At 38.9% G+C, this 288,358-nt stretch overlaps 2 protein-coding genes and 1 long non-coding RNA gene across 5 annotated transcripts; 1 reads left to right on the plus strand and 2 right to left on the minus strand.

Moving 5' to 3' along the window:
• Nucleotides 1-76,113: 76,113 nt before the first annotated feature.
• LOC132489239 (uncharacterized) lies at nt 76,114-196,464 on the minus strand. 2 transcript variants are annotated; one of them, XR_009531850.1, is made up of 3 exons: nt 195,925-196,464; nt 157,235-157,365; nt 76,114-76,466 (listed from the first exon to the last, which is right to left on the minus strand). It is a non-coding gene; the product is annotated as an uncharacterized LOC132489239 (long non-coding RNA). The 2 variants fall into 2 exon arrangements; XR_009531849.1 differs by lacking the exon at nt 76,114-76,466 and adding an exon at nt 153,578-153,865.
• Nucleotides 196,465-196,608: 144 nt separating this feature from the next.
• On the plus strand, nt 196,609-198,578 carry CLEC14A (C-type lectin domain containing 14A). Its single transcript, XM_060096294.1, has one exon. It carries the CDS (start codon nt 196,671-196,673, stop codon nt 198,141-198,143), a length of 1,473 nt encoding a protein of 490 aa, XP_059952277.1. The 5' UTR covers nt 196,609-196,670; the 3' UTR covers nt 198,144-198,578.
• Nucleotides 198,579-238,738: 40,160 nt separating this feature from the next.
• SSTR1 (somatostatin receptor 1) lies at nt 238,739-243,347 on the minus strand. 2 transcript variants are annotated; one of them, XM_060096296.1, is made up of 2 exons: nt 243,110-243,347; nt 238,739-242,298 (listed from the first exon to the last, which is right to left on the minus strand). In XM_060096296.1, exon 2 carries the CDS (start codon nt 242,229-242,231, stop codon nt 241,167-241,169), a length of 1,065 nt encoding a protein of 354 aa, XP_059952279.1. In that variant the 5' UTR covers nt 242,232-242,298; nt 243,110-243,347; the 3' UTR covers nt 238,739-241,166. The 2 variants fall into 2 exon arrangements, with proteins under 2 accessions (XP_059952279.1, XP_059952278.1); XM_060096295.1 differs by lacking the exon at nt 243,110-243,347 and having other exon boundaries at nt 238,739-243,062.
• Nucleotides 243,348-288,358: the final 45,011 nt, after the last annotated feature.

Raw genomic sequence — 288,358 nt, forward strand, 5'->3', positions numbered from 1 at the left:
TTTTATCAGAGTTCATCTCATAGAGAGATGAGGTAAGAAGTGTTGGGCTCAAGGATCAATTGAAGTTTCAGTTCTGTACATGAGTAAAAATAGCAAATATACAAGCTGTTTGAATGCCTGGCTCTTCTCTTCTTTTGTCGATATAACTGTTATTACCTTCGCACTGTTTTATCTCCCTCTCTTAGGCTTAATAGCATGAGCTAAGAGCAATTGATTTCACAAAGCAATTGAAGGGATGAAGAGAAATACGAATTATTAAAAATGTACCAGATACAAGTGAATGCATTCTACAATATTAATAAAGTCCAAAAAGGCTTAGAATTAGTTTGAAGCCTTTCCTCTGATAGATGCTTAATATATATTTTTTTAATTTCAAAAGAAGTCAAGGATGGTAGAAGGAAGGAGAAGTGGGAAACATAAAAAAGCTAAATCACCTGTAATACCACTACCAGGGTCAGCACAGTTTGTGTTTTCCTGAAATCCTTCTGGTCTTTAATATGTATATATTTATTATGTATTTATTAAATATGTAATTATTAAAACAGAATTATAATGTGTACGTAATTTTCTACCCTTTCATTAACTAATATTATGAGGCATTTTCATGATAAGAAATATTTTTCATACATATGCTTTGTATGATGGCCTAATATTTTATCACATAGAAATATTAAACTTTTTCTAGTTACTCTGCCACTCTTGGGCATTAAGGTTGTTTTCAGTTCTTCCTTCTTAAAAATAATGCTGCAATGAACATGATCAAATATGAATCTGTTTGCAATTTTGAAATATTTCCTTAGGTTAGATTTCCATAAGTAGAATTGCTATGTTAAAGAATGCAAACCCTGCTTAGTGTCTTTACAGCAGAAATGTAGAAACAATCTACCAGTGTGGTTTAGTAATTCCCACTTCACTGTACCTTCACCCCTACTGGTATTATCTCTGAAAAAAAATGAGTTTGATAACTTGATAGATTAAAAAAACTCATTATATTAATTTGAATTTCTTTCCTTTTTTTCTTTTTTAGTGAGATTCATTTGTGCATTTATTCACTAAAATTTCTACAAAGCATCATGTTGGCAGGACTGGCTTCAGTGGAGTGTGACCTGTACAGTTGCGTGAGACTGCAAAGCTCAGAAAGGTTTTGTGCTTGGTTTAATGCTCTGCTGTCACCATCTTGGAATTTTATCTTTGAACTTAACGTTTTGTAAGTGAAGTTTGATGGGACAATGGAATGAATATATGTATGAGCAGAGCAGAAGAAATACATGCAATAGGTGTGTCTACTCTTCCTCATCACTCCACTTGCCCATAGTTTGTGATGTTCCATGAGTACATCGTTCTGGAGGACCCAGGATGCATACAAGTTCAGGGAGACTCAAAGTGAGTACAAGGTAAGCATGATACATCTATAATTGAGTAAGTAGGGGGAGGTGACAGCTCCAAGTGGCCATGCTTTATGTTTGTGCCAGAACTTGCTTCCAATGAAGAAAGAAGATAATATTTTTCTAAGAAACCTGAACAACCAAGAAACCCTATCATATCCTTTTTCACTCATGTTACTTTCTTGTATTAGCCAACCACTTACACTGAAAGTAATGACATAGAAGGAAAGAAAAAGATAAGACAACCTATAGTTCCTCTTCCCTTTAGTCCTTTCTTGCTCATGATGAGGAAGAGAATATTGTGACCAAAAGCAGGAGAGTAAACAGAACCCTGGAATGAAACCGTGAATGCATAGTGTTTTTTGTCCGGTGTTCATAAGAACTGTTTCTGATTCTCCTGCCTGATGGGAATGAAAAAGAACATCTGTGAGCTCAGTTGGGGCATACCAACTGATATCACATCTGGTTTATTATCTGCAGTTGAGGCTTTTACTTAATTGTCACACACTATGATCCAGACTGCTATTTGCAGGGGACAGACTAGTGAATTAAATGGGAACAAAATGGGACCATCACCCCTGCATCCCTTAAGTCTTTGAGGGTGATGCTAATGTCTGCTATTCTACTGAGGGTGCAATATATTTTTTATTCACTATCTTGGTTGAGAACAGGGAGTGGCAATTTCAGGGGTGTCTGCTTCACCTTCACTAGTATAGTGGTTTTATTCATTAGGCTCAAAAGAGCCTACATTAGGGTAATGTCAGTGTCTGAGATGGCTAGTCCAATTATACATTTGGAAACTGGGAAAATACCACTGGATGTGTTTGTGGACTCAGTGGACTCACCGTAGATGACGTTAGTCCAGAAATCTATTTATTGCTCAATTTCCATATACCCCTACTCTAATAGGGAGGCTGAAATGGAGCTTTGAGCCCTCACATATTAGTGTCTGGGTTTGGTATTTATGGATGTGGGAATATGGGAAGTATTCTCTCCTTCTCAATTTTCTAGAAGTTTGTGTAAAATTGATATCATTTCTTCCTTAATTGTTTGATAGAATTTGCCAGTGAAACAACTGGTGAATGAATGACTTTAATTTCTTTAATTGATATGGGGTTATTCAGATCATGTGAAAGAGCTGAATGTCCCCTTTCTCCAGTGTACAGCCAACCAAGTAAATGGCCGTAGGTCTGTTTGGCAGAAAGTCTGGGGGAATCCCTGCTTTGTATATTGGCTATGATGTTGCAGGGCCTTCCTCAAGGGGAACCAGCTTTCTTTCAGTAGATTTGTTCCGGGTCAGAGAGCTGGCTTAGGTCTGGAAATGGGGCAAGGGATTGTGACTTTTCTTGGAGGCCTGATCTCAGCCTTCTCCTCATCCTTTCTTGATCTCTGTTGATTATATTATGCAATACGCTTGTTGGATATTTGACTATCTTACCTTTAGGGATACATAAGAAGTGAGTATGAGCAATATCCATAGGTCCCTTTGAGTCAGGCTTTCTTGGCTACCATTCCAACTTGTTCCCCATTTTGAATAATTACTTCTTCCTTGTCAATGATGGTTAAATGCTACCTTTTGGCTTTTCCTACTTTGGATTCCCTACTGTTGCTGAGGAGCCCAGTTCTGCAACAGTTTCTCTGACGATTAGTACTGGTCTCCAGAGAACCACCATACTTGAACTTCTGACTTTTCAGTGATGCTGGTGACCCCTCACCTGAGCATTCCTTATTGCCTTGGCAAGGGGAATGTTCCCTGGCTGTTTCCAGAAATGTAGTCAGCTGGTGGATTTTATGATCTTATATGATAGTTCTATTCTATCCACTACTCTGAACCTGTTAATTTCTTCCTCTGCAGCCTGTCACAGAAATTCTGGCATATGTTTAAAGTGGGCCATCACCTTTTTCAAGATTTTAAGAGCCATCCCACAAGTGTATATAAGCCAACTCAAGAATCCCTTCCCATGTTATTAAACTGAGAAACAGGAAGAGAGTTGCACTAGTAAAAAAAAATTCTCCCTCAACCAACTTTATATTCTTCATCCCCAGTAGATCTACTCCTGGTACCAATTGTCTTGGGTAAGGTTTCTAGAAGGATGAGATTTTTGTGGAAGTTATTTATAGAGGGAGTGTTCTCTAGAGAAACCTGTAAGGGAGTGAAGGAAGCATAATAGAGCAGAAGTCAAGCAAATATATGTTGCAAGAGAAATCTAGCCTTGGCCTCTTCCCACGGGCAGCTCTGGAGTGTGAATGTTGCTACAGAAGTTGTCCTTCCCAAAGGCAAGGGGGTCTTTTTTACACCCTTACATCAGGTAGCCATCCTGACCCATGGGATAAGATGTAACCTCTTAGTTGCAGCAGGCGGGCTCCTTAGTTGTGGCATGTGAACTCTCAGTTGCGGCATGCATGTGGGATCTAGTTCCCTGACAAGGGATTGAACCCGGGCCCCCTGCATTGGGAGCTTGGGGTCATAACCACCGCACCACCGGGGAAGTCCGCTTCATAGGCTTCTGATACCCACCTACTATAGTTGGCACATATGATGAACCAGCTCTCCATTCCATCTTAAGGTGTTCATAGGCTGCACATGCATGGAGCTACAAAGGGGTTAAACCTTTGGTGCAGAGCTATTCAATTCTTCATGCACCAAGTTGGAGTAAGGCAGACATAATATATGGTTGATGCCTCTTTAACAAAGAGTTGAACTTTGTGTCAGTCAAAATCCATGAGGAGGGGGCTTCCCTGGTGGCGCAGTGGTTGAGAGTCCACCTGCCAATGCAGGGGACATGGGTTTGTGCCCCGGTATGGGAAGATCCCACATGCCGCGGAGCGGCTGGGCCCGTGAGCCATGGCCACTGAGCCTGTGCATCCGGACCCTGTGCTCCGCAACGGGAGAGGCCACAACAGTGAGAAGCCTGCGTACCACAAAAAAAAAAAAAAAAAAAAAAAAAAATCTATGAGGAGGGAATAATGGCACATGTGCCATAAATTTGCAATTCTGGAGTTAGAGTATAAGCTCTTAGAGGGTGAGATTGTGATTTATGCATCTTTGTACCCTCTGTAGCTAGCACAGGACCCTGAATAAAGCAGATGCATAATAAATATTTGTTGATTGATTGTTTTGGCTATCTAACAATTTATGCAAATGAAGGAGCTAGTGTGAGTGAAAATTGTTGAACACTTAACAAGAATTTTTATTCCTTTGGCTTTCTTCTTTGAGAACATTCTTTGACATTACAGGGTGAAATCAGAGCTGGAGAATGTGCAGCTAAAGGTTGACTCTGCTCTCAAAATATCATCTTCGTAATAGTAAAATAAAGCACTGATACTGAGGTCCTTATGCTTTTGTCCTGGTCTTTCTATAAAATATAAGGCCCATGTATTTTTTTTAGAAATACCTTTTTGTTGTTATTCAATCTTATCTCCTTGCATGAATTACTCATTATAATTTAGCTTCTTCCAGAGCCCCAGTAACATATTTTGGTTACTGGAATGTTATTAAGAGTGATATTTTGTGGTCAGCAATAATCACTATCTATTACTATCTATTAATAGGTCCTGCTTGAGTCAAGGGAATTTTTTTGTTGTTGTTGTTATTGGTATTGGTATTGGAGTGGGAAGTTGAATACCTCCAGGATTTGCATGTTTAGTCCTTGACCAAATAAATGATATAAAATTGGATTTTAGTGGGTTCAAAGGAGAATGTAATCTCAGTTTATTTCTTGGAGAGCAGGCGTCCAGGGCCAAAGGACATTGCTATAGGATTAAGAATGTTGTTTATGTTACAATGACATTTGCTATGTTTTTAATGCTTTCCCAAAATGATTTCTTCTCAAGTAAAAAATGCTGAGAAGAATTCAAAAGGCTTGAATACTAGAGTGCCTGAGGGAAAATCCAAAACAACACCACAGTCTCTCTTTCTCTCTCTCTCTCTCTCTGTCACACACACACACAGACACACACACAGCATGTGTGTGTGTCTGTGTGTGTGTATGGACAGGTACATTCCAGGTTAACTTATGCTATTAATGACTAGCACGGGGCTGGGCTATTTGCCACAATCAAAATTAAAAAGTTAGAACTCTTGACACCTCTCATCAACTTGATCTTTCTAATTTCCTCAAGCTAATGAGGGTGATGGTTTTATTTGACACTAAAATATTTAGGAAATGCCTTAATCTAACAATGTGATAAGATAAATTGGGTTTAAATAGAAAAAGAACATGGTCCTTTAACAGAAGCAAATGTATTTCCAAGACAAACACAGTTGGTCTTGTTCCCCTGTGTATTTCTATATGAGTGCCCTGTAATAATTAATGTTTAAGAGCATAAAATAAGGAAGAAAATTTGAGCTCTAAAGCCTTAAGGAATTTTATGTTTCTGTGAAGTATTTCCTTATGTTACTCATCACTTGATTTGAACGTGAAACTAATTTCAGTCCTCTAAATCAAGGTATTTGCTAGCCTCAGTAGGGTGGATTGAACATGTAAAAATTATTAAGAAAAGCCATAAGCAGTGCAATTTGCAACTGTGAAGGTCTGTGCAATGCATCTATAATATACCCACATATTGCTATCATCTAATTATCTTTTGGTGGCTAAGACCCAATGTTTGTCCTTGGGAACAAGCTTGTAGTATAACCTTTGTCTAGGTCTGTAGACCTAGACCTTGAGTGTTCAGACTTAGCTGAGGGTTCATACTTAGTATGTCAGTTCATACTGAGCTGACAACAATTCAAGATACTTAGGTTTGGGAGATAAGAATGTAAATTCATTTCTTTAGTAGTCTTGAGACCAGAATATCTTCCCAAGGAGTGAGTTACTAATACTAAATAATAATGATTCCTGGCCTATTCCTTAGTTTAGTCAGAAATCTAATACTTTAAACCGCATTTAGCCTTCCGAGCATGTATAGTTAGAATGATGTTTGATAGCAGTTGAATGACTTCGGGAATAAAATAAATTGCTTGTATCAGCATTTTTTTTTTTTTTTTTTTTTTTTTTGCAGTACGCGGGCCTCTCACTGTTGTGGCCTCTCCCGTTGCGGAGCACAGGCTCCGGACGCGCAGGCTCAGCGGCCATGGCTCACGGGCCCAGCCGCTCTGCGGCATGTGGGATCTTCCCAGACCGGGGCATGAACCCGTGTCCCCTGCATCGGCAGGCGGACTCTCAACCACTGCACCACCAGGGAAGCCCCGTATCAGCATTTTTAATCTTATTTTTTCCTATTTGGGAATCATAACTTCCATTTAAATTTTGAAATAGCATTATCATTGCTTTGTAAACATTAATTCATTCATTTTTCAAATGGTTATTCAGAGCCTACTTCGTGCTGGTTATTATGAGGTATTAAAGAAAGAAGAATAAGTTGTATTACTTCCTTTACAAATCTTATTAACTGACAGAGAAATAAAGATACACATGTATATATATACAAACATATTCACACACAGAAAGCCAAAAGTAATAAGGTACAGTGTGCTATGGTTATGAAAAGGAAGAATTGATTATTTATAGCTGTGACAGATTTAAAACGTTACCATATGGGGCTTCCCTGGTGGCACAATGGTTGAGAGTCCGCCTGCCGATGCAGGGGACACGGGTTCGTGCCCTGGTCCGGGAAGATCCCACCTGCCACGGAGCAGCTGGGCCCGTGAGCCATGGCCGCTGAGCCTGCACGTCCGGAGCCTGTGCTCCGCAACGGGAGAGGCCACAACAGTGAGAGGCCTGTGTACCGCAACAAACAAACAAACAAACAAACAAAGTTACCATGTGTTAATATTTGTCCTTCAGTTCCCTAAGATAAGCAGATCTTTTAGTGACTCTTTGCCTTGGTGAAGGCCTTTGTGTAAGGCTGGCTATTTGGCACTGCCTTTCTGACTTTTTTTGTCTTTGAGCATGAGTTCATCAAAGAGATGATGCTAAGTGTCTGTGTCAATAAGAAAAAAAGTAAGTAATTCCTTTGCAATGAAAACAAGCAGTTGGAAGGTAGAGTAGAGTAGAATCTGAGGAGCTGGGCTGTACTTAGTGTGAGTCCTTCCATGGGATGATAGGTTCTCAGAAGGGATATCTCTGTGTGTGATTTACTTAAAAGACAGGAACCCAGGGACTGGGGTTCTGACTTTGGTAATTAGATTTCTGGATTGTGCATAGGCACAGAAGCAGAACCGTCTGGTTCAAGGGAACTATGTGGGGTGGCCAATGGGCAATGAAGTGTAAGCCACTATGAACCTATGACATAAATGGAGGGCTCTCCCTAGTCCCATATCCTTGAAACCGTCTAGCAGGGGAACTCCAGTAATATCTGAGAGGGATAGGGGCTCAGGACCTGATTTGATTTGATTTGAAGGAAATGAAATGTATTATTTCTTTTTCATGTGAGCTTGTGGACTGAATTTTGTATCTTTTACATAAAGATTTACTAGGCTTTACTATTATTCTCTGCACAGACAAAATCTGCTCCATAGACTGACTGTAGTTCTTTAGAATGAGGGCCAACATATTTCAAGACAACTTCTGAACACTTGATTGTTATTCAGGGAAGAATGTGGGCCTTTAGGGGTCACTGATTTGGGGTTAACCAGTGTACTGTGATAAGAATGACCTTGAAAATCTTTGGAAAGTTATAAGCCCTTGAAAAAAGGAAGGAAAAGAGGGAAAAATACCTTCTAAGACCTTGTTTATAGGATTTGTGTCCCTATTTTTTGCAAAATAATAATTTGAAAGGGAGCATCATAAAAGATAGATTTATAGTCTGTATGTTGACTTTGATTTTTTTTAAGGGGAGAAGGCTTACCTGGCAGCCACAGTTGCAGAATCCCATGATAGAAGAACACGTAACACAGCAACACACCTGCATGTGGTTACCTGAGCCATAAACTCATGCAGTGGGACAGGTGGTGGGGAAGGCTGTTTTACTGAAGAAAGCAATATGACCTTTCAGAAGTAGAATTTATAGACATGAAGATGTCACTTAGAAGAAGAAAGCTTTGGATCCTGGAGCTCAGCTTAGAGGCATTGCAGCACTGGCAGGTGGTACCGAGGTCCAGATGGGCAAAACTGGAGGGATGTCTGAGTCCATGATCCAGATAAAGAGACTGGGACTTCCCTGGTGGTCCAGTGGTTGAGAATCTGCCTTCCAATGTAGGGGGCGTGGGTTGGATCCCTGGTTGGGGAACTAAGATCCCACGTGCTGCACACGCCACAACTAGAGAGAAGCCCATGTGCCACAATGAAGAGCGAAGAGCCTGTGCACCGCAGCTAAGACCCAACACAGCCAAATAAATAAATAAATATAAATTTTTTTTTAAAAAAGAGAGACTATCATACCTTCAAAGAAAACAATACTTCGGAGATTGTGTTTGAATATTTGTGTACTTTGAAACAGGCTTTGAGTTTGAAAATGTGCCAGGTAGATATTCCGAATACTCATTAGGGTGAGATTAAAACCGTGGCACCTCAGTGAACTCTGTGGGGTCCATAGACACAGCTTCTCTCAGGTATAAATCTCAGTCTTGGGTTGGGGGCCCTTCCTCCAAGTGTGTTCCTTCCTTGGGTACTCTCTCTTAGCCCTAGATGTAGTAGCTGCTCCCTATGTTTGTTCCTTTAGAGGTCTCTTTTACTCTGCTTAGTTGTTAACCACCTTTCACTAGTTCATAATTTTTTACATTAAATTTTTTCTGTGTTGTTTCTGTCTCCTGATTGGACCCTGACTGATACACTTAGTAAAGTTAGTATTTTGTCATTTAAAAAAAGATTAAAGACTTGGTTAGAGAGAGTTCGAGATCCAGAATCTTCAGACTTGGATGTGTGTATCAAACTGTTTATAAAGCAGGATTGGGCAGGTACAAATTGAAGGGCATATTCTTCTCCAAACTTAACATTACTGGATATTAACTTCTCTTTGAATTTCTTCTGTGAAAGCTGCTAAAAGGGAGCATGGAGGTATTAGCTCATCTTGGCAGTGTGGAGGAGCGAGACACAAACTGGTTGATTCCAGCAGCCTTACACATGCCCTTCCAGTTGAGACTGATTAAAAATTTACTGAAATATTAAATGTTTTAACAGCCACTTTATAGTGTTTTTTGGGATATCAGGTCAGAATCCTAGTCATAGTCTTCAGAGAGCCAGATGGCCAGGAGAAAGGAGCAGGGAATATCATCAAAGTTATTTGCCTTTATATCAGCTACTAATATGGTGCCTTAAGAGTGAGAGTATGGGTCTTAAAATTGGAGATAATACTTCAAAAAGAAACTTAGAAGATGGCTACTTAGTCTTGAAGGGTGAATGTTTCTAAGATAGCCTACAAGAGTTTAGGAAAGTGAAAAAGCCCCTCTTTTTGTTTTGCTTGTAGGGAATATGGGTATTTCATGGTAGACCATGTCTGAGAATCTATTGCTAGTAACATGGGGGTTAAGGCATGTTTTGGGTTTGAGAGACCAGAGAAGGACCATGACTGAAATCAAACATCACGAACTAGAAGAGAAGGGAGGGGAAGAAAGAGGATGGAACACTTATCAGGCTGCCCATGGATCCCTGGGTAGGGGAAGGCCTGAGTGCTTACATAGCAGATACCCTCCTGCTCTGTCCTGTAATGTAGGTGCCTGAAAGCTGGGGCCTAGAGCCTGGGGAATGACTGATATGATGACCTAAGTCCTAGTTTACTTAGAAGAGTCTGTTTATGCCTGTTGCCCAGCATAATTGTATATAGCCCTTTCACTGTCCAAAGTGAGTTTGAATGATAAGTTAATATGGGCATCCTTCCAAGTGATAACACAGAGAAAGTTAAAGATGTGGCTGGAGTCTGGGTAGAGGGGCAGCCCTCATGATTTGCCAGAACTGAATCTTCATGCAGTTGCTTTTGTCTAATTCCGTGGTAAAGTAAGACCATTGAGCCTTATCCGGACTGGGGGATATTCTGTGGTCAGTGTTGGGAAAGCAAGAGATACCCAAGGAGGGGCAAGAAAATTGTCCATTTCACAGACTCATCAACTGGTCCCCTGGAAAACCTGGGGAAGATATCGTCATTTTTCTGTGTGTTGGAACTACTGCTGTGAAAATCCTACTCACATCATGGATAGGGTTCCCATCTAATTGATAAGTGAAAATACAGCAGGATATTTATGTTTTCCTTTTACTTATCCCTCAGACCTTCCAGTGCCTAAATTAGGGGGCCAAAAGCAAAAGGTGATTGTAAAACATGTGTCTTCCCAGCTTTGCTTTCTCAAAGCCTGGATTTACTGAGATCATGCCAAGGACGTTTGAGGATCATGCAAACAGAGGGGAGCAATTTAGCTGACACTAATAAAAAATCTGGGGGGTAAAGAGGGTTCAGAGAAAAGGGGACTCCCAAACTGTTTGGTGGAAGCACCCTAAGGATATTTATCTGATAAACATTATAGAAAACTTCTGCATTGTGTGCATAGGGAGGCTGGGTTTCTATGAATTTCTAGATTTCTGAGGCACAGAAGTTGAGCTATGTAGGAACGATGTAGTCAAGGCATTTAAACAGAAGCCACTGGGGACTGAGGACCACAGGAGCCCCTTTCTACCTTGGTGTGCCCAGTTTCAATGAACAGGGATCCCTGGATGGAGGGCACAGCACATGAAGCTGGCTTTTTAGGATAAATCATATTTAGATACATAGGGAGGAGAGAACGCAATGCACAAAAACCCAAAGCAGGAAATCTCATGATGTGAAAGAAAATTATTTCACAAGTCCCTCATGATTGACTTATTCTTCAGACTTAACTGCTGATACTCTGCCCAACTACACCCATCCCTCAGCTTGGAATATTCCTTTTGTCCATTCTAATTTCACCTGACTAACATCTATTGAATCTTACAGTCCAGATTATACATAATTTTCACAAAGTTTAATGTCCAGAGGCTTGGTTAAGTACTCTGTTGTTATACACTGTCATTGCACACTTGTGCAATATATTTGTGTTGTGCTTACCACAATTGTATTTAAATTTTTGAGTAATTAATTTTCTTAATATCTGTCTGTTGCTAGATTCTAATTTCCACTGGCTCAGAAATTGTGTCATCAATGAATCCTCAGTACCTAGTACAGGGTCTGGCTCAAAGTACATGTTCAATAACTATGTCTTGGATGAATGAATGAATTAGGCTGAAACATGAGGTATGCTGTAGGAGGTTCTGGGAGATTAGACTTAAGAGATAGGCTGGAATAAAAGTTTGGAGTGTTCTGAATACAAGCCAGTGGAGTTTGGCCTTTTTCTAGGCCCTGAAGAACCTTTGAAAGTTTTCAGAGTACAGTGTCCTTACCCACATTCAAACAATTGGTCGGAAAGTTGCCCTTGGTAATCAGTTTCGAATTGTGCACAGAATACCCATGAGCTGTTGATAGCCATATGTTGATAAGGCAGGAAAACGGAGTGGAGGAAGAAAGGAAGGCATTGACTTCTATGGAATCATGTTTATTTACCTCAAGCAACAGGTCCAGACCACCAGCAAAGTAAAAGGAAAAAAATGTCCATAGAGAGTCTCTGTGAAAGAGCTATTTTCTCTGAAGTTAGCTCAGTCTAAAACTGACAAATTTTGGCAAAATAGAAGTGACTTAGCAGTTGATTTCCTATAGCAGTGGTTCGGCTTTTAGTAGAGTGTATGGAATAGAAGGTCACTCTGATCTTTCCGAGCAGGTAGCAGTGCTGCATCCTCAGTGCTACACAGCCTAGTCTCAGTTCTTTTGACCTTATCTGCTGGTGGCCGTCAGCATGCTAATATCTTTGTTAACAAGGTCCTAACAGTACTCACCATGCATGAACTACTAGGATCTAATTATTGCAATTATCCCATCCAGTGACTTTTTTGACAGTATTTAGTTGATTCTAATAGCCCCAGATTAAAGCAGGATATGGGCCTGATTTTTCTAGTTCCAATAAAAGTCCAACTCTGAGTGTCATATCCTTTTACGGCCATGGTGTAAATGACCTCACTTCTTAGGGCTCAAAGAAATTGACAGAGAAATGTGGAGAGCAAAGGAAGGTGAGTTAGGCCCATTTGTCCACAGCTACACATGCCTCAGCCACCCTCACGTCTTCTTGGAAACTGTCTCCAGGCCTTTAAAAGCTGCATAGAATAAAAAAAACAAGAAGGAGTGGTAATAATTTAAATATGAAAAATAATAATAGCTATTACTAAGTGCTTCTGCTGCAGCAGATGCTTTAAATACCTTTTATAGATTTCTTATTTGATACTTAAAATAATCCTATGAGGTGGGTGCTGTCTCCATTTCATACATGAGGAAACTACAGCTCAGAGAAATGATTAGGCCTTGCTTGGAGCCAGACCTGGGCCTCTTTAGTTCATAACTCTGTGGATGGGCAGGAAGAAGAAAGGGTGGAGTGTGTGGACCTTGATCCTCGATCATCTTTAGGGAAGATTGAGGATACAATTAAGAGAATAACTTTCTTTTGAGGTCACCAAATATAAATTAAACACTGAAAAGGAAAACTCAGCAAGAGTTACGAATCTAATATCAAGTGATACTGAGTATGAGATATGCTGTGGGCTGTAGTGTTTGGATGGGTGGACAAGAGGGCACACGGTGTCTGCTTCCCATGGGGGTGAGTTGGGATCAGAGACAAGAGGAGGAATACATGAGAGAATAAATGTGTCCAGCTGAGATGGAAGGGACAGGCGTTGGGGGCGGGGGGCTGCAGTTGCTAAATAGGTGAGTTGGGTGTTAGGTCATGGGACTTGAAATATGAAGCTAAGGAATTTGGGATATATAAAGTAGATAACCAGAGTTACTAAGATAATTTAAGCAAGGAAGTAACTGGTGAAAAAAATGTGTTTGGAAAAATAATTGGCAGCACAGGTTAAAGTGGGCAGAGGGACTTAAGGAAACAAACGAGGTAGCTATTACAATCATCCATGAACAAAAGGGAGAAGATTGGAAAAAGATGCACACAGAGGAAATGAAAAGGAAGGGATAGGTAGAAGAGATGTTATGAATCTTTATTTAGCTTGAGAATTCTACTAGTACTATATAATTACTACCTTAAATTAAGAATACTAGGGAACTAAGTAATTTATGGCACAAATAGCACCTTTGAATTACTAGTAAACTTTTCAAATTGTTACTTTCTTTAACATAAGTCATTATTTAATTTTTATAGCTACAGTATACTAAAAAGTTTCTAGGTACTCTACATATCGTACAATTCCACATGATTGCTACTTGGATGGATTGCAAATTGGCCAAGCTTTTTGTTCTGTGTTTTGGGTTCTCTACTCTCAATCAGTAAACCTTTGAGAGAGGGAAATTTATCTGGAGGACTCATGCCTTCCACAGTATAGAGGCTTATTATGATGTTAAAAAGAATCAAGGTCTAAGTGATCATCTAAAAATAAAACAATTTCATTTTCTGCTTAAATGATGATTTGTTGAGAATTATGCTGCTGTTACTTGAAGCTGGCACAAGCAGCGGTTTCACCATTTGCATCGTTTCTTGTGCAAAACGCTAGGGATCAAATTCTGGTTTAAATCTCAGCCTAGAGAAACACGTTTAGTTTATTAAATGTAAACAGAGGCCGAGTTATAGGGAAGCTGAAAGGAAAACAATAAGCTCAACTGGAACACATGCTGACTCCAGGAAGGATGAAAGGCTGCCCATGTTTCAGCAAATCTGGTCAGGGATGGCTTGGGAAGGGACAGTGGCTAGGTCACTTCAGAGTTTGCTTTTTCTGTTTATTTTTTAAGCAGTGCAAGTGCCCCTTCCTGTTTTATACACTTCCTTGAAGTCCCTTTGAACTTTCATGTGGCTTATATTCACTTACAAGGGTTCATTTACTCAACAAGAATTTTTGAGGCCCCTGTTTGTAGAACCCTCTTAGGTATAGGCATTGGAAGGGTTATGTGAGGAGTAGAAGAAACAGTTCCTGCGTATGGAAAACTCCAAGAAAGCAGGTTTACAAAAAAAACTTTAAGAGAGAGAATCAAAAATAACATGGACCATGACATGATGGCAAATAAGGATACAAGAAACCAAAGGGATACAGAGTGCTTGATGAGGAGTCTGGGAACCTAGATCCTAGTTTCAGCTGTGAACTGGGATGAGCTGCCTACACTAGCTGGGCCTTAAAATTAGCATCTAAACACTAGAGAATCTTGAAACTCCCATGGTTATGTAAAATTTGCAATTTGGGTTAATGGTCAGTGTAGAAATTATTTTATTAACAAAATTTTTTTTCTGAAGTCGGTGAAAATTCATGAGTTAGCATTATTTAAAGAAACTTTGAAGATTTTGTACTGTTCGTCTAAACAACCAAGTTTAGGTTTTTTTTTTTTTCCTGTTGCAACTGAAGTTCAGTAAATGAATGATAGTGTTATATATATTATCTATATATGCTATAAACCCCACAGGACAGTATTATAACTTTGTTTTAAATAGTCCTGTGTATTTTAAATAAGTTAAAAAAAATACTCTATTATATTTACCCAAGTATTTATAATTTACAGTGTTCTTCATTCATTCCTAAAGATCCAGTCTTCCTTTTGGTATCGTTTCCCTTCAGCTTGATGAATTCCCATTAGCATTTTCTTTAGTGTAGTTCTGGTGGCAATGAATTGCTGTTTTTCATTCACCTAAAAGGTTATTTCACCTTCATTTCCACTTGATAATTTTTTTGGATATAGAATTTCAGGTTGACAGTTCTCTTTCTTCTATCAGTCATCTTGAATATTTGATATCTATAGAACTCTAATCCCAATCAAATTCCCAGCAAGTCATTTTGTGGATATCAACAACCTGATACTAAAGTTTATATGGAAAGGCAAAAGAACCAGAATCCCCAACACATATTGAAGGGGAAGAGCAAAGTCAGAGAACTGACCATGCCTGTCTTCACGACATACTGTAAAGCTACAGTAATCAAGATAGGGTGGTACTGGTGAAAGAATAGACAAGTATATCAATGGAACAGAAGAGAAAACACAGAAATAGACCCTGACATATAGAATCAACTGATATCTGACAAAGAGGCAAAAGACAGTTCAATGGAGAAAGGGTAGTCTTCTCAACAAATTTTGCTAGAACAACTGGACATACACATGCAAAAAAATGAATCTAGACACAGACATTACCTTTTCCACAGGAATTAACTCAAAATGGATAGTAGACTTAAATGTAAAATGCAAGATTATAAAACTCCTAGAAGATAACATAGGAGAAACTCTAGGTGTCCTTAGGTCTGGCAGTCACCTATTTGATAATAGCAAAAGCATGATCCTTGAAGGAAAGAGTTGATAAGCTGGACATCATTAAAAAAGGAAAATGTTTTGTCTGCAAAGACGCTGTTAAGAGAATGAAAAGACAAACCAGAGACTGGAAGAAAATCTTTGCATCTTTGCAAAACATATATCTGATAAAGGACTGGTATCCAAAATACCCAAAGAGCTCTTAAAACTCAACAAGGAGAACACAAACAACCCACTTTAAAATGGGCAAAAGATCTGAGCAGACATCTTACAAAAGAAGATATACATTTGACAAATATGCATATGAAGAGATGCTCAACATCATATGTTATTCGTTTCTGGTCGGAATGCAAATGGTACAGCCACTTGGGAAGACAGTTTGGTAGATTCTTGTAATACTAAACATACTCATAAGATGATCCAGCAGTTGTGCTCCTTAGCATTTACCCAAATGAGTCGAAAACTTATTTTCACACAAAAACCTGGATGTTTATAGCAACTTTACTCATAATTATCAAAACTTGGAAGCAACCAAGATGTCCTTCAATAGGTGAATAGGTAAACTGGTACATCAATCAAATCGAATATTAGTAAGCAATAAAAAAATGAGCTATTAAGCCATGAAAACACATGGAAGAAACTTTAATGCATATTGCTAAGTAAAAGAAGCCAGTCTGAAAAGGTTACATACTGTATGATGTTCTGGAAAAGGCAAAAACTATAGAGACAGTAAAAAAGATCAGTGGTTGCAAGCAGTTTAGAATGAGAGAGGGAGGGATGAATAGGTAGAGCACAGGAGAATTTTAGGGTATTGAAACTATTCTGTATGATACAGTAATGGTAGATACATGTCACTATACATTTATCAAAACCTAGACTATAAAACACAAAGAATGAACCATAATGTAAGCCATGGACTTAAGTTAATAATGATGTCTCTATATTAGCTCATTAATTGCAACAAAAATGCTACATCAATGCAAGATGTTAATATAGGGAAAACTGGAGGTGGAGGGTTTATAGAAACTCTGTACTTTCCACTCAGCTTTCTCTAAACCTAACACTGCTCTAAAAAAAAAAACTAAAACTGCTCTGAAAAATAAAGTCTAATGATAATAATAATAATAAAAGAAATTGAAATATACCTAACAGGAATTACCAAGACAAAAAGAGAAAGAATATAAATCGCTATATGAGGGGACCTTCAAGATGGTGGAGGAGTAAGACGTGGAGTTCAACTTTCTCCCCAAAAATACATCAAAAATACATCTACATGTGGAACAACTCCTACAGAACACCTACTGCATGCTGGCAGAAGACCTCAGACCTCCCAAAAGTCAAGAAAATCCCCATGTACCTGGGTAGGCCAAAAGAAAAAAATAAACAGAGACGAATAGGGGTGGGTCCTGCACCAGTGGGAGGGAGCTGTGAAGGAGGAAAAGTTTCCACACACTAGGAAGCCCCTTCGCAGGTGGAGACTGCGGGTGGCGGAGGGGGGAAGCTTCGAAGCTGTGGAGGAGAGCACAGCAACAGGGGTGCGGAGGGCAAAGCAGAGAGATTCCTGCACAGAGAATCTTCATTGCGGTGTGTGGGCCTCTCACTATTGTGGCCTCTCTTGTTGTGGAGCACAGGCTCCAGACGCACAGGCTCAGTAATTGTGGCTCGTGGGCTTAATTGCTCTGCGGCATGTGGGATCTTCCCAAACCAGGGCTTGAACCTGTGTCCCCTGTATTGGCAGGCAGATTCTCAACCACTGCACCACTAGGGAAGCCCCTGTTTTTCTAAGTCTTTTTCTTCTCTTGTGTTTCCTGCCTAGAGAAGTTCCTTTAGCATTTGTTGTAAAGCTGGTTTGGTGGTGCTGAATTCTCTTAGCTTTTGCTTGTCTGTAAAGGTTTTAATTTCTCTGTCGAATCTGAGTCACATCCTTGCTGGATAGAGTAATCTTGGTTGTAGGTTTTTCCCTTTCATCATTATAAATATGTCCTGCCACTCCCTTCTGGCTTGCAGAGTTTCTGCTGAAAGATCAGCTGTTAACCTTATGGGCATTCCCTTGTATGTTATTTGTTGCTTTTCCCTTGCTGCTTTTAATATTTTTTCTTTGTATTTAATTTTTGATAGTTTGATTAATATGTGTCTTGGCATGTTTCTCCTTGGATTTATCCTGTGTGTGACTCTGCACTTCCTGGACTTGATTGACTATTTCCTTTTCCATATTAGGGAATTTTCAACTAGTGGAAATATGGTAGTTATTTCCACTATTATATCTTCCAGGTCAGTTATCCATTCTTCTCCCTCAGTTGTTCTGCTATTGATTCCTTCTAGAGAATTTTTAATTTTAATTATTGTGTTCATCATTGTTTGTTTGGTATTTAGTTCTTCTAGGTCCTTGTTAAACATTTCTTGTATTTTCTCCATTCTATTTCCAAGATTTTGGATCATCTTTACTATCATTACTCTGAATTCTTTTTCAGGTAGACTGCCTATTTCCCCTTCATTTGTTTGATCTGGTGGGTTTTTACCTTGCTCCTTCATCTGCTGTGTATTTCTCTGTCTTCTCATTTTGCTTAACTTACTGTGTCTGGGGTCTCCTTTTCACAGGCTGTACGTTCGTAGTTCCTGTTGCTTTTGTTGTCTGCCCTCAATGGGTAAGGTTGGTTCATTGTATTGTGTAGGCTTCCTGGTGGAGGGGACTGGTGCCTGTGTTCTGGTGGATAAGGCTGGATCTTGTCTTTCTGGTGGGCAGGACTGCATCCGGTGGTGTGTTTTGGGGTGTCTGTGAACTTATTATGATTTTAGGCAGCCTCTTTGCTAATGGGTGGGGTTGTGTTTCTGTCTTGCTAGTTGTTTGGCATGGGGTGTCCAGCACTGGAGCTTGCTGGTCATTGAGTGGAGCTGGGTCTTAACATTGAGACGGAGATCTCTGGGAGAGTTCTCGCCAATTGATATTACATGGGGCTGGGTGGTCTCTGTTGCTCCAATGTCCTGAACATGGCTCTCCCACCTCAGAGGCTCGTGCCTGACACCCGACTGGAGCACCAAGACCCTGTCAGCCCCATGGCTAACTCTGCTGGACCTCAGGTTCTCCTGAACATATCCATGGTCAGTAGCACAAGATGACATCAGGAACTGAATTGGCCAGCACTTTTCATCTTAGAGTTCCCATCCTCCAGAACTGATCTTCCTAAAGCCGGGCCACCAGCAGCACCAACTTCTTCCAGCCCCTCTTCCATAGGGCAACCTCCCAGATTTAAATATACCCACTAATTCAGCTTTTTTATACATAAAATCATATCAGAAACATTTTTATTATTTCTACATACCATTTTAAATGCCCTTTTTAATGGTTGTACACTGTACTGTTAGGTGCTTGCTATAATTTACTAAAGCAATCTAGCTTTATAAGAAGCTTGTTATTTCTAAATTATGTCATTTTAAATTAAGTATTTTAACTGAGTACCTAAGCTACAGAAATGCAGCAGTCCTCGGTTTTGCACAATAGTGCAAAATCCACAGTATCATTATTTCGGTGTGACAGACTAGAGTGACTCCAAAGTGTAACTAAAAAGTTAGGACTCTTTGGTTGCAGATAACAGAAAAGAGAGAACATTGGACAAATGATTAGACAAAATTAACTTCTTCTTTATAGGTTCCGATTTATGTCCACTTCTGTGTTCTATGGAAAATTTTTCTGTTGTTAAAAAGAGAAATGTTACTGGAGGTGAGGGGTTTTTTTTGGTTTTTTTTTTGCGGTACGCGAGCCTCTCACTGTTGTGGCCTCTGCCGATGCAGAGCACAGGCTCTGGACGCGCAGGCTCAGCAGCCATGGCTCACGGGCCTAGCCGCTCCGCGGCATGTGGGATCTTCCCGGACCGGGGCATGAACCCGTGTCCCCTGCGTTGGCAGGCGGACTCTCAACCACTGCGCCACCAGGAAAACCCTGGAGGTGAGTTTTAATGTTCAAGTTTGACTTTTTGCTATTCTTGAAACACAAAATAATTTCTTTGATTCTATTTTCATTGTGTCTCTCTAGAATAAAATCTAGATATATATATCTGTGTAGATGTTTGAGTCAAATATGCACAGAGGAAGCAGTTTTTAATAGTATGTATATGTCTTAAGCTGTTGGCTTTACATGTGATTTGAGTACCCTGAAATCTACATTTTACATATATATGATTTTGCATACTAGTGTGCTAAGGTGATGAAATTTTCATCCATTTCTTTTGGTTAAGATATTGACTTAGACAAATAAAAGCACTGTCTTCCCCAAAAGAAAAGAAAAAAACTGTTACAAAGCATAAAAATATATTAAGAGGCAAAATGAACAATATTTTTGAATTATTTATTTTAACCTTAGCATCGTTGATTTATTCTGATCCCTTCCAGAAGCAGGACCTGAAGAAATTGAACTGGCTGAAGGCAGGGTCGGGTGGGGGTCAGGGGTGCAGCATTAGAATTTGACTGAAGGAAAGTAGTCAAGGAAGAGGTATCCTGGTATTCAGGATAAGCGAGATGTAGATCTGCTTGTTTATTAGTTCACTGTGGCCTAAAACTAAAAATAGTTAACATTAATTATACTATTAGTTGTAAATCTATTGCACATTGACAGGAGTCTTATTTCATGGTTCTCGTATAGTGAGAAATCTTAAGAATTCCTTTTGAGAGCTGAACAATGCACTTTGGTCTTGGGGGAAATCTCATACAGTATGTGGCTTTGGATCAAAAATACATTTTCAAAGTTTGTATTGTTATGGTGGACTCATTACATCATAGATTTGATTTGGGTACACCAGATTTTTCCAAATTTATAATTAACTTTATCCTTTGGTTTGTCTCAAAGTTTATGTGGAAGGTCTATACTTAGAAGCATCATTTAACCCCGTGAATAAGTGTGGCATGTAAAACACAAGAAATAACCAAGTCATCTCTGTAGAACAAAGATATACACCATTGTGTCCAGGATCTTTTGTTAGCACATCAAGAACATTTTAAATCAAGTTTTCTCATGTCAGGCTGTCTAGTAGCTTTCATGCAAAAATTATTTTTAGCAGAATGAAGAACAGCCTAGACCAAATGATGTCTTAATTTGTAGTATAATGCTTGGAAAACTGAGGTAGATCTAAGATCTCATTTCACCAGAACTGAGTGTAACAGATAGGTTCAAAGGTGGGAATGTCATATATTGTCCAAAAGAAGAACCAATCAGAACTTCTGCTCCTCCTTATTTGTTCTCTTTTTATGAATAATTTTTCTGATTATAAAGGTATCACATAGTCATGGTAGAAAATTCAGAATATATAGGAAAAATATAGAGAAATAATAAAAATCAACTACAATCCCTCCAAAAAGGCACAACTGGACCCTTGGCACGACCAATGCAATACCACACTCCCCCTGGAAAAACTGGTTGGTTTAGGAGTAAGTATATGACTTAAGATCAGTAAATTAGGTCCAATAAGACTCAGTCTTCATTTTTTTCCCTGAAACTATTAAGGGAGTTTAGAACTGCCAGGATTACCATGTAGGGTCACTAAGGGGAGCTGAACTGAGTGATGGATAGAAAAGGCCTAAGTCCCGTGACATGATTTTGAGCCCCAAATCTAGCCATACAAGAAGCCAACAACTCCTGGACTTCTCAATCATGTAAGTCAGTAAGTTTCACCTTTTTTTTTCCCTCTGTAAGTTAGTTTAAGGTGTTTGTCACTTGCATCTAAGAGGCTTCTGGTTTATAATTGAGTAAACTCCCAAGCTATGGAGCTACCGCAAATAATAAAACAATCACAATTCTTTATTAAACAATTCCTGTGTAATTAGCACTTTGCTGAGAAACATATAAAAAAGAAAGAAAATAGGTAATTCTTACCTATCCAAAACTATAGTTAGATCTCACTTCTATTATCTCTATCAATTTATTGACTCCTTGAGTGATGGGGTGTCAAATATGGAATGAAGGTTAGAGATTCTCTAATCCAAGGGTGTCATATATGTGGCTCTAGTGCTGCAACAACCCCCTCTCTTGTCCAGGGAAGACATTGCTAATTGCTCATGGCACTCAGTCGACTGAACTTAAATTTGGCCTTAGGGCTATTGTCATCATAGCATTACAGAAAGTCACAACAATTAACTGGAGTCAGTTCTCAAGACAAACCTATTTACTACCACTGCTGAGTCCATTCCCCTCATTTTAAAGATGGGAAAACAGAGTACCTGGGGGGTTAAGTGACTAGTTCATGATCATCCAGGTAGTGACAGTAAGCTATTTTTCTGGTTATCACTAACATCTTCCAGGTAACTAAAATCATTATCTGTAAAATTTACTCAGTGGTTACCTATAGTATTGATTGCACTTTATTGATTTAGACAAATAATGTGACATGCCTTATATTTCCCATTTTAAAACAGTTCACACCTGTTATAAGTTGTATCAGTCAGTTATTGCTAACAGATAATTACAAACATCTCTGACACATATACAGCAAAACCCATTAATTTTCACATGGCTTTGGCATGGTTTGGTGGCTCTGCTGATCTCTGGTGGGCTCAGTTGAAGAGGGTTAAGCTGCAGGTTGTGTTTGCTCCACATGTCTCATCCTTCTTGGACCCGTGAGCTAACCATGATATGTTCTTTTAACAGTGGGGGCAATCTAACCACAAACGATGTTTTCATGTCCTAGCTTACTGGCTGGCTGTTAATATCTCAATGGCTAAAGCAAATTACATGGTTAAGCCCAAAGGCAGTAGAGATGTACACATTCTTCTGTAGCAGGGGCTATAAAATTACATGGCAAAGTGTTTGGACATAGGAAAGAGTGAAAAATTGGAGTCCAAAATGCAATGCATCATATAAATCAGGAAGGAGATTTATAGGATACCATAAAAATATATAAATGGTTTAATCAAGTTGGGGGTAGGGTTTTCATTACCAAGGCTTTCTTTAGGGAAGCCATATTTGGTTACCAGGTAAAGAGGTAAAGAAGCTTCCCTGCAGAGGTAACAGCTTGCATAAACGTTCTCTGTTGGAACAGAGAGAAGGTCAGAGTGTCAGAAGCATTGAAGCATAGGGTAAAATAGCGAGAGATGAAATTGGAGAAGTGGGTAGGGACAGACCATCTGAGTAGTCCTGGTAGTTCTATCATCCTATGAAAAGTGGAATGTCATTGATTGGTATTAAGTAGAGAAGTGACATATGTAATTTGCATTTGGAAAAGATCACTGACTGCAGCGCAGAGAATCAATTGTAGGGAGGAAAAGGGAAATATTAAGAGCAGATAGTAGACAGATCCATTATTGTAGGAGAGACCTGTATTTGATTCTACTTTCAAGTAGGGTGGTAGGAGTGAGGACAGAGGGAGATGAACACAATAGTTTGAGGGTAGAATCAACAGGACTTAGCTTCTTATACTAACATCCCTCTTGCTCTCTCTGCTTCAGCTTCACTTACTTCCTTTCAATCCCTGTACTCACCAGGCACCCGTCTACCACAGGGTCTTTGTTATACCATTCGTTATACCTAGTGTGCTCATTTCTCCTTCTTTGCCTAGTTTAACTCTTAATCATCCTTCAGATTTAAGTTCCAACATCAATTCCTCAGGGAAGAATGATCTGATCTTTCAAAAAATATTATGATGGGTTCTCACAGAATGATATACCTCTTTTACATAATACTTGATGTAGTAGAAATTTCACATTTGTTTTATGATTATTTGATTAGGGCTTATATCTCTCCACTAAGCCTTGAACTACATAAAGAAAAATGTTGTATTTGGTTTTATTTATCATGATGTTCCCAGTTCTGAGTTCATCGTCTGTGTATGCAGTAATTACTTAATATATGTGATTTGAATGAATGCTTCTGAATGGAATATTTGGTTACATACTGGTTAGTTACATAAATGTTTACGTTGATCAGTTATTATAGGTGACAGTATTTTTGAAGTTAATATCAGGCTAGTAATAATCAAGGTGAAACCAAAAAAAGCTGAAAATTAAAATCAGGAAGTAATTTTCAGAGAGAGAAGAATGAAATAACTAAGAATTTAAGCAGAAACTGAATATGCTACTCTATAAAAGCCTTGATGCCTGCAGCAAGGGCACCTCTCTGACCTGATGAATATGATCAATACCCTCCAAAGATTGAAGATTAAAAAGTAAGCCACTGAGTTTCAATAAGAATCATATTAAAATTCATAGTGCTGCTAAGTGACAAGAAGTCTATTAGAGCAGAACCCAGGTAAAATTTACATTTGCTCTGGGGCATCATCTTGGTGTCATGTTTCCTCTACACAGTCAGTGAACAGAGGCCCCAAAGCCCTTGAAAACGGGTCGCTCCTGAGCCTTGAGAGTGCAAGAGAGAGATTAGGCTCTGAAGTAATAATCATGGAGCAAAAACCAAATTGCAATACTTTGCCATCAACAAAAAGAAATCACAGTAAACTAGTCCATCCTAGAGGCCATTTAAATTGCCATAAACTTTTGCTTCATCCTAATCGCTATACCCTAAACACTTGTGAGTTTTTCTTTATGGTTTATAGTTTCCTATTCCATAAAACTCCAAAAGAAAACATGAAATGGCAGGAAAGAAGAAACAGGCTTAGAAAGTAAATATTATTTGTTTTTTTTGTTTTTGTTTTTTTGTCTTTCCACCCCTCCCCCACCCCCCGCTTTCCCCCCTTGGTGTCCATACATTTGTTCTCTACATCTGTGTCTCTATTTCTGCCTTGAAAACTGGTTCAGATTCCACATATATGCGTTAATATATGGTATTTGTTATTTGTAATTTAGGATTTTTTAATGATATTTTTTTGTTTATATGTGTTAATTTTGCTGCAAGAAGCAAAGAGTAGAAAGATCTCTCATATAGATGCTGAATGCTCTATGCCCACTGTCTTGGATCATCAGTTACTGCTACTACTATTATTGCTATTATTATGATTATTACTATTATTTGGACTTATAGTTGGTACTGTTACTGGACTGCAGTCAATATCTTTAGGTCACAATGAATCTTTCAGAATATTTTCTTGTATAGCACAATTGTAGGCAAATAGCCTAGACTGATGCATCCTTGTGGTCTGCTATTCCTTCTGCCTTGACTACATTATTCTTAGACTGGCATGGGGAGTTTGCTTTCTCTCTGAAGGGTATCCAGGCAATTTGGAGTCCTGAGAACTTCAAACTAAGCATTTAGACTCATTGCAAGTAAGATCTTTTCTTGCAATTGAGATGGAGAAACTTGTAAAGTTATTCACAGTGGCCTTTTCAAACAAGACAATGCTTATGGCAGTTTTCATCCTTGGATATTTTTAAGTTTCCAGACTCTTAACTCTTACCCGTTCTTTTTTCTTTTTTTGATGAATATTTCCAAGTGTGTGTATATGTATTGCCTTAAGGTTTTATATTTCATTTGAATTCAAGTTCTAAATTCCTTTCGTGGTTGTTTCCAATAAAGTCTTTGTTTTTAGATTTGGAGACCAGAAAAAAATTATTTAAAAAACTCAGTGTGATTTTTGAGACATACTGAATAAGTATTAAGAAAATGAACATTCTGGCAAAGATGAAAACTTACTGAATGTGAAATATGCCCTTTCTAAGTTACTGTACCTAGAATGACAAATTAGAGGTGATTTAAGGTATGAAAGTGAAGGCTTTTTGAGCTACAATCTTCTGTAGAATATTCTTCTTCATCAGTTGTGCTCAGTCACCCGAATTTCTAGATTCTAGTCCATGCTAAGGCTTTGGGGGCATAATCAAAAATGTAGTTTCGTGAGTCTGCCATGGTAACAGAGACTATATCATTTTTTATGAACAAGGATTCTGGTTGCTGATAGTAATTTACTTATGAAGCCTAGAAATCAAAGCTACCTGTATTTGTTAAGTTTTTGCTGTGTGCCCAGTATGTTCTAGAAAGCAGAAGTAATGTGCTCTGCTATGGGGGAGCTTCAAGTCAATGATTAAATAGTTTAAGACAATAGAGAATCAAGAAGCAGCTTCTGTGTTAAAACCTACAAGGGTAATGGGATACAGAAAAGGGGAAGATTACGGCTTTGGAGTTGGAGGAGGTGGAGGTAGAACTTGAGGCAGCTGTGAAAGATGTATAATCCATGAAGGCATTTATGAGATGGAAGAGGGAAATGCTTATAGGGAATGAGGAGGGGAGCATCTCTCAGTTACAGCAAAATATAACTACAAGTGAGGCATGTGTGAAGGGGATTAAAGTATAGAGGATTAGAAGTATAGGCATTGAGGAAGGAAGTTGTGGTGTGTGGCTTAAAGGTTGTACACCACTGCTCCCTTCTTTAATGTCTGTACTTCTTACTTTTTGTTACAACAGAGACTTTGACTTCCAGGGAAAGGAGTTTGATTTTATACGGAGCAAAGGAATTCATGAGGAAAATGAGATGTGTTTGAGGAGGCATAGCAAGGCCATTACCCAAAGGTGCAGGAGAGACGAACTAGAATTACTGTGACCAAGTAGGAAGTTACTGCTGCAATTTAGTGTAAAATAGTGAAGACCTAAACCAGGGATTGGTCATATTTTTCTGTAAAGGGTAAAACAGTAAACATTTGAGACTTTTTAGACCATATGGTCTCTGTGGCAGCTCTTCGACACACTATGTAAATGAATGAGCATGGCTGCATTCCAACAAAACTTTATTTAGAAAAAAACCAACCGGCAGAGGGCTGTATTTGGCCTGCAGGCTGTAGTTTACTGACTTTTGGTCTAAACCACAGTGGTGACATGGAAATGAAAAGAAAGAAACAATTTGAGATGTTGAAAAAATACTATCACATTTTCATACCTGCTTGAATAAAAGGGGTTAGGAGAGGAAGGAGCAAAATATTTCAAACAATACATCAGTCCTTGAAATAGCAATGTGGGATTTATCAATATGGACATGGTAAATGAATTTGCAAAAGTTACTTGTTGAAGGAGAAGAATGGAAGTTAAGGACTGACTATTAGGATAGCTGGGGATGGAGTAGTGACTGGCCTCTGAGATGGTGTCAATATCTTGTTTCTTGATCTAGATGCTAGTTTCACTGGCGTGTATAATTTGTGAAAATATATGAAGCTGAACAATTATGCTTTTTGTCTTTTGTTTATTTTTGTTATACTTTAATAAACATTTAAAGGGGATTGAAAGAGGAAGTAAAACCAGTGAGAAGACAAAGAAATCATGATCAGAGAAGTAAGAGAAGAACCAGAAGAATAAAATATCATGGAAACCAAGAGAGGTTAGAAGAGAAGGGACCGATTGGTCGCATCAGAGAAAGAAGCAAGGTTAAGATGAGAACGGAGAAACGGGTTTAAATTTACCTAGGAGGTAAGAGATGACCTCCAAATGGTAGCTTCAGTGGAGCATTAGATTGAAAATTAAATTTCAGGTTTTTAAGCAGAAAAGAGGAGGTAAGGAAATGGAGCAGTTTATTTAAAAACTCAAGGACAGTGGTTGTAAAGGAAAACACAAAAGTAACGTGGTGAAGGGAATAGTAGAATAAAGTGAGGGGTTTTATTTCTGATTTTTTTAATGGGAAGTGTTATGTATGAGAAAAAGGGTAATTAAACAAGTGTAAAAGATTGAAGATGTGAATAAAAGATGGAGAATATATGGGACTAAATAAGCTAGATCAGAAGAATGTATACTTCTAAAAACCAAAAGGGTAAAAATCAGAAAGAAAGGCAAGATAAATTCAGATAAGAAGTTACTCCAAAGAAGGGCAGATCTATCCATGGTGGTGAAGCCATCTGCCCAGTTTTGTTTGCGTGCATGTAGGAGAGTTGATTTGGGGGTTGAAGGAAAGAGGAAAATCTCTGTAACTTTAGGAGCAAGTTAGTAAAAACTGGTTAGGTATGGTTGTTAAAGAATAAGATGCGGGCCTCCCTGGTGGCGCAGTGGTTAAGAGTCCGCCTGCCGATGCAGGGGATACGGGTTCGTGCCCCGGTCTGGGAGGATCCCATATGCCGCGGAGCGGCTGGGCCCGTGAGCCATGGCCACTGGGCCTGCGCATCCGGAGCCTGTGCTCCGCAACGGGAGGGGCCACAACAGTGAGAGGCCCACATACCGCAAAAAGAAAAAAAAAAAAAAAAAAAAAAGAAAAAAGAATAAGATGCAATCCCAGGATATTCCCCAAAGCATCTCCTTGAATAATTGGCTGGTGTCTGACAGCTATGACTATGAATGTGGTTGACTAGCACATCAAGTTACAAATTCCTATAAACAATATCATTATTGTATTATAGGGGAAATCCCACATATTTGAAGATCCATCTTGATACCACAATTTTTCCTTTTAGTACATACTTTATTTTATGGAATTGTTATAGTGAAGTTGAAAAAGGAATCTGGCATAACTAATTTATAAAACAAAACTTCTAATATTAAGATCAAAACTCTAAATGGTTAAAATTTAGAGTTTAAATTTATAAAAGTATTTAATAAATGAACAAATATGGTATGCACAAACACAACCTTAAAAATTTAGTGATACTTCTCTATATAATCTTAAAGAGGGTTGTGTTGCACACATATACACAGTACCAATAAAATCAGACTCCTAATTTTAAGGACTCTGGATGTTTATTTAAGTGTTTTTATAACTTGTAATTCACTTTGTGAATATGCCAAACTCCATCAAATCCAGTAAAATTAAGGCTGTGAAGTAATAAATAAAAATCAAATCATTTTGTGAAACTGCATTGTATGGGTATAATTAGATACACCTAGCTGCCTCATACTGATAATTAATAAACATTTTTTCACATTGAAATATAATTATCAGTCCCCTCTGAACTATGTATGCAAGATTGATGAAATAGTTGAGCCTTAATGAACAGAGACATTTGCATTTCATTACCAAGTTGTATAATTCTGCTCATAAACTTTATGAAATATTTTTAATGCTTAATTCATTGCAGATAAAAGTGAAAATATTTTAAAAATCTGTGCTGAAGTCTTTTATTCCTCAGCAATGTGCTTTTACTTAATATTCTTTCATTTCAATAAAGTAGATTGAACCAAAGTGAGATTACAAATTTAAAGTTCCATAACTTTATCAATTACTCTCTAAGGTCCATGAAATGTTTATCAGTCAGTTGGATCAAGGCAGCATTTTAAAACATGCACATATTTAAGTAACTCCTAAGGGTAGTGGACCTTAACTTATTTTGATTGGTATTAACTCTTCTAATAAAGACTGACATTATTTACAACTTCTAGGTCTTACAGTTCCATACCAATACTGCTGAATATTGAAAGATAAATGACTACTATTATAGTAATTTAATTTTTTTTTCTGTTGAATTTTTTTCTGTTGTTACTCTAGTTTTTTACTCCAAGGAAATCTCAAACTTCCTCTTTGTTCTCATGATACTCTCAAAGGAAGAGAAGTATCAAGATACTCTGATTAGACCTTATTTTCTGGGGATAGAAATCCTTTTCCCAAATGTCAGCACGTTTGTAATTAAGTCCCTTTTCTTCCTCTACTCCCAAAGAGAAGTGGGTAATTCCTATTTTTGGATAATCCCTACCCCAAAATAGACTTGGATGGTCAGCGTAGTCAAGCAGAGTTCTAGAAACTGGGACAAGTTTTTATTTCTCAGTCCTTTGTCTTTAGAGTGGAAGACATGCTTTCAGTGGGTTTTTTCTTGGTTTGGAGTCATAACTACCAACTAGGGGTAGTAATGAAAGGAGCAGATATACAATTTCATCGTCTTTAAGTGTAATTATGATTGGAAAAAGTGAGTCTTCCTCTAGGTCTGAACTCGGAGCATCTTTCATTGGAATATGAGGCCAAACTTTCTCTCTATATACTCCCATCCTTTCTTGTCTTACTATACTTCCTTCATAGCACTTATTACATCTTAATATAGATATTATATAAACATATAAATATTACATAAACACATATAATGTAAATATATAAATATTACATAAATATGTATATATATATATTTATTTATCCTTTATTTGTCTCCCATAACTAAACATAATCTACGTAAGATCGAGGACTTCGTTCTGTCTTGATCACCCGGAACAGAATGGGCACTCAATAAATAGTCATTGAACAAGGACATGCGTGGTGGGTATACCCTAAAGTGACCTCCAATGAGTTATATTCTTGCATAATTTCCTCTCATTGAGTGTATACAGAACTTGAGATTTGCTTCTAGCCAATAGAATATGGCAAAGATGAAAAGATTTTTCAGATTTGGTTAAGGTCCTAAATCAGTTGACTTTGAGTTAATCAAAAGGAAGATTATCCTGGATGGATCTGATTTAATCAGGTGAAACTCTTAAGAATCTCAGTGCCTTATTTTTTTTTAATAAATTTATTTTATTTATTCTATTTTTGGCTATTTTGGGTCTTCATTGCAGTGCCTGGGCTTCTCATTGCGGTGGCTTCTCTTGTTGTGGAGCATGGACTCTAGATAAGTGGGCTTCAGTAGTTGTGGCATGTGGGCTCTAGAGTGCAGGCTTAGTAGTTGTGGTGCACAGGCTTAGTTGCTCCACGGCCTGTGGGATCTTCTTAGACCAGGGCTCGAGCCCATGTCCCCTGCATTGGCAGGCAGATTCTTAACCACTGCACCACCAGGGAAGCCCCTCAGTGCCTTATTAATATCACTGTTTAATAGCATACTATTTCATTACTCCCAACCAGATATTTATGGATGTAAAACAAAGAAATACGGTTATCAGAGCCACTTTATATATGCATTTACACTTTTAAGATTTAATTTATGGTTATTGTAAAATTCTTCAAGAGATGACAGTCTAATTAGTGTAGCAAAACTTTTGAATAAGACTTAAGACACTTTCAAAGCTGCATGTGAACAAATACAAGAGTATAGTGCAAATTGAGTTGATGAGGATAGATTGGGCAGTTTAAGGTACAAATAAAAGTTAAAATATGAAAATTTTACCTTCTTTTTGGCGTCTTCTTGCCTCTACAGAATTATTTCTACTACCTTTTATCTTCGGTATATACTATTTATAAATATTACATTTTATATAATGTACAGTTTCATTCAAACCCTTGACTACAACTGCTGTGTATATATATACAACTTCTAAATTTCTTTTTTTTTTTAAGGGCTTCAAATGCTTGGCTATTTATTTACTTATTTATTTATGGCTCTGTTGGGTCTTCATTTCTGTGCGAGGGCTTTCTCTAGTTGTGGCAAGCGGGGGCCACTCTTCATCATGGTGCGCGGGCCTCTCACTATCGCAGCCTCTCTTGTTGCGGAGCACAGGCTCCAGACACGCAGGCTCAGTAGTTGTAGCTCACGGGCCTAGTTGCTCCGCGGCATGTGGGATCTTCCCAGACCAGGGCTCGAACCCATGTCCCCTGCATTAGCAAGCAGATTCTCAACCACTGCGCCACCAGGGAAGCCCTAAATTTCTTTTTTTAATCCCAGATCTTTTTCCTGAGCTCTAGTCTTATGTATATAACTATTTACAGGACTCATATCCTTGGGTACCTGGTGATATCAGAGAGCTTTTCCTATAGCATAAGTCAGCTCACATTCAAATTCTTTAGCACCTACAAGGCTATCCTTCCATTATCTGTTGTTTCCTAATGTTCCAATCTCATCTCTCATGTCTACCCTGTGCTCTAGCTGCATCTAATTTCTTGCAGTCCTGAATGCAGCAGGCAATTTCATTCTTTATCTTTTGCCCATCTTTGTGCATGGAAATTACCTCCATGTCTTTTGTTGCCTAGCTCAAGTTTGGCCTTCTCCTTGATGACTTACAGAAATGATAACATCCTTTTTGATGTCCCAACTTACATATTTTCTACAAATGTATGAGCTAATAGCTGTCACAATAGGTTTCATGTCTGTACCCTCCACTTGACTCTAAGTACCTTTAGAGTAGAAACTGTCCGGACATCTCTGTAACCTCAGCACATACCATCTTACACATGACACTTACTGATAAGTGCTCATTAAATACTTGATGAATGAAAATGAATAAGGAAGATATGTCCTTCTCATTAGTATTTTACTTCTATAACTTTGAAGAATTTATCAGTGTTTATTAATTTTTAATCAAAAAATTTTTTTCAACTAAAAAGGAATATATTCCCTCTTTAGTGATCGTTGACTGGTACAGCCATTCTAGAAAAACATCTGGGTATACTTAGTCAAATGAGTAGATGTTTACCGTGGGTTCCAGCAGCCTATTTCCTGGTTACACATCACAGGGACATTCTCATACAGGCCCGTGAGGGGACATGTAGTAGAATCTTTATTACAGTCTTATTTGTGGTAATGAGAAGCTGGAGACCAGGTAGTTGTCCATCACTGGGGGAATGGATAAGTAGCATAATGTAGATGCACACTACAGACTATTATGCAGCACTCAGAAGCAATGGATAGATGTCCAGAAATATGGACATATCTTTAAAAATATAAGGCTGAGTTTAAAAGTAATACTCAGAATGGTATCTACAGAATGATGCTATTATTTAAATCAAAATACATGCACATAACAATAGAAGACTCACGATAATTCATACATATAAAGGATATACATCAAACATATTATTTTCCTACGAGAGAGAGAGAAAATGGGAAGGAAGTGAATGAATGCAGTGGATTAAATAAATCAATAAATTAAAGGAATGGACCAATAACTGTAATACACCATGAAATTAGTTTATGAGGTACTTTCACCCACAAGCACAAAAAGAAACTTAGAAAACAGGAAAGTCCTATAAAGCAGTGGTCCCCAACATTTTTGGCACCAGGGATTGGTTCCATGGAAGACAATTTTACCATGGACTGGGGGGTGCAGTGGGGGGGTGCAGGGATGATTCAGGCGGTAATGGGAGCAATGGGGGGGATGGTTCATGAAGTAATGTGAGCGATGGGGAGCAGCAGATGAAGCTTCCCTTGCTCGCTGCTCACCTCCTGCTGTGCGGCCCGGTTCTTCACAGGCTGTGGACTGGTACCGGTCCCTGGTATGGGGGTTGGGGCCCCCTGGTATAAAGGAAATTTTAAATTGTTTTTCAAAAATATAAGTGACCTAAATAGAATAATCTGGAATATATAACATAATAAAAATTGACCGAAGAGGAAATAGAAGTCAAGAATATCAATAACCTTAGAAAAACTTAAATTGTCAGAGAACTAGCTCTAAAAGATCTTTTAGAGCTCTATAAGGTCTTTTGTGTAGATAATTCACATACTCGTTAACTTATGCTATAGCACAGAAAAATATAGAAATCTTCCAAAATCGTCTTTACTCATTTTATACAATGATACCAAAATCTAACAATGATGGAACAAAAAGAAAAATAAGCGCTGTCGTAAAGACTGTGACTCCATTTTTGATGTTTTGCTGCCAACAGCTTTCAGCCCTGCCCCTTTCTTTCCCCTTTTGCCTCACATTTGGGCAAGCTGATAAGAAACCCTAAGCATTCCTTCCCCTGGTGCCAAAGTTCAAGCCCTGTGAACCCTCATCTGTGAGCAGGAACCCTGACCCAGGCCCCACCCACTAAACACAGTAAAAACCAAAGCACCTGTGACTTTCTTCCCTCAAGTCATCTTGGACTGGCGCTGAGGCCAGCCTTACTCTCCCCAAGAGCCTAATAAATCTTTTCATGCTGTCTTGTTGCATGTGTGACATCATCAGTCTCTTGATATCTGAACCAATTTTAGGCGGGGGATTGATCCTATCCTTTGCAGGGCAACTACAAAACAATTGGCATTGTGAGACCTGGGGGTCTTCTCTTGCTTAAGGCTTGCTAATTGCCTCGACTGCCTACTGGTGAGCATGTGTTTTGCGTTGTGTTGCTGTGTGCCAGGAAGCTTACATTTTGTTGGATTTTGAGTTGTGCTGTGCTTTGATGCATTTGCTGAGTCCTACCAAACGTCTCATAGATTAAGCTAATCAAGTTAGAAGTTTCAATAATAAGCATTTAGGGACAGGAGTATGGGGTTTGAGGCCGTCCGTAAAGTGGCCCTGGGTTGTGGGCTTTGACCTGGACCTATCCATGTGTCTCATTTGCAGCATAAGCCATGACTGCCTCTAGGCTCAGGGCAGCAACTCTTATACTGTGATCCCTGGTCGCATGTCTGAACCAGGCGTTGACCTCCTGTGCAATATATGGGCCCAGGTTGGTTGCTGTGTGAAGAAGAGCGGTCACCATGTTGCATGCCCAGGTCCACATTCCTAAATTCAGAGAGCTCACTAGGATGCATTAAAGCCTTAAAATGCCTCTGCTGCTGCTGCCTATGCCTCTATTGTTACAAAGATCTTGATCTTTAAGACTATAGGGTAAAAATTCCCATTGTATGTACCCCACTGTGTGGACCAGAGGATACCATCGCTCTATTGGTTAACTGTAATACAAACTGACAAAGACTGTGGGTTAAACTGAGTATGGAACTTACCAACTTCATGGGTTAATTCAAACCCAACTTAATCTTAATTAAGGTCCCTAAACCCAAAAAACCAACATTCACCCTGGGAGAGGCCCCTAGCCTCAATGTTACTGATTTGGAACTCTCTGGAGATGGGAGACTTATGAATACTATTAGGATAGAGAGGACTCCTCTCTCCCATATAGTGTACCCAGTAACCAAAAACCAAAGCAAAACAAGATAAAAGAAAATGATCTCTACATGAAGTGGAAGGAAATAGGAACTGTAGCAGGGGTCTGTGATTTGACCTACTTGGAAGTTCAAAATTTACTGAAAGAATTTATGCGAGAAAAGATAAAACACTGGCTATTGTGTTGAGAACCTACAATATAGGTTCTAGATTAACTTTAACATCAGCTGAGATGTACCAATTGGCAAACATTCATGGTCTAAATTGATACTGTCGTTTGAATTACAGTTAGACCTTGGGATTCTACTAAATTTAAGCAAGGTACCCCCTATATTTTTAGGGGAGTTACTGAACATAAAATAGGGGGCAAGTAGGTATGCCTCATCCTAACCATCAGAAATATTACCTTGTCTAAATTCCTCATGATCATGGTACCCAGTATCTGAAAATATCCCACAGTAGGCAAGGATGTTCTGACCCAAAAAGTCATAAAATACAATTAAGTCTTTGGAATTTACATTTGGCCTGTTAAAATAGAACTCCTTAGATTCTCTCTTGTGACCAATGCCCTCCCAGGTTAAATAGTTAATACAGTTCAATATAGGCTTAAACAATGCCTACAGAAATTAAGACCCACCATATAAGACTTACTGAATGAAGGGGTCATTGTTCTATTGCCTGATTCTGATAATGCTATTCGTGATAAAAATGAATGGCATCGAACACTGGATCACCACAAGCATCTCATTTTAGTGGAATGAAAATAGATTATGTAATAAGGAGAAAAAAGTTAGATCTCACATTCTGCACCAAAATAAATTCCAAATGAAGTGAAGAGTTTATTATAAAAAGGAAATAATAGAAGTTTTAGAAAGCCATATAGGTAAATATTTAGATAGTCTTGCTTTGAGAAAACTTTTTTAGAAAGACACTAAACCAGAAACTAAAATGGGGAAAAATGCTGACTTAGCATACTTAAATAAAGTTTCTTATAAAATAATAAAATATAAACAGAATTACAGGAAAAAAAAAACCTGAGAACATTTGTGGTATATTTAGTGTATGTAACAAAAAAATAATATCTGTGATTTATAAAGCTGCTTTTTTTTTAACATCTTTATTGGAGTGTAATTGCTTTACAATGGTGTGTTAGTTTCTGCTTTATAACAAAGTGAATCAGCTATACATATACATATATCCCCATATCCCCTCCCTCTTGCGTCTCCCTACCACCCTCCCTATCCCACCCCTCAGCTGGACACAAAGCACCGAGCTGATCTACCTGTGCTATGTGGCTGCTTCCCACTAGCTATCTGTTTTACATTTGGTAGTGTATGTATGTCCATGCCACTCTCTCACTTCGTCCCAACTTACCCTTCCCCTCCCTGTATCCTCAAGTACATTCTCTATGTCTGCATCCTTATTCCTGTTGTGCCCCTGGGTTCTTCAGAACCTCTTTTTTTTTTTTTTTTAGATTCCATATATATGTGTTAGCATATGGTATTTGTTTTTCTCTTTCTGAATTACTTAATTCTGTGTGACAGTCTCTAGGTCCATCCACCTCACTACAAATAACTTAATTTCGTTTCTTTTTATGGCTGAGTAATATTCCATTGTATGTATGTGCCACATATTCTTTATCCATTCATCTGTCAATGGACACTTAGGTTGCTTCCATGTCCTGGCTATTGTAAATAGAGTTGCAATGAACATTGTGGTACATGAATCTTGCTGAACTATGGTTTTCTCAGGGTATATGCCCAGTAGTGGGATTCCTGAGTCATATGGTAGTTCTATTTTTAGTTTTTTAAGGAACTTCCATACTGTTCTCCATAGTAGCTGTATCAATTTACATGACCACCAACAGTGCAAGAGGGTTCCCTTTTCTCCACACACCCTCTCCAGAATTTATTGTTTGTAGATTTTTTGGTGATGGCCATTCTGACCAGTGTGAGGTGATACATCATTGTAGTTTTGATTTGCATTTCTCTAATGATTAATGATGTTGAGCATTCTTTCATGTGTTTGTTGGCAATCTGTATATCTTCTTTGGAGAAATGTCTGTTTAGGTCTTTGGCCCATTTTTGGATTGGGTTGTTTGTTTTCTTGATATTGAGCTGCATGAGCTACTTGTATATTTTGGAGATTAATCCTTTGTCAGTTGCTTCATTTGCAAATATTTCCTCACATTCTGAGGGTTGTCTTTTCGTCTTCTTTATGGTTCCTTTGCTGTTCAAAAGCTTTTATGTTTCATTAGGTCCCATTTGTTTATCTTTGTTTTTATTTCCATTTCTCTAGGAGGTGGGTCCAAAAGGATCTTGCTGTGATTTATGTCATAGAGTGTTCTGCCTATGTTTTCCTCTAAGAGTTTTATAGTGTCTGACCTTACATTTAGGTCTTTAATCTATTTCCAGTTTATTTTTGTGTGTGGTATTAAGGAGTGTTTTAATTTCATTCTTTTACATGTAGCTGTCCAGTTTTCCCAGCACCACTTACTGAAGAGGCTGTCTTTTATCCATTGTATACTCTTGCCTGCTTGATCAAAGATAAGGTGACTATATGTACATGGGTTTATCTCTGGGCTTTCTATCCTGTTCCATTGATCTATATTTCTGTTTTTGTGCCAGTACCATACTGTCTTGATTATTGAAGCTTTGTAGTATAGTCTGAAGTCAGGCAGCCTGACTCCTCCACCGCCGTTTTTCTTTCTCAGTATTGCTTTGGCTATTGGGGGTCTTCTGTGTTTCCATACAAATTGTGAAATTTTTTGTTCTAGTTCTGTGAAAAATGCCATTGGTAGTTTGATAGGGATTGCACTGAATCTGTAGATTGTTTTGGGCAGTATAGTCATTTTCACAATGTTGTTTCTTCTTATTGAAGAACATAGTATAACTCTCCATCTGATTCTATCATCTTTAATTTCTTTCATCAGTGTCTTGTAGTTTTTTGCATACAGGTCTTTTGTCTCCTTAGATAGGTTTATTCCTAAGTATTTTATTCTTTTTGTTGCAATGGTAAATGGGATTGTTTCCTTAATTTCTCTTTCCGATTTTTCATCATTAGTGTATAAGAATGCAAGAGATTTCTGTGCATTCATTTTGTATCCTGCTACAATACCAAATTCATTGATTAGCTCTCTTAGTTACCTGGTAGCATCTTTAGGATTCTCTATGTATAGTATAATATCATCTGCAAATAGTCACAGTTTTATTTCTTCTTTTCCGATTTTGGATTCCTTTTATTTCTTTGTCTTCTATGATTCCTGTGGCTAAAACTTCCAAAACTGTATTGAATAATAGCGGTGAGAGTTGGCAACCTTGTCTTTTTCCTGATCTTAGTGGAAATGGTTTCTGTTTTTCACCATTGAGAACAATGTTGGCTGTGAGTTTGTCGTATATGGCCTTTATTATGTTGAGGTAAGTTCGATCTATGCCTACTTTCTGGAGGGTTTTTATCATAAATGGGTGTTGAATTTTGTTGAAAGCTTTTTCTGCATCTTTTGAGATGATCATATGGTTTTTCTCCTTCAATTTGTCAATATGGTTGATCACATTGATTGATTTGTGTATATTGAGGAATCCTTGCATTCCTGGGATAAACCCCACTTGATCATGGTGTATAATCCTTTTAATGTGCTCTTGGCTTCTGTTTGTTAGTATTTTGTTAAGGATTTTGCATCTAAGTTCATCAGTGATATTGGCCTGTAGTTTTGTTTCTTTGTGACGTCTTTGTCTGGTTTTGGTATCAGGGTGATCGTGGCCTTGTAGAATGAGTTTGGGAGTGTTCCTGCCTCTGCTACAATTTGGAAGAGTTTGAGAAGGATAGGTGTTATCTCTTTTCTACATGTTTGATAGAATTCACCTGTGAAGCCGTCTGGTGCTGGGCTTTTGTTTGTTGGAAGATTTTTAATCACAGTTTGAATTTCAGTGCTTGTGATTGGTCTGTTTATATTTTCTATTTCTTCCTGGTCAGTCTCGGAAGCTTGTGCTTTTCTAAGAATCTGTCCATTTCTTCCAGGTTATCCATTTTATTGGCATATAGTTGCTTGTAGTAATCACTCATGATCCTTTCTGCAGTGTCAGTTGTTACTTCTCCTTTTTCATTTCTAATTCTATTGATTTTAGTCTTCTTCCTTTTTTTCTTGATGAGTCTGGTTAATGGTTTATCAATTTTGTTTATTTTCTCAAAGAACCAGCTTTTAGGTTTATTGATGTTTGCTATCGCTTCCTTCATTTCTTTTTCATTCACTTCCGACCTAATCTTTATGATTTCTTTCCTTCTGCTAACATTAGGGTTTTTTTGTTCTTTGTTCTCTGATTTCTTTAGGTGTAAGGTTAGGTTGTTGATTTGAGATGTTTCTTGTTTCTTGAGGTAGAATTTTATTGCTATAAACTTCTGTCTTAGAACTGCTTTTGCTGCATTCCATAGGTTTTGGGTCGTAGTGTTTTCATTACCATTTGTTTCTAGGTGTTTTTTGATTTCCCCTTTGATTTCTTCAGTGATCTCTTGGTTATTAAGTAGTGTATTGTTTAGCCTCCATCTGTTTGTATTTTTTACAGATTTTTTCCTGTAATCGATATCCAGTCTCATAGCATTGTGGTCCAAAAAGATACCTGATATGATTTCAGTTTTATCAAGGTTTGAACTGTGATCCAAGATATGATCTATCCTGGAGCATGTTCCATGAGCACTTGAGAAGAAAGTGTAATCTGATGTTTTTGCGTGGAATGTCCTATAACTATCAGTTAAGTCCATCATGGTTAATGTATCATTTAAAGCTTGCGTTTCCTTATTTGTTTTCATTTTTGATGATCTGTACATTGGTGAAAGTGGGGTGTTAAAGTCCCATACTATGATTTTGTTACCGTCGATTTTCCCTTTTATGGCTGTAGCATTTGCCTTATGTATTGAGGTGCTCCTATGTTGGGTGCAAAATATTTAACATTGTTGTATCTTCTTCTTGGACTGATCCCTTGATTGTTATGTAGTGTCCTTCTTTGTCTCTTGTAATAATCTTTTAAGTCTATTTTGTCTGATATGAGAATTGCTACTCCAGCTTTCTTTTGATTTCCATTTGCATGGAATATCTTTTACCATTCCCTCATTTTCAGTCTGTATGTGTCCCTACATCTGAAGTGGTTCTCCTGTACACACATATATATGGATCTTGTTTTTGTGTCCATTTAGCCACTCTGTGTCTTTTGGTTGGAGCATTTAATCCATTTACATTTAAGGTAATTATCGATATGTATGTTCCTTTTACCATTTTCTTAATTGTATTGGGTTTGTTATTGTAGGTCTTTCCCTTCTCTTGTGTTTCCTGCCTAGAGAAGTTCCTTCAGCATTTGTTGCAGAGCTGGTTTGGTGGTGCTGAATTCTCTTAGCTTTTGCTTGTCTGTAAAGGTTTTAATTTCTCTTGCGAATCTGAATGAGATCCTTGCTGGGTAGAGTAATCTTGGTTGTAGGTTTTTCCCTTTCATCATTTTAAATATGTCCTACCACTCCCTTCTGGCTTCCAGAGTTTTTGCTGAAAGATCAGCTGTTAACCTTATAGGGATTCCCTTGTATGTTAATTGTTGCTTTTCCCTTGCTGCTTTTAATATTTTTTCATTGTATTTAATTTTTGATAGTTTGATTAATATGTGTCTGGTGTGTTTCTCCTTGGATTTATCTTGTATGAGAGTGTCTGTGCTTCCTGGACTTGATTGACTCTTTCCTAACCGATACTAGGGAAGTTTTCAACTATAATCTCTTCAAATATTTTCTCAGTCCTTTCTTTTTTCTCTTTTTCTTCTGTGACCTCTGAAATTTGAATGTTGGTACGTTTTATGTTGTCCCAGAAGTCTCTGAGATTGTCCTCAATTCTTTTCATTCTTTTTTCTTTATTCTGCTCTGTGGTAGTTATTTGCACTATTTTATCTTCCAGGTCACTTATGTGTTCTTCTGCCTAGTATTTTCTGCTATTGATTCCTTCTGGAGAATTTTTAATATCATTTATTTTGTTGTTCATCATTGTTTGTTTGCTCTTTAGTTCTTCTAGTTCCTTGTTAAACGTTTCTTGTATTTTCTCCATTGTATTTCCACGATTTTGGATCATCTTTACTATCATTACTCTGAATTCTTTTTCAGGTAGACTGCCTATTTCCTCTTCATTTGTTTGGTCTGGTGCATTTTTACCTTGCTCCTTCATCTGCTGTGTACTTCTCTGTCTACTCATTTTGCTTAACTTACTGTGTTTGGGGGTCTCCATTTCGCCGGCTGCATGTTTGTAATTCCCATTGCTTTTGGTGTCTGCTCCCAGTGCGTAAAGTTGGTTCAGTGGGTTGTATATGTTTCCTGATGGAGGGGATTGGTGCTTGTGTTCTGGCGGATGAGGCTGGATATTGTGTTTCTGGTTGGCAGGACCACGTCCAGTGGTGTGTTTTGGGGGTGTCTGTGAACTTTGTATGATTTTGGCAGCCTCTTTGCTAATGGGTTTGTTTGTGTTCCTGTCTTGCTAGTTGTTTGGCATAGGGTGTCCAGCACTGTAGTTTGTTGGTCGTTGAGTGGAACTGGGTCTTAGCATTGAGTTGGACATCTCTGAGGGCACTTTTGCCGTTTGACATTATGTGGGGCTGGGAGCTCTCTGGTGGACCAATGTCCTGAAGTCGGCTCTCCCACCTTAGAGACTCACAACTCATCTCCCCAATCAGAGGCTCAGGCCTGACACCTGGCCAGAGCACCAAGACTGGCTTAGAAGAAAAGAGAGAGAGAGAGAGAAAGAGAGAGAGAGAGAGAGGGAGAGTGGGAGGTAGGGAGGAAAGAGAGAAAATGAAGTTATTAAAATAGAAAAAAAAATTAAAAATATAAAAATAAAAAGTAATTTTAAAAAGAGAGAGAAAGAAAGAAGAGAGCAATCAAACCAAATAACAAATCCACCAATTATAACAAGCACTAAAAACTATACTAAAAAACAACAACAACAAAAATAACCAAAACGGACAGTCAGAACCCTAGGACAAATGGCAAAAGCAAAGCTATACAGACAAAATAACACAAAGAAGCATACACATACACACTGACAAAAAGAGAAAAAGGAAAAAAAAAGTATATATATATAATTAAAAATTAAAAAAGGAAGAGAGCAACCAAATCATTAAACATATCTACCATTGATAATAAGCTCTAAATGCTAAACTAAGATAAATATAAAACCAGAAACAAATTAGATGCAGAAAGCAAACCCCAAGTCTATAGTTGCTCCCAAAGTCCAGCACCTCAATTTTGGGATGATTCGTTATATATTCAGGTATTCCACAGATACAGGGTACATCAAGTTGATTGTGTAGATTTAATCCGCTGCTCCTGAGGCTGCTGAGAGAAATTTCCCTTTCTCTTCTTTGTTCACATAGCACCTGGGTTTCAGCTTTGGATTTGGCCCTGCCTCTGCATGTAGGTCGCCTGAGGGTGTCTGTTCTCCACCCAGACAGGTCTGGGTTAAAGAAGTGGCTGATTCGGGGCCTCTGGCTTGCTCAGGCTGGGGGGAAGGAGGGGTATGGAATGCGGGGCAAGCCTTCATCGGCAGAGGCTGGTGTGACATTGCAACAGCCTGAGATGCGCCATGTGTTCTCCCAGGGAAGTTCTCCCTGCATCATGGGACCCTGGCAGTGGCGGGCTGCACAAGTTCCCGGGAGGGAAGGTGTGGATAGTGACCTGTGCTTGCACACAGGCTTCTTGGTGGCTGCAGTAGCAGCCTTAGCATTTCATGCCTGTCTCTGGGGTCCACACTGATAGCCACGGCTCTCACCCATCCCTAGAGCTTGTTTAGATGGTGCTCTGAATCCCCTCTCCTTGCACACTCTGAAACAATGGTCTCTTGCCTCATAGGCAGGTCCAGACTTCTTCCCAGACTTCCTCCAGGCTAGCTATGGCACACTAGCTCCCTTCAGGCTGTGTTCCTGCAGCCAACCCTAGTCGTCTCCCTGCAATCCGACCGAAGCCTGAGTCTCAGCTCCCAGACCCTGCCCGCCCCGGCGGGTGAGCAGACAAGCCTCTCAGGATGGTGAGTGCTGGTTGGCACTGATCCTCTGTGCGGGAATCTCTCCACTTTGCCCTCTGCACCCCTGTTGCTGCACTCTCCTCCATGGCTCCAAAGCTTCCCTCCTGCCCATCCCCTGTCCCCGCCAGTGAAGGGGCTTCTTATTGTGTGGAAACTTTTCCTCCTTCACAGCTCCCTCCCAGAGGTGCAGGTCCCATCCCTATTCTTCTGTCTCTGTTTCTCCTTTTTCCTTTTGCCCTACCCAGGTACTTGGTGAGTTTCTTGCTTTTGGGGAAGTCTGAGGTCTTCTGCCAGAGTTCAGTAGGTGTTCTGTAGGAGTTGTTCCACATATAGATGTAGTTTTGATGTATTTGTGGGGAGGAAGGTGATCTCCACGTCTTACTCCTCTGCCATCTTCAAGGCACCCCTCACAAAGCTTCTTTACAAAGTATACATAAATAGAAAAATAGACAAATGAAGAACATTTATTAAAGATAAAAATTGAAATAACACTAATAGTATGACAGTATCTATTTTTACTAGTATAACTGTAAATTAAAATGTGTAAATGTAAATTAAAATTAAAACTGTAAATTAAAATTTTATTAAAATAAAATGTGATAGTATTTTTATTGTACCAAATTGGTAAATACAGAGAATTAAGAACATACAGCATTGGCTTTGGTGCAGGCAGTTGGGAACTTTGATATGCTGCTGGTAGCAGTATAAATTTATGTACCCTTCTTAAACTGTATGTACTAGTGTAAGTTCTCTAGAGAAACAGAACTAATAGGGTTAATATCTATCTATATATAGAAGGAAGTTTATTATAAAGAATTGGCTCACGAGATTATAGAGGCTCATAAGGCCCAAGATCTGCAGTTGGCAAGCTGGAGACCCAGGAGAACTGATGGTGTACTTCTAGTCCAAAGTCTGGCAGTTTTGAGACTCAGGAAGAGCTGATGTTTTAGTTCAAGTCTGAAGGCAGGAAAATTCCAGTTCTAGCTTGATGTTTCAGTTCCAGCCTGAGGGCAGTTAGGCAGGAGGAGTTCCCTCTTATTTGGGGCAAGGTCAACTTTTTTGTTCTATGCAAGCCTTCAACTGTTTAGATGCAGCCCACCCACATTAGGAAGGGCAATCTGCTTTATTTAGTCTATAAGTTTAACTGTGAAGCTTATTCAAAAACACCAGAATTATGTTTGACCAAATAACAGGGCTCCCTGTGGTCCACTGAAGTTGACATGTAAATTAACACTCCCCCTTATATATATGTACATATATATATATCTTTTCTTTGTTTTCTTATTATTAAACAAATATAAACTAGCTGTATAATAAAACACAGATAAACTATCACATTTTGATGCATTGTTTTTCTATTCTATACCTATATTCAACAAATTGGTTAAGTATTGTGTTTGTGTATTGCTTTGTTTCTCTTAGTATTTTAATTATATATTGCCATGTCATTTAAACTATTTGAGAGCACAATTTTAAATGTCTGCATGAAAATTCATTATTTGTATGAACCACACTTCATTTAATCATACTCTATTGTTAAACAATGGAAGTATTTATAATAGTGAAAAATTGGAAACACTGTGTTGTATATATATTTTGATTCATAGTTCTGAATAGCTCCTTAGGACAGATATCTAAAAGTGGAATTACTTTATCAAATTAAAATTTAATTTTGATATGTATTATGAAATTGTCTCCTAACCCAGCTGAAAGAACTTTTCACCTGCCTTCTACCAAGAATGCTGGGTTCATCACATCATAAGTAAATATGACTTAAATAAACAAAAAACCTTTGTCAATTTGGGTGGTTAAATATAGTATTGTATTAAGTTTTTATAATTTGCATGCCTTTGTTCTAGTCATCTAGTAAGTGAGGCTGGATATTTTTCACATTTATTAGCCATATCCTCTATACATTTATTCTCTTGATTTTTCTGCATGTATAAGGCAGGGGAGGGGAATTTCATTCAGTATAAGTTTTTACATTGTAAAAACTTTACATGTTTGTAGCTAATGTTTATTCCCAGTCTGCAGTTTGTGAGTATTTCTTCAGTAATAACTAAAATTTATTTAGAATTTACTGTGTGCCAAGCATTAAATGCCTTAAATACATGATTTCATTAGGTTTCATAATAGCTTTAATGCCTATATATTACTATCTCCATTTTATAGATAAGGAATGTAAGACATAGAAGTTGTTTTGTTTGATGCCACAGACCCTGGCATCATTCTGCTGAGACCTAATCCTGGCCCCACAAATTGAGAAGCTGAGGGCTTTCCATTGTCCTGGGATCTCAGAATGGCTGGACAACATGAATCAGCCACATACAGGAGCACCTGGAAACATGATAATAATAATAATAACAATAATAATAATAATAATAATAATGGCATTTTCCTCCATAGGTTGAAATGCATCACCTTGTGGAATTGACTGTGCCTCAAAGACCTGCATCTCCCGTCATTTGGCTATATTTTCTAATGTTTTTACTGACTACGCATTTGAAGAAAGCTATGAATAACCACACACCTCAGAGGTAGTCCTATACTAAGTGAATCCCCAGGCTCTCCTTGCTCTCACTTGTTCAAGTTTTGAAATTTTAAAGTCGTATTTGTAGTTCATTTTGTGACTTTAATGCATGATTTACATTGATGATTTATCCCCATTAGAGAAGGGGATAAATTTGCCTGTGTATTCACCACATAGAATAGAAAATTAACAGATGTTAGCATTTGATCATATTTGCCATGTGTGTATATATTTTTGGTAAAGAGTTGAAATCCACTTTATTCTTGCTTCCTAGGTTTATTCTTCTGTCTCTACAAGCAGCCAGTATAAAGAATTTTGTGAGTATCTTTCTGGCTTACTTTTCATATTTATATTATGAAAATAAATGTATATTTTATGTGAATAGCATATATATAGACATATCTTTGAAACATATAGCATTTATATATGATTTTTAAAGTTAAGCAATGCCAAAATAACTACAATGTGGGGTTTTTTTGAGGTTAGTTTCTTTTTCTTTTTTTTGTTAAATTTATTTATTTTTGGCTGCATTGGGTCTTCATTGCTGCACGCAGGCTTTCTCTAGTTGCGGGGAGCAGGGGCTACTCTTCATTGTGGTGCATGGGCTTCTCATTGCAGTGGCTTCTCTTGTTGCGGAGCATGGGCTCTAGGGGCGCAGGCTCAGTAGTTGTGGCTCATGGGCTCTAGAACGCAGGCTTAGTTGTTGTGGCACATGGGCTTAGTTACTCCGTGGCATGTGGGATCTTCCTGGAGCAGGGCTTGAACCTGTTTCCCCTGCATTGGCAGGCAGATTCTTAACCACTGCGCCACCAGGGAAGCCCCACACTGTGTTTTATTAAATGCCAGCCAAATGTGTATTGAGATGTGTCTATGTTTCTAATATGTCTTGTTTATTCATTTCAACAACCATCTATTACTTATTAAATAAATCTACTCTAACATTTATTTATTACCATAATGAACATTTAGGATTTTTCCACTTTTTTCCCTTATTACAAAAAACACTTTATATGTAGTAGTTCTCAAACTTACTGGTCTCAAGATCCCTTTATACTCAGGTAATACTCAGAGCCCCAAAGACTTTTGTTTATGTCGGTTTTATCTGCCAGTATTTATTGTATTAAACTCACAAATTGAAAAAATATATTTAGCTATTTAATTCATTTAAAAGTAACAATAATAAACTGGTTGTATGCTAACAGAAATTATATGTTTTTTATGAAAAGTAGACTATTGCATTTGGAATTTATAAGCATTTATGTGTGGTCTGGTACAAGGCTTGGCAAACTGCAGCCTGTGAGCCAGATTCTGTTCACTGCTGTTTTTATACATCCTATAAGCTAAGAATATTATTTACATTTTTAAATGGTTAAAAAAATCAAAAGAAGAATAGTGTTTCAAAACATGTTAATGACATAAAATTCAAATTTCAGTGTTCATAAAGAAAGTTTTATTGGAATGCAGACATGCTCATTTATTATGTAATGTCTGTGGCTCCTTTAGTGCTGCAAGGGCAGAGTTGAGTAGTTTGTTAAATGAGGGCTAAATATTGAGATTATCCAAATCTTCTATATCCTTGTTTTGTTTGTTTGTTTTGCCTACTTCATCTCTTAGTTTTCGAGAGAGGTATACTAAAGTATCCCATTCTAACTGTGGATTTAGTTTTTCCAATTCTGTTAGTTTTACTTTCTATATATTGAGGCCAGGTTATTTTGTGTAAACAAGTACATGCTTGTTGTATTCTAACACTTTGTTTGATGTTTCTTTTATCATTGTGAAATTTCATGGTGTCACTTCTTACCTTTGTAACGAATTTTAAAATTCAATTTTATCCAGTATTAATATTAGTGCAACTTTTGTTTGGTTAGTACTCTCCATTGTATTTATTAATTATTTTATTTTCAATATTTGTATGTCTTTTTTTGTTTGTTTGAATTTATTGTAGCCCTTTTAAGGATATACCTAAATTGTAAAATCCATGCTAATATTCTCTGTCTTTTAATAGATACATTTAAAGCATTCACCTTATTGCAATTACTAAAATATTTGGACTTATTTATTCTAACTTATTTTGTGTTTTCTATTGTATTACTTATTTGCCTATTCTTACCCTTTTCATTTCCCATTCTGGATGAATAGATTTCTCTATTGTATTTTTCCTCCTCTGAGTTTAAAAATTATATATTCTATTCCTATTCTGTTGACAGCCTCTCTTAAAATTTAAATATATGTATATAATAATTAACCATGATGTAAAACTAATCTGTATCTTTATCTGTTTCTTGAACAATATGACGGCTTTGGATTGCTTTAACATTGATCTTCTGTATTCTGGGTTATTGTTGTCTAGTATTTAGTTCTACCTTATTTTTAATTTCCTAATTAGAAGTTATTTATATAATTATTATTTTTATCTACTAAATATAATTGAGATTCAAAATATATTTATCACTTTCTTTGCATGCCATTCCTCCTTTTATCTTACGTTTTCCTTCTTGGTTCAATTTTCCTTTTGTGGTACCTACTTTAATATTTCTTTCTGGTAGTGTTGTGAGTAATAAACTCAGTATTTGGCCAAGAAAGTCTATTTTCACCTCAACTTTTGAATTATAGTTTATATAGGCCAAATCCTACATTGATCTTCACTCCTTTTTTCATCAATTTCTTTCTGGAGGTTTATATAATCTTTCTCCTAAATTTTAGTGATTTCTGTTGTCCCCATAATTTGTTTTTTAAATTTCTCTAAATTTGTTTTTTGTTGTCTTGCTCAGGACTTGTAGCTTTTCAAACTACCCTTCTTCAAGTCTGAAAAATTGTCAGTCATTACCTCCTGTGAATATTGCCTTTCTCCCATTTTATATTCATTCTTGAATTTCTATTAGACATATATTTGACCTTCTTATTCTAGCATCTATTTCTCACAATTGCTCATTTTATAATTTTCTATTTATTTAGCTCATCCTTAATGATTTATTTATATCTAGATTCCATTTGACTGTTTTTCTCTTCACATATTTGATTTAGTGTCAAAACTACCCATCCTTTTTTGGTTTGTTTTAGATTAGGTAAATTATTTTCTTAAACAGTTTCACAGAGATATAATTCACATACCATAAATTTTATCCTTTTAATTTGCATAATTTGGTGATTTTTTAATATATTCATAGAATTGTGCAACCATCATCACTATCTATTTTTAGAACCTCTCATTATAGCAAAAATAAACCTGATATCCTCTTACAGTCACCCTCTGTATCCTCCTCCCTCCCCCACGGAACCCCCAGATACTTTTAGCTCTATGGATTTGCCTATTCTGGGCATTTCGTATAAATGGAATCATGCAGTATATAGTCTTTTGTGATTGGCTTCTTTCAGTTAAGATAACGTTTTCAAGGTTCATCCACATTGTAGCCTCTATCAATACTTCATTTCTTTTTATTGTCAAAATACACTCCATTGTGTGAATGTGCCACATTTTGTTTATCTAGTTTACCAGGTGATGGACATGGGTTGTTTGCATTTTTTTGCTATCTTAAACACTGCTGCTATAAACATTATTAGACAAGTTTTTATGTGGGATGTATGTTTTCATTTCTCTTGGGTATATACCAAGGGGTAGAACTGCTTAGTTATGGGGTAAATCTATGTTCAGTATTTTGTGGAATTGCCAAACTGTTTCCCATAGTGGCTGCACAATTTTAAATTCATATTAGTGAAGTGTGAGGTTTCCAATTTCTCAACACTCAGTACTTATTGTTGTCTTTTTGCTTATAGCCATCCTAGCGTGTGTGTGTGTGAAGTGGTATTGCATTTTTTGCATTTCTCCAGTGATTAAAGATATTGAGCATCATTTCTTGTGCTAATTGCCCATCTGTGTATGCTCCTTGGAGCAATGTCTAATCAAATCATTTGACCATTGTTAATTGTATAATTTATCTTTTTATTGTTAAGTTGTGAGTTCTTTATATATTCTGGATAAAAAACATCTTAATTAGATATATGATTTGAAAATATTTCTCCAGTTGTGTCGATTATCTTTTCACTTTCTTGATGGTATTCTTTGAAGCACAGAAGTTTTTAATATTAATGAAGTCCAATTTATCTTATTTTTTCATTTGTTGCTTATGCTTTTGGTGTTGTATCTAAGAAATCATTGCCTAACCCAGAGTTATGAAAATTTTGATGCTGTGTTTTCTTCTAAGATTTTAAGAGTTTTAGCTCTTATACTCAGGTATATGGACCATTTTAAGTTAATTTTCGTATATGATCTGAGGTAGAGGTCCAACTGCATTCTTTTGCATGTGGATACTTTTATTAGTTTACATCTTATTTAAATGTATACAAATGGGGGTATGCTTGTATTGATCCAGCATTTATATATACATGAGATGGGAGAGGTAGTTTTCCATGTCAGCCTAATTGCTAAGGTAATGCAAAGAAAATTCTGAAAATATTGTCTAATCTTATGAGAGGTTATGTTAAAATCACAGATCTGAGCCACGTCCCAGCATTGGTTAGAGCAGTCTCAGTTGTCACAAACTCATTGACTAGAATGCTGTTTATTAAGCGAATAAGTGGTTTTATATTTAAAATAAATAATAAAAGACTGTAATTTCAATGGTCTTTACAAATATTAGTTTTTATAACTTTAACACTTGAATCTCACTAAACAGAACTCTTTCTTTTAAATCAACTCTTAGCCTGTACAGAATGAGAACTGATATTCGTAAGGATAATCGCTTTATTGTACATGTATTTATTATTTTCTGAATCTTTTTTTCATAGCTTTATTGAGATATAATTGGCATATAGCACTGTATAATTATAAGGTATACAGTATAGTGATTTGACTTACATATATTATAAAATGATTACCACAATATGTTTAGTTAACATCCATTATTTCCTATAAATACAAATATTTTCTGGATCTTAAAGGAAGATTTTTTATTAATTTAATTTAATTTTACATTGGGCAGGATCTTAGAACTCATCAGGCCTGATACCATCATTTCACAGATCAAGAAGCCAAGGTCAGGAGTGCTTAAATGACTTGTTCAAGGGTATATAACTAGTTAATGAGAGACCCAAGAACTGAACTCAAATGTTCTGACTTCTTTTGAGATCAGTGCTGTTCCCCACTCACAACATGTTGCTCTTCAGAAAATGATTCTTAATAATACAAGCCTGGAGGATACCTGTTGGTTTACAATTACCCTAGGGAATTCTCACACATCTGTATTTGAAATGGATTACCAAAGGGTACAAAAACTATCATAAAAATGATCAATACTGTATTCCATAAGTGATTAGAATAAAAAATGAGTACCTAAGAAATTTGATTTTAATTAAATATTCCCATTTAATTAAATTATTTATACTTGAGTATGTTCTTAACATTTTTTCAAAGACCTAGAAGTAAAAAGTTGTGTAGGTGGATATTGTATTCCATGTATCGTAATGTTTCCACATTCCTGGGGACTATGGTGTGAAAAGTTTAGGTTGAGCATCTGTACCTTTCTTCCAGTTAAATAGCACTTTCTTACCACAAAATATAGAATGAAAAGGGTCACTTTCTATTGAGGATTTATGTAGCTTGCAATTAACAAAATCTAAAAGGAGCCATTAGTAAAATTCGGTAGGTGGAGATAGATGAATAATGTAGGGAAAGAAGATTTCAGAAAACTAGCCATCTAAAATAGCAATGTGCTTTTATAGCTTTGTTATTCAAAAGTGCTTTTATTTTTGTGTTTTTCATTTCACTGGCACATAGTGAGAAACTGCTTAGTAATGTTTTGGCAAAAAAGTTTTAATTTTGTAACAGAACTTTTAAAAAGGGATGTCTTCTTACATTACTAGAAAAATTTCCTTCTGCTTAGTTACATTACATGGTGATGGTTTGAAATTCCAAAAAAGAAAGGAAAATATGTTTGTGTGGTCCTGAGAATAATTATTTTAGTTATTGTTGAACTAAAATAAGAACCATAATAACTTACTTTTGTTTCAGATTTTTTTCCAACGTACTTATTTCACCAGTCTTCATTAAATCCTTAGACAAAGGGAATCAGTGATCTACAGGAAGGAAGTAGAAATAGCAGGCAAAATTTGGTGTCTTTTAAAAGGCTAAATAGTAAGTGAAGTAGGTTTTCTGCATTTATCCTGTTTATTTAGGCAGAGACTGATCTGCCTAAATAAAGGTAAATGCTTTCTGACTTCCCATTCATTCATTCATTCATTCATTTCAGTTATTAAGTACCAACCAAGCACTGCACTATGTGTTGATAGGCTTGGGCTAAGCATTGGTGTTACAAAGGCAAATGACAAAATATTTCTGCCTTCAAATTATTCACAGTCTAATGGATAACAAAGAAAAAGTAGATGGACAATTATAGTATAACATATTAAAAATAAATTCAGAGGGCTTCCCTGGTGGTGCAGTGGTTGAGAGTCCGCCTGCTGATGCAGGGGACACGGGTTCGTGCCCTGGTCCAGGAAGATCCCACATGCTGCGGAGTGGCTGGGCCCGTGAGCCATGGCCGCTAAGCTTGCGCGTCTGGAGCCTCTGCTCCGCAGCGGGAGAGGCCACAATGGTGAGAGGCCTGCGTACCGCAAAAAAAAAAAAAAAAAATTCAGAGAATATGGGGAACACATAGAGGGTATCATGTCCAGACTGGAGGATTAAAGAACATGGAAGCCCCTGCTGCAGAGTCTAACTTACTGCAGTATCTATCATTTCCAAGTCATTTTTTAAGACCCTCCAGAGACATTACATAGAAGTAATCGTAAGATCCAAGTGTCACAATGTTCTCATTTCATGATCTTTTTTGCATTCTTGGGTAAGACGCAAAGTGGAATGGCAGTGTCTTGGACTGATCACCCCTGGGTCTAAATCATGGCTTACCCACTCAATGGCCTTGTGACCTTGAAAAATGGCTTCATTTCCCTGGACCTCTGTTTCCTAATTTGTGAAATGACAGTAATAATGAGGCAATTTGTAGGTTTAAATGAGACAGCATTTAATGTGTTGATACAATTCCTGGCATTTGACATGATTTTAAATCCATGAACATTCACTAACATTCATTAGCTTTTAAAACCATTGCCATAACCAAAATTATTAATAGTAAAACTCAAAAACTTTAAACAAATGCCAAATACTTTAGTTCTGTGGAGCAATATTTTAAAGTAGATACGACACCCAGGATGGTAAGGAAATTTCTCAAGTTACAAATAGGCTTTGGTACAAAAATGTATGTATAAATCCATTATTTGAATCTCATAAGCACATTTTCACACATAAACAAATGTTACTAATCAACAGAACCATCATAAAACATTCATTGAATGCATATTTTTGTGTTGATGATTCAGGTTAGAGCACAAAATCCTATTTAACCCACAATGTAAGTGAAAGGCAAGAAATTCCTTCCATTTGCTCCTTCACACATTGCAACTTAATCACTTGATGCAGCTGGGTTAATGGCCAGTTTCACAACTGGTATCCCCTTTTGCAAAGTTTTAACAGACAACAAAATTTATGCAAACATGTCTACACTGTGCATTTTAACTACACATAATATTTTTTAATTTTTACATTGGTTCTTTGTAATGACTTGGTAATTGGCTTGTTGGATTTTCACATTTAAGAAATGATCTGAGCGGTCTCATCAAAGCTTTAATAGTTTTATTCATTTCATTCAGCAAGAATGCCTATTATGGTCTAGCTCTGTGCTAGGTGTTAGATATAACTAATAAATAAAGGCATTTTCCAGCTCTGCAATTTCTGTATAATAACAAAAGAAAATACACTGCCACAGCATGCATGTGATGGGCAAAACACCAGCCTCTGCTTGGCTGATGTTCACAGTATGCAAGCTTGCAAGTGGTGTGGTAATAATACCTTATTGCATATAGGAATATATGTGTGTAGTATTATTTACAATGTGTAGATTAATATATAAGTGGCTATTATAGCTTAAATTTGATTTATTATCTATTTTTAATTATTTTTTAACAAAAAGATTCTTATTAGTCGTCCTTCAAACTTTTGGATAACTTCGATTTAAAAAATCCTGAAATTACAATCTATCACTTTAACTACTGGCATTTACATCCCTACATATTATATTTTCATAATGCTATGCAACTGGAAATATATCACAGAAACACAGGGACAAATTAGATGCTGAAGTTGATATAAAGTGAAGCTGTTATTAACTTCTTCTATTTTCATATTTTTGCATTCAACTGAATACACCTAGATTCCCCCTGAACCAGTCTGTAACAAGTAACATTTAAAAAACTTGAGCTTATAAAAATACGTTTCTACTAAATAGTTTTGTGTGTTCTTTTAAATGTCAGGATTACCTATAGATTTTTAAAGATTTTTTTTTCTGAAAGTCTTCTGAAAACCCAAACCAAGGACATAGAACAAAAACAAGTTATTTGCATCGTTATCATTATCACCATCATCATCATCAATAACAAGAAATACAACAATAAGGAAAATATATAAGAGCTCCATACCCATGCCATCCTTTAGGAAAGCAATGAGGTAAAAAAGAATGGAAAACATTTCCGCTAACTAAACAGAAAATTTTTAAAGGAAAAGCAATGTATAAATTCATACCTTTGTGACAGATATTGCTTGGGATGATTTATAAGTTATCCAAGGCAAATCTCTCCCAAATCTCTTCTAAATGCTAAGAAGTTAAACAAAATTATTGAATTATTAATTAGTATTTACTGTAGGTAATATATTAATTTTAGGTCAGATTTATGATATAGTTGATTTGCTTAGTTAAATATATAGGGAGATATATAGATATATTGAGGCCCTTTGTATGATTGTCATATATATATGTGTACATATATACACATATATATATATAAACCATTGTATAGTACTTTTATGCCCATTTTATGTGACTGGAAGTACAATTTTACCATAAAAATAAGCCCATAGTAGTATTTTTATTTTTTTTAATAAATTTATTTATTTGTTTATTTTTGGCTGCACTGGGTCTTCGTTGCTGCATGCAGGCTTTCTCTAGTTGTGGCGAGTGGGGGCTACTCTCTGTTGCGGTGCGCGGGCTTCTCATTGCGGTGGCTTCTCGTTGTGGAGCACGGGCTCTAGGCACGCAGGCTTCAGTAGTTGTGGCACGTGGGCTCAGTAGTTGTGGCTCACAGGCTCTAGAGCACAGGCTCAGTAGTTGTGGTGCACGGGCTTAGTTGCTCCGTGGCATGTGGGATCTTCCGAGACCAGGGCTTGAACCCGTGTCCCCTGCATTGGCAGGCAGATTCTTAACCATTGTGCCACCAGGGAAGCCCCATATCTTTGTTATTTTTATCATTATAAATGTTTGTTATTACTATTATTCATTAGATGGCATATCCTCCTCCTCATTATAACATTATGCTTATGGAAACATATGACCCCCTTCAGTGCAACCTGTCCTATGTTGTAATTTCCAGACAAACACTATATTGAAAATACGGAACCTTTACTAAAAGTATTTGCAATGAAAGTAGTAATTGATTCTTTTTGAAATAGTAGTAATTAAATCAGATTAAAATTAAATAAGAAATAATTTTTGAAAACACTGGATACTGACATTTGAGCCAAAATAATTAACCAACCTGTTCCATGGGAGTTGTTGTTGGAAGTAATAGAGAAAACATACGCTGAAGAGATCATTTTGAATCAAAGTCCTGCCTCTATCCCGCTCTGTTTCTTATAATGCAATGAGCATCAGGTTAGATGGTTAAAGTGATAAAACTTTCTCATCAGAAATCAGGTGAGCCTAGAGACCTGTTACAGTTACTTTAAACTACAACGGAGCTCATAGTCCTGCCTAGTAATGAGGCTGCCGCCGACTGGCAGTGCCCCTTTGAACAAGGCTTGGGGTTACATACCTCAGGTTCCACCATCCACACAGTGCTTGCTGAAGCATTGATTTCCAGCTTGCCCCACTCATACACATTTCCTGTGGCACTGTGCTTGTGACTTCTGTAGGTGATGCACGGAGTGGCATATTATTCCTGGATTTGGTGCAGTGACACTACTGCTAAGGGTAGGGGGTGACCCTGAAGAAGGTGGCTCTGAAATCTTGAGGCAAGTCTCAAAAGTTTCTCTCCAGAGAAGTCTCATGCTTACCCTCTATGGAAGTAATAATAAACTTTGCCTTCCTCCTATCAAGTTGCCTTATCTAAACAAACTTATCATATTTACCTTTCCAATCATACACATGCCATTGAAGGCTGAGTACATTTTGCTGGATTTCCCCTTTGCCACTCTTTCTGTAGCTATGGGAAATGCCCCAGCAAAAAGCTGTAATCCATGGGTCGTATGTATGCGTTCAGCCCTGGAGCGTGGTTTATGGGCCATGCACTGAATTTCTTTAGTTAGGAGCTGTGAACTACAAACTCAAAACATAGCAATGGGGCTTCCCTGGTGGCGCAGTGGTTGAGAGTCCGCCTGCCGATGCAGGGGACACGGGTTCGTGCCCCGGTCTGGGAGGATTCCACATGCCGCGGAGCGGCTGGGCCCGTGAGCCATGGCCGCTGAGCCTGTGCATCCGGAGCCTGCGCTCCGCAACGGGAGAGGCCACAACAGTGAGAGGCCCGCGTACTGCAAAAAAAAACAAAAAAACAAAAAAAAACATAGCAATGATAAAACTTTGTTAGGCTCTATCCAAAGGGTAAGTCTAGATCAGTTAGGTGAGTTTCTATGGAGGGTAAATGGATATATGAGAGGTTTAGTTTTTTTTCCTGACTGACTATAGGAACTTCCAGGCAAAATAAAGCATCTGGGATATGTTAGTTGGAAAGTTAATCTTAACTCATTTTTCCTCAGCAGCACTGTGGGAGGCCAGAGGGTGAGGAGGAGAGGGAGAGCAGAAAAGGAGGTGTGGCATCGCAAAGAAGTTGCAAAGTTTGTCAGAGCCATATTTCTATGATTTTCATTGCACACGTTCTTCCAAAATTAAGGGCCACTTGTCTTATGCAAAACTGAAAAAAAAATCAAAAGGGCGTCTAGAAGACTTGCCTTAAACGCAACCCAGCTATGAAGGTTTTTTCACAGGTGCTACAAGGTTCAGAGAGATAATATAAATGCATGAAGCTGGCCAGGGTGGGAACTATGGTGAACAGAAGAGCAAAGCACAGATCTCGTCTAAAAGTGGCAGCTGCTACCCAGCTCCAGTTAACTGTTGGCAGGTCAACCTGTGGGCCAAATGTTGACAGATCTGCTGACTTTTTCAAAAGAAGTGAGAATATTTTCTCCTTGTGAAATCAACTTATTTTAAAGAGAGAGTAACTACAGTTTTAACACTGCGTAAACAATACAAAACATGTCTATGGGTTGCCAATGCATCTCCTCTGAGTTATCATGAGAAGTATCAGTATTGCTGCATGTCTCAGCAAGGATGCTTTGAGCTGCAAACCCGACAAACAGTGAGGACCTTACCAGTTCCTCTAGCAGTCCCAGGGTTGATTCAGTGGCTCAGTGATGCCTTCTAGAAGTCAGACTGTTTTCGTCATCTGTTCTTCCATTCTCAGCATTTGGCTTTTTGTCCTTAGACTTGTTGCCTCACAGCTGAAACATGCCCTAGCATTTCCTCTCCACCCATCCACGTCAGAACAGGTGAAAAAGCTTTCCTGCTGCATCTGTCTCCCTCCATCAAAGAGGAAGTGTCCCCCCTCACAGCCCTGCCGAACACCCCAGGAGACTAGCCAGAGCTCATCTCATAGACCAGCACTGGATCAAGTATGAGGGAGCCTTTCGACCTTAAAGTAGGAGGTGGGCAAGGTGAAAGAGGGCTGGCAGTGGCTGCTAGGAGGCCAACCAGGGTGTTGTCTGTTGTATCATCCAGTATTATAAACTTGTATTTCTTTCCTTTGTACTCCCATAGCTGAGTTATGACATACACTGAATGGTATCAATATATCTGCCCTTCAGAAAGAGAGAATATCACTGTGAAGGAAAAGTCACAACTGCAAAGCTCTAGTTCTCGACGGAAAAGGTCATGGCAGCCTCGCTGATTTCATTTTATTATTATTTAGGCTTTCAGTTAATTAGGAGGTGGAGTCATAGGAAAAATGTTTCAAAAGCCTTAGGGCAATCTATTAATTTTATCTTTTAAAACATGAGTGTTCTGAGAATGCTACTTCACTTCTGTGGGTTTTGTTCACCAAAAACGCTGACCCCGGTCTAACCATTAGAAGAACATCAGACAAACCCAAATTAGGGACATTCAGAAAAAAAGAAAAACCTGACCAGTGCTCCTCAAAACTGTCAAGTCAGCAAGGACAAGGAAATTCTGAGAAACTGTCACAGCCAAGAGGAGTCTTACGAGGCATAATGACCAAATGCAATGTGGTATCCTCGATGGGATCCCAGAAAAGAAAAAGGATCTTGGAGGAAAACTAGTAAAATCTGAATAAATTATCAAGTTCAGTTACTCAGTGTTGGTTTTTTAGATTTGAAAAATATACTGTGAGAATATAAGATGTTAACAATAGGACAAACTGGGTAAGGGACATGGGGAAATTCTCTGTACTTTCTTTGAAGATTTTCTGTAAATTTTGCAGAAAAAAAAATCGTGTAGTTTCCCCCCAATTTCCCAACAGAGCTCAGCTGTCAACCTCTCTGTAATGCAAGCATTTGGCATCAGCTTCTTTCTGCAGGAAATCTTCTGATCAATGAGTGCTTGGTTTTATGTCATATTTATTGGTAACTGGTATTTTAGGGCAGCAACTTCTGTTATCTGTCTAGATTATTTTATTTTAAGGAGTTTTACTGATATTTTTCTTTCCTACAACTCACTCTGTTGTGAATTCCCATAAATCTCTTTAGCTGCTCTGTGACTTTCAAGCCCAGATAACACATGCTGAATTTTAACTAGTTCAAATCTTCTTCCTTGGGCCTTAGTCCCATCCCTCTTGCTCTCCGGATTTGCTTATACCCTTGATAGATTTCAATAATAGTTTAGAAAGGCAAATCCTTTCCCATGGTCAGTGTATTTGGAGGTTTATTTGAACAACATGACTTTGGATTCTTGCCTGGAATTCTTAGCTTCCTCTCTCTAGCATCCAAAAAAACAACAGATACTGAAGGAGTTAGACCTTATGAATTTGTAGGGTAAACTAGAGCTCTAATAAACAAGGCAGCATCAACATAGGATGACACGATATTTGGGGGAAAACAAAATCAAGTACCAAATCAGGGAAGAGGATGTAGGAATAGAATTAAGTATAGAATCAAAGTATTCTGAAGGACTTCAAGTTTTTAAAATCTCAATTTCTTTTCTGCCTGTTTACATCATCATTTTCTCTCTTTCAGAAAGAAGACTTCTTATTTTTGTTTTAAAGGCATGAGTGAATGTTATTGAAATGTGTAGATAGTCAGAGATCTCAAAGTGTAATTAATAGAAATGACTCCTACAGGTTCCTGAGACCTACATTTTTTTTCAAAGGATAGTTTCCAGTCCTCTCCAAATGCAATAGGCATCACTTAAAGAAATCAAATAGAGGCAAAGCTTTTTGATTTTTTAATAACTGTAATCAGATCCAACAAATCAGTTTCTTTTCCTGCCATGCACAGAAAACAGTGAATGTGTGCGTAGAAGGCACATTTTCTAAGTTGCCCAAACTGATAAAAAATTCCAATTCTATTACCCTCTTCTTTCTGGATGAATTGGAGTAATGCTACCGCATTCACAGAGATCACATTTTCTCATTCCCTTCTATGTAGATACTGCTCCTGTCGAAGTAACAAGATCCTCTGCAAGGGAAAGTAGTCTTTCTCACATGTTTGTGCACATTGGGAAACCAGGATATTTCTTACTGTATTGATTCCTTTTTCAGAGCACCTAGGGTTGTAATTCTTTGAGGCTACAGAGAAGCAAAGAACTTTCAACAAGGTGAATATCTCTTAGGAAAGTGTATGAGTGGTTGATGATAGGAAACACTGTATACAGTTCTCGATAGCTGTCATAGATCTGTCTGCTGACCTGAGACGCATGCACAAAACACTTAAATATGTTTTGATTGTCTGTGTACTTCACATGCCATATAGCTGTAGCTTGGAAATTTCTAATCTATTTGACTATGAATACCCTTTTTTAGTTTTGCCAATCTATATCCATTTTGTTTGTTTTAAAGGCTCCATACTAGGGAAGAGGAGGTCATCTGTTCATTGCCCACTTGCTTTTTTTTTTTTTTAACTAGCGTATAGTTGATTTACAATGTTGTGTTAGTTTCAGGTGTACAGCAAAGTGAATCAGTTATACATATACATATATACACTCTTTTTTGTTTTTTAGATTCTTTTCCCGTATAGACCATTGAGTGGAGTTCCCTGTGCTGTACAGCAGGCTCTTATAAGTTATCTATTTTATATATAACAGTGTGTGTATGTCAATCCCAATCTCCCAATTTATCCCTCCCCCCGCTTATCCCCTGGTAACCATAAGTTTTTTTTCTATATCTGTGACTCTACTTCTGTTTTGTATATAATATTGTTTCATATTAGCAGGGAAGTTAGTGGTCTTATAACCTTCTGGAAGGAACACATAATGATAGAATCTTTGAGAAGGCAATTTAGCAATATATATTGAAATCCTAAAAAGTGTATACTTTTTTGGGCTTCCCTGGTGGCGCAGTGGTTGAGAGTCCGCCTGCCGATGCAGGGGACATGGGTTCGTGCCCCGGTCCGGGAAGATCCCACATGCCGCGGAGCGGCTGGGCCCGTGAGCCATGGCCGCTGAGCCTGCGCGTCCGGAGCCTGTGCTCCGCAACGGGAGAGGTCACAACAGTGAGAGGCCCGCGTACCGCAAAAAAATAAATAAATAAATAAATAAAAAGTGTATACTTTTTGACTTAGCGACTTCATATGTAGGGATTTATCCCCCCAAATTTAAGGATGTATATAATACTTAGCTATAGCAAGAATGTTTATAAACAGCATCGTTTTTACTATAGAACAACTTAAATCTTCCAAAGTAGGGGAATGTTTAAATTAATTATAGAATAGAACAAAATACCAGTCAATATTTTGAAATGATTTATAAGATTTATGAGTATATTCATTCACATTAAAATATAGTCATAATATATTAACTAAAAATGTCAACAAAAATGGTGACACAGTATGATGCATATGTATATATATAGTTTCTTTAATCTGAATAAAACAATGAAGTGATAGGAAATTTCAATAGTTATTCCTTCAGTGCACTAGTGCTATTAAGTGGATATATTCTTTATCACTCACAACAGCTTTTGAAAGACAATGGTTAGTATTTGCCAGTGATGTTATTTATTAAATCTATTGCCTGGACTCGGATTACCTTCATAAGTTGCTTGCAATAATTCAGTGATCCCTCTAGGGGTCTGAAATTCTCAGACTGTGAACTGCTAATTTATTTTAGAACTTTCTGCATGTTCTTAAACCAAGTATCTTGGTTTAATTAATTCATACATATCTCTTAGCTATAAATTCATTTTCAGCACTAAGTTTCATCTTACATAGTTGGGCAGGAACCATTGTTTTGCTCAGCCTGAAGTAGCTGATTCTTATTACTTAGGCACTTTTTTTTTGTTCCCCAGTCACGACTCTTAAAATATGAAGAATCCTTCAAAGCCCAGTTCAAACTCTACCTTTTCTTTTTTTTTTTTTTTTTTTTTGCGGTATGCGGGCCTCTCACTGTTGTGGCCTCCCCCGTTGCGGAGCACAGGCTCCGGACGCGCAGGCTCCGGACGCGCAGGCTCAGCGGCCATGGCTCACGGGCCCAGCCGCTCCGCGGCATATGGGATCCTCCCAGACCGGGGCACGAACCCGTATCCCCTGCATCGGCAGGCGGACTCTCAACCACTTGCGCCACCAGGGAGGCCCCAAACTCTACCTTTTCCATAGTCTTCCCTGATCATACATTTCCTGACCATCTCTTACTTAGATGTTAAGCTTCTTAAAAATAAGGGCTGGACTTCCCTGGCGGTCCAGTGGTTAAGGCTCTGCGCTTCCACTGCAGGGGGCGGGGTTCCATTCCTGGTCAGGGAACTAAGATCCCACATGCCCTGCGGCCAAAAAAAAAAAAAAAGTTGCTAAAAATAAGGGCTAAGTTATAAACTTCTTTTCATTTCCCACCCCCACATCTATCATATTATCTTGTATACATCAATTGTTCAATAATCATTCTTTGAATTAATTATTCAGTAGTGACTGGGATATAGGAAACCTGAGTGATAATTTAAAGCAACACCTTGAAGAGGAATCTAATGAATAACAACATTAATAGTATCCAAATGTAGTTACTGCTATAAAAATAACTTATTTTTACAGGTGCTTTAATTAAAAAAATATTATAAGGGTCCCCTGTAGATTGAAATTTTATTCTGTGTTTTTGGCATTAATTAAATGGCTATTTAGAATAATTTAGCCTGCAAAGTCCCTGTCTCTATGAGAGTCATGTCTGATGTTTTTAAAAAAATCTGGAAGGGGAATTTATCATGCTTAATAAAACTACATGCTGTTATTACTTGGAGAAGGCCCAGTGGCTGACTTTACAACCTTCATTCCAAAATTCTCTTTATTTCTTATAGCTTCCAGGCTAAAATTACTCATGTCTGAGACTTCCTTGAGAATTCACACACCAAAACTGAAAAGTTTAAAAACGATGAAGGGTGGTGCTGGAATCTTGCTGCTTAATCAGAAAAATCAGAAAAATGTGTCCTGAGACTACTTTGATTTCCTTTTTTAAAAAAAACAACAGATGCCTAATCACATTTAATTAAGAGAATCCTTTTTGTCTCTCTAAGATCCTTTCATCACCTGCTTTACTATCTCACACTTATTCTGTCATTTTTAATTTTGTGTCCTTGCCACTAATGTGCATTTTCCTTATCCACCAATGTCATCTACCCACTTCCTTCAGGAGAGCACAGCACAATCCATCTCTCACTTATAACACCATCTGAACAACTTATTATGAGATTCTTAATTTGGCAGACAGGCTGCATTATTTATTCAGAGCTGATAAAGCACAAAACACGTGGTTGAGTTTCCTGAGGAATTTCACTATTTAACACCTCTACAGGGCTAAATCTTTTAAAGCATAGTTTATTCCACTTGTTTTTACACTTTTTGTTCATTTATGTTTTGGAAAATGATTCAAATAAATGGAAAACAGATCATTTATTTGTAACTTTCAAGCATTCAGTGTATTCTATAGGTTCAAGTAATATCATCAGTTGCTTATGGGCTTATATCAAATTTTCTGGCATCTCTTACTCAGAACTAAGAATTGAAATGATAATCCATCCTATTTCTTCCCTTCTATTTTTTTTGTTCCCTGTAGATTATCCAGGAAAGTTTGAACTCTAAACATAGAATCTTCCTCCATAACTCATAATTCTAACCTCTACTCCATTTGTTTGGAAACAAAGATTTTTCTCTTATAATTAGCATGATAAGCAAAACACCACTTAATATTATTCCCAGGATAATTTCCTCTGCAGGGTTTGCCAAATCGTGTGAAATAATGGCAAATAAAGTTTATGTTACCATTTTAAATGTGTGAATTTTAACACTGTACCCTTAAGTATCACATGGATTTGATCTTGTCACAAAATATGCTTTTATCTTAGTGCACTAATGACCATTTTGCCACTTCTATACACCAATCTAATTTTCAGTTATTGTTACAGTTGATCATTCTGTTGGGTAAGCTATAACCTCATCAATATAAATGTTTACATTGGTATATGGCTAATTCATTTAAAACTCTTTCACTTAAGACAGATTTAATTATGAATTTTCCTATATTAAGTTGCTATAATTATGTATATATATCATTTATCATTTTCACAGTGTTTAAGTTTCTTCATCTTTGACGTTAAGCATCTTTGAAAATTTATTTTAGACCATGTGGGTTAATTCATGACATTTGTGCTCTCAGTAAGTTGAACTCTGGTAAAAATTTAGAAACTGGGGGGCTTCCTTGGTGGTGCAGTGGTTAAGCATCTGCCTGCCAATGCAGGGGACACGGGTTCGAGCCCTAGTCTGGGAAGATCCCCCATGCCGCAGAGCAGCTAAGCCTGTGTGCCACAACTACTGAGCCTGTGCTCTAGAGCCCACGAGCCACAACTACTGAAGCCTGCACACCTAGAGCCCATGCTCCACAACAAGAGAAACCACCACAATGGGAAGCCCACGCACCGCAGTGAAGACTCAATGCAGCCAAAAATAAATAAATAAATTAATTAATTAAAAAATTTAGACACTGGGAAAATCGGACATTCACTAAGAATTTGCTCCTTACTTTTTTTTTTTTTTTTTTTTTTCTTTTTGCGGTATGCGGGCCTCTCACTGTTGTGGCCTCTCCCATTGCGGAGCACAGGCTCTGGATGCGCAGGCCCAGCGGCCATGGCTCACGGGCCCAGCCGCTCCGCGGCATATGGGATCCTCCCAGACCGGGGCATGAACCCGTATCCCCTGCATCAGCAGGTGGACTCTTAACCACTGCGCCACCAGGGAGGCCCGCTCCTTACTTTTTTTTTTTTTTTTTTTTGCGGTACGCGGGCCTCTCACTGTTGTGGCCTCTCCCGTTGCGGAGCACAGGCTCCAGATGTGCAGGCTCAGCAGCCATGGCTTACGGGCCCAGCCGCTCTGTGGCATGTGGGATCTTCCTGGACCGGGGCATGAACCCGTGTCCCCTGCATTAGCAGGCGGACTCTCAACCACTGCACCACCTGGGAAGCTCTGCTCCTTACTTTTTTTTAGATGGGGTTGAGAATGTCACAGATGGCCTTACCCAAGGTAGCAATGTTTGATAACAGTCTTTTGGGGGACAATGATAAGGGAAAACTGAAAACTGCATTCTCCCTTGGTTAGAAAGGAAGAAATGAGAGAAAATGGGTGCTTTGCAATGCTATAACTAAGTGGTTAATGTGCTAACAACAAGCACATTATTCTGGACGGACTCTGGGGGAGCTCCTTCCGGGGAGTACTTCCCAGAGCTTCTGCTGCCAGTGTCCTTGTCCTCATGTTGAGCCACAGCCACCCCCTGCCTCTGTGGGAGAGTCTCCAGTACTAGCAGGTGAACAACAGATATTAAAGGACAGTGCCTGATACTTAGAAGTTTCTCAGGGATTGGTTCAAGATGGCGGAGTAGAAGGACGTGCTCTCACTCCCTCTTGCGAGAACACTGGAATCACAGCTAACTGCTGAACAGTCATCAACAGGAAGACACTGGAACTCACCAAAAAAGATACCCCACATCCAAAGACAAAGGAGAAGCCACAATGAAATGGTAGGAGGGGCGCAATCACAATAAAATCAAATCCCATAACTGCTGGGTGGGTGACCCACAAACTGGATAACAATTATACCACAGAAGTCTGCCCACTGGAGTGAAGGTTCTGAGCCCCACATCAGCCTGCCAAACCTGGGGGTCCGGCAACAGGAGGAGGAATTCCTAGAGAATCAGACTTTGAAGGTTAGTGGGATTTGATTGCAGGACTTCGACAGGACTGGGGGAAACAGAGACTCCACTCTTGGAGGGCACACATAAAGTAGTGTCTGCATCGGGACCAAGGGGAAGGAGCAGTGACCCCATAGAGACTGAACCAGACATACCTGCTGGTGTTGAGGGGTCTCCTGCAGAGGTGGGGGTGGCTCTGTCTAACCATGGGGACAGGGACATTGGCGGCGGAGGTTATGGGAAGTACTCCTTGCCGTGAGCCCTCTCAGAGTCCACCATTAGCCCCAACAAAGAGCTGGGGTAGGCTCCTGTGTTGGGTGGCCTCAGGCCAAACAACCAACAGGGAGGGGACCCAGCCCCACCCATCAGCAGACAAGCAGATTAAACTTTTAATGAGCTCTGTCCACCAGAGCAACAGCCAGCTCTACCCACCACCAGTCCCTCCCATCAGGAAACTTGCACGAGCCTCTTAGATAGCCTCATCCAGCAGAGGGCAGACAGCAGAAACAAGAAGAACTACAGTCTTGCAGCCTGTGAAACAAAAACCACATTCACAGAAAGATAGACAAGATGAAAAGGCAGAGGGCTATGTACCAGACGAAGGAACAAGATAAAAACCCCAGAAAAACAACTAAATGAAGTGGAGATAGGCAACCTTCCAGAAAAAGAATTCAGAATAATGATAGTGAAGATGTTCCGGGACCTCGGAAAAAGAATGGAGGCAAAGATCGAGAAGTTGCAAGAAATGTTTAACAAAGACCTAGAAGAATTAAAGAACAAACAAACAGAGATGAACCATACAGTAACTGAACTGAAAACTACACTACAAGGAATCAATAGCAGAATAACTGAGGCAGAAGAATGGATAAGTGACCTGGAAGACAGAATGCTGGAATTCACTGCTGTGGAATAGAATAAAGAAAAAAGAATGAAAAGAAATGAAGACAGACTAAGAGACCTCTGGGACAACATTAAACGCAACAACATTCGCATTATAGGGGTCCCAGAAGGAGAAGAGAGAGAGAAAGGACCAGAGAAAATATTTGAAGAGATTATAGTTGAAAACTTCCCTAACATGGGAAAGGAAATAGCCACCCAAGGCCAGGAAGCGCAGCGAGTCCCATACAGGATAAACCCAAGGAGAAACATGCCAAGACACATGGTAATCATATTGGCAAAAATTAAAGACAAAAATTATTAAAAGCAGCAGGAGAAAAATGACAAATAACATACAAGGGAACTCCCATAAGGTTAACAGCTGATTTCTCAGCAGAAACTCTACAAGCCAGAAGGGAGTGGCATGATATAATTAAAGTGTTAAAAGGGAAAAACCTACAACCAAGATTACTCTACCGAGCAAGGATCTCATTCAGATTTGATGGAGAAATCAAAAGCCTTACAGACAAGCAAAAGCTAAGAGAATTCAGCACCACCAAACTAGCTCTACAACAAATGCTAAAGGAATTACTCTAAGTGGGAAACACAAGAGAAGAAAAGGACCTACGAAAACAAACCCCAAACAATTAAGAAAATGGTAATAGGAACATACATATCAATAATTACCTTAAACGTGAATGGAATAAATGCTCCAACCAAAAGACACAGGCCTGCTGAATGGACACAAAACAAGACCCATATATATGCTGTCTACAAGAGACCCACTTCAGACCTAGGGACACATGCAGACTGAAAGTGAGGGGATGGAAAAAGATATTCCATGCAAATGGAAATCAAAAGAAAGCTGGAGTAGCAATACTCATATCAAATAAAATAGAGTTTAAAATAAAGAATGTTACAAGAGACAAGGAAGGACACTACATAATGATCAAGGGATCAACCCAAGAAGATATAACAATTATAAATATATATGCACCCAACATAGGAACACCTCAATACATAAGGCAACTGCTAACAGCTATAAAAGAGGAGATTGGGGCTTCCCTGGTGGCGCAGTGGTTGGGAGTCCGCCTGCCGATGCAGGGAACATGGGTTCATGCCCCAGTCCGGGAGGATCCCACATGCCGCGGAGCGGCTGGGCCCGTGAGCCATGGCTGCTGGGCCTGCGCATCCGGAGCCTGTGCTCCGCAATGGGAGGGGCCGCGACAGTGAGAGGTCCGCATACCACAAAAAAAAAAAAAAAGAGGAGATTGACAAACACAATAATAGTGGGGGACTTTAACACCTCACTTACACCAATGGACAGATCATCCAAAATGAAAATAAATAAGGAAACAGAAGATTTAAATGACACTATAGAACACATAGATTTAATTGATATTTATAGAACATTCCATCCAAAAACAGCAGATTACACTTTCTTCTCAAGTGTGCATGGAACATTCTCGAGGATAGATCACATCTTGGGTCACAAATCAAGCCTCAGTAAATTTAAGCAAATTGAACTAATATCAAGCATCTTTTCTGACCACACACTATGAGATTAGAAATCAATTACAGGGAAAAAAATGTAAAAATCACAAATATATGGAGTCTAAACATTACGTTACTAAATAACCAAGAGATCACTGAGGAAATCAAAGAGGAAATCAAAAAATACCTAGAGACAATTGACAATGAAAACACGATGATCCAAAACCTATGGGAGGTAGCAAAAGCAGTTCTAAGAGGGAAGTTTATAGCTATACAAGCCTACCTCAGGAAACAAGAAAAGTCTCAAATAAACAACCTAACCTTACACCTAAAAGAACTGGAGAAAGAAGAACAAACAAAACCCAAAGTTAGCAGAAGGAAAGATATAAAGATCAGAGCAGAAATAAATTAAATACAAACAAAAAAACAATAACAAAGATCAATAAAACTAAAAGATGGTTCTTTGAGAAGATAAACAAAATTGATAAACCATTAGCCAGACTCATCAAGAAAAAGAGGGAGAGGACTCAAATCAAGAAAATTATAAATGAAAAAGGAGAAGTTATAACAGACTCCGCAGAAATACAGAGCATCCTGAGAGACTACTACAAGCAACTCTATGCCAGTAAAATGGACAACCTGGAAGAAATGGATAAATTCTTAGAAAGGTATAATGTTCCAAGACTGAACCAGGAAGAAATAGAAAATATGAATAAGGCCAATCACAAGTAATGAAATTGAAACTGTGATTAAACATTTTCCAAGAAACAAAAGTCCAGGACCAGATGGCTTCACAGGTGAATTCTATCAACATTAAGAGAAGAGCTAACACCCATCCTTCTCAAACTCTTCCAAAAAATTGCAGAGGAAGAAACACTCCCAAACTCGTTCTATGAGGCCACCATCACCGTGATACCAAAACCAGACAAGGATACTACAAAAAAAGAAAATTACAGACCAATATCACTGATGAATATAGATACAAAAATCCTCAACAAAATACTAGCAAACAGAATCCAACAACACACTAAAAGGATCATACACTATGATCAAGTTGGATTTATCCCAAGGATGCAAGGATTCTTCAATATAGGCAAATCAATCAATGTGATACACCATATTAACAAATTGAAGAATAAAAACCATATGATCATCTCAATAGATGCATAAAAAGCTTTTGACAAAATTCAACACCAATTTATGATAAAACTCTCCAGAAAGTGGGCATAGAGGGAACCTACCTCTACATAATAATAAAGGCCATATATGAGAAACCCCCAGAAAACATCATTCTCAATGGTGAGAAACTGAAAGCATTTCCTCTAAGATCAGGAACAAGACATGGATGTCGACTCTCACCACTGTTATTCAAGATAGTTTTGGAAGTCCTAGCCACAGCAATCAGAGAAAAAAAGAAATAAAAGGAATACATATTGGAAAAGAAGAAGTAAAACTGTCACTGTTTGCAGATGACATGATACTATACATAGAGAATCCTAAAGATGCCACCAGAAAACTACTAGACCTAATCAATAAATTTGGTAAAGTTGCAGGATACAAAATTAATGCACAGAAATCTCTTGCATTCCTATACACTAATGATGAAAAATCTGAGAGAAATTAAGGAAACACTCCCATTTACCATTGCAACAAAAAGAATAAAATACCTAGGAATAAACCTACCTGCGGAGACAAAAGACCTGTATGCAGAAAACTATAGGACACTGATGAAAGAAATTAAAGATGATACCAAGAGATGGAGAGATATACCGTGTTCTTGGATTGGAAGAATCAATATTGTGAAAATGACTATACTACCCAATGCAATCTGCAGATTCAATGCAATCCCTATCAAATTACCAGTGGCAGTTTTTATGGAACTAGAACAAAAAATCTTCAAATTTGTGTGGAGACACATAAGACCCCGAATAGCCAAAGCTGTCTTGAGGGAAAAAAACAGAGCTGGAGGAATGAGACTCCCTGACTTCAGACTATATAATACAATGCTACAGTAATCAAGGCAATATGGTACTGGCACAAAAACAGAAACATAGATCAATGAAACAAGATAGAAAGCCCAGAGATAAACCCATGCACCTATGGTCAACTAATCTATGACAAAGGAGGCAAGGATATACAATGGAGAAAAGACAGTCTCTTCAATAAGTGGTGCTGGGAAAACTTGACAGCTACAACTAAAAGAATGAAATTAGAACACTCTTAATACCATATACAAAAATAAACTCAAAATGGATTAGAGAACTTAATTTAAGAGTGGACACTATAAAACTCTTAGAGGAAAACATAGGAAGAACACTGTTTGACATAAATCACAGCAAGATCTTTTTTGATCCTCCTCCTAGAGTAATGTAAATAAAAATGAAAATAAACAAATGGGACCTAATGAAACTTAAAAACTTTCGCACAGCAAAGGAAACCATAAACAAGACGAAAAGACAACCCTCAAAATGGAAGAAAATATTTGCAAATGAATCTATGGACAAAGGATTAATCTCCAAAATATATAAACAGCTCATGCAGCTCAATATTAAAGAAACAAACAACCCAATCCACAAATGGGCAGAAGACCTAAATAGACATTTCTCCAAAGAAGACATACAGATGACCAAGAAGCACATGAAAAGCTGCTTAACATCACTAATTGTTAGAGAAATGCAAATCAAAACTACAGTGAGGTATCACCTCACACCAGGTAGAATGGGCATTATCTGAAAATCTACAAACAACAAATGCTAGAGAGGGTGTAGAGAAAAGGGAACCCTCCTGCACTGTTGGTGGGAATGTAAATTGATACATCCACTATGGAGAACAGTATGGAGGTTCCTTAATAAACTAAAAATAGAATTACCGTATGACCTGGCAATCCCACTACTTGGCATATACCCAGAGAAAACCATAGTTCAAAAAGAGACATGCACCCCAATGTTCATTGCAGCCCTATTTACAACAGCTCGGTCATGGAAGCAACCTAAATGCCCATCGACAGACGAATGGATAAAGAAGATGTGGTGCCTATATACAATGGAATATTACTCAGCCATAGAAAGGACTGAAATTGGGTCATTTGTAGAGATGTGGATGCATATAGATACTGTCATACAGAGTGAAGTAAGTCAGAAAGAGAAAAACAAATATCATATATTAACGCATATATGTGGAAACTAGAAAAATGGTACAGATGAACTGGTTTGCAGGGCAGAATTAGAGACACAGATGTAGAGAAGAAACGTATACACACCAAGGGGGGAAAGCGGCAGGGGGTGGTGGTGGTGGTGTGATGAATTGGGAGATTGGGAATGAAATGTATACACTGATGTGTATAAAATGGATGACTAATAAGAACCTGCTGTATAAAAAAATAAATAAAACTCAAAAAAAATCAAGCTCATTATTCTAATCATAATAAGAGTCTAATCATAATAAGGCAATATACTCAGATGATAATGATAAAATATATATGGAGACATTTGATTTCTTTTTCTATTTTTTTTTTTTTTCTTTTTGCGGTATGCGGGCCTCTCGCTGTTGTGGCCTCTCCCGTTGCGGAGCACAGGCTCCGGATGCGCAGGCCCAGCGGCCATGGCTCACGGGCCCAGCCGCTCCGCGGCATATGGGATCCTCCCAGACCGGGGCACGAACCCGTATCCCCTGCATCGGCAGGCGGACTCTTAACCACTGCGCCACCAGGGAGGCCCTCTATTTATTTTTAATAAAATATTTCAAACTAGCAAAAAATTAAACCCACCAAAGTATATGTTTCTCAAATTTAATAGATTTTAACGTTTTGTTCTATTTGCATCTGGTCTCTTTCTCAAATAAAATTTTGTGGCTGCACCTAAATTCTAATGCATTTATCTATTTTTTTCCTCCCCAAACAATCACCCTCCGGAAGTTGGAGAGTGCCATTCCACGCATGTTTTAGTGCTTTTTCTATTTGTGACTGTATCCATAAACAGTATATATTATTGCTGTATTATATATATGTATATATTTATATATGTGTGTATATATACATATACACATATATAGGGTTGGCCAAAAGGTTCGTTCACATTTTTCTATAAGATGTTGTGAAAAACCCTAATGAACTTTTTGGCCAACCCGTATATACTCACACATATATAATTCTATATATTTACAATTTTCTTGATTTTTTTTCACTTGACATTATGTTTTTGAAATTTAAAAATACATATTTTAGCTACCATGGTATTATTCCAAGGTGTGAATAAACTCTAATGTATCCCTTACAGGTGGGTTATTTCCTTTTCATATTTTTCACTATTGTAGTGGATAGCTGTGCTCAAGTGTGATTTAGAGACATTCAGAGCATCAGGGGTAGATAGGGAATTTTATTTCAAGAGACTGTCTGCTATCTGCCGAAAATCAAAACACAATTCTCCGCACACCTCTTTCTGTTTGAGTCTTCTACTTTAATTTCATCCCGTGTATACCTTGGTTAGTTATGTCTTTGTTAAGTTTTGTCTGCTTAAGATGAAGACCATACATTTTTCAATTAAGTGCTATACTGCTGCTCTAAGCATCTAGAATGATAACCATGAAAAATAACCTTTGTAAAAGGTAGTGCTTTATAGCACTGTAGAAAGATAGCTACTAAGTTTAATTCACTGCTTTAGGTAACTTGTATTTTATATATTTATACTCTACTTGGTTTACTTTATGACTTATAGTATTGCAAAGAGAGAAGGAAACATTTTTTCTCTCCTGTTTTAGTTGTGATTTTATAATATGTTGCACCGGTAAAATTTATTCCCATTTCTTGCCATCTGTGTTGAAGCAAAGGCATTATATGTTTTACTTGAAAGGGAGAAAGCCCCTTTAAATGGGGCTTAGAAAATAAATTAACTTGAGGTGATTTTATACCATTTAATTACTGTTGATCTTAACAAGAATAAAAATTAAACTGGGGCTTCCCTGGTGGCGCAGTGGTTGAGAGTCTGCCTGCCGATGCAGGGGACGCGGGTTCGTGCCCTGGTCCAGGAAGATCCCACATGCCACGGAGCGGCTGGGCCTGTGAGCCATGGCTGCTGAGCCTGCACATCCGGAGCCTGTGCTTCGCAACAGGAGAGGCCACAACAGTGAGAGGCCTGCATACCGCAAAAAAAAAAAAAAAAAAAAAAAAGTTAAACTGAATAAATTTTAATTGAATAAATTTAAAATATCTTCAATCCAATTACATTCTCATATAGTAGAGCAATTTTAAAAATGCATTGCATCTGACTGTCTCGTGCTGGTGTGAGAAGGGCTGTTAGAAACCCCAGAAGGATAGACACTGCCTGCCCCTTTGCTCAGAGAGAACAGCTCTACACCCAGCTCTCTAACCCTCATAAGAGCATGGTCTTGGGAGGATGGTCTTGATCTTTTACCACTAGCCTCTCAGTGGCCACTGTGAAAGTTGTAAATGAAGTGCAGCTGGAGAGCTGGCTGTAAATGAATATTTCTCTCTATAAATCTGGCCTCTGAGTGGATGATATAGGAGATTTTTGAAGGAAATAATTGACACACCATTCAACTTAAGTTAATTCTAACCACGTTTTATTATCCTGAGGATCTGCCAGATACACTCTATCCTTTCCTCTGCACTTCAGAAGTGGGGACAGGAGACATTTGGCAGTGTATTCTTTGTTATTTAAACAGTAAAAAGGTAACTGATAACCTCAAACCAATCTGGAAGGATAATTCTTTTAAGACAAACTTTTAATTAAGGCAATCACTTTTGCCATATGGGAAGATATTCTTTAAGATGTGCTGCATGTCACCTATATGGGGCTAAGAAGTTATATGGAATAAAATAAATACCACGAGGAAGGAAGGAGTGGGGCTCATCATTCCCCTGATACTGAGGCACCAATGGGCAAGTTTCCTCTATCCTTGGTTAACTGTACTGAATTAACTGTGGTTTTTAGATTTTAGTTATTGTAGGAAAGAAGATTTTCTTGGTGATTACATTCTGTTTCCTAGAACATACCTAGGGCATAGGGGATCTTAAAAAATGTTCTGGATGTCATCTACTGCCTCCAAAAGACAAACTAGTTACAATCCATTAATTTATTAGAACCCAGTGTAATAGGAATTAATTCTTTTATTGCAATAGTCAGTGCATCCATGCAAAGAATACCTAGTAGGGTGCAACCAAGGACTGCCTTCACGAATGACTGGCTCTGGGCAGAACTTATTTAGAAAAGCCTTCTTAGGCACATTTTATAGAAGATTTTTAAGGATTATTATGTTGGAGTAGTACATGGATACATATTTACTTACTAAAATACCTGTTTCAATTATTTATTCATAGATTATATTGTATAAAATCCCCACACTGAGACCAATATTACAGCCTTTAGAATAAATATCACTCTTCCCAAGAAAACCAAGCTCAATAGGAGTCATTTGTTAGCTTCAAGCATCTTAATTACTCAGTTATTGGTTCAGGCTTAAGGCTGGATGTGTTCTGACCTCCTGACTTGACAGATAAGTCTAGTTTCTCATTGTTGCCTCATTTCAGATGATCATAGGAGGAAGCTAGGACTCAGAATTCCAATCAGTTGTCAGAGTTAAAGAACTCACCTTAATGGTGCCAGGTAGAAACACCCTATTGTGGATTAAATTAAATTTACATAAGTACACTTATGTAAAGTGCTTAAAACTGCCTGACACTAAGTAAATGTTATCTGTTATTAGAATTATTTGCTGTTCTGAACGATTCCCAAACAATGAGTCAAATCAATAAAGTACATTTTATATAGGAATGTAGGAAAAATATTTCCCAAACTGATCCTGCTGCCTGAGAGTGGGTAGAGTAGCTTCATAATCCTGGACAAGTGACTGGGAAATGGTTTTCTTTCTAGAGCTAGAACTGTATGTCTGGACTGCTCTGAATATCAAGGCAAACAAATGCATGTGTTCATCCTCGCAACAACTGGCAATCTGTGAGGAGTGAGTGAAGATGTTTTCTGGCTTTGGAAGTTGTAGGATAATGGAGTTTCTAACCCAGCAGTTTTATTTCAGAGAGCCTGTTCAACTTGCACGTGTAAAAATAATCCTCCTCCTGTTGAATCCCAGAGGGGCTTGATTTCAGCAGCTCCATTGCAGTGCACAGAAGAGAGATTGTTCTAAGAAATGAGCTGTCTGAAAATGCCACAACATGCTACTGCAGCATGGTCATTTGCTAACTACTTTTCATGTTATATCCAACCTCTTTAATACCAAGGGTCTTTTTAAAATGCCAAAGATACTCCTCCAAAAATACACATGAATCAGTCATTTGCATTTGCTCATAAAACTCTTTTGCCTTTTCAAAGAGCGCTGGGTTGGAGACAAGGACATCTTTCTATCTTTTCACTGAGAACCACTAACTCAGAACACCATATAGTCTTCCTAATTTATTTACGTGAGAGCATCATGGGACATGGGAATGGTTTTCTTCCTAGAGCTAGAACTATATGCTCCCTTCATACTTTGAAAGACTGAAAATCTGTTGAGCCTTTAAATATCAGCCATCCTGCTCCCTGATATTTTATATACTATGTTGAAGAATATTGTGATTATCTACTAATGCTTTTTTATGCTCAGCCCTATCCAGTCATAAACGTGTGTCATTTTCTCTTTAGATGATCATTGCCTTTCCGTGCTTCTACTAATTGACTTTTACTAGAGGAAGACTCTTTTTTTCCCCATCTCAGTTTTAATCATCACCACCACAGCTCCTTTTATCACCCATCTGGTTCTCTGATCTCTACTTGTTACTTTCTTCCTTCTTTCTCTGACTTTTTCTTGCTTTTTTTCTCCCTTGTGCCTTAGTTCTTAATTCTCCATTGATCGATCACAAAAGGCTGCCATTCTGTGGACATGAAGAAGAGGAGCTTTTCTTCTGTTTGTGATGTAGGCACTGAGCATCAGGTGCAAATCTTCATGGCTGTTCTTTCTTTCCGAGCATTTAAGGCCCTTTGGGGGTATTGCTTCTGGAACAGAGCAGTCCTGGAAGCTTGTGTGTTGCATAGGATTGGTGTCTGGATCTCTGCTACTGGGAGTGGAGATGGTGCCAAGGCTGGAACTTGCTGTGTATGGTGAGGTAACAGGCTAGAGTAATACTGAAATCAGGAGCTGAGGCTCCCATGGCTCAGACTGAACTGCACATATTGACAGCACACTGAAACTAAGAGTGGGACCAGGAGAAGAGATGACCATAAGGCCAGAGAAGTAGAGAAGTTGAGGTTACACCAGATCCATGGGCTTCCTAGGACCCTAAACAGGCGGCAGAATGTGGAGTCAAGGCAAGTGTCCCACAGTTTAGGGGGCTGCTCTGGACACTTTCAGAGAAGGGCACTGATTCACTCTTCATTTAAGACCGGAAATGAATCTTGCTGTGCTGTGGGCCTCAGGGGCACAAGATTGGCCTCATATAGGGACTGGCAGCCAGCAGGCAGGCTGCCTGTGAGACTGACACTCTCCCCTGAGATGTCTTCTGAAATACAAGATCCTGAGCTATGAGTCATCCTCACCAAAATATTGCATTGTCAACTGAGTGAGGTTCAACATTTGCTTGAGTTCTGGTCCTGAAAAGGAGTCAGAGCTCCTTTAAAAGGATTGGGAGAGATGGACGAATTTTCATTTAATTTTTCTCCATGTTATTCCACATATGTTAACTATTAAAAGTGTACTGTGTTGATTGAACAGAGGAGTAAATAAAGGTGACATTCACAAAAGTTAATTGTAAGGACTCTACAAAAATTTATCTAATCATTGCCATTCACAGAAGTAAATGCTAATTCTTAAGTTTTTTAAGTTAAGTGATCACTTATTTCAAGGATATGTCTGTGATAGGAGATGAAATAGACAAGGCATCTGAAAAGAATAATTCTAATTTGTGTGTGATTGTGCTGTATCTTTGTGTAATAACTTATAATGTGCAGACACCAGGCCCTAAAGAATTCTGTCTCTATACTGAAGGAGGAAGAAACTGAGACCATTTTTATTTTAACGTTCATTCTTCATCATATCCACAGTGTATTTTAATTTCAGATGGTTCCCTCTTTTCAGAGCCCATAAGTCTCCTTAGAAAAAATGTTCACCTTGGGGAGGTAGAAATCCCACAATGAATCTTACATGATTCTTTTCCTGGTCAAGGAATATTTAAATGAGCTCAGAGGAAAGATGAGTGTTTTGCATTTTACTGCCTTATGCTCTGCATTTCAAAGATAATCCAAATATCTAAAATGTGTTTTCAGTAAAGGACTCCTTGCTACTTGCAGTGTCCTTGAATACCACTGAATGTATCATCAATTTTCTAATACATGTAGCTGAGAAAAAAATCTAACGACCATGAGGCTGTAAAACATAAGTACTCCCCATAGTAAGAGTAAGATAAATGCAGACTCATATTAGTAACACTGGCCTGGAGATATAGCTGTCTGTTGGAGCTTATCGTGTGTTTAATGAAAGATACAATCAGACAAATTAAACTCCATATTTTTTATTCATATCAATGCAATTCTTCTTTAGTCCTATCTTTCTACAAGAGGCCCAGTTGCACCACTGCTGCCCCCTTGTCCACCCTGCCCATCCTTGTTCATAAGGAGAAGAAGAACACAGGTAGCCCACCCACAAAGGGCTCAAGATAAATGGAACGTTGCTGCTGCCCTGGAGAGGGGAAATCGGCTGTCATTGTGTCAGATCACCATTAGTCTTCTATTTTTCTCAGCTAACAACAAGCGTGGTGTGTCTTTTGAGTCTAGAGGCATCTCAGAGCCTTGGTGAGCAGGAAGGTACACAGATAGGGTCCCCTCGCTGGTCCTCACTGCTGGCCCAATGTCAGGGAAAGGCAGGTCTAAATTTCCAAAAAGACCTTTAGAGGAGAAGGTGGAGAGAACAAATAGAACATGAGCTTTGATGGATGTATTTACAGAGCACAGCTCATTAATTAAAGGTTCGTCCAGCCAGTTTATCCAGCCCAGTTAAAGGTTAGTCCAGCCCAGTGTTGTGTAGCCGGGCCCTTTCCCTCACTTCAGTCACATTTGGAGGGTATGGACTGAACTTCCACTGTGTGTCCCATTATTTAGTGTGGTTCTCTCGGGACATTGGTGTTTTGTTCTAAGTGTGTCTCTCTTGTAGACAGTGTGTGGTTATGTTTGGCTTTGTGGTTCAGTAGGAGTCTTTTTTTTTTTTTTTTTTTTTTTTCATTGGAAAAGGCAGACCTTGTTGACGTGACAGAAATGTTTGGTCTTAGTTCTATCACCATATTTTATGTAATGCTTTCTGTTTTTATTATGAATAAAATCTTTTACTTTGCTTTTTACCTAATGATTAACTCTGTGCAGTGTAGTGAATTCTCTACATTTTTAGGCTCATGTATTGATTCCTTATTATGAGCAAGAATTAATTTAAGCTATGTACACTTTTATTAGTGTTTATTCTTATATTTTAAATATGTTTATATTTTTATTTCTTGCTTAACCCATTTAATATCTTTCAACTACTTGGCTATGAAAGATAAACTTACTTGCACTAACTGTCCTTAACTCTCCCTTCTCTTACTAACAGTTGTGATTTTTATCATTTCTGTATTGTTAGGGATTAAGACATTAACATTTTAGTTTGCAATAAAAAAATTTACTATTTGTTTTTCAAGTCCTAAGATTAAATGAATTTAATGATCACAGCCATGCCTTTTTACCAAAAAAAGCTTGTTCTCTTTCACTTTTTCAAGAAGCTCAGGGAATGTATATTCATCATACTTTTAAATAAGTTTATCTCCTGCCTTTATACCTGATCTACATTTTGTCTGGGCACAGAAATCTCAGTTAATCTCGTTTAACTCTCTTTTTTTGAGGACTTTTATAAACACTGCTCTGCTGCCTTTAGGGGACTTTTAGCAGATTCTTATACATTTCAGGATACAGTTATCAGGCAATTAACCCAGAAATTCCACTTCTAGGTATTTACCCAAGTGAAATGAAAACATATGCCCACAAAAAGACTTAGGATATGAGTGTTCATAGAAACTGTATTCACAATAGCCCAAGACTAATGAAACCCCAATGCATGTCAGCGGTAGAATGGATGAACAAGTCATGGTGTATTCACACAATGGAATATTACTCAGCAACTAAAAGGAATAAACCACTGATACACACATCAACATGGATGCATTTCACAGACATCATTCGGAGCAAAATAAAGCGAACATCATCGTGGTCAAATGTAGGTTTTGATATCTTTCCACAGGAGCAACATTGCCCCGAGATCCAGAGACCTAGTTTCTAAGCTTCAGTGTACAAACCAGCTTGTGAAACTCCAATCTTTGGCGAGGGTGGGTTTACTTTCACCATCTATGAAAGGTGATAATATAATAGATGATACTATTTCCACTTTTTTGAGGTTCTGAAATCCAAAGGATTTAGTTATTTGTAGTCAACATGAAGAAACATTGGTCTTCCAATCCTTATCATGTGTGAGTTATAATCTCTAATGACATTCTAATTTTAACACAATGATTTCTAAACCATTGTGTGGAATTGCTACATATCCTAAAAATGAAGAATCCAGGGCTATTAGTGAGTAAGATCAAGTTATATCAGATTCACCAATCTATTTAATTACTCATTTCCTATTAATTATTTGCTTTTTCATTCTAATAATAACCAAGCTTTTCTTATATTTAGTTATTAATTCAATAAATACATATTGAATGTCTACCTTGGAACTGTATACAGGCCCACAAATCTGCTTTATTACTGGTTAGGGAATTGACTTTATTATATCTGTTTTCTTCTTAATGAGACAAGACATATGTAAAAGGTGTCTATTCTTTATAAATGAACTTAAAGTACCCTCCAATTATTATAATCTCTCTACATGCTGAATTCTTCTGTCCTCCAGTGAGGTGTCAATTCATAAAGAAAATTGGGACTCACGGAGGATGTAGCTCTTGGAGAAAAGAAAACAGAAAAGAACATAATAGTAAACATCGCTAAGGATTTTAATGATTTATGAGCCACACACAAAGTCCTATTTATACCCATAATTCATGTATAGGTTATGGTTACTTAGAAGAATTCTATTTACTTTGTAATGGAAATATGCTTGATTCCAACAGTCTTCCATTCAATTAACTGATATTTCCTGCTAAACATTGTGTTTCTTATACAAAAAAACAAACAAACAAACAAACAAAAAGCTTATCATCTGTCTTAAGGATTTCTCAAAATAAGGAAAAGATCTGTAAATACCTTTCTGGGAAATATTTAAGTAAGCATCTAGAGTTTCATGTCTGAAATAATTAGTGTCAAGCCTTCCTTGAATTGAAAAGAGTGACAATGATATACATGGCATATTTGTTCCCAATCCTTCACCCTTTCCTATAATCTCACCTTTTGCCCTTTGACTTTGAGGTTCCTCCTAGCAGGAGTGGAGTATATTTCCCATCCCATTACAGCTGTGAATTGCTTTGACTAATACACTATAGGTAGGAAGACCAGTGTGCCAGTTCTGAGCTAGATCTTTAAGAAGCAGCACAGGAGGGACTTGCCTGGTGGCCCAGTGGTTAAGACTCTGTGCTTCCACTGCAGGGGGCACAGGTTCAGCCCCTGGTCAGGGAACTAAGATCCTACATGCAGCGCAACCAAGCAAACAAACAAATAAAAAGCAGGACAATGTTTCTGTTCACCCACTTGGCACTTCTACCATCGCCATGAGAACAGGCCTCAGATAGTCTGCTGGTCACAGAGCAATAAGAGAATGTGATGCAGGAATACCTCAAGGACCTGCAGACCAGCTACTGGGAGTATATTTGTTTATTGTTGTCTGCCACTGTATATTTTTTAACAACTTTATTGGAGTATAATTGCTTTACAATGCTGTGTTACTTTCTGCTGTACAACAAAGTGAATCAGTTATATGTAAACATATATCCCCATATCCCCTCCTTCTTGCGTCCTCCTCCCACCCTCCCTATCCCACCCCTCTAGTGGTCACAAAGCACAAAGTTGATCTCCCTGTGCTACGTAGCTGCTTCCCCAATAGCTATCTATTTTACATTTGGTAGTGTATATATGTCAGTGCTACTCTTTCACTTCGTCCCAGCTTACCCTTCACTCTCCATGTGTCCTCAATCCACTCTCTACCTCTGCGTCTTTATTCCTGTCCTGCCCCTAGGTTCATCAGAACCATTTTTTTTTTTTAGATTCCATATATATGTGTTAGCATACGGTATTTGTTTTTCTCTTTCTGACTTCACTCTGTATGACAGACTCTAGATACATCTACCTCACTACAAATAACTCAATTTCGTTTCTTTTATGACTGAATAATATTCCATCGTATATATGTGCCACATCTTCTTTACCCATTCATCTGTCGATGGACACTTAAGTTGCTTCCATGTCCTGGCTATTGTAAATAGTGCTGCAATGAACATTGTAATACATGTCTCTTTTTGAATTACGGTTTTCTCAGGGTATATGCCCAATAGTGGAATTGCTGGATTATATGGTAGTTCTATTTTTAGTTTTTTAAGGAACCTCCATACTGTTCTCCATAGTAGCTGTATCAATTTACATTCCCACCAACAGCGCAAGAGGGTTCCCTTTTCTCAGCACCCTCTTCAGCATTTATTGTTTGTAGATTTTTTTGATGATGGACATTCTCACCGGTGTGAGGTAACACCTCATTGTAGTTTTGATTTGCATTTCTCTAATGATTAATGATGTTGAGCATCCTTTCATGTGTTTGTTGGCAATCTATATCTTCTTTGGAGAAATGTCTATTTAGGTCTTCCACCCATTTTTGGATTGGATTGTTTTTTGTTTTGATTTTAAGCTGCATGAGCTGCTTGTATATTTTGAAGATTAATCCTTTGTCAGTTGCTTCATTTGCAAATATTTTCTCCCATTCTGAGGGTTGTCTTTTTGTCTTGTTTATGGTTTCCTTTGCTGTGTAAAAGCTTTAAGTTTCATTAGGTCCCATTTGTTTATTTTTGTCTTTATTTCCATTTCTCTAGGAGGTGGGTCAAAAAGGATCTTGCTGTGATTTATGTCATAGAGTGTTCTGCCTATGTTTTCCTCTAAGAGTTTTATAGTGTCTGGCCTTGTATTTAGATCTTTAATCCATTTTGAGGGTTTTTTTGTGTATGGTGTTAGGAAGTATTCTAATTTCAATCTTTCACATGTAGCTTTCCAGTTTTCCCAGCACCACTTGTTGAAGAGGCTGTCTTATCTCCATTGTATATTCTTGCCTCCTTTGTCAAAGATAAGGTGACCATATGTGCATGGGTTGATCTCTGGGTTTTTATCCTGTTCCATTGATCTATATTTCTGTTTTTGTGCCAGTACCATACTGTCTTGATTACTGTAGCTTGGTAGTATAGTCTGAAGTCCAGGAGGCTGATACCTCCAGCTCCATTTTTCTTTCTCAGGATTTCTTGCTTTGGCTATTCAGGGTCTTTTGTGTTTCCATACAAGTTGTGAAATTTTTTGTTCTAGTTTTGTGAAAAATGCCATTGGTAGTTTGATAGGGATTGCATTGAATCTGTAGATTGCTTTGGGTAGTATAATTATTTTCACAATGCTGATACTTTCAATCCAAGAACATGGTATATCTCTCCATCTGTTTGTATCGTCTTTAATTTCTTTCATCATTTTCTTATAGTTTTCTGCATGCAAGTCTTTTGTCTCCTTACGAAGGTTTCTTCCTAGGTATTTTGTTCTTTTTGTTGCAGTGGTAAATGGGAGTGTTTCCTTAATTTCTCTTTCAGATTTTTCATCATTAGTGTATAGGAATGCAAGAGATTTCTGCGCATTAATTTTGTATCCTGCTACTTTACCAAATTCATTGATTAGCTCTAGTAGTTTTCTGGTAGCATCTTTAGGATTCTCTACGTATAATATCATGTCATCTGCAAACAGTGACAGTTTTACTTCTTTTCCGATTTGGATTCCTTTTATTTCTCTACTTCTCTGGTTGCTGTGGCTAAAACTTCCAAAACTATGTTGAATAGTATTGGTGAGAGTGGGCACTTGTCTTGTCCCTGAACTTACAGATAATGGTTTCAGTTTTTCACCATTGAGAATGATGTTGGCGTGGGTTTGTCATATATGGCCTTTATTATGTTGAGGTAGGTTCCCTCTATGCCCACTTTCTGGACAGTTTTTTATCATAAGTGGGTGGTGAATTTTGTCAAAAGCTTTTTCTGCATCTATTGAGATTATCATTTGGTTTTACCGTTCATTTTGTTAATATGGTGTATCACATTGATTGATTTGTGTATATTGAAGAATCCTTGCATCCCTGGGATAAACCCCACTTGATCTTGGTGTATGATCTTTTAATGTGCTGTTGGATTCTGTTTGCTAGTATTTTGTTGAGGATTTTTGCATCTGTGTTCCTCAGAGTTATTGGTTTGTAGTTTTCTTTTCTTGCGACATCTTTGTCTGGTTTTGGTATCAGGGTGATCTCGTGGCCTCATAGTACGAGTTTGGAAATGTTCCTCCCTCTGCTATATTTTGGAAGAATTTGAGGATAGGTATTAGCTCTTCTTTAAATGTTTGATAGAATTCACCTGTGAAGCCATCTGGTCCTGGGCTTTTGTTTGTTGGAAGATTTTTTTTGTTGTTTTTTTGCAGTACGCGGGCCTCTCACCATTGTGGCCTCTCCCGTTGCGGAGCGCAGGCTTAGTGGCCATGACTCACAGGCCTAGCCGCTCCGCGGCAAGTGGGATCTTCCCAGACCGGGGCACGAACCTGTATCCCCTGCATCAGCAGGCGGACTCTCAACAACTGCGCCACCAGAGGAAACCCCGGAAGATTTTTAATCGCAGTTTCAATTTCAGTGCTTGTGATCGGTCTGTTCATATTTTCTATTTCTTCCTGGTTCAGTCTCGGAAGGTTGTACTTTTCTAAGAATTTGTCCATTGCTTCTAGGTTGTCCATTTTATTGGCATATAGTTGCTTTTAGTAGTCTCTCATGATCCTTTGTATTTCTGCAGTGTCAGTTGTTACTTCTCCTTTTTCATTTCTAATTTTGTTGGTATGAGTCTCCTCCCTGTTTTTCTTGATGAGTCTGGCTAATGGTTTATCAATTTTGTTTATCTTCTCAAAGAACCAGCTTTTAGTTTTATTGATCTTTGCTACTGTTTCCTTCATTTCTGTTTCATTTATTTCTGATCTGAACTTTCTGATTTCTCCTGCTAACTTTGGATTTTTTTTGTTTTTCATTCTTTAATTGCTCTAGGTGTAAGGTTAGGTTGTTTATTTGAGATTTTTCTTGTTCCTTGAGATAAGATTGTATTGCTATAAACTACCCTCTTAGAACTGCTTTTGCAGCATCCCGTAGGTTTTGGGTTGTTGTGTTTTCATTATCATCTGTTTCTTGGTATTTTTTTATTTCCTCCTTGATTTCTTCTGTGATCTCTTGGTTATTTAGTAGTGTATTGTTTTGCCTACATGTGTTTGTATTTTTTACAGTTTTTTTCCTGTAATTGATAACTAGTCTCATAGTGTTGTGTTCTAAAAAGATAATTGATATGATTTCAGTTTTCTTAAATTTACCAAGGCTTGATTTGTGACCCAAGACATGATCTGTCCTGGAGAATGTTCCATGAGCAGTTGAGAAGAAAGTGTATTCTGTTGTTTTTCGATGGAATGTCCTATAAATATCAGTTAAGTCCATCTTGTTTAATGTGCCATTTAAAGCTTGTATTTCCTCATTTATTTTCATTTTGGATGATCTGTCCATTGGTGAAAGTGGGGTTTTAAAAGTCTCCTACTATTATTATTTTACTGTTGATTTCCCCTTTTATGGCTGTTAGCATTTACCTTATGTATTGAGGTGCTCCTATGTTGGGTGCATAAATATTTACCATTGTTATATCTTCTTATTGGATTGATCCCTTGATCATTATGTAGTGTCCTTCTTTGTCTCTTGTAATAGTCTTTATTTTAAAGTCTATATTGTCTGATATGAATGTTGCTGCTCCAGCTTTCTTTCTTTTTTTTTTTTTTTCCGGTATGCGGGCCTCTCACTGTTGTGGCCTCTCCCGTTGCGGAGCACAGGCTCCGGACGCGCAGGCTCAGTGGCCATGGCTCACGGGCCCAGCCACTCTGTGGCATGTGGGATCTTTCCGGACCGGGGCACGAACCCATGTCCCCTGCATCGGCAGGCAGACTCTCAACCACTGTGCCACCAGGGAAGCCCTCCAGCTTTCTTTTGATTTCCATTTGCATGGAATATCTTTTTCCATCCCCTCACTTTCAGTCTGTATGTGTCCCTAGGTCTGAAGTAGGTCTCTTGTATACAGCATATATATGGGTCTTGTTTTTGTATCCATTCAGCCAGTCTGTGTCTTTTGTTTGGAGTATTTAAACTGTTTAAATTTAAGGTAATTATCTATGTATATGTTCCTATTACCATTTTCTTAATTGTTTTGGGTTTGTTATTGTAGGTCCTTTCCTTCTCTTGTGTTTCATGCCTAGAGAAGTTCTTTAGCATTTGTTGTAAAGCTGGTTTTGTGGTGCTGAATTCTGTTAACTTTTGCTTGTCTGTAAAGGTTTTAATTTCTCTGTCGAATCTGAATGAGATCCTTGCTGGGTAGAGTAATCTTGGTTGTAGGTTTTTCCCTTTCATCACTTTAAATATGTCCTGCCACTCCTTTCTGGCTTGCAGAGTTTCTGTTAACCTTCTGTGGTTTCCCTTGTATGTTATTTGTTGCTTTTCCCTCGCTGCTTTTAATAGTTTTTTTTGAATTTAGTGTTTGATAGTTTGATTAATATGTGTCTTGGCTTGTTTCTCCTTGGATTTATCCTGTATGGGACTCTCTGCGCTTCGTGGACTTGATTGACTATTTCCTTTCCCATGTTAGGGAAGTTTTCACCTATAATCTCTTCAAAATTTTCTCAGACCCTTTCTTTATCTCTTCTTCTGGGACCCCTATAATTTGAATGTTGATGTGTTTAATGTTGTCCCCAAGGTCTTTGAGACCTTCCTCAATTCTTTTCATTCTTTTTTCTTTATACTGCTCTGTGGCAGTTATTTCTACTATTTTGCCTTGCAGGTCACTTACCTGTTCTTCTCCCTCATTTATTCTGCTATTGATTCGTTCTGGAGTATTTTTAATTTCATTTATTGTGTTGTTCATCATTGTTTGCTCTTTACTTCTTCTAGGTCCTTGTTCAATGTTTCTTTTATTTTCTCCATTCCGTTTCTGAGATTTTGGATCATCTTTGCTATCCTTACTCTGAATTCCTTTTCTGGTAAACTGCCTATTTCCTCTTGATTTGTTTGGTCTGGTGGATTTTTACCTTGCTCCTTTGTCTGCTGCATATTTCTCTGTTTTGTCATTTTGTTTAACTTACTGTGTTTGGGGTCTCCTTTTCACAGGCTGCAGATTTGTAGTTCCCATTATTTTTGGTGTCTGCCCCCAGTGGGTGAGGTTGGTTCAGTGGTTTGTGTAGGCTTCCTGGTGGAGGGGACTGGTGCCTGTGTTCTGGTGGGTGGGGCTGTATCTGTCCTTCTGGTGGGCAGGACCGCGTCTGGTGGTGTGTTTTGGGGTGTCTGTGAACTTAGCGTGACTTTAAGCAGCCTCTTTGCTAATGGGTGGTGTTGTGTTCCTGTGTTGCTAGTTGTTTGGCATGGGGCGTCCAACATTGGAGCTTGCTTGCCATTGGGTGGAGCTGGGTCTTAGTGTTGAGACAAAGATCTCTGGGAGAGCTGTCGCCGATTGATATTATGTGGGACCATTAGGTTTCTGGTGGTCCATTGTCCTGGACTGAGCCCTCCCACCTTGGAGGCTCATGCCTGACACCTGGCCAGAGCACTCAAGCCCTGTCAGCCACACAGCTCAGAAGAAAAGGAAGAGAGAAAAAAAAGAAAAACAGAAATGAAAGAATGAACAGACAGAATGCTAGGACAAATGGTAAAAGCAAACCTATACAGACAGAATCACACAAAGAAGCATACACATACATACTCACAAAAAGAGAAAAAGGGAAAAAAAAATATATAAAAGGAAGAGAGCAACTAATCCAATAAACAAATCCACCAATGATAATAAGCCTTAAATACTAAACTAAGAAAAACATAAAACCAGAAATAAATTAGATGCAGAAAGCAAACCCCATGTCTACATTTGCTCCCAAAGTCCACCACCTCAATTTTGGGAACATTTGTTGTCTATTCAGGTATTCTTTAGATGCAGGGTATATCAAGTTGATTGTTGGGATTTAATTCACTGCTTCTGAGGCTGCACAGAGAAATTTCCCTTTCTCTTCTTCGTTCGCACAGCTCCTGGGGTTCAGCTTTGGTTTTGGGCCTGCCTCTCTGTGTAGGACGCCCTCAGCAGTCTCTTCCCCTCCCAGACAGGAGGATGTTAAAGCAGCATCTGATTAGGGCTCTGTTGCTCACTCAGGCTCAGGGGAGAGAGGGGTATGGTAGTCATAATTTGTATGTGGGGCGAACCTGAGGTGGCAGAGGCTGTTGTGAAATTGTACCAGCCTGAGGTGCGCAGTGTGTTCTCCCGGGGAAGTTGTCACTGGATCACAGGGCCTTGGCAGTGGCAGACTGCACAGGCTCTGGGGGTGTGTGGATAGTGACCTGCGCTTGCACACAGGATTCTTGGTGGCAGTGGCAGTAGCATTAGCAGTTCATGCCCATCTCTAGGGTCCAAGCTGATAGCTGTGGCTTGTGCCTGTCTCTGGAGCTCACTTAGGCAGTGCTCTACCTTCTGTGGGCACACTCGGAAGGAATCTTCTCTCCTCGCACACCCTGAAACAAAGGTCTCTTGCCTCTCCGGCTGGTCCAGACTTTTTCCCTGACTCTCTCCTGGCTAGCTGTGGTGCACTAACCCCCTTTAGGCTGTCTTCATGCCAACCTCAGTCCTCTCCCTGGGGTCTGACCTCCGAAGCCTGAGCCTCAGCTCCCAGCCCCCATCCACCCTGGCAGGTGAGCGGACAAGCCTCTGGCTGGTGAGTGCTGGTCAGCACTCAGTGGGAATCTCTCCACTTTGCCCTCTGCACCCCTGTTGCTGTGCTCTCCTCCATGGCTCTGAAACTTCCCCCCGGCTCACCCCCTGTCTTCACCAGTGAAGGGGCTTCCTACTGTGTGAAAACTTTTCCTCCTTCACAGCTCTTTCCCAGAGGTGCGGGTCCCATCCCTATTGTCTCTGTTTTTTCTTTTTTCTTTTGCCCTACCCAGGTACATGGGGCTTTTCTTGCCTTTTGGGAAGTCTGAGGTCTTCTGCCAGCATTCTGTAGGTGTTCTGTAGGAGTTGTTACACATGTAGATGTATTTTTGATGTATTTATTGGGAGGAAGTTGATCTCCATATCTCATTCCTCCTCCATCTTGAAGGTCTCCTCTGCCACTGTATTTTGAGAGAGTGGTTTATAACAGCATTATTGTGACAGTAGCTGACTGATTCAGGCAAGAAACACAGATGGCAATATCATCTCCTGAAGTTCATTTTAACAGAACTCCCTCTCAGCTATGATACACAGGTCAAACAGAGGAAGAGGCTTTTAGCATGGAATAAAGGCATTTTTCACCATGCCATGGTATTAAGTTTTTATTTTCTTTAAATAAGTGGTTGCATGACAGCCTCTGAAACCTCCTAATTATTTAGTTCATTCAAAAGCAGCAGACAAGGATCTGTGTGTGTAAAACATATAAATTCTATTGTATTTTCCTATGAAATTACAAAACTATGTAATCCATCTTTGTAGACTATGCCCATGTCCCAGAAATCTGCATGGGTGATCTGACCATTCCAACTGCAGGACAGACACAGTCTTCAAAGGAGACAAATGCAAGTGTGATGAGTAAAACCTAAAAAGACTACCCTATATTTTGGGCACTATAGAAAACTATATGTGTGTGATAGAGGAAAGAGATGGGGACTGATTTTTAATGGAAGGATGTATAGTACACACAGTTCAGCACAACTTAAGAAACAGTTCTGGGGGAACACGAGTTACAGAGGCAAAGAGGAACAAATTGAAAATAAACCATTGACAATCAACAATACATAGACAGGAAAGAAAAAAAAAGATGATAGATGTTGCAAGTAGCTGACTCCTGGTACAGAGACAGCCCACAAGCTTTCGTTCTCTCAAGGCCAAAAGCATGTAGCAAATCAACTTATCTGTGTGGAAGAAAAATGTCAAAAGGGTCAAAATGTCCTCTGATATCCACTTGAAAGGATAGGTGAAGGAGAGGATAAGGTGAGATATGATAGAGGCAGAGACTTAGAGTACCAAAAGAGAAGTACATTGATGTGAGGGAGGGATGGAGGGAAAGATGCCCATGTAAATCTTGTTTCCCATTTAGTGAGAAGGACACTCATTCAGCAGTGTTTATACAGGCAAGGAAGATCACAGAGTCCTTGAGGCAAGGACAAGAGAGCAAAGGTCGTAGTGGGTAGAGGTGAGGAGTGGTCAAAGAGAGCAGGCAAGCTGCAAATAGCTGTTCCAAGCCTGATAAGAATGGAGGACAAATAAAAAAGGAGAAAAGCAAAAACAAATCAGAACACAAAACCTTATTAGTAGTAGAAGCAATAAAAAATATTAGCAACTGTAGATAGTCTGATCTTCTATTTCCCCAGAAAGAAAAGTTCTTGAATCTTTGTGGAACATGTACAATACCCTCTCGAAGGGATAACTGTATTTATTTCATTTTATAAAACATTTTTACATTATTTTCTTTTTGGAATGTAATAATTGTTACATTCAAAAGAATTTTTGTGTCTACACACACACACCTGAATTATAAAGTACAATAATAAAAATGTTTACCCACAGACACACCACCCAGACCAAAGAACCGGAATGTTATAATAATTATGCATCTACCAATGCGCTGTACCCTTTTTCCTTCCCTCTGGCTCTCTCGCATAGATAACCATTTTCCTGAATTTTTTTTGTAGAGATTTTTCATGTTAATGGATAAAATGACTTGTTATTTATTTATTTATTTATTTATTTTTGGCTTCATTGGGTCCTCATTGCTGCTCACAGGCTCCCTCCAGTTGCAGCGAGTGGGGGCCACTCCCCGTTGTAGTGTGTGGGCCTCTCACCGCACTGGCCTCTCCTGTTGTGGAGCATGGGCTCTAGGCACGTGGGCTCAGTAGTTGTGGCATGTGGGCTCAGCAGTTGCAGCACGTGGACTCTAAGAGTGCAGGCCCAGCACTTGTGGCGCGTGGGCCCAGCTGCTCCGCAGCATGTGGGATCTTCCCAAACCCGGGCTTGAACCCATGTCCCCTGCATTGGCAGGTGGATTCCCAACCACTGCGCCACCAGGGAAGTCCCCTTTTTCTTGAATTTTCACATTATTTTTCTGCACCGCGTATACCCAATGAGATTTCTAGGATTTCCCTACCAGGTTGAGTTGAATATATTCCAAAACTTGTTTTTGTTTTTAAACATCAGGAAAAAATAAAAGATCCAAGTCAATTCAATATTTTTACATTTCTTAACCAGCCAGTTTCCCATGGTCCGTTGAACTCTCCTCACCACCCTGGCCCCCTGAATGTCAGCATGATGTGTTGGCATGGCTGCTCTACTCATCTTAACATAAAAGGAGTCTACATCCCAGGTGATCTAATTGGCAGTGCTGAACTCTTCAGATGAGATTTTCATCCCTCATTGGTACCCAGGGAAAGTGGCTTTTGGGAGTCAAGAATATTTATAACCAAAACAAAATGAAGGCTGTTTGTTAAATACTGTATGTATTTGAAAACAGAATGTTTTGCTACATTTGTAGCAATCACGTGTATAAATACAAACATATCCACAAGCCCTTCCTGCCTGCTGTATCCACATTTACTTTGCAAGATTTACAGATACCTGCATTTAAAGCCACCTTTATTTCTACTTTCTGGGACTTAGGTTTTTAAATATCAAATATTAAATGACTAGATTTAATAGTCATTTAACACTTAAATACAGTAATGATGTAGAACTGGGAAAGAACTTCCTTAGCAACTAAAAAGAAAAAAAAAGAAAGGAAAGGGAGAGAGACAGAGACAGATGGAGACAGACACAGAGGGAGAGAGTCTGTGTTATATTTCACTGTAAATCATTCTTCTACTTCTTGATTCACCTAATTCATATAATACTACCTGTTTTGCGCAATGTCAAGGTTTCTAACTTGTATGACTCATTCTCCTTGAGCAAAATAAAATTTTCTACTTTTGTTTACAAAACGTCTTCACCTAGGATAGGCCCAAATATGTTTATATTTTTTTCAAGACTTCACATCTGATAAAATGATCACATTTGCTGTATTTAAAACAAGTCAAACTGTATATAATGCAGTTAATATCATGTATTGTTCTTAAAATAAGAGAGTGATATTTAATACCTAAATAATACAGTGCGTCTTGTCCACTGCAGTAGGCCAATCTCATTTTCATCTCAGAAAAGAGAATGTTACAAGTAGCTATAAATTAATGTTTTCCTTGGAAAGCATCAAATTACATAGTGTCTAAGAAAGTGCTTAGAAATTCTAATATAAATACATATCAGGAATAAATGCATTGCTCTACATAAATGATCTTTTGGGAAATTTCAGAAATGGATATTCTAATAAACTAAATTTTAACTTGATATATTTTTGGTTCAATACCATTAGAAATATCCTGATTGAAAAAAGATACTCTCAGTGATAGGGAACTTTTGAACCCTTTCTCTGATGGAAGTACAGTCGTTGAAACTTCGTATTGGTGAAATATGCAGTAAAATCAGCTGATTAAAAAAATCAAAACTATTTCTCGACATGTGTCCACTTTAACCCACTGTCAGGGCAGAGATTTCTCTCACTGACCTCTATGATGCTCCTGATAGCGAAATACGTTCCCTTCTCACCCCCTTGAAATTTCCCTTAACCACCACCAATCCCTTATTTCATCAGATTGAAGAATTTTTGTCATTATTGTTTTTTAAATGTGTTAAATTACTTGTTCTCTAAATTATGCTCCAGATCATCCAACAGTGAGCTTAAATATCTTAAACTTTACAAAAGACAATTATAGAATACATTACATTGTACAATCAATAAAATACCAGAAAACTCAGCTCTTGATCTTATATTTGAGCTAATGTAATTCAGGAGAAAGGTCTTTATTATTTGCTTTTGTACTTTCAAGGCATTATGGGAATCTATAAATACAATAATTACCTTTTAAATAGCTGTTCCAACTTGAAAGCACAAAATCTGTGATTGAGTTTTGCCAGATAATCAGTGAAAACTGACATAGATTACTGCTACCTCTTTTATTTCATTTGTCAGTATGGTTTGTCACTTAAGCTTTTCATTCTATATTCAGCACATAATTGAATGAAATGTAGTTTAAAATGAAATCTATTCCCGTTTATGAGAACATTCACTTATTAAAGGTTAAATAAAAGTTGAAGAGCGTTGAACTTATCTTGAATACAAACGACTTAGCTTTGACTATTTAAACATTTAAATATTTAATGATTGATTTCCACCAATAATCAAGATTTTCCATGTTCCTAAATAGACAGGCATATATCTTTCCAAAAATTAAGTGATGTGTGACTTACATTGATTTTTTTAGTAGTTTTTGGAATAATTAAATTAATTAATTAATTAATTTGGCAGTGCCAGACAGCTTGCGGGATCTTAGTTCCCCGACCAGGGATCAAACCTGTGCCCCCTGCAGTGGAAGCACAGAGTCCTAACCACTGGGCCACCAGGGAATTCCCTGGAATAATTTTAGAAAGTAATTTAGATAATCTCTTACTAGTTCTGCAATCTTTGTGTTCATATACATATATAAAAATTAGAAAATCTGTTACTTTCTTTTGTACTTACTATCATATGTTAGTTAAATTAATGTAATATATTCTTAGTGTTTTTTCTTAGTTTAAAAACATAACTGGGGCTTCCCTGGTGGCGCAGTGGTTGAGAGTCCGCCTGCCGATGCAGGGGACACGGGTTCGTGCCCCGATCCCGGAAGATCCCACATGCCGCGGAGCGGCTGGGCCCGCGAGCCATGGCCGCGGAGCCTGTGTGTCCGGAGCCTGTGCTCCGCAACGGGAGAGGCCACAGCAGTGAGAGGCCCGCGTACAGCAAAAAAAAATAAAAATAAAAAAAAAAAATAAAAACATAACTGAAGGAAGATTAATGGATGATTTTTAAAATCCCTTAGAAAGAAATAATAGTAAGCTTCTTTCATTGGGAGTTAATGTTTCATGCTACTAGGAATCCAAATCTACCTTTCTTTCTACCTTATGAATTTTCCTTCTGATAACTTTGCATAAAATGGATTTGGGGAAAATATAGTCATATTTAATCCAGAAAGGAATGAATGACATTCACATAGTTGAGCAAATTAAAATTACAGAACTTGTTTTATTATTGTGCATCTCTCGGAATACAGGGCCCTGAAATAATTTTCACATTTAGTCAAACTACTGCTTGAGAGCAGTAATTAAAACATGTGAATGCATCATCTTTAATTATATCTAATTTGTATGTTGCCTATAAACACTGTTGAGACAATCTCAATTGGGATAGAGTAACGCATATTTAAAGTAGTATCCATAATTTCAGAAATTTTAGACTATAATAATACTTGTTACGTAGACAGTGTTTACAAACTAGCCTTATTTAGAGAGGAAATACATAAGAATATCAATAAACAATGTGCAGGTTAAGAAATCTTCCTGGGGTATTAGCAAAGAATCACCTCTTAGATACACTGATGTCAAAGATTTTTTTCTTTTTTCACTGATAAATATAAAGCCATTTTGAATTAACATGACATTTTCCTTTGCAAGAACTCAAAAGACTTGCCATTGTTGTTTCAATAATATTCTTGTGGGAAGTAGATAGGGGAATTTTAAATGTCTAGAATTCATTTTTTTATGGTAAGTGACTTAGAATCAGAACTAGTGTTCGAAGGACACTTGGACAACATTGTGCCCTATATTCCCCCTCAGTGTCTCTGATGGGTAGGCATTTGTTCTCTCCTTAAATATGAAGAATGACAGGGAACTTACTTCTTCACAAGACTCTTCATTCACTTGTGATTTGGGCTGATTGCAGTTGCTCCAAAAAACTCCTCTCTCCATTAAGACATTATCTACCTCTTTATGACTTTTCAGTCATTAATCTTAACTTTGACTTTCAGAGCCATACATTAAGATTTACCCTCCAAGCCTCTCCAGAGGCTTTGTGCTCTAGTGGAAAGAAAACTGACCACAAACCAGCACACCTGGGGTCAGCCCCAGTTGCACCACTTTCAGCTGTGGGACATTAGGCAAGTGGCAACTCTGTGCCTCAGTTTCTTCATCGATAGATTAAGAATAATGATGCATGTCTACTCTCCCTCCCTGAGTTAGACAGCTATTATAAAAATCAAATAAAATAGCCTATGGAAAATATTTCTTTCTGAAATATAGAACGCCAAGCAAGTAGGTTATTGTTTGCATTAATAGTTCTTCAACTCACATTCCCCTCTAAGTCTTCCCTTCTCTAGGGCAAACATTCCATATATCCTTTACTATTCTCTGTGGATTTATGCTTTTTCACCATTTTAAAGCCTCTTTGGTTTGTCAGTGTTTCTGTTCAGATGATTTCCAGAAGGATGACAGTGCTGGGTGCTTATGTTTATTTTGTCATTTAATCCTCAAAACATCTATTATTATCTCAGACAAAAAAACCAAGGCTTAGAGGGCTTAGAGGATGTGTCACTCAGCTAAGCTGTGGTAGGGCTGATATTCTAACTCAAGCCTGACTTCAGAGCCTGCACTCTCAATCCGACGTGATCGTCTGTGCTTGCCATAGGTATAGTGCCGTCATTTTTTCTTTCATTCAATGTTTGATAATTGAGTACATTGCTCTAGATACTGGGATATATATATATATATATATATATATATATATATATATATACATATGTATATATATGTTGACAGGGCAGAGATTGTGTCCTTAAAGAACTGTCCACAGTGTAATAAAGAAGTTAGATAAGGAAACAAATGATTGTCAAATGCAACGTGGTAAATGTCATAACGGGGATGAGAACAACCACACTATTATCTCCTTGTCTGAGCGCTCTGTTTTCACTGAGGCAGCTGAAGATTATTTTATTTTATTTTTTCATTTCATTTCATTTTAAAACATTTGTCAACTAGCACCAGGCTGACAAAGTCATGGCAGTATTCACACAGAAGGCAGAATGGCCCTCACCAGGCACATCATTGAAGGGACTAGTGAATCACAGAGAGGGTTAAACAGGCGAGCTGTAATGTGCTTTCAGACTTTCAGGTTCTAAGAGCTTGAGCTAGAGTCAAATAAATCCTGAAGTCATATTTACTTACACTAATATTCCACAACCCTACACATCTGCAGTTGATTGTTTAGAAGCTAAGTGCAAAACTTGACATTTTTCCCTTATGAAATTCCTCCCTGTCAGATGTACTTTGATGTGCTTTCAGAAACTGCTTTTATCATCCAGCATGACGGCTCTCAAGTCCAACCTTGTGTCTTCTGTAAATGTTATCTGCATGCCCTCTTTGTCCTCATTCATCCAACAGAATTTATTAAGAATTTGCTCTGGGTCAGGTGCCATGCTGATGCAGGTAGGAGAGGGACTCTCAGATCAGTTAATGGAAAAGTAAAGTATCATGGTCAGTGCCATAATTGAAAGATGCACAGGGAACTAGGGGAGCACAGAGAAGGTGGCGCCCATTCAAGGCTGGGGGTGGAGATGGGACAAAGCGGAAAGACTGCCTGGCTTGGTTTTGAGACATATATAGAGGTGGGAGAAGGGGGGAAACAGAGGAGCAGCCTGTGCATGGTGGGGAGCATGGGGAGGGTGGAATTTAAGGGAGTGTAAACTCATTCAGCAGGGCTGTAGTATGGGAAGTAAGGGGGAAATAGAATGATGCTGGACGGGTCTTTCAAGAGCCACTGAATGAAGCTCACCAAGCAAACCGCAACTGAGACCTGACTCCAGACTCACATCAGCGAGCCCCTTTGTGAGTTAGGCCTGGTCTTTTGGACAAAGGACTGTACCATTTACTCATGCTCAGTGCTGTTGTATAGGTCAAGAAGAGGAAGGAAAGGATAATGAAGAGGAGCAGAAGAAGAAGGAAAGGAAAAGGGACTTCTGACTACAAAGTGTAAAAATACAAATCTGTAAGGGACACACTTCAGGCAATAGAGAGAGTGCACCCTAAATGTCAAAAATGGGAGGATTATCTGGGAGGGTGCCAAACTCAATCTTGAAGCAACAGCTCAATTCTGCTTCTAAGAAGCCTTACACATTGTGTATGTTTATTTAAAATAAGGTAAGAAACTAGAAATAGATTCACTATGGCAACTAACCTACCCCAATGTAAAAATAAATTCTAATGACAGCCTCTTATAGGTAATCTTGCTCAATTGGTAAAATTATAGGAAAGCCAATCCTGTGCTAAACTCAGTTAATTTTTTGATGAGAAATGACGGGAAAATCTTTAGAAAACATGATGAAGAAAGCTAGGGACAATTTTTAACATCGATCATTTATCCTAAATTCATCAATTGCAATGTATCCCTAATAATAAATTGTCACCAAGATGTCTTGGTTTATTTACATTTTCCAGGCATTGTGGCAATTAGGTAGAATCAAAATTAATTAGACAGTTTAAAAGCACTTGAGTAGATTCGTAATAAACCTGGCTTCTACTACCACATAACCTATGGGACTGCCCTAAAGTTTTATTCAAAGGAAACATTGAAATTTAAAGAAGACTTCAGAAATTCCTTATCTTCTTTATTTATTTGAGTTTTTCCCAAGGTGCTTTCCTCCAGAAATTCCCGGCAATTTCACCCTCCACTTAATAACTGCTTGGCACTAATATCATAAAGTCTTATATATATGTTTTTTTTTAATCTTGTATATGAGCATGGATGTTTTATCTCCCTCTCTAGATTTCAAGTTAAGGGAAATTGGGGAAACACCCTGGACCAGTGTTAGGCTTCTTTTCTCTGATGAACATCAGCCAGAAGAATAATATGTACAAAATATATATGCATTGAATTGAAGTTCTCTTTCTGTAATCATCTCTCAGAATATTAGAGCCAGATGTGAACAACTATATCCTTTCCATAGCACCTTCCTCTGAAACACCAGGAAGTGTGTTTTACGTGCCTTTGTCTTCTCACTAGCAATGCACAGACCCACTGTTACCCTGTCTTCTCTCTAATGTTCTCTGGTACCGGTGCCATCATTTCTGAACCACAAGTTTAGATTAATTTTAGCTGGTCCTTTGTTATGTAAAGCATGCATGCAGTGACTCTGATCTGATTCTTTTATTTCCAATGGCCTCTTAAAATGTTTAAAAAATATTTCTCCAATATCCTGCTTTTATGCATTTCTCTTCGAGCCAGTATCCCCCCACATTGCCATCTTCTTAAGCACATTCGAAAGATACGTTTTCCTTTGTTGTTTTGACTTTTTTGTATGCATAGGAGTACTTCACACTGATCTGTGTACTTATAATTGAAATATATAAGAAAATATTGAGATATATTGTGGTAGCAAACACTACTGGCTTGATGGAGGCTTTAACTTCCCATTATCCTAATTTCATCTTCTTCCTCATCAAAGGTTACTGAAGATATCTGCTTACTTCATCTTCTATTTATAAATTATCAGTACAGTTGAATTTTTCTTGGTTTCTCCTTCTTCTGGGTTAACCTTTATTTTCTTGCCTTTTGTCTAAATTCCCTGGCATACATTTACTCCTCTGTGGATATCCATCCACGTTATAGCTGAATTGCCTCATCCTTTTCTGTGTCCCAATTACATACTGCACAGATATCCAGCACCTATTATGCTTTCCTATGCAAAGAGTAATAAGCATTGTTTTTGCTGTACTTGCTGTACTATCCTACCGTCCTACCTAACGGCACAGTATAGCTAGCACACAATACAATAATGCATAGCTTACTAAATAAATGGATAAGTGTTCTCATCCTCAACTGGGCTGGGCTTGCATATAGATTCAAATTTTCCCTGTCAATTGAGGCAAATACTACTTTCCTACCCCATGCACTATACATTAGGCCTTAGCAAATGCCATCTGGCCTAACTTTATTATGCAGAATACTCCATGGTGCAGATGACAACCATGGTACCCTTCATTCACACGGGTTGAGCTTCCCAAACTATAAGATACGAGTTTTCACATATATTCAGCCATTTTTTTCATGAAAGACAGATTTTAGATGTTTCTTCTGTGATTGACAGTAAAATGAATGGCCAGATGTTTTATTTGGAATTAGTAAAAACAAGTATGTACTGTGTATGGCATATGGAGGCAGGAGAGTGTAATATTACAGGATCTGGAATTGAACTTCTGGGTTCAAATCCTTAGACCTTCCTTTATCAGCTACACTACTGTTACGGAATGAATCACGTCTCCTCAAAATTTATGTGTTGAAGCCCTAACTTCCAACGTGGCTATTTATGGAGATAGGGCCTTTATGGAGGTAATGAAGGTGAAATGAGGTCATAAGAGTGGGCCCTAATCCAATATGTCTGGTGTTCTTGTTAGAAGAGGAAGAGATACAGAGGGCTCACAAGCTCTCTATACACAGAGGAAAGGCCATGTGAGGACACAGTAAGAAGGCAGCTGTCCACAAGCCAGGAAGAGAGGCCTCAACAGAAACTGACCCAACTGGCTCCTTGATCTTGGCCTTCTAGATGCCAGAACTATGAGAAAATAAAATTTCTGTTGTTTAAAACATCCAATCTATGATATCTTGTGATGGCAGCCTGAACAGACTAATGCAGTGATCTTCTGCAGATTATTTAAATTGTTTTTATCCTTAGTTGTTGCTTTTTTCTTTTAATTGTAAAATAGGTATGATAATACTATACTGTATATTATACAACTGCAGTGAAGAGATAATTAGATGATGTGCCTGGCACATAATAAGTGCTCAGAAACCATTAACTACTATTATTACTTCACTGAAAATCATCCACGGTGACCTGTTTCTTGTGACTAAGAGCCACTGAGACACATTTGGGACAATTAGGTCAAGAGAAACTTAACCAATAAGAATTCTGCAGAGTCCTGGTCACTCCAAGTACATGCACACACAGCCTGGTTGTCCTTGCTAACTATGGAAACTCCAAATATGCTGTAGTAATCATTGAAGGGGCACTTTATAGGCACATTAATCAATTAAAAAGCCAATTTACCTCTGGCTGGGAAGTAATTATTATTAATTAGTAATAAATTAATAAGGTTACAACCATACATAAAAGAATGGGAAAGAAGGTGATAAGGCAAAGAATATGAATCAGATTTTGCCAAGAATGTGAATCAGAAGGTTCAAGCTTGCAAACTGATAAAAACAGGTGACTTTAGAAAAATACACCTTGTCTCATGCACAGTTTTCACCAGGATCTCCTTCCTGGTGACACAGAGATCTACCTCTGCTTCTATATCACTATCCCTGCTTTCATCTCTCTACTGAATGTATTAAATTGGAGATGGACTTTCTCTGATGGATAGCCACATATATTAAAGAGACCCATTCCATTAATTTCTCTCTGCTGGTCACCTTGATATATGATATCCTCAAAGCTCATCTGGAATATCTTTGTGTATTTTTGCAGAACGAATCATTGTCCATTGAAAGCTCTTATTCTTGATCTAAGTATAAAATGCTGTCGCTCCACCTCCTTCATAGCTGATTCCTCTGCAAGTGGTTCATTGCAGTGCCTTGTGTTTGGACCCGTATCACTCAGATCATGCAGTAGGATTTCTGCAGTTTGGGTCAGTGTTGGCATTGACAGTGTTCTCTTTTTCCTAATATCCTCCCTTTCTCCTTTTCAGCACATCAGGGCGGGCAAGCCTTGTTTCATGTCACTTCTACCTTTCTTCCAAAGTGACTAAAAACCACCAAATGCACAGGCTGTGCTTAGAAACTTTGCTGAAAGCAGTTCTGAGGTCATTTAGATGAGTCACATTTCTTCTTCAGATCAGCAAATTAACTGTGTTCACTTTATGAACTGTGATGTCTGCAGTTAAGTCTCATGACTTTTCCTTTTCAGAATTACATCAATGGCACTATTCTCTAAGTATTTCTTTCTCTTAAAATAGCTCTGTAAAAACACTTTCACTTTCCCACAGTTGCTCATTAAATTCCATTTTGCTACCACACCTGTATCCACCTTCATTTTGTGTCCTTGTGCAAGACTGTGATACATCTGTCTCTTTGACCTTTTTTTTTTTGGTGTTTTTATGATTCTGATCATATCTATATTGGTGCCACCCATTTACTGAGTCATCTTTACTCTTTCTGCTTTAACTTCTTTACTTTTTCTCTAAATGTCTCCATTAACATATCTGCAGGTGGGGGCATCTGTTTCACTCCTTATAACTTTTTAAGCTGCCCCATAGGCCTCTGGCATCTTGAGAATAGAATAAGACTTACCTACCCTTAATTACCTCTCATATTATAAATGCTTTATTTTAAACAATTTCTCAGAGGTTATTCCATACTCTTAGTGTTTGCCTTAAGTATTATATTATTATGGACAATTCTAAATATTTGGGTTTATGGGCCAATATTTTATTGCTTCCCAACCCATTCCACAGTTCTATAAATACACTTAAATTCTCCATTCACCATTACCCATCTTAATAAATGCAGGCATGGTGCCATATTATTGAACAAATTTTCCTTTTTTATATTTCTCTTGGGAAGTATAAACTTTCACAAATTTGGTCTTCCCTCACTTACTTTGTATCCTCAGCCCTGTGTTTTCTGAGCAAGATCACATATCTTTTAACCATAATCATCATGGAGAGTAAAGAAAAAAATAAACCTTTTTGTGACTTATTCTTTGAGAGTACCTTTTGGTTGGGGAGAAACTCTCATCTTCCTCATTCTTATGTTTTAATGAAAGGATTTTCAATCCAGTCACCAAGAGAATGGCATACTGAAGAAAACTTCCTCTAATCAACTTCTCAGTGAATTGGAGAATAACTGCAGTGAATTCACCCAGTCTCATAGTGGGAAAAGGAGTAAACCATCTGATTGGTGAGATTGGAAACTGGGGAGAGCTTTAAAAAGATGCTATCATCTTTTTAAAAATAAGCTATTTTGGGCTTCCCTGGTGGCGCAGTGGTTGAGAGTCCGCCTGCCGATGCAGGGGACGCGGGTTCATGCCCCGGTCCGGAAAGATCCCACATGCCGCGGAGCGGCTGGGCCCGTGAGCCATGGCCACTGAGCCTGCGCGTCCGGAGCCTGTGCTCCGCAACGGGAGAGGCCACGACAGCTGAGAGGCCTGCGTACCGCAAAAAAAAAAAAAAAAAAAAAAAAGGCTATTTTAATTTAGAATAATTTCAGATTTACAGAGAAGTTGCAGAGAGAGTACTGTGAGTTCCCATACAAAATACACCAGAAACTAACACAACATTGTAAATCAACTATACTTCAATAAAATTAAAAAGAAAAGAAAAAGTACCTTTCAGCATCTTTCCCCCATTGTTAGCATCTTACCATGGTACATACATCAAAAGTAAAAAACTGATACTGGTAGGTCACTATTAAGTAACTCTAGGGTTTATTTGGATCTCACCAGTTTTTCCATTGTCCTCTTCCTGTTTCAGGATCCAGTCTAGTGCATCACACTGCATTTAGGTGTCATGTCTTTTGAGTCTTCTCTGGTCTGTGACAGTTTCATGACCTTGACAGTCTTGAGGAGTACTGGTCAGGTATCCTGCAGAATGTACTCCATTCTGGGTTTATCTGATCCTTTTATTATGATTAGGATGGAGTTATGGGTTTTGGGAAAGACTACTACAGTGGTGAAGTGCCCTTCTCCTTACATCACGTCAGAGGGGACCTGATATCCACATGAAATCACTGTAGTAACATTAACTTTCATCACTTGGCTAAGGTGGTGTTTGCCAGGTTTCTCCTACTCTATTCTTTGGAAGTAAGTCACTACATGTAGCCCACCCTTAGGGTAGGAGGGCTAGGAGTTAAATCCATTCTCTTCATGGGGAGGTATCTATAGATAACTACAGGTATTATTTAGAATTCTTCTGTGAGGATTATTTGCCTCTTTTCCCCCAATCAGCCCATGTTTTTGCACTAGGAATACATCCAGTTTTTCTTCTCTGAGAGTCCCTTAGATTATGTCTCCAGCTTTTGGGTTCTCATGTGTGTATTTTCTTCCTGTTGATTATCCTTACTCCATGTGTGTTTTTAATTAGTGCTTCATGGATTTTTTGGAACTCTGTTTCCTTCCCTTTTGAGTCATCTCCTCCACTAGTCTTAGGCCCTAATCAAATGACTAGGCTGTGTTACATTTAGCAGACTGTCTGCACCTGCATTGGGGCCACTCTCTGCTTTCTCTTTACCACCACAGTTTCTGTGGATACTTTTCTTGCATCTTCATTCCTAATATGAGGATTTTTAGTCCCAGACAGAATAGTCTCTTTCAACCAAGATCACCTAATATCCTCCTGCCATGATTTTTCTTTCTTTTTTTTTGGCCTCAGCTGTTGTTTACCTCCAGCTCCTCTATTTTCCTTCTCTTTTCCACCCACTCTGCCATCTGGAAATCAGTGTATTTATTTTCTCCTTCTTTTCTTGGTGCCCCAAGGAGTCTCTTTAAAGTCATGTGGGCAGATATGACTTGCTTAGTTCTTGGACACCCCATTTCCCCATGGTGACCTGGTCCTTGTGCAGCTCTGCCTGTCTCCCTCTTAATTTGGTATGTTTCATACATGCTGCTTTTCTATACACAGCTAGTACACAATTTACTTTGTATGACAGATTTGCTCTTGTTAATACTGCAAAACATGTAAACAGTTAATTATAAAAATCCTCCTAGTAAAAGTTATTGTCACTTATTGAGCACCCAGACTGTGCCAAGAATTGTGCTATCTACTTCATATTCATCGACATACTTAAGTCTCATAAGATATTGTTTCCATTTTATAGTTGGTAAAATAAGACTCAGAGGGTTAACCAAATTGCTAGGTTCACATAGTTACTTTTAAAATTCCAAGACCATTTTTCCTTACCATGCAGTTCTAAGTCCTTCAATCATTATTCAGATTAATCTTGAGCTATCCCTATAGCACATCTTCTGCTCTCTGGATAGCCTTTGAATTCTTGATCTTGTTTAAATAGGAGCACCCTGATTTGTGGGTAAGCTTATTCTCCTCTTCCTATAAAATTTGAAGCTCCCATCAAAACATGACTTTGAACAATAACGAATGAAGGCTTTACTATACACTTTGTATAGATGGTCTTATGTAATCCTCTTAACAACTCTTTGCAGTAGACACTAGTATTATCCCCATTTCACATATAAGAAAATGAATTTTAAAAGGATTTCGGTAATCTGCTCAATCTAATTACACAAACAAGTTAGTGGCCAAACTGGAATTTGAACTTGGGTTGTCTGACTTGGAGCCCATACTCAACTAACTCACTATACATCGCAGTTTCTTGGGGCTAACCCTAGCTATGCTCATATTGCTTCCCCGTAGTTACCTGTGCATACATTATCTGTCTCCTTACCCTTTTATCCTTAGTCTTAACTAAGAATTATCATATGGGAAATAAAATTTTAAGTAGGTCTCCAAGGTTAAATGAAGCATTTCATTTAGAAAGCATCATTTAACATATTCTCAGACTATGATATCATATTCATCTCCAGACCATTGAGGGCAGTTAGTCATAATGGAAGATTAAGAGTTTAAAAAGGTACTAGTCACAAAAGAAAAGAGATCATAGCACCCTGCTTTGATTCACAGATTCTGAGTAATAAAAAGCAGATAGTCACATTAAGCACACAGATTCATTTCTAAATGACATATTCTTAAAAATTTCCAAGTATTAGTAATTTATAGGATGCTCTCTCTTGTCAAGCATCTGGAAATTTCGTTACCAAGATGCTCAAATACTTCCATTTGCTTGCAATATCATTGTGTTCAACATCAGGTATAATAATAAGTGAGCGAGGGATTAGGACTTGAAAATCTTTGAAATTACGGAGATATTCATTATTAGGGAATTGATCGTAATGGGATTTAACCTATTACAACTAATTAGTACAGGTTTTCTAAGTGGAGCAGAACCTTAATAATTATTTACCAATTTCAGTTTTGTGGAAAGCCATGCATATGAAAAAAATCCACTTAGCTTCAAAAGAGCACAGTGAATTCGAGAATTTGAAGAGATAAAAAGCTGCAGAAGGTGAGTTGAATGTGTTTTCCAACAGTTTTCTCTTGAATTGCTGCATTTATGGTATCTAATAGAAAACAAGGATAGTGGCAAAATGACTAAAATATAAAGTGTGATATATTACTCTCCCAAAACCTTCTGAGTGATCACTCCTGCATCAAAAAAATGAAAGCCTCAGCTGTTATCTCTCCCACTGTAATGAAGTATGCAGGTAACTTTATCTCAGGCTCTGCATACACTGCAAGTCCCTTGATTCTGGGATATTGCCACTCAAATATTACTCTACGATATAAAAATGATCGTTTCTGAAAATAGTCAATGCAGCATTTACCTCTCAGACTATCCTCTCCAATAATCCCATTACTACTGATGACTTCCTTACTATTAATGGCAGTCAAGTATCTCCTAGTCACCAAGAGATGCGAAAGATTTTAGGTTGTTATTTTTTGAAAAGTGATTGCACACACGTGGTATAAATCCCAGGAGTATGAAGCTATACATTATAGAGGATCTCTTCTTCCCATCCTGGCCTCTTGTGCCCCTCTGTCCCTCACGAGGCAGCCACTGTTGCCAGTTTCTTGCATGTGCTTCCAGAGGTACTATGCTCTTTTCCACAAGTGATAGCATTTCAGAGTGCTGTGCAGCACGTTGAAAAAAATTAGCAGCTTTATTGAGGCATAATTTATGTACTATACAATTAATTAAATTTAAGTGAACATTTGATAATTGGTAGTAAGTTTACAGTCATGGAACCATTGCTGCAGTCCAATTTTTACAACATTTACATTACTCTAAAAATATCCCTGGTGACCATTTGCAATCACTCCCTGTTCCCACCCCACCCCAAGAAACCACTAATCTACTTTCTGTCTCTATAGATTGGCCTTTTCTGGACATTTCATATAAATTCAATCTTGTAATATTTGGTCTTATGTTACTGTCTTCTTTCACTTAGCCTAATGCTTTTAAGAGTCATACATGTTGTAGCATATAACAGTACTTTATTTCTTTTTATTGCTGAGCAGTGTTCCATTGTAGGGGTATATTACCTGTGGTTTATTCATTAATCAGTTAATGTCCATTTGGTTTTTTCCACTTTTTGGCCATTATGAATAATGTTGCTATGAATGGTCACACACAAGTCACACGTATGTTTTCATTTCTCTTGAGAAATGAAATGTGAAGGAGTGGAATTCTTGGGTTGCATGGCAATTATATGTTTAACATTTCTGCAACTGCCAAGCTACTTCCCAAGTGACTGTACCATTTTTCATTCCCAATAACAAGTAAAGGGTTAACTCAGTTGGCTTGGGTGGCTCAACACCTTCACATTCCCAGCAAAGCTCTGTCTCAGGACCAAACATTGGCTGGCTCTTGGGAGGTGAACTCTGAGTTCTTGGAATATTCTGCCTGTAAGGGTGCTTTTACACACCTGATACCTTGGACCACCAATTTGTTCAGATACTTTATGCTAACTGTGATTTACGAAGGACATCTGTTTTGCTCTGGGGTACGTAGGGTCTGAGTAGCTGAGGTCAGTGGCACAGATATGACCTGCCTACATAGCTGACTCCCAGTAAAAGTCCTGGACACCAAGACTTGGGTGAGCTTCGCTGCTTGATATCACTTTGCATGTGTTGTCACACATCATTGCTGAAAGAATTATGTGTGTCCATGTGACTCCACTGGGAGAGGACACCTGGAAGATTGTACTTGGTTTCTCCTGGATTTCAGCTGTGTGCTTTTTCCTTTTGCTGATTTTAATCTGTATTCTTTCACTGTAATAAACAGTAATCATGACTATAACAGCTTTTCTTAGTCAAGTGAATCATCAAGGCTGAGATTCACTTCTAGTGAATCATCAAGGCTGAGAACTCCTGACACACAAACCCATTTTTCTATTTTGTTGTTCATCTTATTGTTATTTTTTAACATGTTTATAGTAGATTAAGAAATGATCTCCTATCTGCAATATAAATTATAAATACTTATTTTAGTTTATTTTTTGTCTTTTGACTTCATTTACAGAGCTTTTAATCAATGCAAAAACTTAAAACTTCTGTTGAACCTAATTTATCATTTTTATGGCATCTGTGTTTTGTGTCATAATTAGAAAGATTTTTCCCAGTCTGATTTTTTTTTTTTTTTTTTTTTTTTTTTTTTGCAGTATGCAGGCCTCTCACTATCTTGGCCTCTCCCGCTGCGGAGCACAGGCTTCAGACGCGCAGGCTCAGCGGCCATGACCCATGGGCCTAGCCGCTCTGCAGCATGTGGGATCTTCCTGGACCGGGGCATGAACCCGCGTCCCTTGCATCGGCAAGTGGACCCTCAACCACTACGCCACCAGGGAAGCCCTCCCAGTCTGATTTTATTGAGATACTTTGTATATTTCCTTTAGACTTTTTAAAAATTTAAATCTTTGATCCATCAAGAATCTATTTTGGGGCCTCCCTGGTGGCGCAAGTGGTTGAGAGTCCGCCTGCCGATGCAGGGGATACGGGTTCGTGCCCCGGCCTGGGAGGATCCCATGTGCCGCGGAGCGGCTGGGCCCGTGAGCCATGGCCGCTGAGCCTGCGCGTCTGGAGCCTGCGCGTCCGGAGCCTGTGCTCCGCAACGGGGGAGGCCACAACAGTGAGAGGCCCGCATACCGCAAAAAAAAAAAAAAAGAATCTATTTTGGTGTAAGGTCTGAGGTAGGGACCTAAATTGTTTTCAAAATGACTAGCCATTATTCCAACATCACTTTTTGACTAATTAACCTTTAATCATTAATTTGAAATGTCTCCTTTGTCATACATTAATTTTTCAAATGCATTTTGGCCTATTTTGGAATTTCTTTGTTCCATTGATCTGTTTGACTATTCATGTAGTAGTGCCAAACTCTTTTAATGTTTCACTTTATGTTTCAGAATTTTGTAGGGCTAGTTCTCCCTTTCTTCAGCTTATTACTTTTCTGTTTCAGAAGACTCCTGGTTATTCTTGAATATTTCTGTTTTTATTTTAATTTTAAGTTTTGCTTGCATAGCTCCAAAACGCATCTTATTGACATGATGAGTTAACTTGTATTAAATTTATAGATTAACCCACAAAGATGTTGAATCTTCCTACCTGAATCAGTAGCATGTTTTCTGTTTGTGCAAGTCTTTTGTTTCTCAGAGGTGTTGTAAATTTTATTTCATGTAACACTCAAGAATCTGTAGCTAAGTTTATTTTCATTTCTTTTGTTGTCTTGTCTTATCCTTCTACAATGCAGGTGAACTCTGCCTTGTGTCCTTGATTTATAGAAGCAATTGATTTATTTAGGTTTTCTTTTTCTTGACTATATGCTTGGCATATAAGCTTTGGCAACATTATTCTAAAAAGTTTTCTTCTTCTGTCATTATTCTCTGTTCTTCACTCATTTTCTTTCCTCACAGGGTATTTATATAGATTCTAGTCTGCCCTTGAATGAGAAGGAGTAGTTATTTTCAGGAGTATTATTTTCAGGAGTATTATTTTCAGGAGTATTTATTGTCAGGAGTATTATTTTCAGGAGAAGTTATTTTCAGGAGTATTTTTAAGGAGTGTGTGGGGAAGGGACCTGTGACACAGTGTTTGGTGTGTGATTGGGTTCTTCTAGTCTTTTCTTTTCCTGAGGCAGCTAAGATATGACCTGCAGGACTGCTAACAATGCAGAATATTTCCTTTTCACCTGATCTCAGTGAGTTTCTTATAAGTGTAGTTTGTCTGCATGATTCCTCACTTCCTACATCTCACCTCACTTCTAAGTCTTTCTTGATAAACTAGGTCCATGACTCCTGCTGCCAATGCACACACACATCCTTGTTATACTATTATCTTGGAATACTGTGGGAAATTGTGCTTTGCCATATTTTTCTGAGACCTACAATGTGGTCATCTTCTCTCAGCATCTTCCCACAATCCTATTTGACCTCCCTCATATAGTGTAATTTGGAATTAATGACCTCTCCAACTTTCAGTGAAGATAAAGTTTTCATTTTTCTTCTTGTTGCTTTTGTTTGATTTCCAAGAGGAAAAGTAAAAATTGCCATTTTTATTTCATAATTTAAAAATGGAAAGTCTACCCTCCTTATTAATGCTTTGTTCTAATATTTTAATAATATTTAAATATGTTAAAAAAAGTTTTCTCTTATGGGGCTGGAAAGAGTAAGAATTGAGGTAGAACCAATCCTGCTTTCTGAGTTCCTTCTGATGACCTGGAGACACTCAGGTGACTTGGCTCTTTGTTTTTCTGTCAGGGAGCTCCATTTTCCTAAATTTTTCAGAGGCATAAAATTTTCCTCTCTTCTCCTTCTTCCTCTAGTTATTCATTAAAACTCTCTCTAGGCAATGAGAAAAACTGGAATAAGTTAGCTTATTTTACTTTTAGTAATTTCCTCTCTGGACCCTAATGCTGCCCTCTCTAACCTTGGACCATCAGTAGGCAATCCATGTCCATCTTTCAAAACCTGTAGAACTTTCACCTTGTCATCTGAGATATGTGGAAACCCATGGGCTCTGGTTCCTTAGGGTGGTTCTCCTCTAAGTGGCAAATGTCACTTTCATCCCACTCATTGACCAAGGCAAGTCCAGGGACTAGTCCAGGTTTTAATGGGGGAGGTGCTATAATCTTCCCCCAGGATGAGAAGGGGAAGTAAATATTGGTGAACAGTAGTACAGTCTGGCACATTAACAAACACTTGTTGAATGCTTGCTATCTACCAAATACTTTCAAGAATATTCCACCAAGGGGGGAATTAAACTCCAAGGAACAGGATTATATTAGCTCTGAGGTTCCACACACTGCTAAAATTCTCAGAATTATTTTTATTAAGGACATCAGGATGTTTGCCTAGTTTAAGTGCACTCAGAGAACAAGTTTGATGGGAAGGGGGCAATAATATTTCGCAAGGTGGTTCACTTTGAGGGAGGGTAGAAATGATGGTGGTGGGGAAGGGATGCCACGATCAGAGGACTACATAATGCAGATGTTGGTGTTCCCTATCCTCCACCTTCTCTGTGCACATGTGCTGTTTTATCCTATGTTGACCCTAACTGAGAATGCAACACTTCTAGTCTCCTCCAAATTAATCTACAAACCTATGGCAGTCCATTTGAGCTGCCGTAACAAAATACCACAGACTGGGTAGCTTATAAACAGCAGAAATGTATTTCTCACAGTCTGGAGGCTGAGAAGTTCAAGATCAAGGTGCCAGCCTGGCCATGTTTTGGTGAGGGCCCTCTTCCTGGTTCATAGCCAGCACCTTCTTGCTGTGTCCTCACATGGTTGGAGGGGGTTAGGGAGTTCTGCAGGGTCTCTTTTATAAGACCATGATTCCCATTCATGAGGGCTTTACCCTCATGACCTAAGTAAGCACTTTCCAAAGGCCCCACCTCCTAAAACCATCACATTAGGCATTAAACTTTCAACATATAAATTGGGGGGGGGGCACAAAAATTCGGACCGTCACATTTCCCCAATATCGTATTAAGTTTTATAGTAAATTTTCCTGAAGAAAGTGGAATAAAATGTTTATATTATACTCCTCAACCGACCAATTGGAGAACCCCTAACGTGTTTGTTTTCTCCTATGACTCTTTTTGGCTTCCCTGTATTAAGAGCTTCATTCTCTGGCCCTTTCATTGCTCAGGACCCAAGCTTGTTAGCTAACTTTCCATCTTCATTTCAGTTTTTCTTTCTCCTTCTTAGGAACAATAAAATTTCCTCTCTTTGACTTATGCATAGGGCATTAACAACTGTTGTTTGCTGCAGTTCCCCACCCTTGGAACTTCCTCCTCTAATGACTCCTCAAAGTACTTCTTTCTGACACAAACAATGGCCTCTCCATGAAGTGTTTTGGAGAATAATCTCTTTTATCCCCTTCTTGTGGCATTAGTATGAGGACGCCCTTAGGAACATGAGAGGGGAAGCTGAGACAAAGTCAAATGTAATCGCAGCCTTTTGCAGAGTATCCGTGCTCATTCTGACATGCCTAGAAGCATGTGCATCTTCCTCTTAGCCCTACCAGACCTCCATGCATTCAGATACAAGAACACATGGTAATTGAGTGTCAATATTTATGTGGTAAAATCTTGATTAGAAAGAGCAAGGGACTTTAGAGCTGAACAGATCTAGGCTCAGATCTCAGCTCCATTACTTCCTGGTTGAGGAAATCTTTGGTAAATTGCAAGTTGCTTAACCTCTCTCAGCTTCTCCCTCACCACACACACACACACACACACACACACACACACACACAGAATAAAAGTAAACACATCCTCATGTAAGGATGAAAATGAAATATACAAAGCACCTAGAACAGTGTTTGGCACTAAGTAGGTGCTCAATAAGTGGAAATTATTATTTTCACATCCTAAAGGAAGAAATAACTACCTTTCTCACTGGCAATTTTTTAACCTTTTTCCATTACTAGTGGCTAGATATATCCAAGGTGATCATTAACTAACTTAAATTCTCAATCTTCATAGGTATAATGACCATAAGAACTCAATTCCCTCATCTTAATATAATAATTAAGTCTTGTTTTTAAAGATTTTGGCAGCTCCATTGTCAGGACAGTGGAGCCATTCTCGTCATCATTCACCAGAAAAAATTATACATGATTAATTCATAGGTTGTGGTTTAATAAAATCTGTTATAAAAATAAAACCTAACAATGGAATTGGAATTGTTTTCATATAATACTATATCCTTGGACATTCATAACTGTCCCTTGAGGTAAGTAGAGTTCATGTGATTATCTCCAGCATAGGTGAGGAAATCAAGGCTCAGACACACGAATGAAGGCCTTTGGGAGCTGAATCCTGGACTTTTCTCTACATTGTAAAAAATTTATTAAGTGAAATAACGAATATAAAAAACTTCATAAGTTATAAAGCTTTTTGAAAATATAAGTAGATATTGCAATTGTTCTTACCGTGGAGGAGACAGTCTAATAAATCCTGCAACTTGAAACTTGCCATTTCTAATTCAAACCAAAGCATTTAATTCCATTACCAAAAACTTCAAAAGGTTTAACTCTTCCCAAATACCTTCAGCTTGGTTCTCATTCTAAACTCAGGGTCTACTTTTCTTCTAGGTCTGTGTAATGAGGTGGGAGTTAGAAGTGACCCAGTCTTTAAGGCCTTCCTTGGAGGCCTGGGGAAGTGGGTCATCAGGACCAGGTCCCCAGTAGGAATCAGCTAAAAGCTTTGTAAACAGAAGCCGTATTTAACCCATTAAACCTTAGGTTGTGAATAGAGAATTAGATACTGGAGTTCTGTCTCTTCCCACAATGCCTTTTGTTCAGAGTTGAATTTAAGGACCTTACAATTTGATGATGCTTCTGCCCTGCTGTCCTGCTTTCAAGCGTGTGGCAAATCCATCTCCCTACGTTATTCAGTTCTTCCAGTGAGTTGTAAGCTTGACCCAATAGGTTCATCTCCAGGGTTATAGTCCCCAGTAACTATTGAATATTAATGCATTTCTGAAAGCAGCTTGCAAGTCTATTTCACATTATTGTTTTAGTGAACTTTTGTCAGTCTACTGTTTTTATAGCATTCCTGGAAAATAGACAATATCTATTTCCCCTTTAGCTAAAAGTGTACTCATTTCATTTATGGAAAGAATCTAGATTATTTCTAGGTGAGTTTAATCAGTTTTGTACTTCAGAAGAGAGAATACTTTACAATCTTGAGGGAATACATTTACATGTAGATTTTTAATAAAAATCTCCAGTATCTTTCCTTCAATAGACATTCTGAATAATTCTACATATCTTTCCTATTGAAGGAAAATAGGAAAATTGAAGTGTCCAATTCAACTTTAAAAAAATCTTATGAAACTGACTTAAAGCCATAGAAGCTCAACATTGATATGTGTCTGTCAACTTAGTCTTAACTTCAAAAATTCAAGAGTTTGAAAAGCATTTATTTTTCTCTTCCATCATGTAGCAGAGGGTAGATGGTACAAGTTTTCCTGAATTACTGACAGAACTGACTAATCGGTTATCTTCTGACTAAACCTTCCTCACTGTGCATGCTATTGCAATACCCAGGAGTTAGCCAGGTGCTGTCACTACCTGCTGTCTCTCTTCCCATGTCTGAGACATAGAGTGCAAGTGGAGGAGAAAAGGCCATTAGAGTAAAAGAGACCCAGGGGCCATCACACTGCTGCCTCTGTATATCCCTCATCCACTGACAGACATTTAGAATCTACCTTTAAGGTTCAGTGGGAAAGAGATTTGCTAACTGCTGCATCAAGAAGATTTTAAGTAACAATGTTAGGTAACAGTTATGGGCTGAATGGTGTCTTCCCCCCACCCAAGCCCCGAATTCATGTATTTCAGTCCTAACCCCTAGCATCTCAGAATGTGACTGTATTTGGAGGGAGGGTCTTTAGAGAGGAAATTAAGTTGAAATGAGGTCATTAAAGTGGGCCCTAATCCAGTTTGCCAAGTGTCCTTATAAAATGAGGAGATTAGAACACAGACACCCACAGATGGATGGCCACATGAAGACATAGGGAGAAGGTGGCCATCTACTAGCAAATCAGAGAGGCCTCAGAGGAAACCAACCCTGCTGACTGATCTTGGAGTTCTAGTCTCCAGAACTGTGAGAAAATAAATGTCTGTTTTTTAAGCTACCCGGTCTGTGGTACCTTGTTATGGCAGCCCTAGGAAACTAATACAGTAAAACTAAACATGTACACACACACACACACACCCCACACACACATCCACATACATTTAGATTACTTTAGAGTCCGTAAGCAGAGTTCCCAGAAATAGCAGGCCACTGCCACTGATTCTGTTGTTACTCCTGGCCCCTCTCCTATGAAAAGTTGAAAGGTGCTATTCTCTATAATCCATTGGTCAAAGGACTATGTAAGGAACAAACATTAGTGTGATCTCTAGGTGACAAGCCCTTTGACCCTCCATCTTCAGTTCTACATCCCTCCCTGATGATAAAAGAATGGACTTGGGAGTTATCTACCCCTATGATTATTGTGAGGATTACATGAGTATGTGTGCAGGGGGCAGGGAGGTATATAACTGTTAAGGACACATAGTAAGCATTATATGTTTTTCCTATTGTTATTTTCATCATCATAGGCTTCTTGAAAGAATTTAATAAGGCAAAATATGTAAACCATAGCCCCCTCAACATTACAGGTGTCCAATAAATGAAAGGTGGTATACTGACTTGTTGCAGTTAAGAGTACAAGCTTTGGAATCAGACAAATGTAGATTAGAATTCTGGCTCTTTTCCTTCCCTTCCCCCAAAGTCTGCTTCTCTCTCAGTCTTTCCATCCTAGTTAATGACAATTCCATGCTTCCTGTTCCTTAGGCTAAATATCTCGGTGTCATCCTTGGTTATTCTTTTTCTTACAAGCTTCACAATCTGCCATCAAACCCTGTTGATTTTACCTTCAAAATATACCCAGAAACTAAACGCTTTCACACCCCCTCCCCTGCCAATACCACCATGATCCAAACCATTCTCATCTCTCACCTGGCATATTGTCAATAGCATCCTAAATAGCTTTTTTATTTCTTCACCTTCTCCCTTTCATTTTGTTCTGAACACAGCAGACAGAATCCTTTTAAAACATGTCACTCCTCTACTCAGAACCCTTCAGTGGCTCTCCAAGATAAAAACCAAACCTTCAATGATCTACTTGGCTCCCATCCCCCCACATTACCTATCTGACTGCATTTCCTACTCCTTTCCCCTTGCTCACTCCACTTAGGCAATGCTGACCTTATTAGCTGCTTTTTGAAGAAAGCAGGCAGACTTCTGCCTCAGAGCCACCGCACTTGCTGTTTCTTCTGCCTGGAATTTTCTTCTCTTTTTCACCACCCTCAGGTTGCAGTTTCCCTGGGAATCCTATTTAAATTTGCAAGCCTCACCTCTTTATCCGCATCTTTCTAGATTATTTTTTTCATAGATTTATCTTCTAAAACTCTCTATATTCTATTTTTTATTTTTTAATTATCTATTATTCCCCCACTCTAATGTAAGTTTCTTGAGAGAAGTGACTGATATTTCTTGTGTTAACGACTGAATTGCCAGTGTTTTGACGTATTAGAAAAGATTAAGGGGTGGACAAGAGGAGAGTTGTCAGAAATTTAAGGAGCTTCAAAAACTCAGCGTGTGGGGTTTTTTAAAATTTATTTATTTTTATTTTTTGGCTGCATTGGGTCTTCGTTGCTGTGCGGAGGCTTTCTCGAGTTGTGGCGAGCGGGGGCTACTCTTCGTTGCTGTGCGCAGGCTTCCCATTGCGGTAGCTTCTCTTTGTTGTGGAGCACGGGCATTAGAGTGCAGGCTTGGTAGCAGTGGCGCACGGGCTTAGTTGCTCCGTGGCATGTGAGATCCTCCCGGAACAGGGATCGAGCCCGTGTCCCCTAGTTAGCAGGAGGACTCTTAACCACTGCACCACCAGGGAAGTCCCCTACATGTGGGTTTTATTATTTTCACACATTCTGACACATCAGTAGTTCCAATGGGCTTTTATGATTTATACTTGAATGTCAATATATAAAAGCTTCATGGGTCAACAAGATATTTAGTTCTCTTTTTCCAAGGAATTTTCTTTTCTTTGTGTTGTCATTTATTTTATATATATATATATAAATATATATTTATATATATATATATATATATATATAAATAGAGCACAAAATCTCTATATATGTCACCTCACATATATATATATAGTAATAATAATAATAGAATCCATTTACTGTACCTTTAATACATTCAAGGAATACATTATCTTTTTAAAAAATATTTTATTTCATTTTATTTTTTTTTATACAGCAGGTTCTTATTAGTCATCCATTTTATACACATCAGTGTATACATGTCAATCCCAATCGCCCAATTCATCACATCACCAACCCCCGCCGCTTTCCCCACTTGGTGTCCATATGTTTGTTCTCTACATCTGCGTCTCAACTTCTGCCCCGCAGACCGGTTTATCTGTACCATTTTCCTAGGTTCTACATACATGCATTAATGTACGATATTTGTTTTTCTTTTCTGACTTACTTCACTCTATATGACAGTCTCTAGATCCATCCATGTCTCAACAAATGACCCTATTTCGTTCCTTTTTATGGCTAAGTAATATTCCATTGTATATGTGTACCACATCTTCTTTATCCATTCATCTGTCGATGGGCATTTAGGTTGCTTCCATGACCTGGCTATTGTAAATAGGGCTGCAGTGAACATTGGGGTGCATGTGTCTTTATGAATTATGGTTTTCTCTGGGTATATGCCCAGTACTGGGATTGCTGGATCATACGGTAATTCTATTTTTAGTTTTTTAAGGCACCTCCATAGTGGCTGTATCAATTTACATTCCCACCAACACTGCAAGAAGGTTCCCTTTTCTCCACACCCTCTCCAGGAGATGTTTTTTGTAGATTTTCTAATGATGCCCATTCTAACTGGTGTGTGGTGATACCTCATTGTAGTTTTGATTTGCATTTCTCTAATAATTAGTAACGTTGAGCAGCTTTTCATGTGCTTCTTGGCCATCTGTATGTCTTCTTTGGAGAAATGTCTATTTAGGTCTTCTGCCCATTTGTGGATTGGGTTGTTTGTTTTTTCAATATTGAGCTGCATGAGCTGTTTATATATTTTGGAGATTAATCCTTTGTCCATTGATTCGTTTGCAAATATTTTCTCCTATTCTGAGGGTTGTCTTTTTGTCTTGTTTATGGTTTCCTTTGCTGTGTGCAAAAGCTTCTAAATTTCACTAGGTCCCATTTGTTTATTTTTGGTTTCATTTCCATTACTCTAGGAGGTGGATCAAAAAAGATCTTGCTGTGATTTATGTCAAAGAGTGTTCTTCCTATGTTTTCCTCTAACAGTTTTATACTGTCGGGTCTTATATTTAGGTCTCTAACCATTTTGAGTTTATTTTTGTGTATGGTGTTAGGGAGTGTTCTAATTTCATTCTTTTACATGTAGCTTTCCAGTTTTCCAAGCAGCACTTACTGAAGAGACTGTCTTTTCTCCATTGTATATCCTTGCCTCCTTTGTTATAGATTAGTTGACCATAGGTGCGTGGGTTCATCTCTGGGCTTTCTATATTGTTCCATTGATCTATATTTCTGTTTTTGTGCCACTACCATATTGTCTTGATTACTATAGCTTTGTAGAATAGTCTGAAGTCAGGGAGTCTGATTCCTCCAGCTCTGTTTTTTTCCCTCAACACTGCTTTGGCTATTCGGGGTCTTTTGTGTCTCTGTACAAATTTGAAGATTTTTTGTTCTGGTTCCATAAGAAATGCCAGTGGTAGTTTGATAGGGATTGCAATGAATGTGTAGATTTCTTTGGGTAGTATAGTCATTTTCACAATGTTGATTCTTCCAATCCAAGAACATGGTATATCTCTCCATCTCTTGGTATCATCTTTAATTTCTTTCATCAGTGTCTTACAGTTTTCTGCATACAGTTCTTTTGTCTCCCTAGGTAGGTTTCTTCCTAGGTATTTTATTCTTTTTGTTTCAGTGGTTAATGGGAGTGTTTCGTTAATTTCTCTTTCAGATTTTTCATCATTAGTGTATAGGAATGCAAGAGATTTCTGTGCATGAATTTTGTATCCTGCAACTTTACCAAATTCATTGATTAGCTCTAGTAGTTTTCTGGTGGCATTTTTAGAGTTCTCTATGTATAGTATGTCATCTGCAAACAGTGACAGTTTTACTTCTTCTTTTCCAATTTGTATGCCTTTTATTTCTTTTTCTTCTCTGATTGCTGTGGCTAGGACTTTCAAAACTATGTTGAATAACAGTGATGAGAGTGGACATCCTTGTCTTGTTCCGGATCTCAGAGGAAATGCTTTCAGTTTTTCAAAATTGAGAATGATGTTTGCTGTGGGTTTCTCATATATGGCATTTATTATGTTGGGGTAGGTTCCCTCTATGCCCACTTTCTGGAGAGTTTTTATCATAAATGGGTGTTGAATTTTGTCAGAAGCTTTTTCTTCAGCTATTGAGATGATCATATGGTTTTCATTCTTCAGTTTGTTAATATGGTGTATCACATTGATTGATTTGCATATATTGAAGAATCCCTGCATCCCTGGGATAAATCCCACTTGATCATGGTGTATGATCGTTTTAATGTGTTGTTGGATTCTGTTTGCTAGTATTTTGTTGAGGATTTTTGCATCTATATTCATCAGTGGTATTGGTCTGTAATTTTCTTTTTTTGTAGTATCTTTGTCTGGTTTTGGTATCAGGGTGATGGTGGCCTCATAGAATGAGTTTGGGAGTGTTTCTTCCTCTGAAAATTTTTGGAAGTGTTTGAGAAGGATGGGTGTTAGCTCTTCTCTAAATGTTTGATAGAATTCACCTGTGAAGCCATCTGGTCCTGGACTTTTGTTTGCTGGAAGACTTTTAATCACAGTTTCAATTTCATTACTTGTGATTGGTCTGTTCATATTTTCTATTTCTTCCTGGTTCAGTCTCGGAAGGTTATATCTTTCTAAGAATTTGTCCATTTCTTCCAGGTTGTCCATTTTATCAGCATAGAGTTGCTTGTAGTAGTCTCTAAGGATACTTTGTATTTCTGTGGTGTCTGTTATAACTTCTCCTTTTTCATTTCTAAATTTATTGATTTGAGTCCTCTCCCTTCTTTTTCTTGATGAGTCTGGCTACTGGTTTATCAGTTTTGTTTATCTTCTCAAAGAACCAGCTTTTAGTTTTATTGATCTTTGCTATTGTGTTCTTTGTTCTATTTCATTTATTTCTGCTCTGATCTTTATGAGTTCTTTCTTTCTGCTAACTTTGGGTTTTGTTTTTTCTTCTTTTTCTAGTTCCTTTAGTTGTAAGTTTCGATTGTTTATTTGAGATATTTCTTGTTTCTTGAGGTAGGCTTGTATAGCTATGAACGTCCCTGTTAGAACTGCTTTGGTGCATCCCATAGGTTTTGGATCATCGTGTTTTCATTGTCATTTGTCTCTAGGTATTTTCTGACTTCCTCTTTGATTTCTTCAGTGAAGTCTTGGTTATTTAGTAATGTATTGTTTAGCTTCCATGTGTTTGTGTTTTTTATGTTTTTTTCTCTGTAATTGATTTCTAATCTCATAGCATTGTGGTCAGAAAAGACAATTGATATGATTTCAATTTTCTTAAATTTCCTGAGGCTCGATTTGTGACCCAAGATGTGATCTATCCTGGAGAATGTTCCATGTGCACTTGAGAAGAAAGTGTAATCTGCTGTTTTTGGATGGAATGTCCTATAAATATCAATTAAATCTATCTGGTCTGTTGTGTCATTTACAGCTTGTGTTTCTTTATTAATTTTCTGTCTGGATTATCTCTCCATTGGTGTAAGTGAGGTGTTATAGTCCCCTACTATTATTGTGTTACTGTTGATTTCCTCTTTTATAGCTGTTAGCAGTTGCCTTATGTATTGAGGTGCTCCTGTGTTGGGTGCATATATATTTATAATTGTTATATCTTCTTCTTGGATTTATCCCTTGATCATCATGTAATGTCCTTCCTTGTCTCTTGTAACATTCTTTATTTTAAAGTCTATTTAATCTGATATGAGTATAGCTACTCTAGCTTTCTTTTGATTTCCATTAGCATGGAGTATCTTTTTCCACTCCCCTCACTTTCAGTCTGTATATGTCCCTAGGTCTGAAGTGGGCTTCTTATAGACAGCATATATATGTTTCTTGTTTTTGTATCCATTCAGCAAGCCTGTGCCTTTTGGTTGGAGCATTTAATCCATTCACGTTTAAGGTAATATCAATATGTATGTTCCTATTACCATTTTCTTAATTGTTTTCAGTTTGTTTTTGTAGATCCTTTTCTTCTTTTGTGCTCCCTACTTAGAGAAGTTCCTTTAGCTTTTGTTGTTGAGCTGGTTTGGTGGTGATGAATTCTTTTAGCTTTTACTTCTCTGTAAAGTTTTTGATTTCTCCATCGAATCTGAATGAGATCCTTGCCGGGTAGAGTAATCTTGGTTGTAGGTTTTTCCTTTTCATCACTTTAAGTATATCATGCCACTCTCTTCTGGCTTGTAGAGTTTCTGCTGAGAAATCAGCTGTTAACCTTATGGGAGTTCCCTTTTATGTTGTCGTTTTTCCCTTGCTGCTTTTAATAATTTTTCTTTGTCTTTAATTTTTGCCAATTTGATTGCTATGTGTCTTGGCATGTTTCTCCTTGGGTTTATCCTGTATGGGACTCGCTGCGCTTCCTGGACTTGGGTGGCTATTTCCTTTCCCATGTTAGGGAAGTTTTCAACTATAATCTCTTCAAATATTTTCTCTGGTCCTTTCTCTCTCTTTTCTCTTTCTGGGACCCCTATAATGTGAATGTTGTTGTGCTTAATGTTGTCCCAGAGGTCTTTTATGCTGTCTTCATTTCTTTTCATTCTTTTTTCTTTATTCTGTTCCACAGCAGTGAATTCCAGCATTCTGTCTTCCGGGTCACTTATCCATTCTTCTGCCTCAGTTATTCTGCTATTGATTCCTTCTAGTGTATTTTTCATTTCAGTTATTGTATTGTTCATCTCTGTTTGTATGTTCTTTAATTCTTCTAGGTCTTTGTTAAACATTTCTTTCATCTTCTTGATCCTTGCCTCCATTCTTTTTCTGAGGTCCTGGATCATCTTCACTATCATTACTGTGAATTCTTTTTCTGGAAGGTTGCCTATCTCCACTTCATTTAGCTGGTTTTCTGGGGTTTTATCTTGTTCCTTCATCTGGTACATAGCCCTCTGCCTTTTCATCTTGTCTATCTTTCTGTGAATGTGGTTTTTGTTCCACACTCTACAAGACTGTGGTTCTTCTTGCTTCTGCTGTCTGTCCTCTGGTGGATGAAGCTATTGTAAGAGGCTTGTACAAGTTTCCTGATGGGAGGGACTGGTGGTGGGTAGAGCTCATCATCATTCTTAAAAATAAAGTTTAAAAGTTAAATGAACTTTGTTTACGTAAAGCTCACATCACATTTTCCTTATTTTTCTCATCTGATCATGAACCCATAAAAGCATCATCCTTTGAGGCTAGAAGAAGCATTGCTCTGTGTGAGGCTAGCCAGCAAGTCATTCTCCCACCAGACTTATTCAGATGTAACAAAAACATATTTTAGTAATCTTCTTGGTAAATATTGATAAATACATAGTGATTTTAAGAGACTGTCATTTTTTTTTTTTTTTTTTTTTTTTGTGGTACGGGGACCTCTCACTGTTGTGGCCTCTCCCATTGCGGAGCACAGGCTCCGGACGCACAGGCTCAGTGGCCATGGCTCACGGGCCCAGCCGCTCTGCGGCATGTGGGATCTTCCCGGACCGGGGCACGAACCTGCGTCATCTGCATCAGCAGGCGGACTCTCAACCACTGTGCCACCAGGGAAGCCCGACTGTCATATTTTGAAAGGATTAAACAGTACAGAACTGGAGTTCTAAAATCTAGCATCTTCCTTTAGCATATTTTGTCCTTGACTTTGACATAAGAATGACCACATCCCTTGACTGAGTGAATATACCAGATAGAGACCTTTTTTGCTGTCATAACCACAGTGTAGCTTTTTTCTTTTTACACTTTATTTCTTATTACAAAAGTAGTACATGTTCACCCAAGAGAATTTTGAACCTATATGTAAGCAGAAAAAGAAAGAAAGGAAGGAAGGAAGGAAGAAAAAGAAAAAAAAGGAGAAAAAACAGTTTAACTTCATACATCATGGGCTTCCCTGGTGGTGCAGTGGTTAAGAATCCACCTGCCAATGCAGGGGAAATGGGTTCAAGCCCTGGTCCAGGTAGATCCCACATGCTACAGAGCAACTAAGCTTGTATGCCACAAGTATTGAGCCTGCGCTCTAGGGCCTGCAAGCCACAAGTACTGAAGCCCACGTGCCTAGAGCCTGTGCTCCACAAGAGAAGCCACCGCAAAGAGAAGCCTGCACACCACAACGAAGAGCAGCCCCCACTCACTGCAACTAGAGAAAGCCCGCATGAAGAAGACCCAGTGCAGCCAAAAATAAAATAAATAAATTTAAAGAATAAAAGAAATAAATATACATTACATACAGACAGACAGATATATGTACATCACCCCTTTCTAGCATGCAGAAATCATCACTGTTCATTTTTCTGGGCATGTCTCTGTAATCATTTTCCCAAGCCTCCACATGCTGGTTTTTCCCCCCTTTAACTGTATGTCACTAAAGTCTGTCTATGTTAGACTGAACCTTTGTAACATTTCCCTTTGTTCTAGGTAATTCTTTGAGGATATCACATTGTCTTCTCTTTTCCATAAGTTCAGGAGCAGAAACACTTCCTTTTCTTCAAGTCTTCACTGTAGGAGAACTCACTGTTGTTCTCTGTCAGATCTGACAGCCCATTTGCTGGGGTGCAGTACTGGGGCACTGACAAGGAGGTATCAGTCTAGACCACCATTATCAGATAGACTCCTGAAAAAATCAGAGTGTCATGTTTAAGAGGACAATGGTTTGTAGTTTTTCCTTAGAGCTAGAGCTCTGACAGTCAGTTTGTTTCTTCAGCTTGTATTTGTTTTCAGTTTATCTCTTTGTGGTGATAGATCTGAGACACAGCTTATGTGCACACCTCTGAATAGCTGGATAAAAGACTAGCTTTAGACAGTTGAGACAAGTAATTTGTTCTCAGAAGCCAGGCTGAAACACCAACAAGCTACCAATACAAGATTTCAAGAAAAGTGAGTCAGATTTTAATACAATTCCATTTATCTTACCTAAAATCAGTATGGGGGGTGTACAGTCCTCCAAACGTAGTGACTCCATGGCTGCCGGGGACCCACCTTCCATTTTTATTTCTACTCTTCCATTCTTTTTTTTTTTTTTTTTTTTTGCACGGGCCTCTCACTGTTGCGGCCTCTCCCTCTGTGGAACACAGGCTCCGGATGCGCAGGCTCAGCAGCCATGGCTCACGGGCCCAGCCACTCCACGGCATGTGGGATCTTCCCAGACCGGGGCACGAACCCGTGTCCCCTGCATCGGCAGGCGGACTCTCACCCATTGCACCACCAGGGAAGCGCCTACTCTTCCATTCTTGGTATCTGAATTCCATCCTCAAAGTTACCTCAGTAGTCCAATATGGTATTGGAGCGCCACCCATCAAATCTGCATTCCAGGAAGCAGGGTGTAGGAAAGAGGAAGGGGCCAAGTGGCACATCCTAGCTGTCTTCTCCACCTAATAGCTTTTGTTTATGTATAACTGGTCATAGCTCAGTTAAATGGCCACTTTAGGACCAAGGAAGCTGAGAAATGCATTATTTTAGCTAGGCACATCGCCACCTCCATAATTGGAGGTCTCTTACAAAGAAAGAAAGAGTAAATGGATGTTGGTACAGCAACTAGAAATCTATGCCATACCTTCCTAGAATTTTTGTCACCAATTCTTCCTTAAAGGATATCTTTAGTGGGTATCTCAGACTATTGCCCAAATTAGATGGCATCCTAAAACTGCAAGAGCCAAAGAAATCCTCCCTGAGTATTCTCCTTGTGCTACAGGAGCTTCTTAATGTTGTCTGAACCTCTGTCTAGTTCAGTCTCCACTCACTACGAGCTGACTCCTCTTATCCTCTCCTGTCAGGGATTTTGCTGCAGCACATATTGACACCAGCAATACTTAAATATGTTCTATCTACTGTTACAAAGCTTTTGCGTGTCATTAGAGAATCCTTAGTAGGAGAAAGAGGCTCCTAAGTCAGTGGGAAAGCAGTCTGCACATGTCATCAAAAGACCATCTGTAAAATGGCAGATAATAATGGTATCAACCTCATCAGATTTTTATGATGATCAAATGAGTTAATACATGTGCAAAGCACTTAGGACACTTTGTTATGAAGCAAAATAAGTACCCTTTGAGTGTTTGTTATTACTGATCGTCATCATTATTATTATTATTACCATATGGCTTTTTTACATACTGAGAAATATTTTGTGGGAAGCTAGGAAGAGGATGTCTTTGTCTCCAGAACTGAAATTGCTCCCAGGAGAATCACTAATGGATCTAGATGACAAGGAAGAGACATTATGTTCAGGAAGCCACTGCTCAAATGGCTACTCTAGTACAAGGTTTATCAAGTTGCTTAGTTGGTAAAGCGGTCCCTTGCAGTGTGAGTGTTGGCAGGATATTATTCCCGTGAGGGGAGTTTCACATCCCTGGGTGTCCTTCCAGCCAAGGATGGGGATGAGGTGGGCTTGAGGGTGCTTAGAAGAGAACCAGTACTCCAAACCAAGTGGGGGACATGCTAAACTTGCCTTCCTCACAACTTTGCATCAACCTGTTCCTGGCAAATTGGGTTCCAGACATCTCTGGACGAAGATTTTGCCAACTCACAATTGGGTTTCTTAACAATAAACTACTTCCACATTTGTGGGTTGCATGGAAATTTAATGTTGTTCTAAATTAAGTAGAGAAGAGAACAAGAATGTGTTAATTATATGCAACAATGAACCAAGTGTAAAAGCTAGTCTTTAAGATTATTCTTTGAAGCATATTCCGAGTTTGTTTTTTTTTAAAAAATGAAAGTAAGGAAATGATGAAACCACTTAATGCCTGAAAAACCTGGATCACTGTTAGAACTGTACTATGAACACCATTAACTTAGTCATATGGAGAGGCTGATGTGCCCTCAATAGTGACTGTAATTAAAGTCTGATTTGGAAGTCTTTTTAACCCTGATATGGCTCTAAGAGAGTGTGAGAAGATTCCCAGGATTGACATTTAGAAAGAAGCAGAGTGACTTTCTGTAGCCTGAGTAAATCACTTCCAACACACAGTGAGAATTAGAGACAAGGGCAGGAACAAAAGGTATAAGGAAAAAGAGGATCTTGGGTGAAAAAGAAACATATAATTCTATCAAAATGGTTTATGCTGACATGTCACAAAGGCCTAGTCACTTGGCAACCACTCTTTGCAACAGGTCTAGGAGAGAGAAGTTGCAAAACTTACATGGACTGAAATTCACTTCAGGCACCTCTATGGCTTTTCTTTATCCATAGTTCACTTAGAAGTGGGCAAAAATAAATCTTTGAATATGATGTTCCCTTCCCCATTGTTGGTTAAATCACAAACTGCTTCACGTGAGGAATACTAACACTAAGCACTTTTTATTTGAAGAGGAAGGAGGTAAAGATTATCAAGGAACATCTCCAAAGAACATGGTATTGGAATTCAGGAAATTAGTTTGCCTTCTCCATAACTGCCTTCCCTCTAACGACAGGGCGACTCTCTCTCCTGCTTTCTCAAAGGCGATTCAGATTCCCCAGTGAAAAATGAGAATCACTCTTACCACTTATCTATTTGAGTCAAATAAAGGTTCAATATATAGTAATTGTATGTTTCTTTTGCATTGCAAATGAACAACGGCATCTGCTGAATTTGCAAATTTGCAGTACAGTCTGGACTATAGGAATATAGATATATAGATATGGTATCCTTTATAATCTTTTGATTATCAAAGTCTAGTATTAACGGTTGATCATTTCCTAGTTAGTCATCCAGCTTTTACCTGATCAGAAAAGATAACTTAGGGAGTGGGGGCGGGAGAGTTAAGTAGTAGCTCTCAATCTTGCAAGTGGAGAGAGAAAGACCTGAGAGATGCAGATGGTATCAAGAAACTGCATTTGGATTCTGAAACAGGATTGAAGACATCGAGATGAAGCCTCTTTCCAAAGGGAGGGGAGCATTCCATGAGGGGAGGAATGGGGAAGCTTGCTGGCCTGCAATCTAAGGAGGAAGAAGGAAAACAACACTCAGATGAATCTATGAACTTCTATAGAAGGAGCAAGTATCACCTGAGGGGAAGAGGAAGTTGTGCAAGGTCCTTGATGACTCACCTGGGTTAAGAACAGAACAGGTGGGGACTTCCCTGGTGACACAGTGGTTAAGAATCCGCCTGCCAGTGCAGGGGACACAGTTTCGAGCCCTGGTCTGGGAAGATCCCACATGCTGCAGAGCAACTAAGCCCATGCACCACAACTACTGAGCCTGCGCTCTAGAGCCTGCGAGCCACAACTACTGAGCCCACGTGCCACAACTACTGAGCCCGTGTGCCTAGAGCCTGTGCTCCACAACAAGAGAAGCCACTGCAATGAGAAGCCCTCGCACCGCAACGAAGAGTAGTGCCTGCTTGCCGCAACTAGAGAAAGCCCACGCACAGCAACAAAGACCCAAAGCAGCCAAAACTAAATAAATAAATAAATTTATATTAAAAAAAAGAAGAATGGAACAGTTGGCCTGAAAAGACACCTAGAATATCCACTGCCTGCTTACCAGTCACAAAAACGGGGTAATATTAAAAACAAAGCGTATTTGAGACCAAAAAGCAGGACAGTGTGACTCTGTGGTCATGGCAGGATACTTTTGTCTGACCTTGGTTGTCAACTGAGACTCTGACTAGAGGCTTAAGGCCCTGGGTCCTCGCTTTGCAAGGCAGCTTTCCTTGGAAGCTGGATCCTACCCAGTTTCCTCTCGACACAGGCTGCGGGCCCATTTAAATCCTTAAAAAAAAAAACACTCTAAAAATGGCTTCACTATTTTTATGTGCTATTACAAATGCCTATTGTAGGGGGTTCAAGGGAGTTGGAGGCTGATCAATGTAAAAGATATGCCACGGGAGGCCGTAACATACAGGGCTGTGATGGGGGAAGTTCTTCACAGTTTGAGACATCCAGCGGCTTAAGGCGAGGGGACCACCATCCAGAATGGGAGGAGGGCAAAGAGACTCCTGGGGGGAGAGGAAGTTAGAGGCAGGCTTCCACCTCGAGAAAGTGTTGCTCAGCAATAGCAGGGGGTATCTGTGTCAGAGAGCTCCAAAGGGCCATACGGCTTGGGGAGTTATAACCAGAAGGCTCTATCTTATCTGTGGGTTACAGCTGTCCAGTGAGGGTGCACAGGGTATGCAGAGCAGACAGGCTTTAAATAGCTAAAAATCCGCTTCCTTGGGATATTTTAAAAACTGGGTGTGTCAAAATTTGAGTTTGGTGCTGGTGGGCTTTTGAGCTAATGTGTTAGCGAAGAAATAAACTACCTAGTCTATGCACAGAGGCCATCTTTGGTTCATGTATACAATACCTGTGATAAATGTTTAATATAAGTTATTCAAACAACACAACAAATAAAAAGAAGAACGTAAACACAACTCCATATCCTTCAACCAATAAATAAGTACTGTTAACATTTTGATCTTTATTTACATTCTCTCTCTCTCTCTCTCACACACACACCCTACAATATAAACAATTTTATGTAAATAGAATCACATTTAGCATCAAGCTACTAATCTCTAACTGTTTTGATTCAACAATACTACTGTAAACATAAGCATAGATCCATATCATAATTTTTATTTTTGCATACAATTTTATTGTGTGTATATTCATACTATAATTTACCTTTAAAAATCCCTATCAGTGGGCTTCCCTGGTGGCGCAGTGGTTGAGGGTCCGCCTGCCGATGCAGGGGACATGGGTTCGTGCCCCAGTCCGGGAAGATCCCACATGCCGTGGAGCGGCTGGGCCCGTGAGCCATGGCCGCTGGGCCTGCGCGTCCGGAGCCTGTGCTCCGCAACTTGAGAGGCCACAACAGTGAGAGGCCCACATACAGCCAAAAAAAAAAAAAAAAAAAAAAAGCTATAAAAAAAAATCCCTATCAGTGTGTATTTCAGTTTAATATAATAACTAATACAGTTCTTCAGTTACCATTTTGTGTATTGTTTTCTAATTTCTATAAATTCACAGAAGTGGAATTACTAAATCAAGGTGTATGAACATTTAACATTCTTGATACCAATTGCCATATTGCCTTCCAAATTTTTATTAATTAACTTACACTCCCATGTATATTCATGAATTTTAGGTTAAGTTAGGAGGGACTGTCGGGAAGGTTAAAATACAAAATGAATTGAGATGTGTGAAAGTCACTGTGGGTGAAACTGCATTCTTAAAATTGTATTTGGAACAAAAAAGTGATCACAGAAGGGATACATCCACTGTCCCTTCACTCTTAGCAGATGATCCACCTTGAACTTCTCAGAGAAAGCAGAGGCAACAGGAGTAGAGTCTTCCAGCCTTCAGTTTCTACCCTCAATCTCATTTCCATTCAGTGTCACCTGCTGTGTTCAAGGAACAGCTATCTCTACTACTTTCTGAAGTTCTTGGTCTCACAGTATTTCATAAATTTGTCACTCTCTCACTCTCTCCATCAAATACTTTAAACTTAGAAACCTGTTCAAAGCATCTTCGCTCTAAAAGAAGTACCCTTGACTGTGCCTTCCCTTTAAGTCTTCGCCTGGGGCAAGAGAAAAGTGTGGCATGTCCCAAGCATATGAAAGTGCATATGAAAATACCCAATATGCATTCCAAGGCTAAGGAAGCATTTCTGGGATTATTAAAAACCCTTGTCATACTTTTATTATATACAGCAGACTCATGATCAATTCCAAGAGGTAATTTATAATCCTCCCTTAACCAGTTAGAATGTAGTGCATAGAATCCTTTCTCATGTGGAATAAGCTCCCTCTTGGCCTCCTATCTAGTCCTTCCTCTTTCAGCTTTTGGAGACCCACAGAACTCTCCTTGAATAACTTGTTTCCCTTCTGCTTAGCAAGGGAACAAATACGACTCTGGTTTTGCTCCCATGGTCCTTGTCTTATTCTTTGACTCTGCCTTCCTCCATTTCCTTGCAACACTCAAGAGTGGCCTACAGATCCTGCCTCTATTTTCTCCCTTTCCACTTATTTTTTATCCCACTGAAATATGATTTCTGCTTATACCAAACTAACTGATGCTGCTTTTGCAAAGGTCACCAAAAAACAATATTTCTAATTTACAGTCAGTAGTTTATTTATTTATTTTTTAACATCTTTATTGGAGTATAATTGCCTTACAATGGTGTGTTACTTTCTGCTATATAACAAAGTGAATCAGCTATACGTATACATATAACCCCATATCTCCTCCCTCTTGCATCTCCCTCCCACCCTCCCTATCCCACCCCTCTAGATGGTCACAAAGCACCGAGCTGATCTCTCTGTGCGATGTGGCTGCTTCCCACTAGCTATCTAGTTTACATTTGGTAGTGTATATATGTCCATGCCACTCTCTCACTTTGTCCCAGCTTACCATTCCCCCTCCTTGTGTCCTCAAGTCCATTCTCTATGTCTGCGTCTTTATTCCTGTCCTGCACCTAGGTTCTTCAGAAACTTTTTTTTTTTAGATTCCATATATACGTGTTAGCATATGGTATTTGTTTTTATATTTCTGACTTACTTCACTCTGTATGACAGTCCCTAGGTCCATCCACCTCACTACAAATAATTCAATTTCATTTCTTTTTATGTCTGAGTAATATTCGATTGTCTATATGTGCCACATCTTCTTTATCCATTCATCTGTTGATGGACACTTAGGTTGCTTTCATGTCCTGGTTATTGTAAATAGAGCTGCAATGAACATTTTGGTACATGACTCTTTTTGAATTATGGTTTTCTAAGGGTATATGCCCAACAGTGTGATTGCTGGGTCATATGGTAGTTCTATTTTTAGTTTAGTTTTTTCTGTTGTTGTTTGTTTTTTTTCAGTACGTGGGCCTCTCACTGTTGTGGCCTCTCCCGTTGCGGAGCACAGGCTCCGGACGCACAGGTTCAGTGGCCATGGCTCATGGGCCCAGCTGCTCCGCAGCATGTGGGATCTTCCTGGACCGGGGCACGACCCGTGTCCCCCGCATTGGCATGCAGACTCTCAACCACTGCACCACCAGGGAAGCCCTGTTTTTAGTTTTTTAATGAGCCGCCACACTGTTCTCCATAGTGGCTGTATCAATTTACATTCCCACCAACAGTGCAAGAGGGTTCCCTTTTCTCCACACCCTCTCCAGCATTTATTTTTTTATTTTTTCTCTTTTTTTTTTTTTTTTTTTTTTGCACTCATGCCTTTATTTCTGTTGCATAAAGTTACCAAACTAGGATTACTGGTCAAAGTTTTGTATATTTTAAATTTAAACACACCTTGCCAAATTATTTTCCCCCAGGTGGTGGAAATGAATACCTCCGCTAGCTGTGTTTCCTGCAGCCTTATCAGCACTGGATGTTATTATTCTTTTTTCATTTTTGCCCATCTAATAGATGAAAACGGCATCTTATTTTATTTTGATTTTTTACCTATCAGTTGTTTCATATGTTCATTGGCAATTTGTATTTCCCCTTTAATGAACTGTCCTTATCCTTTGCCCAGATATTTGGGGTGTCTTTTTCATATTTCAGAGATTAATTTTTATCTGTCAAATATGGAATAAATAATGAGTTATTAAATCATAGGATATTATTTGTCTTCTGAATTTAATAGTATTTCTGCCATAGGAAAATTCTTAATTTTTGTAAAGTCCAATCTATTTACTTTTTCCTTAATGGCTTATGGGCTTCCTGCCTTTCTTAAGGATCTTCCTCAATGTTCAGTTATTCTAAATTTTATTATAATCTTTTTATTGTTTTAAAAATATTTATATTTAAAATTCATCTGGAATTTATTTTAGTACCTGTTATGAAGTGAGGACCTAATTTTGTTTTCTTCCATAGGAGTAGCCAGTTATGTCAACACTATTTATGCCAAGCTATCTTCCTTATTGAATTAGAATGCTCATATGTCACATACTGAAATCTCATATATATTACTTCTAGATCATATTTTGTTCCACTGATCTGTTTTGTCTTTTCCTCAGCCATTACCATATTGTTTTGATTATAGTGTCTTTAGAGTTAGTTTTTTTTTAATTTTTTATTTATTTATTTTTGGCTGCGTTGGTTCTTTGTTGCTGTGGGTGGGCTTTCTCTAGTGGCGGCTGGTGGAGATTACACTTCCCCGCTAGCAGTTGCAGTGCACGGGCTTATTGTGGTGGCTTCTCTTGTTGTGCAGCAGAGGCTCCAGGGGTGCAGGCTTCAGTAGTTGTGGCTCATGGGCTCTAGAGTGCAGGCTCAGTAGCTGTGGTGCACAGGCTTAGTTGCTCTGCGGCATGTGGGATCTTCCTGGACGAGGGCTCAAACCCATGTCCCCTGCATTGGCAGGCAGATTCTTTTTTTTTTTATTAGTTTCTGCTTTATAACAGTGAATCAGTCATACATATACATCTGTTCCCCCGTCCCTTCCCTCTTGCGTCTCCCTTCCTCCCACCCTCCCTATCTCACCCCTCCAGGCGGTCACAAAGCACCGAGCTGATCTCCCTGTGCTATGCAGCTGCCTCCCACTAGCTATCTACCTTACGTTTGGTAGTGTATATATGTCCATGCCTCTCTTTCGCTTTGTCACAGCTTACCCTTCCCCCTCCCCATATCCTCAAGTCCATTCTCAAGTAGGTCTGTGTCTTTATTCCTGTTTTACCCCTAGGTTCTTCTTGACATTTTTTTTCTTAAATTCCATATATATGTGTTAGCATACGGTATTTGTCTTTCTCTTTCTGACTTACTTCACTCTGTATGACAGACTCTAGGTCTATCCACCTCATTACAAATAGCTCAGTTTCGTTTCTTTTTATGGCTGAGTAATATTCCATTGTATATATGTGCCACATCTTCTTTATCCATTCATCCGATGATGGACACTTAGGTTGTTTCCATCTCCGGGCTATTGTGAATAGAGCTGCAATCCAGCATTTATTGTTTGTAGATTTTTGATGATGGCCATTCTGACCAGTGCGAGGTGATACCTCATTGTAGTTTTGATTTGCATTTCTCTAATGATTAGTGATGTTGAGCATTCTTTCATGTGTTTGTGGCAATCTGTATATCTTCTCTAGAGAAATTTCTGTTTAGGTCTTCTGCCCATTTTTGGATTGGGTTGTTTGTTTTTTTGATATTGAGCTGCATGAGGTGCTTGTATATTTTGGAGATTAATCCTTTGTCAGTTGCTTCGTTTGCAACTATTTTCTCCCATTCTAAGAGTTGTCTTTTCTTCTTGTTTATGGTTTCCTTTGCTGTTCAAAAGCTTTAAAGTTTCATTGGGTTCCGTTTGTTTATTTTTGTTTTTATTTCCATTTCTCTATGAGGTGGATTAAAAAGGATCTTGCTATGATTGATGTCATAGAGTGTTCTGCCCATGTTTTCCTCTAAGAGTCTTATACTGTCTGGCCTTGCATTTAGGTCTTTAATCCATTTTGAGCTTATTTTTGTGTATGGTGTCAGGAAGTGTTCTAATTTCAGTCTTTCACATGTAGCTGTCCAGTTTTCCCAGCACCACTTATTGAAGAGGCTGTCTTTTCTCCACTGTATATTCTTGCCTCCTTTATCAAAGATAAGCTGACCATATGTACGTGGATTTATCTCTAGGCTTTCTATGCTGTTCCATTGATCTATATTTCTGTTTTTGTGCCAGTACCATACTGTCTTGATTACTGTAGCTTGCATTATGGTCTGAAGACAGGGAGCCTGATTACTCCAAGATTGCTTTCTTTCTCAAGATTGTTTTGGCTATACGGGGTCTTGTGTTTCCATACACATTGTGAAATTTTTTTTTCTAGTTCTGGGGAAAAATGCCACTGGTAGTTTGATAGGGATTGCAATGAATGTGTAGATTTCTTTGGGTAGTATAGTCATTTTCACAATGTTGATTCTTCCAATCCAAGAGCCTGGTATATCTCTCCATCTGTTTGTATCATCTTTAATTTCTTTCATCGGTGTCTTATAGTTTTCTGCATACAGGTCTTTTGTCTCCTTAGGTGGGTTTATTCCTAAGTATTTCATTCTTTTTGGTGCAGATAAATGAGTGTTTCCTTAATTTCTCATCAGATTTTTCATCATGAGTGTATAGGATTGCAAGAGATTTCTGTGCATTAATATTGTACCCTGCTACTTGATTAGCTCTAGTAGTTTTCTGGTAGCGTCTTTAGGATTCTCTATATATAGTATCATGTCATCTGCAATCAGTGACAATTTTAATTCTTCTTTTCCAATTTGGATTCCTTTTATTTCTTCTTCTTCTCTGGTTGATGTGGTTAAAACTTCCAAAACTCTGTTGAATAATGGTGGTGAGCATGGGCAGCCTTGCCTTGTTCCTGATCTTAGTGGAAATGGTTTTAGTTTTTCACCATTGAGAACGATGTTGGCTGTGGGTTTGTCATATATGGCCTTTATTATGTTGAGGTAGTTTCCTTCTATGCCTACTTTCTGGAGCGTTTTTATCATAAATAGGTGTTGAATTTTGTCGTTAGCTTTTTCTGCCTCTGTCGAGATGATCATATGGTTTTCTCCTTCAGTTTGTTAATATGGTGTATCACATTGATTGTGTATATTGAAGAATCCTTGCATTCCTGGGATAAACCCCACTTGATCATCGTGTATGATCCTTTCAATGTGCTGTTGGATTCTGTTTGCTACTATTTTGTTGAGGAGTTTTGCATCTATGTTCATCAGTGACATTTGTCTATAGTTTTCTTTTTTTGTGACATCTTTCTCTGGTTTTGGTATCAGGGTGATGGTGACCTTGTAGAATGAGTTTGGGAGTGTTCCTCCCTCTCCTATATTTTGGAAGAGTTTCAGAAGGGGAGGTGTTAGGTCTTTTCTCAATGTTTGATAGAATTCACCTGTGAAGCCATCTGACCCTGGGCTTCTGTTTGTTGGAAGATTTTTAATCACAGTGTCAATTTCAGTGCTTGTGATTGCTCTATTTACATTTGCTATTTCTTCCTGGTTCAGTCTTGGAAGGTTGTGCTTTTCTAAGAATTTCTCCATTTCTTTTATGTTGTCTATTCTATTGGCATACAGCTGCTTTTAGTAATCGCTTATGATCCTTTGTATTTTTGTGGTGTCAGTTGTTACTTCTCCTTTTTCATTTCTAATTCTGTTGATTTGAGTCTTCTCCCTTTTTTTCTTGATGAGTCTGGCTAATGGTTAATCAATTTTGTTTATCTTCTCAAAGAAACCACCTTTTAGTTTTTTGATCTTTGCTATCGTTTCCTTCATTTCTTTTTCATTTATTTCTGATCTGATCTTTATGATTTCTTTCCTTCTGCTGACTTTGGGTTTCTTTGTTCTTCTTTCTCTAATTGCTTCAGGTGTAAGGTTAGGTTGTTGGTTTGAGATTTTTCTTGTTTCTTGAGGTAGGATTGTATTGCTATAAAGTTCCCCCTTAGAACTGCCTTTGCTGCATCCCATAGGTTTGTGGTCATCATTTTTTCATTGTCATTTGTTTCTAGGTATTTTTTGATCTCCTCTTTGATTTTTTCAGTGATTTCTTGGTTATTTAGTAGTGTATCGTTTAGCCTTCATGTGTTTGTATTTTTTACAGACTTTTCCTATAACTTATATCTAGTCTCATAGCATTGTGGTCGGAAAAGATACTTGATATGATTCCAATTTTCTTAAATTTACCAAGGCTTATTTTGTGACCCAAGATATCATACATCCTGGAGAATATTCCATGAGCACTTGAGAAGAGTGTATTGTTGATTATGGATGGAATGTCCTATAAATACCAATTAAGTCCATCTTGTTTAATGTGTCATTTAAAGCTTGTGTTTCCTTATTTATTTTCATTTTGGATGATCTGTCCATTGGTGAAAGTGGGGTGTTAAAGTCCCCTACTATGATTGTGTTACTGTCAGTTTCCCCTTTTATGGCTGTTAGCATTTGCTTTATTATTGAGGTGCTCCTATGTTGGGTGCATAAATATTTACAATTGTTACATCTTCTTCTTGGATTGATCTCTTGATCATTATGTAGTGTCCTTCTTTGTCTCTTGTAATAGTCTTTATTTTAAAGTCTATTTTGTGTGTTATGAGAATTACTCCTCCAGGTTTCTTTTGATTTCCATTTACATGGAATATCTTTTTCCATCCCCTCACTTTCAGTCTGTATGTGTCCCTAGGTCTGAAGTGGGTCTCTTGCAGACAGCATATATACGGGTCTTGTTTTGTATCCATTCTGCCAGTCTATGGCTTTTGGTTGGAGCATTCAATCCATTTACATTTAAGGTAGTTATTGATATGTATATTCCTATTACCATTTCTTAATTGTTTTGGGTTTGTTATTGTAGGTCTTTTCCTTCTCTTGTGTTTGCTGCCTAGAGAAGTTCCTTTAGCATTTATGGTAAAGCTGTTTTAGTGGTGCTGAATTCTTCTAGCTTTTGCTTCTCTGTAAAGGTTTTAATTTCTCCATCAAATCTGAATGAGATCCTTGCTGGGTAGAGTAATCTTGGCTGTAGGTTTTTTCCTTTCATCACTTTAAATATGTCCTGCCACACCCTTCTGGCTTGCAGAGTTTCTGCTGAAAGATCAGCTGTTAACCTTATGGGGATTCCCTTGTATATAATTTGTTGCTTCTGCCTTTTTGCTTTTAATATTTTTTTCTTTGTATTTAATTTTTGCCAGTTTGATTAATATGTGTCTTGACATGTTTCTCCTTGGAGTTATCCTGTATGGGACTCTCTTCGCTTCCTGGACCTGACTGATTATTTGCTTTCCCATATTAGGGAAGTTTTCAACTATAATCTCTTCAAATATTTTCTCAGTCCCTTTCTTTTTCTCTTCTTCTGGGACCCTATAATTTGAATGTTGGTGCATTTAATGTTGTCCCAGAGGTCTCTGAGACTGTCCTCAATTCTTTTCATTCTTTTTTCTTTATTCTGCTCTGTGTTAGTTATTTCCACTATTTTGTCTTCCAGGTCACTTATCTATTCTTCTGCCTCAGTTATTCTGCTACTGATTTCTTCTACAGAATTTTAAATTTTGTTTGTTGTGTAATTCATCAGTTTGTTTGCTCTGTAGTTCTTCTAGGTCCTTGTTAAACATTTCTTGTATTTTCTCCATTCTATTTCCAGGATTTTAGATCATCTTTACTATCATTATGCTGAATTCTTTTTCAGGTAGACTGCCTATTTCCTCTTCACTTGTTTGGTCTGATGGATTTTTACCTTGCTCTTTCATCTGCAGTGTATTTCTCTGTCTTCTCATTTTGCTTAACTTACTGTTTTTGGGGTCTCCTTTTCGCAGGCGATAGGTTCGTAGTTCCCATTTTTTTTAGTGTCTGCCCTCAGTGGGGAGGGTTGGTTCAGTGGCTTGCGTTGGCTTCCTGGTGGAGGAGACTGGTGCCTGCATTCTGACGGATGAGTCTGGATCTTGTCTTCTGGTGGGCAGGATCATGTCCAGTGGTGTGTTTTAGGGTGTCTGTATATTTATTATGATTTTAGGCATCCTCTCTGCTAATGGGTGGTGTTGTGTTCCTGTCTTGCTAGTTGTTTGGCATAGAGTGTCCAGCACTGGAGCTTGCTAGTCATTGAGTGGAGCTGGGTCTTAGTGTTGAGACAGAGATCTCTGGTAGAGCTCTTGCTGATTGATATTACGTGCAGCCGGGAGGTCTCTGGTGGACCAATGTCATGAACTCTGCCTTCCCTCCCCAGAGGCTCAGGCCAGACACCCAGCTGGAGCACCAAGACCCCCAAGTCTACAGTTGCTCCCAAAGTCCACCACCTCAATTTTGGGATGATTCATTGTCTATTCAGGTTCCACTGATGCAAGGTACATCAAGGTGATTGTGGAGATATAATACGCTGCTCCTGAGGCTGCTTGGAGAAATTTCCCTTTCTCTTCTTTGTTTGCACAGCTCCTGGGGTTCAGCTTTGGATTTGGCCCCGCCTCTGCATGTAGGTCCCCCTCTGGTGTCTGTTCTTCGTGCAGTCGGTGGGGGGGGGTGGTTAAAGGGACGACTGACTGGGGGGCTCTGGTTCACTCGGGCCAGAGAGAGGGAAGTGTATGGTATGTGGGGAGAGCGTGCAGTGGCAATGGGTGGTGTGATGTTGCAACAGCCTGAGCATGCCATGTGTTCTCCCAGGGAAGTTGTCCCTGGAACACGGGACCCTGGCAGTGGCGGGCTGCTCAGGCTCCCGGGAGGGGAGGTGTGGATAGTGACCTGTGCTTGCACACAGGCCTCTTGGTGGCTGCAGCAGCAGCTTTAGCATTTCATGCCCTTCTCTGGTGTTCGCGTTGATAGCTGCGGCTCATGCTGGTCTCTGGAGCTCGTTTAGGTTGTGCTCTGAATCCCCTCTCCTTGCACACCCTGAAGCAATGGTCTCTTGCCTCTTAGGCAGGTCCAGACTTTTTCCCAGACTCCCTCCCAGCTAGCTGTGGCACACTAGTCCCCTTCAGGCTGTGTTCACGCAGCCAACCCCAGTCCTCTCCCTGGGATCTAAGTTTCAAGGCCCAAGCCTCATCTCCCAGCGCCCACCCACCCTGGTGAGTGAGCAGACAAGCCTCTCAGGCTGGTGAATGCTGGTCGGCACTGATCCTCTGTGTGGGAATCTCTCTGCTTTACCCTCTGCACCCCTGTTGCTGCACTCTCCTCCATGGCTCAGAAGCTTCCCCCCTTCCCACCCCCCATCTCCACCAGTGAAGAGGCTTCCTAGTGTGTGGAAACTTTTCCTCCTTCACAGCTCCTTCCCAGAGGTGCAGGTCTCATCCCTATTCTTTTGTCTCTGTTTTTTCTTTTTTCTTTTGCCCTACCCAGGTATGTGGGGAGTTTCTTGCCTTTTGGGAAGTCTGAGGTCTTCTGCCAATGTTCAGTAGGTGTTCTGTAGGAGTTGTTCTACATGTAGATGTATTTTTGATATATTTGTGGGGAGGAAGTTGATCTCCATGTCTTACTCCTCTGCCATCTTGAAGGTTCCCCCACAGTTTTATTTTTGCTTTGCATTCTGGGTGATCTCTCTGTGGAATTTGACAATTTCTTCCTTGAAATTTCCCTCAGTCCTGGTTTACCCAACACTATTCCCTATTTATTTCACTTCTAGCTCTGATTTATTCTTCTTAGTCTTTTTCTCCCTCTGGTTTCCTTCCTTTAACTCTTCCCTCAAGCATTATTTTTCCTCAAGGACTCTGTATTAGTCAGTTCTTGCTGTGTAACAAACCACCCCAAAGCTCAGAGATATAGAACAATGATTCTTTCTACTATCATGTCTGCCAGTTGGCTGAAGATCAGATTATGTAGCCGAAGTTCAGCTGGGCTTAGTTCCCAAGACAAGTTGATTCCAGGTCATCTCCATAATACTCTCATCCTCTTCTGACTCATAATAGCCTGGCTGGGGGCATATTCTTTTCATAGTGGTGGTAAAACTGCAAGAGGGCAAGCCCAGCCATGCCTGCACATTTCAAATTTCCACTTATTCTGAATCTGCTGACATCTCACCTCCCTAAGCAAGTCACATGGTCAAACCCAAAATCAAGGGATAAAGAAGTATCCTGTGTTTATCATGAAGCCATGACAAGAGTTGGCTGTATAATATTACTATAGGTGAGTGGAGAATTGTTACTAGTAATTTAATCTATTAAATACCTCTTACTGACTGCAAGGCTCTGCAAGATCACACCATAACTACCTCTATAGACTTGTTCTTGACACTTTTCCTCTTCATTGCAAAGTTCCAGACACAAAGCTGCATTTCAGTTCCTCCAACACATTGCTCTTTCTCTTAGTCTACACAGTCTTCAGGTTTTAATATATATATCACTTTCCCATGGAAGTTTTCCCAATCTCTCCAGATTAGGTTATGTTTCCTTGTTATATCTCCTTATAGATTTTCTTAAAATTTAATTTAATTTATTTATTTTTTATACAGCAGTTTCTTATTATCTATTTTATACATATTAGTGTATATATGTCAATCACAGTCTCCCAATTAATTCCACCACCACCAGCCTCCCTGCTACTTTCCCCCCGTGTTGTCCATACGTTTGTTCTCTACACCTGTGTCTCTATTTCTGCCTTGCAAACTGGTTCATCTGTACCATTTTTCTAGATTCCTCATATATGCCTTAATATACGATATTTTTCTCTTTCTGACTTACTTAATTCTGTATGATAGTCTCTAGATCCATCCACGTCTCAACAAATGACCCAATTTCATTCCTTTTTATGGCTGAGTAAAATTCCATTGTATATATGTACCACATCTTTTTTATCCATTCGTCTGTCAGTGAGTATTTAGGTTGTTTCCATGACCCGGCTACTGTAAATAGTGCTGCAGTGAACACTGGGGTTCATGTGTCTCTTTGAATTATGGTTTTCTCTAGGTATATGCCCAGTAGTGGGATTGCTGGGTCATATGGTAATTGTATTTTTAGTTTTTTAAAGAAGCTCCATACTGTTCTCCATAGTGGCTGTATCAATTTACATTCCCACCAACAGTGCAAGAGTGTTCCCTTTTCTCCACACCCTCTCCAGCATTTGTTTTTTGCAGATTTTCTGGTGATGCCCATTCTAACCAGTGTGAGTTGATACCTCATTGTAGTTTTGATTTGCATTTCTACAATAATTAGTGATGTTGGGCATCTCTTCATGTGCTTCTTTGCCATCTGCATGTCGTCTTTGGAGAAATGTTTATTTAGGTCTTCTGCCCATTTGTGGATTGGGTTGTTTGTTTTTTTAATATTAAGCTACATGAGCTGTTTATATATTTTGGAGATTAATCCTTTGTCCGTTGATTCATTTGCAAATATTTTCTCCCATTCTGAGGGTTGTCTTTTCATCTTGTTTGTAGCTTCCTTTGCTGTGCAAAAGCTTTTAAGTTTCATTCAGCCCCATTTGTTTATTTTTGTTTTTATTTCCATTACTCTAGGAGGTGGATCAAAAAAGATCTTGCTGTGATTTATGTCAAAGAGTGTTTTTCCTATGTTGTTCTCTACAAGTTTTATAGTGTCTGGTCTTACATTTAGGTCCTTAATCCATTTTTCAAATGAAGCAACTGACAAAGGATTAATCTCCAAAATTTACAAGCAGCTCATGCAGCTCAATATTGAGTTTATTTTTGTGTATGGCATTGGGGAGTGTTCTAATTTCATTCTTTTACATGTAGCTATCCAGTTTTCCCTCTCCTTATAGATTGATACCATTTTTCTTTGTTGCATTTACCATGCTTTTGATGATATAATTTGTTTATTTATTTGATATCTTTCTTCCTCCCTGGAATTTAAGCTCCATGTGGTAAGGTTTGTCTTCATTTTGTTAAGTATTATATTCCTAGTGTTTCCTGTTTACCCATCATGTAATAGATATTCAATAAATGATGCAGTTAATGAATCTATGTGTCCTTCCTAGACAGTTTCATCCATTTCTATGACTTTAACTTTCACCAGATCTGAATCTAGAGTCTCAAAATCTTTTCTGGGCTCCAAATAATATTTCCAATTGGATATTACATGGCAACTTCATACTATGCCTGTTCAGAAGTCAACTGTTTTAGTGAAAACATCACAATTCACCTAACTACCTGGTATAGTTAATTTTAAGTGTCAATTTGACTGGGCTTCCAGGTCCCCAGGTATTTAGTTAAACATTATTCTGGAGTGTCTGTGAGGGTGTTTCTGGATGAGATTAACATTTGAATTGGTAGATTGAGTAAAGCCGATTGCCCTCTCTGATGTGAATAGGTCTCATCTAGTCCCCTGAAGGCCTGCAAAGAACAAAAAGGCTAAGCAAGGGAGAATTTGCTCTCTCTACCTCACTTTGAGTTGGGTCATTGGTCTCTTCCTCCCTTTGAATTTGAACTAGGACTGAAACTTACACTATCTGCTCTCCTGGTTCTCAAGCCCTCAGAACTGGACTAGAACCATCAGCTGATACCGTTGGCTCTCCTGGGTCTCCAGTTTATCAACTGCAGATCTTGGGAATTCTCAGCCTCAAATCATAAGAGCAAATTCCTTATATAATATCAATCTCAATCTCTCTCTCTCTGTATATACATGTGTGTATATACATATATGTATATATACGTGTGTGTGTATATATATGTGTGTGTGTATATATATATGTGTGTGTGTATGTATATATATATATATATATATATATATATATATATATATATATATATATATATTCTGCTTCTCCAGAGAACTCTAATACACCACCCAGAGTCCTGGAAATTGTCCCCAACTCCATACTTCCCTCAACCTTTACACATAATTTGTCTCTAAAACCTGATGCTTTTTACTTCTGAATGTCTGTTTAGTTAGCATTCTGATTTTTCTTCTCTATCATGAATAATATTGGCACTAAAAAGTGTAGAAAATATTGTTGGGAAGGAAAGGAAGTCCAAGATGGGATAGAACAATTGAAGAAAGCACCTGGCAGTTCTAAATGTGTTCCAAATTTCCTGGCCAGGATGAGTCACATCCTTGAGAGTGGAGAACATATACAAATGGTACTTCCATAGGAATTGCTGAGAAATTGTTTAAAAAAACATGAGATAGAGTAGAAGAGTGGAAAATTAGAGGTGGGAAGCTGGGGTTTCATAGGTGATTGAAGGTCTCAGTTGACACTGTGATATTATAAAGACTTAAGCTGTAATGTCCCATTGGCCTTGGGGCCAGGATTTCCAAAATACCCCTTTCCAAAAACAGTACACATGAGAATGTCAGCATCACAATTTGTGAGCTTTCACAAATAAGTAGACAATATGATAAATGATACTGCCCAGGGATAATGATTAAAAAGGAAAGTAAAAGAAATGCATATTTTTTTTCACAAAATACACTAGTATATAATACTAGAGCATTTGCATTTGGACATTTATTTGTTGATCCTTTTGGGGGTGGAGGCAGAGGGATTAGAGAATGACAGTACTCCCTCCTCTAGTTTGACACAGTGTAGCCTATCATCACCTTTATGACATACTCATAATGTTTGCTTATATTGGATCTGGGTAAATTTTATGAACATCTATCTTTATTTATGAGCATTTATCTTTATTTAAACAATAATTGTCCTTATGATACAAAAATACATTAAAACTAGAGTTTTTGTATTAGAAACAGCCTTGGAAATGCAGAAGTTAAATATGTCAGAATGCTTAGGTCTACACAGTGTGTGTGTGTGTGTAGGGTATAAATATATACTTAGTGCTCATTTACCATTCTCATTGTTCAGTCTACATTGAAATGTTTGCCTGAACTGGAAATCCAAGTAAGGCTTTGCCTGTCTAGTCACATCACATGCCTACAAACAGAAGCAATGAGTAATGGCGGATGGATATAGTTAGAAGGGGACAAGAGAGGAGCACTTGTAAGTGTGACAAGAACAAGTGGAAGTTTGGAAAAAAGGTTGAAAATGTGTTTCTCTAACACACTGGTGGGGATGAAATCGAAATGTTTGCAAAGTAACTTATATCAATTAATTGGTATGAGGGTCCAAAAATAAATTATTTTCACAGGCAACTCTGTCCAAGATCTAGAAATCAAGCTACAACCTCTGCTTCCATTTTTATTAACAATAACAAGAAGTATAAATTGTTGCAGAAATAACATGTTGGGTGATGGAACAATGAAAAGAGGAATCCTTCTTATTTAAAAATTACATGATTCTGTGACATTAAATGATTATAAATGTATTTTACAAACCTAGTACTCTCCAGCTACTATTTGGTATATTTGTCTATCTTTCATTATCTCTTTCTTTCTTCTTTCATTTGTGCTTTCATTTATTCTGAATATCAGGTGTCCACTATATATCAAACACTGTTCTAGGTACAGGGATAAAGTAAAAAACAAAAAGCACACAAAAATCTCTGCCTTCTTAGAGTTTACGTTCTAGCAGGGAAAATACACAAGTCTAGGGATGGTCTCACTGAGGTCTTTATGAAAAGATAGGAAGGATGTGAGAGACTCAGCCTTGTGGGTATCTGGAGGGAGAATGTTTCAAGAAGAGAAATAACTGCAAAGCCCTGGGATGAGATCATGCCTGGTGTGTTGGAGAAATAGCTAGGAGACCAGTGACTGGAAAGGAGTGGACATGGGAGAGAGTAATAAGACTTGAGATTGGAGAAGTACTTGGATGACAGAACATGTATGGGCCATTGTAAGCTTGTGGTTTTTATTGGGAGTAACACAGGAAGCAAATGGAGGTCTTACTTTATTTTGTTTAAATAAAATTCTTATTTTCAATATAATTCTATATGTATATTTATATAATTCTAAATATATAGAAAAATTGCCAAGATAGTATAACGATCCTGTATAACCTTCACCTAGCCTCCTCTGATGTGAATATCTTATATGACCATAGTGCATTTTTCAAAACTAAGAAGTTGACACTGGTTCAGTACTACTAACTCAACTACAGACTTCATTGGAATTTATCAACTTTTCCACTAATGTCCTTTTTCTTTTTCCTAGATTCTGATCTAATTGAGGGTACTGTGCTGCATATAGAAATGGAGGGTTCTGAGTAAAGGGCTGGCAGGACCTGACCATCATTTGGCCATTTTACTCTGGCTGCTGTATATGTACTTAGAACCCATTTGCTATATACAGCACTTCTACTTCACTTATACCAAAGTGATGAATACCCTTAATACTACTTATCTAGTAGAAGTTGCTGTTCCAGTGCCTTATCCAGTGGTAGATGCTTTTCATTCAACCTGACATTAAGTAGATGCAACCCATTGATTCCCAGTAGGTGTTAAGGCAAAGCAGCCATGCATCTGAGAATATACTTAAAGAAGTCCTTATATGTTCAACAGAAGAAACTGGGACTCAGAAATAGGATCATTGTTCAAGAGCTCGGTTAGATCAATTATCCAAACATGGCCTGTAGTAAAATTTATCTTTGGATTTTGCTTTTATGTTCATGTTAGAGGGTACAATTGGGTCCACTTACTTGGGGTCCGATTAAGTAGCACTTTACAGTATCCTATATTGACAAACTGCTTTCACAAGTATTCCCGTAATCAGTAAAATACAGTATACACTACATCAGGCATTATCTAGAATAGATTTCATTTCTCAGATTTATGTGTGCAGACAGAAGGCTACGGTGCCTTGGCTAACATAATGTCTGAATCATGCAGTTTAAAGCACCATGTGATCCAACCACATGTTTAAGTAATTACCTTTAAAGCCAGGTACTGATGAATTAAATCTCACCATTCCACAGACAGCTTGCTATCATTTCCACTACTGTTAATGGGCTGCTCCATATTCCTGGTAAATTTACTTACAGACCACATAGTTGTCCAAGTAATAGCTCCCATTTTTCCCTAACGTTTCATGCTGAGATTTATTAGTCTTTTAATGAATTCCATCAACGGACAGGGAGACATTTTATGATGATGTGAATAAAGTGCCACCTCCTAAAATGACCCACATAGTATCCTAGAAAATGTTTTTAGTTCATATTATTTGCTTTTCACACTATTAGCATTTGTGCACTTTTGCTACCGATTTTAGATGATGCAGTTTAAATACTATTTAAGAAGAATTCTCCTGAAAATTAAGTATTTTCCTCTTTATTGGGGTATCCACTTACATCTTAGCATAATGGTATCTTTTTAACTTTTTATTATGGAAATCTCAGAAGTTTCTTCTCTTTTGAAAGCTAACTTAGTAAGCACATTTTCTCCTGCCTGAATATTGTTTTAATGGTGGATTTATCATTCTGAGGCTCATCTAAGACAAGTCTCCTAAAGAACTAAGGAACAGAATATGGATTTGTATAAGATTTATAAAAATAGCTTACCATTTCTTAATTTCAGTAAAATTGGCAAAGTAGTTTTTTGGAAATTAGTACAACTGGATAAACACTGAGAAATGATTGAAATAAGGTAATTGAAACAAGCAATAAGTTATGTTTTATTTTACACGGAATTGCAATAAAATGTAATTTTACTCAAGGTCAGATATGGAGGCCATGATTCTTATGACAATTGCCACATTTAAATTTGGACAGTATCACTTCTGGGGTGAATGTTACAAGCTAGTATTTCACAGTGTTTAGCCATAAGGCCTTTTTAACTTTTGATTTGCACAAATCTATTGACCTGAAAGCTACCTCTCTCATTGTTCTACATTCACTGCAGTTGAAAGGAAGATGTGAACTATGTTATCTAGGCTATCTTCATGCACTGGTATTGTCTTTACTTCTTTCTCTGAGTAGACACACATTTTGATAAATTGTCGAATTGAATTTAAACTAATTGAAGCTTAATTCTCTCAAAGATTTTAACATTTGAAATTATAAATATAACTGCAATCATAATAACTTCTGCAGCAGAAATGCATATTGAAAACTGTGTGGTCTGCACTGAGATTACCATCACCCCTTGATAGATATTGGGCACATCTACTAGGAAATCTGAAAAGAAGAAGCAGTCTATTCTTTCCTCTTTGTTGTTGTAAATACCTCCTTAAGAAAACTATTCATTGAATATGTCGCTTAAAGATAACATTGTCCAAGAGGATCATCTCTGAAAGATGTGAAAAATTAAGTCTTTTTTTTAGTAGAAATGAACATATGTGTTTACCTGCCCATATCTATCATAACTGTATGATATAAAAGTGTAGCCATCTATTATAATTGGTATTAGTTACTATCAGTAGGAACTCATCTTCTGGTTATCTTTAAAGCAGTCTATTGTATAGTAGTAATAATAGTAGCTAATATTTATGTAATACTTATGTGCTAAATAACACAGTGATTACTTCTATTTATATGGCTGAAAACTGGACACCTTCTTATGTCATTCTTTGTGACCAGTGAAACATTTTGGAAATAGTCAGCCAAGCTAAAGCATGCAGTTGTAAATCTTGGAAAAAATTACACATAACTCAATGGGAATTCGAGTTTGTTAGATTCCTACCCATGACATCAAACTCATTAGCATTATCATTTAATTTTAACCAGAGGTACTAACTGGCCCATAAATCATTAAGATTCTCAGAATTAAATATACAGATTCATACACAAACCATAAAATATATATGAGCACTAGGATCTCAGTATCTCAGTGTGTTTTATACTCTATGAAAGTAACTTCTGAGTTAGAGTTTTAATATCTGAAACAAACCAAGACTTATCTATTATTTATGCCTATCTAGCTGTATAACCAATGATTTGAAAATCAGTGGCATGTGATCATATACAAATCAGAAACCCACTTAAGTCAGTACAATTCTGAGAGCTTTCCACTTCACATAACTTGCACTCCAGCACTTTATTAAATTTTATGGGCTTATTTGCCATAGAAGCCTAGGTTCAATACTTGCAATCATCTTTCAGGATAATGAATGCCCTTTTAGTAAGTCTCATATACTCCATACTCTAACCAGAAAGTTGAACTGCAGAGCAGTTGCTTCTTGACTGCAACCATGGGATGACTAAATAAAATGAGAAAATGTCGACACACAAGTAGGTTTGAAGCCAAATAGACAACACTTCTTTGGGTGTTACATTAAGTTCATATTTACACACATTTTCAATAAATACGAATATACTGTTTAAAACAAGTAATATAAATCTGAAAACGAACAAGAAAATCTGAATGTTGGGAAACTGTACCTGCACAATTTATTTTTAAATAGAAGTTTTCACTGTGAGAAGCTTCAATATCAGCCCTCCTTCACTACCTCCCCTATCTTCAAACCTGGCTCAAGTCATCTCTCTAGAGAGAAACTCACTGCTAAAGCCAGTGTTGTGCAAAGGGCTGATATGTCAGAGCATTCATATAGCTTTACCATCTTTGATGAAAATCCAGATTCCTTAAGAGGTTTTTGTTTCAGGACTGGTTTCAGTCTTCCCATCTAATCTTTCATCACTTTTGAACAATTAGTCATTATTATTTCTCTTAATTTTACCTCCTTTCCCTATTGTTTTCTTTTCCAGAAACAGGGGTGCAAATAAATAATGAAGGGGCCAAAGATAAATAATAGCAAGAGGAAGAGAAATAAATGCTTTCCCAATTTGAAAGCAGTTAATTATATCTGAATTATCCTTGCTATACTGTGATCCTATTGGTCTTGATGGCAAAAAGAAATCATCCATTCAGTACTAAAATGTAAAGAATGTTCCTACCAGATAGAAAGTATTGAATGATTTAAATCACATTCTTATATATTAGTGATCAGAAAAATCCATTGAAATAAATTAGGTAGCAGGATGTCATATAAAATTTTAGCTTAAAGGTTACTTTGGCATTGGGATCAGTATGATCTTAGATGCAATACCTGCCTCAGGCTTTTATCTTATTACTAAAGAAAACAATAAAAATAGGAAATACCTTACTTATTATCAGACATTTAACAGTTTCCTTAGTGGATATCTAGATTTTGAAACTTGCATTTTAGTTTTATCCATATTTAGACTTTCTACTCTCATCTACTTGAAAAAATTTCAAATAAAGCTTTTAGTTTAAAAGAATACTGTGTCATCTTTGAGACTAATTAGTGGCTTGCTTTTGTAAGGTTATATTATTCCAATGTTTGGGGGTAAATAAAGGAATTACAATAGTTCAATAGATAAGATAGTTTTTTTCTGGAGCATCCCACTCTTCTGTGTGGTAGGGATGAAAGGTAAGCATTTAGTCTAACAGGAATGCCAATTTTCACTTACTGTACATAGCACTTTCCCCACCAGTAAAATGCATTTAATTATACAGATATTTACTGAGACTTTATGATGTGCCAGAAGCAGTTCTAGGCTCTAAAACTAAAATGCACTTTAAATATCTTATGTGTAAAGACCTGTTTTCATTAGAAAGCCCTATTTAATAGTAACTCTTCTTTAGCTGTTAGTCTCAAAACATGTTTTTTAAATAACCTGTAGATGTTCACCACTTAGAAAATATTATATCATCTATTGGATGTAGAAATGGTTTTTCACTTTCAAAAGTCAGAAAGAACTCTACTATTAAAAATACCTGTTTTGCTTCTCTTATTTCATGCAACATTCACAAGATGAATGATGTTCGTAATGATTACATGGAACTTCCCCTGAAACTTCTACAACTTTATTTTTGTTTTAACTGCAGGCTAGTGATTCCTTAGGAAATTCCTATAAGAAAAGTAAAGGGTGGTGCCTGAATAACCCATTTACAAATGAGGAAGTGGTGGTTACTTATCCTACACTCAGGTTCAAATCGGAAAGTCAGGACAGAAGCATCTGAATCAGAGCCAATAAAGCTCTAAAAAGGTAATGATTTCTTTTCAGATTATTGATTGTTTTCAGATTATTGATTGATTATTGATGTTTTTATTATTGTTTTCAGATTATTGATTATTATTGATGTTTTCAGATTATTGATTGATTCCCAAGGTCATGTAATAATTTTTACAGTTTCCCTTTAGCTTTGTGCCAGTGGCAATTGCTATTTGTCACTTTCTTTAGAAAGGGATTAAGAAGTTAGGAGGCATGTGGATATTTTAAGTGACCTGAAGGAATACTAATGATATAATTGTGTGTTTGTGTGTATGTGCGCACGCACATGTGTATGCATTAACTAATCAAGAAGCTAAAGAAACTAACAAGAAGTTAAAACATTTACAATAAATTATGTTAAATAGCTACAACAATAAATTTAGAGAACTTTATTTTTTAATCTAAGACCTTTTTGAATTATTTTTTGAAAGTCATTATTAACATTTGAGGCTTGCTGCCTTTCTCTTTTAGTCACCCAATGATACAAGATTTTAATATTAACATTAAATACTACCTTTAGGGAAAAGTTTTCAAACCAATAGCCTTTGTATCTATACTACCCTGGAAATTTCTTTCATTTTTTTCCGTATGTTCAAATTCCTGGCTGGAGATCTACTAAGAATAGGTTAAGGAGCATATTCAGAACCGGGGATTATTAACAGAAACTTTAAGTCAAAAACTAGCACTAGGTTGTGGGATTGCATTTTCAGGGAAGCAGCTTTTAATATTAAAGCATTTCACTAACTCAGTTGTCTTCCTTAAGTTTGCTGATATTCACTCTGTCAGTATTTAGCAACTCAGGTTTTCTAATATGGTTCAGAAATACGTGGTGCTGTGCTGAAGAAAGGACGTGGATGCTTTGGGCGGGGTGGGGGTGGGGCTTGGAAAAAGGGCTGTAAAGAGAACTTGGGTAGTTGTGATCTCTGGGTCCTCACTTTTTTGGAATCACCAGTGTTATCTTCTCTTGGCCTCCCCAACCCAATAAGCATTCTAAAAGAGATCTCTTCAATGATGTTGTCCATTGGTCTGTGAATCCCAGATTAGGCCTGTGCAGGGCTGTCTCTGGCCTCTTGACCACATCCATTCCAGTTTTTGGCTTTACAGAATTTCATAGCCTCTCTTTTGTCCTAGGTTGTGGATAGAGCAAAACCTTGACTGTAGTGAAAGATATAAAGGTGGCTGAGTGATCTGTAAGTTAACATGGCTACCTAGAGTTTACTGAGGAGTACCTCTCAACCATCTTTCCTGATTATTTGGGGCCAATCTCAATAGGCTGTAGCTCTGTAGTTCAATAAGATGTTTAGAAACAGAAGCTCCTCAGGGGTCTGACTGCTATGTTACCACTGCCACCCAGAGTCAGGAGCTCCATGAGATCCCCAGCCTCCAGCCCAAGTTCCCTGCAAATGAGAGTCTTCCCAAAGATATTAATTTCCTATGTTCAAAGCCTTCTAAAGCTACACTTTTAGTATCATACAACCCCCAGCCATTGGTACCATTTATCCTCTACCATTAGCTCTGTTATCTGATCTGCAGCTTGGAGGCTTGGCTGTTGTAAACCCACAGAGGAAAACTCAAAACTTATATAGAATTAGTAATTGCTTTTTCTCCACCTAGGAGAAATAGTTTTTTTGTTTTTGTTTTTTTCTAGGAAGTCAGTTATGTGTTGCCATGTGGATGAAAGGTAAGAAAAACTCTAACCAAACAGGAATATGACTTTTCATTTATGTATATAGCACTTTCACTTGCCTTGTGTAAAATTCATTCAACTCATCAAATATTTATTGAACCCCTGCTATGTGGCAGACATAGTTCTAAGTTCTACATATTATCAGTGAACAAAAGAGATGGACTACTTACCCTCATCAATCTCATAGTTACTTCACAGGGGTGTTGTAGTAATTGAGACATGTAACATGTTTGGCATAGTGCCTGGCATTTAAAAACTACATAAGATGCAGATTATGTTTAATAGAAAATAGGACAAATGGCAGTGTTCCAGGTAGAACTTAATTTAATCATCATTTGTCATTGCTATGATAAATATTATAAAAATGAAAGATTTAGATTGATACTTTTTAAGTCAAAACATGAGAAAATATATCCTTCGAGTCAGTTGTAAAATGACATTAACAGTTGATATTCTGATCTTCACAGCAATATTCTAGTATGAGTATTAACTTAATTCTTGCATAGTTTATAAAATTTAAATATTAGTTCTGTTACAGCTGCCTTTTTCCATTTTTGAATATGCTGAGATCTCATCCCAAGGGTATGTTCTCTTTCCTGAGGGAAGACACACATTTGACGAAAAGAATTCTGTGAAATATTTTAATACACTTTAAAAAAGAGAAATTTAACAATACAATTTTCCATTATTAAAAAAAATGCCTCAATCTTTCAGGTAATACTTCCAGTTTTTGTTGTTGTTGTTGTTGTTGTTTTGCTGCAGATGAGCCTTAGATGAAAATCAGGTATTCAGTTGCCTTTTTGATTTTTCTAAGTTGATGATACCTAGCAACATGAGGGATTGTAAAGAGTTCCCTTTTTAAAAGTTTGACACTTTTAATAATAATCACTTTATTTTGTATTAAAATCCTCAATAGTATAATAAGAATATTATTCTTTATTATGTAAGTAAGCCCTTAAAGTAACTACAAAGGCCAGAAAGTGAATCATAGTTGAATGTTATAAAACTAGTAACATTACCAAACAAGAAGAAAAAAAGAAGCCTAATAAAACGTAATTTTTTCCTAATATTAGAATAGTACAACTGTAATGCAATCAGAGGACATGCAGTACACACATAGCAGGAAACAATCCACATTAAATTTTAAAATCTATTATAATATTAAGCATCAAGGAAAAAGTTCTTCATCAGATATAGTGTGACCTTATGAAACTAGCACTGGTACTATTTGGCAGTGGTGACAAACTTTCTTAAAATATTCTTCTTTTGAATGGATATATCTATCCATTAGGAAGCAACCTAATACAGAAAACTAATCATAAGTATTGAGACTTTCTATTCCTATGTGCTTTTCCTTTTGAGTTCCAGATAATACTTTTCTCAAAGATGATTTCACTTTTCTCTACATGAGTTTAGATTTGTTTAAAAATATCTCAACTCATTACAGACGATCTAGATGACTCTGAGATTTGTGTTAAGGGCAGTGTCTTGAATTTTGGTGCCCAGGTTTCCAGACCTAGCCAGTGGTAGACAATTTTGGTTATTTGTCAGAATCACTGCAAACCTACAGAACTTTCCTCCACAATCCATAAACCCTATGATGATTGAAAATGCATAAATGTGACACATATTTAAGACAAAACAGTTCCATTCTTTTTATTTGTATCCAAACTCTTTATAAAGACTTTTGTAGTACAATGCAACATCTCATTAACCTCATTCCACAGATGGAGAAAAGGAGGAAGGAATTGTCTGTTTGCCTTTTTACTGTCTTTGTGTTGATGTAATAGTCTGTGGTTTGTCTAGCAGAATCACTTCAGCAATTTAAAATGGGGTATAATCTCTTAGACTCCTGTGAACAAGTACAAGCTGTGGTTAATGGAATTTCTTTCAAGGTAACTTGGGTGATCTAGCAAGCTTCTTCAGAGAAGCTTTAAAAAGTATCCTTCTAGAAAGACATGGTATTATAGCTAAGACTCGCAGATATTTTCTCTGTGATACCACAGTGGGGGTTATGATATCATGAGGGCAGGAGGAATAATTCAGCATTTGTCTTTGCAAAGGGTTTCCTAGTCACACTGCCACATCATGATACCTCAGTTCTCTGCATAGCACTTATTAACATTGATTTTTAAAAATTTAATTAATTAAGTTATATATTGTCTGTTTCCTTTACTAAAATGTAAAAGGTGGCTGAGGAGGTGACATTTAAACAGAGATTTATGTGATAAGAAAGGGTCCAGGAAATATCAGGGGAAAGCATTTCAGCTAGAGTGAGAATAGCTCATCAAAGTCCTACTTGAAAATGAGTTTGGCATGTCTGAGGAAAAGAAAGGGCAGGATATCTAGAGCCAAGCAGGATGGAATAGTGTGGAGAGATTTGGAGGAGGCAGACAAAGGCCAGGTCACACGGAGCTTGGTTTAAGTCAGAAGTAGGAGGTTGTATTGTACTCTGAGTTAAATGGCAGCTCCTGGGGGCTGTGGGAGGGGAGGGTGTTCAGCTGGAGTGACACAATCTGATCTACAAGATTTGACTTTGGCCCCTGTACTAAGAACAAACTGAAGGAGGTGGGGTGGGAGTGGAAGCAGAAAGGCAGTTAGGAAGGCACTGGAATATTCCAGTTGAGAGATATCATTGGCTTGAACTAGGAAGGAAGTGGTAGGGAAAGAGAGAAGTGGTAGGATTTAAGATATTTTAAAGGTAGAATCACTTTGACTTACATAGATGGATTAGATATGCAAGATAAGGGAAAGAGACTACTCAATCTGCATTCCCCTCATTCTCTGGAAGCACTCTGTTGTTCTTGTATTAATTTCTTTGTACTGAAGTAAAACTTATTTCAAGCAAATAATAAGTGTTCAGTCTGTTGACACTTTGTATATGTATATGATTGTTTAACCAACCACAAAACAAGATATACATTTCCATAACCCAAAACACTACCTCAAGCCCCCTCCCAGGCAGTAGCCTCAGCTCTTACCCACTCTTGATATTCTTCCCCAACCCCTTTACTACAGTCCATTTTGCATATCTTTAATCTTCTTAAACTGTTGCTTTGTTCATTCCATTCTTCTATTTGGTAACTTTAATGGTGCCCCACTGTAACAAGATACCTAAAGGTATTAACTTGTAATTAATTCGAATCCTTCCATAGACTCGTCTCAACCCCTTTCTCCCACTTCTTCCTTTGTCATAGAATATATTACTCATTACTCTTCCAGATAAGTCTTGCTTATTTCCATCTTCTAAGACTTTACATATATTAGTCTTTTAATCTAAAATATCTTTAGATTTAAAATCTTTCTCTCTTGGTTCTACTCATTCTTCAGGGCCTCAGTTGGCCTTCCATGAAAATACCAGGATAATCCTCCATTTGTCCAAGGTGTGTGGCATCTATGTTGCTTTAATGTCTACACTGCAGTTTCCTTGTTTTTTGCTTTCTTAGGAAGTGTAGCATCTATGTTGCTTTAATATCTACACTGAATTCTTGTATTTTGTTCTTCAAGAATGAATGTCATCCATTCTGCTTCAATATCTTCACTGCTGTCTCCTCTATTTTGTTCCTTTATGTATCCATCACCTCTAGCATATTACCTGGTGCAAGTTTGGTGTTCGATATATATTTGTTGAATATATGATGAAAGAATTCATTAAGATGCATCATTAGTTATCTTTGATGTATTTGTACTATCTCCTCATCTGGATGGTACGTTTTCTATAGCAAATTTCCCATGATATCTTTCATAATATCTAGCAAGGTAATCTAGAGAAAGTAATTGACTAAAAAGTTAGCAAACCTTGTCTTTCCTAAAATGCATCTCTTTGCCTATCCTAATTGATTTCTCACTGATTCAGGCAACTTTGCCAGGTGTTATCAGTGGGTGATAATAGACATATCATCTGCACTCAAATTTGGTATCTCAGGTGTGGGGGATGTGGTTCAGATATCTGGTAGAACCTTCTGGCAAACTCCAACCTAAATATGGATGTAAGAAATACTTTTTGTACCTGGAAATTTACCATACCTGCTATGGTAAGTAGACTCTGCCTAGAAGCAAGAATGGACTATTTTTAAACACTTCTGATAAATGAGTATGTAATAGACATACAGATCATTTCTATGTAATAACATGAGATTAAGCATAATCAATTCAATGCTCTCAGAAATTTTGATGACAGAACTAAATTGACTGCAAGGCAATTTGATTAAGTTTTTTTTTTAAACTCAGTAGTAGGAAGCCAAGGTTTAGTGTAAAGGCAGAATATGAAACGGAGGACCTGAATTCAAAGGAAGTTCCAATTCTTTCATTAACTAGATGTGTGTCTTTGGATAAATTCTCTGAAATATAATTTTCTTATCTTTAAAGTGGATATGACCAGAAAGCCTTGAGAAGAGAATGAGATGGTGCATGGGAAGATCTTTTGTGGTCTACGTGCCATCTATTAATAACAAGATGGTAAAAACATAATTTAAGAGAAAAAGAAAATGTGTATATAGGTCCAGAAAATAATAACCGTGTTGCATTGCTGTTTTCTGTTGCTTATCAGGCATTGCACCCTGCTAAGAAATTCTTTACTGGCTGACTCCTTTCATATTGGCAATTGTTGTCATGGTTCTTGTCTCAGACTCCTGAGAGCTGTTCTGAATTCTCACTTAGATTCATCTGGGCACCCCTCCATGAGTGTTGGATTCCGGTAGTCATGGAAATTACAAGTTGTCCTGTTTAGTGTGGCAGCTGTTAAGCAAATAGCATCCTCAATTTTATGTCATAACTGGGTACTTGAGAATTGGCAGATTAAAAAATTCAATAGCATCATTCTCTACATTGTCTTAACAACAAGCCATCAGTGAAAGGACCAGGAAGTGTACATTACATGCCTATCATAAAAGAGCAATTAGAATTTCTTCCTTAGAAAACAAAAAATTTCAGTAAGTAAACATTTGTTTTGAGTATGTGTAGAAAATAGGTTAGTAGAAAACTATATTCCCAAGTATTAAGTATATATATTAACTAGTAAGTAAGATAATTCTATTAAGTTTAGAAAGGAGATCAAGGTTAATTTTTTTACCAAGTACCCTTGGTCCTATTTATTTAATAGTGGAGGATACATAATCTATCAAAATACAAAAAAAATTTTTAAAGCAATTTAAAATCTCTTTAACAAGGTCAGAAATTAAGTTTTCAGGCTTAACTCCAAGTAAGTATAATGTCATGACTTTAATAACAACTAAAAATAAATTTAGACTTTTGAGCAATTTTTTTTTTTTTTTCTGAGGGACAGAACCTTGAAAATACCTTGGGGGAAATTACCACCTCTCTGGAAATTAATGAATCCTTATACTATCCCTGGAGGGTTATGGGATGTTTTCTAATTTTGCATTGCAGATGAGAAACCAAATAGCCTGGCCAATAGTTTCTATTTTCAGGGATGGACTGACCAGGACTCTTGTAATGCTCTTCCCTCTTCAGTTTGTCCGTCGTTTGGCCTTGTCCTTTTTCTCTAATACAAAGTAGGCAGATAATACATATGTGTTCTTTGTTTCAGAGTCTTATTTCAATCTCTGAAAGCCCCAGGCATACTCTCTGGCCTATTTAGAGCTAAATGAAAAGCTTAGTTTCTAGTATGTAATATTGTACTTTCCTTTCCAATTATTTGAAGTCTAACCTATAGGATTATACACCTCACATATGGTCATATGACACACTAACATCAGTCTGGGCCATGGGACTATTTGCCCAGTGGAATGTAAGCAGAAGTGGCATATAGTGTGTCCAGGCAGAAGCTTTGAGATCCATAGCATGCTTCAGCCATTTCTCCCTCCCTCTGCAATGACAGTGGCACGCCCAGATAGGCACTGCTCCTTTTAGCCTGGGTCGCAGAATGAGAAGATAGGTAGAGTGGAGCTGCAGGGGATCCACAGGTGACTCATAACAAGAATAAGAAAAAAAATCTTTACCATTATAAGTGATGGAGATTTTGCAGTTGTTTGTTAACGCAAATAATCTAGCAAAATTTGGTAATACACAGTCCTTGCCACAGTGTGACAGATTTAAAATAAGTGACTCTCTAAGTACTATCACAGAAGCAGGTGTTCAGTTGGAGATTTACATAAAAACTTGATATTTGCATTAAGTTCATTGTCATTAGATTTTCATGTTAATTACAATCCAGGTACTTGAATAAAAGAAATGTGTCCCTTATAAAAGAGACAAAAGGTTAAGCTTAAGTATAGCACTCAACTATAAAAAGGCAGAAAAAGTTCAGTAGACCCATGGCATTTATGGATTTAAAATTGACCACAAACAGTGTTGTTAAATCTGTGACTTGTGGTGGTTTGTAGTTTTCTTGAAGCATCGGTTTGAATGGTGCTCTTGATGAACCTGTAGGGAGAGTTTGCCACTGTGTATGTCACTGAGCTTGTGGGAGGGCCTCGCCCAATGCTCCTCAAAGCACAGTCCCTGGACCAGCAGCCTCAGAGTCACTTGGGACCTTGTTAGAAATGCAGATTCCCAGGCATCAACCCAAACTTACTGAATCAGAAACTCCTGGGGTTGAGGCCTAGCAATCTGTTTACCCAACCCTCCAGGTGATTCTGGTGTTTGCTAAAATTTGAGAACCACTAGCCCTGTCATTTTCCATGAAGGCCCTTGCTACTGTCTATACCACATAGTGGGACAGGACCTAGAAATTGGCATTTTAAAAGCTTCCTTATTATTCCTGATACAGGTGGCTCATTTTCACTGGCTTATATTTTAAGAGAGAACGTAGTAATGTTATTCAGAATATGCTTTCACAGTATAAGAGTAGACATTCAGGATAAAGAAACGGTGGTATATACATATATGCAATGGAATATTACTCAGCCATAAAAAAGAATGACAAATCGCAAGGAATATGTCATTTTTAAAAAACTGTGAGCAGTTTCCTGAGAAAAGGAATGTTTTCTCATAAGCAGCCAAATACCCTTAATGGCACAATTGCAGGACTCTGACACTATGGCCCATTTTGAAATTTCATGAAAATAGCAAGTTAGTATACAGAATGTAAATTCCAATCAAATCGTCATTACTCTGTTTGTTTGGTTCTGTTTACTTATGCCTTTTAGCTTTTTGCTTTTAAAGCACTGGTATTTTCATCCTTTCTTAGTTCCATTTAATATTTTCAGCACTCTGCCCTTTTGTTATATGCAGGAAATGCTCACTCCCCTCTCCCGGCCCCACCAACCCCATATCCTATTTGCTTTGCTGTCTTATTCAGCATCGAATAAACAGCATTGTTTGTAAAAGAGGAACCCAAATCGATGTTTGATACGCAACAGGCAGTTTCTCAGTTCAGATGTCCAACATTTGCTTCTAACATTCTTTTCTTAACATTCCCTATTTTATACAAAAATAAGCTTCAGCTGCATAGCACAGGGAGATCAGCTCAGTGCTTTGTGACCACCTAGAGGGGTGGGATAGGGAGGGTGGGAGGGAGATGCAAGAGGGAGGGGATATGGAGATATATAGTGTACATATAGCTGATTCACTTTGTTATAAAGCAGAAACTAACACAACATTGTAAAGCAATTATACTCCAATAAAGATGTAAAAAAAAACTTCATATTTAATATCAAATGGGAAAAAGAAAACCATACTATGGAATAGCATTATCATAAAAAGGCATTGTTATAAAAAGATATTATTCTTAGAGTTTTAACTAGAAAGCACTAATGCCTGCCCGTTTTCATACCCAAAGCCTGAAAAATACTCTGCATATTTAAAGAACATAGTAATAAAAATCTTGCTTTGATTTTCCTCCTTGCCTAATTTTTCAACACATTCTAACTGGTTTTAGCATATTTTGTTTTCATTTTAGGAGAGTTATTTTAGTCCCATCTTTTATTTGACTTCATACTTCATTCTTTTCCTCCCTTTTCATTTTCCTGATTGAAACTTGATATATTCAAAGCAGGAAATGAATAAGAATAGCCTTCCAGGTTATTTCCTGAAGATAAAACTCAGCTTCAAATCCAAGGAAAATAAAACTGAATTTCTATACCTAACTAAGGATTCCGAATAACAGAACAATTTGAGAATTTTTTTTTTATCAAGTGTTTTACAATGCCTAATTATTCTTCAAGATTTGGTATCTGACAACTCACTAGTGCTCTTCAGATCACTGAGTGACTTTTGCATTTTATCAACAAGATTGATAGAAGTTTTGAGCATTGTAATTTTTCTACAGCACTGCACTTTGGATTACACAACAGCACTATTTGTTTTGCCATGGGTTTCAAAACTTATCTTTCTTGTATTTTAATGAGTCAAGCTGTCATGTTACTAAGCCTAGGTCAGCAGGCCACTGCTGGCTTTCCCTCCCTGGTCCTCAACTCCTCCCCATCCCCCATTCTCCCTCTCAACTCCTCGGCAACCTCCTTCACTTACACACAAAGCAGGGATTCAATATGCAGTGCTTTGATATTGGTTAAAGACCGTAAGTTCTTGCTGTGGACGACCACAATATTTAGCTTGTTCACACAGTGACATCAGGCTTCCTAACGTCTTGCAGACTCCATGGGATGAAAGGGGGCAGCGGCAAGGAATATTAAGAACCCTTATCCACAGCCACTCAATGAAAAGGGTACATTCTTAAGGAAAAAAATGCTTCCTCTTCCAAGGGTTATGGGGTAACAGATAAAACACAGAATTTAAAGGCTTAGAAGGATGGGGGATGGCAGAATGGAGAAAGGAACCAACCTTGAGAAGCTAATCAATCTAACATGGTTCAGGAACATATACTATCTCCAATCCTTTTCTAAGTTCTATACCTTCTGGTCAAGAAGGGTTATATATCAATTTAACATAGTTATTTTCAAATAAAATTTTCTTTCCTGGCCTTAGGAATTATTGTCAACATGATTTCAGGGTCAAAATACTAAAATTATTGAAAAATATAAACATCTAGTTTTGTTTTATTCTAAAAAATACTGGACTAAGACAAGTTACAAGTGTCTGAACATTACTGAAACATGAGATTATGCTTCAATATGTCTTAGACATTTTGAAACTGGTGCTTCTGAAATTATCTAGAGATTGAGTTGCCATTAGGCAAAATAAAAAGTCCAGGGCTATTTTATCCTCCAAGTGCAGAATTGTTGCACAACAGAAAAAAGGAATGTGGTGTGATTTGTATACTTAACAGAGAAGGCACATGTCAAATTGCTGTACCAAATTCTGGAAAATAAGAACAGTGTTCTGTTTTTGTTTTTGTTTTTTTTCTCTTGCTAGGGTCTGGGAGAAATAGGTTCTGATTCATTCACTTATTCATTAATTCATTCAAAGAACCTTGCCCAAATTATAGCTGCCTACCCAGTAATGCTTGTTGAGCAAGTGAAGGAATCAAGAATTATTTTATCATCTGAAAAATTCTTGGTAAATTTGGTAAAGGGCTTGGTAAAACACATTGCTGGGCCCTTCTCATCACTAAGTTTGAGAGGAGGCCAATAATTTACATTTCTAATAGTTCCCAAGGCACTGATGCTGCTGCTCCCAGGGAATCATACTTTGAGAACACTAGTCAATGCCACCAATGTTTGTTATACAGATTTTGTTTGAATTGGTGGAGGCATTTACTTGCTGTAACTGGATTTTAAAAAAAACAAAAAAAGTGTGGTTGTTTCTCCCCAAAGAAAAATGTCTATCCTTCTCCAGATAACAGTGGAGAGTAATCAGTCAAGTAGAACAATTCTTGTTAGCCTTTTAGGTTACCTGCTGTGGTAACACTTCACTGCAGGGGCTTCCCCAAATTTAGCAGCTGCACTGGGATCTAGCTCAGGTGATGGATGTAGGTGGAAAGGTCAGTGCCTTCAGGGCAGGAAGCTCTCAGGGAAAGGAGAGTTCTGTGAATTTAAATAAGTACTATTAGATGACAGCTGAGGGTTACTCTTCCCTAGTTTGCTCTATTTTCACAATCTCTGTCACAGTCATTTTATATTTTCCTTTCTTGTTGCTACCAGCATTCTCACTTAAATCTTAAACACTTAAACTTAAAATCTTTGCCTGGATAGTTGACTTCTTGATAAATACTCATAACAAGGTAAATTTGTCTCTCCTCATCCCTTCATGTTAGTCTTGGGCAAGTTCAACTCCTAACCTGCTTTTCTTCTCACTTTACATGTTCTTCCTGGGGCATCTCACTTCCTAAAGCAGCATCTAACATCTACAAGGTCCAGTATGCCAAGTCCACTTTCTCTAGCCCAAATTCATTCTAATTTCAGGTAACTTTTAAACAGTTTCGTTTAGATGTCTCATATACATCTCAGCTGGTCAGAGGAAACCCAGTTGGTTGGCTGCCTAGATGTTTCCCAGGGTGGAATGGGGTGAATTTATCATAGTTCAGGTCCAGGCCGCAGCCTTTCAGGTTCATGAACCTGATCTTATCTAATGCTCTAATGTCAGCTATAGATAGGGGAACTGAATGATTCCAATAAGTTTACAAGACACATTAAATTCCCAATTTTCTAATTTATAATACAAATAAAAATTTTCATATGGATCAGTGTATCTGCAAACCACCCCCCTGCCTTCTTTCTCTCTCTCTCTTTTTCTCTCTCAGATATCAATAAAAGAGGCCACATGATAAGCAGAACTAGAGCTCTGACCTCACTGGAGATATTATATCCAGGCCAAGAGAGACCACATCTATGCACCTTTGAGGGGCTACTTCTCTAATAGTATGTTAGTTGCCATCTCCATATTCTGTCTTTCATATCAATGGAAAGTGCTGAACACACATCACCACCTCTACTGTGACAAATTATCTTCTAAAGTTATCCTGTTTCAGACTGGCACAGGGAGTTATTAGACTATCCCAGAGCAATTATATATATGCTAACATAGCTTGACCTTGTCTGTACTTCACAACTCTGGTTGAGAAAATGTTACATCTAGCATATATCTAACTAATCTTATTCATGAAGTGTTATTTTACACATTGACTCTCAGGTTCTGGGGCATCCTTGTCTTACTCTTGTATTTTCTATCTTGGTTAATGGAATCAACATGTACTGTCACTTAGAATCTCAGAGTCATCCTTTTGACTTCTTCTGTTCCCCTGGCTACCACATTAAATCAAACACCTGCAAAACCTCCTAACTCTCTTCCTTTTTCCAGCCTTTCCAATCCATTCTCAATATTGCTGACAATGTCAAACACAGCCTGCCATTTCTTTATTCAAAGCTTTCAATGACCTCCTATATTTTTAAACTTCTTAGTATGAAATACAAGCTATTCTTGATCTGAGTTCTATAGACTTCTTCAGCCTCATCTCCACCACTTATCCAGATGTGCATCCCATGCTCCAGCAATACTAAATTACTGTCAGTTCCCTGAATTGCCACAATCTTTCACCCATGCTTCTGAACCAGTGTTCACCCAATCTGGACTACTCAGCCTTCCACTTTCTTTTTAAATCATGACAGAGTAGAGTCAATTACTTATGCAGAGCCCTTCTTTTATTTCTGTTTTATTTGCTTATTTGCTTATTGAGGCAGATACCACATTATTTTTATTTTTATAACTATGTAATAAATTCTACTTTCCTCTTTGCTCTTCATTTAAAAATGGTTCCTCAGACTTCAGACTATACTCCAAAGCTACAGTAATCAAGACAGTATAGTACAGGCACAAAAACAGAAATATAGATCAGTGGAACAGGATTAAAAGCCCAGAGATACACCCACACACTTATGGTCACCTTATCTTTGATAAAGGAGGTAAGAATATACAATGGCGAAAAGACAGCCTCTTCAGTAAGTGGTGCTGGGAATACTGGACAGCTACATGTAAAAGAATGAAATTAGAACACTCCCTAACACCATACACAAAAATAAACTCAAAATGGATTAAAGACCTAAATGTAAGGCCAGACACTATCAAACTCTTAGAGGAAAACATAGGCAGAACACTCTATGACATAAATCACAACAAGATCCTTTTTGATCCACCTCCTTGAGAAATGGAAATAAAAACAAAAATAAACAAATGGGACCTAATGAAACTAAAAAGCTTTTGAACAGCAAAGGAAGCCATAAACAAGATGAAAAGACAACCCTCAGAATGGGAGAAAATATTTGCAAACGAAGCAACTGACAAAGGATTAATCTCCAAAATTTACAAGTAGCTCATGCAGCTCAATATCCAAAAACAAACAACCCAATCCAAAAACGGGCAGAAGACCTAAACAGACATTTCTCCAAAGAAGATATACAGATTGCCAACAAACACATGAAAAGATGCTCAACATCACTAATCATTAGAGAAATGCAAATCAAAACTACAATGAGGTATCTCCTCACACCAGGCAGAATGGCCATCATCAAAAAATCTACAAACAATAAATGCTGGAGAGGGTGTGGAGAAAAGGAACCCTCTTGCACTGTTGTTGGGAATGTAAATTGATACAGCCACTATAGAGAACAGTATGGAGGTTCCTTAAAAAACTACAAATAGAACTACCATATGACCCAGCAATCCCACTACTGGGCATATACCCTGAGAAAACCATAATTCAAAAAGAGTCATGTACCACAATGTTCATTGCAGCTCTATTTACAATAGCCAGGACATGGAAGCAACGTAAATGTCCATCGACAGATGAATGGATAAAGAAGATGTGGCACATATAGACAATCGAATATTACTCAGCCATAAAAGGAAATGAAATTGTGTTATTTGTAGTGAGGTGGATGGACCTAGAGTCTGTCATACAGAGTGAAGTAAGTCAGAAAGAGAAAAACAAATACTGTGTGCTAACACATGTATATGGAATCTAAAAAAAAAAAAAAAAAAAAATGGTTCTGAAGAACCTAGGGCCAGGACAGTAATAAAGACACAGACACAGAGAATGGACCTGAGGACATGGGGAGTGGGAAGAGTAAGCTGAGACGAAGTGAGAGAGTGGCATGGACATATATACACTACCAAATGTAAAATAGATAGCTAGTGGGAAGCAGCCACATAGCACGGGGAGATCAGTTCGGTGCTTTGTGACCATGGATAGGGAGGGTGGGAGGGAGACACAAGAGGGAGGAGATATGGGGATATATATATACACATATAGCTGATTCACTTTGTTATAAAGCAGAAACTAAAACACCAGTGTAAAGCAATTATACTCCAATAAAGATGTAAATAAATAAATAAATAATGGGTTTAAAAAAATGGTTCCTTAGTTAGTTATTCATTAGTGGTTTTTTTTTTTTTTTTTTTTTTTGCTGTACGCAGGCCTCTCACTGCTGTGGCCTCTCCCGTTGCGGAGCACAGGCTCCGGACACACAGGCTCCGCGGCCATGGCTCGCGGGCCCAGCCGCTCCGCGGCATGTGGGATCTTCCGGGATCGGGGCACGAACCCATGTCCCCTGCATCGGCAGGCGGACTCCCAACCACTGCGCCACCAGGGAAGCCCCAGTGTTTATTTTTATAAACCCACTAGCTATAGTTTGCATTCCCGAGATAACTCCTCTTAATTATACTGTGTTATTTTTAATATCCTATCAAATTCAGTTAGCAGTAATTCATTTAGAATTCTCATATGTGTTAATAAGTGAAATAGACTTATGGATTTAAAAAAATTTTATACTCTCCTTATCTAATTTGGAAGTCAAGGTTATACTAGTCTCATAAAATGCTTGAGCGTCTTTCTCTTTTTTTAATTATCTGAAACAACTTAAAAAATATAAGGATCATCTGTCCCTTGAATGTTTGATGGAAATCACCTGCAAAACTTTCTTGGTTAAACGTATCTTTCTTCTTTCCTTCCTTCCTTTCTTTTTTTGTTTCTTTTTAAGAGTTGGCAACATCTTTGAATATTATTTCAAAACCTTTAATAATTACTATTCTTCAACTTTTAAAATTTATTCTCATGCTAATTTTGGCATCTTTCCTTTTTCAGAAAAAGTACTTGATGTGCTCATATCTACTGAGGAATAGCACTACATCATATTCTCTCTTAATATATTTATTTCTACATTATCAATTCTGTTATATTTGTGTTACTATATAATTGTAGCATGAACAGTGTTTATTATTAAATGGTCTTCAAGCATTTTTTCTAGTTTCTCATATTCCAACCATTGGATATGCCATAATTTATTTAACCAGTCTGGTAGCAGATTGTCTTTCCCAGAGGTAGCCACAATCTATGTCCCATCCCACATGATCTTGACACTCCTTCCTTTAAGAGACTAGGGTGACCCAATGGGTAGGGCTGGAATCTTCCACATTTTCCTCAAAGGATTTCCTTTAGTAAAAGATACTCCCAAATTTGGCAGCCGTCTGCTTCATATTTGGGGTTCCCTACTTCCATATCCTATCTCTGTGGCAATGTTAAGACTAAAAAATAGACAATAAAAACCTGATTTATCAATATATCTCAGTGGCTGTTGCAGCAGAAGTCACAGAGTAGAACGAAATCAATGGACTACTTTTCTACTATCCGTGTCCTCTTTCAGGGCATAGTGGTTCCTGATTTCTTGCACCCAAACCAGTTCTCTGGCTTGTGATTTCTAAGAAGGAAATTTTCACCTAATGTTTGTCATAAACATTAACCTTATAAAATGCTTAAGCAGCTTTTCCATTTTTTAATAATGTCTCTCTTCTTTTTAATATTTTGCTTCTCATCTGTAGAAGAATGTTAAAGTGTAGGTATGTACTTCAGAAATTGTGAGGAGAGGTACAGTCTCATTTAGGAGTTTTATGGTCTTAGATTCTTATAACAAAGAGTGTAATCTCTCATGCAGGATACACTTAAAAGGGTTCTCATCTGAGGCAAGGAAAAGTTCCTTGAAACAGAAATTAGAGCCTTATAAAAGGCTGCTTCTATTACACATCCTATCTATAGGTCTAATTTTCCCAGAGACAGGTATTTAGAGCTGAGCATAATTATTTTAAGATGGGCCATGCTGCCATTTTTTCAAGGAGATAAAAGCATAAAAAATCCTGCACAGAAAAAATCTCCAGTTCAAAAGATGAAAGCTAATTTTGTTCATCCCATTGTTACACATTTTTTTGTTATAAAGACTCTAAAGAAACAATCGAGATACTGTTTAATACTCATGTAAATTTGGACCTGTATCATAAATAAATGCAGACTCTAGTGATTTTGAATACAATGTACTTTAAAAGTGATGTGATAGTTAAAGACAATATTCCAGAATGATTATTCAAGAAACTATTGTCTGGGGCTTCCCTGGTGGCGCAGTGGTTGAGAGTCTGCCTGCCGGTGCGGGGGACGCGGGTTCGAGCCCTGGTCTGGGAGGAGCCCACATGCCGCGGAGCGATTGGCCCCGTGAGCCACAATTGCTGAGCCTGCGCGTCTGGAGCCTGTGCTCCGCAATAGGAGAGGCCGCGATGGTGGGAGGCCTGCGCACCATGATGAAGAGTGGCCCCCACTTGCCACAACTGGAGAAAGCCCTCGCACAGAAACGAAGACCCAACACAGCCATAAATAAATAAATAAATAAATAAAATAATTTAAAAAAAAGAAACTATTGTCTAATAAGAGTTGCGTTTATAAAATTCACACCAGCACATGCTTAGATTGACGAGTTACTGTAGTCCTAACCATAGAGTGAAAAAGTTTATTTCTTAAGGATATTCTTAACTCTTTCCAAAGTTACTTTGTTCCAAGATTTGTAATTTTCTTAATATCATATTAGAATCTTTGTCGTCATCACTAGCCAATATGTTTATTCAGTCGTTGTTTGAATAGCTTTGATCTGAAAGTACCAAGATAAGCTTCCTGGAGACTTAATCTTCTCTCCTTAAAAAAAAAAAAAAACTTTCCAGTAAACATTGAGAGTTGTTTTGGAGCATGATCCAACTGCTTTCCTCTCTCACGTACTCTGTGCTTTAATGACTCATAACACTCAAATAAACTGAAATTTAAATAGGAAAGTTTTATGAATTTAGAATAGTCTAGTCAGAGATCATAGGCAAATCTAAAATCATTACACATTCTGCATCTATTCTAATTTCTGCCCTGGTTTCCCATGAAATGAGAGGAAATATGGATATGGATATGTGAATTTATTTTTCCTTTGTAAAGCATCTGCTCTAACTGGGTCAATGACAGGGTTACACCTGTTAAAATGGTGGGTTGATCATATGCAATTAGCTTTCATTCCTTCCTCAAATCCAAGTAACACAACAATAAAAGGATTTTTAAAATAGCATAACAAGGACAAAGATAATTGGAGAGAACACAATGGTGGCAAATTATGGGAAACTGGAAAGCAGATGGACTAGAAAGTTAAATCTTAAATTGGCAGTGGGTATTTGAGGAACAACTTAATTTTATGCAGAAGAATTCTCAAAAGATTCAAATTAATGATACCACTAACCTCTGGGGGAAGGTTGGGGCTGAAAATTAAATTATAACTCTTAGTCTTTTTTAAAAAGACAGTCTCAAGTCCTCTCCCCTTCCCTGTGAAGCTGGATGACAGTTCCTTCTCATTCCAGGAGTTTTAATCTCTGCAAAGTTAAAATATAAATTCTCCAGACTTGAAAGACTATATACATTAAAATAGGGGATGAGCAGCCAGACTTTTGCCCTCCAGGTAGGAGATTAGAAGCACCTTCTGTGAGGACTCTTAACTAGTCTAACTAGTCTAACTAGTCTTAACTAGTCTAACTATCCTGACTGACACTGGAGGTTCTACTATAGAAAGGCCCTCAGATAGCAAGTCACATACTTATGCACACAGCTTTCAATACACTGTTTAGTTCATTCCTCGTAAATCCAAAAGAGCAGACCAGATGCCTATAATATTCAGAGAATAGAGCAGAGGTAGGTTTTAGAAGCCAAAGTTGGGGACAAAGAAGATAATAAAAGTAACCAAGAAGAAAAAACAGGTTTCCTAAGAAGGATTAAGAAGAAGAATGTCTTGGATATCACAAAGACAACTGGAATGTGAAGAACAATTGAGTAATGCCTCATAATACTAAGGGAACATTATTTTCTTCCTAAAACTCCAGACCCAACAGGTATCAACTAAATGCAAGAGTAAACCAAAGTCATTGTCAGACATGCAGATTCTCCCTGGAGGATGTGCTCCATGAAAATAAGGGAATAAACAAAAGAGAGAGAGAGAGAGAAAGAGACAGAGAGAAAGACACATATAGACAGAGAGGCAGACACAGGTTCCAGGAGGTAGCATAAGAGAGAGACAATGGTGAAAGCAGTTCCCAAGACTGCAGAGCTCTAGCAGACTCAGAGATGCATCAAACTATGTTGGGGGAACATTTAGCCTCTAAGAGACCTCTTCAGGAAGGAAAGGCTAGGACACCAAAGTACTTAATGAACAAAGAGCAGAGTTAATAATATGAGAAACGGGTGGTTCAGGGTATACTTGAATTCTCTGTACTATCCTTGCAACTTTTTTGTGAATCTAAATCTATTCTAAAAGAAAAATGTATTTAAAAAATAGAACCAGGGGAGACCTTCAAGATGGCAGAGGAGTAAGACATGGAGATCACCTTCCTCCCCACAAGTGCATCAAAAATACATCTACATGTGACATTTTTTTCCCTTAAATTCCATATATATGTGTTAGCATATGGTATTTGTCTTTCTCTTTCTGACTTACTTCACTCTGTATGACAGACTCTAGGTCTATCCATCTCATTACAAATAGCTCAGTTTCGTTTCTTTTTATGGCTGAGTAATATTCCATTGTATATATGTGCCACATCTTCTTTGGTAAAACAGGAATAAAGACACAGACCTACTTGAGAATGGACTTGAGGATATGGGGAGGGGGAAGGGTAAGCTGTGACAAAGCAAAAGAGAGGCATGGACATATATACACTACCAAATGTTAAGGTAGATAGCTAGTGGGAAGCAGCCGCATAGCACAGGGAGATCAGCTTGGTGCTTTGTGACCACCTAGAGGGGTGGGATACGGAGGGTGTGCAGGGAGGGAGACACAAGAGGGAAGGGATGTGGGAACAGATGTATATGTATGACTGATTCACTTTGTTATAAAGCAGAAACTAATAAAAAAAAATCTTAAAAAAAAATTTAAGAAAATACATCTACATGTGGAACAACTCCTACAGAACACCTTACTGAATGCTGGCAGAAGACCTCAGACTTCCCAAAAGGCAAGAAAATCCCCACATACCTGGGTAGGGCAAAAGAAAAATGAAAAAACAGAGACAAAGAATAGGGATGGGACCTGCACCAGTGGGAGGGAGCTGTGAAGGAGGAAAAGTTTCCAAATAGGAAGCCCCTTCACTGGTGGAGACAGGTGGTGGAGGGGGTGGAAGCTTCTGAGCCACGGAGGAGAGCACAGCAACAGGGGTGCAGAGGGCAAAGCGGAGAGATTCCATCACAGAGGAGGGTTGCCGACCAGCACTCACCAGCCTGTGTGGGTGGGGGCTGGGAGCTGAGACTCGGGCTTCAGAGGTCGGATCTCAGGGAGAGGACTGGGGCTGGCTGTGTGAACACAGCCTGAAGGGGTTAGTGCGCCACAGCTAGCCGGGAGGGAGTCCGGGAAAAAGTCTGGACCTGCCTAAGAGGCAGGAGACCATTGTTTCAGGGTGCACGAGGAGCGGGGATTCAGAGCACTGCCTAAATGAGCTCCAGAGATGGGCGAGAGCTGCAGCTATCAGCGCGGACACGAGAGGCGGGCATGAGACGCTAAGGCTGCTGCTGCAGCCACCAAGAAGCCTGTGTGCAAGCACAGGTCACTCTCCACACCTCCCCTCCCAGGAGCCTGTGCAGCCCGCCACTGCCAGGGTACCGTGATCCACGGACAACTTCCCCGGGAGAACACACAGCGTGCCTCAGGCTGTTGCAACGTCATTCTGGCTTCTGCCACCTCAGGCTCGCCCCGCATTCCGTACCCTTCCCTACCCCACCCGCCACCTGAGTGAGCCAGAGCCCCCGAATCAGCTTCTATTTAAACCCTGTCCTGTCTGGGCAGGAAAGAGATGCCCTCAGGTGACCTACATGCAGAGGCGGGGCCAGATCCAAAGCTGAAACGCAACAGCTGTGTGAACAAAGAAGAGAGAGGGAAATTTCTCCTTGCAGCCTCGGGAGCAGCAGGTTAAATGTCTGCAATCAACTTGATGTACCCTGCATCTGTGGAGTACCTGAATAGACAACAAATCATCCCAAAATTGAGGTGGTGGACTTTAGGAGCAACTGTAGACTTGGGGTTTCCTTTCTGCGTCTAATTTGTTTCTGGTTTTATGTTTATCGTAGTTTACTATTTAGAGCTAATTATGATTGGTAGATTTGTTTATTGCTTTGGTTTCTTGCTTCCTTTTTTTAAATTTTTTCTTTTCTCTTTTTGTGAGTGTGTATGTTCCTTTGTGTGATTTTGTCTGTATAGCTTTACTTTTACCATTTCTCCTAGGTTCTGTCTGTCCTTTTTTTTTTTCAGTATAGTTTTTAGCACTTGTTATCATTGGTGGATTTGTTTTTTCATATGGTTGCTCTCTTCTTTCTGTCTTTTTTTCTATTTACTTTTTAATTTTTTTTTTTTTTTTTTTTTTTCCCGGTACGCGGGCCTCTCACTGCTGTGGCCTCTCCTGCTGTGGAGCACAGGCTCCAGACGCACAGGCCCAGCTGCCATGGCTCACGGGCCCAGCTGCTCCGCAGCATGTGGGACCCTCCCGGACCAGGGCATGAACCTGTCCCCTGCATCGGCAGGCGGGCTCTCAACCACTGCGCCACCAGGGAAGCCCCTTTTTAATTTTTAATAATAATGTTTTTTAATTTTTTATTTTAATAACTTTATTTTATTTTATTCTTTTCTTTCTTTCTTTCTTTCTTTTTCTTTCTCCCTTTTCTTCTGACAGGGTCTTGGTGCTCCGGCCAGCTGTCAGGCCTGAGCCTCTGAGGTGGAAGAGCCAAGTTCAGGACATTGGTCCACCAGAGACCTCCCGGCCCCATGTAATATCAGATGGAGACAACTCTCCCAGAGATCTCCATCTGAACCCTAAGACCCAGCTCCACTCGACCAGCAAGCCACAGGGCTGGACACCCTATGCCAAACAACTAGCAAGACAGGAACACAAACAAACCCATTAGCAGAGAGGCTGCCTAAAATCATAATAAGGTCACAGACACTCCAAAACACACCACCGGACATGATCCTGCCCACCAGAGAGACAAGATCCAGCCTCATCCACCAGAACACAGGCAACAGTCCCCTTCACCAGGAAGCCTACACAACCCACTGAACCAACTTTACCCACTGGGGGCAGACACCAAAAACAATGGGAACTACGAACATGTGGCCTGCGAAAAAGAGACCCCAAACACAGTAAGTTAAGCAAAATGAGAAGACAGAGAAATACACAGCAGTTGAAGGAGCAAGGTAAAAACCCAACACACCAAACAAATGAAGAGGAAATAGGCAGCCTACCTGAAAAAGAATTCAGAGTAATGATAGTAAAGATGATCCAAAATCTTGGAAATAGAATGGAGAAAATATAAGAAATGTTCAACAAGGACCTAGAAAAACTAAAGAGCAAATAAACACTGATAAAAACCATAATATGAAATTAAAAACTCTGTAGAAGGAATCAACAGCAGAATAACTGAGGCAGAAAACGGATAAGTGACGAGGAAGATAAAATAGTGGAAATAACTACCACAGAGCAGAACAAAGAATGAAAAGAATAGAGGACATGCTCAGAGACCTCTGGGACAACATTAAATGCACCAACATTTGAATTATAGGGATCCCAGAAGAAGAAGAGAAAAAAAGGGACTGAGAAAATATTTGAAGAGATAATAGTTGAAAACATCCCTAACATGGGAAAGGAAATAGTCAATCAAGTACACGAACCACAGAGAGTCCCATACAGGATAAATCAATAGAGAAACACGCCAAGACCCATATTAATCAAACAATCAAAAATTAAATACAAAAAAAAATATTAAAAGCAGCAAGGGAAAGCAACAAAGTACATACAAGGGAATCCCCATAATGTTAACAGCTGATCTTTCAGGAGAAACTCTGGAAGCCAGAAGGGAGTGGCAGGACATATTTAAAGTGATGAAATGGAAAAAACTACAACCAAGATTACTCTACCCAGCAAGGATCTCATTCAGATTCAACAGAGTAATTAAAACCTTTACAGACAAGCAAAAGCTAAGAGAATTCAGCACCACTAAACCAGCTTTACCACAAATGCTAAAGGAACTTTTCTAGGCAGCAAACACAAGAGAAGGAAAAGACCTACAATAACAAACCCAAAACAATTAAGAAAATGGTAATAGGAACATACATATCAATAACTACCTTAAATGTAAATGGATTGAATGCTCCAACCAAAAGCCATAGACTGGCAGAATGGATACAAAACAAGACCTGTATATATGGCCATCATCAAAAAATCTTGAAACAATAAATGCTGAAGAGGGTGTGGAGAAGAGGGAACCCTCTTGCACTGCTGTGGGAATGTAAATTGATACAGCCACTATGGAGAACACCATGGAGTTTCCATAAAAAACTAAAAATAGAACTACCATATGACCCAGCAATCCCACTACTGGGCATATACCCTGAGAAAACCATAATTCAAAGAGAGTCATGTACCAAAATGTTCATTGCAGCTCTATTTACAATAGCCAGGACATAGAAGCAACCTAAGTGTCCATCAACAGATGAATGGATAAAGAAGATGTGGCACCTATATACAATGGAATATTACTCAGCCATAAAAAGAACCGAAATTGAGTTATTTTTAGTGAGGTGGATGTATCTAGAGACTCTCATACAGAATGAAGTTAAGTCAGAAAGAGAAAAACAAATACTTTACGCTATCACATATATATGGATTCCAAAAAAAAAACCCAAAATGGTTCTGAAGAACATAGTGGCAGGACAGGAATAAAGACGCAGACGTAGAGAATGGACTCGAGCACACAGGGTGGGGGAAGGGTAAGCTGGGACGAAGTGAGAGAGTGGATATATGTATACATATAGCTCATTGACTTTGTTATACAGCAGCAAATAACACCCTATTGTAAAGCAGTTATACTCCAATAAAGATGTTAAAAAAATGCAATGCATTGTCAGAGGAGAATTAGGAATGTATGCACATATGTAGTTGGTGGTGGCTGAAGAAGAGTTAAGACTTCATTTTTCTTCAGTCTCAAATCAGAATATCTAGAAGTTTAAATATAAACATATTACTTAAAGATGTGGAGGTCAATATGAAAATACAAAGATGTGGAAAGTGGGGTGTTGGAAATAGGGATCAGTGGTCAGAAGAGTGCTATCTTAGTAACAAGTCTTGCTTCACTGTTTGACACTAAGTCATATGCATGTACTACTTGATAAAAATAGAAAATAGATTTAAAGGAAAAAGATGCATTCCACATATATTATCCAGATTTTCCAATGCAATTTTAATGTCCAGTGATCTTTCCCATTGCCCCTCCATATTCCCTTGTTAAATCATAGCTATGATGCTTCAATTAATAATTTGATTTGGAAAACTGAGCCACTGTAAGAGGAGAAACACACCCAACAGTTCTGTGTAATTTGCATATTTACTTTTTGGATATAAATAACACTACTGAAATTATGTCCAAAAGTATTATTGTATGTCCTCAGGTTAAAGAAAATTGTTTATTGTTTACACCAAGTATTTACTTCCATTTTCTAAAAGTGCATGTTATATCATGTCCCATTTTGTAAAAGCAAGGTAAAGTACAAATTAAAGAAGTTTTAGTTGTATCTTCTTTATTTAATCAGATAGTCCAGGGTACATGATATAACTTGTGTTTATACTTTTCCAAATACTTTCAAATATAAATATTCTAAAAATACTTGAAGATGGATCAAGGAAATGTTTACAGTAAGAGTATTTATGCCATAGCTACTGTGTCACCTTTTGACTATCATTAAATTATTTACAATATTTATTGGTAAAAGTGGGGATCTATTTATACCATTTTTCCTTCATAAGCAGCAGGGCATATAGTTAAATAGGTCCTACTCATCTTTAAATTATCTGTGATGCTTCTAGAAAGAATCAAGTCCTCATCTATATATACTGCACTTAGAATTTTTTCTCTGGTTGGTATAACTTGAATCTTTGTCACTTTTATCCCAGAAAATAAGATGTTCCTGTTGAAGTGCCATTCTTCTATGTCAGTAGGTTCCTTCATCTATTCAATGGGTCTGGTAACAATATGCATATGTCTCACATTGATTCAAATGTGTTTCAGTAGTTGTGCCCTTGAAGTGTTTTTGCATTATCTCCAACATGCCTGTCCCCCTTCAGTTCACACCACACTGCATCTGCCTTGATATCCTGCTGTCATCCATCCAACTCATATGACTAAACCAGCAAGACTGAATTGTAATGGGTGGATAAGAAACCTGGTGGGATAAAATGGAAATGAATTTTAAGTCAAGATTAAATTTCATTCTAGGACTGCAAAGGAATCAGTGGGTCTATGACCTTAAGATTTTTTGTTTAAACATCTACAAATGAACTGCTTTGATTGAACTATAAATTGTGCATAAGCTTGTGGATAATTTTTGGAAATAAATTTTTATTCAAATGATAATTACCAAGAGGGTTTTGCAAATTAATTTATTTCTCCAAATTATTTTTCCTTAATGAGAAATTTGACAGTACCTGAAAAGAAATGCATCTAGACTAATTTCTAGACCTCTCAGAATACAATCATGCCCAAATGACTGTGGCTCCCTCTTACTGTTTCCTTAATTATTAAAGGAGAGATTTATCATGAATCTGGATCACATATAAAGCAATCTCTGTCCGAAAGGTTCAGCTATTGAAAAAGGAATAAAGGTATTTAGTTTAGTCATCTTGTTCTAGGCCTATAGACTCATGAAATCATGTAAGAGATGGGAAAGAGTTAGGAGAAGCCTGCCTGAAGATCCAGCTTTGGATATAGCGTGCCAACCCCTTACCACTGCCTTTCCCCACATTCAGCCCAGATCTTTCCCTCTATACTCATCTTACACTCTAACCCTGATCTATGTCTCATAGAGGAGCCCTCATTTTGTTCTGACCAAATTCTCCCATATTTAGAATGTTTTTCTAAATACTCATCTTACACTCTAACCCTGATCTATGTCTCACAGAGGAGCCCTCATTTTGTTCTGACCAAATTCTCCCATATTTAGAATGTTTTTCACTAATATTCACTAAAACTGGTAATCAAAAATAATAGCTATAACTTATTAGGTCCTTACTTCTATGCATTATCTCATTTTATAACCCTGTGTGTACTATTATTATCCTATTTTACAGTTGAGGAAATTGGGTCTTGAGAGATTAAACAAATTGTCCAAGGTCAGACCACAAGCTGGGGCCTGATTCAATGGATGTCAACACCTGTGCATTTAACTTCCATGTGCTGGGCCTCTGGTCATCCCAAGTCCGTACTCCTCACTCACACCACTGCTTGCTTATTGCCATTGTTCTCTGAGAGCCAGGTCAAAGCTCTGAAGAGATTTTATCTTTTGGGGAAGACTTCTCTTACTAGCATCTTCAGGGGGACTCTTTTGGTCTGATTGCCTAATCTCAATCTCCTCAATTTGAAGCTCTTCCTTTGACTTCCATGATACATTTTAATGGAATCTTGGCTTTCCTTCCCCCCTGACTTTTTTTTGCCTAGATTATCTTCCTTCTCCTTTTTGCTATCTGTAGGCATTCCCCTAGGTTTATCCTTAGCTCCCTTTCTCTGGTCACTACATTTTGTTGCTTCCAGATGAAGCTTACATAAGCACTGAAGACAGATCATTTCACATCTGATCTTCTAATATAAGTTGGCTATCTTTTTTGAGAATATTCAATTCTGCTATAAAAACCTCAAAACAAGATGGATGAAATGCATAAGAAGTGTTAAGGATAGAGAGTAAGTTGGTAGCTTCTGACATGCAGGGAAAACTCGTGGCATATGCTACATATGGGTAAGGAGTAAACAAGTAGTTTGTGAGACATAGGCAGAATGCATACAAAGTTAGTCAGTAATCTGTAACACATACTAACCATGGAGTTAAAGGAATTTATAATGGGACAAATGTTACTAATAGACAAAAAAGGATGAGTAAGCCAAGTTATAATCATGCCCCACCCACAGCTTCAGCAGAAGTACTGATATTCCTTTGAAAGGTTTTAGCATTTTATTTGAACCTCATGTTTGCTACCTTTCCTGCCATGTACACATCCTATTTCCACATCTAACCTGAAAGCTCCCAGAAGGCAGGCCCACTGACATATGCATCCTTTAATATGGGGAGCATTTGGCGTCCAGAGCTGCTGCCTAATACAGTTGAATAGATGATAGCGTAACCTGGACACCTCAGCTAAAAGTTAACTCCTCTTTTATTGTCATTTTCATAAAACTGTCCATCTGTGAAATAATTGATACTTTTTAAATGATCATTTTATCAAGAGTTAATGTTTGCCAATATGTGTATCACCCAGGTAGAAAGAGTTTCTTTTCCTTTTACTGAAAATAAGTAAATAAATAAAAATAATTTACACAGACATATGCTGATGCATTATACATATACCTTATTTTGGATGTAATAATAATACATAACACAGAGGCAGTACAGTATAGCAGGAAAAAGCATTGATTCTGGAGTTCAGTGCCGGGTTTTGAGACCTGGATTTGTAACTTCCTATGTCTGCAACCTCGAGTAAGCTTATTTTTTACCTACCTTCCCCAGTGTCCTCATCTACTAATGCTGGGAAAATAGAAATGGTACCTAGTGCATAGGGCTATTGTAAGGAATAAATGAGCTAAAGCAGGCAAAAATTGCTTAGAATAGTGTCTGGCAAGTGGTAAGCTGTCAATACATCGTAGCTCTTATTATAAGAGCTACAAATCCTACAAAGCCATTTTAAACAGACTTCTTTCTCTATACTCTGTGTGAATAACCTTCCAGCCAGAGCTGTTTGCCTTTCAAAACCAGATTCCAGTGTCACATCCTCCCTAGATAAGTGAATACATGCACACTATTATCAAGGCCAAGAAAAGCTGCAAATAATGCTGATGGTCATTAACTGTAATAATACTCCCTTTATGTTTGTTTTTTACTGTTGAGTTTATGAACCATTTCACATGCACCACATCACTGGATTTTCACAACACCTCTGTAGCAAAAGCTGCCAGCTATTATTTCTCATTTTTGAAAAATAAGAAACTAAAGCACAAAGGGGTTAAAATGGCTTGCCTTTGGTTACCTGGAGGATGACCATGAACTCAGGGCATTGTAACTCCTGACCATGGACCTTCTTTCTGCCCAACACTGGTAGAGTGGGTTCTACTGACAGATCTTAAGAAGTGGAATAGCTTCAAGACTACAATCCCTGCCCCCACACGCTTTTTCTTTTCTTTCTAGAAGAAAAAGAAATACCTTATTGTTTGTTTTACTCAAGAATTTTGCTACTAGGGTCCTCCTTCCTTCAAGATGATCTTCAAGTTCCGAGAAAATGGAAAGTAGAACCTCCTCACAAAAACTGGTGTTTCCCTCATTCATATCATGCTGCTTTTAAGCCTAGTGGCTACATAACAGGAATTCGAGCAGCACTGACTCAGACGTGCATTGTCTGAGTTAGTTCCTCTTTGCCACTTACCAGCTTCATGACCTTAAGAAAGTTACTTAACTTCCCTATGGCTCAGTTGCCCCATCTGTAAAATAGGGACAATGTATTACCTACCTCATAGGGTTCTTGTGATGATTGTAAGAAATAATATGTGTAAGGTACTCAAAAGAGCACCTGACAAAATAGATATGTGCTCCTGTTATTACTATGTGTGAGAAAATAGTCTTTAATTCTTTCTCCTTTTGGCTGGTATTGCTCCAGCTATCTAATGCAAGAGCTGTCATTGTGTGAACCAAAACAACCAGACCCCATAATGCTCAAATTCTAAACCAGTGCACTGCATTGCACCTCTCACCTCAGATCTTTGACTCCCCCAGAGCTGCTCTCCCTCCCATACCTTGCATTAAAATATCCATGATCTCATATTGCTCCAAAACCTATCTCGACAACTCTATTTCCTGACTTTTACCCTTATCACCATGATCACCTTCCAGTTTCACCTAAGGAATATGTTGCTCTAGCAACACTCACCACCCACAGACAACAGTCAAATTTCATTTCTCAGATACAACTATTAGAAAATAAATGGTCCATGTAACAGTCTTTGTGTTTGTTTCCCTGTTCATTTGTGAAATCTCCTCCCTGTTTGAGTCATTAATAAATGTAATAAAATACCCTTTTAAACATTTGAGCAATAATTTGTTAATTCAACCAAAACACTATTCAGGTTCTCAATGTTTTAAAAGTAGTAGCTTTCTCTCAACATAAAGTAAAACAAAACAAAGCAAACAAAAAAAAAGCACAGTCATAAGCTACTTCAGTCCTAGATTTTGTTTAGTCAAACTGCTTCCTATTTTGTGATAGGAACATGAAATGAATTATAACATATTATTTGCTGAAAAGAATTCTGCCTCTTTTATTTTTACACCCCAGGGCAAAAATGATTATTTAACTGTTTCAGAAACAAGAAGAGGATGGAGAATTTCTACCTCTCTTCAATAGCCTCCCCACCAAATCCATTCTTATTCCCCCAATCTAAGACAAAGTAATAACACATGATATGTGTACCAGCAGTGGCCAACACCACACATTTCTAAGATACTTTTCCAGATGCATAGTCAGACAAAACTCAGTCCAGGCCCCAACACTGGGCTGTCACGTGTCAGTAACAACCCTGTTCAAATCCTTTCCCACTCTCCAGCCTTCTCAGGGTGATTCCGTAGTAAGTGATGATTGCAGTTGAGTCTGTCCAACTGTGGAGGCCTGGGAATGGAGGTAAGGAGGAAGCACTGCTCTATCAATGCCATCTCTCCATCCCCTTGGGAGACAGAGCAGAAGATGAATAAGCAGAACCCCACCCCCGCCCTTCCCTTTATTCTCCCACTTCTCCCTATCTCACAACCTCCTCCAATTCTCCTCTCCTATCTCTGATAATATGCCAAACTGATGATTATTAATCATAACCAAAACAGCATTTGACAAGAATATATATAGATATAATATCACCCGAAATTTAAGAAAAGAGTAAAGCTAAGAAAGATTTAGGACAATGCTCTTATAAGAACTTTTTAGAATAAAACTCTTAGGAATTTTTATCATGTGCCATTAAAAATCAGTGTATAGGGACTTCCCTAGTGGCACAATGGTTAAGAATCCACCTGCCAGAGAGATTGGTTCAAGATGGCAGAGTAGAAGGATGTTCACTCACTATCTCTTGTGAGAGCACCGTAATCACGACTAACTGCTGAACAGTCATCAACAGGAAGACACTGGAACTCAGCAAAAAATATACCTCACATCCAAAGACAAAGGAGAAGCCACAATGAGATGGTAGGAGGGGCGCAATCACAATAAAATCAAATCCCATAACTGCTGGGTGGGCAACTCACAAACTGGAGAACAGTTATACCACAGAAGTCCACCCACTGGAGTGAAGGTTCTGAGCCACACATCAGGATTCCCAACCTGGGGGTCTGGCAATGGGAGGAGGAATTCCCAGAGAATCAGACTTTGAAGGCTAGCAGGATTTGATTGCAGGACTTAGACAAGACTGGGGGAAACAAAGACTCCACTTTTGGAAGGCACACACAAAGCAGTGTGCGCACCAGGACCCAGGGGGAAGGAGCAGTGACCCCATTGGAGACTGAACCAGACCTGCCTGCTAGTGTCGGAGGATCTCCTGCAGAGGCAGGGGGTGGCTGTGGCTCACTGTGGGGACAAGAACACTGGCAGCAGAAGTTCTGGGAAGTATTCATTGGTGTGAGCCCTCCCGGAGTCTGCCATTAGCCCCACCAAGGAGCCTGTAAGCTCCAGTGCTGGGTGGACTCAGGCCAAACAACCAACAAGGAGGGAACTCAGCCCCACCCATCAGCAGACAAGCGGATTAAAGTTTTACTGAGCTCTTCCCACCACAGCAACACACTGCTCTAACCACCACCACTCCCTCCCATCAGGAAGCTTGCACAAGCCACTTAGATAGCCTCATCCACAAGAGGGCAGACAGCAGAAGCAAGAACTACAATCTTGCAGCCTGCAGAACAAAAACCACAATTACAAAAAGATAGATAAATGAAAAGGCAGAGGACTATGTCCTAGATAAAGGAACAACATAAAATCCCAGAGAAACAATTAAATGAAGTGGAGATAGGCAATCTTCCAGAAAAATAATTCAGAATAATCATAGTGAAGATGATCCATGATCTCGGAAAAAGAATGGAGGCAAAGATCGAGAAGATGCAAGAAATGTTTAACAAAGACCTAGAAGAATTAAAGAACAAACAGAGATGAACAATACAATAACTGAAGTGAAAAATACACTAGAAGGAATCAATAGCAGAATAACTGAGGCAGAAGAATGGATAAGTGACCTGGAAGACAGAGTGGTGGAAATCACTGCTGCAGAACAAAGAAAAAAGAATGAAAGGAAATGAAGACAGCCTAAGAGACCTCTGGTGGGACAACATTAAACACACCAATATTTGCATTACAGGGGTCCCAGAAGAAGAAGAGAGAGATGAAGGACCTGAGAATATATTTGAAGAGATTATAGTCAAAAATTTCCCTAACATGGGAAAAGAAATAGCCACCCAAGTCCAGGAAGCACAGAGTCCCAGGCAGAATAAACCCAAGGAGAAACAGGCCGATACACGTAGTAATCAAATTGACAAACATTAAAGCCAAAGAAAAATAATCAAAAGCAACAAGGGAAAAACGACACATAACATACAAGGGAACTCCCATAAGGTTAACAGCTGATTCCTCAGCAGAAACTCTGCAAGCCAGAAGAGAGTGTCATGAAATATTTAAAGTGATGAAAGGGAAGAACCTAAAACCAAGAATTCTCTACACAGCAAGGATCTTATTCAGATTCCACGGAGAAATCAAAAGCTTTACAAACAAGCAAAAGCTAAGAGAATTCAGCACGACTAAGCCAGCTCTACAACAAATACTAAAGGAACTTCCCTAAGTGGGAAACACAAGTGAAGAAAAGGAACTACAAAAACAAACCCCAAACAATTAAGAAAATGGTAATAGGAACATACATATTGATAATCACCTTAAATGTGAATGGATTAAACACTCCAAATAGAAGACACAGACTGGCTGAATGGATACAAAAACAGGACCCATATATATGCTGTCTACAAAAGAACCACTTCAGACCTAGGGACACATACAGTCTGAAAGTGAGGGGATAGAAAAAGGTATTCCATGCAAATGGAAATCAAAAGAAAGCTGGAGTAGCAATACTCATACCAGATGAAATAGACTTTAAAAGAATGTTACAAGAGACAAGGAAGGACACTACATAATGATCAAGGGATCAATCCAAGAAGAAGATATAACAATTATAAATATATATGCACCCAACTTAGGAGCACCTCAATACATAAGGCAACTGCTAACAGCTATAAAAGAGGAAGGTGAAAGTAACACAATAACAGTGAGGGACTTTACACCTCACTTAAACCAGTGGACAGAGCATCCAGACAGAAAATTAATAAGGAAACACAAGCTTTAAATGACACAATAGACCAGATAGATTTAATTGATATTTATAGGACATTCCATCCAAAAACAGAAGATCACACTTTCTTCTCAAGTGCACATGGAACATTCTCCAGGATAGATCACATCTTGAGTCATAAATCAAACCTTAGTAAATTTAAGAATATTGAAATCGTATCAAGCATCTTTTCCACCACAACGCTATGAGATAAGAAATAAATTACAGGGAAAAAATGTAAAAAACACAGACAGATGGAGGCTAAACAATATCTACTAAATAACCAAGAGATCACTGAAGAAATCAAAGAGGAAATCAAAAAGAACCTAGACACAAATGAGAATGAAAAAAGACAATCCAAAACCTATGGGATGCAGCAAAAGCAGTTCTAAGAGGGAAGTTTGTAGCAATACAATCCTACCTTAAGAAACAAGAAAAATCTCAAATGAACAATCTAACATTACACCTAAAGGAGCTAGAGGAAAAAGAACAAACAAACCCACAGTTAGCAGAAGGAAAGAAATCACAAAGAGCAGAGCAGAAATAAATGAAATAAAAACAAAAAGGACAATAGCAAAGATCAATAAAACTAAAAGCTGGTTCTTCAAGAAGATAAACAAAATTGATAAACCTTTAATCAGACTCATCAAGAAAAAGAGGGAGTGGACTCAAATCAATAAAATTAGAAATGAAAAAGGAGAAGTTACAATAGACACCACAGAAATGCAAAGTATCCTAAGAGACTACTACAAGCAACTCTATGTCAAAAAAAATGGACAACCTGGAAGAAATGGACAAATTCTTAGAAAGGTATAACCTTCCAAGACTGAACCAGGAAGAAATAGAGAACATGAACAGACCAATCACAAGTAATGAAATTGAAACTGTGATTAAAAATCTTCCAACAAACAAAAGCCCAGGAACAGATGTCTTCACAGGTGAATTCTATCAAACATTTATAGAAGAGCTAACACCCATCCTTCTCAAAGTCTTCCAAAAAACTGCAGAGGAAGGAACACTCCCAAACTCATTCTTTGAGGCCACCATCACCCTGGTACCAAAACAAGACAAAGATACTACAAAAAAAGAAAATTACAGACCAATACCACTGATGAATATAGATGCAAAAGTCCTCCACAAAATCCTAGCAAACAGAATCCAACAGCACGTTAAGAAGATCATATACCATGATCAAGTGGGATTTATCCCAGGGATGCAAGGATTCTTCAACATCTGCACATCAATCAATGTGATATACCATATTAACAAATTGAAGTATAAAAACCATATGATCATCTGAACAGATGAAGAAAAAACTTTTGACAAAATTCAACACCCATTTATGATAAAAACTCTCCAGAAAGTGGGCATAGAGGGAACCCACCTCAACATAATAAAGGCAATACATGACAAACCCCCAGCAAACATCATTCTCAATGGTGAAAAAGTGAAAACCTTTCCTCTAAGATCTGGAACAAGACAAGGATGTCCACTCTCACCACTATTATTCACATAATTTTGGAAGTCCTATATATGGCAATAAGAGAAGAAAAAGAGATGAAAGGAATGTGAATTGGAAAAGAAGAAGTAAAACTGTCACTGTTTGCAGATGACATGGTACACAGAAAATCCTAAAGATGCCACCAGAAAACTACTAGAGCTAATCAATGAATTTGGTAAAGTTGCAGGATACAAAATTAATGCACAGAAATCTCTTGCATTCCTATACACTAATGATGGAAAATCTGAAAGAGAAATTAAGGAAACACTCCCATTTACCACTGAAACAAAAAGAATAAAATACCTAGTAATAAGCCTACGTAAGGAGACAAAAGACCTGTGTGCAAAAAAGTATGACACTGATGAAAGAAATCAAAGATGACACAAACAGTTGGAGAAATATACCATGTTCTTGGAAGAATCAATATTGTGAAAATGACTATACTACCCAAAGCAATCTACAGATTCAGTGCAGTCCCTATCAAATTACCAATGGCATTTTTTACAGAACTAGAACAAAAAAATCTTACAATTTGTATCAAGACACAAAAGATCCCGAATAGCCAACTCAATCTTGAGGGAAAAAAACGGAGCTGGAGGAATCAGATTCCCTGACTTCAGAATACACTACAAAGCTACAGTAATCAAGACAATATGGTATTGGCACAAAAACAGAAATATAGATCAATGGAACAGGATAGAAATCCCAGAGATAAACCCACACACCTATGGTCACCTAATCTATGACAAAGGAGGCAAGGATATACAATGGAGAAAAGACAGTCTCTTCAATAAGTGGCACTGGGAAAACTGGACAGCTACATGTAAAAGAATGAAATTAGAACATTCCCTAACACCATACACAAAAAAAACTCAAAATGGATTAAAGACCTAAATCTAAGACCAGACACTATAAAACTCTTAGAGGAAAACATAGAAAGAACACTCTATGACATAAATCACAGCAAGATCCTTTTGGACCCACCTCCTAGAGAAATGTAAATAAAAACAAAAAGTTAAAAATGGGACCAAATGAAACTTAAAAGCTTTTGCACAGCAAAGGAAACTGTAAACAAGATGAAAAGACAAACCTCAAAATGGGAGAAAATATTTGCAAACAAATCAATGGACAAAGGATTAATCTCCAAAATATATAAAAGCTCATGCAGCTCAATATGAAAAAAAAACAAACAACCCAATCAAAAAATGGGCAGAAGACCCAAGTAGACATTTCCCCAAAAAAGGCATACCGATGGCCAAAAGGCACATGAAAAGCTGCTCAACATCACTAATTATTAGAGAAATGCAAAAAAAAACCTCACACCAGTCAAAAAATCTAAAAGCAATAAATGCTGGAGAGGGTGTGGAGAAAATGAACTCTTGTACTGTTGGTGGGAATGTAAATTGATACAGACACTATGGAGAACAGCATAGAGGTTCCTTAAAAAACTAAAAATAGAATTACCATATGACCCAGCAATCCCACTACTCAGCATATACCCAGAGAAAACCATAATTCAAAAAGACACATGCACCCCAATGTTCACTGCAGCACTGTTTACAATAGCCAGGTCATGGAAGCAACCTAAATGTCCATCAACAGAGGAATGGCTAAAGAAGATGTGGTACCTATATACAATGGAATATTACTCAGCCGTGAAAAGGAACGAAATTTGGTCATTTGTAGAGACGTGGATGGACCTAGAGACTGTCATACAGAGTGAAGTAAGTCAGAAGGAGAAAAACAAATATCATATATTAACTCATCTATGTGGAATCTAGAAAAATGTTACATGTGAGCCAGTTTGCAAGGCAGAAATAGAGACACAGATGTAGAGACAAACCTTTGGAAACCAAAGGGGGAAAGCGGGGATGGGAGTGGTGGGTGGGATGAATTGGGAGATTGGGATTGACATATATACATTAACATGTATTCAATAGATACCTAGTAAGAACTTGCTGTATAGCACAGAAAACTCCACTGTACAGTAGAAACTAACACAACATTGTAAAACGACTATACCCCAATAAAACAAAAACAAATTCATATGCAGAAATACAATATAAATATTTTTATAAATGTGCGTATGTAAATATGCACAAAGATTATGCATCAGAATGTTTGTTTTGAGAACAATAGAAAAAGTTTGTTGAAGTGTTATAAAACCTACTTTTTAATAGCCAACCGTGGAAAGGTAGTGTCAGCACTCTTTAAAGTCTAAAAATATTGCTATTGCTATTAAATAAACACTTTAAAAAATTAATTAAAAAAAAAGAATCCACCTGCTTATGCAGGGGACACGGGTTCAATTCCTGGTTGGGAAAGATCCCACATGCCACGGAGCAACTAAGCCCATGTGCCACAACTACTGAGCCTGTTCTCTAGAGCCCTCAAGCCACAACTGCTGAAGCCCGCATGCCCTAGAGCCCGCATGCCACAACTACTGAGCCCACACACCACAACTACTGAAGCCTACACGCCTAGAGACCTGTGCTCCACAACAAGAGAAGCCACTATAATGAGAAGCCTGCGCACTGCAACAAAGGGTAGCCCCCGCTCACTGCAACTAGAGAAGGCCCACATGCATCAACGAAGACCCAACACAGCCAAAAATAAATAAAAATTATTAAAAAGAAAAATCAGTGTATATAAATATAATAGGTGGGTTTTATTTCTCTAAACCACCTGGCCCCTTTGGTATTTTAACTTTACTAGAAAAACTCAGTTGAGTCCCTTAAAACAATAAAAACTCATTTATGTATGTGGACAAAGGAGACAAGGACAACTTGCAGGAGCATATAAACTAGTTGAAGACATTTGAAAAATCTGGCCTTATGAGATTATAAATATGGTGTAAATAATGAATGTGCTGATTTAGTCTGATTCTGTGTTAAGAGATGCACTCTGAATTTCAAAGGCAGATGCATTTTTTTTTAATTCAGAGAAAATGACTTAGGGATTCTTCCCAAAATTCTAAATATCAGACAAGTCCTTCCTGCCATACTGACATTTTCTATTAAAAGTGAGTAAGTATTACTGCCAAAAATTGATAAAGTAATTCCTTTTGAAGAAGCAGTGTAGGTAGGTGGTAGAGAGATTATGGGTATATATCAGGAAAACAGACATCACAATAGACAGCATAGGGCCGAGGTACAGCAACTGCATGGAATGAGATGATTCCCTATTGTGAAAGTCTAGCTTTCCAGTAATGGAGGTTAGTGGGTGGTTCCACTATAATTGGGAAAGAACAGAAAGATTTCTCTTATTGAAAATTGTTTCAAGGGAATTTTTTAAACACTAGATGAATATAATTTTCAACCTGTAATAACTGTTTCTTTTATTGTATCTAAGGCATTATATCCTCTGGTAATTATAATTTTAAGCAAGTTAAACAGCAGTTAAAAGAGATAAGGGAGGGAGTTCCTTGGTGGCCTAGTGTTTAGGATTCTGGGCTTTCACTGCCATGGCCCGGGTTCAGCCCCCAGTCAGGGAACTGAGATTCCACAAGCCACACAGTGCGGCCAAAAAAAAAAAAAAGGAAAAAAGAAAGTGAGATACGATTTAAACATAATGCAAAGAAAAAATATTTCCTCCACATCTTCAGGTTGGGAAGAAACTGAAGCCATTACCTGAAAGAGGTTGTATACTATAAATCAAAGGGAATTTCCTAATGGTGAAATTCAAGCTAAACCCAATTTTAGCTAAAGAGAATCTTGATTGTTATCCTAATGAGTCTCAGGTGGAGATAGTTGTTGCCAAATTCAGTAGTTCCTAGTATTTGGCTTTCTTTGTTTAAGACTTCAGAATATTTGAAATTAATAAAAAGTATTAGTACAGTATACCCCTGATGACTATTCAAGATAGAGTGTGGAAATTCACCATAAAGCTTTGCAGGCTTGGAATTAAGCCCTCAGAGTATGTTAGTGGAAAGAAGAAAAAAAGCAACTCTCTCTCACCATGTCAGTGGAGGATATGTTTTCCAGACTCTTCTTGTGTCCAGTACTAATAGAGGGCCCTCCACTTGAATTCCTTTGAGAGCATACACAGTTTAAATCTGGGCTCATGTTTAAGTTGTCTGCTTTATACTTAGAGAACTAAAAGATTTACACCTTGAGGCTAGCTTTCGTCCAATTGCTTTGAAAGGAGAGCACGTTAGTGCATTGAACTGTGTGAGCAGTGTCTGATGTAATGAATGGATGATTTAACATGGGATTAACGCTCTCCTCACAAAAATACCTACAGTGTGTAGAGACCAAGGTCTCAAAACAAAGGCAGCTAGCCTCCACAGGCAACCAGACATTCTGATTGGTCAAATAAAGCCAGTGTTTATTATTTTAATCATGAAAAGGCAAATCATGGTTCTGACCAGCCTCTAGCAATAAAACAGGACCCACGGGCTTCCTTTATTAGCTGTTGATATTAATCAGACAACCTGCTTATTGCTATTCTAGTTGCTCTGGAGGGCTCAGATTCAGTCCAAAGTATTAAAGACTTCAAGAAATGCAGTTGGGAAACCAGGACTATCACACAGGAAACAACAGCAAATAATATGAGGCGGTATGTTCATATAGCAAAGGCTTCTGGTTCTGTTAGAGAGAAATAAGAAGCCACATAGAATTTTTAAAATTGAGAGCAGGAGTGGGGAGAGGAAGGTGACCTAAGTGGATCTGTGCTTTGCGATAACCTTGGAGGGAGGGTGGAGGGCAGAGTGTAACAGGAGTAGAGACCAGGAGCCTGGTTTGGAGGCTGTTTTAAGAGTCTAGGTGATGTAAAGCAGAGGTAGTGGGAACAGAAAGAGCACAAAGGATGCATTCAAGAGACATGTCTAAGGTGGAAACAGTAACCAATCATTCATGGAAGAGAGGAAGAGGAAGGTTCAAGGATATCTGTGGTTTCTCCTTTGGAGAAGGATGTTAACCTGAAATAGGTAGTTTTGGGAATTTTGGCATGAAACGATGATAACGTCGGTCCAAAAATAGGATGCTTTTGATGTTAGAAAACTCAGGTAAATATCGTGACTGTAGGTCAGACTTCTGATAGAACTCAGGGCTCCATTGACTACAGGTGATATACATATAAAATGGAAGTTGGTGCTGCCTACAGTGTACTCACCACTCAACACCCCTGAAAAGGGAGCTCTAACATTCACACAGACTTGATGCTAAGCTACCATTCTCATTCACTCCTCCAGTAGGATTTGATCTTATTTCTAATTTCACTACACCTGCTCACCCTTGAACCTCAGTTTAAATGATGCATCCTCACCCTTCCAGGACCGGCAAGTCAAGCATATGTTCTCTGAAATCCTCTTTTATAGCTCGCTATTACTTTTCTTCATAGCACTTATCACACTTCGTAACTGTCCGTTAATTTACTTATTGTCTTTCATGAGATCATAAATTCCTTTAAAGCAAAGACATGTTTCTATTTTATTCATCACTGTATTTCCAGTATGGGGCTCAGTGCCAAGGATGTGGGAAGTGCTCAGTAATATACATTGAATGAATGAATGAATTCTCCATTTCAGTTCCATTGCCTTTGATGCTTTGGGTACCTCATGGATGCTGTCTCCATGAGCAGAAATTTGATAGTCAGTTGTATGTGATTGGAGAGGAACTTAAAGATAAAAGCATGATGGAAAAATATAAGTGGATTTAATGTCTCACCAGATATAGGAGACGAAGAAGGGAGATGTCAGTGACTCAAACCTGGGTGACTGGAAGCTTTCTCTCTCTCGTCTCATGCTCTCAGGGAATGCTACATTACAGACCTGAAAAAAGTGCTTTATTTTGGCAGTTAAGTTGGAGTTGTACTCAAATTCAAATTACAAAGTGCTGAATTGTATGATAATTCTATTTTTGATTTTTTGAAGAACCGCCATACTGTTTTCCATAGCAGCAGCACCATTTTATATTACCACCAATAGTCTACAACTATGTGAATATGCTTAAGATTACTGAACTGTGTGCTTAAAAATAGTTACGATGGTAAATTTTATGACATGTTTTTTACCAAATTTAAAAAAAATGTGAGGTGTTCATTGGGTGCCCACTGGTTGCCGCTAAGCACGTTGGCAGCATCTCAGCTGACAGATTCCTTGGATGATACTGGAACCTGTAAACCCAAGTGTTTCAGTGGAGAGCCTGGGGGGAGAAGATGGAGTATTAGATGATAAACCCATTCTAACCTTATCGCTACCCTGAGTTTTCATCCAGATGGATTAAGTATTCTCATTGTTCATAAAAGCCTGAATATCAGTTTTATACTGACTATGAAGTAGTATGAAAAAAAATTAGGAAATTTAATATATTTTATTTGGCCTTCTTTCTAGCATTTACTGTTTTGTTTTCATTAAGCCACCCCAAGCTGAACTTAAGATGATTTCATTTTCTTTCATCATTTGATCTCCCCTTAAAGCCTCCTGTGCTCTAATTATTAATATTGATGGGATGTCAGTAACTCAAAATACCCAAAGGATATTGCCCTCTAACACCTCTCTCATATTTCTGTGCTCTTTTAAAAGAATCCAGAGTATTCTCTTTAACAGTTTCAAAAACTGAAGAGAACAAATTTCCTGAATATAAACGTAGTCTCAACAATAAAAACATTGTATTTATTCCCTGTTGACTAAAATATATATATTTTATAGATAAAGTATATATATCTTTTATTTTATGTGTATCTATAAAATGTCTCAGATGGAGAAGATTTGGAGAGGGAAGACAGGAAGAATCTATTTGAGTCTGAGAATTAACAAGGGTAGATGTTATTATTCCAAGAGAGAGGCCAGCAAATTGAATTCTTATCCCTCAACTTTAAAGAGGGAAAAGACAGAGCTAATATTCTACAACATGACGAGAGAGTCAGAGAAAGGCCAGTGGGGTTGCCCTCTCACTTCTGGGTTGAGATCCCCAGGTGTAGCAAAGTCATGGTGTGTGTGTCTGAGCAAAAAGAGACCCAGCAGAGCCTCTACTGAATTCTCTCAGTACCGAGAGGGGGAGAGGATTTCCTGCTCTGCTGGTGAAGCCTTCTCTGTGCTGAAATCACCTTTCTTCACAGTCCTACTATTCCTCCAGGAGGCTCAGGAGTCAGTGGGGAGGGATTTACACAGCCTTTTCCCTGACTGAGAGCATTTCTGCTGGTTTTCCATGCCATTGGTCAAAAGACCCAGTAAGAGGCATACTGCACCCTCCCCCAGGTCTCCCCCTCCTCGTTCTGAAGGCACATTCAGATACTAACCCAAGAATGCTGCAGTCGTTCAAGACTACCCAGCTTGTAATGGACAAAGCATTTCTAGATCCCTTCCTGGCTCTCCACTTGCATGTCCTAGGACTCAGGGTGGCCCTGCTAAAGAGAAGACCAGGAAAACGATAATTCTCAAGAGGATTCCCCAGTGAGATTTCCAGTTAGCACCTACCCAATCACACAGAGAGTGTGTGAGGAAGGGTTATTACTAAACAATGACATATTCACAAATACATTTAAAACTGTGAATTCCTATGCTAAATATGATAGTGAAAGAAAGTTGGTAGAAAGTATTCTAATCTTCCAATAACTGTAAAGCCAAATCCACAGCAAGACCATTCACAAAAGATATAATTTAGCAAAAATATAATAATAATGATCTTCAGTATTTCATAGATGTGTGTGTGTGCTGTAACTATAGTGTAGCAAGCAGCACTCTCCCTCTCTCCCCACTATAATAAATCATGTCATATTATGTGATTTCGGTACAAAACAAAGAGGTAGAGTACCAAAAAGATATATGGCATCCAATTTTATTGAATAGACTTGCCTAAATCACTGCTATTTTAAAACAAAAATTCCTGATGCTAAATCTGAAGGTCAAAAATCTTCTGAAGGTATCAGATTTGAAATGCCATATAATAGTAAGAATAAATCACATTTCTGGAATAGACAAGCCAATATAGAATCTGTTGGGCAGGGGTGTGTGAATTTATCCAATACACAGACCTTAAAATAGGCCAGATAGTAAATCTGGCTAATAATAATTTCAAGGTCCCTGCCTCTACAAGGTAAGGGCTAAGGTAACTGCTGATTATCCCTAGTACTTACAAAGTGATAACAGATAAGCCTAATAGGATTTGAATTTAAGTAGCTGTGATTCTTTTCCCTCCCTCTTCCAGCTCTGTGAAGTGGAAGTTCTGTAGGCACCAATAGAAAAGGCACACTTTCAGACATAAGGCATGCCCTGATGATCAAGCACACTTACCATACAAATCCTTCCAGACCAGTTCAGAGCATGAAACTATGCACCACAGTAAGCTGTCCAGAGACTTAAATAAAAATGCTGGCCACTTGGTTATAATAAGAATTTCTTAAAACAGGAATAGTAGTATTTCTGATCAATTTATTAGGAGACACAGTAACCAATGGGCCTGGAACTGCTGGCCCCATGGAATAATGATCTGATTCATAACAAAAAGCTAGAAAATTCCATGTGTTCAGTTATTAATATACAGCATTTTTGCTAAATCACTGGCACTTTATGCATGTGCCTACACACACGTGAACCGTGTGTGTGTGTGTGTGTGTGTGTGTTATTTCTTTAGCGCTTACTATAGACCAGCTACATTACTAGGGACCTGGGATAAATGCTGAAGAAAAGAGACATAACCGTTGCCTCCAAGAAAATACAGTCTAGTGGAGCAGTGCTCCTCAAACTTTTAACATGCATTCAAATCACCTGGGGATCTCATTAGTATGCACTGTGTCTGGGGTAGTGCTGAGATTCTGTTTCTTACTACTCCCTTTTAATGCCAATGTTGCTGGCATTTGAGTAGTAAGGTACTGGAGGGCATAGATATTACATTCCACAAATAAACAATTATATGCTTACATTTGTGAAAAGTGATATGAAGGAAAAAGTGCAAGGATCCATGAAATCAAATAAAGTGGGGGACCCCATATATACTTAAGGGCTTGGTGAGGGGTTAAGCCATAAGCTGAAGGAGTTTAGAATGTGGCAGACTAAGTTATTGAGACCTACTGTAGTGAATGCCACATGCACCTTTGGTGTCTTTGTGCCTGAAGGTATTTTCCTGGACACCAGAGTATGCATGACCTAGCTCAGGGATTGCTGGAAGTGCCTAAGGCCAAATTCCCTGGAGCTACTTGCTTGAGGGACAGGACTTTGTAATTAAATACTGCAGCTTCACTACCCATTGGTGGTACACACTTAGTTGGGTTTCATACATTCTCAGATGGTTCCCTGCAATATTGGCCCCTAGTTTCCCATGGCTATAACTCATATTAACTTCCCTGTCTCATTCCTTGCCAATGACTTCTGCCTCTCCTCCAAATAAATTAGTAGCTCCCAAATCCTTGTCTCAGGGTTTGCTTTTGAGGGAACCCAAATTAAGAAATCAACCCTTTCGGGCCTCCCTGGTGGCGCAGTGGTTAAGAGTCCGCCTGCCGATGCAGGGGATACGGGTTCGTGCCCCGGTCTGGGAGGATCCCATATGCCGCGGAGCGGCTGGGCCCGTGAGCCATGGCCGCTGGGCCTGCGCGTCCGGAGCCTGTGCTCCGCAACGGGAGAGGCCACAACAGTGAGAGGCCCACATACCGCAAAAAGAAAAAAAAAAAAAAAAAAAGAAATCAACCCTTTCAAATAAGACAACAAACAGTGATGAAATATACATGCACTCGTCTATGTCTATATGTGTACACACACACACACACACACACACAACTAGGTTGAAGTCTAAGGAAGAAAGAACACAGAAACCTAAAATGAGCACTGAGACTAGTTACTTTTGAGCTTGGATATTTGCCACCAATCCTGCTGATCTTGAACTTTTGTTTTTATAGCCTCATGGGGAGAGAAGAACAAATGTCTAAACCTGACCCCTCCCCCCGAGGAAACCTCCTACCAATCAGCTGAGCTACATCCTCAATGTCAGGGTAAACCAGAAGTAAAACTATCTCCCCTAATCTCAGAGAACTGCAACAGATGTTACCTTGGGATTGAACAGAGCAGGGAGGAAATACCCTAAAGAAATTGTAACTATAAGCTGGCCCTATTTCCTGACTTGGATAGTGGCTTCATGGTTATTTGTAAAACTGTACATAAGTATTTATGTACACTTCTATACGTACATTTTACTCCACAATTTTTAAAGATGTAATTTTTAAAAAATCTAACAGACAAGAGAGGAATGATTTCAGTCAAGGGAAGTCGTGTAAGAATTATGAGATGTTTTGGAGGAACAGAGAACAGGCCAGTGTGGCTGGACCATAATCAACAAGGGGGAGAATGGTGGTGGATTCGGTCATACATTCATTTACTCACTTGTGACAAGCACTGCCTTATGGAGCTTACACTGAGTGAGAGACAGGCAAGACAATCAAATAAATGAACATAATAATTGCTATGAAGAAAAAACACACGTTGGTATCATAGAAAGAGACTGGGGCTAGAGAGTTATTGGTGGGGAAATGGAGATTGGGTTGCCTTGAAAGATCTTACTTAGGTGCTGGCAACTGAACTGAGACCAGAGAGACAAGAGGATAAACTAGGAAGAGGCATAGGAGCCAATACTTTGTAGTTCTCAGTAAGAATTCGAGCTTTATTTTAGGAGCAACGGAGGTATATGCAGAAGAGAGACATAATCAGACTAAGGTTCTTGAAGATCTTCCTGATGAGTCTATGAAGAATTGATTCCATGGGGTCCAGAATGATGCAGGCAGAACAGTGAGAAGACAAATTTGACAGGCGCCGACTAGGATAATCAAAGTGAAACATAAAACTACATCTATTCAAAGTATACTTTAGACTTAGAATTGAATATTCCTTACATATAACTCTGATAGAGACTCTGCCCCCAGAAGAAAATCACTAATCACTGAGTCCTATCTTTTTGGCTACAATGATTAAGCAAATGACTGGCATATTACTGAAGCTTGATCAATCAGAATCTTTTCTTGGGATTTTGCTCTGGAGCTAGAGGAGAAGGCTCTCCTTTAGTAGAATGTTATAAGGGTATAACATGAGAACTGCCAGTGGTCTTGTTCAGGTCCTTTGAAGAATGACAGAAGGAAGCAGGAGAGGATGCAGCCATGAAGAGAGAAGAGAAAGGGAGAGAGATTAAGACAAATCCTGATGTGATTGAATCTCCTGGCTGCTGTGGTTTGGGCAGTATTCTATTCAACTATTGGAACTACCCCAGGACTTTCCCAGTTACGAATCATATAATTCCCTTTTGCATTTAGCTAATTTGAGTTGGATTTCTGTCAATTACAGTTAAAAAAAAAAAAAACCCTGGGCCTCCCTGGTGGCGCAAGTGGTTGAGAGTCCGCCTGCCGATGCAGGGGATACGGGTTCGTGCCCCGGTCTGGGAGGATCCCATATGCCGCGGAGCGGCTGGGCCCGTGAGCCATGGCCGCTGAGCCTGCGCGTCCGGAGCCTGCGCGTCCGGAGCCTGCGCGTCCGGAGCCTGTGCTCCGCGACGGGGGAGGCCACAACAGTGAGAGGCCCGCATACCGCAAAAAAAAAAAAAAAAAACCCTAACCCGTATAAGAGGTGAGGAAGGTGGTGATGAGCATCTTAGGGGCTAGATGTACCATTTACTGAAATGATGAAGGCGAGTTGAGAACCTGGCTCAGGAGGCAGGAACCAAAGTTCTGTTTAGGAAATGGGAATTTGAAATACCTATGAGATATCAAATATTAAGTACATGGTGGATATATGAATTTAGAGCTTAGCTAAGAATGGAGTGTGGATACATTTGGGCTTCACTGGCATACAGATGATATCCGAAACCATAGGATGAGATGAGATGAGATTACATGAGAGAGAGTATACAGTGGAAAGAGAAAAGGGGCCAGGAGTAGGACCTGAAAAACTCCAAATTCTATGGACCTGATCAGCTAGATGCCAAACTTTAACTAAAGAAAAGGTCTGCAACTCATGCACCATTCCCCCACCTCCACACAACTGTGGTTAAGTTTGTTTGCTGGATGATGTTAGTTAACCCTACAAGTTTCACCTTATTGTGATCGGTCAAAAAAAAAAAAAAAAGGTCTAGGTGAGAGGTGTGAGTGTGTGTGTGTGTGTATGTGTGTGTGTAACTTTAAAGTAGTAAGGCTGATTTTCAAGTGTAGTTCATAAACTGGCTCTGTAGGCAATTTTGAAAAAATATCTGAGTAGTAATATAAATATTTATACTTTAGAACTTGGTAGGTATTTGGATTATAACAAGCCTTTTGTGTGTATGAGTCATTCTTCCATTATTTCTTGATTATAAACTTGGCAATGGTCACATGTACTAATTCTGTAATGGCCACCAGAGAATAATTTTCTGTATTACCTCCAGGGCCTATGGAACATGATCAGCACTGCCTCTGTTTAGAGAGCAGTTTAAATGAAGGAACTGAAAATTTAATGTTTTTTAAAGTTTCTTGTTTCTGTACTAAACCAAAAGAGTACCTGTCATTGTGACATACATTTCTGAAATGACTGACTGTATATAAATGTATGCAGATGACTTAAAGACAATGCCACCTAAAAGAAGTCTTTACCTATTCAGGTGTATATGAATTTGTTAGGTTATGAGTCTATAGGATCTGTTGGGTTAAGGGTCAAATCATATATCCTGATTTAGAACATGTAACATAATGATGATTAGAAGTTGTGTTTCCAGAAAATAAAATTACTAAATTTTATCATTCGTTAAGCACTTCATGGACACTTGAGACTTAGAATTTAAAATTTACTCAGTTAAAAATATAAAGATATTGATCACTGATCATTTTGTTAAGGTCCAATATAGTTCTAAAAGGCAAAGAATCTTCACAATTCTTTGTCTCTAGCTTAGATTAGTTTCTGAACGCCGTGTTCTCCTGATGGAATGTTGTCTCCTTTTCAATTTTCTCTGAAGTATTTTTATATATCTTTGGTGAACTCAGAAATATGCTAAGACCCAGATGTTGTTTTCTTTCAACAATAACTGAATTTATTCAGTGAGGATCGACAACTTTATAAATTTATGAGATTACTTGGGATGTGATTAGTGAAATTCTATCTTTTTCCATATTTGTTTCTGACGTTTTAAAATTAATAATCAAATGAAAATGTGAACTAAACTTATTTTCCTTATATATTCTCTCTAGTTCTTTGGATGGGATGACCTTATATAAATGAATGAACAAATAAATACCATACACGATTCTTAATAATAGTACACAGATTGTCTGAAAAGTCTAGAAACATAGGGAAATATTTTATTTATTATGCTTTTTCAGATTAATAATTGGCTTAAATTTAGAAATGTGTTACCTGCAAAAGAATCTGGGGATCAAAGGGAAATATACTGACAATATTTCTTAAAAATATAGCTAGCATCTTAATTTTGTTTAGATTTTACATTTTGGAACTCAGCTGCTCAGAGTTAGATTAATTGTAATTTTTGATTCATGTCATTCATCATTTGTCTAGATAAAGCCACTTTTCTTTATTTTGTTAGTTATGTAATTATTGATTTTTTAATAATGGAATAACCACCTACAAAGCCACTATCCAAAACAAAAGCTAGGAGTCTGACAATAGCCCACATCAAATACTATTTCTCCTACTAGTCCATCCATCTCCTCCTCCCACCCACCCAAAGGATCCATCATCACCCATTGTTCCTTTTATCTCACTGTAGTAACTATTTTTTCCTAAAAAATACACAAATATATATTTAAGAGTTTTTTGTTAATTTTACAAAAAGATTATCAGAATCTGTGTAATTTTTTGGAACTTTTGTCACTTAACATTGTATTGATAAGATTAATTCATATTGCTACTTACAGCTATATTCCATTCATTTTGATTGCTGTATAATATTCACTGAGTGAATGTACCACAGGTTATTTATCTATCATCTGTTGCTGGACCTTTGGATTCATTCTGTTTTTTAATATGAGCAGCACTGCTATCACATCCTTTTATATATCTTCTCTTGTAGGTGTGTAAGTTTCTCTTGAGTATATACCTGGGCATGAAGGTCATGATGGAGTAAAGAGTATGTAAGTGTTCAATTTTAGGAAAAAATAGCAAGCTTTTCCAAAGTTGTTACTCTCATCTATAACATATAAAAGAGACTGTGGATCCACAGCATTGTTAGCATTTCAAATATTTGGAATCCAGTGGAGATAAAATGGTATCCTATTATGATCATGATAGCATCATTTAAAAATAAAAACATTCTGGGGATAAGGTTTACTTTTGAGATGATCAGAATGTTTTAGAACTAATAGAAGTGATGATTGCCTGACATTGAGAATGTATCAGTACTAAATACCACTGAATTGTACACTTAAAATGGTTAATTTTATGTTATGTGAATTTTACCTCTATTGGAGAAAAAAAAAAAGGAACACAGGCTCTGGGTTCAGATGCTTGGGTTCATCCTTGCTCATTTGACCACAGGCCAACTACATACATGATCTCTAGATTTCAGTTTTCTTATCTGATAAATAGGTACATAAGTAACGCTAACGTCCAACGGCAGTCATGAGCACTAAACCCATAACTGCCAGAATAAATATACAATAAAATAAATATTCAATTCAAGTGAGCTGTTAATAAAAAATAATAATAAATAAAAGAGTAATAAAAACAAAAACATTCCTTCATTTCTAGTTTTCTCAGGTATACTGTACATTTCAAAATATGTTAGTGGTATATAAGTCAATACAAAATAATTAATTACAAAATGATCTATGTGTTACTTTGAGCTAATTTTTTTTTTTTTTTTTTGACGGAAGACCCAGCAATTAGTTTATTTCAAGGTACTCACAACAGTTTGGGAGAAACACATCATAATGTTTTCCTGGGTGAGGAAATGAGCTAATTTTTTTTTCTAACTCTTCTCTCACATCACTACAGCCATGGCCAGGACTGTAATATGCAGTCATTATGGCCACTGTGTTCTCTTCTAATATCCTACCTCCCTATAGGCAGAATGCCAGGAGGGGAGATCATGTATTTACTTTAAGTTTTTCAAGCATTCATTCTTTCTCTAGAAACCTCACCTCATCTCAAGTGATTTTTAAAATATCTAAGAGGTTTCCACTGACTGCTTAGATTTGTAGAAGGTTTTATTTTATTAAAATATACAGTACCGCATAGACACATTTACAACATGTAGTCATTAGATTGCAAAGGTATATAGAGCTGGCCCAAGTAATTAGGTATTTTTAAAATCCATTTAATTAGATTTCTAGATTTTCATGTTCCTTTTTCATATGTCATTAACTTAATTTAAATGCAGGGTCATGTTTAAGGTGATTCTCTGGCATCTGTAATGAAGGACTAATGAATGTCGTTTAAATTGGGAAACAGCAAGGGTGTACGAGAGAAATCCTGCTGCAGAACTCCACAGTCAGCCAAAGCAGGGTAAGTGTGATGATGATTCCTGGTGTTTACTATCATCTGTTAAAATACATGGAATTTCCAAGAGGAAAAGAAAAGTGAGAGTAGTGGTGAAAATGAGGTAGGAGCGAACAGATGTGATCCTGAAACCTTCCTTCCCACCCCTCCTCACTAACCTGAACAGTCCAGTCCATCCATACAAGGGAGTTTGAAAGCGTGGTAAGCATTTCCCATGGAGTGGCAACTTTCATTCTGATTACAGATATTTAAAAGCATCATGCATCATGAAGAGGGCTTAGCTGAAACTTTATGTATTTCTGATTGCAACTTATTTGGTCACTGTGAGCCAAGGTAGATAATAATTTTCTAAAATGATGCATATTGTCTAAATTGCTAACAAGAAGATCCTTTCATAGACAGTGCAGTGTTTAACTTTCCTTCCTTTATTCACCTTTAATTCCTCACTGCTTCCAACTGAGTTGAAGTGTTTGCATTAAGACAAAACACCCATTGGAACTGAAGAAATTGACTCACCTGTTTTTTAAGTTGCAGGGTATTTTTTTATGGTATACAATATGCAGTATAATGTAATAAATATTTTAATTTAAGGATATTGAACTCTTGTGTCCCTTAGAGGGGGCTTACAACTCACTGCTACAAATATTGGCACTTAATCATAGAAGAAAATGACATTAAAATAGTTCAAGGATAAAATCACACGTGGGGTGCTTGTTCGCAAACAGGCCATGATCTCATTTATATATGATCTATAAGCTTGAAGAAGTTATGAATCAATATAGTGGTAAGGAAACCTAACATAACAGTTAAGATCTGTGGCCATTATTTTTCATTTAGGCCTGGAAATACATTTCCTTTCCTGAATGAACCAATAAGGCCATTTTAAAGAGAAAGAAATGGAAACGAAAAACAAACGTGTTAAGGCGAGCACTGACCTCAGAAGCAGGCTCTCCCTTTTAAGATACCGGAACGGAACTGTAAGTTCTTTGACCAGCAATTAGCACGCCTGGATCTCCTTCCACAGCACAGAGGAGCAGAGCCGGGAAGAGACTTGTGCTTACGTCGTGCTGCCTCTGGTGGCAAAGGGAGATGCTTCTGCTTCTCACAAGGTTTTTTCCACCCCCCACAGTCGCGGGACTGGCGAAGGCTGGAGCCTTCTACACATTGCTGTGAGGCCAACTCCACCACCGCTCCGGACGGAGCACAGTGGGCGCGCGTGGGCGCTCAGCAAGTTCCTCTTCTCCAGCCTTTCCTGCCAGTGTTCACCAAAGTGCTTTGGGATCTGAGGTTGTGAAACTCCCTGAGCAGGGAAAACGATACACTTCTTCCCAGTGGCGATTTTTCTTTCTTTTTCTCCTGCCCTAAACAGGGTGTTTGACCTTCTGGGCGACTGCGTTCCCTGTGCCCTGGCGCCAGCTGTGTTCCTGACCGCAGGGCTGCACGGGGCCTGGCAGAGCTCCGGACACATTTCCTGTTGAGGCCTAAGGGAGGGAAGCTGTTTGCTGCCAGGACCCTGACGGGAATTCTTGGAGACTGAGGGGACGGGCGTGGGGGAGTGGGGGACGGGTTGGGGGGCGGGGAGCCAGCTGTGGGGGGCGGTGACCGCGCTCCTGGGACAGCTCCACGCCCTCGGGCGGGTCAGATCCAAGCTGGGAGCAGCCGTGGGCGCTGGGCCTCCAAGATGAGGCCGGCGCTCGCCCTGTGCCTTCTCTGGCAGACGTTCTGGCCCCGGCCCGGCAGTGGAGAGCACCCCACTGCCGACCGCGCGGGCTGCTCGGCTTCGGGGGCCTGCTACAGCCTGCACCACGCTACCTTCAAGCGGCAGGAGGCCGAAGAGGCCTGCAGCCTGCGCGGCGGGGCGCTCAGCACGGTGCGCGGGGACGCCGAGCTCCGCGCGGTGGTCGCGCTTTTGCGGGCGGGCCCGGGGCCCGGAGGGGGCTCCAAAGACCTTCTCTTCTGGGTGGCGCTGGAGCGCAGGCGATCCAACTGCACCCTGGAGAATGAGCCGTTGCGGGGTTTCTCCTGGTTGTCCCCCGACGTCGGCGCGTCCGAAAGCGACACGCTGCAGTGGGTGGAGGAGCCCCAACGCTCCTGCACCGCTCGGAGCTGCGCGGGACTCCAGGCCACCCGGGGAATCGAGCCCGCAGGCTGGAAGGAGATGCGATGCCACCAGCGCGCCAACGGCTATCTGTGCAAGTACCAGTTCGAGGGCTTGTGCCCCGCACCGCGCCCGGGGGCCGCTTCTGACTTGAGCTACCGCGCGCCTTTCCAGCTGTACAGCGCGGCACTGGACTTCAGTCCCCCCGGGACCGAGGTGAGTGCGTTCTGCCCCGGGCAGCTCTCCGTCACGGCCACCTGCACCTCGGACGAGGTCGGCGCGCGCTGGGACGGGATACCCTCCGGGGCTGTGCTCTGTCCCTGTCCCGGAAAGTACCTCCGTGCTGGCAAATGCGTGGAGCTCCCTGACTGCCTAGACGACTTGGGAGGCTTTGCTTGCGAGTGTGCTGCGGGCTTCGTGCTAGGGAAAGACGGACGCTCTTGTGTAACCAATGGGGAAGGACAGCCGGCGCCTGGGGGGACCAAGGTGCCCACCTGGCACCCGCCAGCCCCTGCAGCCAGCCCCATGCCGAAGGGAACGTGGTCACCCAGTGTCCGGGAGAAGCCAGGAGAGATACCCCATGCCCCTGGACAAGGCAGTTCAGCAACATCTATTCCCGAGATTCCTCGGTGGGGATCACAGGGCACGATATCTACTCTTCAAATATCCCCTCAAACAGAGGCAAAGGCCGACATCAACTCTTCAGGAAGAGTGATTCCCAAGTTTAATTCCACGTCTTCCTCTGACAATCCCCAGGCTTTCGATTCTTCCACCGTGGTCTTCATACTTGTGAGCATAGCAGTAGTAGTGTTGGTGATATTGACCGTGACAGTGCTGGGGCTTTTCAAACTCTGCTTCCACAAGAGCCCTTCCCCTCGGCCAAGAAAGGGGCCTTTGGCTTCCCCGGGCATGGAGAGTGATGCTGAGGCCGCTGCTCTGAGCTCCAGTTCTACACATTGCACAGACAATGGGGTGAAGGTCGGAGATTGTGGTCTACGGGACAGAGTAGAGGGAGCCTCGTTGGCAGGGTCCTCTCTTGGCTCTGGTGACACATAGGGAAACGGGACAGTGACCACTTGTTGTGAGCAGTTTTTCACATTCAGTGAAAAGGGAAAAGGAAAAGAGCAACTTACTTGTGGGACTGACAATTCCTAAAGAAATTCCCCTTCCCCTAAATTCCCTCTTCTCCACTGAGGAGCCACATCTGAACTGGACACTCCTTCCCTGAAGATGGAGGAAATGGAAGTGCCTAAGGGTGGTAGTGCAGGGCCTGGATCCTACTGGGGAGAGGTATTTTCTTGTGTTTATTCTGGGGAATTTGGAGAGGTGATTGAACTTTTCAGGACATTGGAAGCAAATAGAGAATTTTTTTTAATTTTATTTTTTACCAAATGGAAAGGAAAACTTCTGTCTACATTGTTCAGGCTGGGAGTATATTGGTTTGAAATTCCCAGGCAAAAAATAAAGGATTGTTAATAACCCAGACTCAAATATCATTGGTTTCCTGGAGGAGTAATTATTCAGGAAGAACTGCCGAGGGGCATGTTGGGAATAGGAACAAGAGCACCTCCTGCTTATAGGTGAAGCGGGAAAGTCCTTGGAATGAGGAGTAGATCTTTAAGAACTTTTTCCTTGGTTCTTTTATACTTTACTTTCAAAGTCATTGTTACTTGTGTGCCCTGCTATAAATCCAAACTGTAGTGTTGCCAGAGTTGCTGGCTCTGGAAGCAAATTATAGTTGACCACCAATTCAAGGGTTTACTGTGTGTCCTTGCTTAAGGAAACAAATGATTTGTGTTTTCCTCTTCCAATGTTTCTGCTCTCCAGTGTAATGACCTCCCCAACCATATAGCCCTCTCCTAAACATCAGGATGCAGATCCTCACCTCCAATTATGGCAATGTTAATTTTCAATTAAAACAGTAATGCTGAGTACTGATTTGAAATCTTCTGGGTACATTAGAGCAAAAGTAAGCTGGATTTCCTCCAAAGTTGCTAGGTTCTTGTGCACTGTTTAACCCATGGAAAAATTTGAATTCCAAACGATTTCCAACCCCCCCCCACCCTTAATAAAAATGTGTGCAGTGACCATACCTGCCCATCCTGGAAGGATAGGTTCACAAGGTTCTACATGGGCAAAGGCATTAGGTAAACAGCTTTCCATAGGAATTAATAGTATAAGAAATAAGTGGAAAATACAAATATCTATCATCCCATTATGACTTGGGGTATTAGAAAGTTATCTAAATGGAGCATTCTTCTAAAAAACAATTAAGACATAATAATAATCACTTTCTAGTGGGACTGAGACCCCCTAGAAAATATCCCACTTCTATTAATATGCTAACACTTTAAAACTAAATGCTTGGGGGTTGGTGCATGGATAGAGATAGAGAAACAAGCTGAGTAACCAGGAAGATTGGAAACAGGAAGGAGTTTACACTATTATTTTCATAAAATCATTTTGATGTTCCTGAGTATATAATGTATTTTATATATATATATAAATAATATAGGGTATTGTAACATTAAAGGAATAAAGTAATAGGTGATTCGCTTCATATACTAAATATATGTCTAAATAGTTAAATTTAAATAAAATCACAAGTGAATTAGAATTAACAACATTCAAGGGAAGTTTATGTAAAGTCATTTCACAAACAAAACTAAAATCAGGTAAGTAAATGGCTTACCCAGTGTCCCCAGCTTGTTAGAGTGTGTCTCAGTCCACCTCAGTTATGGTGTTAATCTTTGCTGTTTACCACATGACCTCTCCATAGAGAAGATAACTATTTGAATAGAATATATGGTGCTCTCTTTTGTAAGTTGAAAAATAGCCTGTCTGTAACTGAACTGAACTGTAAATTATCTATATCTAGAATTATCTAGAAGTATTTATATCTATCTCTGTGTATGTGTGTACACATACTTTGTCTTAAGGTAGGGTGCCCTTAAGGTAGGGTGACCGCTACCAATCCATGGCCTGTTAGGAACTGGGCCACACAGCAGGAGGTGAGCAGTGGGCAAGAGAGCGAAGCTTCATCTGTATTTACAGCCGCTCCCCATCGCTGGCATTACTGCCTGAGTTCCTCCTCCTGTCAGATCAGCGGCAGCATTAAATTCTCATAGGAGCTCGAACCCTACTGTGTGAACTGCACATACGAGGAATCTAGGTTGCGCGCTTATGAGAATCTAATGCCTGATGATCTGAGGTGGAGCTGAGGCAGTGATGCTAGTGCTGGGGAGCAGCTGCAAATACAGATTATCATTAGCAGAGAGGTTTGACTGCACAGAGACCATAATAAATCAATTGCTTGCAGACTCATATCAAAACCCTATTAGTGAGTGGCAAGTGAAAACAAGCTCAGGGCTCCCACTGATTCTGCATTATGGTGAGTTGTATAGTTACTTCATTATATATGACAATGTAATAATAATAGAAATAAAGTGCACAATAAATGTAATGGGCTTGAATCATCCTGAAACCATCTCCCCACCCCCGGTCCATGGAAGAACTGTCTTCCACGAAACCAGTCACTGGTGCCAACAAGGTTGGGGATGGCTGCAATAGAGCATGCACCATTAACTTACTGTGCAACATGCCACTGGTGGCATTACAAATCTTGGGGTCCAAATGCCCTAGTGAAGAACAAATAGGTGTCAGCTCAATTACTTAACCACTCTTCCCTGTTATTTCCCCATGTAAGTAGATCAGGAAAGAATTACAGAAAACTCTATGTTTTCACATCTGACTTCCTGACAGATAGCAATTGCAGACAAAGCTCTGTATAATTTCCTTTGATTTCTGGCTGTGACGTTTTTCATAAAAGTTTGAATCCATGGCAGAATCAGGCCAGCCAACCATGATCTCTTAAGAGCTATCAGGTCAGTGTTCTTCCTCTGAATACTTCTCTACTATCGCTTCTTCATTATTTCTCCAACCTCTTTGAGGTTTATCCCTTTCTTACTTAAAACCCTTTGCCCCTGCACTCACCTCATAGTTGCCTGTTCAGTCATTTCCTTACAAGGAAAACTTGGAACCTAAGTTACAGTCTTTCTCTCTAGCCTAAGTCCTGCTATCATCTTACACAATCTCCAGGTCCTCCTGTATGACTCTTCCAATGCCTGTGCATTGCAGTTCCTTGACTTCCTCACTTCTAATGAGCTCCACTGTATTTCAGCCTCCACCTTAGCCTTTCAGATGTTTCTGAAACTGCTCTACATCTGAAATCACAAATTCAGACATTTGTGTCTGTGCACGCACTTGTTAAGAGATCTACTAAATCAGTCTTTAGAGACTGGGCTTTGAAATCTCTCTCTATAGATATGTTTTAACTTCAACCAGGTAATTCTGATATTAAATAAAGTTTACAAACCACTCTATGCAATTGTATGTATATACCTCAATACAAAAGTTTAATATTCTCTTCTCTTCATTCCCACTATCTGGCAGTGTCTGGAGCATAGTGGGTACTTAATCAATGAGCAGAAGTACAGTTTTCTTATTTCAGCAAGTCTCAAAGGGATATTGAAGTGTCCTGTGGTAGCCATGTCCTCTTGACAGTTTTGCTATAGTCTTGTTCTTCCACTTCTGTGACACTTTTGCTTAAGCTCATCCAGAATAGGATGAATAAGAACAAATGTAAAGCTATGAAAAATGGTGAGGGGAGAGGTGATAAGAGCATGTCCCTCATTTAAAAGCATATTGTAGTGGTTAAGCCCCTTGTGGTGGGAGAAATTCTGAGCTATTAACAGAAATTTTCTCTTTACTACCTATTTCCCTAGAGTACCCCTTCTAGGACCCCCCTTTTATTGAGTCAGTGATATTTATATCAATAAAAGAGGCTGTTAGTTTAAGAGCAAAAAGTCAAATCATTGCGTTTGAATTTCAAAATAGGTTCTTGACATTCATATCAGAGAGAAGATCTTGAAAGCCAAGGCATATTTTTCTGTTTCTGTTTTTTTTTGTTTGTCTTCATAAAATAAAATGCAGATACAGAGAGTTACACAAAACAAACATATAGCTTGGTGAATTATTATAAGAGGAATACCCTGTAACCATCAGACCCCCAGGGTCAAGAACAGAACTTTGCCAGCCACCCCAGGAGCCTTTACCTGTGTCCCATCCCAATCACGGCCCCTTCCTCAATTCAAAAGTAGCCTCTATTTTGATATTTGTAGAAATCATTTTCTTACATTTGTATGGTTGTATCATGCAAGTGTGCAACCTTTGACATTGTATTTTAATCTTGCACAATTTATCTTTCTTTTTATTTTAATGTTTTTAATTTAAGGTTTTCCATTCTGAAATCATTTCAGACTTACAAAATTGTTACAAAAATAGAACAATTCGTAAATACCCTTTACCACGATTCCACAAATGTTAACATCTTACATAGCTACCATACTATTATCAAAATCAGGAAATTAGGGCCTCCCTGGTGGCGCAGTGGTTAAGAGTCCGCCTGCCGATGCAGGGGATACGGGTTCGTGCCCCGGTCTGGGAGGATCCCATATGCCGCGGAGCGGCTGGGCCCGTGAGCCATGGCCGCTGGGCCTGCGCATCCGGAGCCTGTGCTCCGCAACGGGAGAGGCCACAACAGTGAGAGGCCCGCATACCGCAAAAAAAAAAAAAAAAAAAAAAATCAGGAAATTACCATTGATATAATGCTATTACGTATATATATAAAACCTACATATATATGATATATATCTTGAAAATCACTTCATATCATTAGTTCATATAGGTCTTCCTTACTCCTTGTAACAGCTGCATGGTATTCCATTAGGGGGGATGTACCATGTTGTATGCACATCCTATGTAATTTAAAAATATTTTTATTGGAATATGGTTGATTTACAACACTGTGTTATTTTCAGGTGTACAGCAAAATGAATACATATATCCATTCTTTTTAAGACTCTTTTCCAATATGGATTATTACAGAGTATTGAGTAGCGTTCCCTGTGCTATATAATAGGTCCTCATTAGTTATCTCTTTTATATATAGTAGTGTGTATATGTCAATCCCAATCTCCTAATTTATCCCTCCTCTCCTTCCCCCTGGTAAACATAAGTTTGTTTTCTACATCTGTAACTCTGTTTCTGTTAGATTATCATACTAAGTGAAGTTAAGTCAGACAGAGAAAGACAAATACCATATGATATCACTTATATGTGGAATGCTATGTATTTTTTAACTTTATATTTTGAAGTATCTTTTGATCTATAGATATGCTCCCCTTCCATTCCATTCCTTCTTATAATTTTCATATTGAATAATTTGGGGTGTTTGACCTATAAATATTGCCACAGTCTACTGATTTCATACTCATGATGCAGTTTGACATTTTCCTCTGTCTCCTGTATTTCCTGAAAATTGGTACTTAGATTCAGAGGCTTGAACAGACTTATTTATCATACCTTTGACAAGACTATAGGTTGTGGTATGTTTTTTTAACGAGAGCACATAATGACTGTTTTTTTACTATTAGCAGCCATTGATGCTTAAAGCTTAGACATTAATTCATTGGGATTACAGAGTGGTGCTATTTTTTTTCATGAATTACCTGGGCAATTTTATAAGGAGACACTTTCCTTCATTTACTAGTTGGTTATCAAATTATACATTTCATATGTAAGAAAGGCAGGATAAATACTTATTTCTTATATTTATCAATTTTTAGATAATTTTCCCTATAATCCTCAAAAGATTATCAATTATATTTTTTACTATTAATATAAATTTACAGGATTAGACATATTTGAGGGGTTTCAATCAACTGCCATTCATATCTTTATTGAAGCTTAAAGTATCCTATCTTTGGCCAGCGAAAGCTTCCTAAGTTGACTCCTGAGTCCTTTTGACATGATTCTAGCATCCTTTGATGATTTCCTTGCCATCTGGTATTACAAGACTTTCCAGGCTCATTATATATCTTTCCTGCCTCAGATCTGGAATTAGCCATTTCTCCAGGGATTCCTGGTTTCTCTTAATGGAAGATGATATTTCAAGACTGCAATCTGGGCTCTAAGGATTCCACTGCTGTAGAATTGGTCATTGTTTCTAGGCCTTCTCAAAGGAAAGATCTAGAAAGTATAATGATTCCTGAAATAAGACAGAATTCCACCAGCAAGAGACAGAAAAAAATATGTAGAAGTGAAACAGAGGTATACAGGTAAGTGTCCCTAAGTGGGCATTTGCTCACCTTCTCACTGGACATAAGCACTGGGGGTCGGGGATATGGTGATAGAAACTGGACAGATTGGGGGATAATGAGTATGAAGTGAATTGATAACTTACTTCCTAGGGCATGGCCCAGGGAAACTGAAAACCTCTTAGAGACACCACAGTCAAACTTGGTGCTAATGTTGTAGAGCAGCAATGTGTAAGGGAGGTATCTAGGTGGACAGACCTGAGGGATGCATTATAGAATGGTGTGAGAGAGAAGCTAAGATTTCTTTTGTCTGAGAGTGGGCCTGTGGATCTTGTGAAACCTTAGGGTTGGAGCAATCATGATACTGAATAACCTGAATAGACCCAACACACAAAAATCAAAGGGGAACTTGTACCTTCACATCCACAGATGTAGATATCCAAAAAGCACTGGAGATTGTGTGTCCCACTGTAAACCAGTCTGGACAGATCTAGTGACCATAGGACTAAGCATCCATCCCCCAATTCCAGGGCAATATGTATACTTCCTAGAACTTAGGTTATCCCTATGGATACGTGAAGAAATGAGAGGAGAGAATCCTAGCGTGACCAGTTAACCAGGAAACACTAATAAAAATCAGAAATAACTGAATTTACCTTAATGGAGCAAGATTAAGTTTCCTGTCATCAACAGAAATGGAGTTCAAGAACTGAGTTCTGCTACTGAGAAATAAATTTCTATTTGTATGTACATTTTATTAGCTGTTTTCTTAGAAAAAAATTGTACATGCTTTTAGCTTTTTAAAATAGAGGTACTGTTAACTGCCTCATAAAATTGTTATGAGAAAATGAATATAGAGATGTATTACAGTGACCTGGAGTAAGCACTCATCAAACAACGTAGTGGCAGACGGAGGAGGGAGGCTATGAAATACCCTCATCATGATATTTATAAACCACTCAGACCACACCTATTCAGGGCCTTAGGAAGTCTTACTTATGTCATTATAAACTAGCAAACGTAATTCAAGAGTGCTGAGAACCAGAAAAGGAGCCTACTGGTCTCTAACTCTGAAAAAAAAAAAGGCACTTAAATATGTCCAAGGATAGCAAATGACGTGCCTAAGATAAACATATTTTTGTTCATTTTGCCAAGTCTGCTAACTTGTTACATGATACGAGGATATGATGGGAGCTAGCAGTAATCCTCATAATTTTAAAAAAGATCCGTTTCCAATTCTCACATTTCTCTCTTTCAAGTGGCAGAGCTGGGAGCATGGAGTATCAGCCAGTGGCTACTGGATGGGCAGATACTTAAAGTGACCAGAAATCCTCTTTCTGAAAGCCTTGGGTAGGTACATGTCCTTTAAGTGAGCCACCTCAGTAGGTAGGTTTTCCTAGAATTATAGCGTCTCAGGAGGCAGTGATTATAGTTTAGCACCTGGACGAGACCCAGATGGCCTGACTGTCCGGTGCTGGGATTGTGGGCCCATCAACAGTGTCCAGAGTGTCTGTTTGGCTGACCTCATTATTACCAGGGCACTGTGCTTGGTTTAAAGTATTTTCTTTCCTTTTACTCCCCTCATCAACATGTATAGAAAGCTCTTAAAAATGATAAACCATAAACAAACTCCTTTACATTCTTTTTGCAAGAAAGTCAAATATAAATTGAGAACACAACAAAATAATTCCGGATTTCTCTGATATGTTGTAGTATCCATGTAATACTTTTTATAGACCTATAATTTCTACACTGCAACTTTTTGTAGAAAAAAAATATTTTTACATGTACTATCATGTTTTATTTATTCTCACATAATCCCTGTGGAAATGGGGAGGGATAGATGAGTAGAAATCTGCAGTGTCTGTGACAATTCTTCCTAAGCTGAAACTTGACAAAGTATTGCAACTGTTATCATATAGCAGATTTGCCAGGTTTTTCATTTTAACAAGATCCTCTTGCTTAAAAAGGTAAGAAGTTAAGGAGTTTTGTATGGATTAAAATTTCTATGTTCCTAAGGCTGAGCCACATCTGACTGAGCTTTTCAGATTTATGTGAAAGCCAAGTCAGGATTAAAACTTCTTTTTCACGCTTCTCCTGTATTTGGCAGGTGACTCAAGGGTCATGGACCAGTGCTGGGAAATCCTTGCTCTCAGATGTCATGGTCTGGACATTTCCTCTCAATCATTTGAGACTGTCTCATTTTCCTCTCTGCACTGGTCTTCCCTTTAGATTATTTATCCATTAAGCCCGCCCCATCCTAAATCACTACCACAAACAGAAGGCTTATCACTCTGCTTTTCCCTCTTACTCTTCATCTCTCTCCTCCTGGTGAGTTACCCCAGCCTGTTAGCAACTTTACCTTCCTAATGCTCCACTGCATCATTCAACTCTGCAGCTCAAAAGGATCCCAGGCTTCCCCATTGAAGTCCAAGCTCCTGAGCCTCACCCAGGGCCCTCCAAGACCTTACTTATCAGGTTGTCTCATGTTGTACCCTGGGTTTTTGCCAAACTGAATTACTCAGTGTCGCTTTATTACAGCTCCATAATTTTAACACAAATTTCTTCTATCAATACCTGGAATGCCAACCATTACCAGCTGGCATGCTGAAATGTGTCCATACTACAAATCCCAGTTTAAATGCTACCTCCTCCAAGATATTTTCTCCAGTCACCTCAGACTCAAACCAATTCTCTGAAATCTCTCATCACTTTATTTGAATCACTCTTATTATAGCTACTGGTATCCATATTTTTCATCGTCTCTACTGTATTGCATGCTGTTGAGGTGAGGAACTACACCTTATACGTTTTGTTAAAAACAAATTGCCTTTACATTGCAAGCTATAAATAGATGTTTTCTAAATGAATTCTAGTTAGGCAGAAATGAAAATAAATTTGTTTAAATGAATATTAACTTTATACTGAATAATCAAGTTTCTACAGTTTTTAAATCCTTAAAAAGAATTTAGTAACTATATTATGCATTATTATTTACTAAAAGCTCTCCTGGATTCCTTAGACAAGTTTTCACTTCATGATATATATGCATTAACCTAGACAACTTTGAGACTAAGTTCTTTGATCTGTATCCCTGAAAGTCTAACTTTCTTTGTATCCACACATACCCTCCTGCATGGTTAAGAACTGAGACACTCTTTCTCCCCGGACCATCTCTTTTCTTACAAAGACGTGCCTAAATAAGACATCCAGAGGGGATCTGTTTCTCTTAAAATCCTCCAACACCTGCCTGCCCCACCTACCCTGCTCAACGCCCCCCTCTCTGAAGATCAGTGTCAGATGTCCTGACAGCTCAAAACAGCAGTTGGATTTTCTGGGATGCCATTGTTTGGGGGAGTAACGGTGGGGAGAAATCCAAGGCAGGCAGTGAGCCCGAAGCTAAAGGATACATGGCAATGGGCTTGGTCCCTGGGGATAAAATTGCCTGGTAGAAGGAACTAGCCAATGGGACAGTCCCCCAGCTGTAACGTGGGGAGAAGAGGGGTCTCTGGGCACACAGGTTTCACTGCTCACGGGTCTATGGAACTAGGATCTTTAGTGCTTCCAGCCAGCAACACCAATCCAGACTCTATAACTCAACAGATCTGTGATCCAATGGTTAGAAAAGAAGGAAAAAATACAAATTAAATTTAAAATAATTTATACATCTGTAGTCCGTTTGCTCTTACCCAAAGCCTCCCCTATTACTATTCTCTTCTTGGTAGCCCATGTCACCATCCTTATGTCCCTTGTTTCGTTTCTTGAACCCAAAGACAGACCTACAGACTGAAATTGGAAGCAAGTGAGGAAGATGCTGGATAGGTATCTCCAAGCCTCCAAAGCTGAAGGCAGACCTCTGCGCTCCTTGAGGTTTTGCCTTTTGGTCTCAGTGCCAGAACTGCAGGTAGCAAGTGAGGTAGCAGTGGCTCTGGTGTCACAGTCAGACCCTCCTGTCCAGGCCACAGGCTGTATCTTTGCAAATGAGCTATTTTCAGAGTGTGATCTGACTCAGAATTCCTCCTGCTTCTGCAGAGCTCCACCTCCTCTCTTACTCTGAGGCAAGATTGATAGAATTAAGAGCACGTAGTTCTCTCCTTTTCACTTTTTTAGTAAATTAATTAATTTGTATGTATGCATCATCTATATCACCTTTAATATATAAGTCCTGTAAGGGCAGAGACCACGTCTGACTGGTTTTTTTCCACGTCCACACGTAAATGGTACTAATCCCTTATTGAATAAGTGGCGGAATAGGTAGATGGTTTGAAATGCAGCTAAAGGGCAGGGTGGGTGGGTGGAGACACATTTGCTGATCTTTTCTGAATACATATGCATTTGACTATATACGCCCATGTACACACACAGATACACACATCTTTTATCTCTTTAGACGTTGCCTATGTGCCTCTGCTCTAGCCCTCTGCACTTCCAACCACGCCATTCTCTCAGGGATGCATTCCTTCTACCACTCTCTAGCCCTCCAGCTCTCCTCTACCTTGCCCTCCCTTTGGGTGATCTGACATCTTCCACTCCATTATTATACATTAGCCCTTACAGACAGTCCAGGAGCTCCACTGACACACGCAGAGTCCACAAGAGGGCAAGGCCCACTTTTCAATTGTATTGAGGACTTGTCCTGCATATCTCGTAGCATATGCTGGAAAATATCAAAGCTGAGCAGAGGTTTGTTCAGGTCTTGCCTGACCCCAGAACGTGGCTCCTGAGGCTGTGTCTTCATCCTGACAACACCTGCTCTCGGGGCCCAGCTGCCTGCTCAGCTCCCCACTTAGATTTCCTCCCCTGGCACAGATACAACACGCCTCAAATTCAGCTCATCACAGGTGCCTTTTGTAACATATATCTCTTTAATGATACAACTCTCATTCCAGAATTCCCATCTGGAACCGTCAGTTGCTCTTTTTCGATCCATTTTTTTCTTTAATCTTTATATTATCTGTCATCAATTCCTGTTGATCCTCCCTTTGACTTGTCCATTAGATTTGCCCTTTTGTGTTGAGGTCCACCATTGCCATCCCAACCTAGGCTTTCATCACCATAGTCCTCACTTACTCATCTTTAATATTTATATCTAAACTCACTTGGCAAATAAGTTTAAACTTTCTATGGCTCCCCTTTTAAAAACAAAAACAAAAACAGCTTATGCTTCTCATTTTCTAGCACACGAAAACCCAAAAATCCATGACTGACTTCTCAAAATCTGGTCCCACCCTATGTACTGGTCTAATCTTATGTCCCAAGATCCCTCAAGACACCCATCAGGCCTGCCTCACAGGTCTCCAGGAAAAGAACAAAAACCTATTAAGCACGTACTTTGTGCCAGGCCCAGTGATCGGCACTGGAGATAAGGCAGAATCCAAGACAGACATGATCCCTGTCCTCATACATCCTACAATCTACCTCAGGATTTTCTCCCCTCTTGAGTCTGCCAATAGTGCACTGCCACTTAACATTTACACACTTACCATCATATTGCTGACTTATTCATATATTCAACCAGAGAGTATTTATTAACCACGTCATTGGATAGGGCACCGTCCTAAGCAGGTGGAAACTTCAAGTCTGGGAGTTAGAGATTACGTCGCCAGTAGAGACCCAGCACAATGCCTAGAGGTGGGTAAGTAGTCCATAACCCTTTTTAAATGAATGACTCACATAATAAAAGGTTATAAACATTGAGCAATCAGAATTTAGAGGAGAGAAATATCAGAATGTTGAGGAGTTTGCAGAAGGCTGTGCTTTGGAGGATGTGTGGGCCGTGTACAGACTGAGAAGTGGGAGGAGGGCATTCCAAGCAAGCACAGCACTGAAATGTGAGGCAAGGAAGTGGGACCCACTGTCCGCCCCCCCCACACACACACGTCTGCTCCTGTTGTTTCCATAGCAATGGAGCATACACAGCCCTGCTAGCCCTTGAACCAGGACTACCCATGCATTTATGTTCTCATCCATAAAATGTGAGCAGAAAGAATGTGTATGGTGTCCACATCATCTGCTGTAAAATTCAGAATAGGATAGGTTATGTTGTGGAATAAACAGCACAGTTTTATTTCTTGCTCACAAAAGTCTGCTGCAAGCCCAGGGGACTTCTTCACATTCATTCAGGATTCCTGCAGGTTTCCATCTCGTCACATCTCCACATCAACGTGTTTTGTGGTCATCGTGGCAAGGGAAGCAAGGGATGGAGAATCAAGCCCCAGCAATGAAAACCTTGGCACTCAGGTGACTCATGCCACACTGGCTCCTATCACTTTGGTCAACACTGATCACATGGCTGTGCCTAGTCACAGAAAGTGAGAAGTGTAACCTTCCGTGTGCCCATAAATAGAAAAGAACTGGATACTGGTAAATATTGTTATGTCTGTTACACTCAACACAAAATGAAATTGCATGTCATAGCCTTAATCTCTACTTTCTGAAGGCTGAGACACATACGTGTATCGACCAGTCTTTGACCATAAAAATGAGGAAAATGCCCTAGGGGATGGTGGAAACACAAGATGAAAGGAACCCGAGCCCCTGAATGATTTCATGGAGCAGAACCATTACACCAGCCTGGAACTCCCACTTCCCGACTATCGTGGAAGAGAGAAATAAAATTCTATCAGGTTCAAGCCCCCTGTGTCTTGAAGTCTCTCTCTTTCAGTAGCTTAGCCTAAACTCCAACTAATCCAGGAAGAGTCTAGAGAGACAATGGCCTTGACTGGATTTAGGGTTTGTGTAAGGGAATAGCACTGTGGCATTAAAATAGACAAAAGGAATATCAACACACATCTGGTTGTTTCCAACCCAATAATAAGCTTTGAGCTAGTAGGAACTAAAACACAGAAGACATTTTTTTTGTGTGGTTTCTTTAAGATCTAGCATATTTCTACATTCAGAGGGTATTCTTTTGTAGATAGTTGTTGGCTGATTGATAAGAAGAAACCAAAATATGAGAAATCAAAGCTGTATATCCAGCTATACCAAAGTCAGCAGGATCTATGAAATACAGCACATAGCCTCCAAACTGAGAAGGACATATACCACCTTGAAACAGAAAAATATTTAGAAGGTCTGTCTTCTAATGGAAAAGGAAGTAATACTTCAGTGAAAACATCCATTGCCCCATTGCTCCTCCAAATACGCAATGTGAAATGGCTTTAACCTTTTAAACCAAAGAGAAAAAGAGCATGACTTCATGCAAGACAGTGTTGTTTGCTAAGTTTTCATTTATTTATATTATTATTTCTTTTGCTTTTTCCTCATAAGTAATTTTCTTTTCCCCTCTGTTTCCAGGATGACTAGGGAAGGTATTTGTTTCAACAAGTAAGGTCATAATTATACCCAACAATTTTTTCATACTCCATTTAAATGTGGAAAAGCTTTACCTGTTGGTCCATTAGAAATATTATATTAAAAGTTTTAACATTATAGCAATAATAAAGCAGAATACAATTCTCTTCTTACTCATGATTAACTGAAATATGCATCTACCATAAGAGGACTAATAACCTGATCTCATATCCAGATAAATGTCAGAGCGAAATGATAGCTTTAAAGAGGCTGCATGAAACAATCTAAAACAAAACCCAAAATTAGAGAATTGAGAAAATAATTTGGGGAAAAGTAAAAATGAACATGATGATAAAAAATGTGTTTATAATCTGAGTAACTCATAATGAGATATTTATTTTAATCTGATCATTACCCAATTTTTCTATTTAAGTTGGCTCTATGAACATTTATTTCATTCAACTCAAAACATGTTCATGGTGAAATGATTATAAGTATGTCTTTAAGCAAAATCAGTGTGGGGACAGCACGGATCCGAGGACAGTCTTGCCCCTGCAGCGCTGGGACGGGGGAGCTGACGGTAGGAGGGGCAGTTCCAGTGTGGCTGGGAAGGAAGCTGTGGTGGCGCTGGCTAAGGTGTGCACTTGACACCTGAAAATCAGAGCTGGATCTTGGGAAGCTTCGAATTCTCGTCCTTAACTCTGACCAACTGTGGGGCTTTGGCGCTGAGATACGAAAGGACGAAACTCACCCAGTTTTGAACCAAGTCAAGCAGGAAGAGGAATCAGAAAATTATTTCGTTTTAAACTAATAAAAGATAGACTTGAGAACAGAGCTTAAATGTGTAGGCACCATGGCCCTGCAAATATGGAACCCAGAATTAGACAACCCCTGCCCCATGACCCCCAGTCAGAAGCACAACTGCAGGCCCTCCACAGCAGAGCCTAACCCTGCACACTTGGGTGGGGGAGGAGAAGCAATGCAGAATGTGCATGCCCTGGGACAGAGCCCTACGCAAAAGAGGGGCTGAGGGCTGAACCCACACACCTAGTTCCTCTCCAAACTCATAATCAGCTCACTGTGCCTCCAAGTGGGAAGTATCAATCAGCAGCCAGGAGTGCTTAGGAAAAATTCCCTCATCAAAGAACCAAGAGTAGTGAAGAAATGACCCCTCCCAAGGTAAGTCACTTCAGCTTTATAAACCTGAGGTTCCCATCTGTGAACTAGTATCTCCAGTGTATCTTTTAGTTCTAATGTTTATGATTTTAAAAAGCCTTTGGGGGGCGGGTTTGTACCTAGGACTAGAGAAGAGAGGACAGCGCTCTTGCGGGTCACTAAGAATGGGGAAAGTGTTCCCGAGCCAAGTGGCATATGAACTCTATGCCATCGCATGATTTTATTTTACCATATTTCAACAAATATTTATTGAATACCTTCCATGTGCCAGTGAACAGAGTGATAAAACAGGTCAGGTCCCCACTTGCCTTCCCAGAGCTTACACTATAGTGAGGAGAGATATTAAATAAACAAACACATGAATGCGCAATTACCAAATGCAGTAAGAGCTTTAAAGCAAGAAAAAATGGAGGGGGATACTTGGGAGGTGGGGTGGGGCACGGCAACCTTCCAGGCAGCGGGAACAGCATATGCAAAGGCCTTGAGGCTGAGATGAACACTGCACATCTGAGATGTTAAAAGAAGGCTGTGGCTGGAGTTTATAGTGAGTAAGAGCATGGGCGGTATGATTTGAATATAGAGGGACCAGGCAGGCAGGGCATTATAGAATATGCCAAGGAGCTTGGATTTTATTCTGAGAGTATAAAAATCCAGTGAAGAGATTTAAACTGGGGAAAAATATGCTCTAATTTATGATGCTAAAAATTACTTAGCTGTGTGGAGAATAGATTTGGAGGCATGGATGATCAATACCCCCATGAAGTAATACAAGCTGCGTGGGCAAAGCCACAGAGGAAAAGGGAGAGGGTGTCCTTTGGGCCTCTGGAGTGTAGCCCCAGAGCTCCTGTGTCACAGTCATCACTGGGAAGAGGTCTTGATACCTAAGTGGGTCATTAGAACCAAGTTGGTTAATAACTGATGGTTGGTGAGATGACATTAACCTGTCATTCTGTGCATTAATGTTAATGCTATTTAGTGCTTGATTCAAAAGAGTAAAAGTGAATTTTTATCCAAGGGTCCCCCAAATACCGTTAATTCAAAATAGATGTTTATAGTTGTTTCATCAAAATGGTATTCTTTATGCTCCACCCACTTCCAACCCTCAGAAAAATACATTTGAGATATGGATTCTCTAGTCAAATATTATCAGGCAGCTCCACTCCAGTTCATTTTCCCCAGAAGCCAAAACGAACTGGCCGACTAATAAGTGAACTAATTTGCATTCACCATGGTGCTGAGCACAGCAGGGTCTCCTTGGTGAGCTGTCATCCTGGCAAGGGCTGTTTACATAACGATTATGACAGTATCCATGCCCTCTCCTTCATAAACTGTTTCATAGGGCTTGGTATCTGGGATCTCTAAAATATTTTCTTAATATATATCATTATACAAAGCCTTTTAGATCAGAGGGGATATAAGCAGTGTTCACTGGGCAAATGAGACCAAATGAGTCTGAAGTGTGTGTGCTTGGACAAAGCCCCTTTGTCTTGGTAAAAGAAGGGGTGGGAGAATGATTAACGAGAAGATGGGTTTATTATTATTATTATTGAAGTATAGTTAATTTACAATGTTGTGTTAGTTTCAAGTGTACAGCAAAGTGATTCAGTTATACATACATATATATATATTCTTTTTCAGATTCTTTTCCATTATAGGTTATTACAAGATACTGAGTATAGTTCCCTGTGCTATACAGTAGGACCTTGTTGTTTACTTACTTTATATATAGTGTGTATATATTAATCCCAAACTCCTAATTTATCTGGGAGAAATGGTTTTATCTTGATGGTGTATTTCAAACCTCTAGTTAGTGGGCCTCCCTGGTGGCGCAGTGGTTGAGAGTCCGCCTGCCGATGCAGGGGATACGGGTTCGTGCCCCGGTCTGGGAGGATCCCATATGCCGCGGAGCGGCTGGGCCCGTGAGCCATGGCCGCTGAGCCTGCGCGTCCGGAGCCTGTGCTCCGCAACGGGAGAGGCCGCAACGGGAGAGGCCACAACAGTGAGAGGCCCGCGTACGGCAAAACAAAACAAAACAAAACAAAACAAAACAAACCTCTAGTTAGTTACCTAGCTGTCACCAAATTACTATCGAGTCACCAATGGCAAAAAAAAAAAAAAGGCCTTTAAAGTAGAAAAACAAAGAAACAAACAAAAGTAAGAGCCTGTGCTGACTGCCTCAGGAGCTCTCCATGAAGGAAGCACCGCTGGGGCACAGCACTCCTGAAGGACAGGTAACCTGGCAACAGGCTCTTGGGAGCTGCAGCGGGGGAAGAGTTATCTCTGGTCATTCCCAGTCGTGAGGCCTCCAACAAGTAATCCTTACTCCATTCAATCAACTCATTCACCAGTACTTACTGAGTACCTCCAATCGCCCAGGCCTCATCAGTCAGGAAAAAAAAAATTTTTTTCTGCAAAGGACAGAAACACAACGCAAACTGACTTCAACAAAAATGGAATGTACGGGTCCACGCAACTCAAAAGTACAGGGTAAACAAATCCAGCTTCAGGCAACACTGGAGACAAAAGCTCCAGTGGTTTCCTGGGGGATCCATTCTTGTCTCTGTTTTCTTCAGTGTTCCCTGCATTCTCATGAGTAGCTCTCCTTAGAGGTGAGGGATCCCCTGGCAGTTCCAGGGTCACGGTATAGAAACCAAAGTGGAAATTGAGTTTCCCCTTCGCAGTATGAACAAAGCCCATAAGATTGGCTCTAATTAGACCACCATGTGCAGATCTGAACCAGTCACTGACAGGGGCTGCCCAGTGACTTGAGTCACTTTGACCCATGGAACCTGAGTCATGCCCTTATCCACAGGGAGCAAAGGGTGAGGAGGGGGTAGGTTCAGCTCCATCCAAATGACATGGGTAAGGATTAGAAGAGTACAAAGAACGTGGCACGGTGATTCCCTAAAGACACCTGCATTAGAAGAAAGGTGATAGTAAGGCAGTAGATATCCACTAAGTATTTAAATTTCACTGGCCATTGCATGAGGTGCAAAACAGTCTTGCCCTCACAATCTGATTGCAGGAAGAGGATGGTTCCACAGTGCAATGCCATAAATGCTGTAGTTAGGGTGACCACACATCCTGGTTAGCCAGGATGGTCATAGTTTACGCCTGGTGTCCCAGGGTAATTTTCTCTCAAAAAATGCCCTGGTTTGTACAATGTGTTTTATGGCCACCCTAACAGTAACTGATGTTCAAATGCACATAGAAAGAAAGGCGAAGGAATGACTAACTGGGAGAGAGGTGAATGCAGTAGACTGGAAAGGCTTCATAAGGAAGGCGATGCTTTACCTGAGAACATTGAAGGATGTGTTGAAACGTTCCAGAGGCTGAAGACACTAAGAGCATTCAAAGCACCAGGAAAGGTGAGGAGGTATGAACAATCACTTGGGGTTTTGCTCCCATACCTCTGTGATCCAACAGGATCAAATGTGTGCAGAGGAAAGGGTTGGGGCAAAGGACAGGAAAGGTGAGCCAGGTAGCTGGCCTCTGATCAAAAGGAGAAACATCACAGTAAAATGAGTTATCCAAGCTTATAGAGTCTGGAAGTAAGCTAGACTTTCATGGTTTAGAATAGAAAGACAAAGCTGTTGCTTTTATTTCTGGTCCTGTGAGACACTCTGAAGCATGCTGAACTTGAGAAGTGAATTTAGAAGCTTGTTCCATTTCACTTAGATTCACAACACCTGCTGCTGAAGATGCAACCCAGACTCAAAAGATGAGAAATGTCCTCTGTCAGGCACAGATATATGTTACTGGTTTGAATCGTATGTAATCTGTGGCTCAAGCAATCATGAATGTGAAATGAAGAAACAAACAGTTATGTTGTATGTTTTCTGCTTATCCTCCTTGTGAGATACATAATTTTAAAAGACAGACAGAAATGGATCTATCATAGGGTGTCAACAGAGCCAATACTTTTGTCAAAAGAACTGGAAGAAGTGTGAATTATAAGTTGTTCCCGTAAAGTGTACCCTAGATATGCTGATTGTTTTGCATTATTAGCTTCACGCAGCCAAAGGGAAAGTTCATTCTTTAGTGTTAAGTTATTATGCTCACAGTTTGAGAAGGAAAAAGAAATTGTAAATATGCAATCTTATTACCCATGAGAATACAACTTCTTCCTACTCTCATATTTTCTAGTCATTATATCACAATTCTCCATCCCCTCCAGTGAAATATCCTACGATGTCAAAGTTTATTTCATACAAGACAAATCTTAAAATGAATAATGGAGTTGCATATATTATAATTTCACACACTTCTATGTTTAATAGCTAGTTATCCTCTAGAGTACCTCTGTGCATGGGTGAGGTTAAATATCTTTATGTAATAGAATAAAAATGAAACATGAGGGTTAAACTCTAATGAATCCTATCCCTTTCTAGCTATGGCTGTTGATGGGACAGGTATTATGTTGTCCACATGATACCACTTATTTAGGTATAAAGAGAATAATTTGGTCATTAATACAGATAACCCTTGGGGTTCAGCAGTGAGATTGGTGTCTCTGTTCTCTTTGTGCTTTTGTGTAACTTCTCCCTCCTTGAAACCTTCAGCCATCTTTGCAGCTCATGTCAGACTATCTCACCTTTCTTGTAGCTGCCATCTACTAACCTCCTGGTCACTTCATTTATTCATGGAAGATTTCGGTATGTGAGTCTCTGCCATCTTCTCTACTCCTCTAGCTATCATTTTTATTGGTGTCTTCAATATCCTTGGGAAAAACCCATCACTCACGGCTTCACAGCTCCTAGACTCTCCTCACCTTCAGTGTCCTTTTCCCCATCTTACAACGTTACCCACTCCTGCAGGTATACCCTGGACCTTGTTGTCACTGACAACTGTACTGTCCCCAGGTTGTCCATATCCAGTTCTTCAACCTTACTGCCCTTCATTCTCTCTCATTCCCACTCCAGCTGTGCCTTGATCACACCAAGTTCTCCAAATTATCAACCTTTACTTTTGTTCATTCTTCATGATCTCTCTCATTTTTCTTTATTCCTTATTCAACTATATCATACTATATCTGTGTACTTTTTTTTTTCTTTTTTTGCGTTACACGGGCCTCTCACTGTTGTGGCCTCTCCCATTGCGGAGCACAGGCTCCGGACGCACAGGCTCAGCGGCCATGGCTCACAGGCCCAGCTGCTCCGCGGCATGTGGGACCTTCACTGACCGGGGCACGAACCCGTGTCCCCTGCATCGGCAGGCGGACTCTCAACCACTGTGCCACAAGGGAAGCCCTATATCTGTGTACTTTAAGAAAGTTAACTCTCTTGCCCTCTTTTTCTTCCATTTCACTTTCCCCCAAAAAAACTTTAACTCTGGATGTCCCACTAGCTCTTATTCCACACTGGCAGCTGAACAAGTCTGCAGAAAAGCATGTACTTTCTTCTGACCGGTTGCAGTTTAAACTCATGATCACACATCCGTACCAGGTATTCAGTTCTACTTGGTTATCTCTATACTTTAATGGCTACTCACTTCCCACTCTCCGAGATGAGACTATGTCACAATTTTCCTACTGCCCATCTCTATTCCGAGATGCAGCCCACCCTCTGTGTACCCATTTTCTCATGCCTGCCTTTGTAAGAGATGAGCATGCCGGCTTCCACCAAACCCAGGACTTGGGCACATGCTCTCCAGCCTGCGCCTTTGCTACTCCAGGACTCTCTTCCTGCAATATTCCTTCTTTTCATCAGTTTATCCTTCTGAACTTAATGATTCCCACTAGTGTAAACATGTTCTCTTGATTCCTTCCTCTAGATCCTGCCATATTTCTCAGCTCCTCTTTGGAGAAAAACATTCCAGAAGGGTTGACTGAAGTTGTTGTCTCCATTTGCTCTTCATTCCTTTGTTTCCTCAGCCCACTCCAATGGGTCTTTATTCCCATTCCTCTGAAACTGTGCTACATTAGGTCAGCAACAATGTACGTTCTATCAAATGTAATGGTCACTTGATCATCCATATCTTACTATGCTTCTCATCAGCATTTGGCATGGGTGACCACTGGTCTTCACAGAGATACTTTCCTCTCCTGATTCTCCTCCTTCCTCAGTGGCCACTTCTTTCCTGCTCATCCTCTTCTGCTCAATCGCCAGTGTGTTCCCCGAATACATCATTCCCATATTAGGCCCTCAGCTGGGAATGCCCTTTCCTTCAATCTCCTACATGACATTTAAGTCTCACCTTAAACAGCAGCCCCTTAGAAGTGCATTTTCTGACAAGTCGATTTTAGTCTCCCAGAAGCTCTATCTCATATCACCTTGTTTTATCCTCACAGTAGCTCTTAATATATTTATATTTGTTTATTGTCTGTCTCATCCCACTTGAATATAAATTCCATGAAAGTGGGAACTTATCTGTCTTGTTCAAGGTTCTAGGCAACTAAAAATATTTCTCATGTGAATGAGAAAATTAATATTTGCTTACTCAGTAAAAGCTAGTATTTTTTTTTTTTTTTTTTTTTTTTTTTAGCGGTACGCGGGCCTCTCACTGTTGTGGTCTCTCCCGCTGCAGAGCACAGGCTCCGGACGTGCAGGCCCAGCGGCCATGGCTCACGGGCCCAGCCACTCCGCGGCATGTGGGATCTTCCCGGACCGGGGCACGAACCTGTGTCCCCTGCATCAGCAGGCGGACTCTCAACCACTGCGCCACCAGGGAGGCCCAAAAGCTAGTATTTTTTCACTAACAACTGTATCGTCTTTGCATTTCTATGTTTGTCAAAACATTTGATGCCATGTGGATGGAAATTTCTCCACTCATCCACAAAATAAGATTGGCTTTCTTTTAAATTTAAACTCAAAAAAGGTCTAGAATTCAATAAAGTTTTAGAAACCACTGCATTTACTTCAATCTCCATTTTCACAAACTAACTTAGGAACTGTAATACTAATCCTTTATAGGTCAAGACCCACTCTTAAAAAAAGAAAAGCTCTTCAAAGGCAGTGACAGTAGCTAATACTAAAAGTGGAGGGGCTTCTAATTAATTCATAGACAAATATGCCACAGAATGATTTTGTCTGCCTCAGATTAAAACTTAAATGTTAAGATTTAAACTTAAATATATTGTGTCATTTAAATACAATTCTAGATTATTTTCTGTGGCATTAACACAAAGAGTATTATTATATATTTTTCCATAAATTATGCTAATACTTTCTTTTATTTATAACTTTGACTAATCATTTTCTCTGGACACTGAGATGGAAAATAAATTCTAGAAATGGGAATCTAGAAAACCTGAGTAAATTTTTAGTTTAGTTTGCCTTCAACCAAAGAGTAAATCAGCTAATCTGTCAGTCATTAATTACACAATTCACGAAATTTAGAGCAATTTATCATGATAACCTAAAGACTCATGTGCCCTTGTAAAAACCAGATCCTATAGATAATTTGCTCAATAAATATAACAGCACTAGGTCCTGCCAAATATCTCACTTAATATGTGAAATAAATGTGTATTCCTCAACATCTCATTTTCATGCCAAAGAATTGCTGACTGAGTACTATAAACAGGACAAGTGATATTCCACCCTAAAGAACAAAGACAGGCCTTTTCTGGCCAATATATATGATAACTCATGCTGGTTTCATTAAAAAGGCAAATCCCAAGGTAAAAGAAAAACACTTTTACAGAACTTTTTATCATAACACCTCAGCTATGCATAGTATTATTAACCAATATTACTTATCTAGGGATGTTAATCCACATACAGGGCATTACTCCAGTGAGGAAATAAAGTGAATACAATCGTTTCAAATGATACTAATTTAAGGATACACAATTGCAATTTTGCTATGTAAAATCTGCCATTTTTGTAAAAGAAATAAAACATTATTGGGGACAAGCAGTTGAAACAAAGATGCAGAATCAGGCTATTTACAAAGTCATGTTATCACTAATCTTTGATTTCTAGGAATATTATTTGAGTCTTTAACTTACTGGACATAATATTAAAATATGTGTTTTCTAACTCAGACATAGCTTTCAAGCGGTGATAAAATATGAAAGTAAACAGGAGTAAATAGGTGTGAGTTTTGAAAACAAGAACTATTCCCAGTACTAAAAAATCTTATTATGTGTTACTAAAGATTAGGACAAATAAATTCAATGAAACTGGACTCTTAAGCGTTGGTTTTCCTTCTGGAATACCTTTGACCAAAAAAAAAAAGTTTTTTCCTGTTCCTAGAAAGTTCTTTGCAAAATGTCTTCTGTTTCAAACTATTGATGAATATTTATTTTTTCTAGTTTTATGCAGCTTATGGGAAACAAATGAAACAATACATTTCTTTGAGTTATTCTTGGTTGTTGAGCTACTACACTTTTATACCTTGGCTAAAGATTGTTTTGGTATATTAAATGTAAACCTCTACACTCTCCCTTCATAGTCATATCTGTCATTTGTTTTTTTTTCCAAGTCATTAGTCCTTCATTTCATTTTTTAAATCTTGCTTTAACTATCAAGTGAGACCCTATGATTTCTTATCTGAATGCTAATAAACCACTTCTTTGAAGCTGCTTCAACTATAGCCAGGAGGTCATAATATGGATAATGGAGATAATAGTCACTGTCATCACCACCATACTGTTCCCACCAGTCACAATCACAACCTCCTCAGGGCCCAGCATAGTCTCCATTTTAATAATGGTTAATGAGCTAAAATATTGAAGAAACATACTCTCCTTTCACTCAGGGCTTTTGTATTGCATATGCTAATCACATGAGAGAACTAGAAAAAGATGCAGTGGAACAGGTTATGATAAAGAATGTTATATACTCTTTCTTTAAAATCTTTACTGGAGTAGAATTGCTTTACAATGTTGTTAGTTTCTGCTGTATAACAAAGTTAATCAGCTGTATGTATACATATATCCCCATATCTCTTCCCTCATGCGTCTCCCTCCCACCGTCCCTATCCCACTCCCCTAGGTGGTCACAAAGCACCGAGCTGATCTCCCTGTGCTATGTGGCTGCTTCCCACTAGCTATCTATTTTACATTTGGTAGTGTATATATGTCCATGCCACTCTCTCACTTCATCCCAGCTTACCCTTCCCCCTCCCCATGTCCTCAAGTCCATTCCCTACCTCTGCCTCTTTATTCCTATCCTGCCCCTAGGTTCTTCAGAATGTTTTTTTTTTTTTAGATTCCATATGCATGTGTCAGCATATGGTATTTATTTTTCTCTTTCTGACTTACTTCACTCTGTATGACAGTCTCTAGGTCCATCCACCTCACTACAAATAACTCCATTTTGTTTCTTTTTATGGCTGAGTAATATTCCATTGTATATAGGTGCCACATCTTCTTTATCCATTCATCTGTTGATGGACACTTAGGTTGCTTCTATGTCCTGGCTATTGTAAATAGAGCTACAATGAACATTTTGGTACATGACTCTTTTTGAATTATGGTTTTCCCGGGGTATATGCCCAGTAGTGGGATTGCTGGGTCATATGGTAGTTCTATTGTAGTTCTCTAAGGAACCTCCATACTGTTCTCCATAGTGGCTGTATCAATTTGCATTCCCATCAACAGTGCAAGAGGGTTCCCTTTTATCCACACCCTCTCCAGTATTTACTGTTTGTAGATTTTTTGATAATGGCCATTCTGACTGGTGTGAGATGATATCTCATTGTAGTTTTGATTTGCATTTCTCTAATGATTAATGATGTTGAGCATTCTTTCATGTGTTTGTTGGCAATCTGTATATCTTCTTTGGAGAAATGTCTATTTAGGTCTTCTGCCCATTTTTGGATTGGGTTGTTTGTCTTTTTCATATTGAGCTGCATGAGATGCTTCTAAATTTTGGAGATTAATCCTTTGTCAGTTGTTTCATTTGCAAATATTTTCTCCCATTCTGAGGGTTCTCTTTTCATCTTGTTTATGTTTTCCTTTGCTGTGCAAAAGCTTTTAAGTTTCATTGGGTCCCATTTGCTTATTTTTGTTTCTATTTCCATTTCTCTAGGAGGTGGGTCAAAAAGGATATTGCTGTGATTTATATCATACATTATTCTGCCTATGTTTTCCTCTAAGAGTTTTATACTGTCTACATTTAGGTCTTTAATCCACTGTTAGGTTTTATTTGTGTATTGTGTTAGGAAGTGTTCTAATTTTATTCTTCTACATGTAGCTGTCCAGTTTTCCCAGCACAACTTATTGAAGAGGCTATCTTTTCTCCATTGTATATTCTTACCTCCTTTATCAAAGATAAGGTGACCATATGTGCATGGGTTTATCTCTGGGCTTTCTATCCTGTTCCATTCATCTATATTTCTGTTTTTGTGCCCGTACCATACTGTCTTGATTACTGTAGCTATGGAGTATAGTTTGAAATCCGGGAGCCTGATTCCTCCAACTCTGTTTTTCCTTCTCAAGTGTGCTTTGGCTATTCGGGGTCTTTTGTGTTTCCGGACAAATTGTGAAATTTTTTGTTCTAGTTCTGTGAAAAATGCATTGGTAGTTTGATAGTGATTGCACTGAATCTGTACATTGCTTTGGGTAGTATAGTCATTTTCACAATTTTGTTTCTTCCAGTCCAAGAACATGGTATATCTCTCCATCTGTTTTTATCATCTTTAATTTATTTCATCCGTGTCATAGTTTTCTGCATACAGGTTTTTGTCTCCTTAGGTAGGTTTATTCCTAGGTATTTTATTCTTTTTGTTGCAATGGTAAATATGAGTGTTTCCTTAATTTCTCTTTCAGATTTTTCATCATTAGTTTATAGGATTGCAAGAGATTTCTGTGCATTAATTTTGTATCCTGCTACTTTACCAAATTCATTGATTAGCTCTAGTAGTTTTCTGGTAGCATCTTTAGGATTCTCTCTGCATAGTATCATGTCATCTGCTAACAGTGACAGATTTACTTCTCCTTTTCTGATTTGGATTCCTTTTATTTCTTCTCTGATTGCTTTTGCTAAAACTTCCAAAACTGTGTTGAATAATAGGGGTGAAGGTGGGCAACCTTGTCTTGTTCCTGATCTTAGAGGAAATGGTTTCAGTTTTTCACCATTGAGAATGATGTTTGCTGTGGGTTTGTCATATGGCCTTCATTATGTTGTGGTAAGTTCCCTCTATGCCTACTTTCTGGAGGCTTTTTATCATAAATGGCTGTTGAATTTTGTCGAAAGCTTTCTCTGCATCTATTGAGATGATCATATGGTTTTTCTCCTTCAATTTGTTAATATGGTTTATCACATTAATTGGTTTGCATATACTGAAGAATCTTTGCATTCCTGGGTTAAACCCAACTTGATCATGGTGTATGATCCTTCTAATGTGCTGTTGGATTTTGTTTGCTAGTATTTTGTTGAGAATTTTTGAATCCATGCTCATCAGTGATATTGGCTTGTAGTTTTCTTTCTTTGTGACATCTTTGTCTGGTTTTGGTATCAGGGTGATGGTGGCCTCGTAGAATGAGTTTGGGAGTGTTCCTCCCTCTGCTATATTTTGGAAGAGTTTGAGAAGGATAGCTGTTAGCTCTTCTCTAAATGTTTGATCGAATTCGCTTGTGAAGCCATCTGGTCCTGGGCTTTTGTTTGTTGGAAGATTTTTAATCACAGTCTCAATTTCAGTGCCTGTGATTGGTCTGTTTTGATTTTCTATTTCTTCCTGGTTCAGTCTAGGAAGGGTGTGCTTTTCTAAGAATTTGTCCATTTCTTCCAGGTTGTCCATTTCATTGGCATAGAGTTGCTTGTAGTCATCTCTCATGATCCTTTGTATTTCTGCAGTGTCAGTTGTTACTTCTCCTTTTTCATTTCTAATTCTATTGATTTGAGTCTTCTCCCTTTCTTTCCTGATGAGTCTGGCTAATGTTTTATCAAGTTTGTTTATCTTCTCAAGAACCAGATTTTAGTTTTATTGATCTTTGCTATTGTTTCCTTCCTTTCTTTTTCATTTATTTACGATCTGATCTTTATGCTAACTTTGGGGGTTTTTTGTTCTTTCTCTAATTGCTTTAGATGTAAGTTAGGTTGTTTATTTGAGATGTTTCTTGTTTCTTGAGGTAGTATTGCTACAAACTTCCCTCTTAGAACTGCTTTTGCTGCATCTCACAGGTTTTGGATCATTGTGTTTTCATTGTCATTTGTCTCTAGGTATTTTTTGATTTCCTCTTTGATTTCTTCAGTGATCTCTTGGTTATTTAGTAGTCTATTGTTTAGCCTCCATGTATTTGTATTTTTTACAGATTTTATTCCTGTAATTGATATCTAGTCTCATATCATTGTGGTCAGAGAAGACACTTGATACGATTTCAATTTTCTTAAATTTACCAGCTTGATTTGTGACCCAAGATATGATCTATCCTGGAGAATGTTCATTGAGCACTTGAGAAGAAAGTGTATTCTGTTATTTTTGGATGGAGTGTCCTATAAATATCAATTAAGTCCATCTTGTTTAATGTATCATTTAAAGCTTGTGTTTCCTTATTTATTTTCATTTTCGATGATCTGTCCATTGGTGAAAGTGGGGTGTTAAAGTCCCCTACTATGATTGTGTTACTGTCGATTTCCCCCTCTATGGCTGTTAGCATTTGCCTAATGTATTGAGGTGCTCCTGTGTTGGGTGCATAAATATTTACAATTGTTATATCTTCTTCTTGGATTGATCCCTTAATCATTATGTAGTGTCCTTCTTTGTCTCTTGTAATAGTCTTTATTTTAAAGTCTATTTTGTCTGATATGAGAATTGCTACCCCAGCTTTCTTTTGATTTCCATTTGCATGTATATCTTTTTCCATCCCCTCACTTTCAGTCTGTATGTGTCCCTAGGTCTGAAGTGAGTCTCTTGTATACAGCATATATATGGGTCTTGCTTTTGTATCCATTCAGGCAATCTATGTATTTTTGTGGGAGCATTTAATCCATTTACATTTAAGGTAATTATTAATATGTATGTTCCTATTACCGTTTTCTTAATTGTTTTGGGTTTGTTATTGTAGGTTTTTTCCTCTTCTTGTGTTTCCTGCCTAGAGAAGTTCCTTTTGCATTTGTTGTAAAGCTGGTTTGGTGGTGCTGAATTCTCTTAGCTTTTGCTTATCTGTAAAGGTTTTAATTTCTCTGTCGAATCTGAATGAGATCCTTGCTGGGTAGAGTAATCTTGGTTGTAGGTTTTTCCCTTTCATCACTAAATATGTCTTGCCACTCCCTTGTGGCTTGCAGAGTTTCTTCTGGAAGATCAGTTGTTAAACTTTTGGGGATTCCCTTGTATGTTATTGCTGTTTTTCCCTTGCTGCTTTTATTTTTTTTTACTTTGTGTTTAATTTTTGATAGTTTAATTAATATGTGTCTTGGCATGTTTCTCCCTGTATTTATTCTGTATAGGACTCTTTGCGCTTCCTGTACTTGATTAACTATTTCCTTTCCCATATTAGGGGCGTTTTCAACTATAATCTCTTCAAATATTTTCTCAGACCCTTTGTTTTTCTCTTCTTCTTCTGGGACCCCTATAATTTGAAAGTTGGTGCCTTTAATATTGTCCCAGAAATCTCTAAGACTGTCCTCAATTCTTTTCATTCTTTTGTCTTTATTCTGCTCCGTAGTAGTTATTTCCACTATTTTATCTTCCAGGTCACTTATCCATTCTTCTGCCTCAGTTATTCTGCTATTGATTCCTTTTAGAGAATTTTAAATTTCATTTATTATGTTGTTCATCATTGTTTCTTTGCTCTTTAGTTCTTCTAAGTCTTCATTAAACTTTTCTTGTATTTTCTCCATTCTATTTCCAAGATTTTGGATTATCTTTACTATCATTACTCTGAATTCTTTTTCAGGTAGACTGCCTATTTCCTCTTCATTTGTTTGGTCTGGTGGGTTTTTACCTTGATCCTTCATCTGCTGTGTGTTTTTCTTTCTTGTCATTTTGCTTAACTTACTGTGTTTGGGGTCTCCTTTTCGCAGGTTGCTCGTTTGTAGTTCCCATTGTTTTTGGTGTCTGCCCCCAGTGGCTAAGGTTGTTTGTTTGTTTTTTTTTTTTTTTGCGGTATGCGGGCCTCTCACTGTTGTGGTCTCTCCCGTTGCGGAGCACAGGCTCTGGACACGCAGGCTCAGCGGCCATGGCTCACGGGCCCAGCCGCTCCACGGCATGTGGGATCTTCCCGGACCGGGGCACGAACCCGTGTCCCCTGCATCGGCAGGCGGACTCTCAACCACTGCGCCAACAGGGAAGCCCAAGTGGCTAAGGTTGGTTCAGTGGGTTATGTAGGCTTCCTGGTGGAGGGGCCTGGTGCCTGTGTTCTGGTGAATGAGGCTGGATCTTGTCTTTGTGTTGGGGAGCACCACGTCCGGTGGTGTGTTTTGGGGTGTCTGTGACCGTATTATGATTTTAGGCAGCCTGTCTGCTAACAGGTGGGTTTGTGTTCCTGTCTTGCTAGTTGTTTGGCATAGGGTGTCCAGCCCTGTTGTTTGCTGGTCATTGAGTGGAGCTGTGTCTTAGTGTTGAGATGGAGATCTCTGGGAGAGCTTTCGCTGTTTGATATTATGTGGAGCCAGGAGGTCTCTGGTGGACCAATGTCCTGAACTCGGCTCTCCCACCTCAGAGGCACAGTCCTGACACCTGGCTGGAGCACCAAGACCATCAGCCACACGGCTCAGAAGAAAAGGGAGAAAAAAAGAAAGAAAGAAGGAAAGAAAAAAAGAAAAGAAAAATAAATAAAATTATTAAAATAAAACTTTAATTATTAAAATTAAAAAGTAATAAGAAAAAAGAAAGAAGAGAGCAACCAAACCAAAAAACAAATCCACCTATTATAACAAGCGCTAAAAACTATATTTAAAAAAAAAAAAAAACGGACAGATAGACCCCTAGGACAAATGGTAAAAGCAAAGCTATACAGACAAAATCATACAAAGAAGCATACACGTACACACTCACCAGAAGAGAAAAAGGACAATATATATATATATTTTCTTTTTTTTGTTATATATATATATATATATATATATATATATATATATATAAAACAAAGGAAGAGAGCAACCAAATCAATAAACAAATCTACCAATGATAATAAACTCTAAATACTGAACTAAGGTAAACAGAAACCCATCAGTCTCATACAGCAAACCCCACGTCTACAGTTGCTCCCAAAGTCCACCACCTCAATTTTGGGATGATTCGTTGTCTATTCATGTATTCCACAGATGCAGGGTACATCAAGTTGATTGTGGAGATTTAATCCACTGCTCCTGCGGCTGTTGGGAGAGATTTCCCTGTTTTTTGTTCGCAAACTCCTGGGGTTCAGCTTTGGATTGGCCCCGCCTCTGCGTGTAGGTCGCCTGAGAGCGTCTGTTCTTTTGGGAAGTCTGAGGTCTTCTGCCAGCGTTCAGTAGGTGTTCTGTAGGAGCTGATCCACATGTAAACATATTTCTGATATATTTGTGGGGAGGATGGTGATCTCCACGTCTTACTCCTCGCCATCTATACTCTTTTTTTAATTTAAATAACTGATGGGGCATGAACCAAGACCCAAGGGAGTACTGAAGGATATGGAAAGGAAAGCTACAGAATCTTACACATTTACAAAATCTGGTTCCCATGAAGAGAAGTGTCTTGCAGGAAGAGTATCAAAGAAGAAGAATGTCAGGATGAATATTTTCCATCACCCTTGAAAATGATACCAGTAAAAGAGGGGTTGACAACAATACTCTTGTACTTAGGAGATTTACAGAAGGCTTCTGAAGAGCCACTGGAGTGCCAGGCAATTCTGATGGTGGTATGGTGCAATTTGAAGGACCAAAGAAGGTCCCATACTGCAAAATACACTTCCACCACTAATAGACTAATCACAGCACTCAAAATTTCTTCACTAGAAATGCAATGCTTTCCTTTATGAAGTCTTTTAAATCTACAGTTGAGATTCATTACTAGTGAAACCACCTGTATCAGAATCCTGTGGAAACCTTGTTTCCAAATGATGCTTGGGCTTTATTTTCAAGAGTTTCCTAAGCTAGGCATTAGGATTATATGTTGTTTTTTTTTTTTTCTTTTTGCGGTATGCGGGCCTCTCACTGTTGTGGCCTCTCCCGTTGCGGAGCACAGGCTCCGGATGCGCAGGCCCAGCGGCCATGGCTCACGGGCCCAGCCGCTCCGCGGCATATGGGATCCTCCCAGACCGGGGCACGAACCCGTATCCCCTGCATCGGCAGGCGGACTCTCAACCACTGCGCCACCAGGGAGGCCCGGATTATATGTTTTTAAAGGTCTTCCTAAGTGTGTTTGATGTGCATCCAGGTTAAGGAACCATTGTTATTATCTCCCATTAGAAAGCCAACACACTTGGGATTAAGGAATTCATAGTAAGTCAATAACTTGTACTTTAGAAAAATTAGTTGACCTGTGAGAGTGAGACGCTTATGTGGGGAAGACTCCAGAAGACTAAAAGCAGGGAGAGAAACACTCAAGATGTAAGTAATGGCCCCAGTACCAAAATCAGTGACTTCAAGGTTTTGCCTTGTCTTAATAAATCCATCAATTTAATGTAATGGTATTTTGCTGAATGTTAGAAAACTCACCATGTGCCAAGTATTGTTCTGAGTACTTTACAAATATTCACTTATTTAACCTTCATAACAACCCTATGATGTAGGTTCTACTATTTCGCCTATTTTACAGATGAGGAAACTAAAGCTAAGGTGACAATATGAAGTCATTTATCTGAACTATTAAGTGGCCGAGCTCCACAGTTCCTGCTGCTAACTGCTGGGTACTGTGACCTTTCAGATGGCAGGGTAGGCACTGAGGAATCGAAGATGAATAACCCATAGGGGGTCTATAGACTGACGAATGGAATACAACTGGGAAATCAGGTTCCTGCCATCAGTGCTTTAGGAAGAGAGAGCAAGAACTAGTTCTTGCCCAAGCAAATCCTGGTTGACCTTCGTCCTCCTCATGCTGTTCACCATCTTTGCAAAAACCCATCACTTGGCTTGCCAAATGCTCCCCCTTGGTTTCCCCTGTGCTTTTGTCAGGGGGAAAAAAAAACTGGAAAACTTGAATATATATTTAAGTTAGAGTGGAGTCGGTTTTATTTCATTTTGAAATGGGATGTAACCGGATATTGGTGGTGATGATTCTAGAGATTCTCACTTTGGAGAAGATATTGACATAGGAAAAGGATTAACTCTCAGAGGAATGGATGCAGTCAATTTTATTCTTTATAGACCCAGCCTTGGTTTGCAAATGGGGTGAGTGAAGCGGCTGCAGGTGAGAGAGCACTCATTAAAAAAAAAAAAAAAAAAAAAAAAAAACCTTGGCAGACCCCAGCTTAAAAGTGTCCACAGCTGTTTGAAATCGTGCTTTGCATATTTACCTCTTTGTTTTGCATACTACTCCCCGGCTCATGGATTCGAGATAATTTACAAGAAAAAATTATAAGCAAATAAATTGTTTTCTATTTTAATAAATTAGTTTTTAATATTTGGGAAGAATTTTTTTTTCTGAGTTTCTCATCTCTCCTTAACTAGACTCTATTCATTTGACTAACTCAGGGTATTCTGTTTAATTGGTATCCTGCCAAATGACATGACCTCTTAATTGGCAGAGTACTAGGTAAAACGATTTAGTTTAATGCTTTTCAATCATTTTACACTATTGTTACAGCAGAACAACTTACTAGTTTAAATAGAGAGGAAAAAATATCCCAACTGTTACTAATGTCCTAAAAGCTGTTTATAGTAGTTTATGGGACTGAATTAATGTTGCTTATCTAGAATTTTGCCTTCTAAACTCTGGGGTTTTGTCCCGTTCTAATGGCCATTAAAGTTGTAGTATCTGATCATTATTTTAATGTTTCTTAATTATTTAATTCCTAATAATTGAAACATGTTTACTGTATCTTCATAAGTGAAAAGAAACTTTCTGGTTTTCCTTGTTCTTGAACTATCGCTATGTCTCTGATAGATAAATGAAAAGGATTATTGAAGTACGTAAAAAATGCTGAAAAGACTTACTGTCACTTTGCTAACATTATGGTGCAGAAATTAGTTTTATTCTTGTTTTTTAATTAAGCTATATGAAGCATGAGTGGGTAAATAACCTGCCCATAGTGACACACTCAGTGATTTTCAAAGCCAGGATTCTAAACTAGGTGTTCTGATTTCTAACCCCACCCTCTTAGTCACTGTGCTACAGCGTCTCCTGTCTAGAGCGGTTCTTGACACAGCCGCATTCGACTTAGAGGTGAAACTGGTGTTTCTTGTAGACAAACTGATTGTCTCTGTGAGGAATATTACAGTTTCTTTAGTATTCACCAATAATTTATTTCATTTTTTTCCCTTAGGTATGGACCGTGAGTAGCGTGTTGATCTGATTTTGGTCACTATGGTTTGTAAAGCTTGAGGCGCTAGTCAGACTTTTCCCATTTCTGTGTAGTTTGTGGAATGGAATCTGCGTGCCATTTAAAAAGACTTTAACTACAGGGTAGAAGGATCATGTTGGAGCCAATAGGTGTGCCTTTTAGTCCTGGTTCTGTCAACCACCAGCTTAAGCATGCTAGAAAAGTGGGGGGGGAGGGCGGGGTTTTTTTATGTTTTTCGTGTGTTTCTCTCTCTTTCCTTGCTTTGTAAGAGAAATAGAGATTTCTAGTTCATAGGAATTTTGGTGAAGGCCAAATGAGATAGCACGTAAAAGCATCTGGCAAAATGTATCACTTACAAAGTAGATACTGAATAAATATGACTTCTCTTTTCCTCCCTGCCTGCCCTGCTGCTATATTTTAAACTCTGGTTACTGACAGTTTTATGTAACTGCTATAAAACCGAGGGGAACTGAAACTGTCAGTCTAATTCATGGGAGTTGGTTATCTTAGTGATGATATTTCAGGCCCCAAATAAGTGGCACACAGAGGTATTTGTAAGCCACAGTAAAACAAAAGGAAATCCAAATATCTGGATATTATTTTACTAATCATTGGTACCTGATTCTGGCTGCGGTGGGCTATCTTATTTCTATTACTTAAAACTGTATTTACAGCAAACATTTTCCCAATTGCTGATGATAAGATATAGCTTGAGCTATATTTTAGTATCTGATATACAAACCTTTGTATATCACTTCATGTTGTTCATATGTGTTCCTGATCTCAATGCCATCTCAATATGCTTAACTGTACGCTCTACATAACATAAAAATGCCTTTATAACCTTATTTTAAAATATACTTAATGTCATTAATCTTATGGGAATGTAATAAATTGTTACTAATCTGGATTGATGTCTAATCATCCTCAGTTTAAAGGTGTAGAATCTGATGCACAGGGTGATCCATTTTCTTAACGTCCTATGTAATCCATAAGTATAATTTGTGAGATATTTTGCATTTCCCAAATAAATAATATCACTAACTTTCTTTATCACTTTATTACATAAATAAAAATAAATTTTGCTAAACTTTCATATGTTCTTACATTTAAAGAAGTGATGTAAAGTTTTGTATATTAAAGTATTTAATACTTATTTAATACTTAAATATATGGCTAGATCAAATAGAAGAATTTTAAAACCTGAATCACTTTAATTTTCTACTTCCTCTGCAGATACACTAATAAAAATAGAATCTGACATATATATATGGCTCCTGAATCTGTGCCTGACATTTGTAGATGATTCTTATTTAATTTTATTTTTTGCCTCATAACATACCCTTCATCATCTACTCTGGGTAATTGTATATAACTTTTCCTCTTGGGATCTGTCCCACTGCCCCTCCCACTTCTGGGTGGAGTTGACACTCCCAGCTCCAAAAGTAAGAGTGTATCATGCAAGCCCAGCCAACCATAACCCCCAGGCCTGGCTAATGGATTCAGTGGTAGATACTATCGGGATCTGGAATTTGATTTTACTCTACTTACAAGCTAATAAATTGGTCTGTTGCTATTTCATTGATGCCAGCAGAAGACACAAGATTTCTGAGTCAGAGACAAAGAACTGTGCAGCCAGTAAGCAACATGATTTGCCTTAGTTCCAGTTGCCCCTGATTCTCATGGGGGTGAGGCAGTGTGAGCCCAGATGGATGGTGTGCAGCAATGGGTCTGTGTCACAGCTGAGGGACACTGATCTTGGGAAAACCACCAATTGATAGTAAGCAGTAATCAAGCCTTCTCTTTGTCCTTGCTCAATATTGCTCGCTGCAAACACAACCTTGAGAAATAATCTAGGTGAAAAGTCATCAGTGCCTCATACCCTTGGCATACCCAGCAGGGTGCATGGAGGGTGAGAGACACATGGAGGGATGCCTCCCAACAAATTCATGATCTCAGACAGTCTAATTAGCGAGAATCAGTTTTACTATTTCCCCTGAAATTTGAACCTGGAAAAATGTCATGTTTCAGTTTTCTGCAGCTGTCTGTAATTACACAGGAATAGCCAATCTGAAAATAGAGCCAAGATTGAGAAAGTCAGAGATGAGAAAAGGAGACTGAAAAAAAAAAAGATCATACCGAGTTACAGATCAAGTACACTGTGAAGCCATATCTTCCTCGAGAATGTTCAGTTATGTGAGCTAATTCGGTTTTCATTCATTCACAACTAAAAGAGTTCTGACTGGCTTGGCGCTTGACATGTATCATCTCATCATAATAGCCCTATAATGGAGGTATTATTACCCTGATCTTACAGATGAATGTGCGTCAATGGAGATTACCTTGCCCAGTATCACCTAATGAAGAAAGCAGAGCCAGTCTGCTGATGGCTGACTCCACGCTCTTAACAGTTAAATCTCTACTTCTCAAACTTTAAAGTACTTTAGAAATACCAAGGCTCACCCCAGACCTAATGAATCAAAATCTCTAAGGTGGAGCATAGAGAACATACATTTTTTAAGTCCTTGGGTGATTCTGATGCAAGGCTATAGACCACTTGTTAAGAAATGTTTGCCTTAGAAACATATAATTTCAAGGATACTGCTGCCTGACCTTCTGATACTATGTCCTTCTTCTGGAAAATAACACCTGAAGCCTAGTCAGTGATGTAAACTACAAATCAAAAGAAATTCTGAGAAAAGCTCTATTGGGAGAAGTGGGAAAAGTCAGAAAACAAAGAGTCCCAGGCTGGGGGGAGGAGAGTTAGGAAATGGGAACTTAAAAGGGAAAGGAGGTGGGGGGCAGAGGTCTGAAGTTCTGTTTCACCAATTACTACCTAAGAAATCCCTTTTTGCTCAATTAATTACCTTGTGTGTGTTTAAGTTCAGATTCCACACCGAGTTTTATATAGGGAGACTTGGGGGTATTTTGAAATAGACATGCAGACATCTGGTTGATTTTGCTAGTTACAGTGGCTCATTGGACATGAAGGAGAATGTTTAATTTAATTATTGACTTTGAATAGACATTTTTCCACTGCTAATAATATTAGCTAGATTAATGAATTGTTCAAGGGTTATAGAGACAGAAAGAACACTATTGAGAGTTACTGTTCATCGATATTTGGACAGCCTTTCCTATAATAGTCATGCAAGTCACATGTGTTATTGTAAAATATTTTCCTGCTTACCTATCTTGTCTCAGATTTTTTTTCTCTCTCTCTCTCTTTAAATTTAAATGAAGTATTAGTTGTCTTTTGATACAGGTATTATTATTGTGAAAGTCAGAACTTTTTCTGTGCATGCTATTCTACAGCATCTCCATAATAAGTCTTCCTCCAAATGGAGTCTGATACACAGTAAATCTTTCTTAAATTTTTAAAGCTGGGAGCACTGGAGGTCGTGGTCTGTGTCTGGTCCCGGCATGTAGGTGCTGAGGAGGGGCGTAGAGTTGAATTCCACTGCAGAGATAGTACGTTAGCTGATGGCCACATCTCATTTCATTTTATACATCTTGTCCACTCAAAACTGAAGACTTGAATCAGTCTGGCTTAAAGAGGTATTTATTTTTAGAGTCTTAAGCTCATTATTATTCCAAAGAATTTTAGAAGCATGCCTGTAGTCTCAGCCTTAAATAAGTATAATATTTCCAGCTTTAGGCCAAGAAGATTGCATTTGATATATGTTTTGACAATAGTTAGGTTTATCATCAAAGTGAACGTTTTACCAAAGGGTTTTTAGATAAAATTGTATCTCCTTTTTAGATGATGCTTTTCTCTACCCAACAGTTTGACTAGCAGGTGTTTTGATACTTTAGTTTTAACTGGTTGCTTCTGTTCACAAGCTGTGTCATCATTGCAGGAGCACCTTCCTTTTCCTTATGGGTGAAATCAGAAGCTGGATGTATCTGATCATCCCTAAGGCAGTTCTCAGGAGCACACTCAATACAGTACCCTGTCTCCAGATATTCGGCAAAGCAGTAAATAATCACTTATAACATTTTATGGGCACCTGCCTCCATCTTGGGAAACCATGTAATAATGTTGAACCTCTCTGCCTTCTTTTAACACCAACAAATGAAATGTGTTGAATGAAAAGCAAGATATCCGTCTGAATATGTGGAAGAGGTCCTCATGGGCTCAGAGGTGTATGGTGCAGCAAGACAGCAGCACAGACTTTGCAATACCTTGTTTTTAAAGCACACACTACTGTAACAATTATGCAACTGTCTATGAATCATTATAGTTAAGGACCTAACCTCTCTGATGTGGCATGCTAGAATGGAGACGGGAATGAACAAGATTTGCAAGACATAACCCTACTACCAAAGTGTTTTTTAGAAGATTGATATAAATATAACATCTCTATTATTTGTTTAAAATATGTTGGGAATATATCACAATTTTTAAAAATGTATCTTCCATAATATTTTCCAGGAGAACTCCTTGCCTTTTTCCTCAGGCCCAAACCGTACATTCAGCATTTTTCAATGGTCACTGTTAAATTGGATGAAGCATCAAAGATTTTCAAACGTGATCCTTTCTTGGGCCATTCCTGGGGGGAGAAGATGGCCTCAGAAATTCCACTCTGAGAACACAGAGGTCCCCAGAAAGAGAGAGAGCAAGGACATTAAACTGATACTTTTACCTTACTCAGTAAATGTTTCATTGCTGTCTCTCACCCCGAGGTGAGGCTCATCGCCTTAGCATAAGAGAGAGCTCCCTAACACCATACACAAAAATAAGCTCAAAATGGATTAAAGACCTAAATGTAAGGCCAGAAACTATCAAACTCTTAGAGGAAAACATAGGCAGAACACTCTATGACATAAATCACAGCAAGATCCTTTTTGACCCACCTCCTACAGAAATGGAAATAAAAACAAAAATAAACAAATGGGACCTAATGAAACTTAAGAGCTTTTGCACAGCAAAGGAAACCATAAACCAAAAGACAACCCTCAGAATGGGGTTCTGCAAATGAAGCAACTGACAAAGGATTAATCTCCAAAATTTATAAGCAGCTCATGCAGCTCAATAACGAAAAAACAAACAACCCAATCCAAAAATGGGCAGAAGACCTAAATAGACATTTCTCCAAAGAAGATATACAGATTGCCAACAAACACATGAAAGAATGCTCACCATCATTAATCATTAGAGAAATGCAAATCAAAACTACAATGAGATATCATCTCACACCAGTCAGAATGGCCATCATCAAAAAATCTAGAAACAATAAATGCTGGAGAGGGTGTGGAGAAAAGGGAACACTCTTGCACTGCTGGTGGGAATGTGAATTGGTACAGCCACTATGGAGAACGGTATGGAGGTTCCTTAAAAAACCACAAATACAACTACCATATGACCCAGCAATCCCTCTACTGGGCATATACCCTGAGAAAACCATAATTCAAAAAGAGTCATGTACCAAAATGTTCATTGCAGCTCTATTTACAATAGCCCAGAGATGGAAACAACCTAAGTGTCCATCATCAGATGAATGGATAAAGAAGATGTGGCACATATATACAATGAAATATTACTCAGCCATAAAAAGAAAGGAAATTGAGCTATTTGTAATGAGGTGGATAGACCTAGAGTCTGTCATACAGAGTGAAGTCAGAAAGAGAAAGACAAATACCGTATGCTAACACATATATATGGAATTTAAGAAAAAAAATGTCATGAAGAACCTAGGGGTAAGACAGGAATAAAGACACAGACCTACTTGAGAATGGACTTGAGGATATGGGGAGGGGGAAGGGTAAGCTGTGACAAAGCGAGAGAGAGGCATGGACATATGTACACAACCAAACGTAAGGTAGATAGATAGTGGGAAGCAGCCGCATAGCACAGGGAGATCAGCTCGGTGCTTTGTGACCGCCTGGAGGGGTGGGATAGGGAGGGTGGGCGGAGACGCAAGAGGGAAGAGATATGGGAACAGATGTATGTGTGTAACTGATTCACTTTGTTATAAAGCAGAAACTAACACACCATTGTGAAGCAATTATACTCCAATAAAGTTGTAAAAAAAAAAAAAAAGAGAGAGCTTGTTTCTAACTTCTAGGCAGTGCAGAAAGGCTTGGGAATCAGGTGAGGCAGGGGGGATAGGGGTTGCCTAGAGATTTCTAAATTCTTTTTTTCCTGCCTTCCTTAGCCTTCACAAGGCTAAGACTAAAGGACTCAAGTCCTATGCTTTTCCTCTAGTGTAACACGGATGCAAGGTATGTGGAATGTTTTTCATGAGTGAGTTTGACAAAGGTAAGGAGAGATGCAAAAGACCTGAGACAGAGCCACGGAAAAAGTTATCAGCCAGAAGAGCTCCTGAGGGTCACCAGTTCAGAGCTACCCTAGACCCCCTGTGGTCACGGAGCCAAGAGGCTCACCACAGGGCTGCCTGCTGCGGCAGGGCCAGGTCACTGCTTTCAGAGGCAGGGGTACACCCCAGGCTGGTGGGCCATATGAGAACTCCCAGAAGACTCTGAGAGGGTTGCAGCGCACAGGAGCTGTGGCGCAGTGCTCACCAAGCTGAGAAGTCAGACCACTGGCTCCAGAAGCTGATTTCAACAAACTGTAACCAGGAATCATCCAGGTGACAAATGACCAGTTCCCAGAGAGCCAAGGGCAGACAGAGCTGCTTTTCCAAGGACCCCACCTCGTCCCTTCCTCCATTGGGACACAAAGTCTCTCCCAATATTCACTCTGAAGCCATTTTAGAGATGATAAAAGGGGAAAGGGAGGCCAGCCGAGAGACAGTTGAAATTTTCTGAAAATGGCTACTTACATTATCAGCTCAGTTGGATGTTTGAACATTTATTTAAGTTTTCCTCCCAGCTAACCAGTTGGAAGGGGCTTGGAATTATGTTCAGATTAGTTAAAACCAAAAGAACAAAATGTTTTCTCTGCACATCAAAGTTATGAGTTCAATTTGCCACCTTGCTATAGCTTTTATAAGTAATAAAAACAAGTCCAGCTGAGATAATGTACAGAACTATAAAGCCTACAGTTACAAGGCATTTGAAGGTATTTGAAGGCCACAGTCCCCCCACCCTGCTTCTGGAATCACTGCTTGGAAAATACTCCTTTCTCCTTATTTTGCTGTGAAAATAAAATCACTCTAAAAAAATAAAGGCTGTTTAAAACAAACAAACAAACAAACCAAAAAAACTCCTTTAGTACCTTCTTAAATTCTTCCAGGGATGGAAATGGCCATCATTGAACAAAGCATAAAATATGTTTTTCTTCTTTTATGTTGAAATCTGATTTTTATATTCCTTTTACCTATTGCCCTCTGAAACATCTTTAGGTGATCACTTTTTTTCCCCCCTTCCATTACCTTTCCCTGGGATGTAAATTAGCAATTACTTAGCTCCCACAACAAAGTCTGAGGTCATAAATGAGGGCAGACAGTAATTTAATCTGTGAGAGACTGTAATATCATCTAGTTAGTTTGGTAACAACAGCAAACCATAGAGTACTTCCTATTCATACTGTCTCAGTTTTTTTTTCTTTTTTTCTCTCTCTCTTTGAACTAACAGACTTTTCTTTACCAGAAAAAATCAAATTATAACTTCAATCTTGGTAAAAATTTCAAAGGTAATCGAAATCTTTCTTCTTAAAATCTATGAAAGAGCAACCAAGCCAATCTGTGTGTGTTTTAAGTAATCTGTTGAAACAGGAAAATTCCAATGGCAAATTCAGACAACTTGCAGCAACATAATACATTTGTTTATTTAGTTAATATTACAGTGGTAACAGGTTAAGAGCACTAGATCTGTGTCCTCAAAAGAGGATAGTGATCAAGATTTTTATTTGTAAATTTCACTGTTCTTAACTATTAAAAATCTATTTTCCAAAGGAGTAATAATATGCATTATTTTTAAATGACAGATCTAAACTTTCAAATTTATGACCAAGAGCATATTTGTTCATTAAACAAAACATTAGGGACATTTTAACTATTGGTTGCTGCTTTCAAGAAAGCACAATGTTCTTGAAGCAAATATACACAAAACATACTTTTCCATGGTGATTTCAACCATTGTGTATCATGTCAGTGAGGGAACCTGAGAACCCCAGATGTTGAGAACTCTCCGATTGTTGCAATACACTCTGGTTTAAACAATCAACCAACAAACATGTATTTAGTGCCTACTATGTACAAGCCAGCATCCTAAAGCAATACAGGAAACACAAAGAAGTAAAAATTATTGGTCCTTGCCCTGCTCAGGCTTCCAACGAAGTGGTCAGATTACACACAGACACAAATTACTCTACTTTCAATGTCTTCAAAAGAAGTGATGACGTTAACTAGATTGTATGTTAGAATCACCTATGCTGGAACCGAGAGGAAGCAGGGACATAAGCAGGGGCATCCTCGGCACAGATTAAAGTCTGTCTGAATCAGATTTCTGAGTTCTAAGTCTGAGGGCTGCTTGAACCCTCGTATCTGAAAGTGTTCTAGCCAGTCTCACATCTGCCACTGTTAGTGACTGTATTTGGCAATTGTTTCACGGACTCATGATAAGGGAGCAAGATAAACAAATATATATAGTATGTGAGTATATTATGGTTTGAGTACAGTATATATTATTTGAATATAGTATATATTCAAATCATATGTAGGGTGATGTTGAAAGCTAGGAGTTTGGGACTTTCCACTCTGCATGGGAGAAGGCTAACCCACGTTATTTATTTATTATAAGACAAACAAGAGACTACATAAGAAAAGTACGAAAAACTCTCCAAACTTCACTGAACACAAGCAAAAATAGAAAGGCTAGAGGAAAGGATAAGAAAAGAGGGCCTAGCACAAAGGAGAGGCTTGGATGGGACCCTGGGGAGAGAGCCTTCCCCACTGCTACCTCCGCGCCCGCCCCATCGCCAGTGTCCCAAAGAAGAGGCCCTGGGCTAGGCAAGTGGAGAAGAGGAAAGCAGAGACACATTTTTTCAAACACCACAAATAAATAAATAAATACGTTAAGCAAGAAAATAACCTATTAGGCACCGCTTGAAAGGCAGCAGCCCTCAGGGGTCGGGCAGGCCGCACCCTCTACCTGCAGGTGGCGGCAACGCGGTCCAGATCAGCCGAGACTGGGAAGCCGTCACCTGAGGTCCCGGCCCGGTGCCTGTCGTTACTCTTGGATGTGCACCTCCAGAAGCTTGGGTGAAGGAGAAAGCCTAGTGGAGCTGCAGCCAAGCTCCCGGGCGGCCCCCGGGGAAAGTGCGCCCTGTCCTTCCTGGCCTAATGCAGACCAGCGCCCCGGGAGTGCCCAGCTCTTGGTCTTTGAAACTAAAAGAGCCGTTTGTCAACCGGGCGGGAGGATGGCTTCCATTACAAGCCCTCCTCCCCCACCAAAGCCCAGAATCTTTTAAAACCCCCTAGTCGCTTGTTCTCAGCTCCTTTTTGCTCCAAAGTGGGCTTTGGATAAGGACTGCAGGATGCCTGGGGTTCGAAGCACGGGACCGATTTTACTAAGCACCTGGCTCCGCTCTGGGTGCCGTGGGAGGGGCGGAGGGGCTCATCGAAGTGCGCACCTTCCTTCACCCGAGGGTGGGAGAAAGGACCAGCTGCCGAGATCCTTCTCAAGTCTGACTTCCTTTGAAGTAGGGCTGCAGAAAGGGAGAGTGGTGGTTCTCGAGACTCCGCTAGAGGCATCAAGCAGAATCTGGCGAGCGAGGGGCCCTGCAGGGCACGGCTGAGGGCTAGCTGGGTTTTCCCGAGGGAAACCCGTGGCGGTAACCGTGGCTCAGCTTAAACAGAAACGACGGCTGGCGGGGCTGAGGGTCAGGCTCAGCTGGCGACGTTAGTAAGTTCGCGATCTGCACCAGTAGGACGGGGCGGAAAGAAAGACCGAAATTGCCAAGGGAGGGGCAAAGAGGGATGCAGAAGTGCAATCGCAGGGGAGGAAGAAGCGAAAGAGGAGAAAGGGGCCCGCTAGTCTTCCCAGTTTATAAGCAAAGCGTCCAATCCCACCTTTGTCGCGCGCCTTTCCCGGGTCTCCACCAGAAGCGCGCAGTGTCCTAGCCCCGCTTTTCCCATTGCACCCTGACTCCTGGGATACTTTCACCTCTCGCACCCGGCCTTCCTTTCTCCTCATCCTCCCCTTCTCTTGGTACAAAGCTCCTGCTTGGCCCTGGGCTCAGAGAGTAGTGATCCGGGACGTGCAGGTGCCATTACGGAAGACGCCGCCGGACTCCAGGTTCTCAGGCTGGAAGTCCTCCACACTGTAGGCGCGGCTTTTGAGGGCCGTGGCGTAGTAGTCGACTGGCTCCTCGGCGGCGTTGTCCATCCAGCTGAGGCAAAGGATGCGCTGGAAAGAGCGCTTGAAGTTGTCTGAAAGGAAGCCATAGAGGATGGGGTTGGCGCAGCTGTTGGCATAGCCGAGGATGACCGACAGCTGGCTCACCGTGGCGTCGTCCTGCTCTGCGAACACGTTGACTAGCTGCACCACATAGAAAGGCATCCAGCAGATGACAAACACCATCACCACCATCATCACCATCAGGGTGATCTTGCGCTCTGAGCGCTTGCGCTGTTGCCAGCCGGCCTTGAGGGCCACCATGCGCATTTTGGCGATGATGAGCACGTAGCACAGGCAGATGGCCCCGACGGGCAGCAGAAAGCCCATGAGAAAAGTGTACAACACGAAGCCCACCAGCCAGCGCTGGGCGGGCTCGGGCATGAGCATGTTGCAGGCCACCGTGCCGTCACTGTTGGCCGCCGTGCGCGAGAAGACCACGATGGGCAGAATGACAAGCAGCGATAGCACCCACACGCCCAGATTCACCACCTTGGCCACGGTGGGCCGGCGGTAGCGTGCTGCCTTGATAGGGTGCACCACGGCCACGTAGCGGTCCACGCTAAGCACAGTAAGACAGTAGATGCTGGTGAACATGTTGACTGCGTCCACGCTGAGCACGAGGCGGCAGAGCAGCGCGCCAAAGGGCCAGTGGCGAAGCAACGTGGAGGTGACCAAGAAGGGCACGCTGAGCATGAGCAGCTCATCGGCGATGGCCAGGTTGAGGATGTAGATGTTGGTGGCCGTCTTCATCTTGGCGTAGCGCAGGATCACGTAGATGACCATGGAGTTCCCACACAGCCCCACCAGGCACACCACGGAGTAGATGAAAGAGATGAGGATAGCGCTGCCCTGGCCCTCGCTCAAGGTCCCGTTCTGGGACGCATTTCGCCCCGGCTCCTCCATCCCGTCTGCAGCTCCGGCCCCGGGGCCCCTGCTGCCGCCGCCTTCCCCACAGCTGCCTGGGCTGGGGCTAGGAGAGGAGGGAGAGGAGGCGGTGCCATTGGGGAACATCTCAGCTGATGGGGGCCGATGGGGCTGCCAGGGCTGGGGCGTTCTCCTAGCGCCCCCGCCGCTTGCGCTGTCACTTGGCACCCCGGCCGTTCGCCCGCAGCTCACAGCCGCTGGGCGCCTGGGGGAAGCGCTCAGAGACTGCAGGGAGCGCGGCTCCACCGGCGCCGGCGGAGCGCATCGCCCAGCGGCTGCCTGCGCGCAGCCGCTCGCCGTTCCAGGGCACCTGGGCACACGCGAACGTGGAGAGGAGAGGCCGGGAGACTAGGGCCCCGCGCGGCACAGCCATTAACTGCCGCGGCTGTGGGCTGGTGAATGATTAATAGGCACCACCCGCGCGTCAGCAGCTACGAAAATGGGGGGGGGGGAGGGGGCGGAGAAAGAGAGGGAGGTAGGCGATATCGGTGGCTTATCACCCCTCGCCCAATATTTTCCTTCCCAGTTTTGAGCTCCGATCGACTAGAGCAGCTGCTTCTGGGGTTCCCCTGCAGCACCCCTTTACCCATCCTTCAGGGGGACCTGGGGAGTTTCTCCGCATTACTGGAGGGTGGATAGGAAACAAAGGTGGAGATTCTGTCCCATCCCACCCTGCTTCTATCCAAAGCAAAGATTGAAGCAGACCCTAGGCACGGATGTCTGGAGTTCATCTCCGTTTCCCTCACTTGCTGCCCCACCCTGGGGGACCCACTCCCGTCCAGTCGTCCGGGGCCCCAAACTCCCACCTCCCCGCCCCCGCCTGCCCTGCCCCTGAGAACCGCTGCGGAAGTCCTTACCCAGGGCACGCTACCTCCAGACCGACGCGTAGATGGCCCGTGCAAAGTGCCTGTGCGGTCTGGTAGCGCGGTGACGTTCTTCGTGCGGTCCCACTCCTTTCCTTGGGCGGGACCCCAGCACAGGCGCCCACTCAGATTTACTCTGAAGAGTCGCGGAAACTGACCCTACGCCGCGAACGTTAGGAGGAAAGAGGACAGCAACTGTGCATTAGGGACTCCTGCGTTACAACCCCGCAGGCAGCTCTTCTAGGGAGGGAGTGTTCGGAGGCTTGAGAAAACCATTGCGAATCTCTAAATACAGCTTGTAGTGCCCAGAGCCCCCTGCGTTTCCCAGAGGAAAATCGACTTTAGAAAGCAGGACGCGCTCCTGGGGGCACAGAAGGAGCCCGAGGCTCCCCCCGCCTCCCTCTCCCCGCCCCCTCCCCTCCCAAACGTGCCAGGCGCGATATTGGAAATCCATCTAGGTGTTCGCTGGGAATAGATACGGCTGCGACGCTTGCAAAGGCTCCGCCCGCATCCCTGATGTACTTTGTACCCGGGAGAATTGGTGGGCCCCGGGGGAGGAGAGTGTATAGGCCTGGGAGAGCAGGGATGCCAGTCGGGGCCGGCAGGTGATCAGACCTGTCACCAACTCCAGGAACATCAGGACGACCTTCGAGTCTCTCAGTGAAATACTTAAGATTGCAGCCTTTTCTGAGGCCCCTGGATGTGTGCCACGTGCCTAAACTTTTAAGACACAAAAAATCAATGTAGGCATGCCTAAAGCTCACTGACTTCATTTAGGAACTGAACAGTTACTGTGTTTAAAAAAAAAAGTTCAATTATCATGATTTTTAAGGATCTCTAGGACTTTCCACCATCCCTAGTCTGGGCTCCCTTTGGCTTTCCAATCCTTCCAGTCCAAAGAAGAATCACTCCATCCAGCTCCCCAATTCTTTTCAAGATCCCTTCAAGTCTTTGTCTGAACCGTGCAGGTTCCCAGGAAGACTGACCTTCAGCAGCCTAGTGCTGCGGGGCCTCTTTCAAGCCTAAGCTTTGTGTCAGTTTTTGTTAGTTCTTCCTCTCAGCCAGGCGGCACCCACTGTGCTGTGAGTCTCAGCTTCCCTCCCACCAGTACAGTTTACACTAAGGAGAGGCAAACCTAAACAGAAACTAAATTCCTCATCGAGGATATTTGTACCAGACAGTCCAGAATGCAGAAATGGATGCAGAAATTGGAAGAAAAAGAAGTAAAATTTCTATTTTCCCCTTGCTTTATCTGGGTATCATTTGCATGTATGTGCTTTAGTTCTCAAAACTAAGTGCTCCTCAAAGCAAAAGAGTAACTTTTGTAGTGTGTTGATTATAGCAATCAGAGATAAAAGAAAAGATGAAGACTGTCATAGGAATGTGTGCAACGGACACTGAATTATTAATGAGAAATGTGCTGGGAAGATATCTGAAATTTCCTAAGACCCAAGCTGCTTAACCCATTGCTTTATCTCAACAAATTACTTTATCTTAAGTAGGATGTGGAATTCGTGGTTAGTTGTATTTCATTTTCCTTAAAAAATACAGTGCATATGGAGGGAAAAAAAAAGAATGTTCATCAGGTTTTTAAAAAACCGGCTTCTTTTTCCCCAGCAGAGCTTTTAACAAGCTAAGCCTCGTAATGATTTAAATGCCTCTTTGACAGTCACTGACTAAAGACACCTGGCTATTCCTCAGGGGGGTGACATTTCAACAGTCATCATCTAGATGCCTTGGCTTTGATCATGGTTGCTCCAGGGGGAGTGGGTGATGGGAGCCAGTAAAACACAGCTCTGTTGTTCAGGATCTCATATGTTTATTTTGCAGCTCTTCTTAGGGAAATCTCCTCTCAATTTACTGGTAGCCTCATATACAAAAGAAGAAAACTTAAGACCTGATGTGAGCATGCTTTTTTGTTTCTTTGTGAAGTGGTTTCTATGATGAATTTTTAATCCATGAAAAGAGATTGACAATGAGATGCTACTTTACATCCACTAGGGTGGCTATAATAATTTTTTTAAGGAAAAGAAAGATAACAACTGTTGAGCATATGAAGAAATTAGAACCCTTATATGTTGCTGGTGGGCATAAAAAATGATGCAGCAACTTTAGAATATTTGATGATTCCTCAAAAAGTTAAACAGAATCGCCAGCAATTCCACTCCTAGGTATTTACTCCCCAAAACTAAAATAGGTATTTGAACAAAGCATTGTCCATGAATCTTCATAACAGGACTATTCATAGTAGCCAAAGAGATCAACAATCCAAATATCCATCAACTGATGAATGGATAAACAAAATGTGATATATCTTTTTATGATCCATCCATAAAAAGGAATGAAGTTTCAAAATGCACTACAACATAGACAAACCTTGAAAACATTACGCAGAGTGAAAGAAGGCAGACACAAAAGTCACATATTGCATGATTCCATTTATATGAAACATCCAGAACAGCCAAATCCATAGAGATGGAGCAGCTTAGAGGTTGGCAGGGGTTGAGGGGGAGAGGGAATGGGAAACAAGTGCTTCATGGGTATGGGGTTTTTTGGGGGGTTTATGAAAATTTCTGGAATTAGATAGTGGTGGTGGTTGCACAATGCTGTGAATGTACTAAAAGCCACTGAATTGTACACTTCGAAATGGTTAAGATTATGAATTTTATGTCATGTGAATTTTTCTTCAATAAAAAGAGATTGAGATGGATATGAGCCATGCAGTGTTATCAAATCTTTTCAGCCATTTATTTCTTAACATTGTATCTGTGAACTAATCCATGAACAAAGGAAAACAACCAAGAAAAAGGCAGCATGTTTCTGGGCTAAACAACATATGATTGGAGTTGCAGCTGTTTTAAAATTATATTAAAGGCAGAAGCCCAGTTAGGAATCTGCCTTCCTCTCAGACCTCAATTTAATATAAGCATTTCTTAAAGAAACAAGAACACTAATGTAGTTAATTATGTATCTAAAGCCTTGAAAAGCTTAAAATAAGCTTGTTTTCTCCAAGACAGTTAGCTGTCCCTCATTTATCTCTTCTTCTGTTACTATCTTTCCTATGCCTCTAGGATCTGAATATTTCTCCATATGAGAGAAGAAAGAAGATGGCTTTCAAGAAGGGGAGAATGAAAGTCCTAATTTAGGAAGCTGCAGATTCTTAGGCAGACTCATTTTCTTCCCCCACCTCAATTCTCTCCTACAAGCTACACTCCCCCGTGCTATCATGTACCAGGTGTACACTTTGATTACTGTGTTTATCACACTGTGCTGTGATTTGTGTGTGTGTGTACTTGTCTGTCCTCACTTCTAAATCTGTAAGCTTGTCCAAACAGGGGCTATATTTTATTTATCTTTATACCCACGACACCTAGCACAGAACCTGGAGAATTGCCCAATACCTCCTTGTTCTATTTTCCCAAGGCATCCCATAGATAGTACCTTCTTTCTTCTAACCCATAAAATTTAGACACAAAGAAATGAACTTCGGGCCTCTTGCAAGAAGAGCTTTAATATCTGTGTAATATCACCATCTGTAATAATTCCTTATACATTTCAATCTTCTGAATAATTTCAATCTGCATATCCTATATCAACAGTGATCATGCTGATGACTCATTCATTGATCATTCTTGGTCTTAAATTTACTGGCAGAGAAAGGGCTCTGGAAAATGGGTAGTACATACTTTAGTAGCTCATGATAGTTATTTAATAGTATCATGCAGTATGAAAACCATTATACGTGGAAGATCATTTCTTTCTCATTGCAGCCCTATGTCCCAGTTGGTTTGGTGAAATAGTAATTATCAGGAACTCAAACTCTGCTTCTGTCAAAATCATTACTAATGTGTTTTTTTCCAGTTGGAGCCTATGGTGATCCTCAAATGAGCTCCTTTAATCCATGTCAGTGGTAAAGGGCTGGCTGGGGCCAGGGATTAAAGGGAACGCTTCCTGGAACATACTCTGCACTGGCATCATCAGAGTTGTGTTTACACACAACTGTCTTGGAAGATGGGACCAAACTGGCTCTGAGGGGTGGGCACCGCTCAGCAATATGACCCACAGCAGAGGTATATGTCACTCAAGGGCCATCTGTCATTAAGCAGTTAACATGACGACAGCCTAATAAGAAAGTCACCAGAGTGCAAAAGTAGCTGTGGGGGGCTTCCCTGGTGGCACAGTGGTTGAGAGTCCGCCTGCCGATGCAGGGGACACGGGTTCGTGCCCCGGTCCGGGAAGATCCCACATGCCGTGGAGCGGCTGGGCGCATGAGCCATGGCCGCTGAGCCTGCGCGTCCGGAGCCTGTGCTCCGCAACGGGAGAGACCACAACAGTGAGAGGCCCGCGTACCGCAAAAAAAAAAAAAAAAAAAAAAAAAAAAAAAGTAGCTATAGGGCTAAGAAACAATCCTGGACCTCATTTCCCAGTGATGCCCCATCGCTTCACAACAGCCCTGATGGCGTGTGGTTCAGTTCATCACCAATCTCAGCAAACCTGCCCTAGCTCACTGATTTTCCTATTGCCTCTCTGTGAAACAGCAGGACAGTGTCTTTTTTTGTGCTTTCAAAAAACACACATGGTGCAACAACTCCCATTTATCTCTATGGATTCTCTACTACGAAATGATATTTCTAAGAACAAGAATTCAACACATACAGAAAAGTTTTCATTATTATTGATGGATGAATAAAAATAAAACAAAAGCAGCCACACGTTACCTGTATTATTTTGAGTAGTCTTGCCCAGTAATACATTCTTCTGTAATGTAGTCTCTGTTAGTCAAGGATTTCAAGATCGGTTGCACTGGTTTCAATGCACTTTGGGGGCATTTTTCTTTTTAGCAGAAAATACAAAAAAAAAAATGCTTTCAAAGGCACAAAATCATAATTTTGTTTCTTTTTTTTGTGTGTGTGGTACGCGGGCCTCTCACTGTTGTGGCCTCTCCCGTTGCGGAGCACAGGCTCCGGACGCGCAGGCTCAACAGCCATGGCTCACGGGCCCAGCCACTCCACAGCATGTGGGATCCTCTCGGACCGGGGCACAAACCCGTGTCCCCTGCATTGGCAGGTGGGCTCTCAACCACTGCACCACCAGGGAAGCCCTAATTTTGTTTCTTTTGATTGATGTTTGATTTTTGAGCAGAGTGTCTAAACATTTACAACAAATCACCCATTCTTTGAGAGAGGGCTGTTCCTTTGGAGTGGGCTGTATCTGTCAGTCAGCTTCACCAGTTAAGGAACAACCCAAAGCCAGCAAAGGGCCAGGTGTGGAAAGTAAAGCCATTTTGTAGGTGAAAGCTATGTAGCCTTCTTTAAGATATAAAATGTTTTATTCTTAGTTTAAAAACAAAAGGCATATAATTAGAAAGAGATTTAAATCTATGTAGTCATCATAACACCTGCCATGTTGAGACAGGAGCCTAGGCACGTGCTCCATCAGCCAAAAACTGCTTTACTTAGATGACAGGAAGCAACTTAAATGCTGGTCTTTTCTCCTTTTCCACAATTAAGTTGGAATTGGTCAGTGGCATGTCTGTGTTGCTTACATGTCTGTCTTCTGCTCGAAGCAGGAAGAATGGGCCGTGAGTGATGGACTCAGAACCACCGAGAGTGGTCCAGGAAGGGAATGGCTGGATCGCCTGCGCACTCCCTCCTCCTGAGGACTGGCAGCCTCACCACCTACACTGTGCCCTGCCTCTGCTCTCTCCTTTCTTTAGGCAGTTGCTGGGGCAGGGGTGGGGAAGGGATGGTACTTCACTTTGACCTTGAGGAAGTAGCGAGAATGCCTACCCCTCCTTTCCTATTGGGAGAAGCAGGTGAGAAGATTGCACAGTCCAGGTGGGACCACCTGGCCTGATCAGGAAGTCACCATTCTTTGACAGCTGCCTGGGTGAACTGAAATTTCACTGCTCATGCAATTAGCCAGAACACTGGTTTCTGATACTAGATCCTATGATTTTTTTAAAAAATTCATAGAAGTCATATTCAGACTATTGTAGAATACTGACATAATTACATAATTGTATATCGTCACTTATGGTCCCCATTTCTTAGTGAGAAAGAACTGGAAATTAATATCAGAATTCCATTATGTATGAATAATGCTGTGTTTTTAATCAAAACTGAGTAATCTGTTCATTAATTTAACAAATATTTATTGAGTGCCCACTGTGTGGCAGGCACAGTTCTAGGCATTGGAGATGCAGTTGCAAAGATGAACTAGTTTCCAGCGGAATTCTAGTGAGGCAGAAAGAGAGTCAACAGATGGACACGTGGGTAATGTAACTGCATTTAGTGGTAAGTTCTAAGAAGACAAGTAGGGGCAAGACACCAGAGAGTGCTGGAGGGGTGGGTGTATTTGACCTAGATTAGATCAAAAGGGCAGGGAACGTGATGATGAAAGAGCAGCCCTGGAGGATGTGAAGGTTAAGAAGTACTGTAACTTCAGTTATAGCAGCACGTGTGAAGCAGTGGTTCCAGGCACACTTCAGTTACACCCCTGCATCCCTCCTTTTCATTTATTTATTTTTTGCTTCCTAACGTCATCATAATTTAGAGAACACCTTTAGATCTCATCTAGACTGCTCTTTGAACCTGGTGGATCCCACTGACTATTTCAGTTGAGCTTTCCGAACCCTAGGAAAGTAGATTAGGGAAACAACAGCCTCTGTAGAGTGCTGCCTTTGCAAGGTTTCTCCTCTGGGGCTATGCTTCATGTTACACTGGCACCTGTAAGCAGATTAAGGGAGGAAAAGGCCAGGAGTTCAACATGTGTAAAAGCCAGTTCTGAAACTGAGAACACTTGAACAATGCATTTCTTCTTCTTCTCAGTGAACTGGGAAAACTCCTTCCTGAGTGGTGAGGCACAAGCATGCGTGCTCTGGATTATCTGCCAGGGAAGAGCACGGGAACACCTGAGCTCACCCATGAGATGGGTGATGGCGTGCTGCTGGTTTCTCGTGGCCAAGACTTAAAAACAGATGAAAACGAGGATCTGCTTCGGACCAGAACTGTGTGCAAATGAGTACATTTGACAGCAGGGACTGGAAAGAGGAAGGCAGGCTAGTTGGGGAAGGGGTTTGGTGGGAAAGGGAAGGTTCTGGCACGTCGTAGGACACGTGGGCTTAGTGTTGCCTTCTGTAATCACACTTTATATGCAACTGTCTACTATAGCAATTCTGGGTAAAAGCAAAATTCTGGTTTTCAATCATCCCATGTTTCTCTCATTGGTGGTAGTGCAAAACTCATACTCGACTTAACAAAGTCTCTGATGTAAATAATTAATGATTCAGTTGACTCAGCACCTCCTAGAGAGCACAGCCCCTGTGACTCCCTGCCCAGGGGTCCCAAGCCCACTTCCGGGGCCAGTGTGGCCGACTGCAGAGCAGATACAGACACCTCTAGGCTGGAGGGGAGACCAAATGATGACCGGGGGAGGATGAGGCAGATGAGGAGCGAGCTTGGCTGAGGGGGCCAGGGTGTCTCTACTCATGTACATGAGGCTGCTCACTGTGCAGGACAGAGGCAGGGGTGGAAACTGAAGTGGGCAGGTTCCAGTGCAGAGCTCGTGAGGAGTGCCGGAGTCTACATTCAAATTCTGCCAGGTCCTAACGAAGGTAGGATGATAGGGCATATTTTATTAATAGATCCTAAGCTGGATTTATAACCCTCAAGGTAAGCCAACCAAACAAAACAGTTGGGTCTCTGGGAGAACTCTGAGCACAGATGTTCGACCCAGGCCACTGAGAATATGAAGAGAGGATGTGGTACCAGCCATTGTTTCCTTTTCTGCCCGTTCCCTTGGCCCTTCCCCATTTCAAAATGAAATTTTGCTCCTCCTCTAGTCGCAAAGCAAACTATTACATAAATAACCCTTGAAGCAAAGAAGTAACAGCACAAAAAGTGGTTCAGGCCCTTGGAAGAACGATAGGGGGTGAGGTGTTATGGAAATGTGGTTAACATCTGGGTCCCAAATTTGCCAGTAAACAATAGCCTGGGGCATCCCTGGTGGCGCAGTGGTTGAGAGCCCGCCTGCCGATGCAGGGGACGCGAGTTCATGCCCCGGTCCGGGAAGATCCCACGTGCCGCGGAGCGGCTGGGCCCGTGAGCCATGGCCGCTGAGCCTGCGCATCCGGAGCCTGTGCTCCGTAACGGGAGAGGCCACAACAGTGAAAGGCCCGAGTATCGCAAAAAAAAACAAAAAACAAAACAAAACAAAACAAAAAATAGCCTGTCACACCTTTAACAGTGAAAAACTGGATGGGGCAAAGGAGGCATATTTCTTGTATTTAATACAACAGAACAGTAATTAAACTCTAAAACTGATGTTGCTGAGGAATTTTTATAGACACAGAAACATATTCAAAACATTGCTGTGTGAAAAGTCTATTTCAAAGCTATATGAGCCCATTAAATACACACACGCACACACACAAACCGCAAACGAGCATATGTCTGCAGAGGTCTGAAAGGGCAGTTACTAAGATATTAAAAGTGGTTATCATGAGGCAGCTGTGTAATGGATGACATCTCCCTTTTGTACATAGAGATTTTCTAAGTTTTCAGCCATGAGTGTGTACTGCTTTTAAATAAAAGTGATAAAAGCTTTTCTTTTTTCATTTAAAAAGAAGAAAAGACTCCAGGCCATAAAGTGTCTGCTCTATTTAATGGGGCATTCGCTGATTTATTTTCTCCTTAACTATTTTTTCTTTCAGAAAAACAGTAATAAATTTATTCTAGAAATTAACATGTTGTGATGCAAATTAAATAGTAAACAAAATGTATCCAGTAGAAGGTGATAGAAGGAACTAAAAAGTTTCCTTTCTTCCAGAAACTCCTATAGCCCCCTGGCCACGTGGTCTCTTGAGTGTGCTTGAGTCTCCTATGCCCACCTCTTGGAATCGCTATTGTCATGTAAATTACAAAATCTACAAAATCGTGCTGTTTGTGAAAGCATGGTATAGTTGTCTACTGCCAAACTTTTGAGTTTAGATTACATATTTTCCATGAATTTAACCTTGTGCAGATTATTTGACCTGTTTGTGCCTCCGTTTTTTCTTTTGTGAAGTATAATGCATCTACCTGACAGGATTGTTAAAAGAACTAAATATGTTCAAAGTGTTTAGAGCTGTGTCTCACATGTGGTAAGCATTATATAAGTATTTAGTATCACAGGATTCCCCTGCTATCTGGAAGTAGAGCATTCCTTTGAAACCTTTCATAAGCAGAAATGGCATAAAGCAAAGAAGCAATTACCTTAGGACACATTTTGCTAACAGATGCGCAAAATAAATCAAGATAAAACACAGATGCTCACAGACACTTTTCAAAGCTATGGTGCTGGATGCCGAGATGTTGAATGTAGTTCTGGGGAAGGACCGTGGCTATGCCTCTCTCCCTACTTCAGCTGCCTGGTGCCTCTATAATCATTCATTGCAAAACAAATGCTGACTGCTATTTTTGCTTTTTGCCTTTTTTTGTAGAAGCAAAAATCCTCTTCGGATTTCTTTCCCTTAGCAAAAACAGTTACTAATGTAGGTCTTTCATAAAAGGGATGTGGCATAAATCGAACTTTCAGTATGCAGGGGATACCCATATAAAATAATGTCCGAAGTATGAATTACAATGTAACATTATTTTTTAATCAGTCAAAAGAACTTAACAATTTTGTTTTTGCCTCTTGCTCAAGAACGTAATACAGTAGCTCTAGCACGCACTTATTCAGTTTAAGAAATATTTACTGAGCAGTTACTCTGTGCATGTTACCTGTCCTTTCTTTTCCTTCCTGCCTACACAGTTTCATAATTCAGCTCTGTGAACTGTGTTCCACCACAGGCTTTTAGTACATGTCACACATTCAGCTAAAATAACTCTAAAATGTTAATCACTTCTATCAACATCATGCCAAAGTCAATCCAGTCCATCCACATCATAAGGATTTGAACGCACCACTGTATTCATTGCTTCAAATAACCCAGTTGTTACACAGGCACAGTCTGAGTTTACTATAACCTTTCTTTTTGTCTCAATTTCCAGTGAGACCTCCAAGACCCCAAGCGGATAACTGTAGTTGGGATGGGACCTGGGCTGCACTCCTCCCCCCATCCTCCCACAGTAGAAACACGGGGAGTCCTAACCACTGGACCACCAGGGGATTCCCAGAAAATGTTTTCAAATTCTAAACAGAGATGCTGGTCCACCTCTCTCTCTCAACCCATCACCCACTTCCAGTCTATATTTAAGAGTAGAAAGGAAGATTGAGGGAGATTATTTCCTTAGAGAGAGTTGTCAGAGTGCTGTGCACTTTCCCTCCCAGAGAAGATGGAAAGTGACTTCCTACCCAGTCAATAAAGCATGGGGGCTTCTATAAAACCACTTGGAGAGCTTGTCAGATGTCCCCTGAGGTTGGTAAGACACAGAGACTGGTGCCTGATTCTTATTTGGAAAATTTGAAGGTGAGCAAGGGACCTGCTGGAACTTCTGATGACAGAGTGAAGAGGAAAGACTACAATTGGAAAAAGCTCAAAGTGGCGCAGAGGCGGTGTTTCCCGTGAGCTGGAATGGACAGCACAGCGCACACAGGTGGGAGCACCAGGAGGAACTCAGGTTGCCTGGTGGAGTGAGGTGACCTCAGCAGGAAGTTCGTGTACGGGGGGGGGGGGGCGCTGAGGGGGGGCAAGACCAGCTGGCAGAGGTTGCTGGGCCAGAGAAGGGCACAGAGGAAGTCTCTAGAAAGGCATGGGGGTGATGCTGAAGAACCTACCAAGGAATTCCACAAGAGAAAGAGCCACTCCCAGAGGTCACCCATGCACAGTTATAATTGCCAGTCAAGGAAGAGCCTTCCTGTCCCTTAAGGCCCTTCCCTCTCCCTCACAGGCACCAAAGGCAGAAAAAGGGAGTAAGGGAAAATAATGTAGAGAAATAATAAAGACTCCAATAAGCTGTGAGGATACATTGTGCAACACAGGGAACATAGCCAATATTTTATATTAACTATAAATGGAGTATAACCTTTAAAAATTGTGAATCACTATGTTGTACATCTGTAACTTATATAATACTGTACATCAACTATACTTCAATTTAAAAATTTTTAAAAAGAAGAAATAATAAAGAATCCAACCACTCGCCTCTTCCTTACTGTAGAATCTAAGCATGGGTCAGGCTGAAGCTGGTACAGGGACAGGGAGCTTTAAATTGAATCAGAAATTAACGTTTCAATTTAGAAAGAATTGCTTTTTATAATGTCTGAAAATGAGACTGTTAATATCTGAAAGTGAACCAAAAATTGATGAGATCCATGTGTATTAAGACTTTCCACTCAGTTTTGTCGTATTGAACTTCCAACCACACACACTATGAGGAAGTTTCTACTTACCACCCTCATTTTACAGATGAAGAAATCAAAGCACAGAGAGGTTAGATAAGAGGCTCAGGTCACACAGCTAAAAAAGTCAGAGCTCAGATTTGTTTAGCAATCTAGCAGAGGGCTTATCCTCTTAACGACCATTCCACACTTCTGTGGTCTTATCTCTTACAGAACTCACTCAATAAAAAGATGGTTTTGGATGTAAAGAAGTTACATAAAAGGCAAATCTGTCATTTTTGTTATTTATGTTTTCCTCAATGAGTCCAACAATTACTTCATTTTTCCCCTTTATTTGTATTGCCTAATCATTTGAAAAAAACAAATGTGCCCTTGGTTAGAAATTCAGAATAATGTGTTTTGAAAAAAATTAGCCTTAATAAAACATTACTGCAAACAATTTAAGACTGAGCCACTGATGTATCTGTGCCAAAGAAAATGCATTTTTCATTAACTGCTGACCACCATTTTTCAGTTCTAAACGTGTAACGGTCAGCACTGTAGGCAGCCTAGCACTTTGTTTTGCATGAGAATTTCTGTGTAGTTTTTTTTCTTGCTTTATTCCTGTGTTCTTGCCATGGCTTACTTTTGCCCTACCTCAGACAAACGTATACCAAGCAGTGGGTCAGCAGAGCCGCTTGATAGAGGGGAAGGACTGGCAGCTGCTTTGAAATTTGTACTGACTCCACAGAATTACAGCCAAAATGTATTCCCAGGACAGGGAGAGGGATTGCTGCTGAAACAAAATCAATTTAAAAATAAATAAATGTTTCTTCCTTAAAGCAAGCACATGTACATTTCAAGTGGTCTAAGGGCTTGGCACTTGGACCTTGATTGATTTGACTGACAACTGTAATAAAGCTGAGAATATACAGATGCCAGATTCATTCAGATAGGGGCACATTCTTTCCTAACTGAAACGTCATGCTTCTCTTCACTAAACAATTAAGTGGGAAATCAGCATTTTCAGTTCATAAAAATGCCTTAACTCACTTGGGGTAGTCACATAAGAGAACAAAATTGTACAGTTCAATATTCACACTTGTCCAAAACAATTCTACTTTAGCACTGGAATTCTTTTTTTTTTTTTGATGGTAAAAGTTTAATTGCTATGTTATCACCTCTAAACTTATAGATTCTTAGATGTGATTTTCACACCTGCAACATTTTAGCACCTATTTATTTTCTTGGAAAATTCTATCCAAATCTCTTCGTGAGAACACATGCTCTTAAAATCCACCAGAGGGAGATTTTAACATTGAGAACTTCAACAGAGAAGTTCTGGATTTGACATAGTTGTATTTTGGCTGACAGCTGGAACAACTTAAATTTTGAACTAAGCCTTGATGATAAGGTTTACATCTTGATAAAGCTACTCAAGATATTCCAGCTATATTAAAACCAGGGTTGAGTGGCTAGGGAGAACTGATGAAATATTGCTCTGTCTTGTCAGAGAATACACGAGGTGTCCGAGTGTGTCTGGGGGGGCGGAGCTGGGTGTGGATGGGATAAGACCTTGTGTCTCTAGAGGAGAATTAGATGACAGAGTAATCTCAGGCCACTGCCACTATGTACACTGTCAGTAATTCCTGGTTTCCACTGATGCGTAATACCTTGATTTGGCCCCTCAGGGCAGGCTTTGACACTGCAGTTCTCTATAAGAATGATAAAAGAAGAAGTGAAAAAATGTATATAAGGGATATTTTTGAAACAGTTTGTTTTATTTGGGGAGACATGATATTATTGCAGAAATCTGGATAACCAAAACCATTGTGCCCCATCAAATCACTTGTTTGTATCAAGCAGCAACAACATGGTGCTATCAAAATTCCAGTTAATTTTTTAAAATAGATGATCTCTAGAAAGAACTCTGTAACAGGATTTGAGATGCAGTGTCTTCTCCAAAGTTTGATTAACTCCGACTAACATATGGAGGTGTTCTTAATGCCCAGTTTAACAACTGCAGTTTTGTGGATTTTTTTTTCCTGTAATTGAGAAACAGGATAAAAAGACCTGGTTCTGGTGCTGGTTCTAGTACAGACACTTCCCTTTCTGCCATTTTCAGAGGTGAATTTCTGCCACATACAAATGACTCAAGTCATTTCTCCCAGTGAATGAATTTTTTCATACTCTTGAGTGAAAAAAAATATATATATATATATATATATATCCTTTTTCCCATGCAGTATAGTAAACAAACTAAGTGCATCCTTTAAAATATTATGTGACTGGTTTTTGTTGTTGTTTCTTTTTAGATTTGAATTAATGTTTTATCCCTTTATTTCCCCAGATCAATAGGCAACACACTGTTAGGTTCTTGCCTCAGTGTGGTATGTGGCTGGTTTCCAGGCTTTTATTCTGTAGGGCTTAGGCCAACTGAGAGAATATGTTTTGAGAAGAAATATTCCTCCAAAATAAAAGGAGCTCCCTGGCAACATGATGGGGTCAGGGCAAGGGAGAGGTCTGGGGGTTCCAAAGATAGAGAGCCGCTTGACTTTGCTCCCTGGAAGAATTCTACAAGTATGGCAGGACCCTGAAGTCACTGGCCACATCCCATAGCAGGGAGGCTTGAGTGTAGACCCAGGGCTACCAGTCTCATCCATGAGTTCTGTACCTGGAACAAGCATGGGAGCAGCAGAATAGTGCACTGTGAAAGCTGGTCCCTGGATGATTGAGCTGTAACAAATGTAGACCAACAACCAAGGTCCAGAAGAGTCTCCAGATACTTCAGATCTGGGTGTGAAATACCCTTGGAGCTTGACACAACCTCGAAGGAAAGGAAGCACCAGAAATGGCAGGAAGGATTTCTCGCCAACTTTAGAAAAATCTGCGCCCTAAACACAAGCATCAGCTCTTCCAGATAGTTCATGTCTTGTCTCACCATGTATGTTCTTCAGGTCAGAACTTCCAACGTCAGACCCTCATGACTTTACAGTTTTCCCTATTCTGACTAGATCCCGGATGCACTACTCTAGATACTTTCTTACTAGCACTCTCAACATCCTTGCTCCCCTGTTCATCTTCTGCAGTTGTCCAGCAAAATCGCCACCCCTGACCAATCCTATCCATGTTCTCCATCTCTAAACCCAAGCTGCTGAATGGCGGCTAGAGAAATTCCTCAACAGCGTGGGATCGTTACTACTGAAAATCGCTTTTCATCTCAAACTGGACCCATAACCTTGCCTGACAAGACTTTGATCTATCCCTACACAGTCACCTTTCCTATTCCCCACAACTGCTACTTCAAATCAGTACCGCTCCTTTCAAGTACCCTACTTCATTCTGTCTTTCCTTAATTCTCTCTCGCTGGACCTCTGATGTTTCACAGAAAAAACAGAGTTCATCCATGAGGTAGAAAATCCCTCATGTTCATTCACTCTATTCCCCAGAGTTTTTTGTTTTTTGGTTTTTGGCCATGCCACAGGGCTTGCGGGATCTTAGTTCCCCGACCAGGGATCAAACCCGTGCCCCCTGCAATGGAAGGACGGAGTCCTACCACTGGACCGCCAGGGAAGTCTCCCCCCAACCCCCCCCAACCCCCCTGCCACAAACTTATTAACATCCAAACTCATCTTTCTCTCCTTCCCTCTAATCTTGGGGGAAAACATATCCCTTTCTTAAGCAAATTCCCTACTTTGCTTTGGATCTCTTGCCCTCCAGCTTCCTCAGGGAATTCCTTCACAGGTTGTCCCCTTTCCCTCTTTTGTGGTGGACTGTCTATTTGCTTTTCCTACTCAGCATCAGCAAGTATCTCAGCCAATAATATGTATTGATCTTAGGCATTTGGCATGGTGCCAAGGATTTTCTCTTATTTCATTTTATTTTTTTTTGTTTAATTAAGTTAAACCTTGTTAATTCTCACAAGAATATGAAGTAGGGACACGAATCTCTCCATTTAACATATGAGGAAACTGAGGCATAAAAAGATTTTTGTAACTTGCCCAACATCTCACAACTAGTAAATAACAGATTTCAATTCAGTTGTCTATATTCCAGTAGATGCAGTATTTAATTATACACACACACACTCAAATATGTGTGCTGTTCTAAAAGACTGTGCTTTTCATTAAAAAAAAAAACAACCCTCCATTGCCCCTCTGTGCCCCTTTATTTGCACCATATCTCCTTCCTTCCATTCAGGGCCAACACTTTAGGAAGAACAATCAGCACTTGCTATCTCGTTTTCTATCATCAACCTGCTCTTATTAAGGTCATCACTGTTCTCCTTTTGCTAGATATAATGAAACATTTCAGACCTTATATTAGGGACTTTCCAGTTGCATACGACAATGTTGACATTCTCTCCTTCTTAATGATTTATACTACCGATGTTTCCTTGACGTTCTCTTGCCTAATTTTCCTCTTACCTCTCTGCACGTCACTTAAGTTGATATTCCCTGGGGTTCTACACTCAAGCATCTTCTCCCTCTGTCCACTCTCCAAGAGCAATCTCATGCATTATCACAGCTACAACTTTACCTTTAGGCTGATGACTCACGTATCTATCCCTACCCCAGGCATTTCCTGAGTACCAACTACCTATTAGACACCTTCATTTAGATGGTCTAAGTGCATATCCAACTCAACATTTTCAAACCTCCATCAACACCTTCTCCTGAACTCTGCTTATTATAAATTTATTCTACAAAAATGCATTGACCAGTTAGTTTATGCCAGGTACTGTTCTAAGGTCACAGCAATGAACAAAAAAAACCCCAAAAGTCTGCTTTATGTAATCTGCATGCTACTGGGAAATGCTGTTGTGTTTCTATCTGTATCTGCCAGGATTTAATCAGGGAAGTAGAATCTCTATAAATATTACAGACTAAAGGGTTTATTATAGCTATAATACCTTCCACAATGGTGGGGGAAGCTGGGAATATAGCAGTCTGAGGGAGAGAGTTGGAGGAAGTCGGGAAAGTCACTAAGCAGGACTCCTGGAACCAGACCCATCCAGGTGTCAGAGCAGGAACTTAAGAACTCGTGCATCAGGGTAGGGACAGCTGTTGTCTCTTCTCTCCCTACATCTAACCTCTAGGACCTTCAGAGAGTAATGGCTGCGGCTTCACTTATGCTCATTTTACCCTGAGAACCTACAGCAACAGTCATAGCTCAGCTAAATTGACATAGTCCAAAACCACCACACTCTCATAAATAATATATAGCTAAATTTGCCATTGGTGTTTTAAATCTATTCTGGAAATGTCTATCTTTTAATAGCTAAGAAAGGAAAGAAGAAGGAATATCCAGGATACACATCTCAAAGGAGGATGTGTTTTTCACATAAACATGGAGGAATAATGGAATAATAGGGAAGAGGGGCAATGGGAGCCCCAGAAGAATGCTCTTGAGATGCTCTTGAGAGAGAAATTCAGGGTCCTCAGTGTGGACCCCAGTTTCAGTTATGGCAAGAATACTGGCTTGAATATAGTTTAAGTAAAACTGAGGTCCACCCAAGACCTCAGAATGTGACCTTATTTGGAAAAAGTGTCTTTGCAGATGTAATCAGTAAGGATCTTGAGATGAATTCATCCTGATTTAAGGTGGGCCCTAAATCCAATGACTAGTGCTCTTTAAGAAAAGGCGAGGACAGAGAGAGATACACAGGCAAGGTGGCCATGTAAAGACAGAGGCAGAGACTGGAGTGATACTGCCACAAGCCAAGGAACACCAGGAACCACCAGAAGCTGGAAGAGGCAAGGAAGGATTCTCCCCTGTAGGCTTCAGAGGGAGGATGGCTCTGGAATATCTTAATTTTGGACTTTTGGCCTTCAGAACTGTAAGAGAAGAAATTTCTGTGGTTATAAACCACCAAGTTGTAGTCACCTGTTACAGCAGTCCCAAGAAACTAATAAAGTAAGAACATTCTGCAAGTGTATTGCACCTGTGTGAAGAGGGTGAGTTTTGATAATCTTTCTTTTATTTTTTAAAATATTTTATATAAAATACCTGCTTGTACTATTTAAATAAATCCATTTTCTCCTTAGACCAGCCAGAGAGGATTCTGTTATCAGCACTCAGAACCCTGGTGATATAGATAGAGGAGCCCAGTGAATAAGAGACGGTGAAAAGGAATTGTCTGCAAGAAGCTAATTCTTTAAATCCCTGCCAAGTTAATTAAATAATGTTAGGCTATGAACTTAAAACCTACCTACTCTATCTTACTTAGGCTGACATTTTCTTCCACTGTATTAAAATAACTCTACATTTTAAATTTGCTGATTGCATATGCTCTGTGTAGATTAGGGAAGAAATGCCACAGAGGAAAGGAAAGGCTGTATAAACTAAGTGTGTACCTCTGGAAGCGTAATATTCCCCACCCTCATTTACTTCCTGGGTTGTGCCAGATGACAGACAGCCAAGAGAGGCACAGAAGTGTAGAACCTCAGAAACAGAAGCTGCTATAAAAGCCATCTAGTCCAATCACTAGATGATCAGTCGATCCTCCTTACAACATCCCTTGAAAGACATATCCAAACCATCCCTGAGCCTCTCCAGTGACAGAGGTCTCATTACCTCCTGAAGTAGTCGATGCATTTTAGGACACTCCAAGGGAGACAAAAACTTCTCCAGATGATTTGAAATCTGATACTTTTGATAATTTCTAAATTTTGCAGTCTGGGGCTGCTAAGAATCACACTCATCTTCCTGAAAGACAGCACTTCCCACATTTGAACCCAACTATCACTTCCACACCAATTCTCTTTCTCAGGCTTAAGGCTCCATTTTCTTTGACTAACATGATTTCACTCCTTCCCCGCTTTTAGGTTCATCTCCTTTGGCTGTGCTCCAATTGGTAGCACTAAGTGTTCTTTCAAAGTCAAAGGCAACAGCCTTAACCTTCCTTCATTTCTCACAGTGACGCTGCACGAGATTTTGACTTCCCCACCACCAACAGATTCCATCAGAACTCCCTCCTTTGTGCTCCAATAGCTTTAGTCTGATAGCTTTAGTATCACTTTGTGCTACAATGTATATTTAAGTTCCTGCCCTGCCCCGGATTGGGCAGTGATTTTACGGAGGACAAGTATAATTTCTTTTATCTTTGAATCTTAAGTAAAAATATCACATTCCTGGGTACATAGCAGGGTTTAATAACTGAAGTGTAACCAAAAAACGAATAGGTTGTAAATATATTCCTAGGAATGGTCTTTGACCACTGATGTATCTCATGAAATGACTAAGGAGTCAAAAAGAATGCAGAGTTATATAAAACCAAAACTTTGGTGTGTTGTGTGATCAAACTACCTCAAAGAACTCAATAAAAATCACATTAGAGAAAATAGGCCTTAGATCTATGGAAGCATCAACTCAGGGTGGGGAGAACCTGGATTGGACAGGGGTCTTGACTGGTGCAGATCAGGGTTTGGATTTTGTTCAGGTTGCTACTTCTCTAACAAAGTCACACATTCACCAAACAGGTAAAGTAATTACAGCCGACACTTGAACAACACAGGTGTGAACTGCACAGGTCCACTTATACTGGGATTTTTTTTCTCAATAGTAAATACTACAGTTCTAGAGGATCTGCGGTTGGTTGAATCCTTGGATATGGAACTGGGACCATGGAGGAACCATGTAAACAGAGGGCCGACTATTAGTTATACTGGACTTTTGACTGCAAGGAGGGCTGGTGCCCCTAACCCCTGCATTGTTCAAGGGTCAACTGTAGTTTGAGGGGAGGGTAATCTAGGGCATGGGGAAGTAAATGACTGTGACATTGAAGGGTAGCGGGTGGCAGAAAGTGACAGCATGAGATTCAAAGTGGAAGTTTTCTTGAAGCAGCTAGGAGAATGGTCCATAATGGCAACGAGGAGAATGGAGAGCACCTATCCTACCTCTAAGTCCAGACATTAAAGTGGGAGAGAAACAGCCACTATTTGAGAAGGCTCCAGAAGAAGAAGTGTTCTTAGAAGAAAGCCAGGTTTAAGTCAGAGCAGGGTGAAGATCTTGGAAGACATTGAGGATACAGGGGATGTAGTATTAGAGGGAGCACAGTCCACAAGACCATCCTCACTTCTGAGACCAATTGCAAGTTCAGGGAGTTCCCAAAACCACCCTCAGTTTTGATAATTCACCAGAAGACTCACAGAACTTACTGAAAGCTGTTATCATCACAATTATGGCTTATTACAAGGATACAGATTAAAATCAACCTAGGGAAGAAGTATCTAGGGCAAAATCTGGGAAAGTACCAAGCTTGGAGCTTCCAGTTGTTTTCTCCCCATTCAGTCATGGAAAGCTTTACTTTCTCAGCACTGATGTCTGATGATAGCATGGAACGTTGCCAGCCAGGGACATTCACTCAAGCCTTGGTGTCCAGAGTTTTTACGGGGGCTTCATCACTTAAGCTTAGTTGGCTGATCAGTGGCTGATCTCCAGCTCCAGCCCCTCAGGAAATCAAGCTAATACTATGTAACCCAAAGCCTCCACCCTAAACCCCAGTGCTATTTATCTGACTTGCCAGCAGGTAAAGACACTCTTACCTGGCACGATATTCCAAGGGTTTAGAGAACACCTCCAGAAGCCAACCAAGGGCAAAGGCCAGATCTCCCTTTTGGCAAGGTTAAATTCTCTAGTACACAGGGGATTATACTAATGATTGATTTTTCACATTGTGTTATAAGTATTTGTAGATGTGTATGTCTCCTACAATGGAGGTAAGATCCTTGAGGTCAGAATCCAGGCAATATGCAATGTCTTCATGTTGGATGAACAAAAGAGTAAATGCATGCCTCTATGTTTGGTGTGGATCTGTACAATATAATAACCTCTAATGCCCTGGTCTGTGAAATGTGATTTTATTATTCTTTTTGAGGAACATGAATCTTTCAACTTCTCTTGTTCCTGCAAATGAGCAAAAGTTTTCCTTTTATCAGTGGGAAAGTCTCCAGAAGATATTGCTTTAAAGCATCCCTGCTCTACGCCTTGAAAGACAATGCATTCAAGGATTTATTCGACTTCAGAAGGACACAGTTCTCTACAGTGTGGTCTTGATGCCTAAACCAGTGCATATTTTACTAGGAGAGAAAATGAATAAATTTGTAAAACGTTTCGTGGCTTGACAGGCATCTGATTTACCTCAGCACAAAGGAGACATCTCAAAGGCAGATGTCAGCTTATTGGTTTGACTAACAGACTTATTCTAACCATCATCATTACCGCTGGAAAAATGAAAGAATGACTGGAAAAGAAAACATAAAAGAATGTGCATAAAAGGCTAGAGTTAAATGGAGATATCAGAACTTCTTTTGATGTTATAAGTCCCAGGCTTGAATTCTGTCAACAAGCACAGCACTTCAGAAGGTGAACCTTGCCGTTATTAAAAATAGCTATAAAGAATTGGGCCTCCCTGGTGGCGCAAGTGGTTAAGAGTCCGCCTGCCGATGCAGGGGATACGGGTTCGTGCCCCGGTCTGGGAGGATCCCATATGCCGCGGAGCGGCTGGGCCCGTGAGCCATGGCCGCTGGGCCTGCGCATCCGGAGCCTGTGCTCCGCAACGGGAGAGGCCACAACAGTGAGAGGCCCACATACCGCAAAAAGAAAAAAAAAAAAAAAAAAAAAAGAATATAAAATACCCTTATGCAATCAGAGTATAAAATATTTCAAGGTATTAGAAAAATCACTGTCGAAGGAGAAAGAATTACCATTCCCCTAATTCTTCTTATGCTAACAATAGTGTTAAATCCATGTAGTTACCTAGAACAAACCATTAAGTCTATTATTCAATCTCCATCTAGGGTCACTTTTTTGGTTTTCCCACAGAACATAATGTAAGGATTAAAGAAATTGTCAATAATTCTTTTTTTTTTATTTCTTCAAAGAAGAGACACTTCTTCATTCTAAGTTATTTTGGACATGGTTCTCACTCTCAGGAAGCAAAAAGAATGGCACTTAACAGAAATAAATAAGAAAGTTACAACCATTTATGTATGGGAAGCCATACACAATCTGAGGCCAGGAAGCCATATCAGCTATTTCATGGTAAAGCACTACCATCATGGTACCTGGTTCAACCTGATCACTTCATTAAGGCACTCTGATTTGACCTGCCAGAGAGTATCTTCAAGACAATCTCGAGACAGATTTGTTAGGTCTGCGATGTAACTCTTAATGAAGCTCTTTCTATTACTGATTTTTAGTTATTTCACTAAAGATTATGCATTCACAACTTAATATAGTGTTCTTACAGCTAATATTGTCCCACTTCATGTAATACATGAGAATCCTATCAGAGTACGTTCCATTTATTCCACAGTTCTTTGTGCAACTGTTACCATATATTTTACTTCTTCATATTACATATATTTGACCACATACATTTATTTTTATTTTGAGCAGTTAGTAATCTTTTAAAGGAATTAAGAGGAGAGAAAGAGATAACTATTTATATTGATCCACATATTTTCCATTTTTAGTGCTCTTCATTCCTTCTTATTGATTCATGGTTCCATATGGTATCACTTCCCACTAGCCTTAGCATTTCTTATAGTGCAGGTGTGCTGAGGTGAAATTTGTTGTTTTCACTCCTCTGAAAATGTCTTTTACTCTCATTGTGAAGGACATTTCTACTGTGTGTAGAATCCTGTTTAATGTTTTTTCTTTCTTTCTTTTTTCCTTTCAGCTTTTTAAAGATATTATTCTACTTTCTCTTGGTCTGCATTTTTCTGATTTCTCAGCCATCATTTTTATCTGTGTCTGCCTGTATGTAATGTGTATTTTTTCTGACTACTTTTAATATTTTCTCTTTATCAGCAGTTTGATTAGGATGTGCCAGGGTATGGTTAGCTTTATATTTATTCTACTTGAGGTTTCCTAAGTTTTTGGATCTGTAAGTCAATGTTTTTACCAAGTTTTGGAAATTTATGGTCATTATTCATGTATTGTTTCTACTCTATTAACTTTCTCCTTTCCTTCTGGGACTCCAGTCACACATTTGTTAGATTGCTTGCTCTTGTCCCACAGGTCCCTAAGACCCTGTTAATTTAATTGCAAGTCTTTTTTCTCTACATTTTTTTGGATTGGATAATTTTTATGATCTGTCTTCAAGTTCAATGACCTATTCTTTACAGTCTCCAATTTCTTATTAAGCCAATCCAGTAAATTTTTCATTTGAGATATATGCTTGTAAATTCTAGAAATTGAATTCTTTAGAGTTTCAATTTCTCTGCTGACATTTATCATCTGCTTATCCTTTATGTTCATCTTTTCTCCATACTACAATAAAGATGTTAAAAAATTTTTTTTAAATAAATAAATAAATGAAGAAAGAATGCATCAGTGAATAAATAAGTTTTGATTCATATATTAGAAACCAGTATCTCAGTGACAGATGAAGTTGTCCAGGAACAGATTTACTTGATCTATCCAAGCTCATTGCTTATCTTCTTTGAGCCATTAATACATCATTTCATTTTTTATATGAAAATGCATCTTAGGCACTTACTAAATACCTAATTATACAGAAAATAAAGATATAATTTTAGACATTGTTCCTAAATTTGAGGAGTTTGCTGCTTTAGTGGAGAGTCAAGATTTCAACATATAAAGCATTTATAAAATAATATTATGTATATACATATAATAATATTATGTATATACATATAATATTATTTAGAAATAATAAATGATCAAATCTTGGATTGAATGACAGTCACTGTAAATTGAAGAACATTAATACCCTATTACAAAAAGAGTTCAGAGAATAGAGAGGAGTGTGGGTTCTAGTTTTTAAGACCACATGAAGGAAACAGGATTTTATTAATCCAATCACTCAGTTAACTAGTAATCTAGTTATAGGAAATATTAAAAACAATTGATCTAGAGAGAAGATTGCATGTTTCATTTGAACATGAAAGTCCTTGTATGTTCAACTTTTCAAGAAAAGTTGTCTAGTAGATAGATTGATATGTAGACTGTAGCTCAGAGGAAAGGAGATACATACTTGTAAACTTCTAGCATATATCTAACAGTTGAAGCTATGAAAGACAATGAGTTACCTAGGGAAAGTGAGCAGAATGAGAAGTCAGCCAAGAAGAGAATTGTAAAGAACATTACCATTTTAGGTCAGTGACAAGTCACCTGAGGCAAGGATTTAAGTATATTCAATTATGAAGAAAATGACAAAAAAGCAATTTCTCTAAAATGGTATGGGTATAGGCAGAAGCAACATTTCAGTTGAGTGAATGAAAAGTAAGGAATTAGAGGCAGTAAATGTGGGCCAGTGTTTTAAAGAACTTGGCTATAAATGGCAAGAGAGATATTATGGAGGGACCTGACCATATTTAGATGCTGAGAAAAAGGAACCAGTAGGGATAGAGAACGCTTCCTAATGAGCACAGGATCCAGAAAACAGATAATGGGAACAGGTTTGGAATGTGGCTGTGGATTAAAATAAATTTGTCAGTGAAACACCAAAATCTTAGTTTCTTGTTAATGACAGCTATTTTTTATGTGAAATTGGAAACAATAGTTTGTGCTGAAACTAGAAGGAAATTGGTGGGGCAGAAACACAAGACGGAAGTCAAAGGTTTATTATAGCTGTTTTAAGTTTAATCAGACAGGGAGTTAATATAATATACCAGTCAAATGTTGGACACCATAGATTTGTGATATGATCAGTCCACCTTCTTGTATGACTTGTTTTCTAAAGGTTATCTGATATAAGAAAAGAAAAACTGGAAATTTTCATTGAACCGGTGTTATAGTATCACCAGATGAAAGAAGAGGGAATAAGGGATTTGCTAGTGCTACCAACTAAAATATTGAAATTATGCATGATGAAGTCTTGGTTTTATTTTACATAAAGAAGTGAATCTGGTAGGGAATTGACTAACTGGGAGGAAAAGAAAGAGTGAAAAGATAAGAAGTCTCAATGAGGTCAAAGAATAGGTATAATGTGAGTAAGAAAAAAAGGAAAGAAATGGAAGGCTACAAGGTTATTGAGAGAGAGAGGGATGCCGGTGTTTAAGACTTCAGAAGTGGAAGAGACTTGGGAAGGGCAACGTCTATAGTATGGTTGTGGGTGATTGGAGTGGAGTAAAAGCAAAACCACTGGTGAGGATGTAGAGTCATTCATCTACAGGGCCAGTGACACTGTAGGGGGACCAGGAGGTGAAGACTTAGCCAAGTGCCGAAGTCTTTAATGATCACAGATGAGTGGGCCTGTAAGCCCTTGAGTATCTTGAAGATGAAGTCCTGTCTAAGGTGATCCTTGGGCAGATCAAGAGAATAGGGACAAACATTTTCAGGAATGGGGATTTTCAACAACATTGGGACCTTCACTAGGGAAGTACAAGTACAGAGAATAAAACTGACATTTCTTAAATCTGCTACCACTGACTAGTTGTGGTGAGAGTTTTGCAGGAGAGAGCTGAAAATCTTGAGTAAAACAGAGTCTGCATTATTTGCCTACCACATCTTAGTCCAATCTGAGTCCTTTAGTAACACAGATCAGAATTAACTCTATATTTTATCTTTTTACACAGTTTTTGGTATTAAATTTTGACTTCAAATATTAAATTAAAATGTCAAAATATTTTCAGATATAGACAATTTGTCAGTTAGAACTGATGAAATGTGGTAATATTTCATTCTCATTTTAATTCAATCACCCAGTATATTTTCTTCTCTAGAAATTATATTTCCTAGCTTCATATATAACTGTTTAATTTAGTATTTGTATATGAGTAACAGAATACATGTTTTTAATTTCTATTTAATGAAATTATAAACCAATTTCTTTCAGGTCAGGTTGGTAAAGAGTAGACACAATGCATCTTATTTTTGGCCCTTCCTCCCATGCTAGGAGATGCTTTGATCTGCATAGGTTTCTTTTTTGTTTCAAGTAAGCATTGCAAAATGAGCAGTTTTTAAATTATTACTTGCATACTTAATTACAATCAATTTAGCAATTTGGAAATACTATTAGCAAATTTTAAGAGCCATTTTTCAAAGTGGCAGATATGTGTGCAGCACTGTACATGTTGTAAAAATGCTGATTTATTTTCTATGTTCTCTACCTTAATTTGTTTCTGATTCACTAAATAAACATTCCTTTTGTTCTTGTGCGTAATTCTTGTCTCTCCTTCTTAGTTCATATAATAAAACTTTCAGGCCACTAGAAATAGGTTCTTAAATTCAAAGAAATACATTTTTGAGATTTAAAAATACAATGAAAGAAAAGGAAATGCCATGTGAAGGCCAGAGAAAAAAGTTAGAGTGAACATTAAGCAAATTTAAACCTGCCATGACTCTTCATGAATGAGTGTTTTATATAACAACCTAAAAATACCTGGGCCCAGTCATTGTGGGCATTGTTTGTGGATTGTTTTTTAAATATGTGCTGAGTGTCCATAATGTGCAGGAATTGAAAAGAACAAAGGCAGCAAGATCTTACCATCTAAAGTATAAGAGTCTTAGTATGACAGGTGTTACGTAAGAGTCACCTGTAAAAATTCATTTTTGCGAATTGACAAACTTTAAATCCACTTGGAACTTTACTATTGTATGTTTTTAAAATACTATGAAAAATAAAACAAAATCCTATTGTTACTTGAAGACCACTTACTGATGGAAAGAATATGGACTTTGGAGCCTAACAGATTTAGGTTCCCAATCCTTTGTCCAGACTTAATAACTATGTAACCTTCGTTGTTTTACTTAGTGTCTGTGGGCCCAAGTTGTAAAACTGGAATAATAATAGACCCTCCATAGGGCTGCTGTTAGAGTTAAAACATCTGTGCTCCTCATATATAGGATATACAATCCATGTTCCTTCCCTCCTGTTAGAGCCCACCCTCTGTCCTACGCAAGTGAAACCGAGTCCCCCTAAAACCGAGTCCCCCTAAAACCGAGTTCCTCTGCTGAGTTTATGATTAACCTCTCTATCCAAAACGTTATTACCATTCTTCTCCAACACCTGTTCTCCTCAAGATTGAGGAGAATCAAAGAAAAGGGGGGACTGAAACCGAGCAAGACCCTGTGGCGCCTTCCCACGCGCAAAAGTCTTTCCATGTCCACCTCCCCACACCCCCACCTTTCTTGTTTGTAGGAAAAGGGCTTCAACCTCCTAGACCTTCCCTGAGTTCCAAAGGACAGATTCAAAGTTACTAATTATGGAAGGGAGGGAATGCAGAAACAAAGGAGAAGCAGTTAAGAAACCATAGTGCAACCATAAAGCTGGGTCCTGGGTCCTCCTTAGGCTATATACATAACAAGGTATCTCTGAGTTCTGCAGGAGCTAAGGCCCCCACCCAGGTGGAGGATGGTAACTTCAGGCTGAGCACAAGCACTTGGACCCCGGACTGGCTGGAACCAGAAGGCTGGTAATTGAGATTCCTAGAACACCACCCTGATACCTCACCACCAACCAATCAGAGGAAAGCCACACACCCTGTAGACCTCCCCCCAAATTTTACCTATAAAAACTCTTCCCTGAAAACCATCGGGGAGCTCAGGTCTTTTGAACATGAGCCACCCTATTCTCCTTCCTTGGCCCTGCAATATCTACTCCAAATTTCGATGTTTCGGTTTGCTAGGCCTAACTGTATCAGGCACACGAACCTGGGTTTGACAACGCTAGTGATAGGGCATACATCTTAAATTTTGGAAAAATTCAAATCTCATACACATCAAAATTTCTTAGTGTAGATTTTGAGTAAAAGCAAGAAGCATAATGCCCTTGCATCAAATCAAGTAAGTCACCCATAATTTTAAATAACATGATTTTTCTTATAAATGTCTTAGCTTCAAATTCATTTTGCATAATTGGATGATCCAAGACAATATGATTAAGTCAAACTGTGATTTATTCTTTCAAAATCTCTCTTGGAAGTCACTTTCAGGACTGGCAGTTCCATGAATATTACTGATTAATAAATATCCATCCATTCCATGAATATTACTGATTAATAAATATCCATCTATTGATTGCTTTTGTCTTACAGATGAGTGTGTCCTAGTACCAAATCATTTTAATGTTTCTTCATCTAAACTGGACTACATGTTAGAGGCTCATAGAATCACATCCCCTGAAAAACAGCATTTAGTGAGTTTCCAGGATTACACTTAATATTATTCCGTTTGAAGTAAATTTAACATAAAGAAATCTTTATTTTTCAAACAGATAACTGGGGAGAGGATCCAACTGATAGTTACTACACATCTATGGTATGACAGTCATAATTAAGGCATTAAAATGCTATTTCAAGCTCCTGTTCTTCCCATGGCATCACATTTCCTCAGGGAACATGTTAGAGGTGTCTGATCCTAACAGGAAGATTATGTCTGGTGATCTCCCTTAGTAGTATCAGGAAAATATGTGACCCACATTCCTAAGCAGAAGATTTGGAATCTGATAGAGAGAGCTCTCAGAGACAGAAACATGCCATTTTCCCCTGGGTTCCATCTGAGACCTGGTGAAGAGAGATGAGAAGTTTCTCAAAGTAGGGTCTATGGAATGCTAAGTTCCAAAAGATACTTTGTGAAAAAAAGAATTCTGTAATCAATTTGGAAACACATCAGACCATATCCCCATCTTGGATGTAATTAGCATATTGAAAGCAAATTAGCATATTGAAGGCTGTGAGTAACACTAGAGGGAAAAAAAACTGTTAGCCTTAAAAAAACTCAATATTCCCTAAACTGCTTGCTTTCGGAAACCCTTTTGCATGTAACTCACATTTTCTGCAAACAAAATAGACCACCTTACCTCTCAAAAAAGAAAGACTAGTGCACTGTGTTTCAGGTTCACACATACATATTTTTTGTACTATTCACCTCTTGATTATACAAGTTTAATTAATTGAAACTATTAAAACATTCCAGATATTTTAGGGTATTTTTTCTAGGTGTCCATTTTAAAAAATGAGCAAGCATCTGAATAGTTCAGACTCCCCACACCCACAAAGTCTTCAGTTATTAACCTACTCCAAGCAAAGCTTGAAAAGGTCTTTTTTCAAAGTGTCAGAACAAGAGCTGCGTTCTGGGTTTTGATGCAGTGGTAGAAATTCTGTTTTTGCAGGAGAGATTGGTGCGGGCAGAGGCAAAACTATCTCAGTATAGTATATACAATCATGGTAACTGTATATCTTTTGGCTTAAATGCTGGAGCAACACTAAATTACTTACCACAAGCTTAATGAAAACATAACTAATGTCAGACTATACAGTTTCCATGAATGGAGCTGCTCTCTATTGTCTTTTAACTCTAACGCCCGGATAAGATCAATGGAACAGAAGAGAGTGGTCAACATGACACACATTTTCATTTTAACTCTGTTTCTAAAAGAGAATGACAAGCATAATTTTCTGTCTACTGCTAGAGATGTCGTGGCTCAGAGAAGCTGCAGAAACAGTGTTTGGCATGGTTGTGACTTCTATCTGATACCTTCCTAAACAGAAGGAATTGATTGCTACAAAATCAGTTAATCAAAGATCTTGGAGGACATTTACCATATATTCATTGGAAGCAAGTCAAATGCTTTTCATAGACCATCCTTCTGGAAAAGTTTTTGTAAGCTTGGTAACTTTTCATAAGTTAGCATCCTGGGCAGCATAAAAGGCAGTCTGGTAACATAATTATAATATGTTTCTTTTTAAGGTAAAGGTAAATTATTTTAAAAAACTGAAAGTCATTCCTTCTTCTCCTGTCCTATCAAGGACAGGTATTGGCCCATGCTGGTGATAAGCATCAAAGGGGTGAACTGACTGTAGTTAATTTAAAAGTAATAAAGTCAACAAAACGTTCCTCTGTTTTTATTATCACCACGCACCAACAGTCCTAAGCGTTGTCAGTGATAAAATACACAGCATTGAAAAAAATACTGTGTTGGTTTATGTTCAAACAATTGTTATAGTTACAACTGAGTTTACTGATATATCTGTAAAGTTCATATTGGTACATTTTATTACTTATCATTTGATAAAAACTCTATTCTACATGGAATTTAGTTCAGAGAATTTCCAATTATACTTTTCCTCCAGGACTCAGCCACACATTTTCAATACAAGAATAAGTTTGTCAGAGATCAGAATTATTTAAACTTGCTTCAGGCTCAGTTTGTGTCTACAACCCTTGTGGTACTATCGATACATATTTCTGTATTTAAACAGTAGATTGGAAATAAGCAATGATATCTCACAGTGATCATAAAGCCAAAGAAGTAAAATGTGAGTTTCTTCAATCTTGTCATTCTAAGTGCAATCACTTGCTTAATCTTGAGGATTTCACCCTTTGGAAGTGTTTTTTGGTTTTTTCTGTTTTTTTTTTTTTTTTCCTGTTTCTCCCCCTTTTTCTTTCAAAAAAGACATTAATATAATTAAATAGTATTAATCCATTACTTTCTTTTCTTTCTCTTTTTTGGACTTAATATTTAATTAATTTATTTTTGCTGTAATGAATATTTCTTTTCTGGCCATTATTATTATCATATGTTTCATTTCATAATTATTACTGAGAACCATTTCACCATATAAAGGAGTGTTTGTTGAAAACTGATCTGCTCTGGTTGTCAAATATGCTAGGGATGCTACCCTCCCATCTGAGGAGTTTCATTCATCAATATGTCCTTTTGAAAATAGGAGCAGGTACAGTGCTTCATACATGATTCATGTAACTGGTTTCTTCAGACTGTGTTCCATGGTGCATTCTTACATTATGAAGCAAGGACTAGGTGGAGTTGGATATACTCTTCCTTGTAGGAGACTGGATATTTGATGTGTTCTTGTTTACTTCTTTGGCCTGAGGTTTTTGTGACAGAATTTGGGTGGAGTTTCAAAAGAGTGTCAATGGAAGGACATAGAAGAACGTTGCTGAAATACCAGATACAATGCCCCTCATGTGGGCCACTGTAGACAGAGAATTGGAAAACAAAGATACAAATAAACAAAAAAACATGATTCTCAGAAGAATAAAGTTCACAAATAGAAAGCAAATCATGGAGAACCAAGCCAATCTGCATACCTAAACACCAAGGCAGAGAAGGAAAGTTCCTTCAAGATCATGTGGAATAGTGGTGCTCAACTTTTATTGGTTAAAAATCACTGTCCTAGACATTGATAAATGTTTGGGGCCCTCTCCTCAAAATATCAGATATATCAACACAAAGCATATACAAACTTTTATGGTGTTTCATATAATATCTGGAGTTTCACGACTCCATCTTTGTAGTCTGTATTCAGAAACTCTGGTCTAGTTCAGAGGTGATGAAAATGGCTCACAGAGGTGGAGAGATCTGCCCAGCATTCCTGGGAAGATCTCCTTGTTCTAGTCTAGTGCTTTACACCCTACTGCTTTAACATTTGCTGAATAATAGGTTCATAAATAAACATTTACTAAAGTAAGATCAGGCAACAAATTTTAAATATACAAATAATTCATGCATTGCTAATTATTCGTTGGTATGCATTTCTCTTAACAATTTCATCTTGTTAAAATATTCTGTATATAAAATACAGAACTGTGGATAAGCGCTCGACATCTGAACCACAATCTCTTCATCTTTCAATCAAGATATTGATTACCGCTTGGGAGAATTATACCAAATACTGTAGGTTCTCAGTAAATAATAGCTATTATTATGAGTTATTATTATTCTCATTATTAGTAAGGCTAGGAGAAACCTTAAAGGTCACATCATCTTTTTACGAACAAGAAAACTCAGACCAGGGCAGTGAATTCTTTAGGGATATGCAGCTAATTCATAGCAGACTACTGGTAAAGAACTCACTAGTAAAATGTATATGCTTCTCAGCCTCCTCTTTTCCCAAAACCTTTATCCACATGCCACATAAGCTCCAGGAACAGAGATAATCTCTGCTCCTACATGTATAAGGAATGCTTTCTCTTCTTCCTGGGATTTCTTGAATTCTTTTAATTTTTAATTTTTTTATACCTAGCCCAACTGATGGGGTATGTGTGTGTGTGTGTGTGTGTGTGTGTGTGTCTTTCTGCTCATTTCTCTGGCTTGTTTTTTTTTTTTTTTTAAGATTTCCTAATCAAATATTGGTAAAACATCCACAAGCACTAACTGAGGAAGTCCAGGCCTCATGTCTGAGGTGAAGAGCTCTAAATAAACATGGAGGCCAAAACTTCTCCTATATGCTACACTGGCTTAGAAAAATAAAACTGACTTTCTGCCCAGGCCAGAAAAGGTGGAACTGTCATCCGAAGACTATGATGTGTGCACAACCCCCCACCTTATTGACATCCCCCTATCCCCCTACCCTGCCACCACCCCTCCCCCGCCGCCTAAAGATGGGGAGGAGGACTTAGAACTTTGTGGGACAATATATTAGAAAGGCAACAACTCCTCTTCCTACCCCATCACCATTTTCATTCAAGTAAAATTAGGTTAACCACAATTTTCAGAATGGCCTGGAATGGGGGAAAATGCCTCTAAAATCTAGTCTCAGAAGCTGTGTATAGAAGAAACAGACTGGGCTGAGGCAACGTTTGGATTGAGGAATGGTCAAGGTGGAAGAGATTGATAGAAGAGCTAGGAAAAGACCTTCTCGGTGAGAGTTTCTGGTCTACTCCAGCAGCAGTTAGAGGACCGAACACTTTCTCCTCTGCCAGCACCTCACAGCATAGGTGCCATGCCTCCAGCCCTGCCAAACAGGCCTGGAATGATCAAGCAGGTGACTGTTTGTGAATGCGAAATAAAAATGACCCAGCAGAGGCAGCAACCTTAGAATTAATGACTTGGAGAAAGCAAAGGTCAAGTATTGTTTCTTATCTGTTGGAGAATGCTTTTTTACCAAATGCTTTTACTTTATCCTCCTCCATAAGTATTGTAGGTGTTTTTCATTGAGGTATACTTTCTTTGACATATTTCAAAAACTGGGTAGGGGGGGGAATCTTCTGAACTCTCTGATGCTCTCCTCCAAGTAAAATATAAATGCCAACTGTGCTCTCAAGTTTTATGACGTCACAGATGGGACGAGATTTTCTATGCTCTGTTAACACTCGAACACAAGTTCCTAGCTAGCTGGCTCATTGTTATTTAAATTAAGTGAAATAAATACATATAAACCTACTATGCATGGCTGATATTTAATAAGTGCTCAACATATATCTAGGGCATGAATGAATAAGTGTATGACATCCTGGACTAGATACCAAAATTTAAAACAATTGGTAGAAGTCTGACTTACTACTGTGTTTCTCAAATTATCTTTTTCTTTAAAGTGGTTCAAACAGAATGGGTAATACATATGCTTGCACATATGGCAAAATGTTTAAAAATTGGAATTGTATCTTTCAAATTTGTGGTTTTTAAGTCCTATCTTCTATGCATAGAAGAACCATAACAAGAAAATAAAAGGAAAACAAAAGTATTACCCCTTGTATTTGAATATAATATAAATTTTGATTCTACTACAGATGTGATATTGTAGCTCACCAAGTCTTGTCTCAGTGGACATAGTCCATTTTTTCATCACACTCTGGAAATCCCAAAGAAACAGACATCTATTTTTTCCTTTTACCTAATTCACCCTAAAAGATTTCTCCCCTACCTGTGTGTATTGATGTTGTTTCAATGTTCACACACAGCCTCCTGGTGAGCCGGGGCTGTGTACTTCTAATTCTTTCTTGTACAATATTTTCCCCATCATATTTTAAGTCCTACACCCATACAAAGGCTATTTGATTGATATTTTGGTGCATAAAAGCTAGAAACCAGTCGCCCATCCCAATTACTTATGCATAAGTTTCCAATTTTCATTTTCAAATGGCTGAACAAAAGGCTTTTGTGTAAGAAGCAATACTTCAATAATTCCTCCTTGATAATGATGATATGGCCATTTAATTATTTTTCCTGTTATAAAAAAATTCATCAAGGATCCAGCCTTCTATTTATCACCAACCGGTCGGCACCCACTGGTAATATAAATTGCTTTTTATTAATTTTATGCATAATTAAAATTTCATTTGAATGTACCAGATTATAAAGATGAGGAAAGTTAAAGCCAGACAAATTTGAAAGTGGTAATAATTACACTACCATTTTCATCTGAAATGAATGAGAAAACTACCCTTTTTAAGATTTCATTAAATCAAGCTGTAAATGAAAAGTGAACAAAGCTAAAGGATAATCTACTGTAGGTAGTGAGGAAAGAGGAAACCCCAGAAGAGGTTGCCAAATAATTTAGCTGTTTATGTGCAAACACCCAATGGGAAATCAATAGGATTCACACATTTAAAGCAAATCTTACCCCATGCTTCTTGGTGTCTTTGTAAATATGGCAATAGCAATCAGAGAATTCATTTTGCACTTTTTTTTACTGGTACTAAAATATGTAGACTCAATTTATAAATTTTAATATTAAATAGATTATACAAAAAAGACATCAATAAAATTCAATTTTATAATGGAAATATTTACTAACTGAAGTCTTTATTGACATTTAGCTTTGAGATCAAGAGTTGGTACAGTATACTTTTTACTGATCAATAATAATTTAGGATAATTTCGCTGCTTTGGTTTGTGTATATAAATAGCTCATAAAAAGGTAAGCTTCATTTGCTCATTCAGAAAAGTTAGACTTACTGTACTATGTTATCAATCACTGGGAGAGAGTCAGGTACCTTCAGAAGCTACATTAACATTTTAAGGTCACTAAGGGGTCATTAGAAAATTACAATAGGGCTTTATGTAGAAAGTTGGATGACAGGTGGATAGGTCAGCACCTCCACCTTTAGGCAAGTTCATGCCCTTGGTTACCTTCATTTAAGTTGTTTTGGAAGAAATCACCTATTTGTTTTCCATGCATACACGCTAGTAAGAAATTGAAGAATAAGAACTAGGACTCAAATCCATGATGGCATTCATTCATCCTCAGGTGAACTTACATTTGCCCTTGTTTTAAGGTATACTGGTCTTGTTCCCATGTGTGTCGACTAAATTTTTCTTCCAGAGTTACAGGAGCTCTTTCAGATCAACAAGGTGACATTTCCCAAGCTAGAGTAAAAATTTATTTAATGGTACCCAGTCTGCCTAAAAGAGTTAATACAGATGATTTTTTTGTTCCTCCCTTTAATAGAATATGGCCTGAGATCGTTGTGGTTTGTTTCATTCTGAAACAAGGAATAGCTGACCATTTTCTACTGTTAACAGGGAAATATTACAATCAACATGGAAATATTTTATTAAAAATAAATTTGAAAAGTTGGGGAAGAAACAATGAGTCTTTTGTGAAAGACTGAGTTTGTGAAATCCTGAAGTGCAGTGCTCAGGTCTTGTGTACGTCGCTCAGACTGTCTCTTGGCCACACAAAATAAAAATAGCAGTAATGAGTTTACAGGCTATGTCTATAATTTAAAAAAAAATTTTTTTTTTTAAATCACACTGGTTGACAAGTGTAGAAAACCAGGCCAAAAAAAAAAAAAAAAAAAAAGGAAAAACCTATCAAGTGGGGTAAGAGAGTTCTGGTCTCGTAATTTAAAGATTAATCAAAAAATGTTTGTAAGGCAAACAGTAGAGAAAGAAAATATCAGAGATGAAGGAAATCGAACAAGAAATATTCCTTTCTATAGCTCTTGTAATTTTACAGATGTATCTAGAATCATAGAATTTACACAGCCCAAGCCATTAACATTTTTTAGATAAGAAATTAAAAATAGAGTAGGAGTGAGACCAACAAACATCTCCAAGTCAGTGGAGGGTCAGTGACCAGATTTCCTGGCTGGTGCTATTTCCACATTCCATTCCTTCCTCTTGCTGTTCTGATCAGTGTGGCTGAGCTTTGTCACTGTGAAAGCTCTTAAGGAATAAGCACCGGCTACCGTAAGGAACCCCAAATTGGGGTAGGGAGGTGCATAAAAGATTAATGAATGGCTTTACCCACAGATCCAGGCATTATTTTTTTAAGCAACCAAGTCAATGTAAGTTCCCATAAATAAGATTTTTCAGTTGATTCTCTCACTGTGAAAACATTGGCTTTCATCGTTAGAAGTAATTTCTCCCAATTTCTCTCTATATAGGAAAGGCTATAAAGTTTAGTCATGAATAAGCTCATAAAGACGAGAGAAATGCACTGTACAAGATAGAAGGAGAAGGAAAAACAAGGACATGCAAAGGAGAAAGGAGTCAGCCCAGTGACAGAGCTCTGTGCCATCCAACCTAGAGTTCCACCCTAGTTGTGTAAGAGATGGCAGCCTCAGTGGATGCTGGCACACATACTTTGCATGACCAAGAATTTTATACAAACATATGGTTCTGTGTGATGCTCCTGAAGAAGAACAAAGTAGAGGACTTGTTCTCCCAGATAGCAAGTCTTAGTATAAAGCTATAGTAGGTAAGGTAATATGGTTTTGGCACAGGGGCAAATAAATAGACAAAAATATGTTAAATCAGAGCCTAGAAACAGACTCAAATATACATGAACAATTGATGAAGGAATGGTCTGACATTACAAACAAGTGGGTAAATGATGGATTTTACTATAAATTATTCTGGGACAACTGGTTATCCATATGAGGTCAAGATGGGGGAAGAATATGGATCCACACCTCTTTCCCATTGCCCTAAACACACATAGAGAAAAATCAGCTCTAGTTAGATTTAAAACCTAAAATAAAAGGCAAAAGTACAAAACTTTTAGAAGAAAATATGAGATAATTTTTGAAGAATTTGGGGTAAGAAATTTTAACAATCCACAAAATGCCCAAATTATAGCCATACCATTTTCAACCAACCATATTAAAGTAAGAACTTCTGTTCATTAAAATACTGTAAAGAGAGGGAAAATACAAGACACAGAGTAAGAAGAAGATAGCTTCAATTAACATAACTGACAAAAGAAAACAGTTCAACAGATAAATACATTAAGGTATATTCACAATGAAACAGCAGTGAAAATCAATGAACTGTAGCTATATGCACAACACAAACAAATCTCCAAAATAAAGGAGCAAGTCACAGAACTACCTATTAAATAAGTTTCAAGTTACACAATGCTCACAAACAAGCAAAGCTAACATGTGATAAAAGTGTAAAGAACCCAGGAGGATGTTTATTGCAAAAGGCAGGATAGTGGGGGATAAGGAGGGAATGCAATAATTGGGGAGGGACACAGAGGGAAACACCTAAAATACTGACAAATGCTCTACTTATCCTGGATGGAGAATATATGGATAATCTCTTTATTAAACCATATACAGATACATACTTCTATAAATGGAAAAGATAAGTTACTTTTATTCTAATTTAGAATTTCTCATGTTCTGCAGGTTTGGAAAATAAGTAAGCTATTTAATGAAGAAAAGGTAATCTCCAAAATTGGAGAAGGTGGGACAAGACTATATTATATACATGTGTAAGTATATGGCTTTGAATGGTCTAATCAGTCCTGGTTAGAAATTCAGTGTAATTCAACTCACCCAACATTTACTACACACATTTATTAATATGTAGCTCTAGGAGCACAAAAATAAAAAGAGATAAATCTTTTCCTAAGATTGGCCACAACACTTTTTTGGGGAACTTGCTGCCCCACTCCTACCCCTGTTTTCAGTTTAGTTTACAAATAAGTCATTTGTATTAATGCTTGGGCTTGTTCCATATGGGTGTATTTTCTTAGATGCTTAACCAAGTTCAGTTAGTGTAACTGAATTGTCAGAAAAGTTATAAAATGTAAACTTGAAGGAGTATTGAAGAACTAGGTCTAGAACCCAGTTTACTTGACATTTCTGTCATGGTTTTTTAACGTATGACAAACAAACGTTTCCCAGGAAAGATTTCCAGCTTGATTAGACTATGTGTGTGACATTCATAATGCCTATATTCATGAGCTCCTTCAGGGCAAGGGATATGTCTTCTTCATCTTTGAATCCACTGAATCTAGCAAAGAGTCTGATACTTTACTAGGGTATAAATACGCCAATAAAAAACATATGTATGTTTTTCATCCACTCAAATATATATGTGTATATAAGTATATGTGTATGTGTTTACACATACGTATACACACACATATATATGTATATGCACACATACATATAAGAAAGTCTCTGTGTATATATTTATATACATACACACACAATGAAAGTGTACAAATATAATGTGTAACTTTCTTTTGACTGCTTACTATATGCCACAGACTATGTTAAGTGTTTTAATTGTATTGACTCCTCTGGCCAAATGACCCTAAAGGACAAGTACCATTATTATCCCCTTTTTACAAATGAGGAAACTGAGACAGAGCCGACATGTAAACCTAGTCAGTTCACTCCAGAGTGATGCTCTTGACCACCACACTATACTATAATGACTCATATAATAAGGAAAGCTAAAATGTAATGCAATTCAATTTAATTCAACTCATCCAACACTGATTACCACTATTGGTCAAGTACTACAGTTAGCTCTAGGAACACAAAAATAAAGAGAGGTAAGTCTTTTCCTAAGACTGGCCCCCATACATTCTTTTGAGAACTTTCCACCCCACCCTGTGAACATGTTTAGTTTCAGGACCTCATTACTTAAGTCTAGCCCAGAGATAGCCATTTGATAAAGGCCTATCCTACTGAACTACAATACCTTATTCTCCTAGAACCAGTAACTGGTCTGGGAGTGAGCATGTAGACCAGTGAGACCAATCAGAGTTCTTTGGAGATGATATATGGATGCTGGTGATTGAAAGATTCAAAAGAAGTTGAAAGATGTTCCCTTCCCCTTGGACTGCTAAATACAGATGGTGAATAGGGGAAGGCGTGTGCATTTTCCTCAGAAGATGCTCATCTGTAGGAAAGAAGGAGAATGTCGGCAGCTAGTAGGAACAGACATAGGACCTAGAGGAGGGAGGAAGAAGCCCCACTATGTGGTTTAAGCCCTGGGATTCAGCCAAATTTAAAGCCCCTGGACTCCCCAGTAAGTGAGTTAATAAACTGTGCTTTCTGCTGGAGCCTGAAATCATCTTGTTCCTATGACACAAAAACCTCAGGAGAGCATCTGCCACTCTGCTCAAGCAGTCAAGTCAGAAGACTAAATTACAATGTATTCTGGTTATGGATAAAGAACTTACTAAAGTAAATATTCATTTTATCTTCAAGATAAATGCCAATCATGGATCTAGCAAAATTACAGGTAACTCACATTCCTTCTCTTGACTTATATGGAACAATACTACGATTTACAGCACAATAAAGGAGAGAATGTTCCCACAATTTCCATAAGAGAAAGGGGAGCTGGGGGAAGGCGAGCATTGCGAAGTGGAAATTGTTTACATTTGGGAAGACAGTGGCTAGGCAAAGTTCAAGCTATCTGGTACAATACTTTGTACCGATAAAAAATAGATAAAAATACAAATCTCAAAATAACACTATAGTTAAAACACAAGAAATTCAGAATCAGGCAGTTGGCCTGGGAAATCTTTTAGGAAGAAAAAGCTTTAGGGCTTCCCTGGTGGCGCAGTGGTTGAGAGTCCGCCTGCCGATGCAGGGGACACGGGTTCGTGCCCCGGTCCGGGAAGATCCCACATGCCACGGAGCGGCTGCACCCGTGAGCCATGGCTGCTGAGCCTGCGCGTCCGGAGCCTGTGCTCCGCAACGGGAGAGGCCACAACAGGGAGAGGCCCGGGTACCGCAAAAGAAAAAGCTTTAGCTCAGATCCCAGTCCTCCATCCCCTAAGAGGAGGAAGTGCTCAAAACATCAAGCAGAAGCCAAGCTCTAAAGTGTTAGCGTTAACAGGTGGGCCTTTGTGTTACTCCATACCCATGTTTATATACCCTATTTTTTCACCTAAATAATAATAATAATTCAATACATCTTAGGAAACAAAGCTCATTTTTCTTAAGCCTGTCCTCAACAAAATATATAGAACAAAGATTTATTTTTGTTCTACCACTTGTTCAGTGGGTAATAACTGTAAGTACTTTTCTTTTTCCAGCTGCACTTGGGCAAAAGAGATTCCTGGAAAGGCTAAGATCTGGGATATTCAGCAATGCAGACTGAGATACTAGGACAAAAACAAAGACCTGTTTACCAGACCTAGAGCTCAGAATCAGAGCCAAGATCAGCATGGAGGGGCTGAGGCAAGGACCCAGTGTTCTGTTTCCTATTGCTGCTGTAACAAATCACCAAAATTTATTATCTTACAGTTCTGGAGGTCAGAATCTCTAAAATTAAGGTGTTGGCACGACTTTGTTACTTCTTTAGGCAGTAGGGGAAAAATTCGTTTCCTTGTCTTTTCTAGCTTCTATGAGGACCCTTGTGATTGCATTGGGTCCACCTGGATAATCCAGGATTCACGGGTTCTGAAGGTTAGGATTTGTACATCTTTGAGGGCGGGGGAAGGGGTGCATTATTTTATTTACCACACATATATTTGTGGCTCCCTTACTGAAACCTGTCCCAACTAAGGCCAGGATATGAGTTGTGGGATGGAGCTGGCATGGGGAGTCAGTTCACCTGTGGTGGGGAAAAAAAATAAGGATGGGCTGGAGACCAAATAAAATTCAATGAGTATAGCTGCAAATTCAGTGTTAAATTGCTTTTAGCCTCTAGCTTGCTAAAATGGGTGATTTTTTAGGGTTGTGCTGTATTAACTTTTTAAATAAAATTATACGAAGTCATTTTTACTGTCTGGCCAATATATAGTGACATTCAGTTTATGGCACAATAGAAAAAATGGACTTTGGATTATTTAGACTTGGTTTTGAGTCTCAGTTCTTATATTTATATAACTGTCATCTTGGGCATTACATATTCTCTCTCAATTTCCATTTCCTCATTTGCAAAGGGGTGGTAATTTCTGCCTCATAGGATTGTTCTGAGGATTAAATGTAATAATCATGTAAAGTGTTTACTTAGCACACTGCCTGGCATAGCAGGCATATAGTTTCAGCCTTCCTTTGAAGCATGTGAGCCTTCCATTTTTTTGGTAGGAAATCACACAATATCTGAATATTGATTGTTATTCAAGAAGCTCTGTTTTTCTTTTTTTCTTGTAAAGCCCCCTTTTCTTGAAAGTGGGAACATTTGTAAATTCTACTTATTTAAATTTTTCTTTCACTTCTGCATTCAGAGAAGTTTTAACTCCAAAACTATTGGTGTAACTCACCAGATAAATGATAGTTTGAGTACGGTTAGTTTGAATACGATATTAATGCTTCCTTTTTTTAAACTAAAATCAATACCTAGCATTCAAATTGGTAGAACAACTGGATTTTAATGACTACAGTGATACTGGTTCACCTTTGGAACCAATTTTCAGTTCTTCAAAGAATCTCTGGGGAAATATATTGACAACTTCTTGCAGTCCAGTTGTTTGACTGGCTTAAATGTGTTCCACATCCCCAGTGGTCTGGGAAATCTGTTATTTTCAGAAGCCTTTTGTGTTATGTCCTTGCTTTAACAAACTGAAACTTCCTTGTAAAGAACAGAACATATTGTATGTCCACAGTGAAGCTCTCAGTAATCTTAAGATTTTAATCTTAGAGAAAAACCTTAAAGATTTTAATCTTAAATATTGCCTTTAGCAACTTGAAAACTTATGTTTTGAAAATAAAATTATGAAACTTAAGTTGGTCACAGCGGATAGCTGACTTGAGTTCACTTTCAGTTCAGAGTCCACAGCCATCAATGAATGTTTTTGCATAATACTGAAGCCTCTTATAGGGGTCTATTGTTATTTATTGTAATATAAATATTAGCTATTGAGTCGGGCCCTGCTGTGCATTCTACTGGATTTCGGATGGGGTACACTCCAAGTGTCTGTATTCTGCTTCTGTGCTCTCCAAGCAGAACACCCACACAGTTCTCTACACAATGATCAGGGTTTGGTATATCTGAATGAACTTTAAATTTTCTGAAAAGAATATATCTCCGCTTTGTTTACCCAAATGGTAAGGGCATTGCTATATATTGAAAACTGCTCCTTTGATTTGAGAAAATTAGCAATGCAATTTCTTTTTGCTGGATCCTTTTCCTGGATCATTAAAATTATCAAGTGTAGTTCAGTTAAGAGGCAAATAAGAGTCCTTTGTGGGAAATCCCCCATAATAGAAGATTACACAGCATATAAAAACAATTTCCCAAATGTTCTTTGTTGAGACAGATGGTGAAACTATTCAATGTAAGCTACAGTACCTCCAATTGTAATATTTAAACATCTGAACAGTGACTGATGGAGCTTCTTTAGTAATGCAATCATCCCATCAAAAGTCTTGTTCATAAGTATAATAGGAGTAGAGAGAGACCTTAGTTTGCCATATGTTTGGCCCCTACATCATCAATAACATCACACTCCAATACACCTTCTCTATATTGTTTTACTGCAAAATAAAATGAATGTCTCACAGTATGTGAACCCTAAGAAGAGTAATTTAGAACATCAAAATTTTCAGGGGGCCCCAAAGCAGACATTTGAGGCCTGCTCAAGTTTTGCTGTGGAGGTTGGATTCAATTGTTTGCCAAGACTATTTGAAAATGAATTTATACTGCCAGCTGCTGCCCAGCTTTTATTGCCAAATAAAACACTCTACTTTATTATAACTAAAAATTGACATAAATAACCTCCCTTTCTCCTGTAGCCTACCCAATAGGGAGGTAGCAAAAAGGAACAAGTTAAAAACAAAAAGTCAAAAAAATAGAGAAGGTAAAAAAAGATCATGACACTACAAAATTTGGGGTGCTGAAAATGAGAACATGCAGTTCAGAGAATTAGGCTAAACTCAGCCTTTGCTTTTGTCATGAAAAAATAAAAGGCTTATAATGGAGATTTTACTAACACAATATTGTCTCTTTTATTTATTTCTGCTTTATTTACATAGAAACTCAATTAAATTAAAATCATAGCTCACACAATGGCTACTCAGTGATACGTATAACCTTTGAGGAAGTTGAACTGGTCCATCAAAGAAGGGTGAGTTCATTGTCCCTTGAAAGAAAACTTTAGTGATTTTTTTTTTTCTTTTCTTTTTTTTTTTTTTTTTTTTTACTGTAGTCAAGTCTGGCTCTCAGTCTTGCAGAATGAGAGACTAAATTTTGCCTACCTGTGTACCAAGAGGTGAACTGACAATTAACCAAGCTTGCAAGATAATGATCTCAACCCACAACACTTACATATGCAAGACCAGCCTATCTTTCTCCAGAAGCAGAATTACATGGGAAATAAAATTATCATCACAAGGTTAATCTATTAGTTAATAATTATTAATTCCTGTTACAGGGACAAAAATCCTTAAAAATGTTAATTCTCTTTCTATTAGAACAATGACATTGGAAGTCAATTAATTATTAGAAAGTTGACTATTATTTGTTATGGTATAGGCTAATATATTATATCACAGAAAACCTGTCAAAAATCCAGAAACAGTAAAAACCAAAAGCACATCAGTAAAATAGTATTTAATGAGAGTTTAGTATGCTCAAAAGAATAGTTCACAAATTGGGAGTCTTCCAAAGCTGAGATGGAGTTCAGAGGCACGACGTTACAGGATGGCTTATAAAGTGAAAATGAGGAGTTGTTTAACCTTTACAATGATTAGTTATTACAATGTGGGTTCCAGATGGTGGGAGATGGGTTAAAGGTGATTATCTTACATCATTTTAGGAAGATGACTTAAGTATCTTTTATGATTATCTGAGACATCTATAAGAAATAACCTAAGTTTAGTTTCACTTAACGTTCATGAAATAAGCTAGATTTAGTTTTGTTTACATGGTTCAAATGGTTTTGTCTGCTTGGGGGATTTTCAAGTCTGGTCTCCATTTTATTTTACTTTAACAAATGCCAGAATACCATGGCTTTCACATAACCATCCGGACTGGACAGGCTATTCTGCTCCAGGAGGCCGTCTAGTGACCCGGATTCTGCTGTGGTGGCATATCATTATCCCTCAGGGCTGCCCTTGTCCACCTGGTGGGAGCTGTCTCACAACCATCCACATCTTCCAGCCGGAGGCAATGGAGCAAAATGAAGATGTGGGGGAGGGGATGGAGGTGCATTTCTGCTTTAAAGCTATGATCAGCAGTTTCACAAAATACTCTGCTCACATCCCATTGCCCTGAATATTGTAACATGACCAACCTTAAGAGAAGCTGGAAAATGTAGTCTCTAAGGAGGTGGCCATGTGTCCTGCTAAAACTCAGCTGTACAGCAGAGGTGAGCGGTTCTGTTACTCAAAGGACAGTCTCTGCCAGAGCACGGTATCTGAACAAAGTGAGTTGAACTAAATGTTTAATAGAATCAAGTTATGGTAAGCCATTCCAGCTCTAACAGGTGAAATATTCAGTCTGCTTCTTCCTTCCTTGTTGATCTGTGATGCCTCCTTTGATATGAAATGGGCATAATATATAAACATCAATTGTTCCTACCTCTTGAGATTGTTATGAGGATTAATCCTCAGGTCTTAGCTTTTTCTTCTAGAAAGTCTTCCAGGCAACTTCTAGGTTCCTTATAGCCCAGCATATACTTCTTTAATCATAAAGCTGTCACGCACCCTTAAAATTGTTTGCTTATTTATCTGCCTCTGCCATTAGACTATTAAGTCCATGGAGAACGGGCTTTTAGGTTTTCTTGTTTACTCATACCCTAACTCAATGCTTGACACATTATAACTGACTAAGGTACAGCCCACTGTACCCACTGAAGTAGTTTATGGGAAAGGGAAGGCATGTTCCTGAGCAGCCAGAGGCAGCAAAAGGGCCCTGAGATATATGGAAGAGAGGAGAAGATGCTGAAAGGTTTTCAGAGAGTGAACACATCCACTTCACAAGCTTGGTCTGAAGCTCCATGAATATGAATAAGTAAAAATAAGGAAGGGAATCTTCAAGATGATTAGAATGAGGAAAAATTAGGAAACAGTTGTGCTTAGTAAGCAATCGCAACCGGTTTGCACAGTTGACCCCAGTTCTTTTACTGAGAGTAGAAGTTGAAGGTAGCTTTATCCCCTCCCTCATCACGTGAGGAGATTCTGGGTGAGGTGAGCACCACTCCTATTCTAGGAAGAGCTGTGCCATTTTTTTCTTGTGTTTATGAATTATATAAGATGAATCTTAGGATGGTCCTCTGATTGGCTGTGTGTCACTTGGCACACTGGTTTTCCATCTTCAAGAAGGGAAAATACCACTGCGAGTTATATTCATAACCACACAGGAGACGCATTACTGTGGAACCTGGCTGGCATGGCTGTAGCTCAGCATATGGGTCATCAGGTATAAAACAAGTGATAGGATACCTGCAGGGGTATCGCTATGGTTGTTCAGTATTTTTAAAAGTTCCTTGTACCTCAGAGGCCTTAGAGGGCTGAAAGCTCTTACAGACACATTTGCCTATCCCCTCTCCAATATCAAATAGAATCCAAGTTTTGAAGAGCAGAAGAGAGTAGTTTTATCCCCCTCTCTCAGGAGCTCCATGTGGGAAGAAATTAACAGGGAGGCAGAATTTAGGGAAACATAAGGGGATTTTTACCACCTTCAGAGCTGTCTAAAATGAGAGTAAACGAATTGCCTCTCAAATACTGAAATTCACTTCACTTTCAGCCAGAGAGGAAAAGCTAGATCTTAGTTTTCAGCAGTGATTTGGGGCAGAGAGGATGTGATAACCTCTAAGTTCTATTCTGATTATAAAATTCTATAATGTAACTTTTTCTTGATGACTCAGAGGAACATGATGAATGTGAATGACTGTACTGTACAATGATGCAGTGAGGTCCTCAGGGTCTGTGAAGTGAGTTCAGCTGCATTTCCCTATAATGCCTTGCTCCAGGCTTTGGTGCTTTTGCTGTTAGTTTGTATACTTCTGCCCTCAACTCTGTCCATCCCCCTGCCCAGACTGGTCAGTTAACACACTACATATTGACTTCTCATCTAAACTGAAATCTTTGGTAGACAAGAAGCAAATTTACTCTGGGTACATAAGACAGGGCTTTGGC

Source organism: Mesoplodon densirostris, chromosome 4 (assembly GCF_025265405.1).
Source record: "Mesoplodon densirostris isolate mMesDen1 chromosome 4, mMesDen1 primary haplotype, whole genome shotgun sequence".
In the NCBI taxonomy this organism is placed as follows: domain Eukaryota; kingdom Metazoa; phylum Chordata; class Mammalia; order Artiodactyla; family Ziphiidae; genus Mesoplodon; species Mesoplodon densirostris.

Coding starts and splice junctions, on each gene's coding strand:
- CLEC14A (XM_060096294.1), top strand. CDS start 196,671: ATGAGGCCGGCGCTCGCCCTGTGCCTTCTCTGGCAGACGTTCTGGCCC.
- SSTR1 (XM_060096295.1), bottom strand. CDS start 242,339: ATGTTCCCCAATGGCACCGCCTCCTCTCCCTCCTCTCCTAGCCCCAGC.